The 288,358-nt window shown below is 36.9% G+C and overlaps 1 protein-coding gene across 3 annotated transcripts; it reads right to left on the bottom strand.

Annotated features, from left to right (window-relative positions):
* Nucleotides 1–45,939: 45,939 nt before the first annotated feature.
* NOVA1 (NOVA alternative splicing regulator 1) lies at nucleotides 45,940–168,356 on the bottom strand. Of its 3 annotated transcripts, none has more exons than XM_083349767.1 (5): nucleotides 168,214–168,356; nucleotides 166,299–166,442; nucleotides 85,974–86,140; nucleotides 70,594–70,665; nucleotides 45,940–48,979 (listed from the first exon to the last, which is right to left on the bottom strand). In XM_083349767.1, exons 1-5 carry the CDS (start codon nucleotides 168,347–168,349, stop codon nucleotides 47,975–47,977), a joined length of 1,524 nt encoding a protein of 507 aa, XP_083205893.1. In that variant the 5' UTR covers nucleotides 168,350–168,356; the 3' UTR covers nucleotides 45,940–47,974. The 3 variants fall into 3 exon arrangements, with proteins under 3 accessions (XP_083205893.1, XP_083205895.1, XP_083205894.1); XM_083349769.1 differs by lacking the exon at nucleotides 168,214–168,356 and adding an exon at nucleotides 167,507–167,524; XM_083349768.1 differs by lacking the exon at nucleotides 70,594–70,665.
* Nucleotides 168,357–288,358: the final 120,002 nt, after the last annotated feature.

Raw genomic sequence — 288,358 nt, 5'->3', positions numbered from 1 at the left:
ACTGGAGTTGGTCTCTGCTCCAGGGGCTTGAGCCCTAGTACTGTGTGGCAGGGTGAGCTCTTATCACTTGCCTTAGCTCCTGCCCTCCTAGCAGAAGCAGATATAAATTCTGTTGTAGCCTTTCTCATAGTAGAATCTTCCAGCCCAGCTACTAGTAATTAATATACAAATTTAAAAACAAAGGAAAGACACAAGAAGATAAATCAGCAGGAAGAATCTACATTTCCTCTCAGCTACTTGAATTAATATTGATTGGAGGGTTTAAAGCACTTAACAGCCTTTTTACTGCCATCAACTTTTCTTTGGTGATTCCAAAAGAGCATATTCTATCAATTATTATTCATTCATTCATTCATTCATTCATTCATTCATTCATTCATTCATTCATTCATTCATTCATTCATTCATTCTAGGCCAGACCCATTTTATTCAAAAAATCTTGTCTCTGCACTGAATACATGAGACCAAGAACATCTTGTAGATAAATATGAATATAACTGGCTGGTTAATAATATACCATAGAAGTTTTTTTATTATTATTTTTAATTCCATTTATATCCCGCCCTTCTCCAAAGACTCATGGCGGTTTACAAGCTTAGCAGTAGCCTTCATTCTATGTATATGCCTGCTTGTTAGGGCTTTCACACACACCCCAAGCGGCATTATTACAAAGTCAGCTTATTGCCCCCAACAATCTGGGTCCTCATTTTACCTACCTCGGAAGGATGGAAGGCTGAGTCAACCTTGAGCCTGGTGGGATGCGAACCTGCACTAATTGCAGGCAGCTGGTGTTACTTAAGGAGGCATTAGCCCACTGCTCCACCAAGGCTCAAGTTCACATAAGTTAATAGATTTCATAAAACCATAGGGCTGGAAGAGATTTAGTAATGTGTACTAAAACCACCTTGTTTCCCTAGAAGCCCAGTTTGAAAAAGTATATGCATTTACAGCTAAACTGTTATACTCCCCCCCCTCTCCTGCCACCTGATCAACACCATTCCAGGTGCATAAAGCTCTCTGGAAACAAAATCAAAGGAACATGGCTTCTTCCTTTTCAATTCATTGGAAGAACGTAGCTCCTTAACAGAAGATTTGGGAGAACTCATGTTTTGCTGTTGCTAATTTTATGAAAATCACTGCCAAAATGTCTTATAGTTTTTCAGTCACCTTTCCAAGGTACCACTATGTGTTTTCTCTAACCCTACTACATGTACTACTTTCTGTAATTATCCCAAGCAGATTTTCAAGTGTCCCATATACAGAATGGCAATGTATTTGTTTTTTTAAATATATCAGATCAGTGGCACATGTTTTATTGCAATGTTCCTTTTGTAAGGATTCCTGACATCTACTCAGAGCACCTTTTGTAAGAAATTGCCTAGTAAATTGAACATATTTTATGCCATTTTTTTCTGATTTAAATACAGACTCTGCTTACTATATAGTGTGCTTTTCTTTTTTTCTGGAACCATGATTATTACAAAACAAACAGTATATTGGGAATATAAAGGTTAAAGCATGGGTTTAGCTACAATTCTGTTGCAGTATTTTATTATATAATATAATATTTCTTTTTCTTTTTTTGGTATTTTATTATGGTGTTATGTTTGAAATGTTGCCTTTTTACATCCCTAGTCTTGAGCTGGAATAAAATATCTGTTCAAGCCATGAGGTTTTCCAACTTTATCATATGCCTTCCCCCACTTGTTTACCTATTAGAAGTACAGGCAGCAATGGAATAGAAACAGAAAAGTTGTATTATTCTATATCTCTAAATCTCTAAATCTCTATATCTCGGATTCGGACTGGTCTGGACTCCGACTGGGCAGAGTCTGACGGAGGTGACACGAGCGGTCTTGGTGATGTTATCTGGGAAGAGTTCGACCCTGTGACTCTGGAATATGTGGACAGGATCATGGGGAGGCTGAGCTCCACCATGTGTTTATTGGACCCGTGCCCCTCCTGGCTGGTTTATACGGCTCAGGAGGGGACACGAGGCTGGCTCCAGGCAGTGATAACTGCTTCTTTGAGTGAGGGTAGCTTTCCTGCCGCCTTGAAGGAGGCAGTGGTGAGGCCCATCCTCAAGAAGCCTGCCCTGGACCTGGCTATTTTGAACAACTATTGTTCAGTCTCCAACCTTCGCTTTCTTGCGAAGGTTGTTGAGAGCGTGGTGGCGCATCAGCTCCCTCTGTTCCTGGAGGAAGCTGATTATCTGGACCCGTACTAATCGGGTTTTAGGCCTGGGTACAGCACGGAGACAGCATTGGTCACACTGTTGAATGATCTCTGGCGGGCTCGGGACAGGGGTTGTTCCTCTGTCCTAGTCCTATTAGACCTCTCAGTGGCTTTTGATACCATCGACCATGGTATCTTTCTGCGGTGTCTCAGGGGGTTGGGAGTGGGAGGCACTGTTCTGCAGTAGTTCATCTCCTACCTCCTGGGATGTTCGCAGTCGGTGCTGGCAGGAGGGCAGAGGTCGGCCTCGAGACCTCTCATTTGTGGAGTTCCTCAGGGGTCGGTCCTCTCGCCTCTCCTGTTCAACATCTATATGAAGCCACTGGGTGAGATCATTCATGGTTTTGGGGTTGGGTATCATCAGTATGCTGATGATACCCAGCTTTTCATCTCCACCCCAAACCACCCCAGTGATGCCCTCGATGTGATGTCCCATTGCCTGGAGGCGTTTCGGGTCTGGATGGGGAGGAACAGGCTTAGGCTCAATCCTGACAAGACTGAGTGGCTGTACGTGCCGGCATCTCGGGAAATTCAGTTCATTCCATCTTTAACCATGGGGGGTGAGGTGTTACCCCCCCCGTAGATAGGGCTCGCAACTTGGGTGTCCTCCTGGATTCACAGCTCAGTTTGGAAGATCATATAGGAGCTGTGACCAGGGGGGCCTTTGCCCAGGTTCGCCTGGTGCACCAGTTGTGACCCTATCTGGACCGGGATGCCTTGCGTACGGTCACTCATGCGCTCGTGACCTCTCGTATAGACTACTGCAATGCTCTGTACATGGGGTTGCCCTTGAGGACAACTCGGAGGCTTCAGCTGGTGCAGAATGCGGCCGCACAAGTTGTGATGAGGGTCTCCCGATACTCCCATGTAACACCTCTACTCCGTGAGCTGCATTGGCTTCCAGATACCCTCCAGGTGAGATTCAAGGTGCTGGTGATTACCTATAAAGCCCTAAATGGCATGGGTCCAGATTACTTACGGGAGCACCTGCTGCCGGTGTCCACTTCCCTTTGTCCCGTGCGCTCCCACAGACAAGGCCTCCTCAGGGTGCCATCGGTCAGAGAGTGTCGGCTGGCAGCCCCCAGGGGGAGAGAATTCTCTGTGGGCATGCCAGCCCTTTGGAACTACCGGTTGAGCTCCGGATGGCTCCTGACCTTCACTCTTTCCGCCGTGATCTGAAAACTCACCTATTTGAACAAGCCAGCCTGGTCTAATGTGTTTGGGGTATTTTAATTTGTAATTTGTAATTATTTATTGTAATGGGCTAGTTCTATTTAATCTTATTTTAAACTTTTGTATTTTGTACTTTTATTGTATTTTTATTGCCCTGTACACCGCCCTGAGTCCTTCGGGAGAAGGGCGGTATAGAAATTAAATTAATAAATTAATTAATAATAAAGATATTGTAATGGTACAGTTTGAATTTTTCAGGTGTCCTATAATTTATCATCTAACATTCAAAAAGTGAATTTCTCAAATCAGTATGTGATCAATTATGAATAAATTAAGTTAGTGGATCTATGGTATTAGGATTATACAACAAAATGAAAGGAAGGCATTGTTCTATTAAACTTCCACTAGCAATAGAAAATTGCTTTTCATGGATTATATGTTGCATAGATGTTATAGCTTATAAGTATATTCAAATTTCTGTACCATTATAATTATTTGCACTTCTATTTTTTTATTTACAGTATGTTTTTGAGCATGCTTATTTGTTGCAATGTATAGAATTCTGAAGGTAGACTGTTGCTACTGTTCTACTGTTTGCTCCTTTCAATTGCTTTACTGATTATTTTGTCCAGATCAGATTATGATGTTCAAAATTATAATATTCATAAAAATAGAATAGTCCATGCCAGTGATGGCGAACCTTTTAGAGAATGTGTGCCCTAAAACCGCCCTGCCTGCCTCCGCTCTGCCCCTGGCCCATCCACTCTGCCCCCACCCCCGCTCCGCCCTGTCCCTGCCCCGCCTGCAGGGCCACCCACCACCTCCATGGCCCACCACAACAGATCAATCCAGATGGTCCAGAAGCTTCAGCAGCTTCATGGTGGCCACGCCCTCTGCCTGTACCCCACAGCACCATCTGCATGCAACAGGGCATGAGGGCAGAGTTTCGTCCCTGCTGCCCAGCTGCCATGTGTTTTGCTGTGCTACTCCGTGTGGGCTGCGCCTGGGGGAGACTCTCTTCCAGGGAGGTTGCTGGTGAGGAGGGGCCACAGGGAAAGCTGGGGCTGGGGCGATGGTGCACCCAGCCACAGAGAGGGCTCTGAGTGCCTCCTCTGGCATACGTGCCATAGGTTTGTCACCACTGGTCCATGACATGGCTATCATTCATTCATTCATATATTTTTTTATCCATATCTTCACCATATGTGTGATTGGTCTGTCACTGTATATAACCTATTTCTGAAATACTGATATTATTTTATAAATAGAATACTGCCAGGACCCATAATAATATCTCTTATTTATAGTCATCCTATTTAAAATTATAACCTAATTTGTATATTCTGTGGTTTAATGACAGACAATACATATGAAAAGCCACTCAGAGTTGCCTGAACATCTGATGGGTGGCAAATAAATTTGAGAAATAAATACTGTTCATGTGATAAAAAAAATTAAATAAAGGTTGAAATAACAACATAGAACAACTGATGGTACTATAAGGCAAAGGGGTTTGATGTTGCATTTTGGTCTTTTTGGAGGTTTTTATGCCTGACCTCTGAGAGTCAGGCATTCCTTCTGATAGGAAACATAGATTCTATTGTTAGTACATATTTAGCACATAGCTTCTTACTGTCATTTTAGTTTATAGCATATCCACATTGGTTCATTACTTTTAGAGCTATAAAGGTTTCCTGGAAGTAACCCAAGCAATGCCGAGAAGCATAGCTGATTTTGAAAATGACCTTCATGATCATTCTTGAGGGTGGTACCTTCCAACATCTCTTTTATTGCTCTTTATATAATTCATTTGGCACGAGAGTCTGCTTTTAACATACCAATGACAATAACTCATTTTCTTAACCATTTTCTGAGCTTTAAATATATAACTCACATGATAGCTGAAATATGCAGGTCTTGAGCTTGTTTTATGACTTCTATTGAAAATGTATATATCCAAAATAAATTGTAGTTTGGCTTACTAAGAATTTGGGGTCTAACAAACACACATATCACATTTTCTTTTTAAAATAAAAAGCTGTTAACTAATTTCTAAATATTTGAGTTTTCATGATCAAATTTGTGATGGAATAATTTTTAAAATTAGAACATGGGCCATGATCCAAACAAATGTAGTTTCTTTCTTTCTTTCAATGGGATTAAGTATAACTTGCTTTTGTGTGGATTTCCACAGATAGTCCTGATTCCCCAAGAGATGGCTCTCTACTTGAAATCCAATTCTGTGGCTATTAATCACATAGAAAACATTATTTATAGGTATATTGTGCAACTAGAACTCAATGGAAATATCAAAACAGAGGGGGAAGTTGTAATTAAAAGAATATTGTATTTGACTGCATAGCAGTTCTATAGATTCATACTATATTTGCATCTGGATGGATCTACCATTCATTAATTTTCCATTATACTGAAGTGCTCTAGACTATGCTATTTTACTATACAATTTATAGCTAACATGCTAACTTCTTTCCATTCTATTATTCATTATTCTCCAATTATTCATTTAAAATGGGTTCCCCTGAAATTCTAAAGGAATTAAAATGCTCTGTCTGCATTTTGTGCTAAATGAATTCATCATGATTATTGCTACTGGAATGAATATCAAAGAAATTAATCACCATTAAAAAGATATTGAAAAGTGTTTGTCCGATGTTCCAAATTTGGCCTCAGTCCAACTAAATCTAAGCATATTTAAATCTCATCAATTTTCAGACAGAGTGAAGCACATGCTTAATTTATCCATTAAAAATCAATAATTTTAAATGTGCTTCAAGTATTGTTGGCTTGTGGTTTCTCTATAAACTGGGATGCATTAAGAAGCAGGTGATGGATATAACAATAAATATCCTTATCAAACAGCATCTGCAAATGATATAAACAGCAATAAAAGTAAAGCTATAGTAAGATAGTAAGATGATTATATCACTAATAAAAAAAACAATAAATATTTTTGTCCTGTGTATGCTATTATGAAAAACAAAATAAGTGTAGGTAGAAGAAAGAAAGGGTTAGATCACATTGTGTGAGAGTGGGGTTACATATAGGGATTTGTAAGGGATTTGTATTCCTGAGTAAGAAAGGATTAACCCTTTTGACTGAAATCAGCTGAGATTTCAAACAGTCAGTATAATATAGTTTGTAAAGAGAGTCCATTGCAACTGGTGGAACAAAATGGACATTTAAGATGTTGGAAAGAGTGGGAAGAAGTAGAGGATAGTGGGGATAACTAATTTTTGGAGGTTTAATTGGAGAAATTTGGAAAAGAAGCAAGTTAAGAATGTTACCATGATATTAATTACTTAAAACATGAAAGAGAATTAATTGTAATTATATTCTCCTGAATAATTGACGCCTTTGTCTGTTCAATAGTTTTTAGTTTTCTCACTAAATTGATCCCACTATTTCAAATTTGAGAAAAATAGAGTTGTTTACTTTGAAAATCCAGGAAAGCTATAGCTCAATGCATTTCTTGGCAGAGCCTATCATGCTTTGTTCCTGCTTAGTCTGATGGCAAAGTTCCAGTGATGGATAATAATCAGCCTAGTATGGGGGGCAAGGGGATGTGGGGTTGAGATCAGATGCACAATTGTTAGGAAGTAATTCATTCTTTCTCTCAGAGATTCAATATAATCATTACCTTTGAGAAGCTCTCCCAGGATTCATTGCATTGTAGCTTAAGCATAGGTGTGTATACTACTGTCAGTAAAGATAAGCAAACAATAATCTTTTTTCTTCCATTATTGAACTTCCAAATTCAATTTTCAAGAAAGCTTGTGCAACTAAGCTTTTGTTTGTTTCATTTTTGCTTTGTTTTGTTGGAGGTTTGTATGCAAGGGAGAAACAATATGCTTTGGACTAGCTAGCCACACATACATTTATATGTACGTTAGATACTGAAGGAAAATTTCTTCTGTTAGATACTGAAAGAAAATTTCTGCCTTGCCCAGAAACATGGATACATTTTGTTCTTCCCTGAGAAATGAATGATGGACTCAGAAGGAACTTTCATACCATTTATTCACATGTATTTATAAAATTTGTAACCATTCTCTATGTGCCCTACATTCTCCATTTCGCCCTCCTGACACTAATGACATGGAAATATTTCCTGGGAAGCAAGTCTCACTATTATCTATTAATTTCTCTTTCCTATAAGTAATGTCTCTGGAAAATGTGCAAGAGAAAATCTCCATAACGTGGAGCCATTATAAACATCATCTGCTCCTGTTAGAAACAAACAAGCAGTCTTTGACTTGAGGCTAGTGCAACTCCACCAGTCACTGAAGGAGAAGAACAAGTTCCTGCTGTCTTGTCAGCACTGGAAGAGAAGTCTCTTCCACCAGGAACCATAAACTGTTAATCTTCCCATTTTGTGAGAATGGTCACTCTTTAGGGACGGAAAGTCAGCATGCTCCTAGTATTCAAGAATTTCACTGCTTACAAAGCAGAATTCCTGCACTTTTATCAGCAACTTCATTAAAAACACACACGTTTAAAATACTCAGTGCTGTTATAAATGTAGCCTCACAAACCCACAGTTGGATGCTGCAGTCCCCGGTGATATAATGCTAATAAATGTTAACTTAGTTGAACTAAATACAAGAGTCAGGTTTGCAAGTATACTCGGTGCATGTAAACTGACTGTATGAGACAGCTGTAAAGGGCTCAAGAGACATCTTACTGCAGTAAGAAGTGGAGGCAAATGTAAGTGAAAACTTGCATTACCATAGCAACTCGATTGAGCAATCTATTTCACTAACAAAAAATACTATAGCATCATAATGTTTACATGAGTAAGGAGATAAGGAAGCAAAAAAAATCCGCCAGGTTTTAAATTATTAGCAACAGCCTTATTCATTCAGAAGCACAATTAAATTACCAGTCTCCCATCCTCATCTATGAAGTGAATTAAAACTGTAATTCTTCTTCTTCATCACCATCACCACCACCACCATTTCTTTTTCTTTCTCTCTCTCTCTCTCTCATACAAACACCCATTTTTTTGAGTTCCTCTATCAGTGTTTGCTCCTCACATTATGTGAGCAAAATCTTTATGTTTAGCTCCTTTATTATTGCTGCTTCCCATAAGCAGCCTGGAATAATAATAATAATAATAATAATAATAATAATAATAATAATAATAATAATAATAATAATAATAATAATAATAATAATAATTTATTAAATTTGCATGCAACCAAACTCTTTATTTCATCTGGTATTGAATAATTTGATCTTGTGGTGAATAAGTTCTCAACAATTTTCTCCAATATCACAGTTTGAAAGCATCCATTTTTCTCCATTCAGCTTTTCAGTAGGTTTACTTTTCACAGACCTGTTAAAAGTGGACACAAAGTCTCTTTTACTGTATGTGCTTTTTTCCTCATGTGTCGACAATATTTTCATCAGTGAAAAATTAATAAAGGTAAAGGTAAAGGTTCCCCCGCACATGTGTGCTAGTCGTTTCCGACTCTAGGGGCCGGTGCTCATCTCCGTTTCAAAGCCGAACAGCCAGCACTTGTCCGAGGACGTCTCCGCTCACTCCGCAGGTGCTCACTCTGTTACGTGGCACTTGGGATTCGACCTGCCAAACTGCCGACCTTCTGATCGACAAGCTCAGCATCCTAACCCACTGAGCCACTGTGTCCCATATATACTATATATACTGTATATATATATATATATATATATATATATATATATATATATATATATATATATAATTATTCAAATCAGAAACTATATCTACCAATGAATCTATGAACTCTCAACTTTTTAATATCATCAACAGAAAGGATCTGATGTCCATCCTTTCAAAAATCATTGTTTTTGGGTGTCCAATGAACTTGAAATTAATTATTGTTTTAATTATAAATCCTCTGAAGGAAATTTAACATTTTAAGACTTGCAATCCTTGAAGTTTTGTTATAAGGTGTTCAAGTTCTTTTAATCTATGAACTGTAAATGTCCTTAGTATTGATTTTAATTTTCTTTATTTTTCTATAATTTTTACAGAAAGAATGTGGGTTTAATTTTAAATAACATTTCCTCAAAATGCATTAACACCTCAGATTTCTCAACTGCAGCCAAAGCATCTGGTCTATGTTGAGATGCTTGATTAGAAAAATAATACCTGTATCCACTTTAACTTTGCTATTGGGTTGGTTTTGCCTTTTGATATAATATTTAGATATGGATGGATGGATATAGAGATAGATAGATGAGAGATGCAGAAGAGACTTTGAATGTTCTTTCATCTTCAAGAAGAAATTCCTTCGGATAAAAAGTTCAGTTTCTGTTTCCTCTAGTTTACTTTTTCTCATAATATAATCTGTATTTAAATTAAATAATTACATAAGGAGAGTGTATATGACCTTGGTATATTCCTTTCCCAAATTTTAGTCATTTGGTTGCTCAATATTCCATTCTAACCAGCATAAAAATTCTTAAATTAGAAGAATGAGAGAGTCCAAAACATCTTTTTAAGGATTATTCACAATTTATCATTTTTACATAATCAAGGGCCTTTGTACAATATAATAAATAAAGCAAGAATTGACCCTTTTAAAAAAAACCTCTCTTGCTTTTCTACTTTCTATTGGATGTCATCAAAATGATTGTGAATGGCCTATCTGGAACCTGTCTCTTTTTCTTTACAGTTTTGAGGCAGAATCATGGAAGATCTCTAAAGGGGAAATATCCTGTGAAGGAATTTGTGCTACTGTATTTCAGACATTGAGGCTCAGTGGGATGGACTTATCGTCTCACTTTCACTTTATTTAATCTTAATTTAGAAAAAAGAATGCATCGTTCCTTTCCAAAGTGTTCCTGGGCTACACTCACTCTGTCAATGGGATTTCTCATATGCTTAATGGTAGGATTGTAGAAAACCTTTTTTAATGTACTATTTTGCAGTCACCTTTGCTTCTGTTTCTGTGAAAAGACAAGGACCACTAATGCAGTTCTAGGAAGGGTTATTTGAGTCCGCTTCCAAGGCTTTACCCTGGTGTCTTTCTAGAATGTCTAAATTTAAGGCATGTTCCAACCGCTTGAAAATTATCTGCATATAATCCACAGCACATAACACTGCCATCATAAGAAATAGTTGAATGCCTGCTTTACTGAAAGGTTTATAGCACAGCAAGAGGTAATCACATTAGCTGCTTTTATCATTTAGATTGTACACTGCATTAACATAATGCAATTTTATAGCTTAAAGAAATATTAAACAGAAATGAAGCCAAGCAATGCCTTGCTAATAGATTTACAATATCTCTCATCCCTGCTCAGTTGCACTGCCTTATAATCCGCCCAAAATATTTTTATTATTATTATTTTATTATTTATTGAATTTTTATACCGCCCTTCTCCCAAAGGACTCAGGGCGGTTAACAGGGCATATAAATAGAAATACAAAAGTTAAAAAAGATTAAATAATTGCCCAATTAAAACAATCAAAATGTAAAACCCATTAAAACCCTAAGGTTCCCCCATCAGGCCAGGCCAGCTTGTTCAAATAAATGGGTCTTTAACCTGCACCGGAAGGAGCGAAGATCCGGTGCCATCCGGAGCTCAACCCGCAGTTGGTTCCATAAAGCCAGGGTGCCCACAGAGAAGGCCCTCCCCCTGGGGGCCGCCAGTCGACATTCTCTGACCGGTGGCACCCTGAGGAGGCCCTCTCTGTGGGAATGCACAGGGCGGAGGGGAGTTGACGCCGGCAGCAGGTGGTCCCCGAGGTATTCCGGACCTATGCCATGTAAGGACTTAAAAACCATCACCAAGACCTTGAACCTCACCCGGAAGACAACTGGTAACCAATGCAGCTCGCGGAGCAAAGGTGTAACATGGGAGTACCGGGAAACTCCAAAGACAACTCTCGCGGCCGCATTCTGTACCAGTTGGAGCCTCCGAGTGGTCTTCAAGGGAAGCCCCATGTAAAGAGCATTGCAGTAGTCCAGACGAGAGGTCACGAGCGCATGAGTGTCTTAGGGGAAAAAAGTTTCTCACAAGCGCATTTGTATGATTAAGAGGTCAATTTCCATTTAATGAACTTGTGAAATACAAGATTTGGAATAAAAAAGGAGACTTAGTTACCTTTCCATATGTTCTTTAAACTTCTACTATGAGCCACTTCACAAATATTCCCACATTGTGACAACTGCAGTTTTAAACATTTACACACATATTATGTACATACACACAGAAGTTATTACCAACATAATTCATTGCAATATCATAGTCACTTCTCTAAACCAAGTTGTAGAATTTATAATTGGTAGGTGAATTAATTACCTAATTTTCCTTTAAAAATGGAATGTCAGAGAGCTTTACTTGTATGCACAGTGCTACACATTTTTCCATGCTCCATGTGTATAATAAGATTGTTGTTCTTTTCTATTCATGTATTGTACATGTGCAGTTGTAGCTCTGATATAAAAAAGAAAAATGTAATATTTTGTTCTGCAGAAGAGCTTACATGTTTCTTTTTGTTTTCACTTTTTTTAAATTTTCAAATATTACCAGTTTTGCCAGCAGTTATATTTATAATGCTTCTTACAATAAATGCAGTTATTGGTTGAACATCACACAACCTCATTCCTTTCTTCTCTGTTCCTTAAAATTAAGGATTCAAAAAGGCTGAACATATGGTTGTTTATGATTTTTTTGTTTTTTATACCTTGTACTTAGCTCTGGGAAGTCGGGGGGGGAGGGGGGGAGGGGTAAGGAGGGAGGGATAGGGGAGGGGTAGGGGGGTTTGTTAAAGATAAAATGTATGATAAAACTTTTCAATAAAAAAAAAGGCTGAACATAAGAAGAGTTTCTGTTTAATAATGGATATTGTCAATTCTTGCTTACAAGATGAACCCTTTTCTTCTATTCCGGAGGGTTAGGTAACGTCTGGAAGTGTCAAGTAGATGAATTGTTGCTACTTAGAAGGAGTAACCAGGGACCTCTCATTATAAGTAGTAATTATACACTGGGGTACTTGGATCCAAACCAATGTTTCATGTTTATTGTTTTAGAATCCATATTGTTTCAATCCCAATGACCAAAGGCACATTTGGTCCCCATGTTGTTCTCTTTCCAGAGCCAAGCTAAAACATTTTTTTTTCTTCCTGGCATTTTTGAGTACATATTTTGAAATTAATCAGAATAAAATTGTAATAATGCCGCTGGGGGGGGGCGAAAGCCCTAATAAGTAGGCATATACATAGAATGAAGGCTATTGCTAAGCACATTTGATTTGTGCTTAGATTGTAAGCCGCCCTGAGTCTTCGCAGAAGGGCGGGATATAAATGGGATTAAAATAAAATAAAATAATAAAAATAGGTTTTTGCCTTGTACCTACTTGATTACTTTTATCTTCCCCAATCCTCCAGGTGCTGTTTATCAATGAATCACATTTAAAGCAAGCAAGCAAGCAAGCAAGCAAACAAACAACATACAGTTTTACTGTTTTTTTGAAGAATGTTTTTACATAAATAGGTTACAATAAAATATGTACATGAATAAACACGCAAACAGATGAAATCCAGAATTAGAAACATTAAATGCTGGATCCTGAAGTTGTTCTTATAATGCTTCTTCGCAAGCTGTGAATTGCCCACCTCAAAACTAGATGTTGTAATTAATACCATGTTTCCCTTGTCTTTAACACACATGAACATCTTCAAAGCAGAATCCTTGATGTCTGTTGAAGTCACATTGTTTTTGCCTTCTCCTATGGCAGGAGACCGTACTGTTCTCCTATTGCTCATTGTAATTTAAGTTTTAGTTATTATTTTACTGAGATGATTTTTATTATGCCTGTCTTTTATCTGTTTAATTTTAATTATGGAAAGTTAAGAATTATTATTACTATTATTGATACTCTCACCAGTTCTTTACTACTACTATTATTGAGTCTTACAAAGCAATATCTTTCAAAAGCTATTCAAAAGTACATGTTTGCTAACATCAATTATAGCAAATGAGAATCCATTTCTATGCAAGTGAACTTTTTTTTATGCTGAAGAATGTTGATAGAATTCAAACAGACTTGGATTTGTTTGGTTTCCTCTGTGAAAAGAAATAGGTTACTTCTTCTTGTTAGTGAAACACTGGAATGATGTTTTCAACACTTTTAAGGTAACTGTGAAAATATTTGCATGAAGTAGGGGGATAGCAGCAAAAGGTCTGCAGGTAATTAGGATGATACCAAAATGGTAAAATGCATGTCATGATGCAAGTTCCCCCAGGTCCTGCTGTGCTGCCTCATTGTGGCAAGGATATGGTTACTAGAAGTCAAAAATAACATGATGGCACATAATCAATCAATCAATGATGCGAGCTCTGCCCATTCCTATTGGGGTTGCAGCATCCCACAGAAATACAGAAGATGCTTGGTTTGTGTTGCAAAGTACATTTTGTCACTTGTTACCTTTTGTTTCTCATATGCAGCTCCATGGATATACAAGTGCATAATAACTAGTGACTCTCTGGTTCTTTATATTGTAGCAGAACCTTAATATCTATGATTTGCTGTCCACAATTCTCGAAATATGAAATTCAGAATTCAGAGCCAAGCAATAATTTTAACATCCTTGACTTTGCTTCCTGCTAGGTAGAAATCTAAAGTGTGGGATAGGGTTTGTCAGAACTGATATATTTGGCACTTTTAATTTAACAGGGAAACAAGAATGGTTTACATTTGTCTCTAGAACATGAATTTGATTTAGCTGATCAAAATGTTTATCTCTTTTTTGAAGCAGCAAGCTTTTTTCTTCTTTAAAAGTGTTGATTATCATTTAAGTTTTCTTTATATAATGTAAAAATCACAGATGGATCCAATTAGGAAAAAAAAACCCAATCTACTGGGGTTTTTTTGTTATAATATTTGTAACTTTAAAAGAGGATTTACTGCATGTATTTTGGTGTTGGCTATAATTTATCCAAGGAGTTATAAGTAACAATCCAGCAAAACAGAATATTCACATAGAAAATTATAGCCAACATAGCAGAAATAAAACTTCATTAGAAAATGATACTATATATATGTGTGTGTGTGTGTGTGTGTGTGTGTGTATGTATATGTATATGTATTCTATAATACTAGAAATAAAATTATAAGGATACAAGTAAAATCTGTTCTTGTGTTATTGGCGTTATAAACTAATCCCTGCTGTTTCACTGGCACAGCAGCCAAGAGCATTGACCACTGCCAGAGGCAACAACACCAGTGCAACAGAGGCAAAAGGGTTTATGAGAGAACCTACTGTGACTGACAATCAGCCTGGCAGGTGGGATTTGGCTGATCAGCTACCTAGGATATGGCTTTTATTTCATTAGATAGTCTTTGTATTTTTCACTCCTGCCAATAGGAAGTTTTATAACTTAGGACAGTATTTTCCTTGGGAATCAGTTCCCAAAATATACAGACACTACAACATTGATTGTGCACTACCAATGAATTTGTTTGCCAATATGGAAATGCTATTGATGCGCTTTTTATTCTTTTAATAAAGAACATAATACTGTATAATACAATAGTGTATTTACTCTGTATTAATGTAAAGCCAACTGCATAATGTGGAGAATACAGAGAGGCTGGACTGGTATCCCAGCTGGAGCATACACACCATCCATGTTCTGGCTGGTGGAAAAGCCACGGGCCACACCCAAGTTCTCACAAAGCTGTGTGGCTCAGCAAGCTGGCCCTCTTGGGTATCATAGAGTGAAGGCTAGAATGGATCAGGCATGAATTATCTCACCAAAAGTACTGTAATGTTCTCTTTAGCCTACCATAAAGCAGGGACAATGCAACCCAGCACACTGACATTCTCTCCAAAGTATAGGAGTAATGGCATGGCACAGATACAGTCCCCAAAGAGATTTCAGCCTTGTGCTTGATCTGATGTATAGTTGAGTCACCTCACCCTCCTTAAAAGTTCACTTGGACTGCCAAGGAATATGCATGGCTTTGCTTGAGTTAGCAACAGAGAGTATTCAAGGTATTCCCAGGGTTCTGCCCTATAACTTCCCCATAAAGGCCTTCTCCTGTATTAACCCAAACTATTGAAACATAAAAGCTGATAAAAAACCAAGGAAGAATTGGAGGTTTGGAGATAGAGTAATATGGTTGTTTGGAAGTTCAACAGGAGACAAAGGTCAACAGCAGCCACCCAGCAGAATGCCTGTAGCAGTACTAACAGCTGCTTGAAAGATACACAACAGATGTTAAACATCTAGAATCAAACCCAGATCCCAGCTGAACATTGAGAAAGCTAGAAATTAAGTTGAATCCATAGCATGCAATTGATAATCCTGATTCCTGAATATTCACATGTCTTGGCAGGTGAGGTAATAGTTGAGAAAAGTAGAAGAGATTAAGAAAGACCATCAGTCATAAACAAAAAATATCTGCAGTCTCCAAGAGGACTTTATCATTCATGTAATGGACTGTAAATGGCTGGAAAAAAGTACTACTGGAAGAAGCCATGTACCTTCTTAATAAATGTCCCCAACCATAAGGTTAGACCAGAGATCTTCAAACTTGGCCCTTTTATGACTTTTGGACTTCAACTCCCAGAATTCCTCAGCCAGCATGCCTGACTGAGGAATTCTGGGAGTTGAAGTCCAAAAGTCATAAAAGGGCCAAGTTTGAAGACCCCTGGGTTAGACTCTCTATGGGTGTGTTTGCATGCATATTTTAAAAACCATTGGGAGGGGGAAGCTTTGCAATACTGCTGGTGCTACTTTGGTAATGTCAAAATATATTGTTTAAATAATGTGCTGATGTTTGAAATGCTCTGCTTTGTGTAGTTTATGTCTAAGCATTAAGGGAATGCTTCCATGGATTCTTAATTAAGAATAAGTCCCTTTCAGTGTGTCTGCAGAAGTAGAGGGGTTTAGCTTTAAATATTTTGTGAATTTGCACTTACATAGCTAGTGTTTATCTGCAGTAGCCATATAACATGCATGTATATATCATAAAAAGATATTACAGCTGAAACATCTTATACTATTACAGTATATATGAAATAGATTGATAGCCTGGAGATCTGGGTTGTTATAAAAGGTAAAGTTTCCCCCGCACATGCGTGCTAGTCGTTTCCAACTCTAGGGGCCGGTGCTCATCTCCGTTTCAAAGCCAAAGAGACAGCGCTTGTCCGAGGACATCTCTGTGGTCATGTGGCCGGCATGACTAGACGCCAAAGGCGCACAGAACGCTGTTACCTTCCCACCGTAGTGGTCCCTATTTTTCTACTTGCATTTTTACGTGCTTTCGAACTGCTAGGTTGGCAGAAGCTGGGACGAGTAACAGGCGCTCACTCTGTTACGCGGCACTCGGGATTCGACCCGCCAAACTGCTGACCTTCTGATCGACAAGCTCAGCATCCTAACCCACTGAGCCACCGCGTCCCTTATCTGAATACTCATGTTTAATGGCCAAGATAACCAGTTGCAATGTTTTATAATGATTTAATAGTAAATATATTGCATAGTAAGAGGGCAAACACAGATCTATATAATGCAGTATTCCTTTTAGATTTGCAGTGATTCTTTGTGGCATTATAGGGAACCTTCCTATACCTACTTGGAAACGTAAGAGAAAAATGAAAAGTTAAAGTGAGGTTATTATAGATGTGATTAAAAATAATTCTAGAAACAGGAAATTGCCATTTCGATGTCAATAGTCCATTGGAGTAATTATTCATTACTTGTGACAGCAGATATAGAGTGCCATTGGTGACAACACTTTTGGGATACACCAAAAGATAGACCATTGGTACTGCAGGATTGTAGGTTATGTTTATTAAGGAGTGAGGGCAGACTAGTTGTTCTATCTGCAAATTTAAATGTATTATTAGCCCTATTCATTCCAATTTGGCTTGAGGATAGATAATAAAAATGTGTTAATTAAAAAATTTTTTCTAGAAGATGAGTAATTACTTCCAAAGATTAGTAACTGGTATAGTATTGGAACATATATAACTAGATGCTGGGTCAGAATACCTACTGACTGTGCCCACAGCTTGGAGTTTGATGCTGATGGGGCTCGAGGTTGATTCAGCCTTCCATCCTTTCAAGGTCAGTAAAATGAGGACCCAGATTATTGGGGGCAATCTGCTGATATTGTAAAACAACTCAGAGTGTTATGAAGCTCTATGGAGTAGTATATAAGTCTAAGTGCTGTTGCTAATGCATCCTAACATATTACTGTGAATTTCCTATTGTGTCTGTCTGTCTGTCTATCTATCTACCTATCATCCAGCTATCCAGCTATCTCAAAGCTTGTCCTTGAATACTTCTGTTATTTTTAACTTGAAACAGATGTTTTCTGAAAGATTTTTGCTTTCTTGTGTGCAAATTATAGGATTTTATTAATTTGCATATGTGTGTGAGTGAGAGACCTGTTAAGGAGCATATTGGCAGAAGGAAGGAAGGAAGGAAGGAAGGAAGGAAGGAAGGAAGGAAGGAAGGAAGGAAGGAAGGAAGGAAGGAAGGAAGGAAGGAAGATTAATCAGTTTCAAATATCTCAAAAAGGCCTATTAAAAGTTCATAAGGTGTCTAGAATGAGGAAATGTGCTTGAGACCACAGGACTTCTCTTTGGCATTCTCTTCCCCGGATGATTCTAAAGATGTCTCCCTATAGTAGGGAGTGTTTTATGTTGAAAAACACTTTTATTTTATTTATTTTTTATTTCACCGATCCTTAAACTTAAATGGTTAAGCAAGATATATCTTGATGGAATATCTTTTTATATTTTTACTCTAATATAACTTGACTAGAGTTTTATTTTTAAAATTGGATAGGCTAGAAGTGTTATTTTTTAAAAAAAATAAGCACATTTTTTTTTGCCTAAGATGGCGGCGTTCGGGAGCTAAGCTTACAAGCTCCGCAATGGGCTTTCTGTTTGAACAGCTTAGGAAGCCTGGTATAGGGCTTGTGACGTCCTGGGTTGGAGTATAGCTACCGGGCATCGTTCTGCGGTGTGGAGGTTTTTTTTCATCTCCTCAGAGTGGTCACGACGTCGGAGGGAGCTTTGGGTGGCGGAGGGCTCACTTCTTGTTTTCGCTGCCGCGGCTCAGCTAGCAAACGCCGCCTTTCACAGCGAGGAGGCTTCTCCCTCCCTTTGGAGAGAGAAGGAGAGATGGAGGGATTTTGAGGATGTTGGTGGCTGAATGTCAACTCGCTGCCTTGGAACATCTGGTGGGCGCCATTTGTTCAGTGCGGAGTCCTCCCCCCCGCTCTTGGAGCTGCAAAGACAGCGGGGGGATATGGCGGCTGGAAAACAATTTCACCTTCTCGGAACAGCTGATTGGTGCCATTTTTACAGCGTGGTGCTTTCTCCCCCCTTTGGAGAGGTATTAGTGCTTGGGAGACCCCCTCCTCCCTTCCCATGGAATGCCAGCTGCGACCTGGAGAACAGTGATGGTCGAGGATCAACTTGGTGCTTGGAATATCTAATGGACGCCATTTTTGCCTTCCTTGTTCTTGGAATGCTGACTGTTGCTGGAAGAGTATGGTGGCTTGGAGATAGGTGTCCACAATTTTGCTCCTCAGAACTGTTGTGGACACCGTGTTTGAGACCTGGTGGCTTTCCCTTCCCCAGACGTATGTCCTTGGAATATCTTGGACACAGTTTTAATGCTCTTGTTCCAGTGACTTTCTTTAATAGTCAAGAGTGGACCCAGGACTTGACTGCAGTGAGAGGGCAGTTGAACTGACCATCAATCCACCCCACTGATGTGAGAGATCAGTTGGGGTGGATTTATCCCGGCTGTTTGTGACCAGTTTAGCCCAGATTGGCTTTCAACTGTTGTGAGAGGACAGTTATGGTCCTTGTCTGTTGCCGGCTCGGGTGAGAGTAGAGCCGGCTCGGCTTAGCTTAATGGATTGAATCACTCTTTTGACTTAGGAGTTGGGTATTACCAATATGCTGATGATACCCAGCTTTTTATTTCTACCCCAAACCACCCCAGCGATGCCCTCGACGTGATGTCCCGTTGCCTGGAGGCGGTCCGGGTCTGGATGGGGAGGAACAGGCTTCGACTCAACCCTGACAAGACTGAGTGGCTGTTCGTGCCGGCATCCCGGGAAATTCCGATTATTCCATCATTGGCCATGGGGGGGTGAGCTATTACCCCCGTAGATAGGGCCCACAACTTGGGGGTCCTTCTAGACTCACAGCTCTCTTTGGAAGAGCATATTGGAGCTGTGACTAGGGGGGCCTTTGCCCAGGTTCGCCTGGTGCGCCAGTTGCGGCCCTATCTAGACCGGGATGCCTTGCGCACAGTCACTCCTGCGCTCGTGACCTCTCGTCTAGACTACTGTACATGGGGCTGCCCTTGAGGTCCACCCGGAGACTCCAACTAGTGCAGAATGCAGCCGCGCGAGTTGTCTTGGGAGTTTCCCGATACTCCCATGTTACACCTTTGCTCCGCGAGCTGCATTGGCTACCGGTTGCTCTCCGGGTGAGGTTCAAGGTGTTAGTTATGACTTACAAAGCCCTTCATGGCATGGGTCCGGATTACCTACGGCAACACCTGCGGCCGGCGGCAACTTCCCTCAGTCCAGTGCACTCCCACAGAGAGGGCCTCCTCAGGGTGCCGCCGATCAAAGAATGCCGATTGGTGACCCCCAGGGGGAGAGCGTTCTCTGTGGGAGCACCAGACCTTTGGATCCGCTTACCGGTTGAGCTCCGGATGGCCCCCGACCTTCGCTCCTTCCGGCGCGATCTCAAAACATTCTTTTTTGAACAAGCTGGCCTGGTCTGACGGGATGGGGTTGGGTTTTTAAAACTACTTTTAACTTTAATATGTATTGATTTTATGGGCATGATGTTTAATGGCTTTTTAATTTTTGTATTCGATTTTTATTGTGTATTGCCCTGTTCACCGCCCTGAGTCCTTCGGGAGAAGGGCGGTATAGAAATCAAATTATAGAGATTGACTCGGAAACAGAGCTTGTTAAGGATTGTATGATTAAATGGGCCCAAAACATCCAGGAAGTTATTACAATGGACACGTGGGAAAAGATTTGGGTGAGAAACGTAAAATTTACTCAAGCTCAAAATCTAAGAGAGAACTTTTACAAAATGTTTTATAGATGGCATCTAGATCCTAAAAAGCTTGCAAGTATGTATCCGAATTATCAGCCTAAATGTTGGAGGTGTGGTGATGAAGATGCAACATATTTTCACATATGGTGGACATGTAAGAAGGTTAAGGCTTTTTGGATAAAAATCTGGTGGAATATGCAGAAGATTTTTAAACAGAGGATAAAGTTTTGTCCGCAACTTTTTTGGTTGGGAATAATTGCAGACGCTACAGTTGTGGACACCAAGCTGATGTTGAACTTAATTACGGCGGCAAGACTTTTGATAGGCCAATATTGGAAGAAAGAGGAACTGCCGACCATAGAAGATTGGACTTTAAAGGTTTCCGACCTGGCAGAGATGGCGAAGATTTCGACCTATTTGAAAGATCATTCGCAAGAACGTTATATTATGGAATGGAGAAAATGGATTGAGTTTATCCAGAACAAGTATAGGGTTAAGAAGTTTTATGTAGCATTCGAATAAGTCTTCTTTCGTTTTTTTCTCTTTTTTTATTCTAGTTTCTTATATATATTTAATATTGTTAAGGTGTGTCTTATCCTATATAAGCTAGAGAGTGATGGATTTTAGAATTTATAGTTGTTAGTATATGGTTGTTTATGATTGCCTTTTTATATATATATACCTTGTATTTAGCTCTGGGAAGTTGGGGGGGGAGGGGGGGTGGAGGGAGGGGAGGAGGGAGGGAGGTTGGGGGGAGGTAGGGGGGGAGCAGGGAGGGGGAAGGGGGGTTTTTTTAAAGGAAAACTGTATTTTAAAACTTTTCAATAAAAAAAAAGAAATCAAATTATTAAATTACATTAAATTAAATTAATAACACCAATGACATTATTTAATATCATTTCAATGGTTGACCATCCAGCTGCTTATAATAGCCCGTGTGGACATTTTAGCATATGGTTCATTTATATTACTCTAATGCGGACTTATATGCCCTCAGGAGGGTTCCTGCCTCCTGGATACGGCCTTTCGCCCTTTGTTCTATCTCCCTCGAGGATGGGCCCAATTGTTGGGACCCTGAGAGATGGTTGGGCATAGATAGGGGCCGTTGGTTGAAATTGATTAAGAAGCCCCTAGTATGTTTTTTAGCCAGTTGTTTTAGGGGGTTGGGGGGGAATGGTAGGGTTGGTAGGGATAAGGGGATTTTATCAACCAGTGGTCAGTCCAGGCTGGAGATGGTTTCTGGTGAGATGGGGCTAGGGTTGGGGACTTCTGGTTCTCCTGGCAGTGGGGTGGGGTTTCAAATCCCCACAACGATTGGGAACGGCAGCAGGTGGTTACACAGAGGGCCATATCAACATCTGGGATCACGCCCCCACTGTCTTCAAGCAGTGGTGTGCTCCGACCCTCTGGTTGATACCCGTTTATCTGGGGGTGAGGGAGATCAGGCCCCTGAGCTCAGGATGGTGTGCTTTAATGCCAGATCCATTGCAAATAAAGCTCCCCTCATCCGAGATTTGATCGAGGAGGAACACGAGGATCTGGCATGCATTACGGAAACTTGGTTGGGCTCAGAGGGAGGTGTTCCTCTGACTGAGCTCTGCCCCCCAGGTTTCTGTGTGCTGCATCATCCGCGGGCTCAGGGTAGGGGTGTGGGTGTGGCGATGGTTATACGGGAGACCTTATGTCTGCGGGAGACCACTGTCGTACAGATTGGCGGGAGTGAGTCTCTCCTCCTGAGGTGTGGCCCTGGGGTTCAGTTGGGCTTGTTGCTGACATATCTGGCACCCAGCTGTGTTGCAACGGCCCTGCCCGAGCTTCTTGACACCCTTTCAGGGTTGGTGGTTGAGTTTCCCAGACTTATAGTTCTGGGTGATTTCAACCTTCCTTCCCTGGGTGGGTTGTCAGAGTTACCTCAGGAGTTCATGGCCTCCATGATGGCCATGGACCTGACCCAGATAATTCAGGGTCCATCTAATGGAGGGGGTCACACTCTTGACCTGGTTTTCCTATCTGGGCAGTGGTTGGATGATCTGGGAGGGGGTTTGCCAACTATTGTCCCCCTGTCATGGTCTGATCATTATCTCCTATGGCTTGTCTTCCAGTATGCTATCCCCCGCTGCTGGGCTGTGGAACCGACCAGGTGGTTCCACCCCAGGCACCTAATGGACCCAGAATGGTTCCAGATGGCACTTGGGTCTATACCTATCTCCCTCACTCACAGCCCGGCCGATGCCTTGTTGGATGCCTGGGAAAGGGCTGCTACTGAGGCGCTCGACTGTGTTGTACCCTTGTGACCCCTGTCCTGGTGCAGATCCCGTTGGGCCCCATGGTTTTTTGTGGAGCTCTGGGAGATGAAGCGTCGGAGACAGGGTCTAGAGAGCTGTTGGAGATCCAGCCAGTCTGAATCTGACCGATTGTGACTAAGATCCTTTATAAGGTCTTATCTCATGGCGATGGGGATGGCGAAGTCTAATTACTTTGCTGCCCTCATCGCATCCACAGATAACCGCCCGGCCACCCTATTTAGGATGACTCGCTCCCTCCTTAATCAGGAGGCGAGGGAGGAGCCCTTACAGGGGTAGGCCAAGGAGTTTAGTCATCATCTGGTGGACTAAATCGCTCAGATTCAGGCCAGTTTGGACTCTGACTGGGCAGAGTCTGACGTGGAAGAAGTGAGCAGTCTTGAGAGTGTTATCTGGATGGAGTTCGATCCTGTGACCCCCGATGAGGTGGACAGGATTATGAGGAGGCTGAGCTCTACCACCTGTTTATTGGACCCATCCCCCTCCTGGCTGGTTTATTCAGCTCAGGAGGAGACACGAGGCTGGTTCCAGGCAGTAATATCTGCTTCTTTGAGGGAGGGTGTTTTCCCCACCGACTTGAAGGAGGCGGTGGTGAGACCACTTCTCAAGAAGCCTGCCCTGGATCCAGCAATTTTGAATAACTATCGTCCGGTCTCCAACCTTCGCTTTTTGGTGAAGGTTGTTGAGAGTGTAGTAGTGCATCAGCTCCCTCTGTTCCTGGAGGAAACCCATTATCTTGACCCATACCAATCGGGCTTCAGACCCGGGTACAGCACGGAGACAGCATTAGTCGCGCTGGTGAATGATCTCTGGTGGGCTCGGGACAGGGGTTGTTCCTCTGTCCTAGTCCTATTAGACCTCTCAGCGGCTTTTGATACCATTCGGGTGAACCATTTTTGTCCATTGTTAACAATGGGGGGTGAGGTGTTACCCCCCACTGATAGGGCTCATAACTTGGGCGTCCTCCTGGATTCACGGCTCAGTTTGGAAGATCATATAGGAGCCGTGAGCAGGGGGGCTTTTGCCCAGGTTCACCTGGTGCGCCAGTTGTGACCCTATTTGGACCGAGATGCCCTACGCACAGTCACTCATGCACTCGTGACCTCCCGGTTAGACTACTGCAACGCTCTCTACATGGGGCTGCCCTTGAGGACCACTCAGAGGCTTCAGCTGGTGCAGAATGCAGCCGAGCGTGTAGTAATGGGAGTTTCCAGATACTCTCATGTAACACCTCTTCTCCGCAAGCTGCATTGGCTTCCAGTTCCCCTGCGGGTGAGATTCAAGGTGCTGGTGATGACCTATAAAGCACTAAATGGCATGGGTCCAGATTATCTCAGGGAGCACCTGCTGCCAGCATCAGCCTCCCATCGTCCTGTGCGCTCCCACAGGGAGGGCCTCCTTAGGGTTCCGCCGGTGAGGGAATGCCAGCGGGTGATTCCAAGGGGGAGAGTATTCTTTGTGGGCGTACCTGCCCTATGGAATGAACTGCCGGTGGAACTTCGGACTGCCCCGGACCTTCGCTCGTTTTGCCGGGACCTGAAAACTTAGTTATTTGATCTTTCTGGCCTGGACTGAGGGGTTTTTAATTTAACTTTAAATTTTAAATTTTAAATTGTTTTAATTGTGGGCTAGTCTTAATTTAATTCTATTTTAATTGTATTTATTTGTATTGTTTTAATTTGCCCTGTAAACTGCCCTGATTCCTTCGGGAATAGGGTGGTATATAAAACCAATATAATAAATAAATAAATAAATAAATAAATAAATAAATAAATAAATAAATAAATAAATAAATAAATAAATAAATAAGTAAGTAAGTAAGTGGATGTGGAATAAAATGTATTTCTCTCCTTATTATAACAGTTATGAATAACTGCTTTAATGTTCTTACTAAACTTTAAACTGTAATGAATGAAAATATATCTGAATAAGGTAAAGGTAAAGGTTCCCCCACACATGCGTGCTAGTCATTTCCAACTCTAGGGGCCTATGCTCATCTCCGTTTCAAAGCCGAAAAGTCAGCGCTTGTCTGAGGACATCTCCGTGCAATGTTTTATAATGATTTAATAGTAAACATATTGCACAGTAAGAGGGCAAGCACAGATCTACATAATGCAGTATTCCTTTTAGATTTGCAGTGATTCTTCGTGACATTATAGGGAACCTTCCTATACCTACTTGGAAACGTAAGAGAAAAATGAAAAGTTAAAGTGTCAATGTGCCTATTAAGCCTTTTCAACAAACATTCAAATTTATACTCAGACAATTTCAGTTGCAGATATATCTACTGTAGATCTCTGTTTTAATATTTAGAATGTAGCCAATTAGAAATGCATGACAGTTATAGATGTACTGATGAAACGGTAATTTAAAGACTAGCAGTGTTCTGTTTTCAAAACAAGACTTATCTATGTCAGTTCAAATACTCCAAAGGATATTTGAGAATTCTTTAGAGGGATAGAGAGCTCTTTAAATATTCTTTAATGGTGCCAACATACTCTTCCAACTTATTTGCTTCTCATCAATACAACCTACTAAATTATTAATTCTTAGAAATCTACAAGTTAAGATGTATGTATTCATTTTAAAGTATGCATTAATATTTTATTACTCTTTTATGTAGTTTAGGATTTCCACCTACATTCCACTAAATGTTTTAAGCATTGTTTCAGATCCATACACCATGCTGTGATATGCATTTTCTTTCATGTTCCAAGAGTGAACTTTGCTGTTATTATTTTTACTGTTTTTGTTTTAGCAAAAAGTGATTTAGAGCTCACTTACACAGAGTGCTTAAAGTCCACAATGTATAATGTAATTGAAGAGATAATGAAGTATGATATTAAGAAGTGAAATCATCTCCTGAGAGAAAGTGGTATTGCAGGAATCTCTTAGTTCAGCAAGTTGTCAAAAAAGGAAGGCAGGAGTGGCCTTTGGCAGGAGTTTACCTCGGCTAATGAATAGGGAAAAGTAAGAGCTTAGACTTTATTAAGCTGACATGAAATCAATCACATTTGATCAAGAAATGTGTCAGATTCCAATTCAAGAATCAAATATTAAAGCAGACCAAATTAAAAAAAAACAGAGATGCTTTCCACTGCAGAAAGGGAGGGAGGGAGGGAAGGCCATAGACAATGTTTATTATTTGCTTTTAACAGATGTATTTCTATAAATATTACTGTTATTACTATTACTATACACGCCTTCTTTAGGATATAAAATTTAATATGTTTGACAAGAGCTTCAAATGCTTCCATTTTTGAAAATCCCTTTTAGTTCCTAATCCTTTTAATGTTTGTTTGTTTCCTTTAAAATGAACTTCAAGAGCAAGAACCCAGCAACTCTATTTCCTTGTGAATTGTTATTTACTCCATTCAGATATTTGAGAAAAGTGTGTGTGTGGGGGGGGGGAGGATGATGCATGCCATTCTAAAAATATATGAACAAAAGCTGGTAAATCAGATCTATAATCAAAAGTAGTTATTGCTTAGCTACCACAACTGGGACTGGCAATTCCATCGGTAAGCACTGTGGTCATTAAGTGGAAAAGCAAAAATTATGTGATGGTTTACAACGTCACTTTCAATTTTGCCATTAATGTCTGCATATTACAATTTTACTTTGGCTTTCGTACCTCAAGCCTGTTACAAAGCACACAAATAATGATCATGTGACTGTAGGATGCTATGATATCATATATGGTCACAAAGCTGTTTTCTGACACCAGAAGAATTTCAAATGATCACTAAATGTGGCAGTGGATAAGTGAGGACTCCTTTTATTAAAGGAAATCAATTAATAAGGGAGATGTTTCAGGCAGGATAAAGTGACAGAAAGCCAAAAGTAGGACATATATCATTTGTATGGAAAGCAAACTGTGAATTAAGAACAAATATCTGTTTCTAATTGTTTAAAGTTTATTAAACCTAGTTTAATTAAAATTACTATTGTCCATAATTATTTTGCAACTTTTTAATTGCACACATTGAAACAGATGAAAGAGAAATTGCTAGTGATTTTTTCTTTAGTCAAAGAAAGGAAATAGATAATTTTAAGTAAAAAGGTAAACGATGGAAGTATGTGATTCTACAGTTCTGCTTTTGTCTCATCACCTCTCCACATTTCAAGTATACCCCAAGAGAAGACATTAGAAAGGAATTTCTCCCACCATTTTTTTTTCAGACTGTTAAACAGGTACAATATTTTTGCCTCTGGGTATTGGCAGAATTTTTCTTAGATGCATGTAGGTCTTAAGGTAAGGAGGGTCTGACCTTAAGTCACAACATGCTCGTTGTGAGATTCACAAAGGTTTCTCAGAAAACCTGAGGGATTTGACTAATTCAAGACTTCCTTGGCTTTCTCTCTTAGAAGTCACGGGAATAATTTTAACCAGCTTTCTTTTGTTCTTCCAAATGCTTACTTCCTATTGCGAGCAAAAATACAGTAAATCAGTAAAATAAAATGGAAGCAAAAAGATCCATAAACATCTTTCCGCTTTCCCTCTTTTTCACCAGTTTGCAGTCCATAATTGGCTGAACTGCTGTGTTATAACAGGGCTCAAACCAGAGCAAAGGACTGCATTTTCTTGATCACCACCTGTATCTTGGTTTTGCTTTAGTCAGGATTTCAGATGTAATCAATATGAATTTACTTTGGCACTCGACATACAGAAAGATTTATGAAGGTCACTTACCTTGAGCTGGCCAATCTGGGCTGATGCCCTACTGGCTCAACAACAAGACCTTCTCACTATTTCTCTTCTCTTCCACTGACAGAGCTTTTGCAACAGCTAATGGCGTCTTGTTCATTGCCTTACATACTGAAAACAGCCCCTTCCAACACTGCTCTTAGATAAAACAGTCCACCCCAATTCCCTAACTAAAGCAAAGTTTGATTCTTGGAATTTATATTATCTTCATTTTCAGTCGTGATGGACGCCCCAGTGGAGAAACTGGATACATGTTTTGCAGATGAATCTACCTAATCCAGGATGCACAAAATATTTTAAATATTGTGCCTTCACTGATGAAGATAAAATGAGCAATAAGCCTTAAATTTACAAACTGCTTATTTGGAAAAAAATGATTAAACATTTGCAACTGCATTGTAATCATGCGACTTGGATCTGCTCATTGCATTAAGATATAATGTTATTTGCTTTGGACTTTGTGAAATCTGTGGCTCAGCCATTATGATTTGTATACTTGGAGTAGATGAAATAAAATATGGTGATGTAGGACATTTCTATTATATCTCTTGTTTTGGAAAGAACACAACTTTGGGACCTTGGGATTAGATAGAGCTGTTAACCACTGGAGATGGCCCACCTCAGATGTCTAGTGCACTTAAGGTGGACTTACAAATGATCTTTCGAGAATTTCTCAGAGCTTTGGGGCAGTTCTTTTTGATCCATAGATGATCTCTAGAATGCAGAGGCGATTAAGGCATTAGATGGGCTCACTCCTGATTGGCCCCATTCAATGCTTGAGTTACCTCTGTTTCCTTGTCTATTTTCTGTGAAACTCTGGAAGATGAAATGGACAAAGACATGCTGTTAACAACACTAGTAGCAAATGAGGAGGTAACACGACCAAACACATTATCACATGCTAACACGTAAGTTCAAGTTGATATCATTGCAGGAAGGATAACAAAGCTTCTTCTCTTTAAATCTGCAGAGTGCCAGCCAGTTGAACTAAACTTGGATGTTATTTTAGGGAAAGATGGGCAGGAAGAGCTGCCTAGTATAAGTTATAATAATTTAGCTAGTGATTTTTTTTGGATTAAAATCACTTATATTTGCTCCAAGTTGGAAGGCAGATGAATAGCATCCAGTGTGCTGACAGGAATAGCACTTTGCAGTGTTATTGGGATGTTTTTGACACCAAATTTCTCAAGGAAATGGACAATGTCAACTCTTCCTTATGCAACCTTGCTCTTCACTCCTCCTAGCTTGGAGCTGGGACAAGGAGTTGATTCTTGCTGTAATCAATTCCTCCTTAAAAGAATATGATATTCCACCTGTTTTGAAACAAGTGCTAGTTCATCACTGCTGTAAGAAGCCTTGCATGGATTCAACATATTGTTTAAATTCTACCCTGTGCCCTACTTCTTCTTTTGGAACAAGTTATAGGTAAGACGGTGAGTGGCCTTATGAAAGAATTCAAAAAGTACATTATCAGTATCTTTGACAGTCAGGATTGCAGCCATTCCCAGACTGAGACTTACTGAGAATAAGCAGTCACATTCTTGTGATTGCTTGCTTGAATTATTGTAATTTGTTGTACATGAGACTGCACTTGAAAATCATCCAGAAATAATACACAGCTATCCATGTATCAATAGAAGAAAAATCTCTGTAGCTTAGGGTTCAACTATGGAGTCCTTAGTACTCTCTCTGCTTGGTTAATTGATTACAGATGTTTCATTACCTGACCAGGTAACATCATCAGTTTGCAATAGTGGTGAATATCTGTAGCTTGTGTGTAGGATAAAAGTGAAGTTTCGTTCTCTAAGCTTGTGGGTTGATTTCCAAATGATTCATTGCCAAGCTAGGTAACATCTTCAGCAGGGTTTAGGGGATGTCAATGTCAGTGTTCTTCTGTTTATAAGGGCTTTGTGTGATCAGTAGTCTTGTGTTGGATCAGGTATGGGTGTGTCTAGTGAGGGTCAGGTAAGGGTGTGTCAACTGAGGATTTTGTGATGGGTCTTGTGGTGAGTCAGGTGTAGGTGTGAATAGTGAGGGTCTTGTGATGGGGAGGTTTTATCAGGTAAGAGTCATTGGGAGCTGAAGTGCTGGTTGGGGGGGTCTTGCATGGGTTGGTTGAGGGTCAGTGCTGCCTCTGGTTGGCTGTGCAGTTTATTTGGATTCTGAGGGGGTTTTAGGCTGGTTGTAGATCAATGTGTCTGTTGATGGACTTGATTGCACTCCATGACCCTCAACCAACCCACACAAGCCCAACCAGCACTTCAGCTCCAATAACCCTCACCTGATGTATATTCCAAATCACAAGACCCCCACTGATGACCCCCACCTGACCCATCACAAGAACCTCACTTGACACACCCACATTTGACCCATCACAAAACCTACTGACCACACAAAGCCCTTACAAACAGAAGAACACTGACACTAAACCCCGCTGAACATGTTACCTAGCCTGGTAATGAAACGTCCAGCAACCAAACCACAAGCTTGGAAAATGAACCTATACCCTCAACATCATCATTATTAGTGATGTGAGGTTTGCTAGCTGTTTATATCAAGTAGCTTATCCTGCCAGCATTGGTGGGTTTGTGGTTTTCTCCTCTGTAATTCTTTGCTTAGTATATTGTTTTCTGCTTGATTGTCAAGCAATCAATCTCAGAAAGCACCAAGGACTCCACAGATGTCAACGTACTTACAACTTTGTTGCATTACAATATTGCCTTGTATTCCTGCTATTAGAGTATACATTGACTATTGGTTTGTTTCTAAGTGCAATTCAATGTGTTGGTTATGTAAGCAATAGCCTATAAAGTCTTATATGGCTTGTTTATTATGGGATTGCCTTTTCCAGTAAAAGGCAGGTATTCATTGCCTAGATCTCCACTATGAGGGGATTAAGAAGATAAACAAACAAACAAATAAGCTCATTCATTCATTCATTCACATACAGTAAGTGTGGGCTTTCCTTCTGTAAAATCACCTGGCCCTGAAATGGAGATTTTAGCTGAATGATATACTGTAGAGCTCCAGATGATTAGTTTTAAATTTTCTGTTGGTTTCTCTGCTTGTTATGTAGTTATTGTATTTATCTGTAATTTATTCATTGTACACTGTTTAGAGTCTGATGGATTTAAATATAGTATGTACATTTGAAGAAGAAGCTATTCAGCCGAAGACCTTTCTGTGCTACGCTAATACGCAGAAACACAGGATCACTGGGAGTAACAGACATTTTCGAGGAATGAATTTTGCTGCTATATGTATAAAATCACCAGATTTTCCAGGATAACCAGGATATCAGTCATCACCTAGCAGCTGTCTACATGGATTGTAAATTCCTCCTTTTCTTCAGGATTGGTTGATTTCACCCATTCTATGTTTAGAAGAGACTGTGTTATCAAAGCACACAGAAAATATTAATATGCAGCTGTGTGACCCATGGAATTTTTTGATTACATTTTTCACATAAATTAATTTTATCTATATATTTTGATGTCTTAACTGCAATAAATTTTCTTACGTAATTTAGAGGCAGCAAAAAGATATGGTATGTGGTTTAATTAAAATAAGTTTTTTAGTTCTAAAGTAATCATATCCACTATATCTAGGGTTACAGTCACTTCATTGCACAATGGTTTCATAGCCATTGCAATGTATGATATGCTGAAACTTTAAAAAGTATTTAACTTTCATGAAAAGTCTTCACATTTCATGAAAAAATATGGAAAGTGCTTCAGGATCCTTAGACTGATTTTCATCATCTATTCCAATTAGCTAATCTTTCATAATTTTTATACTACTGATTCCATCATTTCCCCCTTTTTGGCCAAAATTTTGCATAATTCCCTCTTCTCCCTACTTTCCAAATATAGGAAAATCTGAGAAGCTGATTTTGTGTGTAATGTATCCTTTCTAGGATGGATCTAAGGGTGACAGAAGTCAGATAACATAGGATTTCCATATCTACATTCATATCTATATGTTCATTAATAATTATGCCATATGTTAATTTTAATTCATTATTCACTGGTACCTGTCATCCATATATGGTTTCTAGTTTTTATCTGATCATAAATATTCCTGATTTTGAAATGCATGACTAACTGGATATGAGAAATAAATTTTCTAATTTTCCCACTGATCCAAAGGACCACACTAATATGTGTACATGTTTATTTATTTATAAACTTGTTTTTTTTTCCAATGTTAACATTACGGCATTTTGAAGGCAATTTACAGAATGAATAAAAAGAAAACAAAAATAATTGCAACATGTTTATTAATTAAACCTTTCCTTTGGAGAAAGTTTCATTGAACTGCTTGTTTATAAATGACAATAGGATTCCCTATGTCATAATAGCCAAAGCAGGAACTAATCTTTGGAGATGAAATGACATCAATGGTTTGCCCGAAAAATCATTTTAGAAATCCTCAGCCAAGACACTAACAGATGATTCATATAATGGATTGGCAAACTAATATGGGAAAGGACAATTTGCTGATTAGGGATTAACTTTCCAAAACAATGTTTTTCAAACTAAATATAACAATTTTGGTCAAGTGTCAATAAAATATGCTTCAATATATTTCTTTGCATGTATATTCTGAAATGCTTATATATCACATCCCTAAAGTCATTCCATCAACATTGTTAAGATAGTGTGTAAAATAGATTAAATAAATAAATTATTCCAAGCATGGATGTGTTAACATTGTTTAGATAGTGTGTATATCACATCCCTAAAGTCATTCCATCAACATTGTTAAGATAGTGAATAAAATAGATTAAATAAATTATTCCAAGCACAGATGTGGATATAGGTGTAAACTGAATTCTTTTAAAATTATTTAACACATATTCACTGATTTAATTCAGAATTACTTAATTTTGTCTCTTTCAGTGGTAACATAATAATCTAATTAGCCATGTCAAGTTGTCCAAAACATTTCCCTAAGGATTTATCTATTTTGAAATGTCAGGAGAGTCTTGGTTGGTGTTATAAGAACAAGCCTCTCTGACCTGATTAAACTTTCAGAACATTTACTGTTGAATCAACACTTATATAAGTTTAAACCAGTCGTTGACAGTTCTTTTCTCTTCCAGTTGGTGGAGAAATAAGATGAGGCCTATTAAGAACTCTGAAAAAAGAAATCATTCAAAAATGACCTAACCATATTGACCATATGACCATATTCTGCAAGTCTATACCGTCTTCCTATATAAATACAGTCTGTTAAAACAAGATCCTGTACACACTGGTAATAAAAGCAAAAAGTGGAAAAAACATCAATGCAGGATATTTTCAGGATAAATGGACTCCTGTCGAGGTATCAATTCATTCAGTGACAGTAAAAGAAATAGAAAAAAAATTAAACTTATTCAGTTTGGCTTGTATCATGTCTGGTGATTCAAAGCAGAAATTTGCCATGCATACTGTAGCAATAACATTTTTCTTTTGATGATATTAAAGATATGTACATGAGACATTTTGGCTATTCACTCTAATCTAGATCCTGATCTAGAAAATTAATGCTAAGTTATTCAAATAGTACTTCCATGTGGGGATGGGAGAATGTGAACACGCTGCAATATTCCAATGAGTAAGAGCTATTAAAGGAGGCTGTTATAGCTCTTAGCAATAGCACTTAGACTTATATACCGCTTTATAGTGCTTTACAGTCCTAAGCAGTTTACAGAGTCAGCATATTGCCCCCAACAATCTGAGATTTCATTTTACTGACCTCGGAAGGATGCAAGGCTGAGTCAGCCTTGAGCCGGTCAGAATTGAACTCTGGCAGTGAGTTAGCCTGCAATGCTGCATTCTAACTACTGCATCACCACAGCTCGTTTATGATGGTGTGAAGAGACTCTCCAGATTTTCAATGATACACCTTTTCTCCCAATATTACTGCATATTTATATACTTCTAAAAATCACATTTGTGTAATCTTTAACTGGGCAAAAAAGTGCAAAACATTCTCAAGCAAGTTATCTCAAATGGGCCAAGTTACAGAATGTGACTTCCAAGGAAATAACATTGGGACAGTTTTGATTCTTTCAGTGCTGCATTGCTGCAGGTTCTTAAGTGCCACTGCTGTACAGCCACAGTTAGCCAAGGCCAGGAAATCCTCATTTTCAATGTCACCTGACAGCTTCTCACAAGCCCATGAACATGCCATTCCCTTTGTGCACTGAAGCATGCATGCATGCAGGCAGGCAGGATTTCCAACGCTCGCTGCCAACTTCCTACAAGAAAACACAATGGACAAGCTGACAGGAAATCAGAAGTCACTCCAGTTCCCACTGGTTTTATTTCTGCCCGTGGTCATTCTGTTTAGGTACAGAAATATATCTGAAATAATGACCCAATGGTCCATGGGTTGTCTAGTTATATTTTAAAAATGAATTATAAACTTGATAATCTGTTTGGTATACATGGTTATTCACAAATAATACTAATTTGAATTTGTGGTACTTTTTTCATAAATGTCTTGCAATTTTAATTTTGCAACAACTGAAGAATGCAGAGGAGGTGCTTCTCAGATAACGAGAGTACCTCAGCTGCTTTATCTTCAATTGATTTAAGAGAGAAGTACTGTAATTTCACCACAGAAAGTGAATAAATATTGCAAATATATATATAGTAAGTAAAACATAGGAGAAAATACCTATTACTTTTGATTAATTGGAAACCCAGCTTGTGAAAAACATCTTCAAGATCTCTCCAAACTAACCAAGAATGTAAAAGAAAAAATAATCTTTAATCTGTAGCTTGCATATATCGAAAAGCAATACTAAAAAAGGAAGTTGATTGTACTTCTGTTCTTCGTAACATTATGAATCAATGCCAATGTCAGTAACACTGAATGAAATTGATATGGATACAGTTGAAGATTTTAAGTTATTATTAACAAACAAATGGTGTAGACAAAAGAAAAAAATTCAAAGGTGAAACAATGGCAGACTGAAGATGGCTCCACTTTTAGCAGTCATCAACTGGGGCAGAAAGTTGAGTTAGTGAATGAATTGACTTCCTGAACTCTTCTCTAAGGAGAAGAATTGAGATCACCCAGAGTATTCCGTACAGATGCTCCCCACAATAAGACTGTAAAACAGTAGTCTCCAGCAGGTTTTAGAGCTCTGGAGCTGAGAGTTATCATTGTTAAACCTTTGGGCCTAGTTGCCATTTCTGACGCTCAGCTAAAAAAATATAACAAAAAATCATTTTAACATTTGTCTCTCTGCATTTTTACTTTTTCTCTTTTACATGTTGTTTAATTTATATTAGGTTTTTTTATCTTTATATGCTTTTGATCAAATAGGAAAAAAACCCTGATTTGGTAGACTTTTTTCTCCACACTGTTCAATCCAATAAAGAAAGAAAACGGTATATATTAAAAGGAAATTCTGACAGAAGACACTTCTTTTCCAGCAGAATGGGACACTGGGGCATTTTATATGAATAAGAGATTCTGTCCATTGAACTGAAGACTGAAAACCAAGTGCTATACATACTAAAGAAATTTCCAGATGTTGATTTACATTATCATTCAGCATCATTCCACCATTAGTATAGTGAAATGTTACTGACAGTCACAAGACAACTCATGCCCTATTGAGTCATCATTTCAGAGATATTTCTTACATAAAGAGAGAAACACAATAACCACAAGTGGACAAAAAATAGTTTGAGCAGAAGCAATCTTCCAACTGTTTGTCAACTTCACTATTAAGTTTTCTTCTGGAAAGCTGGCACGAAGCATAGAAAATCCTTCCTTCCTTCCTTCTTCCCTCCACCCTTCACTCACCTCCCTGCTTTCATCCTGCCATCTTCTTCCTTTATTTTGGTTGTGGGAAGCTTGCAGGGAGAAAGTAATCAGGAAATTGCAAAATCAAGGCCATCAGGCAAGTAGGTGGCTGCTGCTGAGTGGAGAGGGTGAATGAGGGGGGATTGCACAGAGTTGCCAGTCAGGGTCTATGGAGGTGCATTGGAGGTGCCACCTGGGTCAGGAAGCATCTATGCATCAGACAGCACATAGGTTGGGGGAGGTGCAATGATGGATGTGTGAATCAAGAAGGGATGCACAGGAGTAGGTAAAAATGCTGTGTAGGTTGGATAGGGTGTGGGGGAGATGGTGCAGAATAAGGGTGCATTTGGGTTTGCAGGGATGAGCATGAGCAGATGTATGTGGGTCAGGGAAGGTTTCTTGGGGGGCAATAAGGGTTAGGAAGAGTACCTGGAAGTGCTTACAAGTGTGCAAGAGATGACATACAGGTCAGGGATGGTGTGTTGGAGATAACATGGGTCAGGAGGGTTCATGAATATTCACAAGAATTGCTGCATGCATTGAGAAAAGCAAATGGGGACTGGCATGAGTTGGGGTAGCACATGAGGTTATGCAAAAGGTGCCACATGGATTGGGAAAGGTGCACACTTGGGTTGGGAAAGGCACATGTGGGGATTGCATATGCTGGAGTAAATGGGGGTTCTTTCCTTCCTGTTCCTCCATCTCTCCTTTCTCAGGAGGCAGGCAAGTGACTGCTACTGGGAGGGAGAGGAAGCGAGAATGGCTACAAAAAACCGTCACAGAACTCTGAAAATGAAGATCATGTGGCTGCAGTAACAGTCCAACCACAAAAGAATTTTGAAGCAGCCACAACTTCCCTAAATATTACAGCATTGGAGATCATGGCTTCCAAAATTTGAACGTATTCTGTAACTAAGCCCATTTGAGATATCTTGGTTCAAAATGGTTGTCCTATGATTTACTGTTTTGCCCAGTCGAAGGTTATAGAAATGAGAATTTTAGCGGAATATAAATGATGATGGCTAAGGAAGCAATACTTGCTTAAACATTCAAATTCTAACATTTGTCCTTGCTTAGAAGATGCTATGTGTTATTTATCGTACAGATATTCCAAAAAAAGTAAAATGTTGTAATTATGTTTAATTAAAATTATTATAACAAAGACCAAACACATTGTCATTGCAGATACATGTTCATATAGTAAGATGGACATTAACATTAAAAATATTGTTATTAATATGAACAGTTATGCTCATTCAAATTCAATGTAAAATAAAATATTTTAAGTTTTAATTTATAGTACAATTACAAAATGTATAAAATACTATAAAATATTATTATAAAACCAACTGTGATGGGCCCAATGATTGTTTGCACATTGCATGCCATACCAAAAAGAAAACTTGGATAGCACAGAAAATCTGTTCATTGACAAAAAATATATATTACAAAAGGCCACATTGCTTGGATCCACACATATAGTATACTGTGCAGATACACTGTGAGATCCTAGTTTCATGGGGGAAAAACATGATGCAAATGAAGGCCAATGCCAGACAAAGAACTGGCAGCTGTGATTTCACAGTTGTGTATATAATAGTATTAACAGTAATTACACCAACATCTGGGTGACTGTGCAACCAAACTTTAACAAAAGGCAACTTTACTTGGAATAGCTTATATCCTGTAGCAATACCTTTAATATTATTAAATACTGTAACAACATCTGCCTATCCCAGGTCTTTGCGAAGGACTCGATAAGTGGACAAAAATGCCAAATCTGGCTGACATATGCAACCAACCATAATAGAATAAAAAAAAACATAATTCTACAATGCTCTTAAGAAACCAGGATTCACATAGGGTGACTGAGACCAGATATTCTCTGGCAAAATATCCTTTAAAACTGATTAGGTCACTAAGATGCCGTTTCATATAAAAGGCTTTAAAATTACTGACCAAATGCATCTACTTTATATTTCCTCAAAATTTGTCTAGAGACAGGAGTTCCCTGTCTATCTTCCTTTTGTCTACAGAACAATATTATGAGAATGAGCTACTAAAATTGCATTTATTCATTACAATGGCTATTTTAGAGTTTATTTGAAAATATATTCAGATTAATTTACACTTTTTCAAATGTTGAGAAACTTATTAAAATAGGTCAAACAGAACATATCTGAAAGAGGAACAAATGGAGAAGGCAGAAGAACACCACATATCATAGTAAATTGTATATTTACTAATCCCAAAGTGAGCATTCAGAATCTGCAAGACCAACATGTAGACATCTGTTGAATATTTTAAACTGAAATGTAAACTGTTAACTGTTTGCAGATGCTCCTTATAGAATTTAAATACAATCTCATGAATAACTCAGGTCACATTTGAACCAGACGACCATTTGAAGACAGAAGACATTCTTGTAGTTCATTAGAAATTGTTATCTTCCTTACAGCACTACCTATTTAGTACAAAATTACAGAATCAACAGAATGGAAATTCCTACATTTCAGAGGCTCAGATGGTCTTTATAACTAAGATTATGCAATTCCCATCAGTTGTAATACTCTTTGTGGCCATGGAATTATGGGCTTTCATTGGTTTACATTTGATAGTATGTGAATTCATATAACCTTAGCTGTTCTCTTTCTGCATCCCATCTTTTCTATATGGATAATTAATACTTTTATTTGTTGGAATATCTTATTAGTATGAGATTGTGATGACCAATGACATTAAAACATGCCGCTCAGTGTGCTCCTTTCCTTTTCTCCATTGTTGTTTTTTTTCAAATGCTTGGTCAGATGTATTTAATCTATTTTGTGTGAAGTCATTCTGATTTTGTTTCAATTAATAAGGTTTATCCACCCATGTTTTATTTTTGTCAAGTTAATATTTGGTGTGTATATATACATACATTTTTTGGCTTGCTAACAAAGAATAACCAAGCAAGTGTATTCTGAATGCTTAACATACATTTAACACACACACACACACACACACAGACACATATATATATGTGTGTGTGTGTGTGTGTGTGTACACACACACACACACACACAAATCCTATCAATGTATTAATTCACATAGAAATTGGACAACTGGAACATTTCTTCCCATATCTTTGTACATTTGTCAGAAACATCAAAATTACCTTTATTCCATCTGTGGTAACAATTTTAAAGAAACTGTTTCTAAACAAAACTTAAAATAACAATTATAAAGCAATGAATTATACAAACTATTTTTGCTTGAAAAATATATCTTTCCATTCAACATTATCAAGTTTTATTATTTTCTGGAAAATAGTCCTGTTATTTAATAGTTACATTCAAGGAAACCATAATATACATGAAAACCATTTGGTAAAATTATTTACAGATAAGAATGAATGAAATGCAATTAACATCTGTAAAAAGAAGTATAATCAGCTTAAATTTCAATGGGAAAAAGGAAAATAAAGGCTTTGTATTTAACATGAATATGGTTATATCTATAACTAAATAATGGATGTAACCATCATTCATGATAAAGTTTGCAGGTCTTTTTATTATAGCTATTTATCATTATATTATTATTATATATTATTATTATATTATTATTATTATTATATATAAGTCCCAATAATAAATAAATAAATAAATAAATAAATAAATAAATAAATAAATAAATAAATAAATAAATAAATATTTATTTATTATAGTTTCTGGATGGGGAGTCCATTTCAGGTGCACTAATGAATATTTTGAATCTTTCAAATTACTTTCCTGTTAATTCACTTGGTAGGACTAAGCCACAGTGATCTATAATCATCAGATCATGTGGGTTTTTGAGAAGGTGACATAAATAAAATTGTATGTCCCAAGTTTAAACATATTGAATCATAAATATATTGAGGATTATTTTGTAGTTAGGATATTAAAGATGTCATGGAGAATTCTTGCAGAATTATGGGATGATTCAACTTGTCCAGGACTGTCTTCAGGTGTCCAAACTTCTAGAGGATAAAAATCAGAACCACTAAAGTTTCTTTTCAGTTTTACATAGTCTGAATTGATTCAATTGGACTGCATTACCTAATTTAATCATATTAATTAGTTTTTTTAAAAAAGAACAAAAATAGATTGCTTTGCTCTTGAGAAATCAACTGCCTTTTTTGAATCAATTTCTATGCCAAATAACTGACTAAATCTGCTTTTGTAGGCAATTTATTCCTATGAATTAAAAAAGCAGAATTTAAAATTAACAAGCCTTATTAATTCTTCTATCTTAGATTTCAAAGGAAATACGGTAGATTGGCAGAATATTGTGTGTGTGCATATGTGTATGTGTATATGTATATGTGTATATATACATACACACACACACACACACACACACAGAGAGAGAGAAAGAGATAGAATGTATATATTTATCACCAATGTATATATTTATCACCATCACCATTTATATTAAAGCCAGCAAATAATGATCATTGATATTATTTCATTTCACTGACATTTAATAACATTTCTATCATTCAGAAATATTAAAACAATACATTCAATGACTTGCACATATCAGATAAAAATATTTTTTATATCATTTTCTGTGAGAATCCAGCAAATTCACTGGCCTGAGAAGATCTGTTAGAAAGGAATAACAGAGAAGCTTGGACTACTAAAATGAGCATGGTACACTGCAATTTGTAGGGTTTTTTTATGAATAGTAATAACCTTTTATATATGTCAACATTTACTTGTATAAATTTTAAAAAACAGTTTTCAGCTAACAAGCAACAGATATATCATCCAGACATAAGTTTAGTTTTAATATTCTGATTTCTGTGATAAAATATGACTTTCATTAGTGCTGGAAAAGTGCAATAAAAATAGTGAAGGCAGCCTATTTTCTTCTTCTTTACTGATGATGACAAGATTGGTTTACATGTAGTTAATTGAACCTGGAAAACCAGGATAAAATTTGAAACTTGTTTGGTGATATATCATCATTTATTTCAAGTCTTGTTCCAGGGATAATTTTGCCTACATATCCCATATTACCAAATTGCATTAAGGGATTTTATTTTTTTATTTTTTATTTTAATTCCATTTATATCCCGCCCTTCTCCGAAGACTCAGGGCAGCTTACAAGCTTAGCAGTGTTTACTGGTCAGATGCCCTTTCTGACGCCACATGGAGTTCACAGCAGATTTTTTTTCCTTTTCACCCTAGGAAAAACATCTGCTGATACCTAGGCTTGAACTAGGCGAGTATCTTCACCACTAGGCCACCATGCTGCTCCTATTCACTATTATTATTATAAATTCTGCTAACACTCTTAAGAAAGCCAGTTAGAGATGTAAGGTGGCAGAAGTTGAGGACCACATTTTGTACTCATACCTTAGTCATGGAGCTGGCTGGGTGACTTTAGGCCAGTCACTCTCTCACAGCCTTAGGAAGCAGGCAATGGGAAGCTGTTACTTGTTCAGCAGGTTGATAGGTATTAAGAATAATCTGACTGCATTAAAAACATTTTTAAAAAAAAAAAAAACCAAAAAACCCCCAAACACCTCTTAAAACTTTCTTACTTTCAGATACTTTTGAAACAAGCCATTCAAAAACAAATATTTGAATGATTGAAGCTTTTTTGCATAGAAATGGAAATCAAGAGAAGTCAGTTTATAGAATAAAACAGTTTGGCATGCATGAAATCATATACCACTTGCCAACTCAACAGTGATTACATAACCTTTTCATTAAGGTCAATTTAGAATGTACACTTTGAGATGACTAATGACATAAGTTTTTGGTATCACACTATAGACATAATTTTCTTGAAGCTAACTTCTCCATTCCTTCTACCAGCAGCCCAAGAATCCTTTGCTAATGTGGGATAGGAAACTCTTCTACATGGTTTAGAACTGGAGATTAAGGCAACACTGTTCTTGAACAATGTTTGTCTTGCTATCTCTGTCTGAATTCAATATATCTTTTCCTTTTTTTCCTCCCTTTATTCAACAAGTGTTTATTATTCTTATTAAATTTATTTGCCGCCTATCTCACCATTGGGCTACATTAGATTTATTCCAACACTTGTATTCAATAAACAATTTTAGGAGCTGTGGGACTGCTAGGAGAAAGAAGACTGCACCCTATAGTTTATATTTTAATTTAAAAATAATTATTTTAGTTGTTACAGTTACCTTTACATTACTATCCATGAAGTTTTAGATCTCTTGATATTAAAGGGCATATAAGACATCTGGACTCCAGTTTGAAGGTCTTTGTACAAGGATTGTTTCATTTATACATGTGGTAATTTTGTATTCCATACTGAATATTTATTTCAAAATAACAGAAGATGCTCCTTATACGAAGCATAATTAATGTGAAGTAGCATTAATTCTGTTGAATAACAACAAATGGTCTTTGAACGAAAATCTCACCCAGTGATTTAAATCTGCTTACTTAGATCTGCCAAGAGTTGTACAATTTAAAGTGATAATACAAAAAATAATCAAGAAAAACTCATTTTCCAATTCTGTTGGGCATTTCCATTTTCTAATATGTTACAAATTTTCACTGCCTTAATTGCATGGAGGTATTACCATAAATATTGTTTACAGTTAATTTGAAAAAAAGAACTAAAAACTAGATAATGAACTGTAAACAAGTTCTTAAACCGGATGAGAAACTCACTTATTGACACGTAAGACACAATATAGTCTTTGTCACTCCTATAATTACACGTCTGGTTTTATAGATTCTCAGGAAAGTCTATTCTTTATAACTGCTGACTATGAAAAATCTCTTTGGGAGGTTATAAATATATCTGTTTAGTTATATACTGAGCAGATTTCATGACATCTGTGCATCTTTGTAAGATTAGGCAGTTCACTTAGAATAGCAACCATTAGATTACTTAGAATGCTTTTTTCCTGTGCAAAAAAAGGAAAAAAAGAAAAGAAAGAGAACAGTTAATACAAGCAACATCAGTATGAAAGATTTTAATATGTAGTTTCATACAAATGATCACTGTTTAAAAGTGCCACAAGCTCCTGCTACCATCATACACATCTTTTTTCAAGCAAATGGCAAATATTAACCTTAGTTGCATTTCATAACATAAACATGGTTTAAAATTGCAACACTTCAACATTGCATGTTAAAGAAGAAATACAATGATTATTAGTATCATGATATAGAAAAATAGCAATAGTATTAGTAATATTATAGTATATTATAGTAATATTTTACTACAAACAGGGTTTATATTGCACAATGCCCTCTTGACACTAAGTGTAATTTTAATTTACAGTACTTGTTTGGTTTTGTATGGTTTATTAGCTTCTGGTTAGTTATCTCTGCAGACTTTGCATCATGTTAACAAACCACATGCAATTATAACCTATTACTGGAATATCCAAATAATTTAACCTAATTATTATTTTCAGTAATGGGAAAACATGTGATAGAAAATGTGAGCATATTTTTGTTTCCCTAGATATCCAATGAAGTAGAATACTTCCTCATTCTGTATTCCAGAGCAACTCCATTCAATTGAAATGCTGAAGAATAATACATATTTTGATTCCTTTAAGCAGATATGAACATATACCATATTTCAATATTCATTTTATGAGAGGTACTGTGATTCTTGGCTCATATAAATCCTAAAAAAATTGTAGGCACTTTCCTACACGACCTTCCCCTTTAATTACAGTAGCATATTTATAAGCTACAAAATGTGCATCGAAGATTAGTTTTCCTAATTTACAGAATGGGAAAGGGAGCCATTTTTAAAAAGGGCATTACATGCACATGATGGAACACCAGCATCCAAAGAGATAAATGAATTACAATGAATCATTAGCTTCTCCCATAAAACTGAAAAGTGAAAACAAGTATTATATACTCATATTACAAATTCTATATAATTTAAATAAAAAATAAACATGTGTGTATTTATAAAACAATACAAATAGTCATTTCTCCAGAATTCTCTCAAAATAGATTGCTATTTTTCAGATTCATTTAAATTTATTAAAATGTCCAAACATTAACATTTAACATCATCTAGAGATCCCCACTATAACAGGTGGACACCTGTCTTTTCAATAGTATGATATAAAGTTATTTATTTTAAAAAAATACACATGGCTGGATACTTTTCTATTTCTAAATACTGAAAGTAACTAATATTTTTATACCAATATTTCTGGAACATGGGTGGGTTTTTTTTGCTTATCTATTTTGATCTGTATTTTTAGTATGCAGTAATCTCATATTATGACACTGTATTTTTGTAGTATGTGGCCAGACTTGGGTAATGTTATGATTTTTGGTGTTTAATACTTTAGGTACCATGAATTTTGAATAAGCTGAATGTTAGATGCTCTGCTGAGAATCTTTAAATGTTGATAATACTTACCAATTGTTTAAATGGCTCTGACATACAACTGCAGCTAACTATGCATATTAATGTTATGAAGCAAACAAGTAGATTCAAGGAGGAAACCTTTTAGATAATTAAGGCTAAACTGACTTTCCTCCTTGTGAAGAATTAAACAAAACATGCAGTATATCACAAATATGGAATTATATGCACCATATGCATTCAGTTAAGATTATTTTTGCCCATTTGAAGAACCACCAGACACTGTAAATGAACAATACTTTTTTTGTATTAACAAAGCTTTTTTTCAAGCATGTTTGTCTCAGATTCATTAGGTTCTTGATTTTGTAGATACTCTGAATTAGGCAAAACCTTAAGGGGAATGTTCATTAAAAAGTAAGCAATTGTCAAAATAAGTTCTGTAATTTGTGTGACCCATCATGAAAATGCCCAATGAAACTGTGACATAGGGATTACATTCACTGTTAAATTACTAAAATCTACCAATTGTAATGCTTCAAGACTGTTTATTTTTTCCAATAGAAAAATAAATCTCATACATTTGAACTGGTACACAAAACTGGGATAAAATTTATCAGATTTCTTGATAGCACCATTTACACATTCTTTAAAGTAAACATTAATATGCACTTTCTTAGAAAGCGATATAAATATATAGATATATAAATACAGGACTTGCTAACCTCTGTTAACCATCTGAATGTGATGGAATAATCTATCTCTACTGTGCAGGTAGGCTTGTGCATGGTGGTGTGGCAATATTTTAAAAGTTTGTTACAGATGTGATGGGAAGCTGGAAGGAGTCGAATAAGCAGAAAAAAGAGCTTAGATCTACTGTAAGCAATGAGTCGGAATGAGCCGTTAAAGGTTAGAATTTATCTTTGTTTCTGATCATTCAATGAGAAAAATGACTTCCACGGAAATAGATAAGATTTAAACTGCTTGTAGAAAGGGGTGAAGTGGTGGTGGTAGGTGGAATAGGATTGAAAGTCCTACAGGTAATAGCAATAACTGGAAGTGCAGACGAAATAGGTCTTCAGTGCAAAGAGGAAGGCAGCCATTTAAAAAGTCTAAGTGCAATGTTGTGGTGCTGAAAGAAAAGCTCCAGGTGATAAAAGAAAAACAAAACAAATCAAAATTAAAAAAAAACTGCAATGCAACTTCAAGCAGTAATTTGTGGTGCTGAAAGGACAGCTCCCAGCGTTGAGGAAAAGATCTTGGATCTAGAATGAGGTGTCCAATCTGTATGATAAACAGCACACTGTGTCTCAGAGCGCCTATTCAATCTCAGTAAGTAAATGAAATATTGATTGAAAGTGACCCTGAAACAGAATGCATTAAAAAGACATAGAAAGCTGCAGAACTGAGGTAATTCTTATTCAGTGTGTTCACCAGCCTCCCTATAGTAAAACAAATCTATAAATAGGTGCATTTTATAAGATGTTTGGCCCTTGTATCATTAGTTTTCTCCATTTTAAATCACTTTAGTGGAACAGCCTTTGCTGTACACATGATGAGCTTTGAAACCATATACTAATTGCTTTGCAATAAGTTAAATCTTTTTACAAATCAATACTATATGATCTATAAATTTCAAAATATATTTTAAACAGCATGAAGCTGGCTTACAGATAATTCATGCAAACCCTTGTTATTACTATCACACTTAAAAGGTGAATAATTTCAATTTAGCTATAGAGTTTAACCAACACATATATAATAAAATATATGCATTGGTGGTGGGCCACAAAAGCTCCAGGATTGTCAATTATACTTTTAAAGTTCAACTATGTGCATTTTGTCAACATCAAAAGTTAAAAAATACACAATGTATTTTTCTTTAAAGGATGATCTCAATTTAACATTAATTCCAGATGAAATGTATGGTTTCCACAGTGGACTAGTAGAATTTTGATATAACAGGTTGAAAGTCTTCTAAGACTAAATAAAACATTTTAAAGACCCAACATTTGAAATGCTTCTATTATACAACCTAATACATTTTAGTTTTCATCCCCTTTACCAGTTTAAACTAGGATAGGGCCCCAATAATTGCCTTGCCAGCATCCATGCTGACTCTGAGACAGCATGGACAAATTTACATAGATATTATTCACTGTTAATGTATTATAAATGGTCTGAGACTTGTGACATGCAAGGAAAAAATGAGACGGGAGACAAGTGATGCTACATGATGAACTAAGCACATTTATAATGATAAAATGAGTAAATATAATAGCGGCAATGCTAACCACTGATTTCACGAGATACACTATTTGTCAAAACTTACACAGCTACAGAGTATCGACGATAAATAGTCATTACCAAGTAACACAGTTTACTACAGCTTTTCTCTTTCATTTTAAACAAGCATATCATTCCCTTTTTAATAACTCTCTAAATAAATATTTAGAGACCGAGAACTAAATGAAATAACAATCCTATGTTAAAAACTTAAATGAAAATAAAAATGACTCTACTCTTACAGTTTGACAGAAATGAGTTATTAATAGTGAAGGAGTGGGGGGATGGGGAAGGGAAGGATCAGGGAATTATTTCAAGTTCTCAATGTCCAAAAGTAAATTGCACAGTAAATCAATATGAAATGAAGAGTCCATATAGTTCAATGAACAAAAGGGAAAGTTCATGAGGACAAAGATCACAGTTCAGAGAGAGGCTGGACGAAATTCAGACATGGAGCATCACACTCATTGTTCTTTAATTGGTTGCACAGAAAGGAGCAGCTGGGATGCCATTTAGCTTGCTAGGATGGACGTAATCAATGGGTTGAAGTTGAGATGGAAGTAATTCTCTTTTGAAATTCAGTTGCTCAGCCAGATGATCCAGAGGTAGCCAGCATTTTATTTTTGTCCATTGAATTTAAGACTGCATGCACAGCATGAGGACGTGCTTGGTTATGGATGCCCCTATGAGTGGCCTTGAGTGGGCAAACTCAGAGGTTAACAGATGGTGGGTCAATGGCCTGGGCAGTTGGCACTCAGGAGAGGTACAGAAGAGGGTGACAGTTGTAGGGTCTTGGAAACAAAGGCTTATTCTGAAATGACCTGTCAAAAAGCCTGACAATGGTAGGCCACACTACCTCTCAAGATAAACTGCCTCTTCTAAATAAGCATGCAGGAAATACTGTCTGATTGGTGACATAAAAATGTTCCACAAAACATGCAAATTACTGAGTATCAGAAACTGCATTGGCTGCTAGCGCCATGCTGCAAAGACTCCATCATGGGAGCAAAACAGCTAAATCACAGATAGCTTCACAGTAAAATCTACATTCACAATACTAATAGGTTTCTAGTGTTAACAAATTATACACAATTATAAGCTCTTAAAATGCAACTTACTTCTCAAGCAGTTGCAGATAATGAAACATTATCAGCTATCAATAATTTGTTGGCACTTCCACTTTTTTGTTTATAAAATTTCCAATACACTGTACCACAGTTATGTGTCTAAACAGTGAGGATGTTAATGGAGTAATGACTGTTCTACTGGCCAGGCAATGGGATCAGTAGTGATTTCAGTGCTTAAAAACAAATGTACAAACCTCAGGTAGAGGTGGGACTCCATGTGAGAACTTTTGTTGAACTTACAAATGGTGAAGAATGGGCCATGGCCAGCATGCAGCATTATTTCCATTGTCTAGTTCAGATGGAGAACAGGTGCTTTTTATTGAACTGTAAACTTACCAATATAATTTTCCACAGTTTTAACCTTTTAAATATTTTACAGTGCTTTTATGCAACTATATTGCTTTTTGATAATTTTAAATTTTAAAACTTACTTTCAAAATATTTTTTCCTACTTCACTGTGCCCTAAGCAGGAAGTAAGACTGACATGACAGTGCTTTGGCCTCACTCCATTTTAGGTCACTGACCCCACCATACCCAACCTAACAGTAGTTAATTTAGTGTTAGCTAGAACTAATACTGAAAACTTTACGCATTTCCCTCTCTACATTCAATCATTAAACTACAATAATGCTGGTAAAATGGCAGGCTTAAATCTTACACTAGAAACACCTCTGACAAATATACACAAGCAAAGTATAGAGAACAAAACAGGTCAAGAAAAATTTTTTTCTATGAAACATCTGGTAAAACACATTATATTTACATATACACATTGTCAACATAGTCGCATTCATTTGCATAATTATATATTAATAACAGAAAAAAAAACTTCACTTCTGCAAAGTACAGTACATCCTTCTTGAAAATAAGGTAAGGAGGGGTTTAAAACAATCTCACGTTTAGCATGATCAACCCACTTTCTGTGGATTGGCAGCCCGAACTCCTTGCTCATAGGTGATCCGTTGTGTTATTAAATACTGTGCGGCCTGGGTTGCAGCTGGTGTTCCAGTAATAGTTACCTTCCGATTCCTTGTGCCAGGAACGAATTCTCCTTTTTTGGAGATCTGTATCCTTGCACCAGTCAACTCTTGGTATTCTACTAATGTTTTCCCTCCTTTTCCAAGTATTGCACCAACTAAATTTTCTGGCACTGCTATTTCAACTACATCCTTTGAGCCATCTGTGGATTTCTCTGTTCCTAGAATGGCGCTGGCAGCTAGAGGAGAAGCAGCTCCAAAATATCCATTGGTTGCAGCAGTAGCAGCAGCCAGGCTACCTAATGCAAATGTCCCCGCCGTGCCACCAGCTGTACTGCCACTGGCTGAGGCTTCACTCGCATAGGTGGCCAACAGATTGGCTGCTGCTGCTGCTGGATTGGCACTGGCAGCTGCTGCAGCCAAAGCCCCAGTAGCCGCTGCCTGACTTAGACCTAACCCTAAAGTATTGAGATTGTATCCATAGCTGGCTAAGGTGTTAAGTGCAGAGGTGATGGCCACCAGGTCATTGCCTGTGAAGCCAGATAAAACTGCTGGAAAGGCTGCAACTCCAGCAAGGTTTGCATGTCCTAAGAGCCCTGCCGCAGCCGCAGCTGTTGGTAGTACTTCAGCAGTGTTTGCATAAGGAGATCCCGTTGGGTTGGAATTGGCCACTGGACCTGTAACATTGGCATAACTGATATTGAGACAGCTGCCACTCTGAGGATCCTCTTGTATCTTCTGGATGATGAGTTCAACAGCTTTTCGGTTTTGTTCAGGTTCTCCGCTTACAGTAACAACCCTCTCTTGTAAGTTGATCCCATCAGGTTTCTGGGAAAGCTGCACCCAAGCCCCTGACTGCTCCATTATAGCCTTGACTGTGGCACCTCCCTTCCCTATTATCAGACCTGCTGTGCTGTTGGGAACTATTATCTTTACCTGTAATTAAAAAAAATACATATGAATAATACTTCTGTTTTGCACATACAACAGTTCAATTCTTTATTGCCTGAAACAAGTAGAAAAACTCAAAAGATTATTCTCTTACAAATATAAACCTGAATTAAGAACCAAGCTCATACTTTTAAGTACTTATACGAATTCTGGCATGAAATTGAATATGTTTTGAAAAATCCAGTCTAACAGTGAAATTCTTAGGCAAATTGAAATTCTATTAGTCAAACAAACAGGCTTATTTTATAATACTTTTGTTCATGATTCATCAGATACTCAATAAGAGATCGCCTTCTAATAAATCATTGGTCGTCATTGTATACATAGCTCAACAGAATTTCTGTACGCAAATACTTCAGTGAATTAGCAAGCCTTTTGATGGAAGAAAAAGTAATTGGACATGTATCTATTCTAATAGGTTCATTATTCTAATATTGTTCATTATTTTTATGGTCATTATTTATTTATAAAATGATTATTCTGTTATTTTCTAACAAAAAGCCCCTACTTGACAGTTATCCTTTATTCTCACTAAACTGCATAAATAATCTAGGATGAAAAAGAATAGGGAAACATGGGCATTTGTGTCAAATTTCAGGGAAAATAGCTCTCTATGCAATTTTTCATTTTTTTCTTACCTAATTATTTAAACTAAAGACATTTAATTACTGATAGTGAAATAGCTTAACAGATTTTTGTGCAATTACATTTCAGTAAGAAAAGTGCGATATGCTACTTACATTTACCTAACGATATCCCATTCTAATCACAATAAAGTATGCAAGTATGTTCTTTAATTCAACATGCTCTTTGGGATTAAGCTAGACAAACATTTTCCAACAGAAGAATGTTCTGGAAGGCAATTCATATAATGGAGGAAATTCCTTTGCCATATCTAATCTATGCTTGCATTTGTTTAATTCCTAATCAACTGCATAGAATTTAGTTTTAAAATTAACTGGCACAGAATACTTACACAGCATATTGTATATTAATACACAACCATTATCTAAGGTGCAGCTTAACACATGCTGAAATTGTATGCAAATCATAAAATGGATCATAAACTTAAGTTTCCCCTGAAAACAATAACACTTGAATTAATCAAGAACAAATCATTCTACTAATTTGTAAATGTGACTTAGCTCACTACATTGATGTAAATTAAGATTATACTACAGTGACTATCTTCCACTTTCACACATTTCCTATATCTATTTAGCATGTTTTATGGATATCTCATTCTCAATAGAATAATAACTTATGAAGCTTGTATGCCACCTGACTTTCAATAACTCTTGACATCATGGAAATATTAGGACATTATTTTTCATAGTTTAGCTTGGGATACATATTAACATAGACAGTACAAATCACATTTATTAAATGATGTCTGCACATGGCTCAATTTTTAAAGTGTTACTGAAACTGGTCTCAGTATTCTCAAGCTACTAACTATACTATGCTTCTAATAGTAATATAGTTGCATTGGAGACCTAGCATTGGTATCTGTCTGGACAAAAGATAAAGAGAACTCAGATACATGCATAATCAATGTATTTAATGGCTACTTCCCCACCATTCTACACCATCTAATGTGCGAAACACAGTCTCCATATAAAACATCTTAATATGAACTTTATTTCTATACTCTTCCACCTTTTTTGACAGAATTATCACCTGATAACCACCTGTTCATGTGAGCCAAAGGTGCACGGTGGGCAAATAAAACTTTCAAAGACCTATCAAAATTGCTAATAAACTGTACATTTTAACATAACAGAATAAAGAAATTAAATGTATGAGTGACAACAAGTTATACCAATTATATTTGATATTAAGTGAAAATGTAAAATAAAAGCAAGTAAATGTGACTTTTTCCTATTAATGATAGTTTTGTTCTCTATCTGCTATTTAGAGTTTAAGTTCTATAGTTAGCTCAAAAGAAGTTGCATAATAAAGGCATATTCTTTCACCTAAAAGTATTTGCTAGATACTAAGCATTAAAAAAGAAATTCAAATTAGTAAGTATAATTTTAGCCTCTTCTGGAGCCAAATATAGATATATTTGATAGAAATTCCAAGAATTCCTTGAATTAGTGAATTACACATTTTGTGTGTAAAACTTTCCATCCTTTTTTAAAAAAAAATCTTTTCCTGTAATAACCTTCACCATTCGCTTTTTGTATATTCGTTTATTCCAATCTTTAGGAAAACTTTAAGTACACATGGGAAAGTACAGCAGAAAACCACAATGCATGTTAAAAACTTGGCCCTTTCAGAATTTGAGATTTTTTTAATGTGATTATTGAGGTCTTGTGATAATATAATTTGCTACCAATGTTTTGTAGCAAGTATTACAGTATTCTTTGAAGATTGAATATAATGACATGCAATAATTTAATTTTTCATTTTGATTTACACAGTTCAGAAACTTGATTTTACTAATTAATATAATTTAATGAGAATAGATTGCTTATTCTTCATTACATGGAAATCTATAAACTTATTTTTAATCCATATAATATTGAGAAAGATGTGTTGCAACCATTATTTTAAAAAAAGAGACTGAAGCATTTTTTAAATCCCCGAGAACAATTTTAAAGCAGATTACGTAGACACCACCCTAATTCACTACACTATGCAGGAGCAGGAGGCATCACACAATCTGACTTGAAAGATTCTGTTATAGTCAGTCTCAATAAAAATAGTTTTAGCCTTCCTGTGGAATTCATTTCCTGATCTGGTATATGTAGTGGAACTGACACAGCTAATTATGTTAACTACTTCTGGAGAACACTTATCTTAAGGATATGATTTTTAGGTTTAGGATTTTTAAGAGTATACAGAAACAAGTCTCACCTAGAGTATCTTATACTAGTATAGACTGAATGATAACAATGTCTTTATATAAATGGAGACAGTTGTAGACAGCATGAATGCTAACAATATTGTTTTCTAAATAATTTGTTTTGGCCGCAGGTGGAATTGTAGACAGCAATTATGAGTTCACATTTTTTCTTCTAGCCAGCATGTATATAAAGTTTTGAGCTTTGTTCCAGACGGAACATGGAAATCCTTGAGTCATTCTAAATTTTGTCTCATCAAGACAAGTGTTAGAAGATTCTAGTGACCCTGCACCCAGTTTGAAATTGAGCACTTATTTTTTGTGTACCCTTATCTAGGACAGGGCTTTTCAACCAGTGGTACATGTGGTACTTCAGCACCTGGCAGGTGGTAAGTGACCTAGACAAGTGTAGTGGGGGGGATGAGCTGAAGCAGCGGCAGTGCCGATGAGCTGAAGTGGCAGAAGTGTTGCACAGGCCTGGGGGAGAGTCAGCTGGAGCTGTGGTGCTGCTGGTGCTCTGCTGAGAAGACAGGCCTTGGGATGAGAGAGTCAGCTGGAGCTGCAGAACTGCCAGGGCCCCAGGATTGGCGTGCACAGCTACATGTTGATCGGAGCTTCCAGCACACCCAAAAGAGGAGCGAGAGAGGAGAGGCTATTAAAGGACGAGGTTTTGGCGGGAGAAGGATAGAGAAAAAAAGATGATAGAGAAAGAGAAGGGGACAAAGAAAGAGAGGAAGAAGAGGAGAGGCTTCTGTGAGCCAAACAGAGGGTTCAATGAAGGAGGAAAGGCTGTAGTAGGGGAGAGTCCAGCAGGCAGTGAAAGAGAGAGAGAGAGAGGAGAGGGAGAGAGGAAGAAGGGCCAACTAGCCATCTGACCACCAAGGTAGTGTGCATATTGATAAATATGGATAAATTCCTCATACATTATCAGTGGGGAAAAAAGTGATTCAGCAAAGAAACCCACACCGAAGAAATTAAACCCAGTACTTTTTTTCTTTTTGGTCAACAAGTTTTTGACACTTTGCTAAGCATGGGTGGTACTTGAATTTTGTCATGTCCTAAAAGTGGTACAATCTGTGAAAAGGTTGAAAAGCACTGATCTAGGATAGAGAGCATTTGAAGTAAGATCATATGTACTCTACCACCTCTACCATACGCAACATTAGGATGAATTTGATTAAAGGTGTGGATGCTGTGGAAGCTACAAAACTAGCAGAAGAACGAAAGAAAGGGAGGGAGGCCTTTTTTTTGCAACTCACTAAGCAGCTTTTGGAAATTTATGATAAACACTGAAAAATGACAGAGCTTTCAAATTGTAGAAAGCTTTTTCCAACTGTGAAAAACAAATGTGCCTTTTACTGCCTACACATATGAACACAGCACTATTATTCAAATCCATACAAAAAGTTAGATTTCATACATTTAAGTAGAAATAATAAAAACAATGAATCAAAACTGTATTCCCACTGCCATCTCTGTACGCTATAAAAGAGAATGAAGGGGGCATCTCGTTTAGAATAATTTGATATCTACTTGAAAAGAAATAAACCTTGTGCGTGCATTGTTCTTTGCATTTTCATGTTTTTTTCTTGCACATTTTAGACTTTTGCCCTCAAAATACATATACAAATATTTTCTGTGTAATAAGCATATTTTGACTAGTGAAAACAGACTATATTGATGCATAGTTTTAATATAATCTGTATCTTCGATTTGTTTTTATTCTGTGGTCTAAAGGCACTTTGTATTTCATACATTAATGTTTCATAACTTTCAAATTACATTTGCAAAAACAACTGATGAATTCTGAATTGCTTCATTTATGTGCTTCAATTTTTTATAATAATAAATGTGGCTGCCTGCACATTGAAATATACAATAAGGCCGTGCAATATTTTGGTTTTGATTCCAAACAAGGCACTTCAGTGATGAAAATGAAGAACTTGCCTACAATTTATTAAAGTAGCCACACAATTACTTGGAAATACATGGAAGCTGGCAAAAGAAGGTATGAAATTTAAGGAAAGATGTGCTACCCTGAGGAACTCCAGACAAGTATTATATCTGTACTCTCACGTGTGCTAACCCAGACTTTTGAAACTGAATCCAAAGTACTGAAGCCCAACATGAAATATATAAAATTTATTCACATATTTGGTAATATAAAGTGCAATCAGATATGAAATATTGCTATATAACAGTAACCAAACATTCATTTGTTTAAAAGCATTCAGAATAATTAAGTACTTAAAAATCCTAGAATTAAGATATGACATTGTTGGCACAATTTCCCGCCAAAATACAATGTTATGAGAATATATTTCTATTATTCCAAAATTAGTAGAAAAATGTGGGGCAGTTGGCTATCTCAGAAATCAGTTCTTGGAAGTTTAAACTCTATTCTAAGGGAGGTGAGATGTAGTTCCATTTATTTTATGTGATGGCAAGCTGTGTTACACTACTGACTGAAGCTGACACTTTTCCCTATAGGCTTAATACCGCTGACATTAGAGGACAGATTTCAAACAAGCAGTTTACAACAAGCGCTCTCTCTTAGGACTTCCTCCACTTACTTACTATCTCTGGGCTATAAGTTAGCAAAGGCCACACTCAAGGAATGTTTGTTTGACATAGATAGTCAAACAGTTGCTGGTAATGCTACTCATTTATCGATTGGCTATATTTTGTTACTTCATAAGAAAAACCTTTTCCCCCTAAACTGCATTATTGAGAATGATACTGTATATTTCTGATTTATTTTTTCTTCTTATGGATAACCAGGGCACAATTGCTACATTCAGCATAAGATTGGTGAAAATTATTTAGGCCAAACTGGTAGCATATTCTAAGACTAGTTAAGAGCAGAATATCTAAATATCATTATTTGCCATCTGAAGAAAACTTGGGAAGAGGGTGTTTTCCATGAGGAGGCAATGCAATTTTAGTTGCTAAAGTAATTTTTAATAGATGTGGATGCTCAGAACCGTATTTAATCCATTCTTAAACAAGAACATCTTTATACTCTGAAATCAGCAATAATCTCTTGTCATTCTCCCAATAAATGCATTGACAACCATTTCTCAGAACTACTGAATGTCTTAAAAGCAATAAAGTACACATTTCTAGAAAATGATGCCTATCATGATTTTTTTTTAAAAAAACTGATTCTCTAGTGAGCTCAATCTATTAGTTTTATTGCTGTTGTGTGGCATTGGTGGTGGCACAATCTATTTGTAAAAGTTATGCTCTATTTCAACCAAAAATAAATTAGCTGAACAGCAATTTCATCACAGAATTATATGGCCTATATTCATTCCAGCAAATGATTTAAAATGGTTCTTTTGCTAACAAAGTTTTTGATGAATAAAACATTAAAATCTGCAGTTGTTTATAGATATTTTTTTTCTTTTTAAAAAAATAACTACATTGTGAAATGTTTTTCACTAATTAAAGTTACTCTATTTGATCCAACTAGATCATATATAGCAGGGTCTCTAAAGTTGGCAACTTTTAGATTTGTGGAATTCTGGGAGTTTTAAGTCTTAAGAGTTGTCAAATTTGGAAACCCCTTATATAGGCAAGATTATCGAAAACAGAATAGAAAATAGTCTTGAATATTGTTTGAAAATTTGTAATTAAAAGATATCATGAATAGTTAGTTCTTTGTTTAAAATGAAATGAGCACGCTTATTCAATTGAACAAAAAGTTTTTATGAATTAATGGTTCATAAATTTTATAAGTTGTTATAAATGAATGCAAACTTTTTAAAGATTCTTCCCTGAGTTGACAGAATACACATAAATTAAAGGAACAGTTTATAAATTCTACCCTTTGAAGTATTTTATTTCTGAGAAAATACATTTATCACTATTAAGTTTTCTAATATCAGATTTCTTTGAAAAATTTAGTTATTTGGAGATTGATTGCTATTTTCCCTCCCTCCCTTTCTTCCTTCCTCTATGGATCCCCTAGGACAAATATGTCAAACTTGTGACGTCACGTGATGTCACGCAACGTATCAGGACTGTTTTGCCATTGCCAGCAATGGGGTGGGCGTGGTTTCCGTGACATGCATCTGGCCCATGGGCTGGCAGTTTGACACCCCTGCTCTAGGAGAAGCAGAAATTGGGCACATCATATTACATCCATTCCCTTCCATCCTTGTATTTACAATTTGCCTAATTGCTAATGATTTTGCTAACTGTCTGCATTAGCAAATTTGACCTTAGTTTCTTTTGTTAGTTTCATGATGGCTTCAGAAATATCTTCTCACAATTTTAAATATTTGATAATGAAGCCACAGTTGCCCCTCCAAAAAAAATTGGAAAAGAGCTTGTTGGGTAGATAAATGATTTATGAAGGAAAAGAGTGTCAATGGATAATGGATAATCTAGAATATTTTCCATTTGTTTGAGAATAAAGTAATTAATACTGTTTTTCCATACATATAAAAATTGAGACTATTAAATTATTTACTAGTAATAACTAAATAAAATGCATATGTGCAACTTTCCTGTCTCCTTAATTAACCAAGCAATATAAAAGCATGCACTTTGTATGTTTTGATTCAAGAATGAAAGATACATAATATTTATTGCTTGGGAAAGTATTTCTTTTTTCAGGAAACTTGAAAGTAAATTAAATGTAAATGATTTTACCACAGCACAAGAATTAAAGAAATTTAATTTGCTTTAATTTTAAAAGTATTAAATTGTGTGGGAAAAGAAACCTTTTGCATCGTCTCCCAAGTTTCTCCTCATAATACTGTGGGAAGTCAGTCCCCTCAGAGAAAGAAATATTTTTGGGATATTAAAAAGGCAGAATATTATATTTCCCCAAAGGATCATAAAGGCAGAAAAGGAGACCCAGTTTTCCTTAATAACCCCCAGGCAGAGGCCAGTCTGTAGAAATGCAGATTTGATAATCCCATTCAGAAAGTCTGAGGCCCCATTCATGAACAAATACTACTAGGCAGAAGCCTATTCAAGACAGGATCTTTTGAAATCCCTTGCAGCAAAACTGATAGCTAACAATAGCAGAGTGATAGAATTAGAACCAGCAACCCCTCACCCAAGAAATCTAACACAGGAAGTAAGCCATCAGCCACTGCCCCAGAGAAGCCAGGATACGACCTTTGGGACATAATAGGATTAACCCACTAATACCAAAAAGGACACACTCAAAACCTCAGGTCAAGGTTCATGCCACAGGAACAAGAAACAACCTCAAAAGCCCAAGAAGGTATGAAAACCCACCACTCCCAACAACATGTGGTCATCTTTCCCAGAGCCATGGTTCTGTCTGGCTTTGTTCTTCAATAAACTACAACCTTCCTTCTAAAGCAGTCTCCATTTTGTTTGAACTGGACCCCGATGAAGATTTTTCATTCCACAATACTCAATAACAAAGACAGGAAAAAATACTGGATCTCAAAGGTAGGTGCAAATTTGAGCCAATGATTTATAGAGCCAGTGCTCTTGTGATATGTTTAGAAACCATTACCCAAGTTTATTTCCTGCTAAGCACAAATACACAAAAATAACTGGCACGTTTTCTGGCCTTTCTTGCATTTCTCTAGCACACGGTGTCAAACTCGATCATATCATGTGACATATCATGACTTGTTTGCCTTTGTGGATGTGGGGTGGGCTGCACGGACAACCAGTTTGACACCCCTGCTCTAGCAGATGCCTAGTAAGGCAATGGAAGTGAACATTTTGGAGACTATAATATCAAAAACCTCTTTGAAGAGTAAGATGTCCTGTACCAATAAACTATTTTTAAAATTTACATGTATATTTAAATGTATGTTTCTATTGTGATTCTAAGCTCAAAATGAATAATATGTACTTAACCTTTGCTATTATTTATTGTTACTCTATGGTTAATCTGATAAACCAATTTCTTACTTTTCAATACACACGCACAAAATCTGAAAATACTGAGTCACCAGTACAATCTTTTCTTGATATGAAATAAATATATTACATTTTTATTTTTTATTCACCTTATTTATATAAGATTTCTTTATTACATTGTTAGAATCACTTGCTTTGTATTATTTTCATTTTTTGGGGGGAAGGGTATTATTTCCAATTCTACTTCAGAAAATAGCTGTAAGGTTGTTTAATAACAATTTCTTTAGCTAGGTAATTTAGAAAATGACCTTTCAGGTTATTATTTTTTTCTAAGTTAATCCTATTTTAAAAACCACCATTTTACAAAGAACATTTCAGAAATTTTAGTCTCTATACATTGTGTTTTTCATAAAATAAAATGAAGGCAATATAGCAGTTTAGCAGAAAATGTGATAATCTATTGACACACTCAAGAGTATCCCTTTAGGGATAAAGTGATACATACAGTATTCTACAGAATAATTGCTGGTTGCTGCTCTGTCACTGATCCAATATAACACAGAAGCCTGTAGAAATGAAAGTCAAGAGAAGTGGATGAAGAATAAGAAAACTTGTAAAAGGGTGTTCTGAGTATTCCAGTAGTGGGCAGATCTTGAAATGAGCTGATTCAGAACTTTTTAGAGCTCATCCCCTCACTTTAGATTTTCTTCAATTTAACAGACTTAACTGTAATGCATTTTTTTTCCTAAATTAAACTGGCCTGAGAATTTAATGAACTCTGTATTTTCTCTTTAAAATTTGTTCTTGCTCTTTGATATGCTATTGCTTATCTCTATTTCTTTTCCGTATCAGTAATTGAAAATATATAGTGGCTTGTAAAACTTTGCAATGAGTTTTCCTTCTCTTTTTTTCCAGTAATAAATGGCATCACTTTCATGTCAATAGCACAATATATTTACCCACAAACAGTGTCTATGTGGTTTGTTGAATTTCGGCAGAGTATAAGGACATAGTATTTTATGTAAATAAGCAATATCAAAGAGCAAATGTGTTTGCCATAAGGATGGTTGAAGTATTGAGTTTCCTCTCCAGTTGCAGTTGAAAAGGGCCTTGGATAGGTTGGGTGATATGAAAGGCTCAAACATTGCATATTCTCATATACTGTCCTTGCACCCATTTTAGACTAATGAGTAATAATTTTGTCTGACAATGACAAATAATCATTATTTAATTCTCTAAGTTAATATCCATAAAACAATTTACTTTGTTGGATTAGATTTTTATTGTATTGCTACACTATATCAGATTTTAGGATTTATGTAATTACAAAAACATTGACACAGAAGTATAAAAATACTAAATGGTAGTCATCAAATATATCTTTCTCTTTCATGTAAAATGTAGAAAAACTCAATTGTGCTAAAAGTCTTTTGTTTGTTTTCTTCATACTATAATGTAGAGGGACTTAGAAGAACAGACATGTCAAACTCATGGCCTGTGGGCCAGATCTGGCCTGTGATGTGTTTAGATCTGGCTCCTGGAACTGCCCTGGAGACAGCGAGGGGCTGGCCCCTACAACCTCAGCCCTGGTCCACCCCACCCTAACCTGGCCAGGTGCGGCCCCTGGGTGCATGCACGGGAAGCAGCAAGCATGCGGAGGCTGGCAGTGCCTAGCAGCAACTGCAGCTTGCTGGCTCCTCAGCTGCTCATTGTCTGGTAGCGACGGCCAGCTGGATATGAGCCCGGGATGTTCAATAAGCCACACTTGGCCCCACCCCACCCCACCTGAACTTGCACATCTTGGGGCCCTACAGCTAGCCCCCCCTGCCATCCCACCACCTGCCTCGCCTTGCCCCCATGGTGGCAGCAGCAACCCTGTTCAGCAGGAGTCCCGCCACCCCTACACTCTCCTCCAGCCCAGGAAACATGCAGGCTCAGAGGGGAAGCTGCCACTGCAGCCCACCAGGTGAAGCACCCACCTTGGAGTGGCACCTGTGAGCCTCACCCCCCCACACACTACCATCCTGCACCCACCATGAGCAACCTGGCCAAGGAGAGTGAACACAGCAGCAGCAGCTGCCTCGAGGAAGAAGTAAGCAGAGCCAGGCACTCCCAGCCGTTTCCTTAGGGAAACAGAGCTGGGCTGGGTGCATCTATTCGGCCATGCCCACCGAGCCACGCTTACCTAATCAGGCCAACCTGGCCACACACAGCCAGCCACACCTACCTGGCCATGCGCATCTGGCCCTTTGAGGGCAACCATAATGCTGATTTGGCCCTCAATAAAATTGAATTTGATACCCCGGTAGGAGAAGATCTACTGTGACAGCCAGGTATGTAATGGCAGATGAGAGATACTCTAACAGTAAAGAATATTTTGAAGAAGATACTGTTCTGATATCATTTGTGCTTGTATGAAGTGATTATCTGCTCCAATAGTGTGCGCATTAGCCAACTAAGCCTTATTTCATTTATTCGTTGCACATCATTAATTATGAGCAATTTAAAGATTTCCTAACATCAGGGCTGCTAATATCTTTTTCTTGGCAGATTCTCAGACACAAGAAGCATGCAATTAGATGTGTTAAATCCCATGTTATTAATACTTATAAAAGAGCAGCTGAATAATTTATTAAAATGTAACTCAGAACTTTCCAAGTTTCTTTCTATACTGATTTATTTATTTTATTAATTATTGTATTAACATAAGAGAGCTGCTAGGTTTGTATGGCTGATTGGAGCACTTGGAATTCTAAGAACCTTCTGCAAAATTAGGATGTTAGGAGGTTTCATATTCAGAATATAGTTACAATGAAGAATACAACTGTTACATAACAAAAAATGATCAAACTAGTATGACTTTCTGTAACCTTGCAACCACTTTGCTGCTCCCCACTGTCCTATTTTTTTGTGTGTGGGGGCAGATAGGCAGTCTTGGGCAGGAAAGAAGCACTATGATAAAAGCTATGATAATTTTTATTTTCTATAAAGTTTTTAGGACTGTTTGAAATCTAGAGACGTTCTTAAAAAATAAGTTGATGATTGTGGTTGGTGATCTCCTTTATACCATGATACCTTTCTGATTTTTAAAATTAAACTTTTAAAACATAAATAATTAAGTGGTGCCTGGATGACAAAAAAAAGACCTTGCTACATTATTATTATTGTGGAGAAAAGCCAGATAATATTCAGACAATGAAATTTTACTAACAAAAATAATCAGATGATTTAACTATATTTCATACCAGCAGGTTAACTGCACAAAGTATTTTACATAGATTTTATTGATCATGCATTTTTTTATAGATTCTTATGACATCCCTTTTGAAAGATTTTCTACCAACGTCATTAGGATGAAATCATCAGAGTGGGGAGACTGAATTTATATCATCAGCGTTTTTAAGCTGCACTCATAGAGCGCATCACTGCTCTGTTCGTTTCAACTGGCTGTATTCTTTCAAGTTGCCTTGCATTCATTCCTATGGAGTGTGATTTTCTCTGAGTGTCTGCTGTCGGAAAAGGATTACTGTCAGTCCTATTAGCTATAGCAGTGATGGTGAACCTTTTAGAGACCGAGTGCCCAAACTGCAACCCAAAACCCATTTATGTATCATCGGGTACTGGGTGGGCATGGCGCACTGGGTGTGTGTGGCCACAGTGGTAACAGCAGACTGAGTGGGACTAAAAGGTTCAATCAATCAATTCCAATTTTGCGAGATTTTTTCCCCCGTGAGAAGTTGAAATTGATTGATTGAACCTTTTTTTGTTTGTTTTTTGCACACAGTGGCAGAGGACTAAAGTGGAAAGGTTTCATAAAACCCAGCTGAAGGCCTAGGACTGGGGCGACAGTGCACGTGGCCCACAGAGAGGGCTCTGAATGCCATTTGTGGCACGCGTGCCATAGGTTCACCACCACGGAGCTATAGTCATTGGCCTGTATTTTCATGCCGGAGGCTCTAAGTAGTTGTTCTTCCTCTTTTTTACATTCCGCGGTGGGGGTGATGTGTAATTATGCAGTTCTGGTCTTGGTTTGACGGAGTCCTCCCATACGACTATTTTCTTACCCTCTCTGCCCTTTTGCCTGTCCTACATTCTGTCTTGCAGGGCAGCAAGCAGACCCATAATAATGTGGATCTGTAGCTGCTTGCCACACCTTTGGAAGCTGCAGCCATCCGAGCACAGTCCAGTCCCAGCCACAGTCACCCTTGCAATACAGAAGTACTCCGAGACCTCAGCTGACTTGTGCTCTACCGCCCAGTGAACCTTTGCTATCTTATTAATTCTGCTGTTAATGAGGTGTGCCCAGTCTGGCTGCTGAGCCAAATGGGATTGGGCTTCACACTATTGAAACAAACAAACAAACAAAAAGCAAAAAACTCCAAAGTTGCAGTGTTCAAGATAGTGAAGTATGGTTTAGATATTATATTTATTAAGTGTATCAACAGCTGATTTGTAAATCATATTCAAAGTGTGTTTATTAATAGGCCCTCATTAAACTACAATGATATGAAGTGGGGGTGATGAAAGCTTTGTATTAGGTCCAGCAATGATTTGCATTAAGAAGTGGAAAAAATGCAAATTTGCAGATAACACACAAGTGGAGGGGATAGCTAATATTCTAAAATTCAAAACAATCTTGATAGGTTAGGGCAGTGGATTGATAGTTATAAAATGAAAACAGAGACAAATATATGCTTCTATAATTAGTAAAAAAAATGAACTGGGCTTGATAATAGTATGTGTGAAAAGCTTAGAATTGTGATTAATTACAAGCTTAATATGAGTCAGCAATATGATGGCCTGCAAAAAAAGAACAATTCCAATTTATATTGCATCAATTGAAATATAATTTCAAAATGACAAAAAGAAATTGTTTCACTTTATTCCCCTTTCATAAGAGAAAGTCAACAAATTTGATCAGAGAACTAAAAAAAAAACCAACTGAAGACAGATTGAAAAAACTGGATATGTTATTGAAGGCACGGGTGGTGATGGTGGTGGTATTGGACAATACAACAGCATCATCAACAATATATGATGGTGTGTTACATAGAAAATCAGGATGTTTTCTTTTGTTCTATAGGACAGGACACAGAATAATGGATTTAACTATAGGTAGGCAGATTGTGAGTATTAGGAAAAAATACAGTTTAACAGTAACTGCATTTATTAAAGGAAGTGATATCTTCCATTCACCAAAACTGATTATGAAGATGGAGAATTATCTATGAAAAATGCTTTTATTTCCTGCACTGTGTAAGAGGTCTTCGGTCCCTACGAAATCTATCCCAAACTGTTTTCAAGCACACTACTTTGTTATGGATTGATCTGGCATTAAATAATAGTACCATCAGATTTGCTGACTCATTATAAGAGTTAATATTAGAGCTTTGAAGTTTATGTGCATACATTCAGAACAAATACAAGAATATACCTACCCATGCACAATCATTATTTGATAAGTTTATTGATAGAAAAAAAAATGAGGCCACTTATTCAGATGACATTTGAAATGAATTAAATAAAGTCATTAATAATGAATCTACTAGGAACTAGGTTTTTACGATAAGAGTATAGTGAGTTTTCAGATTCAAGGCATACTGATATCTAAAATTATATATATATATATATATATATATATATATATATATATATATATATATATATATATATATATACACATATTTATTTTCGTAGATTCTCGCGGGTGTCTGTATGTGTAGATCTAGAGTCTCGGGTTTCTTTCTGAAGATGAAAGGAACGCGGGAAGAAACCCGAGACTCTAGATCTACATATATATTTATATATATATATATAATATTTAGATTATAGTCATGAACTTTCTTTATAAATTACATGTGGCACTATGCAACAGTATGTTAGATTAAAAAAAGAATTAATGTATCTTAACTGAATAACTTTTTCTCTGTTTTTATTATTATTTTTAAAAAAATATTTTCATGCAAGAATTCAAGCTTCATTCATAATCTGAGAATAAATTTTGCCAGTTAACTATGATAAAGGAAGAAAAGCAACAATTTAATCAAGTTAGAAGAAAATGTTAGGCTAGTAACTGTGCCACATTATAAATATACATTACTTCTAAACAGATTATTTAGAACAGTTAAACATGTCTCCCAAAACTTAAAAGCCTCAAGAACAAAGGTCATGCAAGATGACAATTCCTGTCCTAATATAAAATGTCTGAAGTGGGCATGTTCAGATTCATTTAGAAATATTTATTTATATCCTACCTTTATTGTTTGCATAAATAACTCAAGGCAATAAACATATCTAATAGTAATATGACATCTTTCTTTTATATTTTTATGATAAAAATATTTATAAAAATATAATAGGAAAGAAAGGCCCTAAGGGGAAAAATACTGTAATCAATTCAAAATTTCTCATCTATAATTAGAAGTAGCAGCAACCTCTACCATTTCATCTTTTTGTAAAATGTGTAGACCTAGCTCTGTATAAATATATTTTCTTTGTGAAAGAGCTTTGCAATTCTTAAAACAGATTTCTTTAAATATAGCTTATTAATACCCACTACAAGAATCTTGAAAAAATTAAATAACTTGGTTGTAATTGGTGGTAAAGTGAACATATACTAGGTGTGAAATGTTTAGTTACTCCAACTAAAACATTATAAATATCCTAATGTGAAATTGATATATATCAAAGTAAAGCTTATGCACTGTCACTTCCCACTATATTAGTAGGATAGATACGTGAGGGAACAACATTCTTCATTTATATTCTTATTTAAATATCAGCAGTATTTGGCAAGAGGTCAAGTCAGAACTGTGTTATGATCTAGATTTAAGTAAAATGTGTAAATTATCTTTAGTGTTTTATCCTAAATGTTCCTTCTCTAATATAAAATTAAGTTGCAGTATGTATTCAATCACCTCTAATGTCATTATTTTCCAATTGATAGTATTTTAAATATTCTACTATATTCCTTACTGTGGAACTGAGACATATTTTAAAGGTCTAGAATACTAAATCAAGACTATCTGAGGCATAGAAATGTTCAACATTGGCATGTTTTGAAATTTTTAATATACAACCTAGAATCGTCTACTGATTTCAGAAAAGCTATGGAGATAGCAAACTGAGAACACTACATAGAAATCTTCACAATGATTTGTTATCCACTACATCTTGATTCCCACTCTCCAGTTTCCAGCCTGATACTTAATCTCTATATCAAACTGGCTTTCAGTTTTAAGATATTCACAATTCCTATCCTGATAAGTAAAAAGAATATATGTTATTTACAATTCCTATTCTGGTAAGTAGAAACTGTTGTGACAAAGACATGATTGTAAACAAGAAATGCACTATAATTTTTGAAATCTAACTATGTCCTGACAGTGAAAGAAGTATGAGATATAATATTAAAACTAAAGGGTTTTAATAAAGCTAACTTAAAAACTCCTTTTTATGTAATTTAAAATTACTGATTAGCAGCAATCCTAGAACCAAATCCTAGGTGATTATTTTCTTTGTTATTAACATTCTAGAGACAGCTGTATGGAACAGCTGATAACAAAGATACAGTATAATGTACAAAGATTTGTTCATTTAAGTTATTCCAAACATTATATTATAATTATTTATAATTATATTTATAAATTATAAATATAGTAGTTTATAAGAGGCATATATATATACCTCTTATAACTATTCCTCAAACGTTGTAATCTGGTCACAGTTTTTATGCTCACATTCTGCACACACTCTGCTAGAGAAAAAATCCCTGAAGATGGCCCCCAGCATGTGTCCGAAAGCTCAAATGTCAAAACCTCTGGTCCTGGCGAATAATCCAGACTGGATTCTGCAACATTATCCTAGAACATGTATTTTATTCTTAAATACTTTGTAAATTTTGCTGATTATTGAATAAATTGTACTGTTATTTATTAGACATATACAGTTTCTGTGGCTTAATGTCATGACTCAGAATGCGATAAGGTAGATATTTAATTGTATTTCTACCACAATGAAGTTTAATATAAATAATAATTTAAAAGTACTATAGCATTACAAAATCATTTATTTAGATTGGCAGGCAGTCTTTACTTACCAAGGGTAATTGAGATCAAGAACTCCATCGCTAAACAACACTTATAAAAGTTAATATATCATGGGACTGCACTCACTTAAAACTGCAGTTCTGTCAGGCCTAGTTGCTGTTATGTGAATCCCAAGTGGCTATAGTGTCCTTCAAGCATTTGATACCCATTTGTAACCTCCTGCTGGCTTTCACATTAACTTTTGCTTGTTGGACACCAGCAGTGGAGGTGGAAATGGTGACTGTGGAATGCTTTATTGTCATTACTGCAAACTAGATGCCAAGTGTCTGAATTGTGATTACATGACTGGGGGTCATTGTAATGGCTGCAACAATTGAGGACCAGTCCTATATACTCTATAGCACTACTGTTAAGTTCAAATAGTTGATGAATGAGGGGAAGTTAAATGAGGACTAGCTATATATCTCATCTTTCAAATTGAAAAAAAAAAGATTATCAGGGCATTAACAGCAACAAATGAAAAAAATATTCTTTTTAAATGCAATTCAAAACATAGCTAAAAGACATAAAATAGTACAATATTAATGAAAATATTTTAGTTTATTTATTTTTATTTATTTTTTATTTTATTATATTTGTATACCGCCCTTCTCCCGAAGGACTCAGGGCAGTGAACAGGGCATATAAAAAAATACAGAATACAAAAATTAAAAAGAATTAAATAGTAGCCCAGCTAAAACAATCAATAATAATATAAAAATCCCCATTAAAACCCCAACACATCTCCCATCAGGCCAGGCCGGCTTGTTCAAATAGATGGGTCTTCAGACCGCGTCGGAAGGAGCGAAGGTCAGGTGCCATCCGGAGCTCGACCGGCAACTGATTCCATAAAGCCGGAGCGCCCACAGAGAAGGCCCTCCCCCTGGGGGCCACCAGCCGACATTCTCTGACCGGAGGCACCCTGAGGAGGCCCTCTGTGGGAACGCACAGGGCGGAGGGAAGTTGACGTTAAAGTGTATCCTCAAAACAGTTCTAAAAGTGAAGAGGAGGAAACCAAACACATTTCCAAAGATGGTATTCTACAGCAGGGCTTTTCAACCAGTGGTATGGGTACCACCTGTGGTACATTGGCACCTGGCAGGTGGTACGTGACCATCCTAGAAAAGTGGTAGTGGGGGGAGGAATGAGCTGAACCGGTGGCAGCACTGCACAAGCCTGAGCGAGAGACTGTTGGAGCTGCAGGGCTGTCAGGGTTGAGCGGAAGCACCAGGATCAGTGCTTCTTCGGGGCTGTCAGGACTCAGCGGAAGCACCAGGATCAGCTCCAGGCTCCAGCTGGAGCTTGGTGCTGATCCCGGTGCTTCTGCTGAACCCAGAAGAAGCTCCGATCAGCTGGAATGTTGCAGCATCTCCAGAGTCAACATTCAGATGCTTGGCAATTGATTCATATTTATGATGGTCACAGTGTCCCAGGGTCATGTGAAGTGACCAAAACCTTCTGCAACCATCCAGCAGAGGGGGGGAAATAAAAACCAAACACCCCCCCACCCCACACCCGCTGCCAATCCTCAACAGAAATGCTCACAACAATGAAAACCTCAGACAGGAGGAAGAGCGCTGCTGGGTGGGCAGGTTTCTTGCTTGGCTGTGGCTTGGGGGGCACTTTTTCCAGTGCTATTGTAACTTCAAACAGCCAGTAAGCGAACTGTTGTAAGCCGAGGACTACCTGTACTTCATCACTTTTTTTCCTTTTTCAGGGGGGGTGATCAAGTTTTTGACACCTTGCTAGGCGACTGGTGGTACTTGGATGTTGCCATATCCTAAAAGTGGTACAATGGGTGAAAAGGTTGAAAAGCCCTGTTCTACAGTTTAGGATCTAGGAAAGACTTTCTGTAAATCTGAAGGAATATCTTCAGAAGGAATTCACCTCTAGAAAGTTTCATAAAAACAGATATAATCCTTCTTACAGCGAGATCTAAAATTATAAAAGATAAAAGTGCACTTTAATTTGTGCTCTGACAAAAAAAGACTTGAAATCAGTACATATCTTTCCAGTTAGTTACAATATTGTTCTGATATTGCATTTTTTAGCAACACAGCACTTCCTATTGTAAAAATGAGTACACTGCAGAAATCTAGTTGTGATGTAACAAGGCATGGATAATTGTTGCCAGCACAGACTAGCTGAACAATGAATCCAGGAGACACCTAAACATAATTTGTCACTATTGGCATCTAGAAACCCAGACACAGGTCAGGATTAAGAATTCCCAGGACAGAAATATGTTATTTGAGGGAAACAGAAATTTTGCCAGAAAACAAAAGCAAACAAAAAACAGCTAATACTAACAGTACTTCTATCTTGCTTGGATTTAATTTCAGTTTATTCACCCTCAAGCAGTGAATTTTAGGGATTGTTTAACAGTATCAAATGCTTCCTTGGAATTAGACATCAGGGAACCATAGAAATACATCACAAGTTAGACAAAAAGGACAAGGAATGGAGCAGTATTACCCACATTTATTTAAGTTTTCTCTTAAAAAGCAGTTTATTGCACTTATCTTACTTTTCCATTTGCATAAGTAGAAAAGCAAATACGAGATTTAATTTCACTTTCCTCATTCAAGGTTCCACCATAAAAAACACAATAGACCTTCCAATCTTCCATATTATGAAAATCTGGAATCATAGTTTTCTTATTTAGCAAAAGAAGCAAATTTAATCTACTTTAAATAAAGATAAATATTAATTACAAGACCTACAATAAAAGGTATCACACCTTCACAATTGAAATTTTTACATCAACTTTTATTTTAATTATACAGTCATGGCCGAAATTGTTGGCACCCCAGAAATTTTTCCAGAAAATCAAGTATTTCTCACAGAAAAGTATTGCAGGAACACATGTTTTGCTATACACAGGTTTATTCCCTTTGTGTGTATTGGAACACAACAAAAAAGGGAGTAAAAAAAGCAAATTGGACATAATGTCAAACAAAACTCTAAAAATGGGCTGGACAAAATTATTGGCACCCTTTCAAAATTGTGGGTAAACAAGATTGTTTCAAGCATGTGATGCTCCTTTAACCTTACCTGGGGCAAGTAACAGGTGTGGGCAATATAAAAATCACACCTGAAAGCAGATAAAAAGGAGAGAAGTTCACTTAGTCTTTGCATTGTGTGTCTGTGTGTGCCACGCTAAGCATGGACAACAGAAAGAGGAGAAGAGAACTATCTGAGGACTTGAGAACCAAAATTGTGGACAAATATCACCAATCTCAAGGTTACAAGTCCATCTCCAGAGATCTAGATTTGCCTTTGTCCACAGTGCGCAACTTTATCAAGAAGTTTGCAACCCATGGCACTGTAGCGAATCTCCCTGGTCGTGGACAGAAGAGAAAAATTGATGAAAGGTTGCAACGCAGGATAGTCTGGATGGTGGATAAGCAGCCCCAAACAAGTTCCAAAGGAATGCAAGCTGTCCTACAGGCTCAGGGAGCATTAGTGTCAGCACAAACTATCCGTCGACATTTAAATGAAATGAAACGCTATGGCAGGAGACCCAGGAGGACCCTACTGCTGACACAGAGACATAAAAAAGCAAGATTACAGTTTGCCACAATGTACTTGAGTAAGTCAAAATTCTTCTGGGAAAACGTCTTGTGGACAGATGAGACCAAGATAGAGCTTTTTGGTAAAGCACATCATTCTACTGTCTACCGAAAATGAAATGAGGCCTACAAAGAAAAGAACACAGTACTTACAGTGAAATATGGTGGAGGTTCAATGATGTTTTAGGGTTGTTTTGCTGCCTCTGGCACTGGGTGCCTTGAATGTGTGCAAGGCATCATGAAATCTGAGGATTACCAAAGGGTTTTGGGTCACACTGTAGAGCCCAGTGTCAGAAAGCTGGGTTTGCGTCCGAGATCTTGGGTCTTCCAGTAGGACAATGACCCCAAACATACGTCAAAAAGCACCCAGAAATGGATGGCAAGAAAGTGCTGGAGAGTTCTGAAGTGGCCAGCAATGAGTCCAGATCTGAATCTCATTGAACACCTGTGGAGAGATCTTAAAATTGCTGTTGGGAAAAGGTGCCCTTCCAATAAGAGAGACCTGGAGCAGTTTGCAAAGGAAGAGTGGTCCAAAATTCCGGGTGAGAGGTGTAAGAAGCTTATTGATGGTTATAGGAAGCGACTGATTTCAGTTATTTTTTTCCAAAGGGTGTGTAACTAAATATTAAGTTAAGGGTGCCAATAATTTTGTCCGGCCCAGTTTTGGAGTTTTGTTTGACATTATGTCCAATTTGCTTTTTTTCCTCCCTTTTTTGTTGTGTTCCAATACACACAAAGGGAATAAACCTGTGTATAGCAAAACATGTGTTCCTGCAATACTTTTCTGTGAGAAATACTTGATTTTCTGGAAAAATTTCTGGGGTGCCAACAATTTCGGCCATGACTGTAAATATACTATTTATTATTATCAAGTACCAAATCTCCTTGAAAAACACATAAAGTCCTAGAAGTCTCATGTTATATTTTATTTATACTCTGGATGCTTCAGAGATATTTAGCATATCTAATGCAACCCCAAAAGCTGCTGCTAGGAAGAAATAAAATGTGAGTTTATGCAATGAGATTGCAACCTCATAAGAGTCACATGCCATGTTGATAAAAATGAATTTGAGTTATTTATCAGGATAAAATGATATTATTTGAGCAACAGCATTAAATATTCATGATTATGGGTGTAAATGAATAAATAAAACCTCAACCCACCATATCTTTTTCTCCAGTTTGCAAGCCACTTGTGAAAAATATGGTGTAGATGGTAGAATGATACTATACCTGATTAGCTCTGGAGGTGGTCATGGGATCAGATGGAGAGGACTTGGTGGTAGTTGGGGATGATGGCAATGTCTGGGAACAAAGCAGTTCAGGAGCAAATCAACCTCAACAAGCCTTAGACCAAACAGTTAAAAAAATAAACAAATGTAATGTAATATAAAATTAAATAGAAAAAGCCTGAAAAACTAAATTTTATCTTCCTCATTTGAACTTAATGGAATTTAATGCCAATCAAGCAATAAGTAATGCATGTAAGTATGCATGCATACACATGTAAAATAAATTAATGGTTTAAAATTAAGATGGTAAACTCACAAAATAAAAAAGAAATACACTGCTACTATGAATATTTCTCCAATAATTGTTTCTTAAGACTAAAGAGTAGTAAATAGAAATTCCAACAAGTTCAATGAGCAGATGTACCACAAATTCTGTTACCATATGTTTAGAAAAGTAAAGCTTGCATTCTGATGTACTATATTTTTGTCAAATACTACATCTTTTGTCTTACACAATTAAAATACAAATTTAGTTATCTATATTATATAATAAATTTATATATATATATATATATATATATATATATATATATATATATATATATATATATATATATATATATATATATATATATGTGGATCTTTGGTCATTGGGGTTTTTTTCCCGCGTAGAATTGAAGGTGTAGGAGCAACGTTTCGACGGAATCCCATCCGTCATCCTCAGGCTGGTGGCTTCAGCTTCCTTCTTCTGGGAGAAGCATGTGGTAGTGGCTGTTTGTTCCTCTTTTTTAAGGATGACGGATGGGATTCCGTCGAAACGTTGCTCCTACACCTTCAATTCTACGCGGGAAAAAAACCCAAATGACCAAAGATCCACATAAAAACACCCGCGAAAACCTCAGAAAACATATACATACATATATATATATATATATATATATATATATATATATATATATATATATATATATATAAAATGTATATATATATATATATATATATATATGTATGTATATACACACACACACACCCACACTAAAATCAAATTTCAGTAACACTAGAATTAGTGCTTAAAATGAAGTTTTGTCAATATTAATCTTAAACTACACAATTTAAAATCACATTATAATGAACAAAAATTGATTTTACATAGCACTTTCTAATATTATTATTATTATTAATAATAATATGGGAAAGTCTCAATTACCAGATTAACATAAGTCTAATGAGAAAGCTATAAATCTAATTTCAAGATAATGTTTTTTTTTAATTTTGTTTTTAATGTAAGATAATTCTTGTATATTTCAAGCTTTTCAACATACCAGAAATAACAACAAAATAGATTTAACATCAAATAATATAGTAAATAGTATTTATAAATTTATTAACATGCTCAAACTGTAGGTATCACAGTTTCTCTGGCTATTGTTATGTAAAAGTATTTTTTGGTTTATGCAAAAGTTATTCTGTACCATACAGAGAAGCTCTGAGCTTGACCCATGTCACTTTAAAAAATCCAGTTACAACAAGAAGTTGTAAAAAGTTCAGTTTACAATAAAATAAAAATCTATCAATTACTGTATTGGTAAAGTCACAATTTAAAATATCAGCACTATAACATTTTTATTTGTTAAAATCAGTGCAGAGACTGGGGAACAGGAAACACTGATAATAAACCTACTACTAGGGACTGGAATAACAATTGAAAAGCTCTTTCTCTTTAAAAGAAAAGTCATATTATATACAGAAGAGCTACAGAGATATTTATATTTATATTCTTTTGAAAACTTCTAGGAAATATGTTCCAAAATATACTATGTAGTTTATTTCATTTAATACTTCAAGTATAAAACACTGATAATATTCAACATTATAATTTTACAAAGTTTAATAACTATTCCTTTCTCAATGCTAAAGAAAATAATTAAATGTTGGTGAATTATCAGCAGTGTTAATTAATTATGAAGAACAAAAATAAACAGAATATCTAATGTATATAACAAGGTAAATATTACCAAAGATTTGTAAGACCTGATAAAACTTCCACAAGAATCGTAATTCCATAAAATATTTGCAAATAGTAAAACTTTTATAGTAAATTAACAAAGATTCTTCTAATTGATATGCATCCTGCTGTCCTTTTCTAGTGTCCCTTTCTGCACAGATGCTACAAGAGATTATACCAGGAGAAACAGGTAAAAAGTGATGGTTCAAATGCATGATGGAAATTTATTTTTCCACATAGAAAATGAAAATGGCAGATAATGAGTTGAGAAGTCAAAGCTTTAGAATTTATGAGAGTAAAAGCACAGAGATGAAAAACAATAATAAGTCTGAGGAGATCTGTATATATGTTCAGGTACTGGAGGAAAGACATATTAATGCTACTGATAAAAATGTAGTGCTACGTATATTCAGAACAGCATTTGAATAAGTCTTCCTTTCTTTTTCCCTTTTTTATATATATTTTTATATATTCTATATTAATAGTGTTTGTAGTTATCCTATATGAGCTAGAGAGTGATAGATTTTAGAGTTTACGGTTGTTAGCATATGGTTGTTTATGATTCTTTTTTTTGTTTTTTATACCTTGTACTTAGCTCTGGGAAGTCGGGGGGGGGGAGGGGGGGAGGGGTAAGGAGGGAGGGATAGGGGAGGGGTAGGGGGGTAAAAATGTATGATAAAACTTTTCAATAAAAAAAAATGTAGTGCTACTTCCATGTAGTGCCATTATTTTGACTCCATCCTCCCAATTTTGGTAACTGCATGTATACCACACCACAACTGTGCTCCCTGATAACTGCAGCTGGTCAATAGAATAGTGCAAAAATCAATGGTTCAGCCAATGTTCAATTTCTTTCTTTCTGTTTCTCTCATGTCATTTGTTGGAAGGACAGCAAAATGGTGAAAAATGATAACAAAGAAGAGATGTTAAGACATCTTACAGAACAGATATGCCAGAAGGAAGGGGGAGAATAATAACATTTGGAGAAAATACTGTTATGGGGTTCACATATTGATATTAACTAATTCTTTCAATATATTCCTAATTTCATTCTTTACTGTATTGTAGAACTTTCCACTGTACACTTGCTTTTTTATTTTAAAATTATATTTCCTCACAGTAACTTTGAAAATGAGATACAGTATATTAAGAATGGTATATTAAAGGTGGAGCCAGAATTTGTTCAGTTACAATATCTATCATACCTAATTATTGGCTACCCTCGGTGAAGCTGATGGAGTTGGAGTCAAACACCATCTGGGAGGTCACAGGTTTCTTATATCCTACAGTTAGCAGTACAGTATGTCTTTAATAGGAATACCATCTACACTATAGTACTCAAATTGCACCTGTTTTTCATAAAATGATAGTCTTATTAATGCAACCTTAATTCACAGGACCATTTGTTCCATTCCATTAAGTTGATACATGTTTGAATAGATAATAAGCTATATCTTTTCCTTCCTTTTATTAGCATGTTTTCACTTAGCAATGCAACAAAACAGGAAAATCAAGGAGGTAAGGAAAGAGAAAAGCACTGAAGTAGAAGAATACTGAAGTGTATTTTGTCAGTAATTTCAGGTTTAAAATAAGATAGGATTTGACAGCCATCATTTTTTCTGAATCAGTGCTGCTTCTAATATAACCCTACATTTATGCATTTGATTGCACTATCTTCCACTAACTGTCTTGTTATCTTAGTTTATCAGTAATCAAACATTTATACCTCCTTATTTCTGTGTTCATATAGATCACGAGTGTCAAGCTCAACTGAGTCACGTGATGTATCATGATGTTTTTTGCCTTTGCAGAGCCGGTGTGGGTGTGGCTTGTACGTGATACATCTGGTCTGTGGGCCATCAGTTTAACACTCCTGATATAGATGAACACAAAGAAACGACTTTCTAAAATGGAGTTATTACAATAACTCCAAAGAAATATATTTAAGGTAAGAGAATCAAGACATCCCCTACTTCCAAAAAACACTAATAAAGCAGTTACAGATGCATCCTCATACAGAAATAGCCAAGCACAGCTTTCAAAGCAATTGCATGAGCCCTGTAATGGGACATGGCTGCTTTAAATGATGTCAAGGAAGATTCTTCAATCATAAAAATATGTTTTCTAAATAGTATCTTTTGAATATTCTACACAATTCTAATATAAAACACCTTTCCTAATATTCAATTATTGCCTCAAAATATGCTGGAATTATGATATTACAATAACTGAGTACAAAACTGATTTCATAAATGGATACAGTTTTATTAAAAAAGCAAAATCTCAAAATATAGATGTTGCTTACTGAAAAGCAGCATGCCATAAATAAATAAATGGTGGTTCATCTCATATTGCTGAAAGAGGAAACAGCAAAAATGAACACTAAACATTTGGAATCCTGTAAAATAAATATGATAATAATGCTTCACACCAAGCCGCTAATATATCTTTCATTAAATAATAAGGAAGAGTGTTTAAATATCCACAAAACTGTAATTAGAAAAATTACAAAACATGCCATCCATTTTTCACCATTAAAACATGGATTATTCTGTTACACAAACAAATAAAAACAATACCATGACTTACAATGGAATTAAAATACAAATATCATTATTCTTGGATGAAATTACCTTAACATTAGGATAACAATCTGACTAAAGAAATTTTGCTCAGTTTTACATATTTATTGATTATCATGAAATTTACCACCACAATATTTCTGAAGTAACATCATATCTTAGATGTTACAATCATATATCAAATTAAATAATTTAGATAAGGTATCCTTCCTTTATATGAGAGAAAAAAGGGTTTTAAAATACTGATAGTCACTTGCTATTTCATATAGTCTTAAATTTTATTAAATGATTAATTGGGAATACTTTTAGTTGATTAGAAATAATATATTACCTAATTAATTATTGAAACATATCAATTCTATTTAAAATAAAACCCAAGCTATTATAGTAGCGGAACAAATAAGATGTTGGCATTTAACTATAATTACCATAATTCTACAAAAACATCAATGGTATAATTAGAGTATTGCTTATGTTATTAAAAGATACTTCTGTTCAAAGGCCCTGTTATATGCAGTTTTCAGCTATAAGGTTAAACCCTGCACCATTCTTGAAGCAGTGGCTATAGAGATGACCCAATAAAGAGCAGCAGAATTAAGATCAAATGAATTAAGATCATATGTCCACTGCATAAAATATTCCACTGATAATCACATATTATAAAAATATTAAGATATAAAAGTAGCTTACCTGAAAACATTGTTCTTCAAGAGTGGTCCATTAATAAACCATGTTTATGGGTTATTGCCACTATCTAAATACAGGACTTTTCTAAAAGGTAAGAAAACTGTTAGGTGAAAAAAGGAAACTCACTTTTTTTCTGCCAATAGGCTGTGTTACTTATAAGAATATTCAACTGAAGTAACACCAGTTAAGACAGAACAAGAAGAGGAATAAGATGACTAGCTTTTTCTCCAAGAAACAGTTTTGTTTTCTTTGAATTAAGTCATAATTGTAGGTGAGACCAGGATATTGCTTAACAAAGAATTTGAAAAATGCAATATTAGGCATCAAACAGCCATTTGGTTGGGCAAGATGATGGCAATTTTGCTTTTTTGATTAAGAGTTTTGCCACACATTCTGTAGTTAATCCATGAGATAACTCTGTAAATTCTAACTAACTTGGATACTAATTCATTGGCAATAAAAAATTAAAATTTATAGAGTGCTGAATAATATACCATAACACTAGTTGCAAATAAGATGAAAAGAATATATGGAGTTTATTCACTACTTTCAAATAAAAAAAGGCTTTTCTGGATTCCTTCCCGAAACTAAGCTGCAGAGGGATTGGAACACTGTGTTTGTTTGTGTGTGTGCGTGCGTGCGTGCACATGTGGATATACACACACATATATAAAAATGTCTGTCTGCCTGTCTACTTCCACAAAAAGGAGAGGGAAGTCTGAAGAATTGGATTATTAAAAGTTACCTAACCTAAATAGATTATGGATTATTTTCAAATGATATTGCAGCTTAATTTAGGCTTTGACATTCTCCCCTGTAGATATGCTTCAGAAGGGGTCCCCCTTTGTTTTTTTTTCAGTTTTTAAAGAATAAATATGAACACATATTTAAAGGAATTTAATTCTGATACTTGGCCAATTAAAAGGTAAGTAATTGCTTAGAGAAAAAATATATTTGAACAAATTAAATACATCAGGTGAAATCTCCCTCTTTTAATGAAGTAAACAGCTAACTAGAAATAGCAACTGCTAAAGAGGAATTCAGCTCTCTCTCACTCCCTCCCCCTTTGTCTGTATGCATGTGTATGCATGTATATGTTATCATTCAGAGAACTTTGCTCAAACTTAACTCTTTTTTTTCTGAAGAAGGAAACTGCAGAAGAAAAATAAAGGCAGCTGGGTTTATTCTCCATACTCATGTTAGTTAGCCCACAATAAAAAAAAATCACAATTCATTGTATGATTTCATTGTGGGATTTGCAAATTAAATTGGAATTACTTTATATGTACAATTTGTTTTTAGAACCAAGAGAATGGCAGGCTATACACACACACACACACACACACACACACACACACATATATATATATATATATATATATATATATATGTGTGTGTGTGTGTGTGTGTGTGTGTTTTCTGAGGTTTTCGCGGGTGTTTGTATGTGGATGTTTGGTCATTCGGGTTTTTCCCCGCGTAGAATTCAAGGTGTAGGAGCAACGTTTCGATGGAATCCCATCCGTCATCCTCAGGCTGGTGGCTTCAGCTTCCTTCTTCTGGGAGAAGCATATATATATGTAAAGGTAAAGGTTCCCCCGCACATGCATGCTAGTCGTTTCCGACTCTAGGGGCCAGTGCTCATCTCCGTTTCAAAGCCGAAGAGCCAGCGAGGACGTCTCCGTGGTCATGTGGCCGGCATGACTAGACGCCAAAGGCGCACGGAACGCTGTTACCTTCCCACCGTAGTGGTCCCTATTTTTCTACTTGCATTTTTACGTGCTTTCGAACTGCTAGGTTGGCAGAAGCTGGGACGAGTAACAGGTGCTCACTCTGTTACGCGGCACTTGGGATTTGAACCGCCTAACTGCTGACCTTCTGATCGACAAGCTCAGCGTCCTAACCCACTGAGCCACTGCGTCCCTGTATGTATGTATGTATGTATATATATATATATATATATATATATATATATATATATGTATATATTTATATATATATATATATATATATATATATATATATATATATATGTATATATGTATATATATATATATATATATATATATATATATATATATATATATATATATATATATATATATATATATATATTTCAAATGTTAACTATTTAGATTACCTTGCTAGGCCCCAAACATGGGGCAAATCTTTATTTCCTGTTTTCAGCCTATCTTGAAGGCTATCGAACAGGCAGTAGTCACACCGGACAATTCATATATTTGTGTAAATTACTAACAAAGTCAGAAATGCATCTCAGTTTCCCTTTAATTCTTTGTTAGTAATTTACACACACACACACACACACACACACACACACACACACACACACACACACACATATATATATATATATATATATATATATATATATATATATATATATATATATATATATATATAATCTATCTATCTATCTAATCTTAAAACTTAATTTAACCTTGCCACTATATTATAGAGTTTGGTTAGTAAAACAAAGCTTGAGGCATTAAATATTAATCTACAACTCTTAACAGCTTCATCCAAGAAAGCTAGTTAGTGGGGGATTATAGAAGTTGTAATCCTATATACAGGGGACCATGCTGGGGAATTATTGATTTTAGGTTTTAGTAATCTTTAAAACAAAAGCTTGATAAATGAATAGTAATTCTACCCATTAAATTACTAGAATAAATAGAATTAGAGTAGAACTGCTCTTTGTCAAAACATTAAAATTTTTAAAAATTAAATGTTTTAACAAGCATGTAATGATAAATTGTGGGAATGAGGAAAACATCTGCTTGCATGCTTCCTATATTGTGCATCATAATTTATCTTGTTTTAAACCTCTTTAAAATAATCCCATGTTCTACACAATGCTAATTTCTTAATTGATTCTTGCCTATCTTAAAATAAATTCACCAAAACTTATTTGCTTGATCAGTATAAGCAAGCAAATACATACATGTGTCCATGCATACAGACAGTGCCTTTTGGATACTTGAGAATAGGTATTTTTTAAGTAATCTGTTATCAGATATCACATGGGCATGGCTCCATGCCTTCTGTTTAGATACTTGAATATTTCCTCTTCACCTTCTTTCAACACCCAAAAGCTGTTAATATGAGAACATCTATTTTATATTTATACAGATGGTCAGTTACTATAGACACAGGAATACAGATCCACTCATGCTGGCCCAGTATTGTAATTTAGACCTCTATCATCAGCCACTTTGCAGAATCTTGTCAGCTTTAATCCTCACAACTCTCTTATAGCTATTTAGTAGTGTGACATTTTAAAGATATCCTCCCTCAGAAAAACAAAAATAAGAGGATGCCTATTGTTTATATGGAAATTCCTTATTGATGCTAGTGTTCCTTACAAATAATTTTAATCTATTCATTTGATATTTTTATTTTTGATAAGTTCCTTCCCAACTGGGTCTGAACAAGCAAATTTCTCCTCTTGCTAGGTAATTTCTTCCTTTTGAAATGCATAGATCCATTCCATCTAAAAATAATCTAGTTAATCAAGTGTTGGTTAAGAAACTAAGATATTAATCAACAGCAGTATTACTTAACAGAACCTTGAATCTAGATAATGGATATCCCATGGGGACTGGTTGAGACTTCTGGACTGAAACAGAACAATTGATCAGAAGACAGTAAAATATAGCCCAAATGGTAGTGAGTCATGAGTATTTATGCCTATATAAAAAAGGGACAGCAGACTAAGTATGACAGAATAGTATTAAATAGTAAACAAAACAAGCAAGAATAAAGAACAAGCAAGGAAAGGAAGAAATATCTAGTTGACTAAAATAAAACGAAGAACATGAATTTAACTAAACTCATGAAAGGCAGCTGTTCTCAGGATGGGGCAAAGCATTTATCAGGCAAAAGTACAAAAGTAGAATCAATCATTCAGAAGATGGTAGAGGACAGGAAGGCCTGGAGGAACATTGTCCATAGGGTTGTGATGGGTCAGACACGACTTCGCAACTAACAACAACAAATATAAATATATATATATATATATATATATATATATATATATATATATATATATATATATATATATATATATATATATATATATGCAAATTATTCAAATTGCTAAAAAAGAATTTGGGAGGCTTTATTAGCAATTTGAATAATTTGCACAAATAATGAGCTGTCATAGTTGACTATGTCCTGTGGATAAGCCCTGAGCCGGGCCAAAACAGGAATGAAAGAGTTAATTAGCAAGGTCCATTCAAAAAGCCTTGACAAATACTTAAACATATATATATATATATATATATATATATATATATATGTGGATCTTTGGTTATTCGGGTTTTTTCCCGCGTAGAACTAAACGTCGCCCCTACACCTTTAGTTCTACGCGGGGAAAAACCCGAATAACCAAAGATACACACACACACACACACACACACACATATATATATATATATATATATTGATTGGTTAAGGAAGAAAACGAAACATTTCTTCTTCAATAATTTCAAATTTCAAAACAAATAAGATGTTGAAAAGTGACTGTTGAAGCAATTTTTGCCATTTACTAACTTGTTCGATGCTTCCCAATTTAGCACTGAGTCAGTTGTCTTCTTTTTAAAAATCATGTTAAAGAAAAAAAACACAAAAAATATAAAAAACTAAATTAAAAAAACAACAAAATTACATCATATTGAATATTAAAAAAAATTGGAGAAGGGTGTGCCAATTTTTAAATAAATCATTAAATCTTGACCACACATATACAGATAGATAGATTGCAAAGCCAGGTGATCATAGAAAAAAAATAAACATCACTGACTTTAGAGAAAATTAGAATACCAGGAATAATAGCCACAGAATTAAGTCAAGGACAAACAAGTGGCAAGGGAGCAGTGGAGTTAATAGGCAATTGAGGTAGACCAATCAACAACTCTATCAAGGAGGCTACTTATGCCCTGAATCTGCCCATCCTAAGAAAAGGCATAAAAATTCTGTCAGACGTTTGCTGTAACAAATGTTTTTTTTCCAGTTAGCTTGCAAGTTATGTGACCAAATTGATAAAAAGGTATTGGATAATAAAGAGACGTCTTTGTAGTGTTTATTAATAGTGCTTTATACAAATTATCCTAAGTAAAAAAAAACAACTATCAATTCTATGTGGAACTGAACATAATAGTATGCATATACATTCAAACACAAAAATCATGTTTCATGATAAATGCTTATTGCTTTTTATAAATATTTTGTACATTAACTGAAAATCTGTAAGCTCTCAATGAAGCATGGCTGTAGACTGCTGCATCCGAAATAAAGCTAGGAACAATTTAACAAATTACTTCATACAGAAGAAGAAAAAATCTTTTTAAAAAGTAGCATTTAGCATTAGGAAAATGCTTGCATTGCTAGAATTTTTAGTAATGGGATTGAGAAGTGACCATAAAATTAATTCACTTTTAAGAAAATCTAATTTGGCAGTGGCATATTCATTCAATCCGTACTATTTCTTTGGGACTATTAGGTATCTTTTAGCAAAGCTATGTTTTTATTCTCTACGATTTAGTTTTTGAAACATACTGAAAGAAAAAATATATATCTATATACTTATAAAAAGGTTTCCCTCTATAACAATACAATGATCACATAAAATTGTTTTTGAATTATGAGGTCTGTATTTAATAGACATTTTTGTGAGACTTCCCAAATTAGTCTTTTGAACATTTAACAAAAATGTTTTAAGTTGTTTTAAAATATTTTAATTACTAGAAAATTCGCAATATTTATTATGACCAAGGTATCTTTTTATCTGAGATAAACTGTAACCATTCTATAGGTGTATTATTAAGTGTTCTTTTGGAAGGAAGGTAAACAGAAATAATTTACCAGGTATCTGAATCAAATAGTTTTGAATCATTATTTAAAATTATAAAGTATGATGAAGCTCTAATTTATCTTTCACTATACAGTTGCATGGAATATGAAGCAAAATGTTGATTTTTTAAGTAATACCAATTTTTCTTATTTAAGAGCATTTGTAATCCACAAATATAAAATACTATTATATAAACCTGTTTTTATCAAGTAATTATGATTTAACAAAGACATATTTTTCTCTCTATTCTTAATAAAAAGAAAACTGGAAATATATACTAGCTGAAATGTTTGTGATTAGGACTTTAGAGATAATTAATATAAACGTCTGGCACCTTGAGCTCACCTCTCGGATTACGGCAATAATAATATTTCTTTAGAAGCCAACAAATAACACATGGAATCTTCCTGTACTGATATTTCCAAGTAAACAGTATTAAGAGGGCTACTGTCTGTGATGTTGGACACAGCATATAGCTTTTATGTTTGTGAGCCATTTAACATCTATCCATTTAACATCTAAAGTTTGAATTTATCAAACATTAAAAAAAAAATCTAAACTGACTCATTATTGTGACCTGTAGTAACTAGTACTATATCTTAACTATCAGCTACATTAAAATTTATATATTTATGATAACTGTATGCTTTACCATAACTACAATAATCATTCTAAGTACAATTGGTAGCTTCATAAGATGACATCATTCTATTATGAAAAAACACTCTTCTATTCAGCTTTCTCCAAACCATGTACATATACTTTCTCCCAAGTATTCAAGTCTTTCTAATCTAAAATCCACTTAAATTGCAATAGGTATAATTTTATAGAACATGTAGGATAAGCCTATTTTTAAAATCATATCACTATGCAGTTCTGTTTACTGACAAGTAAAAGTTAAATATATAAAAGTGGCTGAAATTGCCAAGAGGCAGCAAGAGGAAAAATATAGTTTGACATAGCTTGCTCTTACAATAATCCCCAACAAAATATTTACAACAGTATAGAACTAGGGATAAACTGATCTTTTTTTTCTTATGCATCTTCATTATCTCCAACAGTAGAAAATGATATGATATATTGTGAGTAATATATTCTATGACATGAATTCAGTCAAATATAATAATTTTGGGAAACCGAGTTCATCAATTTTAAATGTAATGGTTTATTAATGGAGATAAGAAAATACTAGACTATACATATATATATATATATATATATAAAGTATATATATATATTAACATACTGCTGAATAAGATTCAAATTATTTCATTTAAAAAAATGAGAATGGTATAGTTCTCATGAAAATTGGTTGACAACATACACAAGATTTTAAACTAGAATGATCCTTTATCATTACTTATGCTTAAACAAAACATTAAAACAGTTTTACAGATAGCTATCTTATAAAGTGATTTTTAAAAAAGCTACACCTGGAAAATGTTGAAAGAATAAAAAAAACATTTTTCTACCTTTATATCTACTATGTAATTGTTACAAATAGCAAAAAACAAAAGGTAGCATATATATTTAAAATGATTACATCTATTCAAGGTTTGAAAAATACCAAAAGCAAAAATAGTGCTTCAAAATGTTTAACTTTAATGAAGAAAGACAAAAAAGTCCAGTTAGTTGTCTCCGGAAAAAAGTACCTTTGGATTTAACTTTAATCTTAGATTTAAACCTTTTTTTTGTAATGTACAGTTGAGAAGATAAAATCAAGTTTGAGTGAGCTTAATTAATCTGTAAATTTAATATTTTAAATAACTCCATTTGTTACCTAGACTGCTGCAAGTGTTCTTTTGAGCTCTAATATATATTGCTGGTGATGTCATAATGTCAATGTAAGCAATATAAACCACAGATTAATCACTCTGTTCTACATTAAGAGTGTCTTGCCTCTTTAATTGGAGACTTGGTTGTGTTCTGATGGGGTGGAGGTGTGCTCTGATTGGGTGGGGGGTTAGCTGTGTTCTGATTGGGTGGGAGTGTGTTTTGAATGGGGGCTGTGTTCTGATTGGGTGGGGATGTGTTTTGAGTGGATGGGCTGGTCTCAGCTGCCAGCCTTAGACCTGAACTGGTGAGTTGTGCTGCTTTTGTTCGGCTCCGTGTTTGTGGTGGTGCCATGTTTTTATAGTAGGTGTCAGTTTGCTTATTGTGTGGTTTGGAGGGGTTTATAAAGTGGCTAATGTTGCAGCTGTAGTTAGGTTTCTGTTTTGTGGTTGTGTGTCGTTATCGTTGTGGGTTCGGATTTGCTTTTTGAATGGTTGTGTGGTGGTGATGTCATGTGATGTTATCATGAGTTTGGGTCTGGTATCATTCTTGGTGGTTGGGACTCGTCTGTCAATCAAGGCAGGTTTCCAAATGGTTGGGAGGCGAGAGGTATCATCTCATTTGTTCATGCTGTGGGGGCGTTTTTCTATCTCAATGGCTTCTCTGATTATTCTGTTGTTAAAATGTTCAATTTTGGTGATAGTTCTGGTTTTTTTAAAATCAATTTCATGTCCTGTGGCTTTAAAGTGTTGGAACAGGGATGAAGTTTGTTCTCCCTTTCTGAGTGAGTTTCTGTGCTCTTCAATGCGTGCACTTATTCTTCTGTTGGTCTGTCCAATCTATGTGGTGAGGCAGGTGGTGCATGGGATTTTGTATACTCCTTGGTTTTCTAACCCAATTATGTCTTGGGGGTTTCTTAGGATGGTGGATATTTTTCTGTCTGTGTAGAATGCTGTTTTGATGTTGTGTTTTTGGAGGATCTTGCTGATTCTGTCTGTGGTCCCTTTTAAGTACGGGAGGAGGGCTTTGCCATTTTCTTGTTCTCTGTCTTGGGTTTTTGTGGGTGTCTCTCTTCGGATTAAGTTGGTAATCATGTTTCTTTGGAATATATATATATATATATATATATATATATATATATATATATATATATATATATATATATATATATATATGGTAAAGGTTCCCCCGCACATGCGTGCTAGTCGTTTCTGACTCTAGGGGCCAGTGCTCATCTTCGTTTCAAAGCCAAAGAGACAGCGCTTGGTCCGAGGATGTCTCCATGGTCATGTGGCCGGCATGACTAGATGCCAAAGGCGCACGGAGCACAGTTACCTTCCCACCATAGTGGTCCCTATTTTTCTACTTCCATTTTTACGTGCTTTTGAACTGCTAGGTTGGCAGAAGCTGGGACGAGTAACAGGCACTCACTCTATTACGCGGCACTTGGGATTCGACCCGCCAAACTGCCGACCTTCTGATCGACAAGCTCAGCGTCCTAACCCACTGAGCCACACCGCATCCATCCATATGCACATACCAACCTACATTTATGTCTATGTGCATATGTTTGCATTTCTGTGAGTGGCTTTCTAGACATATATACATATATACACATATATATGGGATATATATAAGGCCTGGCTGAAGTATAGATTCCACTTGTCCTGAAGTATAGATTGCACTTGTCCTGAGATGCATGGCAAAGCTTTAAGAGCTGGGATAGCTAATCAACAGGGTTAAGAAATCCTTTTATTTTTTCAGAAAAGTCCAGTGAGATGATCTCTTACAGTTTTGCCTCAACAACTAACAATCAACTCTTCTATGTTCAAGAAAGGGTATTGTCATTCCTTGCCACCTCCTTTCATGTAGCACAAAACTCAGCCTATCTTATTTATATTTTACTCCATGCAGCCATTATCACAGTAATTTTCTTCACATTCCTGAAACAAAAAGTTATATGCACTTAGAAAAATAAATTGAAAGCCTTTGCAATGATTTCTGTGATAACCACCTAACAGACAGGTTTTCCTGTCATCTCACTCCATTTGGGCAGAAAATAACAAAAAAATAGAGCTTCTACCTTTTTTCTAGGCTAAATTGTGGGAATTCAACTCTGTCTTTCTAAATATGATGAGATTAACTGCAGCACAAATTCTAAAATTACTGATATGTGCGATTTCTCTCTCTCTCTCTCAGCATAAATATAAATCCACTGACTATTCTTACATAGTAGTAGTTCTGTAAGATTTCCAGCTGATGCCAAAGTCAGGAGATGAATGTCAGAATGGAAAGTATGAAATAATAGTTTCAAAATCAGAAATGCTGAAAGGTTTCTGATACTTATGCAAAATATATTTACTATGGTTGCTTTACTTCTAAATTCCTTAAGCTTTTTTGTAATATGTTTAATCTAACACAGCTTATTCTCTTCTCAAAAACACACATACAAAAAAACAACTCACTTGTTTGATGCGGTCTGGATTGACAGTTGTCTGAGGCTGCAGAATACTAACTGGTTCTGTCTTGGCCACATTTTGAGGCATTTCTCGTATCTTTTCAGCAATGAAGCCGTGCACAGCATTTAATGCTTCCACTGTTCCCTGGATCAAACACACCCGCTCTGTCGTACCTTCAGAAACAAATAAAATACATTTTGTTGTCTTGCTTTTAAAACATTAGGTATGTGCAGGAACTAATGAGACCATAGTTTAACTACTTTAAACAGAATAACCAATTCATCAAAAGATCGTACTGTGATACACAATGACTAGGATATGAGAGCTTAATGCACAAGGATGGAGACTGAGCATTTTTTTCTTTTTGAATGTTTTTTGGGAGATGAGTGTATTAATGTGGATATAGTTAGATAAATATTGCCCAACTCTGTGTTGTGCGCCAGTTATGCCTTTTCCTAGACAGGGAGACCTTCTACTTAGTCACTCATGTTCTGGTGATCTCCCAATTGGACTATTGCAATGTGAGCCATACTGGGTGCCAAAAGAGAGGCAAATGTAACATCTTTGCTCTGTGAAATGCACTGGGTGCCATTTTGCTTCCAGGTCCAATTCAGGTGTTATAGGGCCTATAAGGGCCAGGCTACCTACAGCAAAGGTCCCCAACCTTTTGGGCACCAGGGACCATTTACGTGGAGAGAGGTTTTGCCATGGACAGGAGGGGACGTGTTTTTCTATGCTGTGGATGGGGCTTTCCTTGTTTCTGCAGACCGGTTGCTGATATGCTGTGGCCTAGTACTGGTCCATGGACCGGGGGTTGGGGACCCCTGATCTACAGAACTAGTTTTGCCTCACCTCATCAGCCCATCCCACTCGTTCAGGCAGGGCAGATATGTTGCAGATCGCATCAGTCAAAGATTTTTCAGTGCCGGGATCAAAGAGGATGGCCTTCTCTGTTGCTTCCCCTGCAATGTGGCACACCCTGCCCTCAGAGGTAAGGAAAGCCCCCAATTTCTTGGCCTTTCCCAAAGGGGTCAAAATCTGGCTGTGCAGCCTTGCATGAGGGACACAGAGGCCCATACAAATATGGCCCCATAGGAATACCTCCCTGCTTGTATTAACAACTGCTAACCACCCATTTTAGAGTTGTTGAAATTTTATGTTATTTTTGTAATTTTAAAACTTTTAAGCTTAAATTAATTATGATTTTAATGTTAATTTTATTGATTATATTGTGCACTGCTGAGAGCTCCTCTCTGAGGGAGATGGGCGGTTAAGAAAATAAATAAATAAATGTAAACAAAATGAACGTACCTAGAACTGCTTAAGGTTACAGTGACTAGTTTACTTTGTTCAGTAATAGTGGCTTCTCTTCATGTGCAGCACATGCAGATTGCCCTGCCTTGAGCACCTCTGTGTTCTTCTAAACAGTGTGATATGCTTCCATGAAATGAATCAATCTGCACAACCTTGAAATGTTTTTTTTGCAATATGCTTACTTATTATAAGCCTTGACTCTAAGGAATATAAAGGACTGTTTTAGATTTAAAAAAATGTCAGTTAGGCTGAGACAGAAACTTGTCCAAGACCTTAGTAAGCATCTGAACTACAATTTCCAATACTAAAACATAGTGTTCTAAACTTTTAAGTTCCAATTTTGAATTTAGAGTGTTATAAATTTATTATTTATTACCTATTCTATGCCATTTTATACATACGGTCTATTATAAAGTAATCCACATGATTCTATAAACCAAGGGTCCCCGAGCCCCGGTCCATGGACTGGCACCGTGCAAAGAAGCCCCATCTGTGGAATGCAAGCAGCATTTGAAACCTCACCCCCTCCGGTCTTCAGAAAAACCTTTCCCAACAGAACCAGCCCCTGGTGCCTGCTGCTATAAACCCATTATTTCCTGGTGCAACATTACTTTCTCATTTTTTTGTGTGTTACTTCCTTTGAGCTTTTTAAGAATATAAAGGAAATTTTCCATATAGGCTGGGATATTACTCAAGACCCTATGAATGTTTATTATTCACGTATTTCTAGAAAATATTGCATTTCATCCTAAAATTATGCTGTTTATTTTTAAGAGTTTATTTATGTCATTCTTGATGCCTCTTTATTTTTATCCCACTTTTATAAGTAACTCAGAATGGTAAACATACTTAATCCCTTTCCTCCTTTTACTTTTCCCCGAACAACCCTGTGAGGTAGGTTTATTTGAAAGAGAACAGCTATCCCTTAATCACCCAGTTGGTTTTCATATCTAAGGCAGGACTAGAACTCACATCTCCTTGTCTCTAGGCCAGCACCATAACTATTACAATAAGTCTCCTTTGAATTTGCTTTCAAATTTTAAGATTGCACTGAATTGTTCCTATTGAAAAATTAATGTTTAACTATATGTGCCAAAAGGTGTTACTGTAGGAAATAGATACATTTCACTACGTCCATCAGAAATTTCACAAATTCTATTATTCTAGTCTTAGAATCTTCATGTTTCAATACCAAGTAGTACTGAAAACCTGGAATAAACCTGGATTAAGATAGACAAAACTAATATAGCATACTAGAAGGCTACACACATTTACCTGGATGCAAGAACGATCAACCTCAATGATACTTACTATAAAAGCATGTATAAGCTTTTGATTGAGAATTTCAGATTTCCAGTTTTTCTGTGCATGAGAGAATGATTTTATAATGATTTAATTTTATTTTAATAAAAGGAAAGTCTTTCACTTTTATTAAAGTGAAGTTCAACTTGACTCCTCTTGGTCAATTCTATGCTTTCTAGGAAACTATAAGGTTGATGTGAGCTGTGTGTGTGTGTGTGTGTGTGTGTGTGTGTGTGTGTGTGTGTTTGTAATTGTTATCTATGCTATTTCAAAAAACTGCAGCATTATTTTAGAAGATATTTTGCAGAAAGCAAGACTATTGATATATAAATTAACTTGATCTATGGATGCAATTTCCTTGTGGTTTATTTCTCTCTCTCTCTCTCTCTCTCTCTCTCTCTCTCTCTCTCTCTCTCTCTCTCTCTCTTGTCTTTATTGTCTGCAAGCTCTCTTTTGGTGTACAACTCCTGTGGTTCCTGCGTTAAGTGCTCTATTTCTGAACAAGTGCACTAGGGAGTTTTTACATGAAGTATTAATTATCTACTATATGATAAGAAGCATTGTGGATTGATCAATGTAGCTAATGCAAGTGTTCTCTCTTGATCAGCAGACAAACATTCATATAAAACAGGTATCAGTTTACATAGAAGAGATTGGAAACTAAATAGACAGCACTTAAACCGATGAACACTATCAATAATATCAAACTAACCGAAATGAAAGAGCCCAAATAGAAATTTCATTAAACTCGCATTCGAATCAAACATTTGTGCACTGCTCTTTAGACGTTTCAGATTAGAATTCCAAATTCTAGGTTTTCTTTAATAACAAAAATACAACATAAAATTAAAATATACTCACATTATAATGCAATATGGTGAATTGTGAAACCTAAAAACATTTCTCCCCTGTCCACCATGTGCATAATGCAGTATAATGTGGACTCTCCATACCTCGGGCCCACAGTTTACATCCATTAGGTACCAATATTCCCGGTATACCAACGGTGCCTGCCAGACTTCTTGATCGTCCTATTTTTTTAAATAATTCTTTTAATTGAAAAATGAAGCATTAATTGAGAATGAAGGATAAATTGAAATAAGGGAGCTAATTTGGATGAAAAGCAAAGAATCAGCTGCAAGCATAATTCCTATTTCCAACAATGACCTTGGTTTTTATAAACCCCAGAGGTATTCTATTACTGAAGCCTAGTGCTTTGTTTAGGAAGTTGCCCATGTTTTGAGAAAAGATTCAGGTGGTAGAAAGAATACTGGGAAAGCAAAGAAAGAGGCAGATTGCAACAGCATTGGTTTATATTCTAATGAGTAATTTGTGACCATCCTAACTTATTAAAAAAATCACAAACTTCATGACCATCATGGCAGTTGCTTGGTCCATCAATAATATTCTCTAACGTACACAATCCAAAGTGATTGGTGATCCTTTCCAAACATGGGGGTTTTATTTGATGGTTTACTCTAAAGAAGGACAAGTATAGGTAATTCTTGATTTATAACATTTGTTTAGTAACTGTTCAAAGTTACAATGGCAGTGAAAAAAGTAACTTATGGTCAGTCCTTGCACTCATGACCACTGTAGCCTCCCCATGGTCACATGATCAAAATCCAGGTATTTGGCAACTGGCATGTATTTACCACAGTTATAGCCTCCTGGGGCTATCTGATCACCATTTGCGACCTTCCCAGCTGGCTTCCAACAAGCAAAGTCGGTGGGGGAAGCTGGATTGACTTAACAATTGCAGTGGTTCACTGGGCAAAAAAGTCATGAATTTGGATGTCACTCACTTAACAACTGCTTTCCTTAGCAATGGAAAGTCTGATCCCATTTGTGGTCATACGTTGAGGACTACCAGTATTATAGCTTACTAAATATATTTCATATGTGCAACCCTCTTCCTGAATGGTCATTACTGTACAACTTTTTCCCCCTAGATTTGAAGACTGCTATCACTTTATAAATCAGTCATTATAAATGTCGTGGAACTGTAAGCTCTATATGTTCAGAGCATTGAAGTTATTCTCATGTTCTTCTGCTATCCATGAATATGTGTAAGCATTAACTGTCACTATACATTTTGACATATTTCCAATATATGACAAAGAACATATGTAGCTGTATTCAAAACAGCTCTAAATTAGAAGTAATCCAGTCAATTTACAGCTTAATTACAGAGCTCCATTCAGACATCGTATTATTTTACCACATAAAGAGCATAGGAGTGGGGAGACTGGAAACTGAGAGACTGGAAATTTTATAATGTGAAATATCCCGCCCCAGTTGATAGAAGGGTGCAAAGGCTCCTTCATGCAGAGCTCCTCTGAATTTCAAAGCTATACATATATGAGGGGCAGGGAGGGAAGAGAGTTGCTATTTTCTGGCAACCTCTTGCTTTCTATTTTAATTGCAAAGGAATAGCCAGCTTGCTGCCTTGAAAAAAGGAAGATATTTTTTTTCCCTTACAGCTACTGTGCCTATATTGAAATATAAAGTTTCATGGTCATGAGAGACTCCAAGCATGACTTCTATAAAGTAAGAGGAATGAAATATGAAAGATATCAAATCTTAAAGCCAGACAAAAAGGAGATAGTAAAGTAGTGTACTTAAAATCTTCAAAAGATAAAGTCATCTCTATTGTTCAGATATACTTGTCATTTTGACTTTGTTCAGTACTTTTTCTTTTGTTATATGCAAATAATAAAATAAATAGAAAAGTAAGTCCAAAACAATTAATGTAAAGGCTTTATGAGGCCATTCCCATGACTTAAAATGTGGAAACTGAAAGATGCAATTTATTCAGAAAGAAAAGAAGCAAATGAGTTGTATTTTATATAAAAAAGTAGCTACACCTGCTTAGAAATTCATATGAATGAACTTGGCAATACTATAGAGCAGGGGTGTCAAACTGCTGGCCCGTAGGCCAGAAGCATCGACTGGAAGCCGCACCCACCCCCATTGCCGGCAATGGCAAAACTGTCCCGATACGTTGCACAATGTCACGTGACATTACGAGTTTGACATGTCTGCTATAGCGAATTTTAGGATTACAATGGAATGAAATAATATTGTGGGTAACTTCACTTAACATATCTTAAGAAAATTCCTAATTGAAGTTATTGGTAGTCTTTTTTTTATTTAGTGGGTTAAAGAGAGGACAAAACAATGAGTTATTCTTAACTTGATATCAAGGAATCATATACATATGGATTAGGATGGATCTTATAAATCAATTGGTCTAACATCCCACTCAGTGAAAAAATTGACTGAATGATCCTTGATGGTTAATTCAGCTTACAATTGAAAGCCTATAGCAAGAATGAGGCCATCTTTGTTTTGGGGATATTGTTGCCTAAATTAAAACACTTCTTGGTATTAGCAAATTTCTTCTAAAGTTGAGTCTGAATTATCTTTCTTTTTTAAATTTCAAACTATTGGTTTCCAGCACATGCTTTCAAGCTCTTTTTTTTCCTGCCCCTTCATTCCAACATAGAATAGATTCAGTTACTGCTACTGACAGCTTGTTTATAGCTTCCCCTCTATCTCATATTTTGCAAATTAAAATGTCCTAGTTCTTTTCATAAACCATGGTGGTGCAGCGGTTAGAATGCAGTATTGCATAATTTTGCTGACTACCGACTGCCAGCAGTTTGGCAGTTTGATTTTTACCAGCTCAAGATTGACTTAGCCTTCCATCCTTTGCAGATCGATAAAATGAGGACCCAGATAGTTGGGGAAATATGCTAACTCTGTAAACTGTTTAGAGAGAGCTGTAAAGCACTGTGAAGCAGTATATAAAGTCTAAGTGCTATTGCTATGTAACCATTATTTATAGTGTTTGATTTTCTAAAGTCCTATTATCATTTTAATATATATCTGAACCCATGCAGACCACGTCATTTATGAAATTCAGCCTCTTGAAGTAAACCCAACACTCATAACTATGATTTATCTAGGGATAATATAATGGAAGTATTGCCTCTTGTGGTTTGCATGTGGTTTGTATGTAATGCTTCTGTAAATATTATACCAGCATTATACTGTTTGATTATGTTCAGATAGATCTTTATCAAATATACTAATGTCAAGCAATGTCTCCCCAATTCTCTACTACTGCATTTGATTATTTCTACTTAGCTCTTTCCTACTTTACTCTTATCACCTCTGAATCTACCTGTTGGATTTGGACGATCACATAAACCCACTGAGGTAATTTGGTATCCAATTTTATCTTCAAAGGACTCAGCCATTCCCACTAATTTGACATCATTTGCAAATTTAACAAACAGTCCTATAATTCCTAAAACAAATTAAATAGCTAAGCAACAAGTACAGACACTTGGGGATCCCATTTGCTGCCTAACTTTAACTTGAAGTTGTAGCAGAACCCTTTACAAGCAGTTGTTAAGTCTGTTGAAAATACATCACAATAGTGTACCTCCAGGTCAAATTTATATCTCTTTTCTACCATTGCATTGTAATAGACTTTATTAAATGATTTACTGCAGTGGTCCCCAACCCTTGGTCCGTGGACCAGCATCAATCTGCGGCATGTCAGCAACTGGACCATGCAAACAAGCAAAACCCCATCTGCAGGATGCAGGCAACATGCAAAACCAAGACCCTCTGGTCCATGGAAAAACCTTTCCTCATGGAACCGGTCACTGGTGCCCAAAAGGTTGGGGGCCACTGTTTTACTGAGTTCAAAGTACACTACATCCACAGCATTTCCTTAATCCAAGAAACTACTGTGTCATAAAAGATACATTTCTGATTTGACATTAATTATTGACAAACTATGCTATCTACTGGTAATACTAATTTTAATTTATACGTTGCTTAGCAAAAGTTCTGCTGCCAGTTTACAGAATAGCACAGTTAACTAGCAAATCAATGATTTTCCAGCTCCGATTCTTTTTTTTTAAATATTACAAACTGTTTCCTCTTTTTCATTAATCTTCCAGCATTCCAGCATGAAATAGATCCTCTTTCTATATTGCATTACTACTTCACCTTTCCATATAATCATACCTTGAAACATGCCTACTTAAATGTATTAACAAATTATTTCCAATGGACATACTAGAAGAGAAATGGAAACAAAAAATGAACACAACTCATGATTTAGTGGAGTCCTTATGCTCTCTGAGGTTGGTTATTTTCTTGAAGACATTTCTTTACCAGACTAGATAATATCTTCACTGCTAAGACAGTGGCATTTGCTCTGTTTATATATAGTACCTTGCCCTGCCAGTATTGGTGAGGGTTTTTCCACTGGTAATACTTGATTAGGCATTTGTTTACACCTTGATTATTTGTGTGGGGTTAATTTTGGTCTTAATTGCTGCTTATTTGGGTGTTGATTATTGGTGAGGTGGTGGTAAGATCATTTTGTTTTCTTTTTAGCTTTTTTTTTCTTTTAAATGATGCGTAAATGTTATCTCTATGTGTTGATGGCTGATAATTGTATGTAAACAGAAAGGAAAGCCCACTCCCCTCTAGCAATGGAGATGTTACCTAGTCTGACAATGAAATATCTTGTAACAAAATGATTTAGTGCATAGCATTATACTGTAATTTTTAGCATTATGGTCACAGCAACCATTAGGGAGAAAATGGAATATATGAAAAATGGAGAGATGTGTAACTGAATACATATAAAAGTGAAATTCAGAAGCTAAAACACACTGGATTTGATTCTGCAATATATAGTATATGTCACAGGTCTGCAACCCGCAGCTCCGGAGGCACATGTGGCTCTTTCAGCCGTCTCCTGCAGCTCCCAGTCATCTGCTACGTGTAGTCCAAAAAAAAAAAAAAAGTGGGACTAAAAAAGTTCAACCAATCAATTCAAATATGCAGGGTAGGTGCATATATCGCCTTGGCTCCACTCTTCAGTCAAATCCTGTTCTGGCATGTACACGCATGCGCACACATTTTTTGCAGCTCCCAGTTTTTCCTTTTGTGAGGGAACCGGTTCTGAGTGGCTCTTTCACTGTTTCAGGTTGCTGACCCCTGGTATATGTGAAATGTTTGTAATTTGAATTAAAATACATTAAATATAACAATGAATAGCCAAATGGCAGTGGGTTCATCTCCAAAATAGTCACTCTTCATCCCCTTCCCCAGTTTTTAGTGATAACATATAAACACAAACCAAATACCCCCAAGGTAGTATTCTTAGCTGCATTTAAAATAGTATTCCTAGCTGCATTTACAAATCCTCGAATTTAGTTTTACTGGAGATGCTTTTGGGACATTTCTGAAACCCAACCTCCTTTCTTATTTCTTAAATCCTTTTTACATGTAGAGTATATGTGTAAAAATTATTTGGACTTTTAAGAAGAGAAGGATTTTTTTGGGGAAAAAAGGTAAAATAACTCTGAAGGTTTTTTTGTTTTACTGTTTTACATATCTTGTATTCTCAAATGTCATATTATCTCTAATTTAACATTTTTATGCACAGCTAATACCATAGACTAACTTATAGATGAAGTTGCTCATAGGATAAAATTTTAAGCAACATGTGTAACCAGTGGTGGGATTCAAATATGTGAACAACCGGTTCTCTGTGTGGATGCTGCTTCCAGAAGTTCATTCTGAGCCTGGGCAACAAAAAATTAGCTACTGGTTCTGCCGAAGTGGTGCGAACCAGCTGAATCTCACCACTGTGTGTAAATAAAATCTATAAATCAAAATTGGCAATTTGTTGTCAGTTTAAAAGCTTTTGGCCTTTTATTAATGTCCCAATGTAACTGCTAAGGCATTTACAGTTTTGAGCTGTTAAAAACATGAACATATAAGTAGGAATGACTAACTTTCTCAAATGTTTTAAAATGCCTTTAAATGCTGTTCATATTTTAAAATAAAATCAAATGCATAAATGCTTTAGTCTTCAGGAAATTCCATTTTGGGCAATCAAATCATTTACACGTTTATCAGAATATCAACCCATAAAAGTTTAGGTGTTGTTTGACTGCAATTCTTAGATGTGGCTATGCTTACTTTGACTTAAAAATTGGAATCCAATAAGGTTATTATGGTTAAAACCATTCCCGTTTTAGATCTTAAAAAGCTTTCAATATCTTTTCGAGAACTAAGGGATAGGGGCAGAGCTTTTTCTAAAGAAAAAAAAATAAAAGTTCCCAATTTCTCTCCTTTTATCAGCTTATAGCTTATAGCTGATAAATAGTACTACCATTTTATCAAAATCGTTCATAACCAAAAAATAAACATACAGATGTTTTTATGGACACTAGATGATACTTTAAAAGGACTTTTTAAAATGATAGTAAGCCCTGTACCTAACATAAAGGTAAGAATCTTCCTGGAGAACTCAAAATCTTTAACTGACAGAGAATGGAAAATCTTCGTTGCTATGTTAGTGTCTTTCTGAATGTAGGAGAGGAAAAAGAATTTGTTAGAGAAGTTAGAGAAGGTCTAGAAAATAAATACATAAATACATTTTTAAAATATAAGGATGGAATTGTTAGGAAAAGTCATCAAAGGTCTGTCTTCATTATGCCAGTCTGTTACTACATAAAATGCCTCCTAAAACAAAGGGAAAAAATAATAATTCATAAATAACTTAGGAGTACAGATAATTTGGGAAGAAACAACATTTTATTAAGTTGAGAAATAAGCACATAATACTTAATATAAGAATTGTTCCATCACCTAAGCTAGAACCACAGTTATAATTATTTATACTGATACCCCAAAGATGCTTTTTCACAAGGCAACTGGATTTTGTTTTTCTTTACAGACGTTTCGCTTCTCATCCAAGAAGCTTCTTCAGCTCTGGGGAATTCCCATCAGAGCTGAAGAAGCTTCTTGGATGAGAAGTGAGACATCTTCAAAGAAAAACAAGAAAGTCCAGTTGCTTCCTCAAAAAGCACCTTTGGGATAACTATTTTTTTTATTTTAATTCCATTTATATCCCGCCCTTCTCCGAAGACTCAGGGCGGCTTACAAGCTTAGCAGTAGCCTTCATTCTATGTATATGCCTGCTTATTAGGGCTTTCACACACACCCCAAGCGGCATTATTACAAAGTCAGCTTAATTGCCCCCAACAATCTGGGTCCTCATTTTACCTACCTCGGAAGGATGGAAGGCTGAGTCAACCTTGAGCCTGGTGGGATGCGAACCTGCACTAATTGCAGGCAGCTGGTGTTACTTAAGGAGGCATTAGCCCACTGCTCCACCAAGGCTCTTGACCGGATGACTGAGAATCTCCATACATATTTATACTGATATGATAAAAAATAAACAATATGTTTTGTTAAGTTGTTAAGTTGTTAAAGCAGTATGTACAATTATAGCAACACAAATGCTTATTTGCTGGTGTATCAAGGCTAAGAATCAGGCCACAGAATACGTATGTCAAGAATCTAAAGAGTAAAAAGAAGTTTTAAGTGTTAAGAATGAAATAATGAAACACTTGTAAAATTCTTTTTAATGCAAAATAAATTAAAATTGGTTAAGTATAGTTTGCTGAATATTTTTCTTACTTAGCAGAAATTCTTCGTGTGAAAAAAGTAAAATAAAATCCACACATACTTCAATCAGCATAAGGTTTTATGCAAACTGTTAAATAAATTGAGCCTAAACTCTCAGCATATATTCCTGAGAGAAATTCCTTTTAAATGAAGCCTTTCTGCAAATTTAATAATCAACATCAGTAGTGGTTTTTTTTTTTCATTGTTGTAACTCTGGATATCTTCCTGTAAGTTTCTTAGAAAAAGATATGAAGAAGAATACAAATTATAAAAAAAGAAGTGTCAAATATAACACAGGATTCATTGTTTGTTTTTTGTTTCATCCATTTAGGATTCTAAAAACTGAACCTAAAAAAAAAATCTGCATTAGACACTATGGCAAGCAAGCAAAATAATTGTTACACTATTTAACTAAATGGACCTGTAAAAATAAAAATAAAATATAACATTAATTTTCCCTGTAAAAAAGTTAACGATTAACAGACAAAATATAATATGCTTATTAAGTAATCTAAATTTACCAATAGTGCCTCTTATACATAAAATTGTATGAAAAAGTCTATCTATAATTAAATAGATGGTTGCCATATTATTTAATAGTAAAAAATGTGTTTAAATGTTGAAGGGTGAGGCTTATAATTTAGATTACTATTCAAATTCACAAAAGCATCTTCAAATTATAATAGCAAAATAGTGCAATATTCCCTGATTATCAGTCTGAAATCAATCCATGAAATATTCAAAATATGCAGCGCCCCCTACATATACTTATTTCAAGGAATGCAAACAAATAAGCCATGCAGAGATTTAAAGTCATTAAGTGAGCCAGCTGTAACACTGTATATATACCAATACACTTAAACATACATCTCTGTTCTCCTGTACATGTATACTCAAAGTAATTTAAGAAAACAAACATACTGTTCTACACAGAAGCTTAGGAGATGAAATAATAACAATTTGTCAGAACCAGTGGATGATGAAACTATTGCATGCTAAATTTGAAGTAATTTTCAAAAATATAGTTATTGTTATTTAAAAATAAGAAAACTGTTATAAATTTCCATCCATTCCCTGTAATTTTGCGTTTCCACATCCATCTATTTTTTTATTATGTTCACTTTGTTTCCTTCTCTTTTGAGGTCTGCCTGCAAGATATCTAATAGCTGGAATGAAAACTGTATTTTAATAATCAAAATTATTTAGTAAGAAAACACATTAAGGTTTCACATATTCCAAATCCTATCTTGAAGTTGTAGTTTATCACAACCTGCATACAAATCAACTGGGTATAAGAAAGGAGAAAAGCAATTAAGTTAGATCAGGTTTCCTGATCATGGATATAAATAGTTAAATTCTATGTTCTGTATTGGTTAGATTTCATCTCAAGTAGTGTACCCTTTTCCAGGTATAACTAATCAAAGAGTGATTGAGGAAATTGAATGTATTTTACCTTGAGGAAAAAAAAACAGCTTATGGGGTAGGGAAGATATGGTAGTGCTTTTCAAGGATCTGAAGAGCTGTCACATAGAACATAGAATGACAGGGCTGGAAGGGACCTTGGAGGTCTTCTACTCCAATCCCCCACCCAAGGCAGAAGCCTTACACCATTAAAGTTAAATAGTTGTCAAGTCTATTTTTGAAAACTCCAATGATAAAGAACCACAACTTCTGGAGGCAAGCTATTCCACTGATTGTTCTTACTGTCAGAAAATTTCTCCTTACTTCTCTTCAACCTTCCACCCATTACTTCTTGTCCTGCCCTCTGGTGCTTTGGTAGAATAACCCAATGCCCTCTTCTCTATGGTAGCCCCTCACTGGAAGACACTTATCACGTCCCCCAATCCTCTCATTAATATGCTAAACATTCCTAGCTCCATTCATCATATGATTTAGTCTCCAGACCCTTTATCATCCTTGTTGCTTTTCTCTGCACACTTTCTAGGGTCTCACCATATATTTTTGTATTGTGGTCACCAGAACTGTATGCACACAGAAGGTGGTCAGGAGCTATTTTCTTATGCCAAGTAAAGAAACAAAAAAAAAGTTCTAGGAAAATATTAAAATAAATATATTATAATAGTAAAACCAATTTGACATTAGAACTGCTTAATACTGCAAGTAAAGAGTTCCTCCTCCTGGATGTATTCAGGAGATGCTGTTTGAGATGTTTTACATTACATTATTGTATTAGTAGGGGAGAGCAATTTTGAAGAAGAGGTCAAGACGCTAGACTAGAAACTATGACACCATGAGTTCTAATCCTAACTTAGACACAAAACCAGCTGTGTGGCCTTGAGCCAGTCACTTTCTCAATCATAGGAAGAAGGCAATGGAAAAGCACTTCTAAAAAAAGTAGTTGGGAAAAGCTAGTCAGTGAATTAAATGCATCTTTCTAACCCTATCAATCTATTTCATGATTGTTAAAATATCATAAACATTTTAAGCAGATATCCAAATTAACAGTATGAAAGCATGCAAATGCAAGTAGGTAAATTGGTAATCATGCTAGCCACATGACCACAAAAGTGTCTCTGCATAAGAATGGCTCCCTCAGCTAGGAAACAAGATGAGCATTGCCTCCTAGAGTCGGACACGATTGGACAGGGAAACCTTTACCTTTTTTACCTGTTTTATTTTTAAAAAAATAATTTATTCAAGGTTTATGCTGTTTTGCCAAGAACAATTATAGACCTTAATCAACTATGTAAAATATAAAAAGCAGTTTAACCTGTAAATATGCATTTTATTTACATTTCATATGTGTCATAAAACTCAGGATTCAGTAGAAATGCCAAGAATTCAGATGTCCTTACTTCAAGTTCAAATTTCAACTCAATTCCACTTTCTCAAGTGTAATATTATTCTATCAAATGTCTATGGAGAGTCTCAGTTATCCAGTCACCCAAAGATGCTTTTCCATGAGGCAACTGGACTTTCTAGTTTTTGTTTTTTTTAAAAAAAAAGACGTTTCACTTCTCATTCTTTTAGCAAGTCGTTAAAGCTACCTGGAGGCTTATCTGTATCTTCAGAGTCACCTGAGTAGTGCAAATGGATGTGGAGCCTTCTTGGAACTGTTGAAAGGACTGTGTTGTAGACTGTAGATAGATGATGTTGGATCCCTCCCCCTCTGTTGAGAGAGGGCTGTTCAGTTTTGACATAGATGGCCTCTTTGACTCCTCTTTCAAACCAGCCATCCCCTCAGTCCAAAATGTGGCCTTTGCCTTTTAAATGTCTTTTAAATGTCAGCAGTCAGGTGACAAAGATAAGCCTCCAGGTACCTTTAAGACTCACTAAAAGAATACAAATGAACAGCTGTCTGCAGGAGTATAAATCTTTAAATTCTCCACCATCCAGTCAGAGCTGAAGAAGCTTCTTCGATGAAAAGTGAAACGTCTTAAACAAAAAAAAGCAAGAAAGAAAATTCAATTGCCTCATGGAAAAGCATCTTTGAGTTACTCTATTAAGCTTCACTAAATGTATTCTTCTGACTTGATCATATATTTTAAATTCTGGTTAAACTGAAAGATCCAGTCACCATACATGCACATATTCAAACTTAAACATAATTCACTTTCAGGAGTTGTGATTTGAAATTATATATCTCGTATCTTCTGCTGTATAATATTTCTTTTTAATCAAATTACAATATCTTGTTTTTGGATTAACTGCATAGTAATCCCATCCAATTAAATTTCATATAGTTAAAGAAGCTGGTATAGTGGCATTATATATTCAGGTAGCTAAATGAAATGCAGAATATAAATAAGTATTTGCAGTGACTGAACCATTAGCTGACTTCCCCTTCTCTGTCATTTCTGTCAGCCGTGAACAGTAACATCTGCTATTGTGGATTGAGGTGAAGAAAAAAAATGATTGTTTCCCTTTTTCTTCCTGATTTATTTATAATATTCATTTATTTATAAATAAACCTGATTTTCTATTCTCTGAAGAACTGTTTACAATATTGTGCTTGCATTCCTGGGACCTAATTGGTATAGTAAGAAAACAGTAGTGTCATTACACTCAAAAGCTCCATGAGGAGAATGCATTTTAAATCTGGGAGTAGCTTGTTTTTGACATTTTCAGCAATTAAGTGTCCCTTACTATGGTTTCACCAGACTGGAGGAGTCTTCTTTAGAAATCATTTTTCTCCATTTAATTCTTATAATGCCAATAAAAGATAATATTTGTAGCTCAGGGGTTAAACTGTGGGGTTGAACTGTTGATGCCCTTTGAATTTGGATGTTATTTAAAGTTGTAGTTATTAAGCTTGAACTTGCTGTTTAAACAACAGGTTAACCAAAGAATCATTAAGAATATTCCCACCAATACCAACAGGGAAAGCCACTTCTAGATAGAAACAAGAGACCAAACCCCACTCCCTTCTAGCACTGATATTACCTAGTTGGGTAATGAAACATCTGCAAGAAAACAATCAACCTTTTATGCCATCTATCTCCTGGAGTTTGCCAAATTCATTTGCATTGCGACAATGAAACTATCTAATCATGTCACCCTCTACTGTCCACTTCTCTTTTTTTGCCTTCAATCTTTCCCAACAACAGGGTCTTTTCCAATGAGTCCTATCTTCTCATTAGGTAGGTGTTGTTGTTTTTCAGGGAAATAAGAATTTTTGCATAAGGGATTTAAAATGTAAATTGAGCTTTGCCAATTGTACCTTGAGTGAGAACTCTAGATTTATTTGCTCTGTGATTCACATATTTTTCTCGACTATTCATATTTTCAAATGCCTTGTCCAATATCAAAGTTCAGAAGTGTCAATACCCTTTCTATCCTGCTTGTTCAAAGCAGAAGTTTCATTTCCATATATTATTATAAGGAAAAAGATCTGCATGAGTCTGATTTTTGTGGTAGGGAGATGGTATCTGATTATTTGTTTTTATTTATATCCCACCTTTATTATTTTTACTGGTGAACATATTTATTTATTTATTTATTTATTTATTTATTTATTTATTTATTTATTTAATTTATATACCGCCCTTCTCTCAAGAGACTCAGGGCGGTTAACAGGGCAATACATAAAAGACAGATACAAAAGTTAAAATTATTAAAACATGATTAAACAATGCCCATAGTACAAATTTAAAATTAAAGTCATAATAACAAACCCACCCCGTCCCATCAGGCCAGGCCCGCTTCCTTAAAGAGATGGGTTTTAAGGTCGCGCCATATCCAATTTCCTCTTTCCATTTTCCCCACAACAACCACCTTGCAAGGTGAGGTGGGCTGAGAGAGCATTACTTGCGCAGGGCACCCAGCTGGCTTTCATGACTAAGATGGAACTTGAACTCACGGTCTCCCACTTTCTACCATGACCGAACTGGCTCGAACTTGGAAACTCTTTTCCAAAGGTTTCATTGCCAACCTACCAAATGGTGGTTTTAGGCATATTTCCTGAATGTTAGTTTATTTACTATTAATAATCGACTGTTTTAAAAGCTGAATTAATCCAACACTTGTCTATTTTCATGCTGAATTCTAAGGCTGGTTGTTGTCATTAGTTTGGTTTTCTTTATTTTTAATCATAATTCTACTTTGTGTTCCTTGACTTCATTTACTATACCTTGAAGATCATTTGCATTGGAAACTAGACTTTTGTTAATAGAATTTATTTCCCGTTTTGGAGGCATGTCACTCCACTGGAATGCCAAGGATTTTTATGGAATCTTTTACTTAATAATCTTTCCAAAATGGAAATTATTACCAAATCTTAATAAAAATAAAATTACTTATTAATGTTCAGAGCAAATACCTGCAGGTATGACTTTTATAAAGGAATTAGCTAAAATTTCTTAAATGAAAAGTTATTTATACGAGGTAAGAATAAAAAAAATGTTTCTGCACTATGATGAATCTAAATGAATACTGATTTCATAATTTAAAAAGTACTCAAAGGTATTTTTTTCTGAGATTCTAGTTAGAGTGAAATATTTTAGAAAAATGTAATTAAAATTGGAAAGTTAAAATAAAGTAAAAACTCAAAAATAAGTATTTTGTTATACAAACTGTTAGAATGATATTGTAAAAATGAAATGAGCAGGAATTTCAACTCAAAATCAAAAATAAATAATTATTATCTTGTAAATCAAAGTCCACATTTTATCATTAAGCCTTACTTTCACCCTATAGGAGCTCCACTGCAGGTGGAACTGAAACAAGATATTAAAAATTCAAGGTGTACATTTATCAAATATTTTCTTACTTATAGTGGTTAATCTTTAGCCATCTTTCTTCTGTAGGCAGGTTGCTCAAACTAGAGTTATGAGTTTGTAATATGAATAGTCCTTGATGAAACTGCCTGAACTTATCAAATTGTCTTTTAAAAGTAGTGGGTATCACCATCTCATGTAGAAATAAATCCATAGGTTAATTATGTATTCATTAGGGTCAGAAATAAAATTAACTGTGGGATACCATTTCTCTCTCTCCCATTTTCCTCTTTCTCTTATCTCTACTACAAGCAGCCAGCTGCAAGAAAGGACAGATAACTCTTAGCAGAGGTCTCAGCTATTATCTTGAATAGGATTTCTATGATGGCATTATATAATTAGCCTAAAGGGTTCATTAATGAAACCTTCTTTCCTCCCATACTTGTTACTTTTATCTGAAAATTGGCTTGTACTAAACCAAAACATTTTTAAACTCCCAATTCATAAATAATTCATGTTATTCAAAATCAATTCACATCCTGGATGAGGAGCCACAGTTTATGCTGCTCTCTTTTTGTACACAATCAGATCCATATCTCTCTTTTTAGCCTTTTGTAACCTCCAATTCCCATTCTTTTCCAGATGAGTTAACTTACAGCTGCTGCTCTATTCAGAGGGAGTAAAATTCTCTGTTGCACTTACTAATCTTTGTGTATGGCCATGAACCAGACTCCAAAGGAAATAAACTGGCCAGTTTCAGCACCAACTCTACAGAACTGAGGAAAAAAATATACCATAGCAAAAACAAAGTTATAAGATGGGTAAGTGGGAGAAAAATAAATTCAGTTCTTCACCAACTTGGATTAAAATGTGAGCTATAAAAGAAGACAATTACTTTTCACTAAATGCATTTAAGAACAGGTTATAGCTGTATAAATTGGCAACTGGATTAGCAATGTTTGGCCTGGCGAATAACATTCTTCATTGTTCAGAGGGAATTAAAATTATTAAATGGCTTCCAAAAGTAATGAAACTGAATAACCAACATATCAGAACTAAGAATTTATAGATCCATCTGATTTTATACAAAATATCACATTCTAATTATACATCTGCAGCAAGTGATGCAATGTTATTCTCTATAATTTATGAGAGGAGGTATTTGGGGAACTGAATATTACTTCATTAAAGATAAAAAAAATGTCACCACTTGAAGTGACACACATAAATAAAAGAGAGACAGCAGATGCTCCCATTGAAGCTAAAACACAGAAACAGTTTATTAAGTTTGGTATTGAATTAAATTTTTCAGAAAGAAGATACTATTTTTATGAAAAAAGTAACATGTACATTAGCTATAAAAGTAGATAGTTGTGTGGGTCTTCTCTTTTCCAAATATTATCTCATCTCTAGTCTTATGCCCACTTACAAGATTCCTTCTGTTTAACAGAATGTATCTAAGTTAGCCTGTTCGGATTTAAGTTCAGAATCTAATTTGATGGCAGTTCCTTTCCAGGATCTGATGCAGAGGACTTTCCTAGAAATTGTTATCTGATCTTTTAAATTAGAAATGTAAGGACCAGACACTTCTGCATACAAAGTAAGTTCCCCAACTGAATTATGCTTCCTTGTAAAAATAGAAAATAGGGACATAATTTAATCTGCACAAAATAAAATTAAAGTTACAGAAGGTATACATTTCTACTTTGTAACTTTCTGCTTATAGATAAATGTTGAATCAAAATTGCAATGTAAGTCGGGGTGGCAAATAGGTAAGTATTACTTTTAAAAAAGACAAAATGTTATGGGTCATTAAAATTTTATGTTGCAATTAGCCAAGAATATGAGCAAACCTATTTACATTTTTTTTTCTAAAAAATGCATTATATTTGTTACAAATCTTTTTTTAAAAATTTTATATTTCAATGCATGAAAATATAGCATCTGATAATTGAAGATGGCATTCATATTAAATTTTCTACCTAGAAATCCATTATAACATTACCCAATTCTTGAAGAGGTATAAGTTCTCTGTCTTTCAACAAATCTCCACTTGCTCTTTTATCAAACTCAAGAGAATAGTTTATCATCTTCCTTCAGTGGCAAATCTGATTTGGGAAACTAAGGAGAAAATATCACTGTTAAAGAACACAGATATTGAACTGAACTTGAGCCATCACAATGGTTTTGCAGAAAAAATACTACACCAGGATGACCTTTGGAATTAGATAGGTACTTTAGATCAATAATATGTATCCAAAAATGAAAGCATCTGACAATGGAAGTCTAACAGAGGAGTAGCTGGATTTTTATTATTATTATTATTATTATTATTATTATTATTATTATTATTATTTCCACAGAGATCCAAAGTCTGGAATAAATGATTTAATTGGCATGTTTTTTGGATTTGTTTATCAAAGTACTAGAGTCAGTGTGGTCTAGTGGTTAAGGCATCAGGCTAGATACTAGAGACCATGAGTTCCAATCCTGTCTCAGGCACAGTTGGATGACCTTAGGCCAGTCACTTTCCCTCAGCCTTAGGAAGGAAGTAGTGGTAAACCATTTATGAAAAAAAAATGCCAAACAACTGCAGGGACCTATTAAGGCAGTTGCTGAGAATTAGACATGACTGAAAAGAAAAGAAAAAATAAAATGTATAGTAATGACTATTGTATTACTATAGTAATATGTATATGTGTGGGCATATGAGAATTGCAAATGTTCTTCTTTGCTGTGATCTCATGTTATGCAAACTTTATTTCCAATTGTTTTTCTGTTACTGAATTATATCAATAAGTTATACTTTATCTAAACAGCTGCATGAAAAGTAGTTTAATATTATTAAAAGTAAAAGATTGCCGGCGGATAACACCCAGGGAGAGGGCCTTCTCTGTGGGTGCGCCTGCCCTCTGGAACCAGCTGCCCGTGGAGCTTAGGACTGCCCCTGACCTTCGTTCATTCCGCCGGGACCTGAAGACCTGGCTCTTTGAGCTCTCCTGCCCGGGCTGAGAACTTTTAACTGGGGTTTTTATTTTTAGGGATAATTTAATCTTTTTAATTGTTTTTTTAACTTTTGTATTTTGTATTGGTTTGATTTTAAAATACCCTGTAAACCGCCCTGAGTCCCTCGGGAAAGGGGGGTATATAAATCTAATAAAAATAAAATAAATAAATAAATTATGAAAAGTAAAAGTATCAAAAGTTGACACATAATCCTTAATTACCTATAATTTTGACAACTGGCATTTCTGGTTAGGTATTACAAGTGGACTTTATCCAGCTGTGTGAGAAAGGTAATGACAGAACTGTTGAAGTGGCAACAATCCTGCCCTACATCTGGGTTTCATAAAAGATGTACACGTACATATGGAGTTACACATTCAAATGTACTGTTGTTATCTTTGGGTAATGTTACTAACTATCATGAGGCAGGTACAAGGAGAAAGTCATATTGCTAAATAGCTTTAGCTTGATAGTCATAAATTGGATTACAAGGCAAAGTATTAACTGTGACAGCCCTTGCTTTTACAAGATATTTCAGTGGTATACAGTGTGAAAAAAACAACTTTAAAAAAATACTAATTCCAAAATATATAGTTGGTACTCATGGTATTCCTAAGTAGCTATAAAGTATAATTAGAAGTCATTATATATGTTTGATCATGTATACAAAATTATACACATAAACAACATAACTACAAATGATCCAGCACTATCTTCTGCAGAACTGTCAACTATCTCACATAGCAAAAATCACAATCAAGGTTAAAGGCAATTCTTTGAAGCCATAGATGGGGCTTCCTTACTTTTACAAATTCTTTTGTAATTCTTAATATACCAAGAGGTAGACACTTTTAAATAACTGAAGTGTAGTCAACTTAACTACAACTTTAACTTATTTTAAATTTTAATAAAATAAACTTATTTATTTCCATGGTCCCACCCATTAGTTTTTTCAAAAAAGGTCCCCACTGTACCACTCAAGGCCAAGAGCAGTAAAATAAATTTTACTGCTTTTATTCAGGAAAAAGAAGTTTTATGCTCTTACTGAACACTGTTTCAGATGATTTTCAGAGAGATGTTTTTTCCCCCACTTTCTATCACTAGGGACAATGTATATGTAAATCCCAGCAAAGAACAAAATTCATTTTTCTCATACTTCATGCCTAATTTGTTCCTTATATCACTAGCTCCTTCAGTTTCTACATTATGGCAGGGCTAGTTCTTTTTATTTAAATGTTCATAGAATTGTTCATATAGTTACCAATACATTTGTGAATATATCATGACACTGATTATCATCATCTTAACAACTTCAAATTACCTTAATATAGTCATTGACAAATAGGCATGTTTAACTCCAGAAACAAACAGAAACCCCAGCCCAACTATAAAGTACTCTGCTTATCACTCTTCAGTAGGAAGGTGATAGGGATTCTTGACTAAACAAATAATTGTTACATGTCTTTCAAAAAATTATCTTAAATTTTATTTTTTATTTTAATTTGATGTGGTCAATCTTGCTTGTGCAAAATTTGCCAAAAATATTGCAGAAAACTATTTTTGAAACAAAATATTGTTTTAACAATTATAGTTTACATAGCCAGATTTGTTTGTGTAAGAATGTGTGTATCTGATTGTGGATTGATTATCTGATTTGTCTAGTCTGATTTGAGCACTTGCTCTTTTGTTCAGTTTAGCTATTAGCTAGTTTAACTATTCTTCTTCATCTAAAAGTTCATAGCAAAATTGTTCATATAGATTAAAAATATATTATTTAATCTTGAAAGAGGTAAGTACTTTGCTGTAACCTGTACAGAGTCATTTGGCCTATTAATTAAATAATACTTAAGAATATGGATATATGTTTGAAAAGTAGAAATGTACTGTAAAATAGAGAAGTTATTTGTTAGTTGTCAATTTTTTTAAGTAAAAAATAAACATTCAAGCAGAAGTCATTTTCTTCCAATTTCCATTTCCATTCTCTTCCTTTTGAAATATTTTTTTCCCTCCGATGTTTAGCTGGATGACATTTTAAACAATTTAAGCATTTTCAATTTCTGAAGAATTTGTTATTTGTTCAATTTGTCATTTGAAAGAAAGGTTTACTTTTTTATATTTAAGATGGCCACATTTAATGCCAATGCATACAAAAACACAAGTCCTTCATCTTCCAATTTTCTATACATATGACTATATAGGACTTTGGATTTGGAAGCAAAAAAAGTGCTCAAGTATGTATTTGAGGGCTCATGTACTAACTAGTTGCAACTGCACCACACAACTGAGTCTTTTCCTGGAATTGGATGGGCATCTGCTCCAATTGATATGCAATGAATACAAGTGATTTAAGAAGTTGCAAACAGTACTATGCCACATGCATACCAAAACAAATTCAAAGTCCTACATAGCACTTCTATAAATATGATTTCTTATGATCAAGATTTTTCCCCTGTTTTCTTTTTCTTTACTATGTCTCTTCAAGTGATTAGAACAGTAGTTAAACTGTTTATATTTAGTGGAAATCTCTGCTGACCAAAGGGTAATATAATTTCTGCACTTTTTTTGGGGGGGGGCATTTCCCATGCTATTCCAAGATCTAATAGCATCATTGTAGAATAAGTTTTCAAGAAAAATGGGGGGGAGAAATTAAAAAGATCACAATTCCCTACTCTCATTCTTCAAATCAAATACCGTAAACATCCTACAATTGTTAACCTTAAATAAAAACAATTAGCAAGCTTGGACAGTTTTCTCACTACCTGCTTTATCATGAGCAAGAGTGACCTGGTGGAAATGGGCTGAGGTGGAATGAGAGTTGGCAGATCACAATCACAAAATCACCTTTGCTGCTTTCTCTATTCACAGTAGAAACTTCTCTAAAACTTTCACTTAACATTCTTTCATTGCCACAACAAATAATAAAGCTACAGCCCATGAGTGTGAACTGATCATAGAAAAAAACTTTGTCATTACCACAACTTTTCCATTAACAAATATTTAATGCTGAGGCAAAGTAATAGCACTAATCTTTTATTATTACTGTACTTTAATGTATTATATATTATATAATTATAATATATATTATTTATAATATTATTGTAATTATCATAATTTTATGATTATCTAGTTTAGGAAGCAATATTGATGTGTTTGCCTTATCTCAACACAGATTATTGTGAGAAGCCAAGTTTTGCATTTATGAAAATTAATAGCCTTAATAATGCCTGTACAAAAATTCTACATACAACACCATGGGAGTATGATCATGCAGTTTACAGTATATGAACATAAGAAAAGCAAATAACACTTAGAGAGCAAAAACACAAAAATGCTGTTGCATCTTTGTTCCACAATGTTTAAATGAATGCCTATAAGAAACTTAAAAGATAGGACATGGTATTTCTCTCTGGATATTGGTGTCCAATGCTGGAAGTACAGAAGTATTATTTGCAACTTGCTTTACCACCAGTAACTAATCCCTTTTTTAAAACAAACAAAAGCAATACCATTTTATTGTGCAAATTTTTGAGAATAGTAAAATGCTGCAGTAAATAATCAGTTTCAAAAGACTGTACATCCAGGACTTTGGTAACTGGCTGAATAATAATTAGATGAAACCAATTAAAGGTGTTCCAGTTAATATGACAATAACACAAATATGAAACAAATGATTTAAAAAGAAATGGGAAGCAGAGCTCACTAAAGAGGTGTATTCTCATGTCACTTTAAACTATATTTTAGCACGTGGAACACATTTTGTTCTAACCATGCTAAAGTATAGCTTAATGTTATGTCAAGTACTGCTAATGAGTCATCTGAAGTGGTGATTATGCTAGCAGATGTACACTTTATTTTTAACCAATAAAGAATATTTCTCTTATCCAAAAGTGTCTACATATAAATGGACAGTTCTGAAAGTTTATAGTTTACTTAGTTTATTAAGATTTATTTTATTAATATCAATATGATATTTTGGTTTAGGCATAATTTAAATCTTACAACAATGTGGAAAAATTTTGTTCCACTGAAACATTCTATTATACTACTGTAAAAAATATTTCAATATATTTTATTATTCGAATAATGAAATGCATTATTTAGATTTCAGTAAGGCATTTGACAAAGTAGAGCAAACCTACTTCTTGGTAAGCTAGAAAGAGGCAGAATAGACAACATCACCACCAGATGGATTTGTAGGTGGCTGACAAACCGTACTTAATGAGTAGTCCTCACTGGTATTACATTCACATGGAGAGAAGTAAGCAGTGGGGTACCACAAGGCTCTGTCTTAGGCCCATTACTCTTCAATATTTTCATAAATGACTTATACGAGGGAATGGTACTATTCAAATCTGCAGATGACACTAAACTGTCAGGAATAGCCAATAACCCAGAAGACAAACTCAGGATTCAAAATGATCTTTACAAACTTGAACAATGGGCCCTATCCAACAAAATGAACTTTAATGTGGAGAAAAGCAAAGTTTTACATTTAGGCAGGAAAAATCAAAGTTATTAAAGGATGGCTGAATCATAGAGAACTCATGTTTGAGGGCTACTGGTTTTGCGCAGTAGCATAGCAGCTAAGGGATCATGGAGCTCCATACCCTACAGCCAATTTCTACCTGCTAGGGGACCTTAAATGGGCCTGGAGTTGCCCTGTAGAGGCAACAAAGAAGGAAGTCCCACTGACTGAGGAGAGATGGCAGTTGATCTGATCAGTTTGGGAAAAACCCTCCAGAAACCAGCAGGAGAAAGGCTAGCTTAACTTCAGAGTCTAGCCCAAGCTACAAGCAGCCAAAGCCCAAAAGCACTACTTTAAGCTGACTCTAAACAATGTGTTTGGAACTGGATAAAAGCAGTGATTTTCTTTCCTCTACTTGAAAATTGATTTCCTGGAAAAAAGAAGCAAAAAGCCTCCAAAAATGAGAAGGGGGGATCTTTGCCCCACCCTCCTACAGATGGAAGCGGTGAATTAAACTTTTCAGGGGGAACAGGAATATACTGAAATGAAATGAATATAAGACTTAATTTGGATAAATTTGAAATCTGTGGAATCTGTTAAGATTTTCCTTTTAAATCATGAAAATAGAAGTAAACAATTGTCTATTAATGACTGGTGCTGACATCTAGTGGTGGATGAAACCATACAAAAGCAGTTCCTTTATTACAGGGACTGGCAAAGCCCAGGAAAAGATAACTTGGTTTTGGTGACCTTCAATGTCTTAATAACAGAGAACAGGTGTGCCAAAAAAAGAAAGAAAACATTTTGGGCTATCTACAAACTGAGAATTATAAACTCTTAAAAAAAAGAATTGAACTTTCTGGATTACAAATACCAAAGCTGTCTGCAGAGAAAGGAAAACCCTATTTTTTCGCTCTCATGGAAAACCAGAGATCTGCAGAAAGAATATACCAAGAAAAAACAGTAAAAAAAATTACTTATTTTACTGCAGAAATTGCATTACAATTATTCCTAAAAATCAGCTTGTACTAAATATAAGAATACTGCTCTCCTTGTATACACATCAAAATATTTTAAAGTCTATGGGTTTTTTTGCCTCACATAGCCTTTAGATTTTGCTTATTAGCAAATAGATTACTCTTATAAATCTCAGTTTGCAACTTGCCACAGGTTAAGTTCTATATCTTAGAATAGGTCCTATGAGATTCAGTGTGAGTGAAACACAGTTAAATGGATAGATTTATATATATATTTATAATTTTCCTTAAGCAGCAAAATAATATTGCCACTGCTCTCTTTAAATTGTTCATTAAAAAAGTAAAGGTATCTATAAATATTTACCTTTGAACAGTTTATCTGATTAATGTGAAATTTATATTTGCTGCAGGTCAAGGCATCCTCACAAGCACTGTAAATAAAGAACCCACTAATGATCTATTATTTCTCCTACCCTATGTTGATTTTCTGCAGAACAGTAAAAACTAAATGTGGTATAGAATTTGGTAAATACACTACTGAAGCTCCGAAAGACACTAAGACTGCAGATAGTTTCAATTTAGCCCACATAATTTCAGAGGGGTTCTGCTTTACTGTAAGGACTCCAAGTCTCCTTATTTCATTCATCCCTATCTTTGGATGTCACTATTAAAATAATGGCACACATATGAAATGTTTCTGTTAATAATAAATCCAAATATTTTACTATTGTCATTGTCCCTCAATATTAAAAAAATGACAAATTCTGTAAATCCATAACAAAACAGAAATCTTTTTTCGATATGGGATTAAAATGCCATAAAATTAATATTCCATGTAGTAGACACACACACACACACACACACACACACACACACACACACACACAAAGTTTAATTCAATAATTCACAGCAATGCTTTACCCAATTTTCTATATTCTGACATTATTGGCTATATTAACTTTGTGTATGGTAGACAACTTTTATATATTGTACACTATATCTGAACATATAATATACTCAATATAATATTAAACTGTCTAAAAATATTTCCAGGGTTTTGCATGTATACTCCAAATTGGAATGCAATATTATAGAAAATGCCTATCCACAAACACATATATACAAAGTTAAATAGATATATTAAATTTTAAAACCAAAAAGGATTTGTGTTTTTACCCAGTTGCATATATTGCAATTTTTAATAACTATATTGTGTGTGTGGAAACTACACATGCTGAAATCTTTGTGAAATATTCTTCACAAGGAGCCAAGACTTCGCCCTTATCCTAAAGCAGCGGCTCGCAACTTTTCTATACCTCATACCCCTAGAATGCTTTAGATATATTCTTGCACCCCTTACAAAAGTTTGAAATAACAAATTATGCATATACACCATAATTTTGAAACTTATAAACCCACGTTTTCACATCCCCTGGAATATCATCTCCAGTTGGGAACTCCTGTCTTAAAGCATTAAAAACTCCATGCAGTTTTGAAAAGAAGTTGCAAAATTGTTGCACATACTTGCTAAATATGGTTCCCTCCAAACTTTTTTTACAAAGTGCTTTTATTCTATTTTACAAAGCCATATTTGCAATATTAGTCACAAAACAGTCTCAAGCTTTCCCTTGAAATTATCAACATTACTTTGTTCAAAACAGAAATTAAATATTGTGCAACTAAATTTATACTGTAGTACTTTCAACGTGACATTCTATGACATGAAATAGTTGACATTGAAATATGATCATTAAATATAGGTAGTCCTCACATAGTGAACTTTTGAAGTTATAATGCTGACCCCTAAAAGCTACTTATGGCCCAGTTCTTCCTGACAGCTGCACACATCCCTGTTTTGACTCCCAAGCACATCCCCCACAGAAATATGACTGTATTTCTGGTGCTTGGAAACCAGAAAACAATTGCATAGTTCTGCAATCACGTGACCATGATTTACAATGTTTTTTTTAGCAGTTTATGGCTTTTGGACTGGTTTCTGGCAAAAAACTGACAAACATTCATAGAAATACATGGATTCACTTAACAGCCAAGGCATTTGCTTAATGAGAGCTGCAAAAAGGTCATTTACTAGCTTTGTAAAATAGCTGGTTTTTTAAACATTTTCTTCCATCATAGCACAACACCAAGGAGTGATTAACACAAAAATATATAACTTGGATGCCACTTAATGAACACTTTTTATTTTCACTGTAAGAACAAACTGAGGCATCAAAATGCAATTGTCTACTTCCAATTTTAACTCAATTTAACTAGAACAACTCAAATCTGAAAACAATCAGAAAAACTTTTCTGTTTAGATTATTTTTAATTTTTATTTTAATTCCATTTATATCCCGCCCTTCTCCGAAGACTCAGGGCGGCTTACAAGCTTAACTCAGGGCGGCTTACAAGCTTATGATATGACCCTGGGTAGTTATTGCTATTTTCTAGAAAATATTGATTAATCGCAGAATGATTCAACTGTACATTCTTGATTTGTTTGGCTTATGTATCAGCTGTCTAATGACTCAGTGCCTTTTAAGGTATACATTTTATTCAGGAGAGGTTATATGACAATGAAACTGGCTGCAATTACCTACAAAGATAAAGCTGGCACAGATACTACAAAATACTACATGCAGTTATCACTGTGCAGTTCTATTACATCAGTATTACCAAAACAGCTAATGCTGCAAACAGTTAGAAAGGCACTTATTTTTTGGTTGTCTGGAAGTTTGTTATGTTTTTAAAAATGGGGAAAAAATGTAAAGGAGTATTTTCTGAATTGAGAATAGTTTTAGTTTTTCTTTTTCTTCTTAGAATAGAAAGTCTGTTTCTTATTGGAATGTCATCAAAATCAGATGAGAAGATAATAGGAAATGGAGGGGATAAGAAAGTCCCTGCTCTGTAGATTGTTCAATCCTCCCTTAATAAATTTCTACAAGCATTTCTGTAAGTAGAATTAAAGTACTAGAATTCATATTTCCAGAAAGATAAAGCAATATTTCCATATGCAATAGAAATTTATATACTTATTGTCTCCATTATTTATATTTAATTTTTAATTCAAACTACTTAATTCAGAAATAAAAAGGCAAAATGAAATCTCTACACAAATAATTATAAAATAAACCATCACCATAATGAACAAAAAGTACTTAGCCTCATTTATTTGATTCCATTTCTTACTAAAATTATTTCTTTCCTTTTTTTGAGCAGCAGGATTTTCATGCAATGTCAACGTTTACCATTAACATTTCAGCAGACTGCCTTTAAGACAAAAGCCACGTGGAAGACTGACTACTGAAAATAATAAAAAAATAACTCCATTTTTTCCCCCAAGTAGGTCACATTGCATTTTATTTTTTGGACAAGGGTAGATAGGTTCAGACTTTAACACTGTTGAGATTCTGAGAAACCAATTGTCAGCAAATGACAATTTATGCATGTATATTTTATGCATTTTATCCATACATAAACTAGGCCTCGGATTTTACACATGCATAAAATGATATTACATACTTGCAAAATGGTAAATGGATATAGTCTGTTCCATCTAAAGTCAGTTTAAGTTGCTCTTCATTAAGTTTCTTTGATCTTACCAAGCTTTTTTTTGTCAGTCAAGTATTCTGATTCCCTTGATTTGTATCATATTCCCATCTTCCATATATTGTTATGAGATATTGTCTGAAAATAATAGGGCAGATGGTTGTAGGGAAAGAGATGACCAAAACAAAAATCTCTCTCGATTCCACTGATTAAAAAGAAGAAGAAATAACTCTGCTAAATTAAAGGACATAATCTGCTGCAGATTAAGTATTCTATCTGCAGAAAACTCTTCCAAAATTTAATAGTGAAATATTTAAATATTTTAAAAATTAAATATTTAAAAATTCCATTAATTTTAGTGAGAATGACTCAAGTGCACATTTAAGCACCTCACTAAAGTCAACTATGTTGAACACTATGAGTAACACATACATAAAAATGCATCATTTAAAAAATAATAACTTCTAGTTTTAAGAGCTTGAGTTTTCATTCATCCATGAAGACCTGTTTGACAGGTATGAGCATCTATAACTAACAGGAAAACTGAGTAATACACTTACTAATGCCATTACATTTAAACCTAATAAAAATTGTGTGTTAAGAGTTAACAATTGCTTTACAGCAAAACAAATCTTATAACTGTTGGCTTTTCTAACTCATGCAAATAGATGTTTTCCTAACGTTTGTAATTTGGCTTTAGCACAACTATCCACTGTTAAACTTCAACTATATTCCAATGAAATATAACTTAAAAATTGGGCAATTTTTCTAGTCAATGATATTATTGTATTTCCTGTTAATACAAATCGTGTAATACAATCAATGTGTTCAGGAACAAACAATGAAACCCTGTTTTAAACATATTTATGTCACATACTTTCATGTTTTACTTAGCCATTAAAAAAGAAAAAAACAGGTATTTTAGTATGAACAAAGTGAGAAGATGAATTTAAACTGCATTCAGCAAGAAGAACTGTGCGGGGAAAGAATTTGTAAGAAGTTGCATTCAAGTACTAAATGTAAGGACTCCTCGATTCAGGTTAAACTCCTAGTAACTACATAGAATTACCTATGGGTTTTTCTAGGCAACAATATGGAAATGATATCCCATGAGATTTGTTTATTTTAAGATTAATGGAGATAGCTAAGTACCACCCTATCCTCTATTCAAGTAGTACTTAGGTCAATAGGATTATTCTCATTCTTTTCAAGTTACTCAAATATATGGTCAGAAAAACTCTCACTATACTAGTAAGTTATTTCTTAGTGACGTAGATGTTGAAACACAAGCATAGCAGCTTGGCTTAACCATTGCGAAATTGTGAATAATAAAATATGGTTTTTTATTTAAAATCTAAATTTAAATTTATATTTCTAAAATTAAAAAAAGCCAAATCAGTAAATGGATGTAATAATTGTGTGTTTGTGTATATAATTAAACTATTTTTTTTTACATTCAAGGCATACAAATATGTTGGTAGACAGGTACAGTATACTAAATGAGTTGCTATATCCAAGCATTTAATTAGAAAAAACATTCTGAGAGGAAAAAAATCAACTGGATATGTTCTATTTAAATCAGCTAGGTGTACTATACTTAAAGATAACATCCACTAAGCCAGACATGTCAAATTTGCTACGTCACGTGACATCGCAAGACGTATCAGGACTATTTTGCTATTGCTGGCAATGGGGTGGGCGAGGCTTTTAGATGTTGCATCCAGCCTGGGGGCCGGCAGTTTGATAGCCCTGCAGTAAGCCATACACCTTGTGGAAATGTTAGTGGTGAGTTTGCAATACTATTCAGGGATCCTTAATGCCATGTAGCTTGTGAAAATGTTAGCACTTAGTTTTCCTTCACATATTCAGCATAATTCTTTTCTTTTTTGTTGAAAGATGTCACTAAAAATTGGAAACAATCTTCTCATGAGTGTTCATCAATGACTTTCATCATCCATCAGATCCATTATTCTAATGCCTCCAGAGATTTTCAACATACCATATGCTTATAGTTCCACCTGCAAAATGTAGTTGATTGTCAAATGTGAAATATTTTCCTACTCTTTCTATTTCTGCCACCTTAACAAAATTAAAACGGTTGCCATTAAGTTGAAAGCTGTAAATTTATCATTCTAAATAGGAACTCAAAATGATCCATAGGATATCCGATGTGTGTATAACACTATTATCTGAACCCAAAAGTATCGTATATAGATCTCAATGAGATCTCAGTAAGAACTGAAAATAAACTTATTTCAATTAGCATTAAATTAAATTGAAGCAAATTCCATGAAAGATAAAACTATTTGTCCATGAGTTCATTTATAAAATAGCCAGAGTAGAAGATGATTTTATTATTATATTTTTACTATTTTTACATTGAAAATTAATATTCATAACTTATTTAATAAGAATTACACAATTAAACCTTTATTTGTATATTAGGGCCTTAAATATTTCAAACAAAAAAAGTTAATTATATACAATAATGTAGTAGTTCTGAACAAATTCCAAAATGTAAGTATAAAGAAAAAGAAAGTGATAAAAATGTTTCTATCCTAATTGCAAGAGTAATCTTCATGAGGCTTAAATAAGCTCATAAAACTTGCCCACAAAGAGCTTACAATCTATTTACATAGATAGATATGACAAAATAAAGCATACTAACACTTTAAACCTACATAGATTTAATAAGCATACCTATGCATATGTTTAATATTTTATAGACCATCCCTCACTTAAAAGGATGACACTGAATTAAGCAGCTATATAGAACTTTTTTCTTCATAAATTAGTAGGTTTAGGATTACAAAATTAGGCTACAATTCTAGTCACCTTCCTAAAAGGAAGTACTACTGAATTCCATGCAACTTAATTTTGAATAAGATTGCTCTGCTAAAAATATTTCAATCTTTCTATTATCCTTCTGAATATATATTTTTCCAATTTATCTGTTTAATTAAGCCATTAATTAAAAGGTGACTATAGGTAACCTAATCTTGAGTATAGATGTAACATCAATCACAATTAATTACCAACATTTCTCAAACAAAAATTGTCTAGAGTATTTGATTTTTTTCTTAACAAAGGCAGAAATGACCCAAAGCGCAAGTAGATAAGATCTAATTAATTAAAGTAATAGAACAGAAGGCAGAAATAGAATATCCAGCAACTTTTAGAATCCAATATTACCTTCAAAAACTACTTAAAGCAGAAATAGTATTTATTCCCAATTGTTTACTTTTGATGTCTATAGGGTTTGGACATAACAATAAATAACAATCTTGTTATTAAAAAAAATCATTCAACTCTGTGAGAAATGATCAGCAGTCAATATTTTTGGCAGTCTACTTGAAAAACACACTAGCCAACAGTTATTCTATGAAACAGTCTGTAATTACCAAGAAAAAGAAAATAGTACATCATTTTGAAGGCAGCAATGTGTATTCTGTTTTTTAAGACTATAAAATATAGGTTCAGATCTATATCAGTTTCCAAATTAAATATTTTTTTTGAAATAGGTTAATAAAATTGGAACTATCGTTACAACAATTATGTCTGTGGATTCAAAATGCACATATTACGTACGCTGTTATTTTTGTTTCATTTTCTCCTAAAATATAAACCTCTTTTAATGTATTTGGTGTTTATAAATAACAATAATCATACAATTGCTATTATCAAGATCATATAGCTACGTCCAGGTTAATTGTGATGTAAATCTACTACAAAAACATGTCATTTGTTCTTGAATTTGCAGATTATTTTGACTAATAATTAAAAATATTTTTTTTTAAATGTAGGGTTGACAGTTCTTTCAACGTCCCAGAAAACGTAGTAGTTGGCAGGATCGCGTCAGCTCCAATGTGCTCCTGAAAAATATAAAATACCAGTGTCCACTGGATCAGTGGGTCCTTGCCACTTTGGAACTATTCATGAAAAGATTTTGATTATGTTTAAGCTTAGAATGAAGAGACTCATTAAAGGCTGAGAATTTCCCCAGTTGTAGCATCTGATATGTTGCAAATGTTTAATGGTATGAATTGTTAAGTAACTATTCAAAATGGTTATATTATTCTTAATATTCACATTCATATATATGAAAGAAAGTTATTCTAAAGAAAAGTTTACACACAGACAAATACAAAATAAATTAACATATACATACAAACAGAAATTTTTCATTATGGAAGTTCACTTATTTAAGTCTAATGAAAATGGCAATGGCATGTTTGACTGAGTTCATAGATGCTCTTAGAAAATAAAAAGTTGTGAGAACTAATTTAAAATCAACGGTGAAATAGTTCTGGTTCTAGGTGTTGCATTCAGAATTAATGTAATATATAATGTTTCTGTAAATCCCTGTAACAAAAATTAACATTATTAAAATAAGTAATTAATGAAGAACACTTACAAAAATGAAATAGGTACTCTGATATTTATAACTATATATAAATTAAATATATTACACGGATAAAGTTATATTTGGTCTAATTTAGTTGAAACCAGGATATTATTTTAGTTATGAAATTCATAGGCTGACCAATAAGTAAATAAATCTGGGTCACTTGCAAATTTATACAGGTAATTCTTTATTTAATTAGTGACCGTTTGAAGTTACAATGGCACACTTCACACTTACTACCATTGCAACATTCTCATGGGTCGTATGATCAAAATTTGATTGTTTGGGAACCAGTATGTATTTACGACAGTTGCAGCATCTTGAGCTCATCATTTTTGACATTCCCAGCTGGCTTCCGACAAGTAAATGGGAAAAGTGGATTAACTTAACAACCGTGCAATTCACTTAACTGCAGTGATTCACTTAACAACTGTGGCAAAAAGTCATAAAATGAGGCATGATTAACTTAACAACCACCTTGCTTATCGATGGGAGTTCTGGTTCCCACCGTTATCATAAGTTGAAGACTACCTATGAATTACTTTCATAATTGGACCATACACAGTTTACTACAGTTCTGAATTCTTCTGAGATGCATACAGATTATTTGAAAACATGAGAGAGAAGAAAGGAATCTTGGCATACCAGTATATATAGCATATTAAGATTCTTTTAGTGTGATGCATTGATGAGGTCCTATGTATAATTATTCCAATAATGCTTATTACCATAAATAGATTTGCTTTAATATTCTTTTTTTTATGAAGTAGCCTACTGGTCTATCTATGTTCCAAGAAAAAAAGGCCATATAAAATCTTAATATAGATATAGGTAAAATTTCACCAATATCCTGCACTGTTTCATAAATATGTGCATGCATATAATGCATATAATGGTGATAAAAACATGAATACGGAATATCATTCATGTAGTTGTCCTCATATAATCTAAGACTTTTTTTAAAAAAAAGGAACAATGAAAAGCAATAGTTTTAATTCATAGAGAAATATTATTTGATCTAAAATTATGAATCCACACATAAAACTGAGAATAGTTTTAAAATATTTAAACATTATTTGATTATGCTACTGGTCCAGAACTAAATGTACCATCTCATGTATAGAAAGTCTTCTGTGAATATAATGACATATTTTGATCAAGCTCATGTCACATACTCAGTTAAACTTAATTGTATAGATATCTTAACTATAAAATATAAAAGAATTGTAATAAGGAGCACATATAGTTATAGTGATCAAGATTGCTGTGATGACACCCATTCCACATATATGATATGCTTCAATTAGACCACAAAAGATACAACTATCTTATATTTGAGGAATATAAAGAAATCTAAAGATACTGGATGAATATTAAGACTGTGACATAATTAGTCATATATAATAAAGTTACTATAGACATATAGCAAAAATATGCCTGGATCCAGGGTTCTTTTCTCCCAAATGAAGATGCATTGGCCATCCAAAGATGGATCTTCAATCCAAGTTTAAAGCTAGAAGGAAAGAAATAGCCAATTTTCACTTATGTCCTTTCAGTCTGCAGTTTAATTATTTTCCAATTCTTTACAGCGAATTTGAAGTGTTCAGGAGGAAAAGAGATCAATGATAAATGAGAAACTGTCCTTTTAAAATTATCCTGTTGAGTTAACAAGGAGCTAAGACAAAATTGTAGAAAACAAACGTTTGTAACTAGGAGAAAGTTGGAAGAGTATACTGTAGTAAATGCTATGAACAATAACTATTTTATCATGAATTTATTTTAACTGTTTCATTATCACATTAACTCAAAATAATTAAATAATTTATAAATATTATTTTTAGTATTAATTAAAAAGTGTCTTCAGCTCAAACTTGAATCCTGGTGATTTCATGAACATATTTATGCAATATTCTTAGCAACAATACAGAACTGGCTTGCCATTTTGCCTTCTTCTCAATCAAGCCAATTGCCCTGATATTCTTTGGTAGTCTCTCCAATACCAAATAGACCAAATCTTATTTAACTTCTAAACTCATTCCAGGTTAGTCTGGAATGTGATCTGGCAAAGCGCAACTACTGTAATAATGTATATTAAAATGTTACAAAGAATGTAACAAAAAAAGTTGAACTGAAAAATATTTGACATTTTTACCATTGAAATGAATAATAATGTAGTCACTAGATTGTTTTCTTCAGTTTTATAGATCACAAATAAAAATTTGTAGGATGCTCATATTAGGGTAAATCTTTAATATTAAGGTTTATATAAACTGTATGAAGGACCCTGAGTTAGTCACTTCTTTTTCTAATTTGTGGTATTTAAGGCTAAAGGAATTCTGACATAAAGAGATCATCCTGTTTGTTTGTTTTCTGCCATCTAGCAGATATTCTCTATGTCAGTTTCTGCAATTACTTGATTCTTGCAACACTCCAAAATAACCTCTCCATAGCATTTAGGATTTTTTCTGAACATTGTTGGATAGGGCAAGGAATAAGATGGATCAGAAGAAAGAAAAATATTATTTACAGTATAAAATTTGAAATCTGCAAAATCAACTTGATTTTGAAAAGGTAATTCCTTATCATAGAGATAGGAATGTTCCTGGCATGGACTGAAAAATGTTGGGAATAAGCAACAAGCATTTGTTCCCAGCAGGCTCACCCAAGATCAGAAGATCATCCCAGCTGCCTAGATAAGGCAAACAGACAACTATATTGGGCAGAAGTGATGTAGGAAGTTTATAGAGGCAAATGATCATTTCAGAAGAAATCCTGTCAGTTTTCACAATATGATCTTGAACATATATCTACTATTTTCAAGGTGAACATCAAGAATCACTTCAGAGTCTTGAATCTCATTGATACAACCAGAGTATTATGGAATGAACTTAAAGAAATAATTAAGAATGTATGTGAAGAGACTGAAAAAAATGAAATAAAGCATACTGGATGTCAGAACAAACCATGGAAAATGCCAAAAAGAGACAAGACGTCAAGGGGGGAAAAAGACAACAATCTCATAAAAGAACTTAAAGATAGCACTACTGCAATATCTGTAAACACATTTAAGATAGAAATACACTTGGAAAAACAAGAAAAGAATTTCAAAAGATCTCTGAACCCGGAAAGTGTTTTCATCCTCAAACTGACTTTGAGAGATAGTAACTGATTCAAAGAAAGTCAAAGAAAAATGGAAGAAGTATACTGAAACAATTGTGCAAGCCCTGATATTCTGTACACCACTCTATGGATGTGAACAATTGACCGTGAAGAAACAAAATAGGAAGAATACTCATATATTTGAACTTTAATGTTGGAGAAGATTCCAATACTGTGGACAGTCAAGAAAACAAACCAATGGATTATTGAACAAATTAACCTGGAGTTCTTACCTGAGACATAAATGATCAGGCTCATATTATGCTACTTTAAACCCATTTTAAACCCAACTCCCTGGAAATGGCTGCAATTCTGGGAAAGATGACAGAAAAGAGAAGAAGAGAATAGCAGCAGTAAGGATGGATTCAACTACAGTGATAATGTTGCAATGTTGGAAGACCTGAAAAACCTGGTTAGGGACAGATCATCATGGAGAAAATTTATCTATATGGTCACTAGGAATCGAAATAATTTTATGGTATATAATCAATCAATTACAATTTTAGGAATCTAAGGGAGTAGACTATGCTGGGTTTATTATTGTAATTTTGTAATAAGCAATTTTTCAATATATTTACTGTAATTCATGCATCTGGAGTATGAATTTACACATAACTGTCATAAGGGGAACATCTTTAATATAATTTTCTCTCTGATAAACCTATGTTGTGTTAACATAATCTCATAGCATCCTTTATTGTACTTCTGCAGTATGCTGATTAATTTATCTGATTATTCTCTAGCATGTTAAATTGAAGTGCTTGATATTTTTCTGTCAATCAATCATGCTTCGTATCTTTTTTGCTCATAAGATAATATAATACTGTAAATTGTTATTTATCTTGTTTGGTTTCATCAGTACATCATTACAAGCTATTTTAAGGTTCATTTTAGGAACACAATATATTTTAATTACATAAACTATCAAAAGTACTATAATTTTATCTTAAGTAGAGGTATGTGCAAGTTTTATTCACCAAGCAACATACAATATTTAGGCACTAACCAGCTAATGTGAATTACTTTCAAATCACACTAGTTTCAATATGAAAGTTATATATTTTTCTGACAATTTACTTTATCAACTATGACTTCTCTAGAATACATAATTTGTGTTTCCCAGTTACAAAATGATTAATTACCAGTGTAAGCTATTTTTAGATTTTGAAATATATTAAAAAGAACATAAATATGATTAGACAACAGTTTGCAACCTTCATAATTTCCTTCCTGTGTTCATCACCACTCATTAGTGTTGCTTTGTTAGTCTTTAGTCTTTACTTGTCGTGCTTTGTATAAAAGCTAAAACATGAATCACTCCCTGAATTTATGAATTAGCTATCAGCGAAATTAAGTAATGTTACTGGATTTTCAAACAGAAATCATAAATTAATGTAGTTTCTAAAAACACACAAAATGTGCTAGAAATAAAATGTTAGTCTGCATCTAGAGGTTTAATAAAAACTATAAACATAATCCCAAACTTTTCATCATTCAAGTTGCATGCTTAGATACATATTAAACAATTTTACCACATAATAGAAATCTCTCCCAAATTCATAGTGAATTACTTTTCAAATTATTTTGTTTTGTAGGTATTTTTATATATTTACTTAAATGGAAACCTTTCATGCATGAATGCATGGAATGCATTCTTCTTCCAAACTGTTTAGTGGTATCCATGTTAAACCAGCATGCTAGGAAAATAAACAAGGATTAGAAAGAATTGTCTGCCTCTAATGCACAACTGTCACACCTCAGAGGTTGATGATAAAAGATTTATGGGATTTAAGGAATGAGAACTCTTGGATAATTATTTTCTGGTTCGTATTTTGATAGAAGTCTCAGGAAAAATAACTTGCTTAATACATTTTGCTATACAAACACAAAATCTAAAGAGAATTTCCATAATGGTAAACCCATCTTCCGTTCTATATCCTGAATTTATGATGCAGACATGGATTATTTCCACCATCGATTGCGGTTAAGAACCTCAATGAAGTCTTATCTTGCCGTGATGGAGGCAGCGAAGTCTAACTACTTCGCTGCCCTCATCGCTTCCGCAGATAATCGCCTGGCCGCCCTGTTTAGGGTCACTCGCTCAATCCTTAATCAGGAAGTGAGGGAGGAGCCCTTGCAGGGGCGGGCCGAGGAGTTTAGTCAGCATCTGACGGATAAAATCGCTCAGATCTGGGCCGGTCTGGACTCCGACTGGGCAGAGTCGGACGGGGGGGGACATGAGCGGTCTTGGAAATATTATCTGGGATGAATTCGATCCTGTAACTCCAGAGGAGGTGGACAGGATCATGGGGAGGCTGAGTTCCACCACATGTTTGTTGGACCCGTGCCCCTCCTGGCTGGTGTATGCAGCTCGGGAGGGGACACGAGGCTGGATCCATGCAGTAATAACTGCTTCCTTGAGGGAGGGTAGCTTCCCTGCCACCCTGAAGGAGGCCTCAAGAAGACTGTCCTGGATCCAGCTGCTTTGAACAACTATCGTCCTGTCTCCAACCTTCGCTTTGTAGCGAAGGTTGTTGAGAGCGTGGTGGCATGTCAGCTCCCTCTGTTTCTGGAGGAAACTGACTATCTGGACCCGTACCAATTGGGCTTCAGGCCCGGGTACAGCATGGAGACGGCATTGGTCGTGCTGGTGAATGATCTCTGGCGGATTCGGGACAGGGGTTGTTCCTCTGTCCTAGTCCTATTAGACCTCTAAGCGGCTTTCGATACCATCGACCATGGTATCTTGCTGCAGCGTCTCAGGGGGTTGGGAGTGGGGGGCACTGTTCTACAGTGGTTCTCCTACCTCCTGGGCCACTCGCAGTCGGTGTTGGCAGGAGGGCAGAGGTTGGCCCCGAGGCCTCTCGTTTGTGGAGTTCCTCAGGGGTCGGTCCTCTCTCCCTTCTTGTTCAACATCCATATGAAGCCACTGGGTGAGATCATTCATGGTTTTGGGGTGGGGTATCATCAGTACGCTGATGATACCCAGCTTTTTCTCTCCACCCTGAACCAACCCAGTGATGCCCTCAACATGATGTCCCGTTGCCTGGAGGCGGTCCGGGTCTGGATGGGGAGAAACAGGCTTCGACTTAATCCCGCCAAGACTGAGTGGCTGTGCATACTAGCATCTCGGATTAACCAGTCTATTCCATCGTTAATTATGGGGGTGAGGTGTTACCCCCCGTAGATAGGGACTGCAACTTGGGCATCCTCCTGGACTCACGGCTCAGTTTGGAAGATTAAATAGGAGCCATGGCAAGGGGGCTTTTGTGCAGGTTCGCCTGGTGCACCAGTTGCGGCCCTATCTGGACCGAGACGCCCTATGTACAGTCACCCATGCACTTGTGACCTCCCGGATAGACTACTGCAATGTTCTCTACATGGGGCTGCCCTTGAGGATCACTCGGAGGCTTCAGCTGGTGCAGAATGCAGCCGCGCGAGTTGTGATGGGGGTTTCCCGATACTCCCATGTAACGCCTTCTCCGCAAGCTGCATTGGCTTCCAGTTGCCCTCCGGATGAGATTCAAGGTGCTGGTGATGACCTATAGAGCCCTAAATGGCATGGGTCCAGACTATCTTCGGGAGCACCTGCTGCCAGCATCAACTTCCCATCGGCCTGTGCGCTCCCACAGGGAGGGCCTCCTCAGGGTGCCGCCGGTCAGGGAGTGCCGGCTGGCAGCCCCCAGGGGTAGAGCGTTCTCTGTAGGCGCACCTGCCCTTTGGAATCAGCTGCCTGTGGAACTCCGGATGGCCCCCAACCTTCACTCGTTTCGCTAGGACCTAAAAACCTGGCTATTCGAGCTTGCCGGCCTGGACTGAGGGTTTTGGGTTAAGGTTATATTTTTTAATTATTTTGGGGCTATTTAATTTTATTTTATTTTAACCTGTATATATTGTACTGTTTTAATTTGCCCTGTAAACTGCCCTGAGTCCCTCGGGAAAAGGGCGGTATATAAATCTAAATAAATAAATAAATAAATAAATAAATAGTATCAAAATAAAATAAAATCTGCAGCTCTAACTACCCTCTCAAAAAAAGGGGGGGAAGAGTATTGTTTTAGAAATGAAACTGTTCCAAAGGTGCTTTTTCAAAAGGCAACTGATTTTCTTTGTTTTTTCCTTGAAGACAGTTCACTTCTCATTCAAGAAGCTTCTTCAGTTCTGAAACTGAAAATGAAACTGTATTTTTCAATGAACCAGTTCAATATAATCATTTTCTTCTACAAGGCTTATAAACTGATTTATCTTTACAAACAATTGGAAGTCAAGCATTCATACTACATATTCATGGGAAGAAATAAATCTACCTCTGAAAGAAGTATTTCTACCTATGTATTATGTATTATGAATCATACTAAATTACATTTGTACAAACATATTTTGATACACAGTCCATATACAACTAATTGCAAATTGTATCTTAATACAGTTTAGTAAAATGTCAAATTATTATAAAAGTTATAAAAATGTTACACAATTGCATTCAACAAAACATTTACTCGTTACTGATGCACTGGTTACTCACTGGAAACTTTAACCTTGGCAGAAATGACTCTCTTACTATTTGGACCATTAAGCATTTCCTACTAATAACTACTTTTCCCTTACTTATTTTTTTATACATATGACAACCCACGCAAAAAAATATTTATGCTAAGTAGAGAAAAGTTCAGGGATAGAATAATACTCTTTATGAGTGAAAAAGCGCCACAGTTATGGAAGAGGTCTATAGCCTTTGAATGAAGTCCACTATCCTGTCCAAGACTATAAATTAAATATTAATTTAACTATATTTAGTCTTAGATAAACTATCAACAAAATATATCACCCAAAAGAAACTACAGAGTAGAAAGTCAAATTAAAGAATGAACAAAGATTTTTTTAAAAAATTAAGAAACTTCACATCTATCTTTCAAAACTAATTAATCTTATACAAGGTGTGAAGGAATTTTGCACATGTACATGATTAACAATTTATTTCCAGTGTAAAAGATGCTGACAAAACTAGCCACATTGCCAGGTATTTCTCCAGATGCATTAAGCAAAAAGAGAGTTGGTCCATGAGGAGAGTGTAACTGGGGTCAGGGTGAGGGGGTAAAGCTGTAGACCAAACTGTATAAAACAGGCAGCATAGTAAGACTCTGAGGGTTCCACTTAATGCCGTAGCTCTGTGACTACTATATTTGAAGAGTTTCTCAGTTTATTGTAATTGTCCAATTCATAACACATATTAGATTACTGGATACAGAAAGCCAATGAAGAATTGGCTCATTGGGAGAAGAGGGGAGATAAGATTACCAGAATATTTAATCATGTTAAAGTTATACTAAGAAATACTACTTTCAAGAATGAAAACTACTAAACACAATAAAGGTAGTCCTCAATTTACAACCAATTGTTTGATCCCAAATCTGTTCCTGCAGCCCACTAGAGCAGGGGATCCCAACCCCCATACTGGACTGTGGCATGCAAGCAACTGGTCAGCACAAACAAGCAAAGCCCTATTCACAAGATGCAGGCAGCACACAAAACCATGCACCCTCCGGTCCACAGAAAAAACTCTCTCCACAGAACCAGTCCCTGGTGCCCAAAAAGTTGGCGACCTCTGCACTAGAGCATTTCTCTTCCATGCATGATCTTCTCTTTATCCTAAGCATTTTCTCTTCCTGTAAAAGCTGTCCAAAGTATCTTTTCCCCTGTGAGGAGAGAAGGAAGGGAATTTCTATCCCACCCTCTAAGAATAGCGAAGACTGACTACTCAGTGGAATTAAAGTGCTAAAAGATCAACTTTAATCTAATTGGATTTATATGTTCCTGAAACTTGGTGACAAAAAAATTTCTTATTTTTATTGGAGACTTTTGCTTTTACCTACAAAAAAATTGGAAAGAATAAAAATTTTGGACTTAAAAAACTTTAAATGGCAGGACTGGCTTTAAATGCCTTGTGGCAAAGTTTGGTATTACAACTTGTTATTTCCTAAGAGACTTGGCTCGAAGCCCAGACTTTAGATAAGACTCTTTTGACTGTGGCACCACCTGTGAGAAACTCAGGTGTAAAGAAAACATCTGGGTGGCATACTTGAACTATGAATGTAAACCTTTACTGGCTTTCAGTTATATGTGGGGAATTGCCTTCCTATCTCTTTATTTAAGGAACATTGGTTACCATACAAGATGATGAGATACCTTGGACTATAAAATCTTGCTTGACAAATGACTTCTACTAAAGACTATCTATAAACACCTAGTTATGAAATTATTTTTAGAGTCTGATTTTAAAGTCCTCAACTTAACACATTATTAAAAGAATATGGATGAAGACCAGGAAAAGATCCTTTCCATGTTGAAAGCAATACATGAAACCATTCTTTCAGCTTGTGATAAAATAAGACCTAACATAAAAAAACAAGATGCCAGCTTAGATACACAAACCCAAACTTTGACTACAACCAAAGAACATCAATGCAGAAAATAACAGAAGAAGTGGAAGAATCAAATATTAAGATAGAGGACTCAATTAACCAATAAATACAGTTAATGGAAAATCCAAAAAAATGGAGTTACAACACTGAAAATGAAAAAGACTTTCTATATAAATCAGAAGAAATTTGAGAAAGAAGAACAGATTGAATGGAAGATAAACAAATCAGAGTAATCATGGGCAATTGGGATAATAGGGAGACAACTTAATGAATACAAATTGGCTAGTCCTTTCAAAAAATGGTAACTAAATGGTCTCCTTTATTTCAAATAACATATATAATAATAGAGGGAGATCTATTTGACGATCTAAAAGCATTGATATGGAAGGCTAGTTGGCAAAGGAAGAAAGCCAGAATAAGGCTGAAGAAAATTGGGGTTTGGATTTATTACAGGGGATTTCAAATTATTAATTAGAGGGTTAAAGGGAGAAGTTGAGATAAGGGGAATTTTGGTCATTAGATTTAAAATATTTGGAAATTAATTGAAAATAAGGATTTTATCTGTTTAATATTTAAAAATTAGACCTAAAATATTATGAATGTTTGATTTATTGATTAACCCAGGCAATATATATATATATATATATATATATATATATATATATATATATATATATATATATATATATATATATATATAAGATTTTGATTTATTAAAGGGGATATTGTATTATTAAGTAGATGATTTAATATGGTAGGAAATAGATAACTTTTAGGAAATAGAACAAGACTATATTCAAATAGATAAAATGTGTATTTTGAGTATTAGATTCTGTTATGAACTGAGAACTATAAATATCAAATGTTAAATTGTAATATTGATGGGAAACTAAAAATTAGGAAAAATTAACAATATGATATGGATTGTTTATGAAGATTGAATGTAAAAAGTAATTAAGATATGTATAAGCTAAAATGTATTGATAAATGTAATAATGATGTTTTTACTGAGTTGATATACTAGGAACTGTATTATCTTAAATACGAGACAGTAGATGTTAAGGGGAAAAAAGAGGAAATATTTCATGTTGTTATTTGAGATTTCTAATAAAGATTTTTATATGTTATTGAACTACTGATTAACCCAGCCACCATGTTGCTTTTTAAATACTTAAATGTAAAATTGGAAAATTAATAAAATATTATTTTAAAAAAATCTTGCCAGATTAAATCTTTACTTTTCTTACTCTAACTGATATACCCTGGAAGGGAGTAGCTATCCTACCTCTTGCTCTCTGTATCCTATTCACCTCCAGCTTGTTTTGTTCCTTGTATCAGTCCCCTACTTAAGGGGTTCCCAACCCCTGGTCCGTGGACCAGCAGCCATCTGTGGCATGACAGAAACTGGGCCATGCAAACAAGTGAAGCCCCATCTACAGGATGCTGGCAGTATACAAAACCACACCTCCCCCTCCAGTCCACGGAAAAACATTTCCACTGAACCAATTCCTGGTGCCCAAAAGTTTGCGGGCCACTGCTCTACTTGGAATGTACTTCCTCTTTCCAGGAAAACTGCTGCTCCATTGTAGTCCATAACTTCACCTCCCCTTCCATAGACATCATACATCACAAATCTTTGGAAGGATTTGCCAAAAACAACAAAAGGAATGTATTGGATGAGTGGAAGAACCTTACAGTTTACAATGGGTCAAAAATTCTAGAGTTATATTGTGACTAAAGTGGAATGCAAATTAATAAATTATTTTTAGAGAAAACCCTAAGAAATCATTTGAAAATTGAATGTGTTTTGTTAGGCATAGAATATTGGGAATGGAAGAATTTGAACATCAGGCAAATGTCTTAATGTAGCTAATAGACGGATAAAAGGGCAAAAAAGTAAAAAGCATGAAGAAACAGAAAACTGTCTCATTGCACAGGAACAGTTATTTTATGGATCACGATGAGAAGCTAATTTTAAATATCCCCAGGCAAAGAAAAGTAAATTGCTCAGAAAAATCAATGAAGATATTTGAGATTTTGAATATACTGAATTAGAATGCTAATGAATACCCCAGTCAGAATAAACGGTCCAGCAAGGGTAAATATAAATATGGAAGAGCTTTGAAGTTTATGTAGCCCAATTTCATGCTAATGAATAAAGACTTCTAGTTTTGCAGGGTAGCACTTGAATACCTGTAACATTAAAACTACCTTAGAGTGTCATACAATAGGATTAGGTTCATACTGCAACTTGGACTGAAGTTAAGTGCAACAATCTATTTACATTCCTAGAATATGAAAGAAAAAATTGAAGAAAAATATTTTGCCAATTCCTTATTTTTCCTCCTCTCCAAAAATGTGAAGGAAAATGTAATATGAGGAATCAACAGGGAACACTTCCTAACATTTTTAACTTTTGTTGTTGTTAGCTGCGAAGTCGTGTCCGACCCATCGCGACCCTATGGACAATGTTCCTCCAGGCCTTCCTGTCCTCTACCATCTTCTGGAGTCCATTTAAGCTCACGCCTACTGCTTCAGTGACTCCATCCAGCCACCTCACTCTCTGTCGTCCCCTTCTTCTCTTGCCCTCAATCTTTCCCAGCATTAGGCTCTTCTCCAGTGAGTCCTTGCTTCTCATTAGGTAGCCAAAGTATTTGAGTTTTAGCTTTAGGAACTTAATGTGGTTAAAATGTTAAAATTGGTATAAACCTGGAAACAGCAAATCAAGCAACAAAATAATGGAATGGGATGAAATGGCTTGTCTCGGTACAAACAAATATTTTTTACATGTTTATAAAATGATAAAAATACAGTCTACTTATGACCATTGTAACAATATTCAAAGTTATGAAAACCATGGAAATAGTGACTTATGACTTCCACTGGAAGAAGGGCTCCCTGCTTCTGGATTTTGTGCTTGAGATGGAAAAAAATGATATGATTTTGGGTTTTACCGATTAGATTGATTTGCCGATATAGAAATGTAAATAGTTGAGATTTGATTTTAATGCCTGATTTTACAGCAATAGAGTAGGAAGTCAATGCCTTTTGTTTTTCCCACTCCCTCTCTTCACACCCTTGTTTTCCTTTTCTCTACTGTTGTCCCCTACTATTGGCTTTTGTATTTTCACATTTCATGTTATAAATGAATAATTAATAATAATAATAATAATAATAATAATAATAATAATAATAATAATAATAATAATAGTGACATGACATGCACTCACACTTACAACCATTACACTATCCTCATGGTCATGTAATTATGATATGAACTCTTGGCAACTAGCTCACATTTACAGCTAGTTGTAATATCCTGTCGTCACATGATTGCACTTTGCGACCTTTTACAAAAATACCCATTAGGGAAGAGGGATTTGTTTACTGATTGTGTGATTGGCTTAGTGACCATCCATTCATTTAACAATCATCCTAAAAAATGTTATAAGATTGGGTCTATTATGACCATAATAACGTATGACAGAAATTGCAATCCTAACTGTGGTTGTAAATTGAGAACTACCTGTAAGGATTCGAGAACATAGCAAGAGCTTGTCCTCCAGAATAAAAAGGATAAGATACATGGCAAAATGACTTTTTTCTCATTTTTTTCACTTTCTCCTCTCCTAATAAAGTATTTGTCTGAAACAACATAGAATAAAATGCAAGTCATATAATTTAATTTGTATTTATTCACGTTGATGCTGCTTCTGTTTTTAGTGTTAATTTGTTGCCTGTTTGCCTAATTCTAAACAAGCAAAAATGAAGAAATGCTACATTACTTAAAAGATAAAATGAGGGTTCTCAGTTTCTTGCCAAGTGTAATGGGCTGTAGAAAAAACTTTGAGGAGAAGGAACTGCAACCAAAACAATAATCAGATAAAAGACATTTGAGTCTGAGGCAGAAATGCAATTTGAAAAAGCTTGTTCTGCTAATGATAAAGGGAGGGAAGTAGAAGGATTTGCAAGTTTCCTTTACTATAACTTTATAATGAAAACAGTATCAGCATTCTTAACCTTGATTTCCTAGCGCAGTCTACCTCAAAAGGCTTATACTAAGGAATTTCAGGATCCTTGTTAGGACAAGAACTAGGATCAGGTTTAAATTCAGTCAAATTATGTACAATTATATGAATAAACTACACTTTTCAATTTTATATATTAAACAGATTTTACAAAAAAGAATCAGGTATTTAAAACATCCTAACATCTATAAGGGTTGCTAAAATCAATATAGCAATATCTAAGTCAATATTTGCTTTCTGGGTCATGATGCAGAACCACTGAAACAAAAAATATTACCACATCTATGATTCACCTTTGCAAAAGAATTAAAACCCAGCTCCAGAATAGTTGAGTATTCTACTACTGATACAGCATAAAGCAGAAGAAACTTGCAAGTAAATAAATACTCTGATACTTTTTTCCGTTCTGCCAGGTATTTATTCCAGGGATAGGAGAACTGATAGACTTCATTCAAAGCTGAAGCACAAAGGAGTTTCATGAGTAGAAACTATGAGAAACAAAAACAATTATGTTAAACTATAAATAAATCTTCAACTATTTTTAAGCATCTTCAGTTTTAAGCTAAGAAAGACAAAGCAGACAAATGCAAAAATGGATACAGATAAAATAAGATCAAAATTGATTTTCTGAAAACTTAAGACATTATGAAAATAAAAAAATGGTACAAAAATAGACATTTCATTTTGCTCAATTTTTATCATTATTAAGAATCCATATATTCTTAACATATTCAGTATAGTAAAGTAATTCAGCTGATATTCTTTTTATGTGAGTGAATACAAAATATTAAACCTCCTTAAAATTGTTTATTTCCTGTTATGATTGACCATTATGAATAGACATTGAGCACTGATATTCCTGCTTCCTTTCCCTCTTTCTGTACTGTATTGCAAACTTTCTCTTCACTCAGATTTCATAAAAACTATGGGGTTTTTTGAGTATTTAGTAAATAGAGCAACAATTCATACAAAGTAAATTTTATTTACAAGCTATCTGAAAATGTTAGTCAGACTTTGGGTTCTAAGTACTATACAGTTTGGCAAAAAACTGCTTCATTGGTGATCATACAGATATATCATTACCCAACTTGTGTGTGTGTGTGTGTGTGTGTGTGTGTGTGTGTGTGTGTGTGTGTAAGTGTCTGTATGTATGTCTGTCAGACCTAAAACAAGGTGCATCCACGACATCAGTGAGTATTGTGGACCCAACTGGCAAAATGAAAAAAAAAAAGCTCAGGACAGTTTTGGTTGGAAACATGCAAAATGAATAGACAATGGCTAAAATGATGTTGATGATATCAATTCAGAATATCTAGGGAAGAGTTTGACTTATCACTTATATGGCCATTTATTCACTTATCTCAAACCAAGACTGATATTATTAAAAGTAAAATAATTGTTCAAGACTCCTATTGAGTGTCTGATATATTACTTCCTTCATGCAAGTTTCTCCTTATCAACTGAACTTTTCATCCAATCCACTTCAACTCTCAAATTTTATTCTCAGGATTTGGAATCTTGTTCAGTTCAGGAAGATAGAAAAAATAAATGAAGATGCATGTGGAATATATAAAGCAAAATATATGATGTAATCAAATTATTTTAAAATACTTCCCATTTATATCTACTGTACATTTAACGTTTTATACTGTAATAATCACATAAAAATGTTGTCTTTTTTACATCAAGTTATTTCTGATGAATGATAGCTACACTACAAATAAATAAATAAATGCAGCCATTTTATATTTCTCTCTTTGATTTTTTTTTTTTTAGATTAGAAAAAGAAAGGGAAAAAGTATGGAAAAAAACATGAATGTTATTTAAAATTCTGTAAATAAGACTACAAAATATCCCCATTTGGAAGCTTCCACAAAAACAGAAACTACAAGCACCCACAAATTGTTTGTGAAGTATATGTTTTTCTTTAGAATATGTAATAATGTTCAGAAACCTCCCCATATCAATTCAATCTGCTGAGAATCCCTAGTATTTGACAGATAATTTTGGAATTTCTAGTACTGAATGATACTTGCAACACAGAAGTAAGTGTTCAAATTAAAATGTATCCAGTATATTGTTCTATCCACCATTATATGATACTCAGAAGTGCAAAACAATCATGGGGAAGCATTACTCTGTTCTGTTCTCACAGGTACTCATATTAAGATATTTATGACTGTTTGAAATCTCATGGTCCCGCATATGAGTAAATGTCAAACATTACATTATTTACATATGTAATGCTTAGCATTTTATAAGTGAAACTCTGAACAACTTCGGGCAATTTCCATCTGCACATGTAACTACAGGAAGATAAAAATTATATATTTCTAAGCAATACTGAGAAATTCTGCCTTATAGAAATGTTTTTGCTTAAATGCAGGCAGTTCTGTATATAACAATATAATTATAAAATATAGCAATAAATTTTTTGTTATACAGAAATTAAAATTAACTATAAAGCATAGCTGTGATAATAATATGGTTAATTTTTTAAAAAATGTTACAGCTTTAATTATACTAATTAATGAATCCAATTTCTGGTTTGTTGCTTTTTTAAAATAACATTCCAGTCATCATATCAATGTACATATGATACAATTTCAATGTCATTAGCATATTCAGAATACACAAGTTTATCTTTCAGTCCTCACTTGATAGCACATTCCCCCCTTATCTTTTAACCACGTTTGTTTTCTATTTGCTTTATAAAAGAATTATATGATTGTTTACATAATATTCTTGATGTATTTGCTGGAAAACCACACTAGCAATTGCAAAAGGGTCTGTGGTTGTGGTTTTGGCATCAAGCTAGTCCACGTGAAATGGAATTGGGGTTAAAATTCCGTAGACAAACATTTTCTAAATTACTGTATTACCAGTGTTATATCTAGATGCCAGAAACCAGATGAAAGTCAGACATCTGTGTGAATTAGTATCAACAAAGAAAACTGCTTTTATGAAGAAGAAGAAAAAATAAATAAACAATTCTAAGTATTAAAATGATGCCAGTTTGGTGTAGTGGTTAAAGGCACTACACTGGAAGCTATGAGACTATGAGTTTGCATCCTGCCTTAGGCACAAAACCAGTTTGGTAACTTTGTGCCAAACACTGCCTCTCAAATCTAGAAAGAAGACAATGGTAATTTCTGAAAATGTTGCCAAGAGCTGCTTGGACTTGTTTCATGTCAGTATCAGAAGGAGTCAAGCCTGATTTGAAAACACAGAGCAAAATATTACTAATTTTATTTTAATAAAAAGGTTATTTTTATAGGACTGAGCAACTTCATAACCTCCTGAAGTTTGGCATAACAGCTCTCACAAATTGTCTACTGGACAAAGATAGTTAAACATTTGTTTATCCCTGCTATCTGATATGATTGCTTTTATATGGAGTCTATTATTATGAATTTAACCATTAATTTTATAGATGTTATTATTCTGTTCTTAAAAATCTGAAATGCTTTGTTTTATAATACCCCAATACCATAAATTGTTTTATTTTAATGGCATCATTCACATAATGCTCTGTTAATATACTATAAGTAATGTTTAAATCACGAGCATCAACATCAATATTTAAAACCTTATTAATAAATTATTAGAAAAAGTATTATATATAACTGAAATAGGAATAACATTTACAATAGTCTGTCATAGCAATATATTAGTGCACATATACCGTAATTATTAACTTGATATTTAAATTTGGGGCATTTTATCTACTCATATATTTGTAAAGCATTCACATTATTTTAAAATTGGTATACCCTTTAGCCCCTTTAAGGAAGACTGTCAATTATGAAGACAAAATATGTTTGCACAGTTCAGTTATATTAGTTAAACATACTTTTTAAAATCACATTAAACAGTACTTCCCCAGAGACGTATTGTGGCTAGTGGTTTGGTTACTTATTGAAAATGAATGGGAAACAAAAACGAATATTATTCCACAAACACTGTAATTTCAGAAAACCACAGTCACCACAACTGCTTTCTGTTCACTATTGAAATAATTTTTCAGTTATAACAGAATGATTTATGACACAAATTTCCAACATCAAAATCAAAAGAACCAAAATAAAGAAGTTTAATTAGAAACCAAATAGTCCATAACACAAAGAAACTATATGAAAACTCAGAAATTTGAGCATTATTTAATTACAATAAAGACTATCCCTTATTTTCCATGTTGTTTCAGAATACCAAACTTGCCATACTCTAAGGCAGGCATGTGAAACTCGTGACATCACGTGACGTCGCACGATGTATTGTGACTTTTCCCCCATTGCCAGCAACAGGGTGGGCGCAGTTTTGCCATGACACATCCGGCCCATGGGCCGGCAGTTTGACATGCCTGCTCTAAGGGCATATGTGCCGATAGGACTAAGATTGGACCCAAGCCCTGAGTCTTTTATTGTTTTTTTTTAATACTATATTATTGTTCTGGTCATATAACCACATTATACTAAAGATAATTTTAACAAATTATTAATATTTAATATTAATAACTATTTAAATATATTAAAATGTTAATTACAATGTTTTCTCTTGCATGCCAATTTCTTATGCAAAACATTTTGATGTGAATGAAATATTCAAACATTAGTTAAAACAAAGCAACTGATTTTATAGTTAACATTTTTAGTAGGGGGAAAAACTTTGAAATGCATTTGATGACGTGAACTATTTTAATAACTTTTAATAAACAATTGTTCAAGTACAACTTCATAGTTCCACCTAATATTTTACATTCAAGTACACTGGACTTATATCCAGTCATTTGGCAACCATTCAAAATTATGACCCCAAAAAAGAGAACTAATGACTTGGATCTGAAATTTGCACAATCAGACCCTCTTCCTGATCATGTGTCTAAACTTCAGGCATTCAGTAACACAGCCATGTTTATGGTCATTTGCAGTCACATGACAGCATTTTATGATGGTTTTGCTGAAAACAGGCACAAGCAAACCACTAATCACTTTAAAACTGCCATGTTCACTTAACAATCACCATAAAAAAATTAGAAAAATCAGGTTGGTTACATTTTACGACCATTATGACGTATAATTGTAATTTGCAAGCTCCATTATAGTCGTATGTTTAGGACTACCTGCACTCCTTAGAAAACAAATGTGTATAATATGAAAATGCAATTTTACTTAATAATTTTGTTTTTTGTTTTCATAATTTTTAAATAATATATAACACAACCTACTAACACACTCTGATGAAATAATGTCTACATAGACTATTGATATTTTTAATCAAAATTGAAAAACATAAAAGTTATACCCCTAATTTAAGAAACCATAAACCTGCATATTATTTCATGCCTACACTGACCCACCTGTTAAACCTGGTATTCCATTATACCAAAACAAGGAAGTGGTGTCAATCCCATAGCTGCAATATCAAATTATGATTGTGGCTGGACTATTGTTTGTTTCATGGATTGAATTTTTACTACAGTCATAAAGCAAATGTGTGGTCATTAAGTGAATTGTATGGTTCTTAAATGAATCACATGGTCATTAAGTGAATCTATTCTTCCTAATGGGCATTTTTTGCCAGAAACCTGCAAAAATACCAGAAGTTGACAAAGATGTCACAAATTGTGGTCATGTGACTGCGGGACACTGCAGCCAGTTGTAAATGCGAGCCAATTGATAAGAGCCCAAAATGTGAACACATGACTGCACAGGAATGATAGCAGAATAACTTTTTAAGTAGTAACTTTTTAAAAGTCTATTATAACTTTGAACAGTTATTAAATGACCAGTCATAATTTGAGGACTACCTGTACAGAGATGTTCCATGACTCTTTTTACACTGGATATGACACAGGGCAAGTGATTTGGTGAAGAGCCACTAAACTTGTTTATACTTGTTTATAGTTGTGATAAAGATGGAAGCAATTTATTTCTTTTCTTTATTCTAATACATACGCATGCACACACACACACACACGCACACACACACTGTCACCTGTGGAAATGGTTACCAGCATCAAATTCCTGAGTGTGCAGTTAACAAGTAGGCTGGCTTAGTTGCTCAACAGCGAGATACTGGTGAAGCGGGCACAGCAGCGCCTGCATTTTGTGCGTCGCATGAGAAAAGTACATCTTCCTTCCCCTATCCTTCCCACTTTCTACAGGGGGACAATCGAGAGCATCCTGTCATACAGCATCACAGTCTGGTTTGGAAGCATCACTGCTTCAGACAGGAAAATTGGACAGAGAGTGGTGAGGATGACTGAAAAGATCATTGGCAGTTCCCTCCCTCCCATCCAGGACATAGCACAGAAGCATTAGTTCAGCAGGGTCCGTAATATTGTCTGGGACAGTAGCCATCCTCTTCACAACCTGTTACCTTCTGGGAGGAGGCTCCGTGGTATCCGAAGCAGAACATCCAGATTCAGCCACAGTTTCGTTCCATACAGTATAAACCTTGTGAACTCTCAAGCTTCCTCCTTCCGTTATATATTCAAGATGGACAGTGTTTAATATTCATATATTATGTAGGGGTGTAGGTCTATACATATGTTGTATATAGTATGTATATGTTGTATATAGTATGTTTAGGTGTGTGTCACGTGTGTGTTCACTTTGAGAGCGTGCAACTACATTTCATTTTTTATACGTGTTGTTGTGCCCACAGTAAAAAAATGACAATAAAGGTTATCTTATCTGGTACCTTTGTACTCAACTGCTTTGAAATCTGAATGTGGTACTCAACACATTTTAACGTGAAAGTTTTGTCCCAGTACTTGTCATTTGTTTGGTACTCGACATGCAAGCTAGAACCTGTCGTTCTCAGCTGCCTCATAACTCGCTATCCTTTCCAGCCAAAACAAGTTATGTGGTTTGTTTGGTACTCACTGTTTTTAACTTTAATTTGCTATTATAATTAAATGTTTTAGTAAGAATTATATTTTTTTAAAAAAATGGAATGTAGCATATACATCATATTAAATCACAATGTATTACTTTTGGTTCATTATGAATTAAAGATGTGAGACAACCACCCCACGGAATAATCATTTATAGAATATGGGTGATAAATTTGCATATCACATTAAAAAGAAAGTCATTACTTACTATATCACTTTAGGTGATATTAAGCTTGAAACCTGTCTTCCATTGTAGTGGTTGATTTGTAACAGATTTGACAAAAACAGACTGTGATATAGTAAACAAATAATAGTCAGTTAAATCCGATATAACAAGCAATAAACAGTTACATAAGCAAGGAACAAGGCATATTCAGAATAAGAGTTTATGAAAGTTGAATGGAAATCCTAGATGTTACTGATGGGAATTTTGCATCATGTTTTACAAGTGCCAGACAGAAATTAACAGTCTTCTTAGCTATTAGATAAGGCTATGTTCTTTGGCAAAGCTTGCCGGTTTACAAGAAGCTCAACTTACATTAACTCTGAACAATGTTTTCATATGAAAAATATAAAGAGTTTTAATTTTATATTATGATACATAAGTTAATTCTTAGTATTCATATTTTAGTAGTTTAAAGGACATTAACAACTGTTGTCTAATGAATTTATTTATACATTTCTTGAAAGCATTCCATATTTGTAGTTTCTTGTTCTATTTTTATCTGCTTACAGACCTGATTGCTTAGTCCTTTGAGACACTTTGTGCAAACTGGGCCAATTATTTCATCAGTTCTGAACAGCACTGTTTAAATAAGGTCATGTTTAATCTCAGCATAATAGTGTCAGGTCTCAGGAAAAAATACTGAATATATCTGAAAATAATATATTAAATTTCACAGCAGAATTAATAACATATGATAAGTCTCCTATTTCACATATACACTAAGAACTAAAGATCATTCTTGCAATAGATTAAAGAGTTGAGAATCTTAGATAACTACCGTATTTTTCGGACCATAAGACGCACCTGACCATAAGACGCACCCAGTTTTTAGAGCAGGCAAACAAGAAAAAAAAAATTCTGAACCAAATAGTACCGGTATACTAAAACAGGGCTTTTCAACCTTTTCATCCATTGTACCACTTTTAGGACAAGGCAATGTCCGAGTACCACCAGTCGCCCAGCAAGGTGTCAAAAACATGACCCCCCCAAAAAGGAAAAAAAAATGATAAAGTACAGGTAGTCCTTGACTTACAATGATTCACTTAGTGACTGTTCAAAGTTACAACGGCACTGAAAAAATTGACTTATGACCATTTTTCACACTTATGACCGTTGCAGCATCCCTAGGGTCATGTGATTTACATTCGGATGCTTGGCAATCGATTCATATTTATGATGGTCACATTGTTCCAGGGTCACGTGATCGCCTTTTGCAACCTTCTGAGAAGCAGAGTTAGTGGGGAAACCAGATTCACTTAACAATCATGTTACTAATTTAATTTCTCTCTCTCCTTCTCTTTCTCTCCCTCTCTCCCCCTTTCTTTCTCTCCTCTCTCTCCCTTTCTATCCCTATTTTTCTCTTTCCCTCTATCTCTCCATTTCTCTCTCTCTCTATTTCCCTCCCTTTCTTTCTCCTTCTCTCTCTCCCTCTTTCTCTCCCAATTTTCTTTCCCTCTATTTCTCCCTTTCTCTCTCCCTCTATTTCCCTCCCTCTTTCTCCTTCTCTCTCTCTTTCTCTCTCTTTTTCTCTCTCTCCCTCCCTCTCCCATTGTCCTTCCTTCCTTCCTTCCTTCCTTCCTTCCTTCCTTCCTTCCATCCTTTCCTTCCTTCCTTCCTTCCCTCCCTCTTTGTCCTTCCCTCTCTGCATTAGAGCAGTACCCGCGGAGGCGGCCCTGCGGCCCAGCTTTCTCTTGCAGAAAGCAAGCTGAAACGGAGAGGGGGACTGCCAGAAATGCGAATCAGCCGATCTCACGCTCCTGCAAACTCCCTCGCTCGGTTTCAGCTTCCCTTGCTACAAGAGAAAGCAGGCTGAAACGAGGGAGATTGCAGCAGCGTGAGATCGGCGTTTCTCAGCATGTGCCGATTCGTGCTCCACTTGCAGAGGTTGGGGCTGGCCATAGGGATCACCTTCGGACCATAAGACGCACCCTTGTTTTCCTCCCCACTTTTGGGGAAAAAAGTGCGTCTTATGGTCCGAAAAACACGGTAATACTACAACAAATGAAAAACTGTCAATGATATATATTTCCTGATTAATTCTTTCAAGATTTTTTTTTAAAAATCTTGAAGTAAAAAAGTAAAAAAAAAGAAAATGCCTGCTTTAAATATCAATATCATTCCATAAATCCAATTATCATTTGGCTGTCATAGAAGAGATTTTAAGTGTTTATTGAAAGGTAATTAAAGAATAGGAAACTGAGCCATTTAAATTACATACATATTTGTATGTCTCTTTTCATTACAAAAAAGGTGATTATTTGCAAATGTAAAAATGAACAGATAGTATATTTTCCAACCATGTTATACCATGGTAGGAAAGGTATATTTCTCCCTATTCCCTGAATTACAACTCCACAAATTCCTGACCTTTGACCATGCTAAAGATGTAGATGGAGAACAGGGGTCCCCAACCTTTCTGGTTCTACAGACTGGCAGGTGGTGGTTGAGGGAGATAAGATGGTTCCATGCCAGTGGTGACCATGTGTGTGCATGGAACTCCATTTGTGCAAATGGTAGGTGTGCTTGTACACAAAGTTTCATTTGTGCAAATGGGGTGTGTGCACACCTGCTGCTTGCAAAAATGGGTCTTTGTACATGCACACATGCACCTATCACTTGCATGAATGGAGCTTTGCCCACTTGCCCGCTGCTTGTGTGGCCCAGTTACCAATGAGTGTAGCCCAGTACTGGACCACAGCCCATGGGTTGGAACCCCTAATGTAGAGAATTGTATCCCGATCTCTGTAGAATCTGAAGATCTGAATTGTAGTAATATGTCAAATATATCAAAAACTTAAAAGTATCCTTGTGTAAAAATTGTATTTTTTAAAGAAGTAGCTCTTCATTAAATTTCATAAACAACCCCAGCTAAGGCAATGTGCTTTGTGACAAAAACTTTGTCCCTTATTCTCTTGCTTCACTGTCACAACACAAGCATAAAAATGTGAATTTTCCTTATCACATTATGAAGCACATTTTGGTGATGACTCCCCTGGATGCTTCTCCAGATACCTCTCTAGATGTCACCTCGGGGAAGGATTAACTAGTTCCTGGCATGTCAAGAGCTGAATTTATTGATAGCTCTGAGCAGCCGTCTATGGGGGTAGGTGGTTGGCTGAAGCACAGCTGCAGCAGAAGAGTCCTGAGGCTCCAGATGGGGAAAGCATGCAACTGCAGCCAGTCAGTGAGGAGGAAGAGGAACTGCCTTCTGCACCTGATCCAAGAACATGTACAGCAGAGAAAAGGCAGGAGCAGAGAAGGTCAGCCAGATTACTCACAAGGAGAAAGTGTCGACCTTTTTGATGGCCTGCACTGGAAGCTGGCTATTTAGCACAGCAGACAGATGGATGCGATGCTGGGAACAATGTGTTTGTTTCCTTGCTGTGTTTTCTGGTCATTTTGTTCATGCCTTTGGATCAACACCATTCCCTAACTTGGATCATGCCTCGGAAACTCTGGCCTTTTCTTGCCTCATGAACTCTCGTCTTTGGATTTAAATTTGCCAGGTGGATTTATTTCGATTGAGAAACTTTCAAGTGCTCTGTGGACTCTCTGGCCATCACTCTGTGGATTAGCATTGATCTGCTTGTGGCTGGACTTAATTGGTACAGTGCTGGGGTTTTGGTGAAGGTAATTGCTGTAGAATATTAATAAACTCAGTAAACCACAGTTGCATGTGTATGTGAGTGAGCAGGACAGCACACTTCTGGCATCACTGATCCTAGCTATACATGATGTTGTTTAAGTTTATTTGGAAAACAAATTTGCAACATCAACCATACTTTTCATCATACTCCTTGGAGTTAAAAATATTGCTAGCTTTCAGCTTATTATGGTTGGTCGCATAATGAGCCTGATATTTAGACTGGATTTGGCATTTTTATCTGCCTATCAAATCCATCCCAAATATCAAGGTTAGTCAAATGTTGCTGTTTGCTGGTGTTAAAGGTAACATAAGAGGATGTAAGCTTTTCCAAATAAATGTGCCTTTTGCAATTTAGTGATGGTAATTTTGTCAGTGGCAATGGTGTTCAGTGGCATTCCAGATATTTTGGGATTGCATCCAAGGCACCAGTTACTACATTTTTTTACTTATTTATTTTGATTATATTATTACCAATTTTCCTTTCTTTTGTTACAGTCATTCTACTTCTATTTGCAGATTTTTGTATGTTGTAATTTTCCCCATTTCTTTTTCTACTGTTTTGCTTTGTCTGGATATGCAACATCCACTATCCAGATTTTTTTGTGTTTCTTATCAACAATTACTAAGTCTGGAATGTTATGTAGCAGTTGCTTGTCTGCTTGAATTCTAAAGTCCCAGAGCATTTAGCTTCTTCATTTTCTATCACTTTGCCTGTTTTCTGATTTATTTATTTATTTATTGGATTTGTATACCGCCCTTCTCCCTAAGGACTCAGGGCGGTGAACAGTGAACATAAATAACAGAATGCACAAATAGTTATCTTAAAACAATAATTAAAACAGAACCCATCAAACCAGACCGGATTGCTTAAACAGATGTGTTTTTAGGTCGCGTCGGAAGGAGCGAAGGTCGGGAGCCATCCGGAGCTCAACCGGTAAACGGTTCCATAGGTCAGGCGCGCTCACAGAGAACGCCCTCCCTCTGGGAGCTACCAGACGGCATTCTCCGAACGGCGACACCCTTAGGAGGCCCTCTCTGTGGGAGCGTACTGGACGGAGGGACGTTGACGCTGGCAGCAGGTGATTCCTAAGGTACTCCGGACCCATGCCATGTAGGGCTTTGAAAACCATTACCAGCACCTTGAATCTTACCCGGAGGACAACTGGGAGCCAATGCAGTTCACAGAGTAGAGGTGTAACATGGGAGTATCGGGAGACTCCCAACACGACTCTTGCGGCTGCATTCTGTACCAGTTGGAGCCTCCGAGTGGTCCTCAAGGGCAGCCCCATGTAAAGAGCATTGCAGTAGTCTAAACGAGAGGTCACGAGTGCATGAATGACCGTACGTAGGGCATCTCGGTCTAGATAGGGCCGTAATTGGCGAACCAGGCGAACCTGGGCAAAGGCTCCCCTAGTCACAACTGTTATGTGGTCTTCCAAGGAAAGCTGTGAATCTAAGAGGACTCCCAAGTTGCGAGCCCTATCTGTGGGGGGTAATAACTTATTGCTATTAGTTATTGCTTGAAGGTAAATGATTCTCTTGCAAATATTTCAATGAACCACTGTTGCTACTTCGTCATGCTACTGTTTGTAAGTCTGTGCAATTTTCTTGCAGCAGCTAACTAGGTGGTCCACTATTTCTTTAGCTTCTTTGCAGAAACACCACTTGCTGTCTGTTGTGTTCTCAATTCTGACTTTATATACATTTTCTTAAACTCTGTTTCTTTCTTCAATTTTCCTGCACTTAGCTATTGCCAAGCCTTGCTGTTATTTACTTGTGCCTGCTAGGTTTTTCATGTAATAACCATGGGATATTTTGCCTTGCCTTGCCTTGCCTTGCCATGTCTATTTTCTATTCTTCATCTGGTCTTTCTTATAAAGCCAGTTTGGTCTCTGGTATTCAGTAAACCTTCATGGTATACTAGCTTTGGTGTATATTCTTCTCTGACCTTGAGGTATTATTCCAATGTCTTTTTTTCTTTTTCAACTGTCAGGTGTACCTGCAATATTCCACACCCATCCATTTTCCTTAGTAAGCAGAGTCTGTCAATATCACTGCAGGGATGAAGGATATGATTCATTGTCATTATTCTTCTGTCTTCCTATCCAAGGCTTTCACTTCTGCTTGAATCCAGCCCAGTTCGGTATTTATGATCGGAACTGCCCAGGTGTTAATTGTTTCGATGATATTTCCTCCAGTGAATTTGGACTTTAAGATCTTCTTCCCACACATGATGGGAACAAGTTGATGCTATTTCCAATGGGGCGGGGGTGTTATCTCATTAACCTACTTTAGGAGGTGGTGCTCATCTCCATTTCTTAAGCCAAAGGGCCAGAAAAAGATATTCCCACAGTTATGTGGCCAGTATGACATCAGTTATTTCCATATGGTATCTTGATTCCTTCAGTTTTCACTCTTTTCAATGTGTCCAATTCAAACTCCATTACTCCACTGTATAGATGAACAATGCTCAGTAGTGATTTTTAATGTGTTTTCCATTCAGCTTCAGATTGTCTAGATTGTAAAGGAGGTGGGATAGCTTTTCAATGTTTGGTACTCATGGCCTGACATGTCCAGTATTGTCGATTGGGGAATCAGTGCAATGACAATCAGTTCTTGTGACAGAATCATTCTCCTTCAAAGATTCCTTTTTTAACTTCTCCCAGTCTATCACCATTGGCCAGCAACTGTTTTCCTTTGGGCCACTGATCTTTACACAAAGTTTCTAATCTTTTTATGACTCCTGGTATTTCTAAGCACTTGATTATCCAATCACGTCAGGGAGTCTAATGCCTTCTTATAATCCATTCAAGCTACATTCAAGTTGATTTTCCTTCTCTTGAAACTTTCCCAAATCATCTTTTATTCCTCTGCTGTTTGAGATGTTTCATTTCTGCTCAAGTGGAAAAAAATGTTCTCAATTAGATGCTGATGGACTACATCAACTACCACACCAGTTAGCAATCTGAAAGTTGCCAATAAGCAGGCAATTGGCTTATAGTTGGTTAGTGCTGCCCCTTTTGTCAGATCTTTCATTATCAAGTAGGTTTTTACCAGATGTCAACCAATCTTCAATTTTACCATCTTGCAGTATGATGTTAAAACTAATTACAATGAGCCAGTGCAAATCTGTCAGATGTTTCACCAGAACCCATGCAGTTCTTCACCTGGCACTGATCAATATCTTGATCCCTGCCTTTTTTCCACCATTTCTGCTGCTATTACAAAGGTGTTTTTTTAAAAAAAAAATCAGTTTCTTTTTAATTCTTATCCAAGTTATTCTTTCTTTATTCAAGTGCATTCTTCTTGGGTTTCTTTAGTTTAGTTTCTCACTTAGCTGCACTCAAAACTGCACTCGTTCTTCTTTGTCAGGCATTGACTGGTTCACTGTAGTCCCTCTATTGATGGATTGGTAGAAACATCTGATTCGTGGAAATTGAAGATTCTGTCTACAGTATGCAACTCAAGCTTCTTCTTGGATTTATTTGCTGTTTTATTAATTCCAATACTTCCTTAATCTTCCTTGTTTGCAGGTGATATTTCTTAACCATGCATTGTTTGCTGTTCTTGTTCTTCAACTTATTTTATTTCATCTGTTCTAGCTTGCTTGCATCTGATCTCAGCTTGCTGATCTTATTTTTCAGGCTGATTTTCCATGTTGATGATGCACTGTTTGGCTTTTTCTTCTTCTTTGTTGATTTAGCATTCCAGATATACAGTTATAACTGCAGCTATGCTGTGCACTACTTGGTTTATTTCTTCCAGTGAACTGGCGCTTATATTTAATACTATAGCGTTGGAATCTTTTAATACTTGTGCTAGCTCTTTCTTTGGAACAAGTTTTAATGCAGGCAACCTTATTCTGTTATTTTAGATTCTTATTATTCTTCATTTCAGTCCTTTTTTTAGTTTTATAGCTTAGTTTTTTCTGAGGATTAAACAGAGGGGAAAGTGCTTGGTTTGGGAATGAAAAGGATCCAATAGCTATGTTGCCTTCCTCTACTGACTCTCACATGTTTGCCTCTACAGTCCAAGCTAATTCTGGCAAATCTTAGATGCCTTTGCTGTGGGTAGACCTTTGCAATTGCTTCTGTGAATATTTTATTTCACATTATAAATAAACATTGATCAGCTAGTCTTTGTTCTATCATTTCTGATTCTGGATTTTGTTTTTGTTTTTTTTAGAACTAATGCATTGTTTCATATATTCTCTATTCATTGGACTTGATTTATAATAGATTGTTATTCCTTTGTTTTCAATTTTTGTATATTTGCAATGGGTAAATACCTTTTCTTCTAGTTATTCTGCAGCTGTGGTTGGCCCTGGTTGCTAAGCTAGTAGCCCTGAATCCTGTAACCCATTTGTCAGCAGACATCCAAGAAGTAGCTCATGTGGTCCTTGTTGACCTGGGCGACAATCGATCTGGTATAGATTTCTGTAAATTACATCTCACCATATTGTTTACAGGAGACTCACTCTTCATCTGACTCATCTGGTTATACCTGTCCAGTATGGTTGATCCTCTGGCATAACTCTCATCTTCCTCAGAGCACAAAGGAAACACAAGCCTCATGTAAAATCAGTGCCTCACCAAGGGATTATTACTATAATGGTTTGTTGCACTGTCAGCCCAATGGAATTCTCCCACATGGCCCATCAAGAAAGGCCTACTTTCCTTCCCTTCCCCCATCTCCTTCAGATCTTCAGAAGGTAAGCGAGGGATTGAGGAGTGGACATGGCTCTGGGTATCCCAAGGGTGGGAAGCAAGCACAGGGTATCTCAGGGGGAGGAGGGAAGCCATGGGAGGCCCAAGGCAGGCATCCCTGAGACATCCCATGTGCACTGAACAGCCTCTGCATTTGTTTAAAGTATGCATTGGGGAGATCCAAGATGGGGGCTCTTTCACTTAATGAGTTTCATTTAACTGGGTTACCACCTTAAAGGGCAAGCTCCATTACTATAATAAATTGAGGATTACCTGTATTATTATTTTAATGTATTTAGTGTAAGCTACCTGGAATCTTGTTGTGGGATATGTTGTAAAAATAAATATCGTATCTTGTATAATGAATATTGAGATACCACACATTAACATTTGAATAACATGATTCAGTGGTCTTCCATTTATAATTAACCTTTATAAATATAATCAATTCTTTATAAGATTTACTATGCAAGATTAAATATAAGGAATTGAGAAGTACGGGTAGTCCTCAATTTACAATGGTTTGTTTAGTGATAGTTCAAAGTTACAACGGCACTGAAAAAAGTGGCTTCTGACCATTTTTCACACTTCTGACCATTGCAGCATCCCTATGGTCACATGATTTACATTTCATAATACACAAAAGATGAAGCCAAGCTGACTTTACGATGACAATTTAAATTTCATATTCACATGCTCATTTCTTAGTCACAATAATCACCTCAGAAAGGTAGATGCTAATTCCATAAAGATAACTTTATAGTATTAACAGTGATCACCTGCAATTATTTTCACATTTAGTCTTAACTGTTTTCATAGTTACAAATACCACTAAAATGGTAAAAAGAAAGGAACAATGTTATGCTTCCCTCAGTGATATTTGCTGAGAAACTTTCCACAAAAAATATTTTGAGAAGATTATAGAGTCAGCAATCAAAATGAGCGTTTTTCTCCTAATATGAATTTTAAAATGGTTTCTTTTTTGCTGGAATATTTCTAAATACTAATATAAAAGTATTATATATTCAAAAAGTATTTCAAGTTTTCAAGATTTAGATTTTTTTTAAAGAATATCTCATTTGAGAACTTCCAAACAAACTTTTAATGTGCTAAACATAAAATGCAAATTATAATAATCTACTTCATTAGATTTTTCATTAGGCATTTTTCATTAGGATTTTTCATTAGATTTTTTTCTAATCAAATATTTTAGCTGACTGAACCATTATTGGGAAAATGTTTAAATACTCATAAAATACACATTTATTAAATATAAGTTACGCACTAAAGTAAACATCTATTTTAGGCCAACAGATAATTTTCTAAAAAAAACACCAAAAAATGGCAAAAAATTAAAAGTATTGCTGTCTATAAACTTACAAATGCTCGCACTGCAAACATATTAAGCAGTGAGATTTTATAGTACACAATGAAAAAGGATACAGAACAATATATCCGTTCTGTATACACTGTTTTGTTATCCAACTGTCCTTTATATACAAATGCAAAATTAAAATCTTACAAATTTAAACATAATTTATGTCCCCTACTGCATTTTGATTTCATCCAGGCATTCTTGGCTATCAAAAATAAGACATCTATTCTTATCTAGAGGGTTTTTTCAATTTCTAAGAAATTTCATATTGCACACAACGTAACTCTACTATGTATGCATGTACCGGTATGTATATATGTACTATATATATGTATGTACAGATACATTTAGGGAACATAGTAATTTTGAACTATGATCGGATACACTTATCATTGAGATGTTTTGTTTTCCAAGATGGTTGTGTCAGTTCTTAATGTTCTCAAACAATTGTTGAGCAACTTATGAAAAAAAAATCCAATGAGTCCACTGTACAACAACTGACCAAGTAAAATGAAAGAAAATCAGCATCCATTGTCCTCATAACTGTTTTTATATCTTGTATTTATTCCTTACATAGTTTCTATAGTATAAAAAGTCTGGAGTAATCTCCACAGTACTGGCAAGAGCATGGTAAAGAGATCAATATCTTTCATATATGCAACTGTTAAAACTTTATTTTCTTTTTTTAAGGCTACTCCTGGACTTTCTCAAATTGAAAAAGAATCATCTCTGGATACCTGAGAGGAAAGAGAAATTACATATATTCTACGTCTGAGCTTAGAGGAATATTCTGGATGGGGAGGAAAAGATTTTGGCTTAATCCTGACAAGACTTAATAACTATAGTTGTTTTAGTCCCCTAGTCAGGGATATTTACACTTTTGGTCTTGGTTAGGAATATACTTTTCTATTCAAGGCTACTATGCAATTTGGAGGGTTAAAATTCCTGTTCAAAAAGCAGGTGACAGCTATAGCCAGGAGGACCTTTGCACAAATTCACTTTATATACCATTTACACCATTCCTTTGACCAGGAAATGGTTACTCATACTCTAATTATCTCATAATTGGACCGTTGTATATGAGGCTGCCCTTGAAAACCATCCAGAAGTTATAGCTGGTTCAAAATGCAGTGGTATGGCAATAATGGGAGTTCTTCATTATTCCCAAATGTCAGGACTGCTTCACAAGCTGCATTGGCAACTAGTTGCCCTCCGGATACAATTCAAGTTACTAATCATTATCTATACAGTTGTTCATGGCATAGAACCTGGTTATTTGGGGAATCACCCATTTTCAACTGTTTCTGTCATTCCAATACATGTAGTAAGACCTGCTGAATGAAACATTGTCATCTTATATCAAAACAGTGTGTTGTCTCTGTTACAGCCCCTAATTTATGAAAGAGCATCCCCCAGAGATGCATATGGTCCCAAGCCTCATCTCTTAAGACTTGGTTATGTTTCCATGACAGAGATATTTTTTTTGAAACTCCTTTCATAAAATCATACAGCTGGAAGGGATCTTAGAGGTCTTCTAATCCAAACCCCAGTCCAAGGAAGGAATCCTTTTACCATCCAACAGTCATCCAATCTTTTAAAATGTCCAGAGATGGAATACCCAGAACTCTAGGAGGCAAGCTGTTCTACTGATTAATCATTCTTAGTGTCAGAAAATATCTCCTTATTTCCAGGTTGATTCTCCCTCTGATAAGCTTCCACCCACTGCTTCTTGCCCTGCTCTCAGGTCTATGGAGAATAAATTCATACTCTTTTCCCTGTGACAGCCCTTCAAGCACTGAAAGACTCCTATCATGTCTTCCCTGAGCTTTCTCTTTATTAGGTTAAACACAACTAGTTCCCTTAGCCATTCATCATATGATCTAGCCTCCAGATTCCTTATCATCTTTATTGCAGTTTATGTGGTTTTATATGGGCAGACATTATATATATATATATATCTTTGGTCATTCGGGTTTTTTCCCACGTAGAATTGAATGTGTAAGAGCGATATTTCCATGGCCATGTGGCCAGCATGGTTATAATATGCTGAGGCTCAAAGAACAGTGTTTTCTTCCCACCAAAGTGGTACCTATATATCTAGTTGTATCTGCATGCTTTTGAACTGCTAGGTGGGCAGGAGCTGGGGCAAGTAATAGGAGCTCACCCTGTTGCACTGTGCTCAGGTCTTAAACCTGGGCCGTCAGCTTTCCAGCTGACAAACTCAATGTCTTTTATCTTTTAGCCATCGCGCCCCCATATTTTTAAAATACTATTTACTTAAATACTATACATATTGTTAAGCTGCCCAGAGTCTATTCAGTCAGGTGGCTTCAAACCACAATCAATCAATCAATCAGATACACAGCTTCCAAAATGTACCGTACAATTCACATCTACTCTCTATTGTTGTTACACTTAAATGTCCTACATATGTATACTTTAATATATATTTCTCATTTTAAAAAAATAAAAACTGATTCAATAATAATATATAGATTTCTCTGTCCTACCTAACACAAAAGCAACCCCATTGTTTAAATTACCAAATGTCATATCTCTGAATGAAATATATAATACAGATGCAGATACATAATATGGCATTGACATATACCTGCAATGACATATGTATTTAACTTTAACACGTTACTTTATATATGCAAACTACTTTAATATCCCAATAACCAATACACATTTAATTTTGGTATTTCTTATAATTAATCTCTTGTCTATACTGCACTGCAGCAAATTAAAAGCATTTAAGAAGACCTAAGCCGAAGTCTTAAAAAATCTGCCCAGTCGAGGAGGTATTATTATCCCTTTGTAAAAAATTTTCAAGCAAATTATATTCAGCATATGCTGGTTTGGAAACTGCAAGTATCCATCATGATTAATAGGCACTGAAATTTATCTCCCATTAATTTTCTTAATCCATTTTAAAGTCACTAATTGTAGCCACTGCTACATTTTGCCATAGTGTGTGTGTGTGTGTATACACACACACACACACACACACACACACACTTACCTGGAGGGGTTACCCACCTCCAAATATACTAGAAATCAGTTTAACTCTGCCAATCTCAAGATACCAAAACGATATATATTTCTTTTTCATGCATTATTATATTCCCAACAGCCATGAGTACTAGAACTTTTTCTTGTAGGAAAGTGATTCAGATGCCTTAGCATTTTAGTTTTATTTTTTGCAACTTTTCTAACTCTACAGAATCCTCCAGAAATGAACGTTAGAACAGTATATGGTATTCCTAACGCAACCGCATCAAAGATTTTCACAACAGGAACAACCGAACAGGAGCAATTTAATTTTTCTTTCCTTTTTAAATGGTACCTAGCACAGAATTTTCCCCTGTCATCTAATTAATCTGTGCTGCTTGGGCACAGGATTACACATTTAAATTGAAAGCATAATATAGTTTTTATTCAAGATATTAGAATATATATTATTATTATTATTATTTCCATTTATATACCATTAGCTTTCTCCTAATGTAATATATAATTTTAAATCCATTGCATATTGATTAGATAATTCCACATGAAAACAATTCCACAACTTTAGTATTACCTGCCTAAAGAAGTCATTCCCTCTCTTCATGAATTTTAATCATAATGAATATAAATAAATCATATTATTGGACATAATTCAAATCTTACTGATTATTGAAAATGATCATGGCATTTTACCATATACTTATTTTTAAAAAAAAACTCAACAGATTAATTCATGGATAAGCAGGACTTAATCGTACATATCAGTTTCATTTTTCTCCTAGAATCTTCCATCCTCCAATTAGACTAAAAGTATTAATTTTCACCAAATGGAATTTATAATTCCATGCAATAATCTATCCCACTTATCTCAGCTTTTCTTCATTTTAGCAGTGTTAGAATTGTTTGTGATGGAAGCAGAAGCAGGAAAGAGATACGTTATTATTGCCATTGTTGATCAAATGGGAGTCAGAAAATCTTGGTGATCTATGGAACTCAATAAGAGATTTAACATTATATTGCAGTTGTTAACTACCTTCTTCCCACCGTGAACTAATAAGTATAAGGAGAGAGCAGAGCTTAAAGATAATGGAAATGTTCACTTCATCAAACAGGAATAACTAAAATGTAATATTTCCCATAGATAAAACCTTTAAAATAGTCTTGCTGAAAAATCACAGGAGATAAGGACGAAATAAACCCTTTGTATATTAATCATGTTCCACAAACCTTTTCAGAGCCAGCTTGGGCCAGTCACTCTTTCTTAACTCTAGGAAGAACACAATGGCAAACTACTTCCAAAATATATTGCCATAAAAACCGCTTAGATTTATTCTTATTCTTATTTTAAATTTTTATACCACCCTTTTCCCGAAGGACTCAGGGCGGTGTACAGGGCAATAAATATTGAAATATAAATACAAAAGTTAAAAAAGATTAAATAATTATGCCCAATATAATACAACAATTAAAACTATGTTAAAAATGTCCAGGTAGTCACCAGGATTCAAGATTAACTAACTCAAAGGCACACGTAAACAAAAATCCTTAAAAGGCAGAGCAGGATGATGAAAATGATCATGATGATGACATGGATTACTGCAATTATAATTGCTAGGAGTTGAGAATGGCCTGATTCCATATAATCTATCTAAGGACTCTAAACTATATAGAAAATGACAGCAAATCACATTTCGGAATCACCCTTCTCCCGTTGTTTCTGCCATCCAGTAAGACCTTTAGGATTAGGATTAGGATTTATTAAATTTATATGCTGCCCTTCTCCCTAAGGACTCAGGGTGGCTCACAACAATAAAAATTAAGAGACATAAAATACAAAAATTAAAAAAAGAATTAAACAATGAATATAAGAAATACAGGACAATTTACACAATAAAAACCAAATTAAAAACCATAGTCAGTCCAGGCCCACTTGTTGGAACAACCATGTCTTCAGGTCACGGCGGAGGCAGTTCATTCCAGAGGGTCGGCGCGCCCACAGAGAAGGCTCTCCCCCTGGGGGTTGCCAGCCAGCATTGCCTGGCCGACGGAACCCTGAGGAGGCTGACTCTGTGGGAGCGAACTTTGATGCACTGAGCAGGTCCCACCCTTAAAACAGTGTCCTATGAAGTGACACTTTTCTGTCATGGCACCTGCTCTCTGAAATAGTTTTCCCCTTAAGTTGCCCAATGCCCTGATCCTCTTGCCATTTAAATGAACCTTGAAGATTTGTCTCTTTCATCAGGAACATGGTTTAGTATTGTCTTGGCAGGAAATTTTATTGATGAATTAATGTTTTAACCACAAGATTTCATCTTCTTTCAGATTTTATCATATTGTATGTTGTTTAACCTGTCTTGTGACCCAGAGTTGTAATGAGCTAGGTAACATAAATTCTATTTAAAAAATAAGTACCTGACATAAATACTTTAAAAAATCTAGATAAGATCATCAACCTATTTGTTTGCAAAGATTTAGAAAGGAACTAGGTAATTATTAGAAGCCAGAATAGTTCATTAAACATTGATCAGACAAGACAAATCTTACTACTTTATTTCTGACAAAGTAATTAGATTACCAATGACAGGTGATGGATTTGGTGTATCTAGACTTCAATAAGGCACCTGATAAATGGTCCCTCTATCAGATTGATTCACACATGGTTGAACAATAAGATTCAATACAGAATCCTTAATAAATCTACTATATATGTACACAGAGAAAAGTACATGGTAGTCTACCTCAGAGTTCAGTCCTGGCCCCAGCACTCTTTAATATTAATGACTTAGAAAAGAGGATAAAAAAGATGCTTATTAAATTTACAGACAACACAAAGCTTGCAAGAGAATTACTAACAATATCCCTTCCAGCTCTATTCTATTCTAATATTTCAGAAGACAGATTCAAAATGATCTTTGGGCATCAGGACATTTTCAATTTAGACACTGGACATTTTCTCAAAACAATGAAGTGAATGACAAGAAATGTAGGGCTCTACACTTATATACAAAAAATCATATAGGCTGTACCTAGCTGAGCAATAGTATTTGTGAAAAGAATCTGGGTACCTTGATAGATCATAGATTAAGTATGAACAAAGTGACATACTGTAGCTGCCAAAGGTCTTTGTGGATTATTGGGCTGTATCAACAGAGGTACAATGTTGAGGTCATAGTAAGTAACAGTTCTGCTCTATGCAGATTACATCTAAAATATGTCAGTAGAACTAGTTTTAAACATATAAACTTCTAAAGAAAAGACAACTAAGGACACTTCTGATAATCATTTTGAAACAAACAACAATTTCTTGAGCACGAGAACTATTCAGCGATAGAACAGTGTGACTTTTGATGTCTTAGGGGCCTCATCGCTCAAGGTTTTCAACAAAGGTTGAACAGCCATTTGCCTGATGTGGACTGAAGATAGCTGCCCTACTGGGTTAGATGATTTCCAATATTTTTCAACCACCTATGATTCAACAAGACACTACTGCAAATCACAAACACAGTAATAAAACATCACAGCAGTACTGCATCAATTGCTTGATCAAATCTGAATGCCTCTTATTTCACTAGAACCTATGACTTATTTCATTACAACCTACAACTCAGTTTTCAACTATTCATTCAAGAAAGTGATAAAACAATCTTTCAAGATCTTCTAAACAGTCTTCAGACGTCTTCAGAAGGTCACAGAACTAAGAGCCATCCTTGTTCACATGCTGTTTCAAAGGAAAGAAGTACTTATAGAGAATGGCTGCCTTCATTCCTCTTGTACTTCACCTTATTCAATTAAGGCTCAGAACAGGCATTTTGTGCTTGTACAGACTGGGCAGTTAAAGTATCTGGGGCAGGCCACTTCAGAGGTTCCCAGATCTACATGGGATTTATTTTATTATTTATTTGATTTGCTTGCCACCCATCTTGCTGCTTAATTATATATAGTCATTATCATAATTTTGTGAAGCTTCAGTAGAAATAATTTTCTTAACATTTCAACCCATACATACAAATAGTTTAAAATTTTCGATTAGAGAAAGTGAAAGATATTAAAGCTGATGACACACTGTTTCAAACTAAGTTCTGAGCATAGTGCTTTGGAGGCTGAGTGAACACAGAACAAAGAACCACAGAAATAAGGAAAAGCATTTCCCAACAGAGAGAGGGAAGAAAGCGAAAACATGAACACCATCTTCCCACTAAATTCTGCTAAAAATATAAAAAGAGAAATCATCAAGTGCAAGAATAGCAGCAACAGTAGCTGGCTAGAATCATGACACTTGTAAGCATAATAAATATGTTACGTTAAAAATTATGTTCCTCCAGCTATAAAAGCATTTCTTAAAAGCAATGCATCAAAGTGATATTATAACTAAGCATAAACCTTAATACAAGCATAGAACATTATGAGATAGGACTATGGAATTCTAACTAGATCCTACATAAAAGTCCTTTCCAGTAAATTAACTTTTTTATTATAATGATTTTTGAACAATTGCTAATTTACTCAGTAATGTTCTTATATGCAGCTAATACCTTTCTGCAGTGTTCATCTGTAAGTTCCATTCAGCAAAGCTTTAAGTCAGATCAAGAGGTATCATCTTGCAGCATGCTACTAATGGAGGTTAATTGCTTATTTTTTATTTGTCTCTCAAGTCAGTCTTGATCCCCGATGATTTCATTGAGCATGTCTCTGTACTTTTCTTGGCAAGATTTTCAGAAGTAGTTTACCACTGCCTTCTTCTTAGGAGTAGGAGACAGTGACTGAGCCAGGCCACCCAGCTGGCTTTGCACCTTTAAAACTGAAGTAGAATTCATGGTTTTCCAGGCTCTAGCCTGGTGCCTTAAACCACTACAGTAAACTTCCTTTTTTCCCGATTAGATTTTTTAAAAGTTATTCCTGATTTAGGCTTTGAAAAATACTGAGTTACACCAGAAAGCATTATTACACTAAAAATTAAATTAAATCTCATGGAAATGAAAGCTGAAATTGCCAAAACCTATAAAAAAACTAACTGGAAGTTGCACATAACTAATCCTACTGTCTTGATCAATAAAGATCCCCTCAAACTGACTGAGACTTTGTGTTCTTCAGTAATCTAAACTTGTAGTTTCCTAGCCTTGTTCTAAGAAGCAGTTTTGCATTGCCTTCTTGTAATACAGGAATCTTCAAACTTGGCCCTTTTATGATTTGTGGACTTCAACTCCCAGAATTCCTCAGCCAGTGTGTCTGGCTGAGGAATTCTGGGATTGAAGTCCACAAGTCATGAAAGGGCCAAGTTTGAAGACCCCTGTTCTAATATGTCTTCAAGTAACCAATCCAGTCTACTGTACTGGTATTCCCTGGTAGCCTCCCATCAGAGTACTAATTTGTCCCAACCCTTCAAATCTCAGATTAGGTCAGCTATGTGCTACAATCACAGTGTCCTAGATCAGTTGTAAATTTACAAGAATAAAATGTTAAATTTAGTGTTAATTTTTTGTCTGTCCATATTTAGCAGATTGTTATGACTACATATAATTGTTTATCTTGACAACTCTCTTATTCTCAGATCAACCTAGCACTATTTATAAGAGAACACAACTGTCTTAAATGAAACCATCACAACAAAACCAACAATGTTTATGAACAATAAAATATAAGTTAAAATAAACTTGATTAAAAAAAAACATTAAAGCAAAATAATAAAAAAAATCCGAAGCACAGCCTGCTTCAACAGAGGACAGGATTCCATTCTTGGGGCACTATGTTGAGGAGAGCCCACTCCTGGCCATTACACAATAAACTAAACACACCAGCTTATTTGATCAGAAATATAGGTAGAAACATGGAGACTTACTCAGAAACAAACTCTTGAATTGTTTAGTGTTTAAAATTTAATGTTACCCCTCAGTTCACAGAAGGCTTTTTGACCCGGCAGAGGTTTCTATAAGTAGAAGAGACTCAGTTTTTGTCTACCTTTCCTTTCTGAGTTCAACCCTTGCTCTTCTCCAAATGCATTCCAGTGGCTTAGGAGACCCTTTGAAGAGTAAACACTAACTCTTTTCTTCTTATGTTCACAGACATACACAATGAAGCAAAGCATGCTAATGTAATAATGAGTAAAACATAATAAAACCATAGAAAAGGATTTCCTTAAATAAATATTCTTTATAAAGTACACAAGATAAATGATAATTAAATATCTCAATATTTTATAATAGTAAAGATTTTTATCTTTTATTTAAAAGAATTATTTAATTTAAAAGATTAAAATACTTAATCATGTCCTTTTTTCATTTATATATGGTCATACTTGCCCCCCAGCTGTTATTTGTCCATCTGAACATTTTCGCTAGCAGACCTGTAGATTAGGAGGTAAGGGATGGAAGAAAAAGAATCAAAATGACAGCATGGGGGAGGGCTAATGCAGGATTTTCACCCTGAATTCTGTTGGGAAAAAACTGTTTTAAATAAAAAAACCAGAAGTATTTTCTATACTACAGATTTCTTGGATATTATATAAATAATAAAGCTCTGAAAACAAGTACTATGTGTAATATTATATTTCATAGGAACTATTACCACTTGATTCAACTAATTAGCGTAAGTGAAAATTTTATTAGTTTTATTGCCATTAAAAAAAGATGATACTACTGTATCTGAATATCTGAGATTCTACAATAATGAATCCATTATCTGTGAGCTATATAAATTCTTTAAATAAATAAATAATGAATAAATGAATAAAGCTATGATCTAAGTTAAAGTGACAAGATAATATCTCCTTGGTGGTTATACACCACTAGCCATTGAAAACAAATAAAAAATGTGCATACGCCCATATCTTAAACTATTATCTATTAATTATGATAGAATGATATATCCATGTTGACCAAATAAGCAATATATAACACAGCACAAAATGGATATCAGGGACCATATGAAATTGAACAACAGAAAAATGAAGACATAATTACTGAATGCTTTAAACCAAACATGTCAAACTCACGACATCATGTGACATCATGAGACGTATTGGGATTGTTTTGCCATTTCTGGCAATGGGGTGGGCACGGCTTCTGCGGGCTGGCAGTTTGACACCCCTGCTTTAAACTATAAAATGACATTTTATATATGTGTGTGCTTTCAAGTCAGTCTTAATTCTAAAGAGCTACATGGAAAGTGGTTTGCCATTGCTTCCTTCTCACAGCTGACAGTGAGTGATTGGCACCAAATCACCCAGTAGTCTTCATGACTAAATCAGGATTGGAACTCACAACCTACCATTTTCTAGCTAGTACCTTTAACCACTGTACCAAAGTAGCTCTTATGTAAGATTTTAGCAAAACTAAATAAATCTAGCATTCTTAAGAATATTGGATTTAGTACTAGAATACTAAAATGAATTATATTGGAAGCAATATTGTTCAGTAAGTGTGATTTATACAGTAAGACGCGTTTTGAACTTGGCAAAATACAAAGAATCTCAAGGAAAATTGCACTTGACAGTCTAGCATATTTGGCCCAAACAAAATATAAAGCTGATTCATAACTATGCTATAATGCAAAGCTTTTAAAATCTCTGAAGTTTGGCATTATTTAAATACTTAGTAGTTCTGAAAAAAGTATGACAAAGTCAGAATCATACAGTTTTAAAGTTCAACTTCCTGAATTGTTAAAATTAACCCACACGCTTATGCTATTAAAAATTGTATTAAAACTTAAAATCAACAAATACATTTTACACTGGATGTATTTTTTTTCAAAATAGCATTCAGTATGTAGAACAGTTTTGGTCAGATTCAAAAACAAAATAATTTTAGGACAAATAAATATGTATGTACTGTAGTACTTAATGTTCCAAATTAAATCCCATGCAATAAGTAAAGATAACAATATATCACTAATTGTGATGTCAATATTATATAAACCAAAATGCTATATAAAGAATACATTTCTATGTAAACAAATGTATTCTACAATGTATTCAATACTGATTCTAATCTGGCATTTGCCACACATGCTTCTTCTAAATAGTTCTTACTGATTTCAACACAACTTCTCTCAACAAAAGAATGCTCAAAATACTTATCCAAATGTACAAACACATCTTGCAAATTACAACTATATATGTCCAAAAAGAATTTTTGCAAACATTTGCCCTTATCACAGTCAAAACTGAAAATAAATGATCAGCCATTTTAAAACTGTTTTTAAAACAAGTGCATGACAACAGCACTTCAGATCTGTAGCATGTATTGCCTTTTATGCTATGACACTGCAGCCTCTAAGGGTCAGATTAATTAAGATCAACAGCAGCTGCAGTGCAACGTGAGAAGTACACTGCCATAATTCCCACCAGTCTAGCCCAATTACCTGCAGCATTCCAACACAGGACAACTGACAACCTTCAAGTCTACCAAGTCATTCATTCCCGCCAGACTGATGATACATAAAAGCAAACTGAACTCTTTCTCAGAATGGTTACAACTCCAACTACACCTGCCGCAAAGTACAAACATTATCAAGTTTCTACAGATGTTGTTTAAACTGGAACTATGGCTAAAGGTGATTATACAAAGTCCTCATTTAAATCTCAAGTTCACAATAATTTGTGCTTTCCAACTATGGAAACAATTCAATAATAAATTATTTTCTTTCCAACTATATTGGCAAGAAAAAAAACTACTGAATAGAGTGATTTTTTAAAAAAATATTTTTAAATAATTGTTTAAAACTTATGTTATTTGGGAAATCAGGGAAAAAGTTAAAAGAAAAATGTTTTCCACTCATTTGGTAAAACACAGCATTACAATGAAAATTTTGAATGACAACATTGTATGGTTCCTTTTTTTAATGAACATTAAAAAAAGTATATGTTTTAAGTATTGATTGAAATAAGTAATTATGAAAACATGTAGTACAGAGTTTTTATATTCATTTCTTCACTAGCATAGAACATGAAAAAGAAAAATTAAAGAATTATTCTAAATTAGATATCTCCCTAACAAAAACAAAAACCGCTGCATGCTTTTTTCAACAAGAGAATATATATATCAATCATATAATTATGTATTGCTACATCTTACAACTATGTTGAAATAGAAATTTAATAAATATTAACATTTGAAAACCTTGCTGAAGTATGTGTCTTCTTTCAGTTTTGTCATTCTCAAATTTCAATAACTTAATACTGATATGTAACATCTGCAAAACAGAGAGACAACTTTGAGAAATTTCTCAACTATACTCATTGATAATCTAATCCCAAAACACATTCCATTAGAAATCACTTCCAAATGTTTAGTTGCATATAAATATATTGAGTTGAGCTTCCTTGACGTAACTTGGCAGAATACATTATACTCAGAATATAGCAGCATTTTCATTTAAGAATGTTCCTTCAGGAATTTATAGAGATTGATAGCTTAATTGACTTGAAAAGAGAGCAAGAATTAACAGTTCACAAGGTGATACTTTAATCTTTCTAACACTGTTTACATATAAAGCTACAATCCTCTGCACATTTTACTGGAAGACAGTTTTAAGTTATACTCATAAACAGAAACAGTCATCAGACTCTTCTGCGGTCAGGATCCACTCTAAATATAAATAACAGACTTTTTTTTTAAAAAAAGAATGTTATGTTTTTACAAATGCACAATTCAACTTAGAACTGAAAGAATCTAGCTCTTCTCCAACAACGGTAAATGCAATCATCAAGTCCAAAACCCTAACCCTGTTAAGTGTTAAGTCTTAACAACTATAAAATATATGGTAAATGGTAAAATTCCACTGGGTAGAAAAAGTCCAATAAAGAAATATTCTATACACACAAAAAGTAAACCAAAGTGCTCCCATAACATATACAAAACATCAGTATAAAACAAACAGAACTATTATTAGAAACAATCCTTTCATTTTTCATAAAACAGAAAAGAAAAAAGAAAAAAAGTATAGCTGAGAATTATACCTTTGAATAACTTGTAGTCAATGACTAGATATATAGATGCAAAAGGAAAGTAACTGAATTTTTCAGATCACAAGGCCCATAGTGATCCAATTTGAATATTCATCAAAACTATTTCTTTATGAATCAGTTTTCAAGTAGGTTAGCAACATCAATACAACTGTAATAATGTTCTTTTATTTAAGCAACATCCTAAAATGAAGAGAGGAAACGTAAAGCAAATGCTAAAACTTAAAAGACATATAATCTCATTGTTCCATTATGCAAAATGATATCTTCATTGGAACACATCTTCAAGCATCAGACTGCCAAGTTATACAATGTCTTCATGCATTAGTTTTAAGTTTCAACTTCAATCTTAATTATGCATTTAATAAACACTTTAAAAATAAAATCATGAAAAATGATTCAATACCATTTTAGATTTAACCTGTTTTCTAAATTCATTAGCACCTTTCATTTTTGTGTTGTACAACATTTTTTTAAAAAAAGTCTTCCATCTGATTAGCTTGAGAATATGAACCCCAGACAAATACTGACACATAGTTGGCCATGTATCTGAGAATACATTTGCATGTATTTAAGATGAACCACAGAACAGGATATATCCACACTTCGATTTATTGTTTAACATGATTTACTAAATTTTCGTAAAACCCTCTCATACCACGCTGGATTCAGATGAGATACTAAAATCAAGTAATTTAAAATATTCCTTACAAAGTATAATATATCGACCCTCCGTCCCCCATAACTAATATTTTAACTAGAACAGGGTCACATATATAGTTGTCATATTCACAAGTACATATGTAACAGTTTCTAGAAGAAATACTTATTGCACTTTATGAAGATGAATTTTAAGAAATAAAGCTATTAATTTATCACACAGACTGCAAGAAAATGTCAAACCCATTTACAGTTTATCAAGAAAAAATGACCAATATTCAATCATGTCTCTTTTTTTGGAAACAATTTGCACAATAGGAAACAGTCATTAACAATTTATTTAGTTATATGTCTGAATAATGGTAATTATTCTGAATATCTGGCATTTAAATTCTGAATGAAAATTTTATGATGAGAAAATACAGTAAGTTTCAAGCACTTACGTTAAAATTTCAACATAAATTTTTAAACTGCTTTAAAAAAACAGTTTTCAGGCGTAATTAAAAGCATTATCTAAAGATGTATTTTTATTTACTATGATCACATCACTATTTATCATACAGTACATAATACAAACATATATTATAGGTTACATAATTTTATTGCACAATATGCTCCCAATATGCACATAAAAATGCTTAAATATTTAAGCAACAACTATGAAACTAAGTATCATCGATTTCTAGCACTAATCATATTAAAAGTAGTTCACAGAATGAAATTATTCAGTTATAGAGAACTCTTAACACATTAACTTAAATTTTATACTTAGAAATGTGAATATCCATTTTAATATAAGAGTAGTATAATACTAGTATAATTCAACTTAAAATTGGTTTGAAAAAGGCCACATATTAACAGCTTAAAAAATGCTTAAAGTTGATAAGATTTTTCAGGCTTATGGTTAAAAGGGAAACAATTTCTAGCTCAACTAATGACTTGAGTGCCTCACATATGTCCATCTCTTCAGGTAAGAATCTAATTCATGTACATCAAATTTATGAAAGCTATCCTATAGTGTAGCTTCAGGTATTCAGTAACATCTACACCTGTTACAGATTACACAAGCTAACTCCATTCTATCATTTCCTTCAAAGGGAATGTGTTTACGTCACACAGGAACACAATGTGGAAAACCTCTCACCATCCCTTTTGTATTTTATTAAACATAGGCAAAGGTTCTATTTTCAGCTGAAGCTTCAGCAAAGTGCCTGCATGAGCATCCAGGATTCAATTCAATTAAACATTTAATGATTATTTAAATTAAGAGGGAAATTCTTGTAAAGTAGTAGACTGAAGTCTAATCTTGCCTCGCATATATATATATACTTAAAGTTGAATATAATTTCAAATTTGCATAGCCAGTCATAGTATCTGTTCCGTCACTCCATCATCTCTAATTAAATATCTTCTTCATGGACCATATAAACATGTGATTTATATTAAAAACTATTGTGTCCAAATTCAATTTAGAAGCTCAGTTATAATCTCAGAACAGTTGTTATTTTAAGTATTATGATCTGTACCTTATGTGAACCATATATTGTATTTCATGCTTATCAAAAATTATATAAGCTGTATCATCAAATTTTAAAACACTTCACTAGTGGAATTTTACCTACACGTATCTGTGTATAAAATCACGAATACTTAAGCTCAACATCTGTATCTAAACATATGTAAACTTCAAAATGCAAGACTGCAAAAAATCAAACATTCCTGATGCTTCTTTCAATTACCTTCACAATTGCCTTTTAAACTCATTTTAAAACCCAGACATATCTCTGAAAACAATCAGCAAATGCAAAGCAGCTTTCCTTTCACAAGAAAAAAGGCCATCTCAATGCAAAGTTACCACTGTTAGAATTAGAAAATCAATGCACTATCGGGACTATAGCTATTACTGCTATAGACATTAAACACTTGTTTTAATTTATATGAGGTAATCAGTATCTGTGCAAGAATTCAGAAATTTTTTAAAAATATTATGTATATAATATCACTGTACATTATTCAGCATGTGAATATGCAGTGTGTTAATGCTTATGCCCACAGTATAACTACATCAATCTCCTTTTCTCATTAGTGTCGATTATTACACAATAGGTTTCTATTAACTATCACAACTAAAATAACCAAATACCAAGGAAATATCTAAAGAGCACCACTTCCTCTCTTTTATTTTGACTAATATAAATGAACAAAGAAATGAAATAGAACCAAGGTATACAGCAAATTTAAGGTTAAAGGCCTATTCTACAAGGACCACACAGGTTTGGTTTCGTTTTAACTTATGACTTTGATTATAATATTTGACATTTTCTTGAGCAAAATACCAAAGATGAAATCTAATTTTTAAAATATTTATTGGAATAACACAGTTGCTACTAGATAATAAGCTGATATTTTTAAAAAACAAAATAGTCAAATTCAGTATTTGTTCAGAATTACATTTGATAATTCACTTTACTACTAATGGTAGTGGTATGATTCTTTTTAATTAGTCAAGAAAAGAACTGTGGTTTACACCTACCTGGGTAAAAGTCTTTGGATTTAGAAAGCTTGATGGTAGCCCCAGTCTCTTTCTGCAGCTGAACAATTGTCTGTCCTCCCTTACCAATTATAGATCCAGCCGCATAACTAGGTATGAGGACTTTTAGAAAATATTGGCCGTCCTCTGGAAAAAAAGAGACAAAAGGTTAATTTATTTTCCAAAACATTTTCTCTCAGAGCTATAAAATATGCCTTTCTCTTACAAATATTAATACACCATTCTTTTATACACACTGTATTTAGCCAATATTAAATTAATATGTTCTTAAATTTGAGATGTTACGGGATGCAATGACCTAATTCAAGTTATAATTCCAGGCATAAAACAGTTCCTGTATGGTTCTATTTAACTTCATGTTAACAATAACATAAGCCAAAGTGTATTTCACTCTCTCTCTCTCTCTCTCTCTCTCTCTCACACACACACACACACACACACACACACAGGAAAAGAAAATGATCAGGAAAGATCAAAGTCCTTAAAATGGTATAATCAAATTAAAGAAAGTAGAAAATTGTTAGAACCAAAGGCTATGTATTGTTGCCCTATACTCTTCGAAGAATACACTGCTTTTTGTTAAATAACCCAGAATCTGAGGCTTTACTCAAAGTTATCCTGAAGAAAACTCAAAATAATGTGGTTATGATAATTTGCCTAAGTAATCCTGATGTATTTCTTCACCATTTCTTGGTAGCAATGATCTCTTAAGCTCATTAAAGGACATTAAGAATTTTTCCCAGTTAAAAGGAAGCTAAAACCCTGCATGCATTTAAAAAGTGACTAATGTAAATACTTGCAAAGTAAGAGTTTAAAAAGTCCCAAAATAGGTAGGAATAAGTACCATGAATAAAACAACTTCCCCTTTATAACTGAACAATCGTACTGCTTCCTTCACAGAACTTACACCATCAATTCTATGGACTAGGAAAAAATAAACTGTTCTGAGAGGATTGCATGTAAAAACCAACACACATTTTAAGACCCTTCTTTATTAAACAGCCCAACTTTATTTTTATTTTTTTTTTGTTTTGCAGCCACCTAAGAGCAACCTCACTTTCTCTGAGTCAACGTCCCAGCTGATACAGGTGCATCCTTCCCCCCCCCCAAAAAAAAAACACATTATACAAACGTTAAATACATCAGCTATCTACTTCTGCTGTTTCTTAACGCTGGATGAATAAATTCACCTCTGCCTCGGTGCATTGTTATGAAGACTCCAGTGCAAATGAATAGAGGAGATGCTGGTCCCGTTATAACTCATCTCATCCAGGAAGAGCAGGATGTTAACTAACAAGTCACCGCACCAAGACAGACAACTCCCGCCCTCCCTCCTCAAACCTCTCTCTGACACACACACGCGCGCTTACACACACCCCATCACAGTGACCCAGCCCCAGGAAGCACAAATCTGTGCAACATTTTCCACCGAAAAGGAAAGTGGTGCCAGGAAATAAAAGACCAAGTTTTGCTGCCGCCGCCGCCGCCGCTGCTGTTTAATCTACCTGGCGACTCACAAAAGGGGGAAGAGGGAACAGTGGGTGAAAGTGCCTTTTTTCCAGCCGCCATTTATCCGTTTAGTTCTTCCAACTGTTACCACGCGTGCAAGAGGGTCGGTGGAAGAAGACTTCTGAGCTCCTTCGCCCAGAGTGTCAAGGCTGAAAAGCGCGGGCCCCCCCTCCGCCCCGCCACTACGAATATGTGAAATTAAAATAAAACGGGGCTGCTAGATGCTTGAAAGGCGACGCCATTTTGATGAATGATAACATTTGAGAAATAAGGAATGTTTGGGGAAGGAAAAGAGGGAGAGGCGAGTCGAGGAGGCAGGTAGGAAAGGGGAAGGTGGGTGGGGAATTGGGTAGCGGCAGGAGGAGGAGGAGGAGGGGAAAATACCCACCGCCCGTGTTGGTCCTTTTGGTGCTGCCGGCTTCAGGGGGAGCTTCAAGTGGTCTTTTCCGAGAGTCCGGCGGGTCCAGGTCTATGGGTACCCCAGGATGGGTCCCGTTCTGCTGGATGGGAGCTGCCGCCATCATGTTTGCTGCCGCCGCCGCCGCTAGAAGGATAACTGGCTTCTCCCTTCGGGGTGGGGGGAGCAGGGAGGGGGAGGAGGAGGAGGAGGAGGAGGGGGCTCGTCCCGCTTCTTTCGCTTTTCTTCCGTCCTCTGAAATTTCAAGCTAATCTGCGAAATCGGTCCGTCCCCCCTCCCACCAAAAAAAAAGATGCTTTCTTGGAGTGGGGGGTAGGCGCTTGTTTGTCTGGCACCGGTGAAACGGGGTGGAGGGGGGGGAGAGAGAAAAGGGAGAGGAGGAGGGAAAAAAAAAGCAGGCTGGACGGCTGGCTGAAGGAGCAGCTGCAGTGCAGTGCCAGCAAAAGCTGAGGTTAAAAAAAAAATAAAGGGGGAGAAGTGGGGTGGGAGGGGAAGCCGAGACAAAATAGGGGGAGAAAGAGAGGTAAGGGAGGAGGGGGAGAAAGTGAGGCGGAGGAAGGAGAGGGGAAGCGAGAGGAAGAAAGGAGGGGAGAGCGAGGAGGAGGGGGAGAGCGAGGAGGTGGGGGGGAGAGAGAAACTGGATTCAGGGAATGTGCCTCTGTGGCCCCTCCAGGATCCCCTCCCCGCCTTTTTTTGTCCCGGCGCTAGTCGGGCGCTTGCAGCTGGCGAGGAGAAGCGGCGGCCGAAGCCGAGAAGGGCTGTTACTGCTTTCGCGTTCTCACGCTCTCCCAGCTGAAGAGTCTCAGGAGCGCTGTCGGGCTAGACTCTGTCAGGAGTTGCTTGCTGAGTCTCTCTCTCTCTCTCTCTCTCTCTCTCTCTCTCTCTCTCTCTCTCTCTCTCTCTCTCTCTCTCTCTCTCTCTCTCTCTCTCCCCTTTTCCCGGCCGCGTTCTCTCTTTCTCTCTCTTTTCTCTTTCTTTCTCTATCTCTGTTCCAGCACACACTCACGCGAAAAAGAAAAGAAAAAAAAAACTCGGGCTCTCGCGACTCGGGTTGTAAGGGAAAGGGGCTCGCCCTAGCTTTCTCTTGCGGACACTTTCCGAGCCCAAACACTCCAACGGGGAAGGGAGGGCAGTGAGGTATGTATTTATTTATGTATTTACGTGTGTGGGGGTGGGTGGGGGTGGGTGGGTGGGCGTATGTACAGTATACATGTGCAGGCCTTCCAGAGAACAGGAGAGCTGACCCAATCTAGGCAAAGAAGGGTTGGAAAATTAAGCCAAAAAGACAGTGAAAGGGCGCCTGGTGGGCACAGTCGAATCCTGCCCCTGGTTCTGCTAAGATGGGATCATCCAAGAATAAATAAAAATAGCCGATTTCGATTTATAAGGAGCCCTTAACTATAGCCATTCTCCAGTTCTGGTTGCCCCACCTTAAGGAACAGAAGGCAGAACTGTGTTGGGCCAAAATAGTTGACCATGTACTACTATCTGTGATGGAGTAGCATAGTAGGAAAGAGGCACCAAATTTCAACCTTGTTCCATTTGCTTCTTGCCATATAAATAGATGCTAGGCTAGATGAGCCTTGTCGTTTCCTCAGTATTGTGCAAAAAGCAGGAAAACAAACAGAAGAACAGAGTAACTCTTTGAAGCTGTCAACATTTCCTCTTATTTTTTTTTATACACTTCCTCTGGTGCCTGACTTTCCAGCAAGCATCTCACTAAGAGAGATGTGTCAACAGGTAGAAGATTTGGACATGCCCATATGACTGAAGACTGCTTCTCCTTTGGTATTCCATTCTGAAAGGAATAAAGGGCAGTGGAATAGGAATGGCTTCTTTTGATGTCCCCTGCATACCAAAATAGCATGTTTAAGTGATGATTACAAAGAACAATTACTACACTTCAGATTATTTATATGCATTTTCACTCTGGTATCTATTTGCTTCCTTGTTTTCTAGTTGGGCAATACTCAATATGAGCTGGTTAAATCATACTTAGTGCTACAATATTTTACCAAAGCTCAAAAAGCCAAATAACTACTAAACAGAAAAAAAGCTGCTTTGCCGTCACTGCTGCTATCTAGTGGTTATATGGTTTTTTGAAGCCCAAATATATGATCACTGATTCATCCAGTATTGGATGCTTATTGAAAACCTTCCAGATGGCTGTTCATGTTAAGAGATACCTTGTGGATATCAGGATAAAAAAGCCAGTGTATTACTTTATGTTACTCTTTCCATGAGATCCCTAACATGTTTCCTTTCTCATATTTTTTTTCTCTCTTTACTCTTTCTCTAGGACTTTACAGTAATTTAAAAAAATACACCTGCTCAACTCACTCCCTGCTGGCAGAGTCCTGATGAGTAGTGCATTTTGTACAAACTGCTACCCCTAACTTTCTTATATATCTTTACTCATCTGTTTAGCATTTAGAGAAATTGATCAAGTTTTGGCCAGTCCCCCTTTGCTGTTCACAGAAAGATGACATGGCAGAAATGATTGCTTGTATTCTTTGGGGGAGAGGTTTCACAGGGCCAAATAAAGCAAAGATGAGATTCTGAAAGATAGTATTGTCTTGTGTACATGTTTTCTCTGAGCAGTTTATAATTCATTTTTTTCCATTTTAGCACCTAAAAGGTTTTCAAGCTTTTGCTCTTTTGTAGTATATAAAAAGAACACAAATAAATTAAAAAAGATAAGATAATCTTTATTGTCATTTTTTACACATCAAAAATGAAATTTAGTTGCCCGCTGTCAAAGTGAAACACATAACACAAATTACTTTACTTCTTTTTCTGGATAATTTGTCACTCCCTATTCTTTAAAAAATTGTCTTCAAGAAAGAAAGGATGGGTAAGCAACTGCAGACAGATTGTTCTTTGCTATCTCAATTCTTGATTTCACAAGAGAGTGAGCTATAGCTGCCTTGTGGTACCATACTGTGTGAGAAAGGAACATGGTTCATATGAGGGAACAGATCAGGCAGCATTGGCTGTAAATAAACGTAGATTGTAATACTATAGAAATACAATATGTAACATTGGTTGTTACTACTTTTTTGTATATCAATATTATTAATCCTGAAAAAGGAATAATTAAAAGTAACTTCAATAAAAAGGAAAAGTGGCTAAATAATTCTAGAAACAATCTGTACTTTCCAGCAGTGACATGTAAAAGTATTAACTACATACAATGGTAATCAATATATCAGGTTTCCTACTTACTTGAAGCATTTTATTGCCCACACTTGAAAAAGTAAATTCTAGAATGGTACATAAAAGTCAAGCATAATTTGTCTGATGTGTATAACCTATACCCACTGTAGGTCCCAGGGCATTAAAAGAAAATTGCAGAGAGATGTCTATCTGCTGGATAAAAAGTTCTGTTGGGGCCCAAGATGAGTCTCAGAATGCAAAGATGGCCATGCTATTTCTTTTTTTTTCATCCTGTTACAGCAATTGTCTTTGTCCATGTCACCTCAGAAGTATACGTTCTCATTATTTGAAACTTAATTCTCATTTACATATTGGCTACCAGTTAAACAATTAAAATTCTGTTCACTCATAACTAGATTTAAAGCATAGAATTATATTTTAATGTGCACTCTTTGGATATGGACAGAGACATGTTAGTTCATTCAACAATATTCTCATATTTTCAGATGGTTGCTCGAAACCACAGCATAGGAAAATGCCATCTATATAGCAAGACTTGCTAGTTTTAGTAGTGAAAACTAACAGCTTGAGAACTAAATTCCCACCGTCAACTCTGGTGTTTTTGTTTTGTTTTTGCAATTGATGCTGTTCTTTTCCACATAAATTCAAGTACCTCAAATCCATGTTCTAGATTACATGTATCCAAAACTATCACTAAATGTTTGCATCTTTAACTGAAGATTATTTGAAAAGTACAAACCTCATAATTTTATGTATCACAAAGAAATGATCAAGAGCTCATCCTTCTCAACAGTTCTAAAAAAACAGTATCATATCAGTCCAAATATTCAGAACTAAATGCACAGTCTGTATTATGATGGTTTAAATGTTGTAAACTTGAAACCAAAAATAAAGTGTAACTGAATATTAATTATCTACTGTCATATTTTACCATTATGAAGACGTCTTTCAGATTTTCCTCAAGCAGCATAGTGTCAAATAGGTTTATAATGGTCATTGGAATATGTACCAGTTTTCTCATTCTTCTCATAAGAAATGTGGGCTATGCTTTTAAATCGATTTTTATTGTGACAATACTGCATTCAACTCCCTTCCTTTATTTGTGTAGCACTTACAGTATTTGTTTGCATGGTATTATATATGTTTAGTACTTAAACATGCTTTTGCATAATGACAAATCCCATAAATTACGGTATGTATACTGTATTGGATTTGATTTAATATCAGCTTTTTCCCCAATGTTGTGCTGAGATGTCATCTTAAAAAGCACCTTGGAATAGTTTCATCTTTGGACAAGAGGTTTTTACTCTTGAAATAAACAATGTTTATTTGTCTTATAATTTTATATATCACCTTTGCTTTACAAACATAGAGATAGGATCATGAGGGATAGAAAAATAACCAAAAAACCCCCCTAATTTATAAAAAAAAAACTATCATCTGTAAATATATAGCCCCAGAGATAGCCAAATAGCCACATTTCTTCCAAATAATAACTTGACATAATCCATACATTATCCTATGCTGACAAGATGACATACTCTGTTTTGTTTATTCTCTCAGAATTGATTCACATACATAAAATGCTAAAGCATAAACCAGAATATTTAAGTCTCATTGGTGGAGTTTACACAATAAATAAGCCTAAATCATTCATTCTGTGAAATAAGCCACAGAATAGTGCCAGCCTTCATCATGGAAGTCATTGCACAGTGGTCCCACAACTGAGCCTGGTCCTCCAACAGCCCTGTGATATAAGATTAGTTGCCTAAAAATTGAAGCTAGAAATATGGTACAGTGTACAGTAAGACTGTTAAACTAGATCACTTAGATAGCTAGTGTCATTTTGAATCCTATCCATTGAATATTTTCAACCCAGGTCTATGATTAAATAGAAGGTTTTTTTGCAAAACTACAGCACGAGCCTTTTAACAGCTGTTAACTAGTAAGGTCTTCTCATGGATGTTAATATTGTTTGGTTTGCTTTTTTCATATATAATTTACCTGAAGTCACTAGCTATCTAAGTGATCTAGTTTAACAGTCTATAAATACTTTAATTAATGAGCATAGATTTCGCTGTAAACCTGTCCCAATGAACATGGTGATGTTTACAAATAATTAAGTGAACTATGGACTATATTTAGGCAAATTTTTAAATCAGCTAAATTAAATTAAATCCTCTTTAGATAAGATAGATAACCTTTATTGTCATTTTTTTTACTGTGGGCATAACAACACACATCAAAAATGAAACTTGTCCGCTCTCAAAGTGAAACACATACATGACACACACCTAAACATACTATATACAACGTATGTATAGACCCACACCCCTACATTATATAACAAATATTAAATATTGTCCATCTTGAATATATAATGGAAGGAGGAAGCCTGAGAGTTCACAAGGTTAATGCTGTATGGAATGAAACTATGGCTGAATCTGGATGTTCTGCTATGGATACCACGAAGCCTCCTCCCAGAAGGTAACAAGGAAAACAGGTCGTGAACAGGATGTGTAGTGTCCCAAATAATCTTACAGACCCTGCTCAAGCAACGCTTCTGTGCTATGTCCTGGATGGAAGGGAGGGAACTGCCAATGATCTTTTCGGCCATCCTCACCACTCTCTGCACCGCCTTCCTGTCTGAAGCAGTGATGCTTCCAAACCAGACTGTGATGCTGTATGATGCTCCCGATCGTCCCCCTGTAGAAAGTGGTCAGGACAGGGGAAGGAAGATGTGCTTTTCTCATGCGACGCAGAAAATGCAGGTGCTGCTATGCCCGCTTCACCAGTTATCTCGCTGTTGAGTGACTAAGCCAGCCTACTTGTTAATCACGCAGGCACTAGCCCCGCCCCTTTTGTAGCACGTGCATGCATCATCTGTGAACTTCACAATATGTTTGGTGGCAAACCTAGCACAACAGTCATGGGTCAACAGGATGAACAGCAGCAGACTTAGGAAGCAGCCCTGAGTAGAACCTGTGCTCAAGAAAATGGTATTAGAGGTATTTGTTCCAACTCGCACATATTGGGGCCTGTTGGTAAGAAAATCAAGAATCCAGTTGCACAAAGGAGAGTTTAAGCCTAAAAGGTCTAGTTTGTTTACTAGATGCTGGGGAATGATTGTGTTAAACACCGAACTGAAGTCGACAAACAACAAATGCACGTGAATATTTCTTTCCAGTGCTTCAAGCTCAGATGGAGAACGGAAGAAATAGCATCCTCTGTAGAGCAATTTGGTCGGTAGGCAAACTGAAGCGGGTCAAATGCTGGCAGGAAGCTGGATACAATAATATCCTTTATCAGCTTCTCAAAGCATTTCATAATGGTGGATGTCAGTGCAACTGGGCGGTAATCATTGAGGCCTGCAATAGTGGACTTTTTTTGGCACTGGCAAGATGATGGCCATCTTAAAGCATGATGGGACCACTGCCTGCTGCAATGAGAGATTGAAAATATCAGTGAGAACACAAGCCAGCTCATCTGCGCATTCCCTAAGGACACGTCCAGGGATGTTATCTGGGCCTGCTGCTTTCCAAATGTTAACTTTCTGCATTGTTTTCTGGACAGAGGTGACATCAAAGCTTAGCACTTGCTCATCAGGATGAGGCACAGCTTTCCTTGTAGGAGTGCTATTTGATGCCTCAAATGTACCAAAAAAATGTATTCAGTTTGTTTAGGAAATCTGTTATGTCCTTTCTTTCCCAAATTTAAAGTAATTTTCTTATTTTAATATTAATAGGCAAATTATTCCATACATAAATGATTACTATTCATTACATCTGTTACATAATTTCTTGGGGTTTGTACTTCAGTTTTCACCTCAGATTATATTATCTTTTCATTCAGATGTATCTTAGCCATCATAGTTTGCACAAACTGGTTAATAGCTATATGTGAATGTAAACTACACCTTGGAAATAACCACATATAATATTCTAGATGCATATAATAGCCTCATACTGAAAATGGAAAGAATGTAGTTGAGTGGAAATGGTAGGATCTATAGTCTAATGGAGTGATGGCGAACCTTTTAGAGACTGAGTGCCCAAACCACAACCCAAAACCCATTTATTTATCGCAAAGTGCCAGGGCCGCATCAGCATTGTGGTGCCCTTGGGGGGGCAAGGAGGCACCTCTCTGGCATGCAAAAACTGGGGGCACAAAAATGGGCCACCATGCTGCAAGGCGCAAAAACGGCCACTGCAAAGCCACGCCACAGGGTGCAGATACAAGGCGCTGTACCACATAAGAATGGGGCAGGGGTAGTGAGAATCACACAGGCACTAGCCCCGCCCCATTTGTAGCATGTGCATGCTCACGGCCCTATGCGTGGATGCACAGCATGTAAAATGCTTTCCCCTCCCTTTTCTTCCAGTCCACCAATTGACAATGGTTGGTGACCTCTGTTCTACCACCTCTGCTTGAGCTTGCTAGTCGACTGTTTTGCCTCCTTTGTGTTGGGCGGGGCTCCTACTCCAGGTGGTAGTGGCAGCCTGATGGACCTGCTGCTGGTGGCAGTGGTGCGCATGCCAACAGAAAGGGCTCTGAGTGCCATCTTTGGCAGGCATGCCATAGGTTTGCCACCACTGGTCTAATGTTTGCAATGCATCATGTGTTCTCTGTTATTGTACAAATACCTAGAGGGAAAAAAAAACAAAAGTAGAAATTATATGACTGAATCCTGCTGTCCTGCAAGAGACACCTGAAGATATGGGTCTTTCTTCAGGAAAGCTAGGCCCAGGGCTTTTTTTCTCATAGAATGCTCAGAACAGCATTCCGGCACCTTTTTTTTTTTTGCAAAAAAAAAAAAAAGCTCCCCCTATTGCAGAGATAGGCAATCTTGGCTCTTTTTTATGACTTGTGGACTTCAACTCCCAGAAATCCTGAGCCAGCCATGCTGAGGGGAAAGAGAGAGGTTTCCAAGCTGAGCCATGCTGGCTCAGGAATTCTGGGAGTTGAAGTCCTTGAGCCATAAAAGAGCCAAGGTTGTCTATCCTGCACTAGAGGAGGACATTAAAATTATTTACAAGGTTATTTCTTTAGGAACTAAACTTTTAGAATCTAAAACAGCTAATTCAAAAAAGCCAACAGGAAAGAACCTCACATTTTTCATCTGCTTCTGTCTTTTGGAAGGTAAAATTATATAACGAAATAATCTATTTCCTATGTTAACATCTCTGCAATGAAATCAATAAAGGTAACAGGAAAGAAATGAGAAACATTTTTCTCAATGTAATATGTCTAATTTAGCTGATGCTAGAAAAAAATAGTATCTTTTGTAAATACTCTTGAAAACTGTTTTAAATCTATAATCATCTATTACAACTAAACCACTTTAAATTAAACAATTCTTAAGAATGAAATATTCTTAATTTGGACTTTACTTTTACTGTTTGGATTGTTGTGTGTTTTGAAAAATAAATTATTTAGAATCTGGTTATGTTGCACTTCAGTCTTTAAATAATTAACCTAGTATATACATAACTATACAGTATGAAATTTTCCATGTTGAGCTTAACATCAATAACAACATTTATTAAAAAGGCTAAAATGATTTCTGGTGGTATTATCTGTAGATTAAAATTTTGTTTAGTCACAATCTTTCACCGTGCAATGTTGCACAGGCAAGTTGTCTGCAGTGAAGGCAGGAACTTTGCACCCTCCCTTCTGTTCAACTACACCATCTCAACTAGGTAAGATATTATTTGCAAATAGGATGGCAATAAACAATTTAGGCTGCGTTTACATCAGGGCTTTTCAACCTTTTCACAAATTGTACCACTTTTAGGACATGAGAATATTCAAGCACTAAGGTGTCAAAAACTTGATAACTAAAAAAAAGGGGGGAGTATTTTGGGTTTCATTGGTTAGATTCGTTTATTGTTATAGAAATGGCTAGTTTATAATATGATAGAAAAGCAAAAAGTTGAGGTTCAATGTTAATGCTTCCTTCTACTCCTGTAGCAGTGCCTTTTCTTTTTCCCTTCTCCCCCTCACTTTTCCCTTTTTCTCTCACCCTTCACTCACAAAAGCCCCCCCACTCACTCACACTTTGCTCACAAAAGCCTGCAGTCACTCTCACTCACTCCTCTGTCTCTTTCAAAGGCACTCTCACTCACTCCTCCATCTCTTTCAAAGGCACCTCATTCAGTCTCTCCCCAACTCACTCTGTCTCATTCAAAGGCCTCTTGCTCGCTCGCTCACTTACTGCCCCATCGCTTCCAAATGCTTCCAAACGCCATTTGCTTGCTCACTCACTGCATTTGGAAGCAACAGGGCAGTAAGTGAACGAGTGCCGGTGCCAGAGGCCATCAGCTGTTTGCTGCCGGAGACCACTGCCATGAAGAACACAGCTGTGGGCCGGGGTTCAGAGCAGCTCCAGGTGGGCGCTCAGCACGGGCCTCATCGTGGCAACTGTGGGGAGGGGAATCCCCGTGGCATATGGCTCTGAGCTGCAGGGGTGGGGGTGCAAAGGATGAGTGGTGACGCCATAGCAAGACACTGGCATCACTCCCAGTGACAGCACCTCTGAGTTCCGACACCTTTTTTTGGAGGGGAAAAAAAGCACTGGCTAGGACAGAGTAGGCATATGCTCCCAGAAATGGCTTTATTTACCTTGAAGTTTTTTTTCCCTTGCCATTCTCATAATTTATTAGAGATTTTTATGTATTGTTGTTTTTTAATCCTTTAATCCAAATAACTGACAAGGGACAGTCCTGGAAATTAACATTATGAATGTATTAAAAATAAATAAATGATTGCAAGGCCTCTTTTGCAAATTCAGCTCTTGCAGGCCCCAGACCTTTTAATTTTAAATAATCATTGTCAATTCTAGTTTATTCAGCAAATTATGATTAATAAGTTATAATTTAAATCAATGTATGAATCCAGCATAATTATGACAGTATAGAACATGAGTATAATGATTCCATTTTAATTTCACTGGATAACTGTGTCTAATATTTTTTAAATGAATGCTTTTTCTCTTTTCATTCACTGCAATGGGAAGTATAAAATTTCTATCTTTATTTACTTTTGCCTATTTTGTTAATAGAAAATTTCATCAACTACTGTAGAACTACACTACACTCACTACACTTCTTTGCACTTTCTATCAAACTGCAATATTTTTAGAAGAATTTTTTGCATAGATCCCTATAATGCCTTTATAATGTCTTATCCTTTATTCTCTGACTTATTAAACAATTCCTAACACTGAATTTGATTTTTTACTACTGCAGCAAAATGAATTGATATTTTTATTGTACTTTTAAGTGGTATTTTAATATTGTTTTTCCAGATTATAACTAATTTAGAACCCAAGAATCAAAATATGTTTACTTCTTTAGCTATGGGCAATATAAATAAAAAAGAACTTAATAAATATACAAATGAATTATTTATTGATAAAAACAATAAGTAGTATATATTTTATGGATAAAATTCTAATTAGCAGATTGTCAGTAGTACATGTAAATTCAGCACACGAAAGTACATTTACTAATGTTGGCTGATAACATTTACAAATTCTGTTGATTTCAATACTTCTAATAATTAGTTACAGAAAATAAAACCTCATTTTTAAGTGATGGGATACTTAGATATTTTTCCTTCCACAGGAATATTCTCATATATTCTGAAACAATAAATTCTACAGAAAATGAAGACCCCCCACCCTATAAAAGGAAATTACTACATTCTTAATAACTCAAAAGCTCTTCTGTCAAAGAAGTTTAAGTATCTGTCAAGCAATTCTCTAGTGCCTGCTTAAATATAAACAGCCTGTACTATTTTTATTCCTACTAGTAGAGATAGATATTTCAAGATAGCATGTTGTTTCTCCTTTTAAACTCTGCTTATTTCTCCCAGTGATTCAAATTTAGTAAAGTGTTCTTGAATTATTTTTTTGAAATCCAAGTAGGTAAACTAGAACAACTACACACACACACTCACACACACACACAGAGAGAGAGAGAGAGAGAGAGAGAGAGATGCTTCTCAAAATAATTTTTAGCAAATTGGTCAGTTATTTGCATAATTTTATTCTAATAATACAGTTTATTTGTTTACAAATTGAGATTTCATTTTATTTGAGATTTTACTATATTATTTCATTTTCACATTTAGGCTATTTTTCTTCTTGGTTGAAATACTGTTTGAATTAGTATTAATTTGTATTCATTTGAAACCTAAGACTAGAACCAAAAAATGAAAAGGTTTTCAATTCAAGTATTCTCAGGACTTTTCCTAATAATCCCCAATACAATGCTGCATGATAATATAATATTATTTTAACAAGGACATTTTTTAAAAAACAACGATGTCTGTCTTGGAGGCCACCATCCCTCCCCACAAATCTCCATAATAGCAAGACATGTATATTATTTGTGGGAATATACTTTTTGGAGAAAAAAAGATGTCAGTGAACTACAGTTATAACACAATTTTTATCAACTGCCCACAACTGTTTTTTTTTTAAGGGACAGCAAATAGAAGGGAAACAAGACATTATTAGCCAGCTCTAAAATTCTGTTACATCTCTTTTTTACCTGTCAATATCTCCCACATTTCCCACAGAAACACACACACACACACACACACACACACAAACACACAAACACATATACACAAAATATTAGTTTTGTTTATATGCTTGTTATATGTCTGATTAATTCTAAACATAGTAAAAACAAGAATGATTTTATGTAGAATTTATGGTTGTTTACTGATTTATGTAGTTAACTGTCAACTTAATTAAACTTTTCATCTGCATAATGTTAGGCAAATATTTTGACAGTTTTGTTTTCTTCCTCTTTTAACTTATTTAGCTGTTTGAGTTCCCTAACTTACTTTATAGATGCTTCTCACATATATGTGTGGGTCCGTTATAGTGTGCACAAACTGTAGCCTCAACAATGGCAATGAGTGTGAGCCTCTTAAAAAAATTGACAGAAAGAGTACCTATTACATAACCAGAGACTTCCATATCTTTCACTTCATAGTTTTATATTGAGTATCTGTTGGTGGTGGTGGGGTATATTTATTTATTCATTCCTTCATTCCTGGAGGGCTGTAATGACCCTATAGAGGGAGAGAAAATCTGTAAAATATCAACCAATACAATGTGTGACTCTTTCGTTCCCTTTGAGAATTTTCAGAATGAGGGGGAAAAAAGTATGAATCTTTGACCACTTTTTAAGTCTCACTGTCCATTGTAACAAAATAATGTATTTCTGTGGCCTTAAAGCTGTTTATCTTTTTCATTCTTGCCAGTGATTCAGTAGATTGTTCCAAAAATTGAAATCCAGTATATCTGCTTAAAATGTTTCCCATTCTTTTTCCAACAAAATATATTTGTTCTTTTATGAAATGACATCAACATATTCTGCAAAATTGAATGGGGGTATGCAGATGATGATTGTAACCAGTAAATAATTTCAGGATGATAGTTCAATGCCATAGAAATGACACTGGATAAAAAAATTTCATCATCATATATCAACATAACTGTGATATTTGGAATTATTGTATATGTATTTGGAAAATTATAAATTGGCCTAGTTTGAAAATCAGCCTAGGATAAAACTTAGAATGGAATGAAATGACAAATTTCAATTGAAATTATTCCACTTTCTACAACCAATGTCAGTATATTTAGCAATGAAAGAGGCAACAAAGGCCTGTTTGTATTGCAAAAAACCTAAATCCTAATCTGCAGCATAAATCAATTAAAGGCTATTTATTGTATTTGAATGACAGCATCAGAAATATCATTTTATGTTAAGGAATACAACAGTGTATTGAGAAAAAAACCTCAAAACATGGAGTAATATGACTATGTACCTTTATTCATAACACAGCAAGACTAATAAACATTTAGATTTCAGTATTTTATTTAGTTGAGGCCAATTCTCAAAAATTTAATTGGATTGATGCCTTGTTAATTTTGTGTGCTTGAAAAAAAACATGGGAAGAAGTGCTTTGGATCTTACATTAGCACAATACCTCTCTGGTATTCATTAATGCAGGGCTTTTCAACTGGTGGTACGTGTACCACTGGTGGTACGCGAGCATCTGGCTGGTGATACGCAGCATCACCTTCCTCCCCCAAGAAAATTATCTGAGAGGTTGCCGCAAAGAGGAAGTGGTCAACTTATTTTCCAAATCACCAGAGGGCAGAACAAGAAACAATGGATGGACACTAATCAAGGAGATAAGCAGCCTGGAACTAAGGAAACTTCCTAACAAGTGAGGACAATTAACTAATGGAACAGCTTGCCTTCAGAAATCATGGGTGCTTCATCACTGGAGGTTTTTAATAAGAGACTGGACAGTCACTTGTCTGAAATGGTATAGGATCTCCTGCTTGAGCAGTGGGTTGGACTAGAAGACCTCCAAGGTCCCTTCCAGCTCTATTCTGATTGATTGACTATGATGGAAAACATGCTTTTCTCAGATATTACATTTGGGTAATGAATGGGGGGAAAAACAAATCTGTTTATGCAAAAGAACTATAGGGGAGATGATACTATTATCTTTACTTCCCATCTTTGATGAAATTAGGATGATATCCAACTTTATGCTATAGGTCATAGTTTTGTGCAAAGAAATAAATGAGGAATAAATAAAATGTTAAATAAAATATACAAAAATACTAAGTCAAATATTAAAATTGATTAAAACATATAAACCAAAGACCATGTCTAGTGAAACAACATTATCCTGAAAGAGCATATGCTAAGGTGAAAATGAATGCTTTCAAAATGTTGATTACTTTCACATATTGATTTACTTAGAATTAAAGGCATTAATAGTCAGATATAATTACAAGGTAAAAGGTAAACTGCAAATAAAATCAAAAGCGGTATGTTAAACAAAGCAACTTCCACAGTAGCACATCAAATATTGAACATAGTTCTTATGAAAACCTATCAGTTTGTTTTATCTTGATATCTGGAAATGTTCAATGCATATTATTAATGCGCTATATTAAAAGCTACCCATCATTAGAGTGAAATCAAAAAAATGCAAAGTAGAAAGGATCATGGAATTAAAACTCAGCAGGAGTGTATAATATGATGCAAAATTTTATAAAATATAATTAATATAATAAATATTTTATTGAACATAATCCATAATCTCCACTCTCACATCATTGACATCCTCCTAAACTGGCAGTTATGCCAGTTTGGATTGACTCTTTGTCTCACCCAGGCTCAATACTTCAGCAAAAGACTTTGGAAAATACTCCTGAACAACTGTTGAAGTAGATACAATATTGTATGCATGTAACCCAATTATGCCCTCCAACTGTATTTAAGGATTTGTTTGAGGGGCAACAGAAGATCCTAGGCAGAATGTTGAGTAAGCAATGTTGAAAGTAAAAGTTGTCCCAATGTCAGTTTTAAAATAGTATTCATCAACCATTCACATTAGCTTCAATACATTAAAAGGCAACATATTGGGTGCTTTATCTCAGACAGCAACAGATCTTAGCAGTCAGAAAGGGGAATGATGAGAGGAGTGTAGGAACTAAAACTCTCTGAGCCCCTTAACACACATCCCCATTTTATGGTATTGAGATCAACCAGTTCAATGCAAAATGTTAAAAATATAAGGAAGGTCTTATTTCTTATCACTCTATCCAGGAGAGCAAATGAGGCATGCATTATTGGTGCACAATAATGCGATTGTAGATTCTGTGAGGGGGAAAGATAACTTTTTTAAAAAAAACCTGTGCCAATAGTTCTTTCAAGGAACTTGAAAGTTAGCAAAGAATTCTACACATAGAATCTAAAGTGTATTTCTCAATGTTATCGCTTTCAAAGAAGGGACATTGGTTTGCATCAAATGCTATTAAATAGCCATCTAGAAGAGGGTTTCCTGCCTGAACAGCGGGGGGGAGGGGTTGGACTAGAAGACCTCAAAGGTCCCTTCCAATTCTGTTATTCTGTTAATTTGAAATATAGCATCACATGTTCATATAAACATTGGAATTACAGTTTCTTTATGAATCATCTGTTTGAAGTGAAGCCCTATAAAATGAAAGTCAGGAAGATATTTATGCTCTGTATTAGCATCACACTGCTTATAGATTCATCATTGCTCATGACAAAGATATTCTAAGTGGACCTCCTGCCTCTCTGCCATGCTGACATTGTTTTGTATGGGCTGCTGTTAGATCCCTGTAATCCTGAGCCTTGGGATCTTGTTCAACATGTTTGCCCCACTTGGTAAGACATGTTTGTAAGCATTTAAAATGGAAATGAACTCTAATCATTCTCTGTGCTTGTAACAAGGAATTAAAATCCCTTTACATAATTTAATATTTAATGTAATTGATGTTTTCAAGCAAAGTTTGTGTTATATAGAAAATTGTAATAATCCTAGATAAGTTGCATCTTGACCATACACAATGTAAATGGCAGTTTAATTTAAATCAGTAGGTCTATTCACAGGTCAATAAATTTGCAAGTAAGATGCTGCAATATTATTTGTTACTAAGCTGCTGAGCCAGTACATGCCCCATTTCTAAGCTGTAGAAGAATATAAAGAGGATACAAATTTATTGATAGTTTTGCCACATTAATATAAAGCCACAACCACAATGTTTGATGGAGAACAGTAAAATATAATTGAGTTGTGGCATAAACACAGATGCTAACCTCAAAGTAGAAAAATGAACATGAAATATTATGCTTCCAAATCATATATTCAGTTAAAATTAAGGGAACACTAGGTTGGCAGAGGCTTTGTCTCTATTCATAGCTATTCAGAATAAATACCGTAGTTTCTGGCGTATAAGACTACTTTTTAACCCATGAAAATCTTCTCAAAAGTCAGGGGTCGTCTTATACACCGGGTGCTGACAATTTAGGGACAGGGCTGGCTGGAAAACCTGGAGTGGATCTCCCATTTAGTCTGCGCAGGGAAAGCGAGACCAATTGGAGAAGAAGCTGCAGTCTGTGATTTTTTACAGGCTGGGGTCTGGGCGTCTTTCTTTCTAAAGTTGAAGAGCAGCTGTAGTATATCCCAACTTGAAAGGCAGGTGGGGAAGGCAGCAGCCAGAGCAGCGGCTTAGCTCTAAGGACACATTTGACTCAGGAACTGGGCGGGCTGGCTGGAAAACCTGGAGCGGATCTCCCATTTGTTTTTGTTTTTTTAAATCCCATTTATATCCTGCCCTTCTCCGAAGACTCAGGGTGGCTTACAATTTAAAGCACAAATCAATGTGCTTAGCAATAGCCTTCATTCTGTGTATATGCCTGTTTATTAGGGCTTTCACACACACCCCCAAGCAGCATTATTACAAAGTCAGCTTATTGCCCCCAACAATCTGGGTCCTCATTTTACCTACCTTGGAAGGATGGAAAGCTGAGTCAACCTTGAGCCTGGTGGGATGCAAACCTGCACTAATTTCAGGCAGCTGGTTTTACGTAAGGCTCTGCGCAGGGAAAGCTTTAGAGTGAATTAGGAAAAGTGAAAAAGTGAATTAGGAAAATAGGGAACGGTTGCTGGAATTGGGTATGTGTAGCTTAACGAAGAGAAGGGTGAGGGGGTGACATGATAGCATGATATCTCAGGGGCTGCCACAAAGCAGAGGGAACCAAGCTATTCTCCAAAGCACCTGAAAGCAGGACAAGAAGCAATGGATGGAAACTAGTCAAGGAGAGAAGCAACCTAGAACTAAGGAGAAACTCCCTGACAGTTAGAACAACTAACCAGTGGAACAACCTGCCTCCAGAGGTGGTGAATGCTCCAACACTGGAAGTTTTTAAGAAGAGACTGGACAGCCATTTGTCTGAAATGGTATAGGGTTTCCTGCCTGAGCAGGGGGTTGGACTAGATGACCTCCAAGGTCCCCTCCAACTTCTTCTTCTTCTTCTTCTTCTTCTTCTTCTTCTTCTTCTTCTTCTTCTTCTTCTTCTTCTTCTTCTTCTTCTTCTTCTTCTTCTTCTTCTTCTTCTTCTTGTTATTATTATAGTTTAATCCACTTGCACTGTTTTATGTTTACATGTTTGATGACAAACAGCCTTATGTTTATAAGTGACAGTTTTCCTACTAAGCACCTGCATGTCATAAGCATTTGAATTAAAATTACCATATTAAAATCAAATCTGATGTTTTTTTAATTTTTATTTGGTGTGCGTTGGAAGAGGGGTAGTCTTATACGGCGAGTATAGCCCAAACCCTATAATTTAACAGGAAATGTAGGGGGTCATCTTATACGCCCAGTCGTCTTATACGCTGGAAAATACGGTAGAGATCTTATTTTCCAACCAAATGTTGAAGAATCTGTTTAACACTAACCTGGTGCCACAACTGTGCAGAGGCTGCAAAGGAAAGTTGAGTCCCTCTTCCTTTTTCTCTCTTTAACATAAGAATATTCTCTCTGTGTATTTGTTTTTCCATTTAGTGGCACCTCTGCATAAGGCACTCCCCCTTAATACAAATGGTGTGCATCCTATGACTTATAAATTTTCTTCTTTTTTTTGCTGTGAAAGGAAACCTCCAAAATTCTGAGTATCTACAATGTAGATTCTACATTGCAGCAATAATTTGTATGCTTTTCTTTCTTCTTTTCCTATAGCTGAACGCTATATAAAGTGAACCACTTCTTTATTCTTCCCTTAATTTCCATATTATTCTCAGGAACTCCCTGCATCTATCTGTCTTTAAATTCAATGTATCACTCCTAACTCTTACCGGTATGTCTTTTTCCTAGTTTTGTAATTTATTATCTGAACAAATACAGTACTTTTTGTACTCTTTGTCTTTTCTCACTCAATTGAACAATAAACTTCTCATACATTATTGCTTTTTTTTGAAAACAATAGTTTGCTTCGTATGTTAGCTTTAAATATTATTTTGTGCTGTATTTCCTCTGAACTGTCAACTCTTTATTATTTGATTGTCTTAATTAGCCTCAAATACTAATTAACCAATGTTTGATTATTAATTATAGCTTCATTTTTGAACCTGTCTAATAACCTCTATCATAAAGGTCACTACAGAATTGATGTTGGGACAGGACCCAGTTTGCCATAATCCCTTTCCCTGAAATTAAGGTGAGGGTATCATCACAAAAAAAATTCTAGGAAAAGAATGGAAATTTTCATTTCTGCTTATCTCTTGCCAGTGTCACAAGTAAGACACAATCTTTAATGGAAGAAGCAGGGCTTTGATTTCCTTTGTAGAATATTTTTAGGTTGGTATTTTTCTACACGTTAGCTAGACTACTAATTCCCCAAAGAAGGCATATCAAGGTGATACCCCACTGAATTGAAATTTTCAACTCCAAGTTTAATTAATTAATCAGGTAAATGTTCAAGCTATCACAACATGTACTTTATTTAACTACATCCATAAAAGAATTGTTTCATTTTTTTTGTGGATTTTGACCTGCAAGCAACCATGAGCTTTAAGGATGGTAAGCCAAGTATAGATTCAATATCTGCATCTTCAAGTTTATTGAAAAAGACAAATGAAAGGCTGAAGCCTAAGTGTGAGAGACATGCAGTTGTAAGTTTCCAGAACCAAAGAAACCTAGGCATTATTTCACTAAGAGTTCCTTTGCTACAAAGATCCAGGTTTTACTACAGTTCTCTTAGGACCAACGTCTTCATTAATCAAAGATAAAATTCCCAGGTATTTTATATATTAAAGCCTACATTTAGTCTCTCAAGAGAATCATTGATAGCTGTGACAAAGATGCTCAGCATGATAGATACAGATATACCATTTCATTTTTCATTTTTTATAATAAAATGTAGCTTGCTCACACTATATTCAGTGGCATTTTGGAGAAAAATCACCAGCATTAAGAATCTAGAAACATGTAAGACAGAGCCAATTTTTATTAGTCCTAAGTGTCAAATGAGTTTTGTTTTTTGTTTGTTTGTTTGTTATAGCACCTTATTGGACTTTATGGTACAAAACACAAAGCAGGACCATCACAGAAAAAATATTACTTATAAGTGTAACTGTTGTACAATTCTTGCACTTTTCTTTGGTTAAAGCACATATTACCTGGGACATTCTTCAAGAAGAAAGAAAAAGAAAGAAAGAAAGAAAGAAAGAAAGAAAGAAAGAAAGAAAGAAAGAAAGAAAGAAAGAAAGAAAGAAAGAAAGAAAGAGAAAGAAAGAAAAGATGAACACATAATTCAAAGGGGGCTTAATTCCCACCTGCCAAAAAGACCCAGAACTTTAAGCCCTTATGAAACACCAGCAGGGTGGGGGCCATCAAAATCTTAGGACAACCTCATTCCAGAGGGCAGATCAATTTTAGCAAGTTTCTCAGTATCAACATCAGATTCTTTTTTACATTTTTTTAAGATGGAATAGCATCTGTTATTTTTCATGCATCTAGCTCTACCTCTATGCCTGATTTATCATTTCTCAAAGATCACAGAAAGGCTTTAGGATGACATCTGCAAGCTCTTTAAAGTCTCATAAGTAATTATTGGAATGCTGGAGATAACAAGACTGAGTGGCTGTGTGTACCGGCATCTCGAGATATTCAGGATATCCCATCTCTTTCTATGGGGGGTGAGTTATTACCCCCCGTAGATAGGGCTCGCAACTTGGGAGTCCTCCTAGATTCACAGCTTTCTTTAGAAGACCATATAGTAGCTGTGACTAGGGGGGCCTTCGCCCAGGTCTGCCTGGTGCGCCAGTTGCGGCTCTATTTAGACCGGGATGCCTTACGTACGGTCACTCACGTGCTCGTGACCTCTCGTTTGGACTATTGCAATGCTCTCTACATGGGGCTGCCCTTGAAGACCACTCGGAGGCTCCAACTGGTACAGAATGCAGCCGCGAGAGTTGTGTTGAGAGTTTCCCGATACTCCCATGTTACACCTCTGCTCCATGAGCTACATTGGCTTCCAGTTGTCTTCCGGGTGAGATTCAAGGTGTTGGTAATGACCTACAAAGCCCTACATGGCATGGGTCTGGAATACCTTAGGGAGCACCTGCGGCCGGCGTCAACTTCCCTCTGCCCAGTACGCTCCCACAGAGAGGGCCTCCTCAGGGTGCCACCGGTCAAAGAATTTGACTGGTGGCCCCCAGGGGGAGGGCGTTCTCTGTGGGCATGCCAGATTTATGGAACCATCTTCCGGTTGAGCTCCGGATGGCGCCCGACCTCCACTCCTTCCGGCGCGATCTAAAGACTTACCTCTTCGAACAAGCTGGCCTGGCCTGATGGGATGGGGTTGGGTTTTATTAATGTGTTTTAACCTATTTTTTTAATGTGTTTTAACTTATTGTAAGAGTTGTGGGCATTTTGTTTAATCTCTTTTAATTTTTGTATTTTGTCTTTCAACATGTACTGCCCTATTCACCACCCTGAGTCCTTCGGGAGAAGGGCGGTATACAAATAAAATAAATACATAAATAAATAAATAAATAAAACTTATTTGCACTAACTACATATTTCCTAACCACACCATATCTTGTGTACCATTTTGTGAATTGGTTAGTTCCATTTTTTATACAGTTTCTCTTTAGTGAGAAGCCCAAAACAAATTTAGTCTTCAAATTTTCTGAACAAAGATCCCATCCCTTCCTTTTTATTTCTTTCTCTACCAACTGAGCCAGACAAAAGTTGTTTGTGTTAATTTTAACTTCCCTTGCATGCTTAGGTTCCTTTATGCTTTGGCCTTGATTAAGTGAAGAGGCTTTGGATAAGGAAAAAAATGTAAAAAATGAGGATGAGAGGAAGATCTTGTATAATGTGTATATAGAGAAAAAAATAGCTTCAAACAACATAGCCAAAGGGAGCAAGTAAATAGTTAAGATTAAATATGAAAGAGAAAATGCAGACTGAGTTGGATGGAAAATATTCCTTAGTAGAATGTTTATTAAGATGACTAAATGAATAGGGGAAAAAATAAGACATGCATATGCTGATAGAATGGGGATAAATGTTTTATGTGGTCTCTTACACAGAATGAAAGCTTGTCAGAAAGAAGGAAAAGTGGCTGTGAACATACGTCTGTCTACATTGTGTAGTATGTGAGTTTGGGGTGTGAAAAAAGCATTGAAAATAATTTGAATAGGGTTCGTAAGAAGTGCATATGGCAGAAGAAGAGAAAAGCAGAAAAATGGATATATACTACATACAGTATGGGTGGGCTGCATACAAAATGAAGGAACATAGCAAAAAATACACCAAGGTGGTTTAGTCAAATACAGAGAATTGATATGGATAAAACTGCAAAAACAACATATGAAAGAGCAATGAAATGGCTGAGAGGAAAAGGATATATTCTCTGTGTAATGCAAAGTATCTTAGTAATGAGAAAGGATAGTAAGTAAGACTTGCAAACAAAGGTTGATAGCTCCTGATCAGGCTTCCAAGTAGCCACTATGTATTCTCCTCAGGATATTTTGTCCAATTCCCCTTCCATTTGTTTTCCCCACTAATTTTCCAATAATTGGCCAGCATTCCTTAACACGCTAATTCCTGTCTGTGTTATTTGGGGTATTGCTCATCTCTAGCATTTTCATTTCCCAAAAAAATACTTACCTATTTTTATGTGATTTTTTTTAAAAAAAGAAACCATATAGACATCCTTTAAATAAATACATATTTCTTGTTTTTTAACTCCTCTGGAATTCTATGTACTATATCTACGTTTGAGCTGAGAATTAAGTTCCATGTTAGCAGACAGTATCTGACTACAGTGGGCCAACATTGCTGTTGGTGTTTGGATTTTCTGTTTTGTATAAGTTGTTTAGTTGATTCTAGTCAGAGTTAGAATTCCTGAATTATTCTACTCAAAGATCTCTTCTTCTACAACTTGGTAGATTTGCTTTGGCTTCACATTTCCTGATTTTCATGTTCTTTTTCTTCCCTTTCTAATTCTTCTCCCTTCCCCAGCATTGTTCCTGCTGCATATCTCAGAGGATTTACTGTGTTCCTTTATTTGATATTTTCAACTCACATTTTAATTGTCCTTTTCACCTTTAAAGTTCCTTTATCTGAAGGTGAATTAACTTTCCAATTGATGGGCAAGCTGCCACATTTTTTTTGCCCAGATAGTTTTTGTCAATTATGAGTTATCCTGAGACCTTTTATTTCAGCTCTTATTTGCTTCACAGCTTCCCTAGAGTTTCCCATTCTTTCACAGAAAAAAGAACAAAGTCTTACCAAAAGGGCTTAGATGAGAGTGGAAAATGAAGTAAATTTACCCATTGGAAACAGCAATGACCTCTAGCTTATTCACATATTTTAAGAGCATAAGCAGAATGGTGCCCTTCAGTCACTGGTTGAGAATTATGGGAATAGTATTACAGCACATTTGTGAGATGTGCATATGGGGAAATACCCATCAGTCATTCTAATATATGTCAGTTCCTTATGGGTTATTCACAATTCCTTCCTGTTATATTTCTATGTGCAAATGAAAATCTATCTATCTATCTATCTATCTATCTATCTATCTATCTATCTATCTATCTATCTATCTATCTATCTATCTATCATCTATCTATCTATCTATCTATCTATCTATCTATATCTATCTATCTATCTTTCTATCTTTCTATCTATCTATCTATCTATCTATCTATCTATCTATCTATCTATCTATCTATCTATCTATCTATCTACCTATCCATCTCTAGCTAGCTAGCTAGCTATCACAAAATATAGCTTTTTTGTACTTATAAAATAACATCTTAGAACCATAGGGCTGGAAGGAACTTTAGAAGTCCTCTTGTCAGCCCCCTGCTCAAGGCAGGAGTATTTATACTATCCTGGACAAATGGTTGTCCAATATTTTCTTGAAAACATCCCATGAAGAAGCACCCACAACTCTGGAGGGCAAGCTGTTCCACTGATTAATTGTTCTTACTGTCAGGAAATTTGTCCTTATTTTCAGATTCAGTTGAATCTCCCTCTGATAAACTTCTACCCACTGTTTATTGTCCTGCTCTCCGACCTATGGAGAATAAATTGACTCCCTCTTCCCTGTGACAGACCTTCAAGCATTGGAAGACTAGTATCATGTCCTCTCTGAGTTTTCATTCAGCTAAAAATGCCTAGTTCTCTTAGCCGTTCATAGTATGATTTATCCTCCCTATCATCTTTCTTACTCTTCTCTGAACTGTCTATGGGGACTTACCATATTTTTTTGAATCATAGTGACCAGAACTGGATGCAGTATTTCAAGTGTGGTATCACCAGTGCAGTATATAGAGCAGAACTATCACTTCCTGTGATCTTGGTGCTATGTCTTTGTTGATGCAGCCTAGAACTTTTTTGGCAGCTGCAGCACACAGCTGACTCATACTTAAGTGGTGATCCCTATTTTCCCCTCAAACACATCTTTTTTGGTACATTCGCATAGATTTTGTATAAAAACTATATCTTGAGATTTACAGTGCAAAACCCAAAAGATAATTGCATTTTGATCAATGCACTGGTGCAAATTTACTTTAAAATATTGACTGAATTTAACAAGACATCGTATTACAGCTGGCACGGTGAATGTGGCTGAATCTGGTGCATGTCATAATATTTAACTCTTCCTTAAATAAAGCTTTCTTATATTGATAGGTGGTTACCCCTGTTGCTTCTTTGTTCACCTATGCCAATGGTTTGAAGATTCATTAAACCAAGAAATGTTTATCTCTAGCAACGTCCATTTGTATAACAAATAAACAGTTAAAATATTCTGAAACTTCATATCAGATCAGATATCTTAACGATATAAAAGCATATGGGGTCAGAAAATAATAATGATAATAATGTTGGACTACGGCTGAGAAAACTGAGGTTCTGGTCCAAATTCAGCCATAGAAACTTAGTGAGTGAATTTGGTTGGATTGTTATTTCCTAGTTTAGCTTATCTCACATGATTATTATTGTGATGAAATTGGAGGAAGAGGTATTATCAGTTGTAGAAGAAAATGTAGGATATACATCTGAGAAATAAATAGATTCCAGAATTTTTATCTATAAAATACAATGCAAATTAATCACTGTGGGCCTTCAAAGATTCCACCTGCTGATGCATTAGACCTGTACCAAGTAGGCTCATACTTATAATTTTCCAGCATAATTTGCAATACAAATTTATCTGAAGAATATAGATTTTTCAGTACTATTTGCTGAAAAAAGGCAGTACCATGCCTTTTGGCAGGAAATTAGACAAAAACAACAACCCTCAGACATCTATGGACTTTTTTGTATGATTTTGATTATATTCTCAGTTCTTAAGGAAGAATTAATGTTATGACATGCATCAGATTCACCATGTTCACTTTCAGTTTTCAAGTGTTGAAGAGAACATTAGTGGTTCCCAGTTCCAAATTCGAGAAATATTAAATGCTTTTAAGACAAAGTATACTGCCTATCCTTGAAAGTGCACATGTCATTATTGATGCACAAAGAGAGAAGAACAATGTTACAGTAATGTTAGATTCAAACCTTTGCTCATCTATTCAGAAACATAATATGAAAAGATACGATATCCTCTGATATATTTTAGAATGAAGGGCTAATGACTCATAAAAATAAATGTTATTACTTGGGTATAGTAGCTGTATTTGCTATAAAGGTTTCTTTTAAGCATAAAAGAGTAATACCCTATTTATTTGCCTGTTCACCACTGAAACATTTCATTAAACTAGCTGAAGTTCTTTGAACTAATTTTAAATGAGTATTTTTATCCTAGTAAAGTTCATTAAATCTCTTAATGCATCAATAGCAAGTATGGTAAGTCAGTCCCAAAATTAATGCAAAAAGCTTTAAATTGTTCATCCTCTTAAAAATGGTTTAAAATGTGCTTATGCACAATAATGGTATCTGCAATGTATTCTCATTCAAATAAGTGATTTATAAAATTCCAGTACAGAGAGCTTTCATTTATTAGAGCTAGTTTGGAAATAGAGAAGCATTTGCATTTCACTGATGTTTGCCATTTTCTTTTCTTTGGCTTTTCCGATTTAAAATAAGAAATATTCTTCATGTAAATTGTACATATTTCAACAAGTTTCAGGAGACCATATCTCAGAAATGACATTGTTTAAATTCTGAAAGAATTAGAATTAAGAAACTTACAAATCCTTTCTCTCTGGAAAAATATGCTTATAGAAAGTTTCCAGTGAGGCCAGAATTTTGGACATTATTTTAATACAATCTGATGAATATTATACAAATGCCTTGCTAGATGAAGCCAAAGATCTATCTGTTCTGTAGTGGCCAGCCTAGGATAGAACTTTTGCTTACTAAAGGTAGGTTTCCTAAAGGCTTTAACACATAATCCATAGTATGTTCATTAATGTTTCTATGACATTGAAAGGCACCTTGAGTTGTAAGAATCAATCATATGGTTTTCCTCTGACATATAAAGCAAGTTGTGAGTGATGATCATCTGAACTGCTTCTTTAGTCTGATTGTCATTGATTTCTTCTTCTTAAGTTTAAGAGAATGGTTAAAGCCCTGAATAAACTAAAAGGGCATGCAAAAATAATTTATTGAATTATGGAGTCCTTGAGGCTCTCTGAGCTTGGCTGTTTACTTGAAGCTGTTTCTTACCAGTGTTTATATACAGAAACCTGTTATAATGTTGTGGGGGGGGGTGTATAATTTTTCCCTGTCTTTCTTGAGGGTGAACATTCAGCTGTGCAGTTTATTGGATGTTTGTATCCAACACTGGTGGGCAGGACATGCTGTTGTAGGCAATTATGCAGACAGAATGGCTGTTACACGGCAGAGATTTGTCTATGTGCAAATTTCTCCCATTTCTTGCTTTCTGAGGCATTGATTTGATTTGATTTTATTAGACTTATATACCGCCCTTCTCCCGTAGGACTCAGGGCAGTTCACAAGGTTTTTTAAAAACAATACAACAAATTACAAAATTTAAAAACAATTAAAATGATTACACTAACCTTGAACTAAAAACCCCAATTACAATTAAAATACAATTAAAACCCCGGTTAATACTCTCAGTCCAGGCCAGAAAGCTCTAAGAGCCAGGTCTTCAGGTCCCGGCGGAATGAGCGAAGGACAGGGGCAGTCCTAAGCTCTACAGGCAGCTGGTTCCAAAGGGCCGGCGCACCCACAGAGAAGGCCCTCCCCCTGGGTATTGTCCGCCGGCAATCTTTTACCGGCGGTACCCTGAGAATACCCTCCCTGTGGGAGCGCACAGGACGAAGGGAGCTTGATGCCGGCAGCAGGTGTTCCCTCAGATATCCCGGACCCAAGCCAATATGAGCCCATATTGAATTATTACTGCATGTCTGATTCAATGTATCCAAAATTTAAACACAACAAGCTGATACTTCCTATTAATGCAAACAGAATAATAAGAAGTGAATTGATATTCATCCACTACCATTAATTTTTGGCAACCTAAAATTATTTAGCTTATCAGCTTATAGGTAACATTCTCTTCAATAAATAGCCATTAAAAATTAAATGATGAAAACTACATATTTCTCATGGTTTCATTTTACAAAGAAAGAGATAAACCTTTCCTGATGTTGAACTTATGTCTTTCATGGACATTACTCTAGTTTTCTTGGGAGTGATTGATGATTGCCTTCTTCTAGGATGTTCTTTTACCTCCTCAAGACATCCTGGTCGTCTTTCATCACATTACTACCAACCAACCCTTACCCTGTTTAGCTTTTTCAATATCAAGATTGCACTTGTCATTTTCTTCTAAAAACATCTAATAAGCTTTTCCTGTACCTTTCTCATGATATAATTGTTTTTATAAATATATTTTTGCTCTAGTGATATAATTGCTTTTATAAAATATTTTTGCCATTTCTTCCTTTCATGTCTTTGCAGGGACTAAAATTCTAAACATTACCTTCTCAACATCATCTTTTTTGTCAGTTCATATAAACATTCAGGCTGTTTCCTCACCAAGCCATTGGAAAATCTCAGACAAAGAACTCTGTTTGGGCTTTGCTACACAGAAATAAGGTGATGGATCCACATAAATAAATACAACTAACAATACAGGAACAGAATCTGTTTCTCACCCCTATTTCAAACCTTCATGCTTCAATGGTTTTGTAGTTTAGGATGCCACAAATCTGATGCAGCTCTGAATGATAAATCAAGTTTCCAAAGGCAACAACATGTAATAAATGTCATTGCTAAGTTGACTCCTCTTCTAGAATTATGTATATTAACTAAACCTTTACAAGAAATTTCTCAAGAAATTTTGAATTAACTTCCTTTTTTCTTTCATCTGCAAATATTTATGCATTGCATAAATAATGAATAGATAATAAATGCCTCAGTACTCCAATATTTTAGTGATCATCTCTGTAAGCTTGGCACAAGCCAGTGGAGTCACAAAGAAAGCCTGCTTCCAGTGCTTTAAGAAAATATCACCCAAAATAAAATAAACCTTCAAGATAGTGAGTCTTAAAATATTTAATGTTTCAAGGGAATGGTCTTCAGATTCTAAAATATTACTCACTAAAAATGTCATTTCACCAAAGTACTTTTCTGAAGTAAGAAAATTTATTTTTGCCTTTGTATACACAAGACACAGTCCCTCAGAACAACATTTTATTTTTATTTTTTTATTTATTTCATTGTTTTTGTCTTGCTTATCCTCTCTGTTCATTAACTTTATTCTGAGATTACCTTGGCCAAATCCTGAGCTGGAGAGGAAAAAAAAATCTTTCCATCTTTGTGTTCATCTCTAAGGAACATAATGTTGAGTATTGTCTCTGGCTACTTGTCCAATATGTTGAACAGATACAAGAAATTAATTCCTCATATGATTCCAACAGTGCGGGGGGGGGGGGAGATGCAGTAGATATAGCAGGTATGAGCTCCTTCAGAAAAGGAGTGTGCAGATATACTGCAATTACAATAACATATTTTAGGGTATTATCTCTTCATTGTTTCACACTGATAAGATTTTTAAAGCCTGCTTTATAAGGTTCCTTTCTGTTGTGATAGCAACATTTCCATAGTCCTACAATGAAATTAAAATCAAAGGTATATTTGGAAACAAAAAGCAAATAATTCAATTTATGAAGCAGAACCTTCCTTAGGTCTATATGGTAATACTAGAAAGGGGCACATTCCTTCTTTCAAAGAGCTCATCCATCAATTCCTATCAGGATTATATTATAGACTGCAGATTAAAATAAAACTATGATCTCCAAGCAAGCTTAGTTAAAAGCAATCACTATCAAAAAGCCACAAAACTTCTTTTGACTTCATTTATTTGGATGAAAGCTTAATATGAAATATTCCATGTTATTTTGAATGTCTTTGCCATGCTTGCTTCAGTCTCTAGACTGGGGTATCAAACTGCCAGCCCACAGGCTGGATGCGTCACCAGAAAACCATGCCCACCCCATTGCTGTTAATGGGGAAAAAGCTCCAATATGTCGTGCAACATCATGTGATGTCGCGAGTTTGACATGTCTGCTCTAGACTGTGTAATCCATTCTGCAACAGGTCTTTCAAAACATTTAGCATGGTCCTCTCTAAATTCCCCTACCTTCTCTTGGGATGAAATGAGGGCCTTTTTGCAACAACAGTACCTTTATATGTAAAATATTAATCTCAAGTCATCTTCTCATTCATAATGATGAGACTACTCCCACATTATTGATTATATCGTCAACATGTTAAATCAGGAGCAGCAACCTTTCAATGATTGGAGGCCATGCTTTACAATTTCAATTTTTTATTTATTTATTGACAGAAATTTACAATTGCCAATGTATTTATTTGCTGGCAATAAATGTATCATTGGAATAGATAAGAATTACATTTCTGAAGGGTTAGTTTAGGGACTAGAATGAATAATTTTCCATGAAGTGCTGTGTTTAATAGAAACAAAATATTACAAAGCATTTTTTTTTCTTTACAAAGCATTTTTTTCCTTCTTTTTTCCTGGCAAGAACTGTGGGTTGAGAATCATACATGGCCTGGGGTACATGATTGCCCGAGACCATTCCAGATTCTGACTTTTATTCCATCGTGTTTTGTTCATATGTCAAATGTTTTCTAAATGTATGCTATGTTTCAAATTAACTTTTAAAAATCAATATCTGCAACGTTACCATACTGAAAATAGAATGCTACCTCATGAAATATGAGAACTAATGCTAGTAGAAACTACATTTTTCCACATGCAGTTCAGCAAAACTGTTTTCACTTCCTCCAGATATACTCCATTTCATTTCCTTCAACCAGTGACTTTCCTGCAGGCAATAGGTGGCCCATTTTTTTTTCTCTTCACAATTTTACTTTCAGTTTCTCCTTCAGTGCTATGTAGTATTTACAAAGTTATGCCTCAAGAGACTTAATTGTGAAATGATATTCTTTGCTTAATAAACAAACTGCAGCAAAGAATCTGAAAATGGCTGTTTTCCTGGCCTTTAGACATCAGAGCTCTGATGGTGTTCTCTCAATAGTTCTTATTGTAATCCACTCACAGGATACTCTGTTATTAACATAAAAGTGCAGTATCTCGTGATGATAATATCCCATCAAAAACAAATTGCTTAGGAAGGCAATATTCTATTCAAACATTATGTTTATTGGTTATGTCAGAACTTTCAGTAATGAACTATGTTCTCAATGACTCCATCCCACACTCAAGCCTTATTCTGGTGTCAAAATTTCTAGCTTGTTATGTGAAGAAAATATGAAAAAGTTGGACCAGGGTAAGTTTCTATATTGCCATTTGTTTTCCCTAGTTCTCAAGTATTAAAGCTCTCTAGATGGAATCTAATGAGTGATTGTATCATGTCTTCAGGATAATTCTTGAGTAGTTGAGTGTTTCAAAGACACAAGACCAGATTGCAAGTTGATTTAATAAGAGCCTGTAAAAAAAAAGAAGAGGATAGCTAGCCAATCAGCAGTTCAAACTCACATTTATCATCAGCTGACCAAATAATTCACATAAAGACTTTTTTAAACCTTCCATTGGCATAAGTAATAGTAATGGTAGGGACCTACCTTACAGTGTTTTGTAAGGGTGAACTCTAAAGATAAGTCTTCAGAGAAGTAGCATTTTACAAATATTACTTGAGATGAAGGCTGTGTTACAAGAGAGGATGCCTACTTTTACATCTCTCTTTCTTTCAGCATATACTGGCAGGGAAACACTAACTGGGAGCGGAATTCAGCCCTGGTCTGCTACTCTCCCAACTACCTCATTGTATTGTGCCTTTAGACCTGTTCCAACATTACTACATCTTAAAATGTGTCAGAATAGTACATATTACCACATATTTATTTTCTCAAAGTAGAGAAACAAACCTCATTTCAAGTAACTTGAAGCTACTCTTCTGCCAATTTTATTTTTCCTAAGTCTGCCAATATTACCTTTATATCTGTCTTATTTGTCTTTTGCTCCAGCCACACATCTTAAGCATCCATCTTTGCCAGTCACTGAGAACTGATCATTTGTAATGAGTCCATGGGAATAAAGATTTCAGATACTGTTGGTGAATGCCACAAGCATCTACTGAAAGCTGGAAGCACTTGTTTGATTTTCTACTCTGCACTTTGATGAATAAAGAAGAAATATGTAAAATATTGAAATACTAACAAGGCAATACTATTTGAAATACTTTCTCCACTGTGAAAAAATTTGTTATAGTATGTGATTGAAAGTTAGTATAAAAATCATCAAAATGTATGTGTTTATATGTGACAAAAATCGTAACTGAGGTTTTTAACAGAAAGGGTTTTTTTTACGTTATAGACATATTCAGGGATATCATTGATCATCTCATCAAGGAATTTTGAAACTACTGTGTGCTTCCTAAACTAAAACAGCTCATGGTTTATGAAAACAGGAGGCATACATTAAAACTGTTAAAAGAATTTCCAGCAATGTAGATAGAAATTAAGATCTTGACAGCTTTTCTTTATAAAATAATCAGTTCACTTTTGCAGCTATTTTTAACAAAATATTGATGAAAATGACTCACCAAATTAAAAAGGAATGAATGGCATTAAAGCATGATTGAATTCTACTCTAAAGTAAAAACAACAACAAAAGTTAAACATAAAGATGGAGAGCAGCCCCACTGCAAATTCACCTTTTCACAATTGTAAGGATTGTTCTTTGCTTATAACTTCTCCAACAACAACAACAAAATCTCATGTGTTTGTGCATGGTTAGCTGACCCAGAAACATCAACAACATGCACTGTTGTGCAGTCAGATTATTTATTTTGGAAACAGAACAAGCAATGGTTGGCATCACTCTAGTCTAGGAACATAGGGAAGGCTCTTTAAAGATCCCATCCCAGTCCATAAAGGATGGTCAAGTAATGGTAATGTTTAATTATTTATTTACTTATTTATTCAGTCAGTTTGTTAAAGCCATGCATCTCATCTGGGTGACAAGCAATAACAGATAAAATAAAAACAATCATATTTTGGATGCAATAAATAAATACAAAAATTAAAATATACAGCATGTGTTACCCTGTGGTAAGATGGGCAGCCAATAAATTTTATAAACAAACAAACAAATAAACGCCCAGACAACAGTGCTAAAACAATCAGGGGACATGTCCTTTCCCACATTTGAGGCTTAGACTCAAGCCTTTGGTCCTTCTCCTAACCCAACATTTTAAAAGAAATTATGTTATTCTGAAAGGAAAATGTTTGGAGCTAAAATAACTGAACTATTAATTATAAAGAAGATATAAATTTCTTAAAGCTAGTTTTTAAAATCATATTTCTTACATAAGGACATATCTGTGTTGCCCATTAAGCACACAAAATAACTTTAACTCAAAAGAAGTGAATGTTTTATGTTGTTCATATAGACAATTGATGTAGATCTGGGGTCTCCAAAATGCTAGCTTAGCTAAAAATATACCAGCACATGCCTATCTTATCATCCTTCAGTCTCTGGGTCCTACTTGATTTTAAACGTTAAAAAAATACTTAAAAAGCACATGAAACTCAGATGCCACAATGCAAAGCAGAAGTGCAAGCATCGCCTTATTTCCATAAAGGCTGTAATGATGAATGACTGCAATTCTGTGATTTATTTGGAAGTGTGTCCATATGCTCAGGAAAAAAAAGAGAGAAAAAGAAAATAGGGAGCATCCTGCAAAAAGAGGTATTAGATTAAGTGGCAGGTAACATTTTACAAAATTGGCTCTTTGCAACTACTACCTAACTCTGGCTGATCTCAAAAAGATAAACATAATAAATACTTTGAAACAAAGCTACCAGGGAATGTGGCAGATACAGACTTCATAAGATGGGATTAATGGAAAACCACTTCCATTTTTGTACCCTTGCTTCTCCATAGCAGTTATAAGTAGGATATGGGTCATATATGCACAGATATACTTACCTTTGCATGTCTGAATTAAAGGTGAAAGGAAAATTAGTACTGTATTGGATTTGTGAAACATCTATCTATCTATCTATCTATCTATCTATCTATCTATCTATCTATCTATCTATCTATCTATCTATCTATCTATCTATCTATCTCTCTCTCTCTCTATCTATCTATCTATCTATCTATCTATCTATCTATCTATCTATCTATCTATCTATCCATCCATCCATCTACTATCCAGGGCTTTTTGTCTCATAGAATGCTCAGAATGGCATTCTGGCACCTTTTTTTGCACACACACAAAAAGCTTTTGCACAAGCTGTGCTATTCCCTCCCTCTCCCTCTTTCAAAAGCCAATAGGAAATGCTGCTGAGCATGCCAAAAGACCCGGCCGGCAAATGTTGCACAGGAAGTTGTCTGCAGCGAAGGCGAGTTGGCAGGAATTTTGCACCCCTTCCTGCTGCCCAACTACACCATCTTAACTAGGTAAGTGAAGACAAGGAGTGGAGGTGGGTTCTGCGGAGTCCATGTGGACTCCTTCCTTGTGCTCACCCATGTCAGCCATACTGGTGGCCTACCCGGTGCTGGACCTGCGCCGCCACTGCCACCTTGCCCTGCACACCTACATGGCCACCCTGGAGTGCCTGGCCCTCAATGCGATGCACACTTCCACTGTGTTCTGTTCCCTCACCTTTGTATAAATGTGTGACTGCTGATTCCCGAGTGCTGGGGGGAAAAAGAGAAATCTCTAACCTCACATGGCTAAATGTCAATTTCGACCTTAGCATCCAGCCCGCAACAATGTCAAACCACTGCACTGTCACGGCGTGGCCTTGGCACCTTCTCGGGGTCCGTGATGGCGGCTGCTGCCATGAATTCCAATGAGGAGGCTGTTGCTATAGCAACCCTGAGCATGCCGGTTATTTCCTGGAATCATTTGCCTTTTCTGTGCCCTCTCCTGTGAGGGGCCTTGACTTGGAAAGGCAGCCTCCTTCTCGCGTCAGGAAAAGTGAGAAATAGATGCCTCCGCTTTTCCCCCAAAAGCAGGCATACCACTCGAAGCAGAAAAGGAGAGGAGAGGGAAATATTTGAATACCTTTTTCTTAATTGGCTTATATTCTTTGGTTGCGCTGTGCCCTGTTTCTAGAGTTGTACCCTCTAGAAATGGCTTTTTTAAATCTTATACAGGGGGGAGGTACAAAAACTATCCATATGGTGTTTCAACAACAACTTGCACCTGAACATCGGCAAGACGAAAGAGATGGTGCTAGACTTCCGGAGGAAAAAGGAGGAATCTGCCCCACTTTACATCAGGGGGGGGCTGTGTGGACAGAGTTTCATCCTTTAAATTTCTGGGAGTCTACCTCTGTGAAGATCTTACCTGGAAAGTTAATACAACCCAAGTGGCCAGAAAGGCCCAACAGAGACTCCACTTCCTCAGGGTCTTGCAGAAGAACAGGGTAGAACAACGGCTAATGACCCTCTTTTACCGGTCTACTATAGACAGCGTCCTCTCATACTGTATTGTGGTTTGGTATGCTGGTCAGAAAGCCGCAGATAAGAAAGTATTAAAGAGGGTGGTGAGCATAGCACAAGACATTGTGGGCTGTCCCCTGATACCACTGGATGACATCGCCAGGGCTCGCTGCCTTGGAAGAGTGAGGAAAATTCTCAGGGATGACTCACACCCTGGTCAGTATCTCTTTACTCTCCTACCATTGGGTAGGAGATATAGGAATATAGCCAGCCATACCAACAGGCTGAAAAACAGCTTTTATCCATGGGCTGTTAGGCTCTTGAATGGGAAATAATTTTATAAACTTTATGTATGATTGACTTGCGAAGCCGGTGTGTTGTGCAATTAGCTCACATGTTGTAATAAAATGGAGGGTTTGTTGTCACTGTGAGTTGGGGGTGGGGGCACGAAGGGAGGCTCAGCCAATCTCAATGTATACATGGTTGTACTTTGACAATAAAGGTTCATTCATTCATTCATTCATTCTTATTATTATTTCACATGTGGTTGGGTCCTCCATCCCATTTAATAAAATCCTTTCTATTAAAAGTTTGAGCATCCTGGGAATCTTACTGCATTCCTCCAAATGCCAAAAGCAGTGTTGTGCCATCTTGTTGCAAGCTCCTTCCATTTAGTACATGTGGACTACTCCCTGTGGGTATTATTGAATAATAATAATAACAAAAAACCTTACAAAACAAATTTCAAGCTAAAGGAGTATGTTTCTTACCCATACACTCAACATATAAACTGTACAGAATATTATTGTTGGGTCTCTGTCAGGGTTTAGACCTGCAAGCTTTCTTCCAGAAGCTTCTGAAGTCACCTTGTCAATTGGTAGATAAGGACTTTTAATTAATTTTAATATTTCTTAGCTTATCTAATGCAGGAATCAGAAATGTCCTGTTAATCCACATCAAGCATTCACATACTGCGTTTTCTTTTCATTCAGCAGGTTCAAGAATCAATGAAACTTTCCATTATTTGGCATAAATTATTTCATAACTACCATTTATGATTAAAATATGACAGTATATTCCTTGTGTAAGCCAACTAGAGTATCAACTCCAATATTATTTTTACCTTAGTTATTTTTATAGATGTATGATTCCCCCCCCATGGATTAGTTACAGCTGAATGAGAATCCTACTCCCAAATTCTTAGGCAGAAGAGTGAAAGGTACAGCCTTAGCACTATTTTTATAAAACTTTATTGTTTCAGCAGATGATAAAATACAAAAACACAGAATGAAAAAATTAAAAAAGAGAGTCAGAGAAAAAACAAAATTTGTTACCAAACTTGCACTGAACTCTCTGTAATTGTGACAGCGACTGAGCAGGGAGCCTTGAGAGTCTGCCTGGATTCAAATCTCATTCTTGAACAACAGATGGAGTGCATGGCCACAACAGCTTTTGCTCAGCTTTGGCTGATACACTAGTCATAGCCCTGTGTAGACCTGGAAACCTTGATGGTACTAATTTACACTCCTTATTACGTGTTATTGGACAATGCAGTCTTCATTGTGCTGGGAAGTTACAAGTGGTAGAGAATGTAGTAGCCAGGCTGCAGGTAGGAGAAACCTACTACTTCAAAATAATATCTATTACACAGTTGCTGCACTACTTACCAGTAGGCTTCTAATAAAGGGTTGTCCATTGGTTCTAAAGCCTTATCCTGCATGGCACCAAGTTAATTTAGGGACCACTTTATCCAATATCCTGTGAGGAAGTTGCACTTCCAAAAGGTGAAGGACATGAGATCTAACAAAGATACTCTGGCCCTCCAAGGTCCCTTCCAACTTTATATTATTATTATTATTATTATTATTATTATTATTATTATTATTATTATTATTATTATTATTATTATTAATCATTGTACAGTCAGCCAGATGTTTAGACTGGATTCGGCATTTTTGTCTACCTATCGAGTCTTTACCAAGGACCTGGGATAGGCAGATGCCGATGTTTGATGGTATTACAGATATTGTCACAGGATGGAAACAGTTCATCATCATCATCATCATATGACCTGCCCCTGCAGTTTTCTTGGCAATATTTTTGGAAATGAGAGAATGTGACTAGCCCAAAGAAACCAACTAGATTCCATGCAAGCTTCCTGATACCTATTTCAGTGCCTTTACCACTAGATGAAAGGCAATAATTGGACAACCATTTCGTGTGTGTGTGTGTGTGTGTGTGTGTGTGTGTGTGTGTGTGTGTGTGTATGTATGTATGTATGTATGTATGTATGTGTATATATATATATATATATATATTTTAATTTAATTTAATAACATTTATATACCGCCCTTCTCCCTGAGGACTCAGGGCGGTTCACAGGGCAGAATAAAATAACCAATACAAACATTAAAAACAGATTAAACAATTGCCCTAGTTAAAAACAATATAATACAACGCTAAAAACCCCCAGAACAATTAAAAAACAAAAAATAAAACAACCCCAACACTCCCCCTCAGGCTAGGCCGGCTTGTACAAACAAAAATGTCTTGAGATCGCGGCGAAAGGAGCGAAGATCGGGCGCCATCCGGAGCTCTACCGGTAGCTGATTCCACAGCTCCGGAGCGCCCACAGAGAAGGATCTCCCCCTGGGGGCCACCAATCGACATTCTCTGATCGGTGGCACCCTGAGGAGGCCCTCTCTGTGGGAACGCACAGGGCGCAGGGAGCTTGATGCCGGCAGCAGATGTTCCCTAAGGTACTCCGGCCCCATGCCATGGAGTGCTTTGAATACCGTTACCAGTACCTTGAATCTCACCCGGAAGACAACTGGCAACCAATGCAGCTCACGGAGCAGAGGTGTAACGTGGGAGTATCGGGAGACTCCCAACACCACTCTCGCGGCTGCATTCTGTACCAGTTGGAGCTTCCGAGTGGTCCTCAAGGGCAGCCCCATGTAGAGAGCGTTGCAGTAGTCCAGACGAGAGGACACGAGCGCATGAGTGACCGTGCACAGATCATCCCGGCTAAGATAGGGCCGCAACTGACGCACCAGGCGAACCTGTGCAAAGGCCCCCCTAGTCACGGCTCCTATATGATCTTCCAAGGTGAGCCGTGAATCTAGGAGGACCCCCAAGTTGCGAGCCCTATCTACGGGGGGTAATAATTCACCCCCCATAGTTAGAGATGGAATATCCGAATAAACCCGGGATGAAGATATGCAAAGCCACTCAGTCTTGTCGGGGTTGAGCTGGAGTCTGTTCCTCCCCATCCAGACCCGAACCGCCTCCAGGCAACGGGACATCACGTCGAGGGCATCACTGGGGTGGTTTGGGGTCGAAAAGAAAAGTTGGGTATCATCAGCGTACTGATGATACCCAACTCCAAAGCCACGAATGATCTCACCCAGCGGCTTCATATAGATGTTGAACAGGAGAGGCGAGAGGACCGACCCCTGAGGAACTCCACAAATGAGAGACCTCGCGGTCGACCTCTGTCCCCCTGCCAACACCGACTGCGAACGTCCCAAGAGATAGGAGGAGAACCACCGTAAAACCGTGCCTCCCACTCCCAATCCCCTGAGACGCCGCAGCAAGATACCATGGTCGATGGTATCGAAAGCCGCCGAGAGGTCTAATAGGACTAGGACAGAGGAATGCCCCCTGTCCCGAGCCCTCCAGAGATCATTCACCAGCGCGACCAATGCCGTCTCCGTGCTGTGCCCGGGCCTGAAACCCGATTGGTACGGGTCTAGATAATCCGCTTCATCCAGGACCAGAGGGAGCTGATGCGCCACCACACTCTCAACAACCTTCGCAAGAAAGCGAAGGTTGGAGACAGGACGAAAGTTATTCAATACAGCAGGGTCCAGGGCAGGCTTCTTGAGGAGAGGCCTCACCACCGCCTCCTTCAAGACGGCGGGGAAGATACCCTCACTCAAAGAAGCCGATATAACTGCCTGGAACCAGCTGCGTGTCCTCTCCCGGGCTGCATAAACCAGCCAGGAAGGGCACGGGTCCAATAAACATGTGGTGGTGCTCAGCCTCCCCATGATCCTGTCCACTTCCTCCGGAGTCACAGAATCAAACTCCTCCCAGATGATATCGACAAGACCACCCGTGTCCTGATCGTCAGACTCTGCCCAGTCAGAGTCCAAACCGGTCCGAATCCGAGCGATTTTGTCCGACAGATGTTGGTTAAACTCCTCGGCACGGCCCTGCAAGGGATCCTCCCTCACCTCCTGATTTAGGAGGGAGCGAGTCACCCTAAACAGGGCGGCCGGGCGATTATCTGCGGACGCGATAAGGGTGGCGAAGTGGTTAGACCTCGCCTCCCTTATCGCAGCGAGATAAGACCTAATGTAGGCTCTTAGTCGCAATCGGTCGGATTCGGATCGGCTGGACCTCCAACCGCTCTCTAGGCCCCGTCTCCGACGCTTCATCTCCCGAAGCTCCGCAGAGAACCATGGAGCTCGACGGGATCTGCACCGGGTCAGGGGCCGCAGGGGTACAACTCGATCAAGAGCCTCAGTGGCCGTCCTTTCCCAGGCTTCCACTAAGGCATCTGCCGAGCTGTGAGCAAGGGAGGCAGGTGGGGACCCCAGAGCTGTCTGGAACCTCTGGGGATCCATTAAGCGTCTGGGGCGGTACCATTTAATTGGTTCCAAACACCCACGGCGGGGGGTGGCAAAACGGAAGACCAGCCGCAGGAGATGATGATCGGTCCATGACAGGGGCATAATAATTGGAGAGCCCCCACCAAGATCATCTAACCACTGTCCAGATAAAAAAACTAGGTCAAGGGTGTGGCCTCCCTCATGAGTCGGTCCCGAAATTACCTGCGTCAGGTCCATGGCCATCATGGAAGCCATGAACTCCCGGGCCAACTCAGATGATCCTCCCAGCGATGGTAGGTTGAAATCCCCCAAAACTATAAGTTTCGGGAACTCAACCACCAGCGCAGAGAGGACATCGAGCAGCTCAGGCAGGGCTGCTGCTGCATGACTAGGCGAAAGGTACACCAGCAGCAAGCCCAACTGCGCACCAGGGCCGCATCTCAAAAAGAGAGACTCACACCCGACTATCTGAGGAACAGTGGCCTCCCGCGGACACAAGGTCTCCCTCATAACAACAGCCACACCCCCACCCCTACCCTGAGCCCGAGGCCGGTGCAGCACCCGGAAACCTGGTGGGCAAAGATCAACCAGAGGAATCCCGCCCTCTGGGCCCAACCAAGTCTCCGTGATGCAAGCCAGGTCCGCCTGCTCACCCTCGACCAGATCACGAACGAGAGGAGCCTTATTAGCGACGGACCTGGCGTTCAAATACACCAGCCGGAGCTCAGGGGGCTGCACACCCTCACTCCCGGGACCTTGGGGTAGAGCCAGAGGGTCGGAGTGCCTCACCGCTTGTAAGTAGCGGAGAGGCCTTCCCTGAAATCGATACGGCCCTCTGCTCCTCCATCTGCTGCCATTCCCTGATGTCGTGGGAATAGGTAGCCCCACGACCAGCCCTGGAGCCCCGGAGGTGACCGACCCCCGCTCCTCCCCCCAGCGATCTCCATCGGCCCTAGCCAAAACAGCGGTAGTTGGATAGCCCCCCTTATCCAAACAACCAAAAGAACCCTCCCGCTTCCCTAACCCCCTAAAAAATTTTGAAAGAAAAATGATCAGGGGCCTCTTATTAGGTCTACGACGAAGGCCCCTACCCGTGCCCAGCCAACTCTCAGGGTCCCAATAAATGGGCCCTTCCTCGAGGTTATAATCGGCTGGCAAGGCGGGTCGCACCCAGGAGGGGGGAGCACCCCTGAGGGCGCATAAGTCCGTGGACGAATATTTAAAGGAAGGCATAAATAGCAGTCCGAATCGTAGGCAGTCCATAGATGATAGTCCATGAGGAGGATCTATTCGGAGAGGGAGTCCCAGGCCTCCGTCCAGCCGCTGCCACTCAGCTGGATAAGCCCCCCGGGCAGGCCCACCACCGTCCTCTCACTACGGTTACAGAGCCAATTCTCGGGGGGGGGATGGAAGTCTGGAGCAACCCCACTGGGCATGGCCTGCCCCATAGAGCTCTCACCTCTAGGGGCAGGAGATGTAAATTCGGCCATCCTCTCACAATGGCTAATACCCAGAGTTCTCTATCCTTTGGGGTATAAAGGGCAGTACGCAGTCGATTGTAAGAGCAGAAGTAACAAGCCATCATAGTCAATTCTGCTAACGGCCAAGTCCCCCATTGTCCCGTTATTTCCAGAGTATCGGGAGGCTCCCAAGAGTGTCCGTGCCGCCGCACTTTGCACCAGTTGAAGCTTCCGAGTGGATCTCAAGGGCAGCCCCATGTAGAGAGCGTTACAATAGTCTAGGCGAGATGTCACAAGGGCATGGGTGACTGTACGTAAGGAATCCAGGTCTAGATAAGGCCGTAGTTGGCGAACTAGTCGAACCCGGGAGAAGGCCCCCTTGGTCACAGCTCCAATGTGGTCTTCCAGGGAGAGCTGCGAGTCTAGGAGGACACCCAGGTTGCGGGCCCTATCAGCAGGGGGAAGTAACTTGTCCCCAATGTTAAGCAGTGGGACGTTCTGAATCTCCTGGCTTGCCGGTACGTACAGCCATTCAGTCTTGTCCGGGTTCAGTTGAAGCCTGTTTCTCCCCATCCATTCCCGGACCGCTTTCAGGCAGCGGGACATCACGTCTAGGGCATCACTGATATTGTTAGGAGTTGAGATAAAAAGCTGGGTGTCATCAGCATACTGATGGTACCCTACTCCAAAACTGCGAATGATCTCACCCAGCGGTTTCATGTAGATGTTGAACAGGAGAGGCGAGAGGACCGACCCCTGAGGGACTCCGCAAGCGAGAGGCCTCGGGGTCGACCTCTGTCCCCCTGTCAGCACCGACTGCGAGCGACCCTGGAGAAAGGAGGAGAACCAACGCAGAACCGTGCCTCCCACTCCCAGTCCCCTGAGGCGTCGCAGCAAGATACCATGGTCGATGGTATCGAAAGCCGCCGAGAGGTCTAATAAGACTAGGACAGAGGAATGGCCCCTGTCCCGGGCTCTCCAGAGATCATTCATCAGAGCGACCAATGCCGTCTCCGTGCTGTAGCCCGGCCTGAAACCCGATTGGTACGGGTCTAGATAAACCGCTTCATCCAGGATCTGAGGAAGTTGGTGCGCCACCACGCTCTCAACAACCTTCGCAAGGAAGCGAAGATTGGAGACTGGACAAAAGTTATTCAAAGAGGATGGGTCCAAGGTGGGCTTCTTGAGGAGAGGTCTCACCACCGCCTCCTTCAAGGCGGTGGGGAAGTGACCCTCACTCAGAGAAGCAGAGATGACCGCTAGGAACCAGCCTCGTGTCGCCTCTCGAGCTGCATAGGCCAGCCAGGAAGGGCACGGGTCCAGTAAGCATGTGGAGGAGCTCAACCTTCTCATAATCCTGTCCACTTCCTTAGGAGTTACAGGATCAAATTCTTCCCAGATGACGTCGACAAGACTGTCCATGTCTTGTTCTTCCATCTCAGCCCAGTTGGAGTCCAGACCAGTTCGAATCCGAGCGATTTTATCCAGCAGATATTGACCAAATTCCTCGGCTCGACCCTGCAAGGGTTCCCCCCTCACCTCTTGGTTTAATAGGGAGCGAGTCACCCTGAACAAGGCAGCCGGGCGATTATCTGCGGACGCGATGAGGGTGGAAAAGTAGTTGGATTTTGCCACCCTTATCGCAGCGAGATAAGACCTGGTGAGGATTCTTAGTCGCAATCGGTCGGATTCGGATCGACTGGACCTCCAACGGCTCTCTAGGCCCCGTCTCCGACGCTTCATCTCCCGGAGCTCCTCGGTGAACCATGGGGCTCGCTGGGATCTGCTCCGGGTCAGAGGCCGCAAGGGTACAACTCGGTCCAGAGCCTCCGTGGCTGCCTTTTCCCAGGCTTCCACTAAGGCTTCCGCCGAGCTGTGAGCAGGGGGTGCATGCGAGTCCCTAAGCGCTGCCTGGAACTTACCAGGGTCCATTAGGCGCCTAGGGCGGTACCATCTGACTGGCACCGTGCACCCACGGTGGGGGGTGGCAAGGGGGAAGTCTAGCCGCAGGAGGTGGTGATCGGTCCATGACAGGGGTGTAATAGTTGTGGCACCCCCACCGACATCATCACGCCACCGTCCAGACAAGAACATCAAGTCTGGGTTGTGGCCTCTCTCATGAGTCGGCCCAGAAATTATTTGCAACAGGTCCATGGCCGTCATGGAAGCCATGAACTCCCGAGCCAGTTCGGACGATCCTCCCAGGGACGGTAGATTAAAGTCGCCCAAGACCATTTAGCATCATACACAACTTCAAGCAAATGCAAATACTCAAGAAGAGCCACATTTGATCTAAAACCCAATGCCTGGGGTAAAGCCATGACTTTCCAAAAGTCAAGCAAGGCCAAGACTGTGAGAATCTCAGGGAGAAAAGGCAGGTGTCCTGGGTTCTACCCACTGACACTGTGTAGTAACAATACCTGGAGTGTGACCAGCTTGTCATTGTCGTCATCATCATCAACAACAACAACAGAATAGAGGCATGGGAAGGCAAAGCACTACATGGCCAGTACATTAAAAATATAGCTGGGAAAGCAGATAATAACAAGTCCTGGCAATGGCTAAGAGCAGGAAAATTGAAGAAAGAGACCAAGGGACTAATTCTGGCTGCACAAGACCAAGCCTTAAGGACAAATACAAAGTCAAAGTTGAGAAGACAGCAACAGACAGTAAGTGCTGCCTATGTAAAGAAGCTGAAGAAACAGTGGACTACCTGGTAAGCTGCTGCAAGAAGATCTCACAGACTGACTACAAGCAGGGGCATGACCAAGAAGCAACAATGGTGCATTGGAAGATCTGCAAGAAATATCATTGGCCTGTAAGCAAGAACTGGTGGGATCATAAAATAGAGAAAGTCATAGAAAATGGTAAAGTTAAACTGCTCTGGGACTTCAGAATTCATACAGACAAGCACCTGCCACATAACACCCCGGACTTAACAATTGGCGATAAGAAAAACAAAAAAGTGTGGATAGGGGATGTGGCAGTGCCTGGAGACAGCAGAATAGATGAAAAAGAACTGGAGAAGATAACAAAATACAAAGACCTACAAATAGAAATAGAAAGAATGTGGCAAAGGTAACCAAGGGTAGTACCAATACTAATTGGCACCTTGGGTGCAATCCCAAAGCAACTGGAGCACCACTTGAATACCATTAGCATTGACAAATTTGCCATTAATTGCAAAAGGCAGCCTTACTAGGAACTGCTTCCATCCTTCGACAATATCCTTGGTGGAGCCTTGGTGGAGCAGTGGGCTAATGCCTCCTTAAGTAACACCAGCTGCCTGCAATTAGTGCAGGTTCGCATCCCACCAGGCTCAAGGTTGACTCAGCCTTCCATCCTTCCGAGGTAGGTAAAATGAGGACCCAGATTGTTGGGGGCAATTAAGCTGACTTTGTAATAATGCCGCTTGGGAGGGGTGTGAAAGCCCTAATAAGCAGGCATATACATAGAATGAAGGCTACTGCTAAGCTTGTAAGCTGCCCTGAGTCTTCGGAGAAGGGCGGGATATAAATGGAATTAAAAAAAAAATCTGTAATACCATCAAACATCCACATCTGCCTATCCCAGGACCTTGGTAAGGACTCAATAGGTAGACAAAAATGCCAAATCCAGTCTGAACATCTGGCTGACGGTGTGATGATCAGCAAAAACAACAACAGTAATAAAAGTTGGAAGGGACCTTGGAGGTCATCTAGTCCAATCCCCTGCTCAGGCAGGAAACCCTATACCACTTCAGACAAATGGCTCTCCAGTCTCTTCTTAAAAAAGGTGCTTTAGAGAATAGCTTGGCTCCCTCTTCTTTCTGGCAAACCCACCTCCCCCCAGATCTTATTGCAAGTGTAGAAGTCATGGGAGACAGGCAAGCTTCAGGCCCCATGCCATTTAATATTTGAGAATATCAAAGAAATCACAGGTTATACATAAAGATCTTCAACAGTAATTAACAGACATACTTGTCATACATGTATATCCCAGGCCATCCACACAGGACTGAAGGGAGGAAGAGGCATTTCCATGTGGGAGCTGCCTTTTATCAGATATTCCATAAATATCTGGAATATATTTATGGACTATAAAGCTCTGCTGGATTTGCAGAAAGTGTAACAATCAGATAGAGAAAACACAGCTTTATTCATTTGACATTAATTACATAAACTTCTCATTTTCTGTAAGTTTAGTCAAATGTTGGGTTTGAGCTATATTTTATTTTAATGGCTCTATTTTGTAGCACTCAGCTGGTTTTAGATTGCCAATAAATTGTTGTTTGTGTTACTTCTGGAAGCTTCTCCTGATTTTTTTTTTAATCAACACAATAATTCTCCCTGTGCTGTGACACCATAACACAAGGTAAGGCAAACTAAGGGAATGAATTGTGTTCCACAGTGCTTTCCTTATCAAGCATTTAAAGCAATATGTCTTTTCCTCAGTGTCTTTACTAGTTCATTATCCTTCTCCCCTGATTATTTCCTCTCAAGGACATACTGATTGCTTTGGGGATTTTTTTAAAGTGGCATATTTACCTTTTGGTCTCTCCAGTATGGCTCCATTCCTCCCCTGTCTTTTCTTTTTTTACTTTTTACTTCATTTACCGTAATTCATGTCAGACCTCTCTGTCATTAATTTGACTAAGAAAAACCTTCTAGGTTGATTGTTAGTTAGAAAGGAGACAAAATATTGTTTGTTCATTTGTTGTGTCCTGTATTTAAATGCAACTATGTGGAAAGCAAGATCCAAGGAAACAAATGCCAGACTGTTTTTACAGATGGGCAAACCTGTCAGTTTCATTTTCTTTTCAATCAGTCTTTCAAAAAAACGAAAAGAGAGAAAATACCTCATTCTATACTATTTGTAAAGAAATGTGCAAATGCTGGGACATTACTTTGAAAATCAACTAAACAAAATCCTCACTTATTTTCACTGGTCAAATTCATTAAGTACAACTGTACCATTTGAAAAAAAGAAATGTTACTGTTATATCTGTCTGCCATTTAACTGTGAAACCTATTTTAATATAAACTGATAAATTTATTTATGATTTGGATTTATATACCGCCCCCTCCCAAGGGACTCGGGGCGGTGTACAGGGCAATTAAACACTATAAACAACACATAATATACAAAAATTAAAATGAAATCAAACCAATAGCCCTAAACAATAAAACACATTCTAAAATTTTAAATTTTTAAAATTTAAGATCTAAAATCCCAGTCCCTCAGTCTAGGCTGGCAAGTTCAAATAGCCAAGTCTTCAGGTCGCGGCGGAAGGAGCGAAGATCTGGAGCCATCCGGAGCTCAACAGGGAGCTGATTCCAGAGGGCAGGCGCGCCCACAGAGAATGCTCTCCCCCTGGGAGCCGCCAGTCAACATTCCCTGAACGACAGCACCCTGAGGAGGCCCTCTCTGTGGGAGCACACAGGACAATGGGAAGTTAACGATGGCAAAAGGTACTCCCGTAAATAACCCGGACCCATGCCATTTAGGGCTTTATAGGTCATCACCAGCACCTTGAATCTCACCCAGAAGACAACTGGAAGCCAATGCAGCTCGTGGAGCAGAGGTGTTACACGGGAGTATCGGGAAACCCCCATCACAACTCGCGCGGCCGCATTCTGCACCAGCTGGAGCCTCCGAGTGGTATTCAAGGGCAGCCCCATGTAGAGAACGTTGCAGTAGTCTATCCGAGAGGTCACAAGCTCATGAGTGACTGTGCGTAGGGCATCTCGGTCCAAGTAGGGCCGCAACTGCCGCACCAGGCAAACCTGGGCAAAAGCCCCCCTGGTCACAGCTCCTATATGATCTTCAAAATTGAGCTGTGAATCAAGGAGGACACCCAACTTGCGAGCCCTATCTACAGGGGGTAACACCTCACCCCCTATAGATAAAGATGGAATAGAATGGACAACCCGAGATGCCGGTATGCACAGCCACTCCGTCTTGTCGGGATTTAGACGAAGCCTGTTCCTCCCCATTCAGACCCTCACTGCCTCCAGGCAACGGGACATCATGGAGAGGGCATCACTGGGTTGATCTGGGGTAGAAATAAAAAGCTGGGTATCATCAGCGTACTGATGATACCCCACCCCAAACCACGAATGATCTCACCCAACGGCTTCATATAGATGTTGAACAGGAGGGGCGAGAGGACCAACCCCTGAGGGACTCCACAAATGAGAGGCCTCGAGGCCGACCTCTGTCCCCCTGCCAACACCGACTGCGAACGACCCAGGAGGTAGGAGGAGAACCACTGTAAAACAGTGTCACCCACTCCCAACCCCCTGAGGCGCCGGAGTAAGATACTATGGTCAATGGTATCAAAAGCCGCTGAGAGGTCTAATAGGACTAGGACAGAGGAGCAACCCCTGTCCCGAGCCCACCAGAGATCATTCACCAGTGCGACCAATGCAGTCTTTGTGCTGTACCTGGGCCTAAAGCCCAATTGGTAGGGGTCCAGATAATCCGCTTCCTCCAGGAACAGAGGAAGCTGATGAGCCACCACACTCTCAACAACCTTCGCTAAAAAGCGAAGGTTGGAGACAGGACGATAGTTGTTCAAAATGGCCAGGTCCAGGGCAGGCTTCTTGAGGATGGGCCTCACCACCGCCTCCTTCAAGGCGGTGGGGAAGCTACCCTCTCTTAAAGAAGCAGTTATTACTGCCTAGAGCCAGCCTCGTGTCCCCTCCCGAGCTGCATAAACCAGCCAGGAGGGGCATGAGTCCAATAAACAAGTGGTGGAACTCAGCTTCCCCATGATCCTGTCCATTTCTTCCAGAGTCCATTCTTCCCAAGTAATGTTCCCACGAACACTCGATTCCCCATCTTCAGACTCTGCCCAGTCAGAGTCCAAGCCAGCCCGAATCTGAGCGATTTTATCTGCCAGATATTGACTAAATTCCTTGGCATGACCCTGCAAGGGCTCCTCCCTCACCTCCTGATTCAGGAGGGAACGAGTCACCCCAAACAGGGTGGCCGGGCGATTATCTGTGGACGCAATGAGGGCAGCAAAGTAATTAGACTTCGCTGCCTCCATCGCTGTGAGATAAGACCTCGTGAAGGTTCTTAATCGCAATTGATCAGACTCAGACCGGCTGGACCTCCAACAGCTCTCTAGGCTCCATCTCCAACACTTCATCTCCCGGAGCTCCACGGAGAACCATGGTGCCTGCCAGGATCTGCGCCAGGTCAGGGGCCGCATGGGAACAACGTGGTTGAGTGCCTCCATGGCTGCCCTTTCCCAGGTTTCCACTAAGGCATCGACCGAGCTGTGAGCGAAGATGGCAGGCACAGATCCAAGCGCCTCCTGGAACCGTTCAGGGTCCATTAGGTGCCTGGGACGGAACCATCTGGTCGGTCCTGTAACCCCACGATGGGGGGGTGAAGTGGAAGGCCAGCTGCAGGAGGTGATGATCGGTCCATGACAGGGGTGTAATAGCTGGAGCTCCCACTCCCAGATCATCAAGCCACCATCCAGATAAAAAAATAAGGTTGAGTGTGTGACCCCCCTCATGAGTTGGGCCCTGAATTACCTGGGTCAGGTCCATGGCTGTCATGGAGGTCATAAACTCCCAAGCCAACCCCAACGAACCTCCCAGGGATGGCAGGTTATAGTCCCCCAGAACCATAAGTCTGGGGAACTCAACCGCCAACCCAGAGAGGGTGTCAAGGAGCTTGGGCAGGGCTGCTGCTACACAGGTAGGCAAAAGATACGCCAGCAACAAGCCCAACTGAGCCCCAGGGCCAAATCTCAGGAGGAACGACTCACACCCGAATAGCTGAGTAACGGTAACCTCCCGCGGACACAAGGACTCCCTTACAACCACCGCAACACCCCCACCCCTTCCCTGAGTCCGAGGCTGGTGAAGCACACGGAAACCTGGTGGGCAAAGTTCAGTCAGAGGGACCCCTCCCTCTGGGCCCAACCAGGTCTCAGTAATGCAAGCCAGATCGGCATGCTCCTCCTCAACCAACTCTCGGATAAGGGGAGCCTTATTAACTACCGATCTGGCATTAATGTAATGGAATTCAAACCAGAATTCCAAGAACTAATCTGAGGGATTTCCTGTTCTTAGGCTGTGAACACAAATAGAATTTTGTTAATTTATGATTAGTGCTCTCACAAAATGGCTTCCAGGAGTCAAATAACTATAAAGTACCAGTTATCGAAAATGCCACCTATTATTCTCTGTCATTCCCCCTCACCCATAAGCACTCTTACCCCTGATCACCTTTGTATTTTCTTTTCAGGGAAGTTGGGCACATGTTCAAATAAAGCTTTCATGCAATTCTTGTCATTTCTATTTACAAAATTGTAATATGTCTAGAAATAAAAAATGGACTAAGGCTGGCACTTAGCTTTATGCCATGCTACGTTCTTACCTCACAGAGAGAAAGAGAGAGGTCAGATTAGAAACAAAAATCCACTTATGAAACAGAGTAAATGATATAATGGAAACAATGCTAATTCATCAAAGTAAAAAAGATTTGTTTTTGGTGGGAACTAGATTAGTGTTTCGCAATCTTAGCAACTTTAAGATGTGTGGAGTTTAACTCCCAGAATTCCAGACTAGTTAGAGAATTCTGAGAGTTGAAGTCCAAGCATGCTGAAGTTGCTGAGGTTGAGAAACACTGGAATTGATTTATAAACTACATTTAGCCAGACTTCATTTTCTTAACATTTCTCCAGTTCACTATTTCTTACTCCCTTTCTGCACTTTGCATAACAGTATTTAAAGTCTACTCTTACCAGTACCAGCCTGATTAGATTAGACAAAGAGAAACTATTATTGATGCCTCATTTTCCAGAGGTTGGGGGGGGGCTGAAGTGAGATGGTGCTGCTTTTCCATGGTGGCCTCTTGGTGGAGCTTAGGCTGTACTCCTCCCTGTTAATTTTTAAGAGGTCTTTAAGGTCAGAATTGTTTCAGAGAGCCTTCCCCTGATTTTATCATGCCATCTGTAATGTATGGGTTTTTTTACTTGTACTGATTCACGTGTCTGTTTGAATGTTGCTTAAAGGTTGCTCAATGGTGTGTCTGTGTAACGGTCAATGACTAAGCCAGACTTGCTGTCTCCGAGAAGATCATTGGTTGATTTGGGGCGGGAATGGGTTCCTTTAAATCTATTGGCTGCCACCTAGTGGCCAACCGTATAAGTAGCTGTGCAGCAGCCACTGTTTCAGTTCTGTTCCTCTTTGCCTCAATAAAGCATGTTCCTGATTGCAAACTTCCATCTTGCTTATTGCCTGCAAAGAACCGGCTACACAACACCATCTTTACTTTCTGTTTTATTGTTCATAGCATTATATACGATTGTGTTAATATCGCTTACCTCAAAAAGGAATGGTAGGTTTGGTGGGAATGCTATGTCTATGTATCTATAGTCTCTGAAAGGACATAAATAACAGTTGATGTCAAAGAAATGTAAACCTTGCAAGGTAGTGCAGAAAGAAGCACAGCCAGAAGAACTAGCTCTATTTTATTATAAGCTCTATTTTATTATAAGATCAGAAACTTGCAGGTTGATCTCTCTCTCTCTCCTTGCCTTTACAATCCAAAAAACTAGTCCCCTGGTCCCTTGTCAAATGTTTGCCATGCCCTTACTCCTTCTTCAGGTTTAACACCTTTTATTGGCTCTTCCACATTTCTCCAAAGTCATTCCCACATTACAGGAAGGTATTTGTAGGCATATGCATATTCTTGGGCACCTTTGGGAACCAAAAGATAAGCAAGTCCTCTGTCTGTTCACCTCTCCCCCATATTTATTAATACTTGCATTCCATTATTGCTATGTGATCTAGGTAAGAAAAGTCCTGAACAAAACATTAAACAAAATCCTATAAATATATTTATATTCTTGTAATGGAAGGGGAGGGACAAACTCGCTATGCTTTACACGAATAACCATATACCTCAAATGAGTTTATAAAAGTATAATAGTTTGCAAACTTATGCATTTTATTGCTTATGCTTAGAAAGTAGTGTGGGATATATTCCTGATGAAGTATGCATAAATTGCATCATAAATGGCTAATTGTGTTTATAATGTAAATTCATTCCTGTACTTTTTTTCTGTGATTACTATTGTTAGAAAGGTCTGCAGCATCTTAGTCATAATTTACCAATTTTAGCTCCCATAAATTGATTGTGATTACACTTGTACCATTACAGTACTGCATAATAATTCAACATTTGGAACAAAGAAGAAAATGAACATCAGCAACACACTATTTTATCAAGCAGAATTTTTAGGATTCAGAAATGGTCTTTAACAAGCTAGAATAACTGATGCCCAAAAGCACAGGGCAACATCCATGCATGCCAGAAGCACATCAGATAAAAGTTATTTTTTATGTAGCTTCAAACTATTGGTTGAATGTCTTGAAGGGACATATAAATTGATTTGCTGCCTCACTCCTGGCCAGTTTACATTTTTAAGTTTTTGAAAACAGAATTAATGGACACTTGGAGAACAGTAGGGAAAAAAGAATTGTCCATGTGTTCTTCCTATGTTAGACTCATGTGTTCTGGGGTCATCTTCTGTCCTGTGAAAAGTGATGGAAATTTGGAACCACTTACAGTCTTATCTAATACAAATAACTGAATAGCAGTAAGTGAAGTGAGATAATTCTAGAGGATTGTGTTGAACCAATAGTGAATTGATCTGCCAATAATTAATGGTCTCAAATGAAACCAGCAATTAAACAGGAGTTGGCTAAAACCGGTCTGCAGCATGTCAGCAAAGCTCCATCCTTGGGATGCAGGCAGTATTCAAAAACACACCCCTTCTGGTCTGCAGAAAAATCTTTCTCCATGGCACCAGCCCCTGGTGCCTGAAAGGTTGGGGACCTCTGGGCTAATTGATCAGCACACTTTAAGTAAATAGAGATGAATCTCTTCTCTAATGTAATCAAAACAATGGTATTCTTACAAAACATGATCCTATTAATAAAGCCCCCTTCATGGATTACTCCCTTGCATATGACTGATAGGGCTGAAGTTATAATAAGGTAAATTTAATGGTATTATGTCAGTGACTTTACTTTCCAGAAGGAGGATTTCCAAGATTTGCAACTATATAAAGCTGTATTTTCACTAATGAAAAACATACTTTTCTTTGCCTACTTTAATTGCCCAATTCTAACAGAAGTTTGATCAATAAAATTATTGCTCCCATCTCAGTTTTGATTTACATAGACAAGTAGCAATTCAAAATGGGTTTTTTTTTAGCCTGCATCATCATCTGCAAGTTTGTTTAGTGAATGGAAATAATAAACAAAACAGCAATAAAAATGTAAGGTATTCAGGATGGCAATAATAAACAGATGTTCTTTCAACAGCGTTTACCTGCTCTGAATTCTTGATTTGTACTATTTTTGTCTTCAACATTTCAACCTTTACTTTTTAGTGTGAAAAGATCTTAGAATTTTGTTAAAATTCAAGAAGAAGGAGAAGGAGAAGGAGAAGGAGAAGGAGAAGGAGAAGGAGAGGGAGAAGGAGCGGGAGAAGAAGAATTGATTTTGTTGTTACACACATTCACCACAGTTAAAAGTATCAGTCTCCTGAGAGTTTTCTCAGTCAAAACAATGGGATGTAGTTGAACATCACTGTTTTTCAGATTCTAGTATTATGTTACGTTTATAAAATCAAGATCAGTATTCTGGCTGAAGTGGTTCTTTTCCAGAGGGAGGAAAAAGCAGAAATTCTGAAGCAAAGTTAGCTGACAGAATTATCTTTATATATTTTTCTTCTTAATGCTTTAATCTCAATGTTTAGGCAGCAAATGCCATATGCTAAATTAGCTGGGGGGGTATATAATTAATACTGGAGAAAAATAAAACTTTGGAGGAAGGACTTCTGTTATTGGAAATTCTAACACAATCCCCAACATAATTCAGTAGCTGAAAAAGTAACATTAATGGGCCTTATGAGGTGGATAATAAATAACAATTAAATAAAAACAACTACATCTAATATTTGACGATGTTTATATTACGGCAATGATAGACACACACTCAAGTCCTGCTATATTGTTTCACTATGGTGGATGGGTGTTACTGGGAGGATAAGTGAAAAACTCCAGGATTCAATGCCTAGTGAATGGCATTGAATGATCTAAGGCATGAAATACATTCTACAGCCTTGTTGAAGCAAGCAGAGACCTACTTCAGACAGTAGTGATATAGAAAGTTGTTGGAGGTAGTTGATCACTTAAGTGATTATAGCATAGGTGTCACTTAAACTACTCAGAAAAAAAGCAATGGTAAGCCCTCCTGTATTTTATACCAAGAAAACCAGAATGATAGACAAGATGAAGTGATATGCTGTAGTGCCACATAATGGGCTCCTCAGTCAGATGACATTCAACATACTACAGAGGAAGAGCTGAGGATCTTTCAGAATACTAATTATGTTGATGACACGGCTAGATTAAATGCAAATAGTTACTGATGTTACAAGAAAAGAAAATCTGACAAAAGAGAGAAGCATAATAGGAATGTGGAATGTAAGAAGTATGAATATGATCATTCTCAACAGAGTGAATCAATTGCATGTTGATATATAGTAGGATATGAAAAGTAAAATGGAGTGGAGTTGACTGAATAATATCAACTAGGCTTGGTAAATAGTTATTCAACATGGCAGTTATTGAAGTTTATTCCCCAACCAATGATGTAAAAGAAGAGGAAATTGATGAGCTTTATGGTCAAGTACTATCTGAAGTTGATAGAACATGCAAACAAGATGTGCTTCTTGTGGTTGGAGACAGAATGCCACAACTTGAAATAGTAAGGAGATAAATATAGTTAGACTATGTGGCTTAGGAAGTATAAATGAAGCAGGAGTATGACTTATCACTTTCTTCCATTCCAATGATTTATTCACTACTAGCCCATTCTTCAAAGCAACAACTAAAAACATGGAAATCAGCAGATGGAGTACAATCAAATTGAGTCTATTATTAGTACAAAGAGATGGAGAAGTTCAGTTTATAACAGCAAAAACATGGTCAAAGCTGACTATATATCTGATCATGAACTGTTCATAAGCTAATCTAAAAGTCAATCTAAAATGAAGGAACAAATCCAGTCAGTTTCTGTGACATGATCTTGACCATGAATTCACCTTTTTCAAGGATTGGAATGTCAGGAATCATTTTGAAGCTCTGAGCTTCATTCACAGAAAGCCAAAAGAACTGTGGAATCAAGTTGAAGTTGTTATAAATTTATAACATAGATCAAGAAGCAGAAGAAAACAAAGGGGTGGAACAAAAAGAAGAAGAGAAGCTAAAACCAAGAAAGAGAAAGATCTCAGGAAAGAATTTTAAAAAAGCTGTTAAAATAGATAAGGAGTAATGTTAAATAACCTCTGTAAATCATTGAAGGAAACATAACCACAAAAGTAAGAATGTCTTTGAAAAGATCTCCAAACTCAGAAAGAACTTTCAACTTCAAGCTGATATGCTAAAGGATGCCAATGGAAAAATAGTAATCAATTCAAAGGAAATAAAACAAAGATGGACCAAGCAAACTGAAAATCTGTATAGTAGAGATGTCCATATCCATGATACCACAGAAGAAACTACCTACTTACAAGAACCTCTAATCTTACATTTTGAACTTAGATCATAACTCTGATCCTTACAAAGTTGGAATCCTATGAGAATTGATGGAGTATCTACAGACACATGGCAAGCAGCAAAAGAATCAATAAAGGTTCTAACAAAACTATGCCAGCATATCTGGGAAATAACACACAGTAGCCGACAGACTGTAAGAAGTCAATCTACATGCCAATACCAAAGAAAGGAGACTTAACAGACATGCAAACTGTAATAAAATATCCTTGATTTCACATACAGCAAAATAGTGCTTTGGCTAATCCAATCCAGATTAGAGTCCTTTATCGAAAAGGAGATGGCAGATGTTCAAGGCAACTTTAGAAAAGAGCAAGGAACAAGAGACATTATTGCTGATGGACACTGAATAATTGAGTTAAACAATACAAAAAGGAAAGCAATATGTGCTAAATTGACTGTAGAAAAGGTCAATTGTGTTGACCTTGTCAAACTATGGAGTGACTTCAGGAAAACATGAAGCCCAGACATCTTCATTGTCCTAATGTTAAGCCTATGCACAAGATAGGAAGCCACAATCTAGAGGAAACATAGAGGGTTGGAAGAAGATAAGCAAGGTTTTTAAAACTGGATAAAGAAGCATCAACAATTGTATTGTGCTCATGACAGTACTCTGACAACAGAAAAATGCAAATCTGCAAGCTATAGTAATAAAAATCAGGGAGTACAGTGATAATTTGGGACTAAGATTAAATATAAACAAGAGCAAGCAGATACAGCAATGATGATAATGAAGACATTAAAGTAGCAGAGTAGCTTTTGCCTTTTAGGACTGACTATCAACAGTAAAGGAACCAGCAGTAAATAAATACATAACAGACTAGAATATGGTATAATTGTAATGAAGGTCATGGAAAAGATAATGAGATATTATGATGTGTATAGGCCTACAAAGATCAGAAATCATGCAGAGAATGGCTATTCCCTGTGATAGTCTATGGATGTGAATGCTGGGCTTTGAAGAAGCAGGGTAGAAAGAATGTTGGCTCTTTTGAACTTTGGTATGGAGAAGACTCTGGAGTATTCCATTGGCAGACAAAAAAAACAAACAAATGGAAAGGTGAATTGATGAAATAGGAAAACTGAGCATGAGGTAAATAAATTATTCATCTAACATATTCATGTTTGCCCTCTAGAAATACCTCAGTGGAAATAGAAATACCTCATACACCTCATATGGAAAAAATATCTGAATGGGTAGAAGTTATAGATTTGATATTTAGAGATGAGAAAGTATTCAAGCTACAGTTGTATTATTTCAGCATACCATTACCCTCAGGGAATAGTAAACTATTTTCACTTTCCTACCAAGGAAATTACCCTGAAAATAAGCCTGAGCTTGATTTTGGGGGGTGGGCATAATATAAGCCCTACCTGGAAAATAGGCCTGAGGGTTGGTGGGTGGGCATGGCCAGCTGCATCCCACTGGCCTCTTGGAGCAGTGCAAGTAAGTCCAGCGTGGATGTGGGGGGTGGAAGGAGGCAATCCAGATGTGATGCACTTTTCAGAGAAGTGAAGTTTTGTCTGCTTGAAAATGGGACAGTTGGAAATGGAGGGATTCGCTCCATTTCCAACTGCCCATTTTCAAGCAGACGAAGATTCTAGTCTCTATCAACAGCAACAGCAGAATTCCCCCCCCCCCAGGATGAAGCGCTTCATCGCTTCAAGGCAGCTCCTAGGCAGCACCCATCTCCTTTAAGCTAGCAGCAAAGGTGGAGCTTGGGAGAAAGTGGTGGGCCATAGTTCAGGCATGGCCCAGCAGCAGCAGCAGCAGCAAAGCAACAGCAGATTCCCCCCAGGATGGGGTGCTCCACTGCCACCGCTGCTTCCCCCTCAGAGCTACAAGGCAGCTCTGAGGCAGCACCCATCTCCTTTAAGCCAGCTGCAAAGGTGGAGCTTGGTAGGCAGTGCCAGGGCATAGCCAGCGCACAGCCCAGCAGCAGCAGCAGCAGCAAAACAACAGCAGGGCATCTGAGCAGTGGTGTGGCAGGAGCCAGGGGCAGGGGCAACCCCACTCTTCAGGTCCTGGCAGGTGCTGCAGCTCTCATGCCAGCTGTGCGAGGCAGGCATAGAACTGCCCCTGGCTGCTTTTGACCTTTACCCTACATGGCTTCGGCAGGTATCTGGCAGATGGAGGGAGGCAATTCCACACTGAAAAATAATACACCCCCCCAAAATAAGACCCAGTGCCTCTTTTGGAGGCCAAAAACATATAAGACCAGATCTTATTTGGGGGAAACATGATGTGTAGATATAATTATTCACCACAAATTAAGCTCAGTCTAAAGAAATCAACATTTTTTAATTTACATTAATTCTTTGTTAAACTCTTGTAACACAAAGCTAGGCATTTTTCTTTTGTTTTTAAAATTAGTTTATAATGAATAAATTCATATGGGAGAAATAACTGCTGTTTTTTTTAATGGACTAATTGGTTCTCAAAAGTGTTTGCTGAATTTTTTGGCATTGAACATAATGCTGTGGCAAATTCTATTGTCAAATTTTCCAAAAGTTTTCTTCATCCAGAAAATAAATTTCTACATTCTACCCCAGTACTAGATTGCCATATCGTATCAACTTTATCATTTCTTGACCTGAAATAGTCTCATGAGAGGAATTCTGTGCAAGTTTCCTTTAGGATTTAATTTAAATGCTGGAGGAAAGAAAGCTGTGGATTGTGAAATGAAGTGTGCGATATATCCATATTGCTCTATCTTGTAGCTAAAATAATCATAACAACATTGTTGTTCATCCATAAGAATGTCATGGAGGGAAAAATCCACAATTTCTTTTAAAATTGAATCAGTTTGATTTTTTTTAAAAAAAGAAAAAGAAAAACAGTACTTATATTTTTAAAACACATGTATGAAAAGCTTCCAACAATGCAACTACGGTCAATTCTTGATATGATCTCTCTCTAATATTTCAACATTTTTCTCCAAAATCAGAGTAGACTCCTTGAAAAAATAAACCTTATCTCTACTGGCTAATTGTGTCAAGCAAGGGTTTGTTTTTCCAGAGAAGCCTTAGCAATTTTTAAAATTTGGAAGATAGGAAGCAGATCTGCTTTTTCTACCAGTATTTTATTACCAGATATAACTGCTTATTGTTGGCTCTCCCACCCATTCTTGAATTATTTTTCTAAGTACAGTAGTGGCCAAAATTGTGGAAACCTTTTGGGAAAAATGTACTGTCATGGTTCCGATGAATAAGACAAATCAAACAGATTGCAGGCATATTATTTATCTAAAAAGTCTTAGTAATGAGATGAAACATCGGCACTCATGGAGGGATGCCAGAATCTGAAATCTCCTCCCCCAAAATCCATCATAACGCACACACAATCATCGCCCTTATCTACACGTCATAATTCACATTATCCAATTAGTTTTACATATGAGGGTTCACTTCCCATTCTGTACTTGGCTTTTAGCAATCTTATCACAATTTCCAGGTGATTCCTCCCTCCCAAATGAAGCTATTAAAACAACAGGCTGTTTTGTTATTGTCAGTGCAAAAACATGTCCATGTTTGCAGCATTGACATCCGGCCCCCTTACAAAAGAACATATCCTGTAATGTAAACATTATGGAGGGTCCAGTGCTTTCTTAGGGGGAGGTCTTAAAGTGGAGGCTCAAAAAGGTTTCAATAAGCTACAATGGAACACCGGGTGAATTTTTCCTAAATGTCTAGGAAGTTTCAATTTTACTGTGACCGGGTTGATGATTTTCACAATGGGGAAAGGCCCCAAGAATTTTGGTCCCAATTTCTTGCTGGGTAATTTGAGATGTAAATATTTAGTTGACAGATAAACCTTCTCCCCCACTTGGAATGTTCTTTGGGAAGCCCTCTTTTTATCAGCCTGTTTTTTATAAGTCTCAGAAGTCTTTTTTAACACTGTTTTCATGTTTCTCCAAACCTCTTCCCACCCCCTCACCCATTGATCAAGTGTCTGGGAAGCAGAGGGCAACTGATGATAGTCAGGCATTGGGCTGAACTCTTTTCCTGTGGCTACTCTGAAAGGCATGTAGCCAGTGCTGCTGTGAACAGAATTATTGTAGGTCACCTCAGTGAAGGGGAGGAGGTCAGTCCAGTTTGTCTGTTGGTAGGAAACATAGCATCTGAGGTATTGCTCTACCATTTTGTTAGCAGATTCTGCAGCCCCATTGGTAGCTGGATGAAAAGCAGATGATAAGCCTTGAGATGATCCAATTAATTTAAGGAAATTCCTCCAAAATTTCGCTGTGAACTGTACTCCTCTATCTGAAATTATTTGCTTAGGGGCTCCATGAAGTTGGTAGATATGTTTCAGGAACAATTTAGTCAATCGTTGTGCAGAAGGGAGTCCTTTACAGGCGATAAAGTGAGCCTGCTTCGAACACAGATCTAGCACAGTCCAGATGACAGTATTTCCTCTACTGTTGAGTAGGTCTACAATAAAGTTCATAGCTATTTCTTCTCATGGTTGGGAAGGGTCTGCTACTGACTGCAGTAGCCTAGGGGTTTTCCCTGGAATTCTTTTCATGGTGGCACATATGGTACAAATCTTGACATAGTTTTTCACATCTTGTTTTAGCCAAAATTGCCGGCAGATGAGGTGTAGAGTTTTTAAATATCCGAAGTGTCCAGCCTGTTTTACATCATGGCTGTGTCTGAGAGCATTGAGACGAAGGGTTTCAGGTAGATACAATTTCCCCCACATGTATGCCAAACCTTCCCTGCATATTAGGGAGGTTTGATTATCTTTGAACCATTGATCGGTAAGGAGCTCTCGTTTTATCTTCTTCACTCCCAGGTCATCAGGATTAGGGGTTCTGCGAGGTGTGAGTTGTGCTGCAGGTTGTGAACTGGGGATAATTGCCTCATAGACCTCTTCACGTTCACTTTTGTACTGTGGCAATCAGGATAGCGCATCAGCTAGGACGTTTTTCCTTCCTGGTATGTACTTTAAAGTAAAGTTAAAAAGGTTAAAGTACTGTGCTCATCACACTTGCTTTGGGGACAATTTGCAGGGAGTTTTTAGTGCCTCTAAATTTTTGTGATCTGTCCATACTTCAAAAGGCACCTTGCTCCCTTCTAAATAGTGTCACCAGGTTAATAGCCCCCACCTAATTGTGAAGGGCTCCTTCTCCCGGACTGTCCATCTCCTTTCGCCTTCCGTGAATTTCTTAGAGGTATAGGCACAAGGTTGTAGGACTCCACTTTTATTCTTTTGTAGTAACACAGCTCCGACTGCCATGTCACTGGTATCTGCTTGAATTACAAAGGGCTCCCTGGGGCAGGGGTGCCTTAGGACCAGTTCAGCCACAAATAGTCTTTTTAAATTCTCAAAAGCTTTCTGACAACTCATAGTCCATGCTAGTGGTTGACCAGGTCACTGTTTTCCTCCTTCCTTGCCTGTTTTGAGTAGTTCTGTAAGGGGTTGAGCAATCTTGGCAAAAGAGGGAATGAATTGATGGTAGAAATTGGCAAACCCTAGGAAGCTTTGGAGCTGTTTGCAAGTCTTTGGGAGCTGCCATTCAATTATAGTTTTAACTTTGGCTGGGTCCATTTCGATGCCCTCATTGGAAATTATATAGCCAAGATAATCTAATTGGGTTTGGTGAGATTCACATTTCGACTATTTGACATAAAGTTTGGCATTCAATAGTTTTTTTAACACTTCTCTGACCAGTCTTATGTGATCAGTCATATGTGTACTGTATATCAGGATGTCATCAAGGTATACTAGGACCACTTTGTATAGGTGTTCATGTAGGACCTCATTAATCAACTGCATAAATATGGCTGGGGGCCCCTGCAGTCCAAATGGCATGACTTTGAATTGGTAGCTCCCCAAGGGGCAGTTGAAGGCTGTTTTCCACTCATCCCCCTTCTTTATTCTTACCCGGTAATATGCTTCTCTCAGGTCTAACTTGGTGAAGACGCTCTCTAAACACTCATGCTCATTGGCTACAATCAGATGAAGGAAAGCTACCTGATATCAACCTAAACAAGTTGTGCTTCCTTTTTCTGGTTATTTGGCTATAACTTTTCATAGAATACAGATAATTGAACAAACTTTCTTGCATTACATTCTTGATTAAATTATCTTTCCATCGATATATAATTTTATGGTACTACTCTAAAAAAGTGGTGTTATTAACCAACAAACCTCAAATGTACACTTTTCCCAAAAGGTTTCCACAATTTTGGCCACTACTGTTAGCTGAACTGTGCTACCAGTGTGATGAGCTAATTCTCTCTGGTTTTTGAGGCTATCCATACCCAGCAATTCTAACATTTGTCCTGCTGACACAATGACTTTAAAGTTTAATAAGCATCCCTTAGTGCATTATTACACCAACCAAACTCATGGGATTGTAGGAAGGACGCCCACAGAGCTGATCAAACAGGAAAATTTTACTCTCTATATTCACAAGGGAAATGTATCTCCCCCTCTCTGAATGACTGTAGATTGATTTGTTAGAAGACAGACTATAATATCAAGTTTAAAATCTCATAAAATCTTAATGTGCTATTATCATCATATTAAATCGTATTATCAAACTTAGCAGTTTTCTTGACCTAAAATAGACATTTTACAATATAGACATTAATTTATTTCCTTTTTTTTCACAGGGTGGCTCTTAAACTTACATTTAAAAGCTACAGAGAAGTTAATAACCTCCAAGAAACTATTACGTAGCAGGGCAGCATGGTAGTTATATTGTTTGTCATCTCTATTTTTATTCTCAAGGAGATGCTACATCCAGTAGATCAGTATCAGGACACTAATTTAAACCTTCCTACAACCCTCTGATGAATGAGTGAATCAGTATACAACACATGCATAAATTTACATACTCATAGCTGTCACCAGTGGCTTGTCATTAGCAATAAAATACTGTTTCTCAAAATATTTCAGAAGAGCATAGAATCATGAAGACATGTTTCTGGTCCCACTTCAACAATTTAGCTCAGGCTATTTCAAAGGTGCCTCCTGCCAAAATTATAATCTTGCATCAAAAATTTGAAAGCATTGTATCCACTTATGAATCAAGGGGGCTCTATCAAGACTGCAACGAGTTCCTTAAAAATTATATTATTCTTTGAGATAATCAAAAGCTATTGACAGGAACAGAAGTCAGGTCTGAATAAATGAAGCTGACCAGATATCAGGGGATGGAGTGTGTGTGTGTGTGTGTGTGTGTGTGTGTGTGTGTTAGAGGAGGGGGAATAGCAATTTTGTTCAGATTGATTTTTAAAAGATTATTTGAGAACTAACGAAAGATAGGAAAGGATGCCCTTCTGAAAAGTTAAATGTGTCAAACATCCAGTCAGTGGATTTAGAAGCTTCTAGATAAAAGCCTCTCTGGAAAGGCCTTAAACCTTGACTCTACTTGTTAACATGGGCCCCCAAAGGGGCTGTGCTCTGCTGGAGGTATTTGGCTGAGTTAAAGACAAAGTCCACTCCTGCATTGTCCGTGCTTTTGATTTTAACCTTTTATTTAATGTGTTGTTAATCTGAATTTTTAATGCCTATATGCTTTTATGCTAAAGTCACTTGGGACAGTGACCTAAAGTCACTTGGGACAGTGAGATGGGCAGCATATGCATTTAACAAGCAAACATACAAACAAATAAAATGTAAAAGCAATTTGGGGACATAGTATATATGGAGGTGGCAGAAAACAGAAGTGGCCTACCCTGTTTTTCTGTTACTTCCTTACATTTTAAAACTGCCTTGCATCTAGTCAATTGTCCTCAGACGTTTGCCTCTTTCCTACTGTTGATAGGGCTTAGCCTATCCTATCTGCCTAATTCAGAAAGGATCGGCCATTTTTAACTCACTCAGTTTCTGTTGAAACCATCACATCTATGCATTTATTGAGTGGTGCCATTTTGGTGTTACTGTATTGATAAAATAGTAGAATAAATATTTATTGGACAATCAGTTCTGTATCTGCCCTGCAATCTCCTGTGGTTACCCAGGTCTGCTCTGGATCCTTGGGAAATCCTCTGGACCAGTTTTGGAGAGTGTCCAGAAAAGTTTAATGACCACATAAGGAAGAGGAACCCCTGTGGCAGAAACATAAATCTGCTAACAAAATAATGGACAGTGTCCAGTCTATTTACCCATTGACCCATAATTTGTTAGGATCAGTCACATGACTAATCCAGGAAAAAAAAGATAAGCAGTATAAAAATGAAAAAGAAAGTGCCAAACTGGAACAGATAACAGAAATAATGGCAACCCCTGACAACAAGAATTGGGAAATATACCATTGTGTGTGTATAGTGAGATACATTTCTTTGTGGCAGCTGCATGTGAAATATGACAAAGATCCAGAATTAAACTTCTTTGCTGCCATGTACTAGAATGCATCATGACAATTTTGAGTAAATGGCTGCAATGAGGGGTGACAATGTTGTTCTGATATAATGCAAGATACAGAATTCAAAGTGTTGATCTGCTCTTGCTTTAGCTCACAGAAGCTCTGAAGGGATGGCTCTCCACAATGGCCTTTTGAGTTTTTGCTTCTTTCCCAGGTCTACAGTTTCAAAAACAGCTAAAGTATTGATTTTAAAAAAATGCTGAAAAAAACAAAGGTAGAATATTTGTTTTTCTTTTAATTTACTTAATTTACTTATTACTGGAAAAAACAGATTCAGTTAAACAATTTTTATAGGCAAGGTGTATTACAATCAGGTCTGTGCTTCTTAGGGTCAAGCACTGCAGTTTATATCTCTATTTTTGATACACTTGAGTAATGCTTACATAGTAATGATTTCTTTTCCTGATTTCTTTTTTTTTTAGGTGACATAAACGCTGAATGTGTTTTTTGCTAGCTCAATGTGAGTGTTTCAAATGCAGAAAAAAATCATAATTACCATTACCAGTACCTTGATGCTGTTTTTTTTTAGCATGAAAAATTTCCAACAACTACGTCTTCTGATTTGGTTCCTCAATCTTTGGAGAAATCCATTCTGAGGCTTCTTCCCATGCTTCTGTTTCCCAAAGTATTAAATTGGCTATTCTCATGCAACTATTCCCCAATGTTATCAAGTAGCATGAAAAGGAAATTTCAGTCATTTATAATTATGTGATTCAATGTAATGCCCCCCTCCCCCCAAAAAAGTATTGGAAATGGTTCAGAGAAAACATCATTAAAGCTATGATCCTAATAAAGGTATTTAAAGGGAAAAAAATAATTTGATAGAATAAAAAATATATACCAACTGATCCAATGATTAAGCCTGATTAAAATTATCATCTTGATTAATTAATCTCGGTCTCTACCCTTATGTTTTAGGGTAGGAAAGCTTTGCATACCACTCCATAACCTGCTTATTTCATTTCTAGTTAGCTGTAGACAAAGATTGGAAGAAAAAGATGCCAATAGTAGAAGTTGAATTACTGCCATCAAAATAGATTTTCTGTACAATCTAGAGTTGGGCTAAATATCCCCAAGATCCTTCCAATTATGACTTTCTACAGTAACCAGTGGTGGGATTCAGCCAGTTTGCACCAGTTCGGAAGAACTGGTAGCTAATTTTTTGTTGCCCAGGCCCAGAATGGACTTCCGGAAGTGGCATCCACACAGAGAACCTGTTGTTCACATATTTGAATCCCACCACTGAGAGTAACCATACATTTGATGTAATCACAAGATTTTATGTTCTTTTCTTTCTGCTCTGTTTTTCCTGATAAACAAAAGAGCTACAAAAGAGTTACTATGTTTTGTTTTTCATCTGCAACACAATGCATAAGAAATTAGGTCCATCAGAATTTTCAGACAAAATTTTCGACTCGCTGAACTAAAACAGCATCTACAACATGCCTAAAAACTGAAATATGTACTTTTTATCCCCAATACTTTATAACAGAATCCACTACTTATCCTTTTCTGTTGCTGCATTGCCCTGAAAACAGCATGCCCTTAAAAATTCAGATGGCTGTGACCTATTGGCTCTTATAATGCTCCCATGGGCTTTTGGGTCAAGAATTTGAGCCAGTCTTCTTGATGATTTGTTTAGTTACTGAAGTTTTATACTGATCCATAGTACTATGATTTTTCATTATCACATGTTATCAGTGCTTTTTTTGTAAAAGAAAAAGGTGCCGGAACTCACACATGTCATACAACCCGCCTTGCCTACCGTACACGGTTCCATCCAAAAAAGGTGCCGGAACTCCGTTCTGAGTGTTCTATGAGAAAAAAAGCCCTGCATGTTATATCACTACTTTTTGGATACTGATTTTTATAAATTGTGTTATTGCAGGTTTTTCTTTGTTTTAACCTTCTGTATGTGCCTGGAGTCACTGTGGTGATATGGGTGGCTATATAAATTGTCCAATTAAATAAATACTCAGAAACACACATTTACATTAGGAAAATTATGTTTACGTTGTAAAAATTAATACAAACATGCTTTTTTGCCAAAAAGGCCTTTTTCTATATAAAAAATCCTTGCAAAAGATACACACACTAAGAAATGTCTGTGCAAAGTGTTCCAAATTGCACCCTACTGAGTGAAACCCAACAGTTTAATTCTGTAAATAGAAGCAGTTTCTGAAATTGGAATGAGGGAAATTGGTTTTTTTTTTCTCACTTTAAGCAATTTCAAAATCTATGGTACAAGATCACCAAAGGCTATGAAACAGATTTTGAGATCTATTCATTTCTTCAATAGGAAGAGATTCAGGGAAAAATTCATTACATGAATAGCTTACATTTGTCTAACATTGAATTCCACACACTTATTTTATTTATGCATTTATTGAATAAGTTCATAAGTCCCCTCAGTTGCTGAAGCAATCATACAGCAGATGACAATGCACACTCTTATAGACTATCTTGCCCAATCTCTCCCTGAAGGCATTAAGGAGATTTCCAATATCACTTCTAAGTGAAAATAGGAATAGAAGGAGGGGATAATGATAATCAGTTTGGTGAGGTGGTTAAGTCACCAGTCTAGAAACCAAGAAACTATAAGTTATAGACTTCTACCTCCCCAACCAGGCATGAAAGCAAACTGGGTGACTTTGGGACAGTCACTCTCTCTCTGCTCACCTCACCTCATAGGTTTGTTGTTGTGGTGAAAATCGAAAGAGGAAGAAATATTAGCTGTGTGTGGGATAGAAATCAAATAAATAATCATAACATGAAATGTTTGTTTTTTCACATCCTGTGCATTTTAAATCTTCATGGCAGATGCATGTTATATTATTTCATGTTGTGAAATTATATACATCTAGATAATGCTACTGTTGGAGCTATTGCCATCATATCTCCCCCCCCCCCCAATGCAGGACAAAATACACGGGGCCAGCAAGCTTTCAAATATTGAAATATTATATAACACAGAGCTTCCTTTTACTGATTATTACGTTGTTGCTTTATATTCCCTATTGAATTAAATTCCTGATTTTTATTTGAATTGTAATTATGCTGTTGCTTTATACTCCCTATTTTTCTGTTGTAACCCATCTTAAATTTTCAAACAAAGAAAATAATTCCAAAGATTTTGGTTATTAATTTAACAATAGAGCCCTACTAACTAATAATTTGAAGCCAATTTTTACAACCCTTTTCTACATAACCAATATGATGTCAAGTTTCCAACGTATGGGCTTTTCAAGTGATTCTGAGGCATTGTTTACCTTAAAAGTCCTTTATTAGCCTAATACACTGGCAAATGCTTACTTGAAGGAATCTGGAATCTCCGCCCCTTGCACAATAAATTAAAACACAATTCTCCACCTTTCTAATTTTGTCATTAATCATATTCTCCAATTAATTTAAAGAATCAGTTTCCCTTCTGTTAGAAAACCCGCCAAGGTCTTATCTTCTTTAGTTAGAGATGGCCTTGAAGGTACAATTCTCCTCTTCCCCCCTCCTACCTTTAAACTGAATCTCTTAAAGCAATACCCAAGTTTAATGTATGAAATGGCTACTTCTTCATCTCTTGTCAAGCAATAACATTTGATGTTAGCAGCGTTGACATATGGTTTATTTATTTTATTTTATTTTATTTCTATACCGCCCTTCTCCCGAAGGACTCAGGGCGGTGTACAGGGCAATACAATAAAAATACAATATACAAAAGTTAAAAAAATATTAAATACTGCAGCCCAATTCAATAAGTTAATACAATAATATTAAAATACCCCAAACCCATCAGACCAGGCCGGCTTGTTCAAATATATATGTTTTTAGGTCACGTCAGAAGGAGCGAAGGTCGGGAGCCATCCGGAGCTCAACCAGTAAACGGTTCCAAAGGTCTGGTGTGCCCACAGAGAACGCCCTCTCCCTGGGGGCCACCAGTCGACACGTTTTGACCGACAGCACCCTAAGGAGGCCCTCTCTGTGGGAGCGCACTGGACAAAGGGAAGTTGATGCCGGCAGCAGGTGGTCCTGTAAGTAACCCGGACCCATGCCATTTAGGGCTTTATAGGTCATAACCAGCACCTTGAATCTTACCCGGAGGACAACCAGAAGCCAATGCAGCTTGCGGAGTAGAGGTGTTACATGGGAGTATCAGGAAACCCCCACCACCACTCATGTGGCTGCATTCTGCACCAGCTGGAGCCTCCGAGTAGTCCTCAAGGGCAGCCCCATGCAGTAGTCCAAACGGGAGGTCATGAGTGCATGAGTGACTGTGCGCAAGGCATCCCGGTCCAGATAGGGCCACAACTGGCGCATCAGGCAAACCTGGGCGAAGGCCCCCTTAGTCACAGCTCCTATATGATCTTCCAAAGAGAGCTGTGAGTCTAGGAGGACACCCAAGTTGCGAGCCCTATCTACGGGGGGTAGTATCTCACCCCCCATAGTTAACGATGGAATAATCTGAATTTCCAGAGACGCCGGCACACACAGCCACTCAGTCTTGTCAGGGTTGAGCCGAAGCCTGTTCCTCCCCATCCAGACCCGAACCGCCTCCAGGCAATGGGACATCACATCAAGGGCATCACTGGGGTGGTTTGGGGTAGAAATAAAAAGCTGGGTATCATCAGCATATTGATGATACCCAACCCCAAAACCACGAACGATCTCACCCAGCGGCTTCATATAGATGCTGAACAGGAGAGGCGAGAGGACCAACCCCTGAGGAACTCCGCAAATGAGAGGCCTCGAGCCCGACCTCTGCCCTCCTGCCAACACCGACTGTGAACATCCCAAGAGGTAGGAGGAAAACCACTGTAAGACGGTGCCTCCCACTCCCAACCCCCGAAGACACCGCAGTAAGATACCATGGTCGATGGTATCAAAAGCCGCTGAGAGGTCTAATAGGACTAGGACAGAGGAGCAACCCCTGTCCCGAGCCCACCAGAAATCATTCACCAGTGCGACCAATGCCATCTCCATGCTGTACCCGGGCCTGAAGCCCGATTGGTACGGGTCTAGATAATCAGCTTCCTCCAGGAACAATGAAGCTGCTGCGCCACCACACTCTCAACAACCTTCACAAGAAAACAGCTGGGTCCAGGGCAGGCTTCTTGAGGAGGGGTCTCACCACCACCTCCTTCAAGGCGGCAGGAAAACTACCCTCACTCAAAGAAGCAGTTATCACTACCTGGAGCCAGCCTCGTGTCCCCTCCCGAGCCGAATAAACCAGCCAGGAGGGGCACGGGTCCAATAAACACGTGGTGGAGCTCAGCCTCCCCATAATCCTGTCCACCTCTTCCAGAGTCACAGGATCGAACTCCTCCCAGATGACATCGACAAGACCGCCCATGTTCTCACCGTCAGACTCTGCCCAGTCGGAGTCCAAACCGGTCCGGATCCGAGCACTTTTGTCTGACAGATGCTGGCTAAACTCCTCGGCATGACCCTGCAAGGGCTCCTCGCTCACCTCCTGATTCAGGAGGGAGCGAGTCACCCTAAACAGGGCAGCAGGGCGATTATCTGCGGACGCGATGAGGGTAGCAAAGTAGTTTGACCTTGCCGTCCTCATCGCCGCAAGATAAGACCTCGTAAAGGACCTTAGTCACAATCAGTCGGATTCAGACCGGCTGGACCTCCAACAGCTCTCTAGGCCCCGTCTCCGACGCTTCATCTCCCGGAGCTCCACGGAAAACCACGGAGTCCACTGGGATCTGCACCGGGTCAGGGGCTGCATGGGTACAACTTGGTCAAGTGCCTCCATGGCAGCCTTTTCCCAGGCTTCCACTAAGGCCTCGGCCAAGCTGTGAACTAAGGCAGCAGGTGGGGACCCAAGCGCTGCCTGGAACTGCTCAGGGTCCATAAAGCGCCTGGGGCGGAACCATCTAGTTGGTTCAACAACCCCACGACAGGGATTGGCAAAACGGAAGACCAGCTGCAGGAGATGATGATCGGTCCATGACAGGGGCATAACAATTGGGGAACCCCCACCCAGATCATCTAACCACCGGCCAGATAGAAAAATCAAATCGAGCGTGTGACCCCCCCCATGAGTCGGGCCCTGAATTACTTGCGTCAGGTCCATGGCCGTCATGGAAGCCATGAACTCCCAAGCTAACTCAGATGATCCCCCCAGGGATGGCAGATTGAAGTCACCCAAAATTATAAATCTGGGGAACTCAATTACCAACCCCATAGCTTGTTTAATCTATGTGTCTGTCTTTCATGTATCTATCATCTATCAATATCTACCATCATCATACTTCATATAAAGAAAAACTTTTAAGACTGTAAAAAAACAAACAAAAATAGGTTATAGTAACTACTTAGAACTTTATCTCAAAAAATAAAATAAAATGCACCACTTATTTTTTAAAATATGAAATTAATTGAATGAAGAAGATAAAACTTACTTTAACACCAGTTTTCCTCTTTAACTTTCCTTTTCCTCTTCTTAGTCTACCTGACCTTATATTTCTTTTCTGATTGTGCACCAAAAATATCTGTCATGGGATATGCTCAAAAGAAATGGAAGATTTTAAGGCAAACTTTTGCATTATTTCTGCTAAGCTCCTTAACTAAATCCTCCTTTCTCTTATAATTTGCCTTATCTATTCTATAGATTTTTCCTGAGTAACTTCTGTTGTTAGCTTTAAAAATAAATTGTGAATCACACAGACTGTACATTGTTGAAGTAGTAATAATTCCTTTGAGTATTCACTAAATCTTAAATTGCTATAGAAATTCATTTGGCAAATTATGTTACAATATATTAAAAAAAACCTCTTTATCTATTAATAAGTAGGAGATACACATTAAAAGAAACTGCTAGATTGCCTACTTGATAGATTCCTTTAATTGAGTTTTCTTCAAAAGATTCCTTTTTGTTCACTTGAAAAGATAATTCAAAACATGCCAAAACATAGTACCTATATAGTTCTGGTGGCGATGGTAGTTTCAGCAAGCTAAAAAACCTGTTTAACTGCTGCTTATACTACCATTTTACTGCATCATGTGAGATTATTTATCCAAGAAATGTGATAAACTTGAACTAACTGCCACTGGGTTTTCAGAATCCTAGGACTCAACAATTATTTATTTCTATATTTATTTATTTGATTGGTTGATATAGCCACTCATCTTACAATAATGACTTTGGGTAGCCTAAAATGTTTAAAAACAATACAACAACACAACATAAAACAACAGCCTATGATTAGTCTAAAGCAGGGGTCTTCAAACTTGGCCCTTTTATGACTTGTAGACTTCAACTCCCAGAATTCCTCAGCCAGGCTGCCTGAGGAATTCTGGGAGTTGAAGTCCACAAGTCATAAAAGGGCCAAGTCTGAAGACCCCTGGTCTAAAGAAATATTAACAAAAACACAAGCTCTGACTAATGTTCCACCTCTACCCCCACAAATGCCTCCACATGTTAAGAACCTTCTGAAAGGCTAGTAAGGTCAAGGAGGGATGTTTAGGGCAGGAATGGTTTCCCAAAGAACAGGTGCAACCATAGAAAAAGCATAATTGTGGGTCCTTCAAGATGACATTTGTTGGCCAATGCAATTGCAGTGTAGCTCTCTTGCTGAATTTAATGGGATGGGTTGAAATAACTGGGAAGAGGGAGTCCAGCAAAAAACTAGGCCTTATGACATGAAGAGTGTCAGGACCCACCTCAATCCACATCTTAGGAAATAAGAACTCTTGGATGCAAGTTTAGTCCAAAAGGAAAATGTTTACTAGGATGGAATGGATTGTGGCAATACAAGACAGAATCTAACAAAGTTACATTTCAATCCTATATAAAGCATTCCCATTTCAGCCCCTCCCCTCATCCATTTGGTCAGGCTCTCATCATTTGCTTAGGTGTCAGGCCCTTCCATGGGAAAGGGAACTCTTGTTGGTTTTATGGTTATTGCTTTCCTTTTCAGTTGTAAATGAAGATGCAATCCGGATCTGTCTCTCCCCCTCCCTCCCCCAGTTCAAATGTTCCCTGTTGTTTGAAGATCGCCTTAAGTCTATCCTCCCCCCACTTCGGAGAGATGGCAGAATCCCCAGAATAAGCACATTGTTCTACCTATACATTTATGAAATGTGATATAAATGGATTCTGACAAAGAGCTTTACAAGTGATAAACAGAACTTTGATTTGCACCCAACAAAACTGGATCAAGGCTCCATAAAGTCCACATGTGGTTTTGAGTTGGATGATGTGAGATTAATGGATCCTGGGGCCTTAATCCAAGGTTTGCCAGACTGCTGGTTATCACCTGTAAAGGTCTTCTTGTCTCAGGTTAATACTGTATATGATTATAATAGTAAAATTCAATATAAACTAAGGTAAAAAGAATACAGAAAAGAGTAAAGGGTGCAAGAAAAAAGTGAAAAAAGGGAGAGAAAAGTAGGAGTATAATAAAGAGAAAAGAAATATATAAAAAGTGACTTCCAACTTCATCACAGCAAGCATAAACAGATTTAGTGACACTTCAACTCTTTTAAGATTACATTTATTTTTGGCATATATTCCATCTCTTATCTATAAAAAAATCCATAAAACATCATCTTTTGAGTTTTTGAGTTTTTGAGCAGGAAATCTGTGAAGGATTGACAAAGGTAACAACATGTATTTTAACTGTCATCAAATAAGTAAACTTTATATTCTCTCTCTTTATTTCTAAGAGTTGTAATTTAATTCAAATATTGTCATAGGAGTTTATTTCTCTTCATTATTGTTTGTATCTGATTGCAGAGTTCTTCAGGGCTTTAATAAACCTCTTTTGTAAATCCAGTAAGAAAAATTATCCAGGTCACTTTCTTGGTTTCTCATTTGTATTTCCCTTTTAAATTTTAAAGACTCAATTTCTTTTCAAATCTTGTGAAACATCCTTTTATATATCTTCTCAATATTGTAAGCTAAAATGTCTTCTACATCTGTTTCTTCAATAACACTTTTGGGGTATAGTCTATCCATAGAAATAGGTATCCTTACTGACATTGTTCATATTGTGGCTACTGTTTTCTGAATCCATTTTTGTAAAGTCTCCTTCAGTATTTTTATTGTTAGAACATTTTGCAATATTTTGCATGCTTGTAAATTTTTCCTCTGCTCCCCTAAAAACTTCAGTCCCTTCTATTGTCCAGTTCTTGATTTCATTTAATTGGTTATATTTGTTTTATTTTTTAAAAACCAACCCAGAATAAAAATCACTTTCATGAAAAGCTGTTTGTATGATTAATTCCAAAATCTTACTGTAAAAGTTTCAATATTCCATTTTTTCTAGAACCTTAATCATTTATAACTTTTGAAGATCAAAATCTTATTTAGTTTGTTTATTTCTGATTATGTAAAATCTTAACCTTTCATTTTTTTTTCTTTCAGTGAGGATTGAAGGCAGACTCCCCAGTGGTTTCAGACTTGTCAATCTGAAGGTGTATAACAGCTTAGAAATAATTAATAAGCAATTTCCAAAATTGATTAGAAAGTGAGGTTTATGTCTTTTAAGAGTATCTGCCAGAGTTGTGAGCAAGATGGCTAATCCCAGTACTTAAACCTGCAGAAAATTGTTCATCAGGCCTCTTCTAGAAGTCCCAGATACAAAATAAATTTTATTTTAGGGATTTTAGGATGTGAATGTAAACATAACCTACCTATATGAGAATTTTATTTCAGTAAAATGACAGTGTCATGGTTCCAATTAATGAGACAGTTTAAAAAACACTGCATGATTGTTTATTCCAAAAAAGTCTATAATAATGAGAACGGAGCATTGGCATTCATGGATGGATGTCACTTAGAATCATTTTTCCTTCAAAACTATAAAATATATTACTTTTTTTCACAGACAGACCTTAATTTTGAAGTCCTGTGAAGGGGCTTAAAGACACCTATCATAACAGACTCAAGAACAATTCCTGGTTGATTCATGAGATCTAGCTACCTGAGATTCCATGCTCAGAATCTGACCAGATTGGCAGAAGAATTAAGACCAATTAGGTCACCAAACTGGCTTTGGTGGAGCAGATCTGAGATGTACTCATGTCAGACCACTAATAACTAAATTTACTCCACAATATTGTTGTTTAATGATCAGGCTAATCCAAATCAGGTTTTTTTTAGTTATTAATGTGATAAGAATCATGTCCAGAAAACTAAAGTACTGTACTGACAGAGGGGAGGAAATTGAAGCGTTCCCCCATAAGTATATTACTAAAGTATGAACCTATCATAAAAAAAAAACTACAGAGATTTTGAATAATAGGTACCATCACTCTGCCTAAAAACCTTATAATCATGCTGTCTTGAATATTAAGTTGGAAGTTGTTGTCCAAGACATCTAGAAAGAAACAGCTTGAGGAAAGTTGCATTAAGTTATGGGACACAGTAGATAAATGGATCACAGTTACATACTAATCACAGACACCTAGAATCTCCTGCTAACAAAAACACCCTAATCCCATTATTTTTTAGACGAGTTGAATAACTAAGAAGAAAACCAAGAAGTTCATGATAGTTTTGTTTAATTATAAACAGAAGAATTGGAATTGGAAATCTCTCATAGAAAGAATTGTTAATACAGTTAGTTGTCATCCTTTCTCTAGACATGTGTTTAATTGATCATTGTGTGTGAGCTTGTTTGATGGATACTGATACATACAGTACAATGTATGTGCAGTTTTGACAGCGAAGACTATAGGAAGAGAAGGATAAATCCAAAGTACTATTATTTTAGTTATCTAACCCAAGTACAACAACTCCTAAATAAAGACTGTAGGCCCCAAACACACTTATATATAGCTGTGCAAATTCTTACAGATTGCCATTTTTCAAGTTGTATCTAATTATTCTAGCTGCCACACTTTTAAATACTCCTCCTAACTCCTTTGCCCTATGGCCTTTTCCTTTGCTCTTGAATATGATGTAATGAGAATCTTAGCCCAAATATAATTTGATTAATAGCAATGTATGTTTGTCTACATTGCTTTAGCCTAGTTACAATAAGTATTGCTTAGCAACACAGTGCTTTCCATTTCTTTGTGCCTAATTGGTATGTTGTGGACTCAGTTTCTATCATTTCATTATTTCTGAATAATAATGTATAGCATATATGTCTAAGACCATTCAGAGGTCATGCATACAGAATATTTACTATTCTGGGCACTGTAGTCTTCACAATTGTTCAACATTGATGCAGGTATGTGCAAAATATTTGGTTATTTGTTGATTATTTATTTGCTATTGCATGGTTACATTGGAAAAGACTTGGTTGCACAGTACAGTAAAACATAGAACAATATCAGACGAAGTCTTACATGTCTCCAGTTCAACAGAGAAGCAACTGCAGATACAGTATCAGTTACCTATATATGAGACATATAAAACGGGACTCAGCATTAGTGAACTCCCTTGACCCATTCTAAATGAAAGACAGACATGAGACAGCATGCTAACATACCTGGGAACATGTTTTATTGTAGCATACTCTCAATTCAGTTGGCTAATGGAGGAAAAAGTATGCCATTAAAATAAATCTGAATCTCTTAAACCTTATGTAATGGGGCGTATGTAATTATATTTCATGTGTTGCAATCAGTTTGTTCCCGGGTACAATATCAAAATGGATTATACATTTTCATAAAAATATACAGAATACAAATAGATTTTGTCAGTGGTGGGATTCAAATATGTGAACAACTGGTTCTCTGTGTGGATGCTACTTCCGTAAGTCCATTCTGGGCCTGGGCAACAAAAAATTAGCTACCAGTTCTACTGAACTGGTACAAACTGGCTGAAACCCACCACTGGATTTTGTCCATTGTAGCCAAATTCTACTAAGTCAAGGGTTTCTACAGAAGGATACCTTGCATTCTGTATCCTCTGCAAATACCTCACATAACGTCAGGCTGCAGGTCCCATAGAACACAAAGGAACTTCATTTCTATTCACTCTTATTGTACGCTAGTCATCTTTTCTATGCATATAAATTGCACAGCTATAAAATGGAATAGACTGGTCCACTTTAAAGGTGGGTATGAGCATAGCAGTCATCACATTTTACATTTAAAAAAAGGATGCAGGTAGACAAACAGAACACAGGGAGAAGACTGGGCAGTGGGATACACATGGAGTCAAAACAGCCAAGTTAGCAGTGATGATACTGCAATTGAAGCCCTGCCCTTTTTCTATGTGCAATGACATCATATTCACATACAAAGGGATTTGGTGCTGTGACTATCACCTTGGATTTTCTTGTTTGGATACTACCCTCCTCACCCCCAGGTCCTGTTGAGACCAAGCTGGAACTTTTCTTCTTTCTCCTATGCATTCCCCCCCGCCTTTTATCTGTGCTGCTGTATAATTTTGTTTTATTTTATTTTGTATGAAAATGACAGTCTCCATTGTCAGGGATGCAGTCCTGATTTTCTGACAAGTTGTACTATATAATTCCTCTGCCAGTTGAAACAGCAACTAATTTTCGAGTGACTTGAAACTATTGCCTTTTATTCAGGGAGGGTGTTTCATATTATCACTGCATAGCATTTGCATTACATGCTACTGCAGACTGATGGCTGCAGGTCATCAAATGATTCTTATTTTCTATGTGCAATGATCTTCTCCAGAATACCATGTTGATTATATCATGACTAACATGGACTGTTCTATGCAATGCAGAGGAATGTACTAATTCTGCTGGGTTACTTTGGTGTACATACTTGAGATACTGGATAGATCATTCATCACTGGAAAAAAATCTGACCAATTTTGAACTACTGGAAGTGATGATTGCTCAAATCTTTCAGGCTGCCTTTCATTCCAGCTCATTGGCATTGGTCTTCACACTGCCCTACAATAAAGGATTTGATTTCCAGATTTAAATACTTAAGATACAATCTTGCAGAAGGCTGCTTAAAGCCACTGAAGTCAGTAGGCTTTATGTAGCCTTATTGAGGAGAAATGTACCTTTATTCACCAACAGAGTGGTTCATAAAAATCTTTTTGTCATAAAATTATGTTTTATAGCCAATGGACAATATCTTCCCCCTTTAAGCCTTGCAGGCTATTTATGGTTTGCAATGAATGTCACTTAGTTAAAATAAATAATATTCCAATTTAATTTAGTACAGCAAACTATGTTAAAATCTTTTCTCAATTTCAATCCCTCAAATGAATGTTTAGGCATTTTCCAGAGGAGTGACATGCACATTACTGTGAATGTTTTCTTTTTGTTTTCATTCATTTTGAATGAGAAAAAAAAATCTCAGTGTAATCAGTTAATGCCTTGAGGCTATAATCCTATATGTTATGGTCTGGGAGAGATTCTATTGAAAATGATGGACTAATTTATGAAGAGATACACATAGAATCGATGCACCAATAGAAATAATAGTACTAACTGAAGGATGCTCATCTGTATGTGTGTATGCATGCCACCCCCACACATATGCGTATGCAGATTTAAGTAAATTAAATGATCATTTTCTTCCAAATTGCCCATGTTGCAAGAAATTTTGCTAGCTAAGATTTAATGTTTTTTTCCTTGTGTGGAAGGAAAATGGGTGTCTCACATTGGTGATAGGTATGCAATGATGAACAAAGCCCAGAGGGTCATGCAGGACTAATTTATCTGGCTTACGAATCAGATTTTTATGTAATGCACACTGCAAATTAATTATAAACTAATCTAATAGCTGCAAGTGTCTTAATATTTTTATTATACTTTTAATTCCAGTAGGTCAATGTATAAAATCAGAATAATTACATTGGAAAACACCTACTGGGAAACACTGTGTTCATTAAATATGGTGCAAATTAAATTTTATTAAGATTACATTTTCTACTTATTTTCCAAGGGTATAATCCTCAAGCAGGTTATATTAGTGCAGTATTGTAAGTCCTATTGATTTTAGCTGATGGGTTTGATGAACATAGTAAAAGGCTTAGAGACTACAGAATCTCTTTCTTGTACAAATCTTTTTGATATATTTCCCATTGTTTGGAAAATATACTTCATGGAACATACTGCAAATTCACCTAGTTATTTCAAGTATAGCTAATCAGTAACCTCAATATAAATAGTTGTTATAGAAATAGAAATAGCACTTAGACTTATATACCATTTCATAGTGCTTTATAGCACTCTCTAAGTGGTTTAAAGAGCCAGCATATTGCCCCCAAATACCTGGGTCTTCATTTTACCAACGTGAGAAAGATGGAAGGTTGAGTCGACCTTGAGCTGGTCAGGACTGAACTCCTGGCAGTGAGCAGAGTCAGCCTACAATATTGCAATACTGCAATGAATGCAATACTGCATTCTAACCACTGTGCCACCATGGTTCCCTTATTTTAATCTGATACAACAGAACAGCATGTAGTTGCCACCAGCTATTACTGCAACTGATTGTGCCTGGATCTACTTTTGAGGATGACCCAAAAATTTCTATAGCTGCTCCAAACTAACCAACATGGAAACCAGGACTTGTCATCCATTAGGTATCAGCATGTTACTGGCACCAATTCAAAGTACTGATACTGATCTATAATCTTTCTGGGCTCAAGGACTGGAGGGAAGGAGAACAGCTTCAAAATTGGTGCAACTGTGCATGCACACATGGGGCCACACACATTGGTGTGGCACTAGCAGCCCCATTTGTGTATGTGGCATGTGCTGGCACCATGCACATGCGTGAATGGCCACGCACCCCCACGGCAGTAGTAGCCTGTTTGCGCATGTGCAAATGGGCCACACAAACCACCTGGGCTAGCAATGCATGAGCAAATGGGCTGCGGACACCTGCCCCACGTTAGCATCCCCATTTGCACCCACAAATGGGGCCGTGGGTGCTAGTGAGATTGGGGAGGGAATGCATACCCATGCATGCATGCACCAGCCAGCTGTTTCCACGGCCACTGGCCAAGAGCCTGCAGCCCAATCCCGGGCTGTGGACCATAGGTTGGGGATTCCTGATCTACAGAACCTCAACAACTTGAAAGCAAAGAATTTCAAAGAGTATCTCCTCATGTTTCAGACAGTATCATGGAAAGCCTCCATCAAATTGAGCAAATGGCTCAAGAATCTTCTCAACTGGAGGGGTCCATTGGGGAATACTATCTTCAGAGACTCACATCTGGTTTCTTTGTTACCAAAGTTGTGATGAAGAGAGCACAGCAGAGGTTATACTTCTTGGGAATTCTCAGGAAGCATAATCTCTCAAAGGACCTGTTGTTGGCATTCTACCACTGTACCATAGAAAGCGTGTTAACCTATGGTCTGTGTGCGTGGTTTGGGAGTTGTACAGTCAGGGAAAAAACAATGCTGTCCAGGGTCGTAAAGACTGCGGAGAGAATAATTGGGTGTACTCTTCCTACTTTAGATGAAATCTATGTCTACGAGTGTTATAAGAAAGCTGTGGAGATTGTGCAGGATTAAACGCACCCTGGAAATGATATCTTTCAGCTTCTGCCTTCTAGAAGGAGGTATAGGGTTATAAAGACCAGGACCAGCCTCTTGAGAAATAGTTTTTATCCAAAAGCGGTTTTGGCTTTGAATGCAGCAGAATGCAGTTTCTGAGAGAACTTCTGTATTTAGTTTTTAGAGTGTTAGAGTGTTTCTAGGGGTTAAATATGTATATGTGGGGTGGGTGGTATGTTGATATGTATTTTGTTGTTTTTGTTGGGTTTTGTGGGTTTGATGTGGATTTTTCAATTTCGTTGTTCTGTATGGGACAATGACAATAAAGATTATCGTATCGTATCGTATTGTACCACTCATTTTTATAACTAGCTTCAGTTTTAACCGACCACATAATTATGGGAGAATTCTCCCAAATACTTTTATTTTTTTATTTGTTTCATTTTTTCTTTTGTTATGTTGGACTCTGGTATCTTTATTGTCTTATTATTTTTATTGCAGCACAGTTCATATGTTTTGAACTTCTTGCAATTAGCTAGTGAACTCTGGTTAGTGGGTAGGTTAAAAGTATAATAAATAAAATATATGATAAAGTCAGTGTGGCTGTTATATGACATGTCCTGTCATCAGAAGGATGATTTTTCTATTTTGAGGTCTATAGTTTGTGGCACACTTGGCCAACCTTCTCTGGCTCTTTAGGTTTGTACCTGGTTAGTATTTGGTTTGAGAACTATTACAAATACTAGGGCTCTAGGCTAAGCTATTAAGTTAAGAGAAGGCAACTTCCAGCCATTCCCATAGTGTTATCAAATGCAGTCAGCAGGAATTGAACTCATCCTGAGAGTGTCTTTACCTATACTTTTTAGCCTAGGCCATCTAGACAGAGAATACATATCTTTATTTGAGTGGCTCCCAACTTTCTCTTAAAAACATAAGAAAGACTGAAAACAATTGTAAAAAAGATGCTCAAAACATAGCCTCAAATATGATGTCGATGAGACCACATTTATCTCTCTTGATATCCATCATGTTTTCTGTACCTCCATCCAGCATTAGTTTTATCTTTATGTGTTCTATGCTTTGAGTAGCATTTGCAGCAAATAGGAAAGGCAAAGGGGTATAGAAATAGATATTTTATTACTGGCCTTATCCACTATGATAGCATTTTATGAGTGAGAGGAATCCAACCTCCCAAAGCAACTTTTTTGAGAGAGAGCAGCTGCATTTGCTGTCAAATTTTCAAACATGACCACTAAAAGCAGTCGGTTCTCTGGCTTAAGGTAACATGCAAATGGATACATATAGTTGCTAATACTCATCTCTTGTGTAGTCCTTTAAAAGCCACCTTAGAAAGTTCAACCTAGTTGTCACAGATTGGAAAATTATATAGAGAGGAGGAGTTAGATGAAGTATATGGTTGTGTCAATTATACCTACAGATCTACAGACATTGTGATAAATATCATGGAAATGTCCTGAATTGTGTCTCAGTCTCTCAGAGAAACCTCTATTTAAACCTCTCTCTCTCTCTCTCTCTCTCTCTCTCTCAATCTCTCTCTCTCTCTGTGTGTGTGTGTGTGTGCGTGTGTGTGTGTGTGTGTGTGTGTGTATGTGTATGTATAAAACAACAAGAAATCCAAACACTGGGACAAAGTAGAAAACTAAAACAGTTTTATTAAAAATCAAGCTTTCGTTGGCTAACTACCAACGTCCTCAGGATGAAATCATCGGAGTAGGGAGACTGCATTTATATTATCAGTGTTTCTGTACTCCACTCATAGAGCGCGTCACTGCTGTTTGTTTCAACCGGCCGTATTCTTTCGAGTCGCTTCGCATTCATTCCTATGGAGTGTGATTTTCTCTGAGTGCCTGCTGTCAGAAGAGAATTGCTGTCAGTCCTATTAGCTATAGTCATTGCTCTTGTCATTGCCCATGTTTCCATGCCGGAGACTCTAAATAGTTGTTCTTTCACTTTTTTACATTCCACAGTGGGGGGTAATTGTGTAATTATGTAGTTCTGGTCTTGGTTTGATGGAGCGCTCTGTGAGCGCTCGCGTTGTCTCCATTCGTGTTGTGCATGCCGCTCCTCTTCCCAACCCATGAGGGCTTGATAGACAGTGGGGAGGTCAATATGTTGATCGAGGAGTGGTCAGAAAACCAAGCTTCCTTGAATAATTGTCCGCTCTTGGTGTTATCAAAAGCCTTGGCCCCTGCCAAATTGAAGGTGTGATTGTGTGTGGCCCTGTGTGCCCACACCTGTGAGTACTGTTCTTGTCTTTTAATTGTGAGCTTATTTTTGTGTACCCTGGTCCTCAGTCATTTTGCAGTCTCCCCAATATAATTGCAATGGCAGTTTTCACATGCCATCCTATATATGACTGAGGACTTCTCTTCATTGGGGAGTGGATCTTTAGGGTTCATGATGCGATCCCGCAAGGTCTGATCAGGTTTGTGGGCAACACCGACCTTGTAAGAGGACCAATATGTGCGTTGTGGCTTCAGATACACCATGAATGTAAGGCAGTGTTATCCGTGCCATCGAGGTGTTTTCATGCTGGTGACGGGCAGGTTCACCTGGTCTACTGTATTGCCTGATGAAATTTGGTGGATATCCATTGCTCTTGCAGACATGATAAAGGCGATGCCTTTCTTCCTTTTTTTCCTTGGTCATGTTTCAGTGCATGTCCACTTGCCTAAAAAGCGTTCTAATACAGCTGACCTTGTGAGTTGTGGGGTGATTGCTCTTGTAATGGAGTCCACGTATCTCACCCAAACTTTGGGGTTATACGTGGACATTACCTGGGTCTCCAATTGCTGCAGGACCGCCTCTGCAATGACACCAGAGATGGGGGACCCCATAGGGGTGCCCTTCACCTGTTCGTAAATGGTGCCTTGAAACATAAAAAAAGTTTTCAGGCATAGGGTCATCAGCTGTAGGAAGTCTTTGTTACTAAGTGAATCATGATGCCGCCCTGCCCTATGCTGTTGTAAGTGGTCCTTAATTACCGCAAGTGCTAGGTCCTCTTCTGACAGCAGGCACTCAGAGAAAATCACACTCCATAGGAATGAATGCGAGGCAACTTGAAAGAATATGGCCGTTTGAAACAAACAGAGCGGTGACGTGCTCTATGAGTGGAATGCAGAAACACTGATAATATAAATGTAGTCTCCCTACTCCGATGATTTCTTTTTTTTTTTTATTGAAAAGTTTTAAAAAATACAATTTTCCTTTAAGAAACCCCCCTTCCCCCTCCCTCCTCCCCTCCCTACCTCCCCCCTATCTCCCCCCCTCCCCCTCTCCCTCCTCCCTCCCCTGCCTCCCCCCCTCTACTTCCCCTCCTCCCCCCCTCCCCCCCCTCCGACTTCCCAGAGCAAAATACAAGGTATATATCTAAAAAGCAATCATAAACAATCATATACTAACAATTATAAACTCTAAAATCCATCACTCTCTAGCTTATATAGAGTAAACCAATCCTTAACAATACTAAATATATATAAAGAACTAAAATAAAAGAAAACTAGCATCATTCCCATCTATGTTCTTCCACATTTCCCTATTACCTAAACATATTCTCATTTACACATCACAAACACCTATCCCTATTAACCTCTCTAGCCAAAATAGACTATAATAGATAGTTCTTACACAAATTAACCCGCATTAACCCACAAAACTTTCTTCCTCTTCCTCTGTAATAAATTGTCCATTAATTCCAAATTAAAGATTCTGTTACCATACATATCATCCCAAAACTTTTAAAAACGCAACTACCACTTGTCTATAAGTATATTGTGGAAGTTCCATAGATTTCTGCTGGTCTTATTTTTTTGTCTTTTTTGAGCGTTTTAAGGCAGCACGCGTCACCCTCTGTTCTCTAATATCATCCAAAAGAGTTGCAGCTTGAACTCCTCCTGTACCCTTCTCGCCTATCTGTCCATCTTCATCCTCTTGATGTTCTCCTTCTCCAGATCCCTCTGCAGCTTCCAGAAGTGTTGATGGGGTTACATTTAAAACATTGTTGTAAAAGTCATGCGCTTGCTTCACATTACCCAAACAGTACCTTTTGCCATCATACATGAAGCTCAACCCAGCTGGGATCTCCCATCTGAACCTTATATCTCTTTGCTTGAGCTCGTGCACAAGAAAAATAAAATCCTTCCTTCTCTTTAAAATCTTTGGAGGAATTTCTTTTAGAACCAAAACTTCTTGACCAGCAATCACAACTTTGGTATCATAGGCAGCTTGTATAACTTCATCTCTAATTTCCCTTTTTACAAAATAAACCACCACATCTCTAGGCAACTTTCTCTGTTTAGCAATCCACGAATTCACACGAAACACTTTGTCCATGCCTTGTTTTATTTCAGATGCTGGATGATTCAATACCCCCTCAAAAGCCTCAGAAACCAGCTGCTTTAAATCTTCCTTAATATTCTCTTTTAGGCCTCTAATTCTCACAGCAAACTGCATCTGGTAAAATTGGGCCAGACTCTGTTCACTATCCATTTTGTCTTTTAAATCTTCAATTTCCAAAACTTTTGCTTCTAATATAGCATTCTTTTGAGTCAAGTCTTGCACTTGGTCATCCAGCACCTCCACACATTTAGCAACTTTATGCACTGAGGACAAAATGTCTGCCTTCATCTCTCTAAGTTTCTGTTCCATCCTTTCTTCCATTCTCTGCTCCAATTTCTCCAATTTCTCCTCCATCTGTGCAAATTTAGCACCCATTGACTCCAGAATTAACTGGGTATGTTTTTCAAGATCCTTCAATGTCAATACATCGGGAGAATGCAACGCCTGCAGTAATGATTGTTGTTGCACCGGAGAATTTCCAGCACTCCGAAAAGTTCTAGGGGGAGGTTTAGCCGCCATCTTTTACTTACAATTGTGACGCACTTTCACTTTAAGTTTTAAGCAAAGTCCATCAAGCTTGAGAGTAAAATAAAATAATCTTCTTCATCTCTTCATCTTTCCCTCTTGTACTGCTCTGCCTGCTCTTTTCCTTTCATAGTCTCTCCTTCAAGCAGGGATGGTCGCAGACGCCTGGCTCTGCTCCATAAAGTCCGGAGCAGAGACGCTAGTCAGCTGGGAGCAGCCCAGGCTACGGGGGAGTTCAATCCTTCAGCCGCCCAAGCTCCAAGCTCAGGCGGCCCCGGAGAACTCAACCCCCACCTGGGGGCTCACCCCCTCCTCTTCTCCCGAGGAGGGGGCTTCAAATTCGCCCGAACAGCTGATCGGCGCTGTTTCGGGCGAAAAATCACACAGCTGAGCTGCGGGCAGCCCGGGAAGGCTGTCTCCGGCGCCGCGGAGCCACCAGAAGCCCCTACTCCGATGATTTCATCCTGATGACGTTGGTAGTTAGCCAACAAAAGCTTAATTTTTAATAAAACTGTTTTAGTTTTCTACCTTAACCCAGTGTTCAGATTTCTTGTTCTAAATTTCTTGTAAATATGCCTGGGATTCATATTTTTAGTTTGATTAAGGAATATATATAGGTATATCAAACTAAAAATACAAATCCCAGGCATATTTACAACAAGAAATTTAGAACAAGAAATGTGTGTGTGTATGTATGTATGTATGTATGTATGTATGTATGTATGTATGTATATATATATATATATATATATATATATATATATATATATATATATATATATATATATATACATATATATATGTGTGTGTGTGTGTGTGTGTGTGTGTGTGTGTGTGTCTGTGTGTCTGTGTCTGTGTCTGTGTCTGTGTGTGTGTGTGTCTGTGTCTGTGTCTGTGTGTGTCTGTGTGTGTGTGTCTGTGTGTGTGTGTGTGTGTGTGTGTACACATACATACATGTCTTAAGTGGTGTTTTTTTATGCACCCTGTCAACCTAAATATGGGGAGAAGGAATCTTTTGCCTGTATCAGCCCAAAGTAGGGCCATCCACAGGCAGCAGTCGCTAACTGTGACAGGGTGCATCAAAAAACAAACAAACAAAAAACACTCAAGATATATCTCCTCCCCTGGTTTCTTCCCTCCCTGATATAGCTGAGAAAGTGAGAAAGAGCCTGTGGCCTAGAGGTTAACACAGCTGCTTAACATGCAAGCAGCCCAGGTTTGAATCTCAGAAGGGTGTGGCTGGCTGATGAGAACAAAGTAGCTTGAAATAGCTGTACCAGTCTCCCTTTAATTCTTTGTTGGCAATCCAAATTTTCTGAAATATGGAATTTTACAGATCAAAGGAGAGAAATATCACTGAATTATATTGATCTATGCATCTATGAAATTATTTATGGGGGTTATTAATAAAATAAAACATTTTCACGATTAAAGTTGAACTCCTCTGAAAGATTAATATTTATGGATAAGCTTGACAAGGGAAGTTACATTTCAGCATTACTTAATTACAGAAAACAGAACTTGGTATTTCCTTTTTTCCCCCTCCCCTATTCAATCATGTCCAGAGATTGCCTGGAAAATCCCTGCTGTTTTCTTGGCAAGGTTTTTCAGAAATGGTCCTCCCAGGGCTCAGAGAAACTGATTGGCTTTGTGTCCAAGGCACGACTACAACTCATGGTCTCACAGTTTTTGCCTGATGCTTAACCATTAAACCAAACTGATTCTCCAACTTAATTAGAGAAAAACAGAACTTAGTATTTTCTACTGCAACATTAACCAGAATTTGATTGAGAGAGCAATTCATAACCTGAAGATTCCATTTTGGGGGGGGAGGGAATTCAGAGTCTTATCCAAATATGCTGCTGAATTTCAGAAGAGCGCTTGATGAAAATCAACATTTTCCTGTCTTCTGAGGTGAGAAGTTCATGAAAGCTGTGAAGTCAGTAAAATGGATTTAATACACCTAGAAACAGAGAAACCAAGGGAAAAAAATCTTGGGAAGAAAATTCCTGACTTTTGTGGTTAGATGTTACTTTGTCTCCTTGGTATTACCATCTCATCCTCTAAGTTTGTCTCACCAAACTATAGACTACTGCCAACTAGATATGTTCCAGTCTCTGCAGGCACTAAAGAAGCCACCTGCTGGAGCTGACTTTCTTATACAGTAGTTCACAATAATTTTTAGGCACAGAATTTTAGTCAGCCATTTTTAGCCATTGTCTCAGGAATAAGACTCTGGGAGAGTGGAATGATAAATATTTAAGAGGTTCTGCTTGAAGGATCAAAAGAGAAAACTGCTGGTGATTCTGAAGCTTTTGTGCAGGTCAAGCAGCAGTATTTATTCAACTCTTCCTCCAAGTTCTTGCCAATAGTAGAGACTGAAACAAAACAAAATCTATCCAAACTGAACCATATATGAACCATGTTCTCCATATATACATCTGGTGCACGGACTATGACATAAGACTTGCTTCCCTGGATCTTACCAAGAGAAACCTGAATTATGTGAGTATTAAGACATCATTTGCCCACTTGACATGTTTAACGACAATGTATTATTATCTCCCTCTTCCTTTTTATTAATTCATGTTCTTTTTGTTCTTTTTTATAATTATAGTCAAGCCACAAACAAAGCATTTAGTCCTTGCAGAGTTCCACTGTTAGGCTTTTACATCAAGGGTTTTGATAGCATATGTTAAACAAGTAGTCTATAGAAAATTATTGTTTCTACTTTTATTTCTCCTCTGTTTCTCTTTAATTTATCCATTTATATTACCATTGTTTTTGAATATATTTCAGTTTAAAGTTAATTGCCTTGTTTACTTACCAATAGAAAAGCAAAGTGTAAATTAAATATATAAATTCCGAAGGGATTATCTATGGTATGTTTTGATGCAGTATTTTTTAACCCTGCCTTTATTATTTTGGATTTGGCCAAAATGTCAGTTCACAAAAGTCATAAAGATAAAACTCTAAGAATGATGCTGTAGTCACATCTATCTTCTAATATGCACAATGATCTCTATCACATCAACTAACTTTTGTTCTTTTCATATCAAGTTACACATACGTCCTTAGAGGAAATATATACTTTTTACTTTTTAAAATTTTACTATGTTAAACTCTCTTGTTGGGAATTGAGAGGTATATAAATTGAATAAATCAATCAATGAAAATGCTCAAAGTAGCATAACAGTCTATTGGGATAGAGGAGAAGTGGACAAAAGACCTGGAAATTATGTTGAACAAATCAATCCCAAATTTATTGTCTTATTCCTTAACAATGTTTTAATATATAAGAATGCCTAGGAAGGTCCTGGAAATATATGTCATGCCTAAGGCTATCATTTTGGTTTGCTGCAAACCAATTTCCTACTTTTGAAAATTAAAATGAGCTAAAAAATCAAGACAAGCTTTGGGCCTCTGGAAAGTTTCTGCAGGCATATTCTTGTCCAAAGCCCTGCCAAAGTTTTCCTATCTAACCATTCATAGGCTGGGATGAATAAGAGCTGTTAAACAGGAAGGAGAGAAGGAAAATTAGGTATCAGTAAAACAGGGAAACAATAATTTAACATAAGAGAGAACAAAGCTCAGATATGTCAACACATACTGTACTTTGCATGTTTAAGTACAGCGGTATTATGGTATTTATTTATATTGGGAAACCTTCCATCATAGAAGATGTTTAAATCTAGAGGCTTTATGATTAGATCTAGATGAAAATAATCTGAAATTGTCATTAATCCAATCAGGCCACTTTTCTCAAAAGGAACGTGAAACAGAACAGTAGCATAGGCATCTATTTCAAGACATAATGACACAAATTATGGGGTGACTGTTGCAAATTGCATAATCTGCATCATTTGAGTGATGATGCCATGATAATTGTGATGTCATAGAGACTCTTGCCCAACCTTTCAATTTCCTAGATAGCAGCATTTGAAATGTTCCATCACAGCACAAGAATGTAGGTAAAATATGAATGTAGTTGAGGTACATTGGGAAGTTACATTAATTGCCTTGTTAGCAGGAGCCACATGGAAGTAGCTGTCATGCTCCAGGTTGTGCATATGAAGAGGTGCACAGTTTTGTATGTTTCATTTCTCATGTAGCAGAGACAAGAAATACAGGATATAACATGGAGTATGGACTTTAAATTTAAATGTGAAATTCTTCAACAAAGAGATGCAATGTTGTTTGATTACCTAGTATGTATGCCTGCTGATTAGCCTGCTGTATTATGTTTGAGATGTGGATGCTATATGAAATTCTGTTTTGTTTATTGTTATGATTATGCTTGTGTAAAGTGTGAAAGTTTTCTATAGGCTTGGCTTGCTTAGACTCATTCCCCTCCCCTGCTTTACTTGGCTAGCAATCACATACCACCTGCCATGTGGCAAAGTACCACAAGTGGTACATGTACCACTGGTTGAAAAGCTCTGTCTTAGATGATAACTTAAGTTCTGATCAAATATTACCCAGCTTGATTTTTTTTAAATCAGCAAGAGTACACCATTCAAAATTTTAGTGGCTAAATTCCTTCTCAGAGCAAGGAAAATGTCATCTCATAATCTTCTACCATGATGTCAACATTTCCCCATCAAACTCTGGATACTGTGTTCTCTAAAAAAAAAAGTCCTTAAAATGCTGGAAAAAAAATTAAAAAAAGAAATGACTTTGGATCTTATTTTTAAATTGTATTTTATGTTATAATTCTATTTTGTTTTACATTTGTCTGTATAAGTGAGAGAATATATAAAGTACATACAATAAATGAATAAATATTAATCAGTAAACCTTTTGTTTTTTGTTTTTTTCTTGTAAGCTATTTACAGCACTAGTGTATTAGAGCAAATTATTTAAGTAAATTAAATTAATACATCTCAAAATGAATAGATGTTTGGGAATGATTTCCCAAGGGCAAAAAGCTTAAATTTCAGCTTTTTGGTTATCCCTTAGAAAAATAAAACCTTTCTACGCAGGCCATAAGTCAAAGTTGATTATTTGCTTTCCTTAACTGGCTGGTGTTTCTGACATCCAGCATTTTGTTTTTATCTGTTGTATTGTCACTGTTGACAGTAAAATCATCACTGAGAAAGTTGTTTTTTCCTTTCATCTTCTCCAGCACTGTTTGTCCCTCCAGTGATTTTTCCCCTGCTGATATATTATATAACACTCTATAGGCAATGGTGATTATCACCTATGCATGCACGTAATTCAAACCTTCTCTCTCTCTCTCTTAAAAATGGGATACCATTTGTACCAGCTTCTAATCATATGTACCACTCTTTCCCCTTTCAGAACCAAATTGGCAATTCTCATCTTGAATAGCTTTAAAATTGCTCATAGCAATCAATGACAACTGAGGCATCACTAAACAATTTCTTTTCTCTCCCAGCTCCAATTTAGATCAGTCATTAAGCTTGAGTAAGCTTGAGCTGTCAGAACATTTTCCCTCTTCACATGCTCCAAGCACAAAAAGTCAACTTCAAAATCAAATTTGTTTTCTTTCGTACTATACTTTGCAATGGTTTAGTTTGAACAATAAACTTAACTGAAATAGTCCTGTCAATCTTTGGTAACACAGGGACCAGGTCTGGCTTTTTATCTAGGCAAGGCTGCCAAACCTCAAACAAACTGCACTTTCATTGTTTTACATCAACTTTCTCAAACATATACACCACTCTATCTTGTTAGCAATATATAGACTGATAACATTTCAGCACTATGAACTTCCTGCTGCTGAACTCAGGGATAAAGTGAAATTAGTTAAAAAAACAAAGAAACAAAAGAAAGCTACTGAAATATTAATTGGATTTTTTTTCCAGATTGCAAGCAGGTTATGGAGCTTAGCACAGAACTCACTACTGTGAGATAACATTTGACCCTCAATTGTACTGAAACAGAGCAATTCAGATTCTTATTGTTCCCTTCTCATTAAAATCTGTAAGATTAAAAGGACTGACACTCAAATACTTTGGTTTAGCTTATTCCATCCTTGACTCCAGAAGTATGGTGGATGGCTAAGTCTACAATTAGTAAAGCTACAATCTGTTTCAGGAATATCTCCAATCAGTGTAAGCATGGGTTGTTGAGATAGGAATGGGTGATGTTTGCCAGCTACCCTCTGTAAGTCACCAGTTCTGTGTAAATATAAAGCATGGGAACATCTTCTAATCGTTGAAGCACAAGAAAACAAGCACAAATATAATCATTATTATAAGGCAGAATATCAACAGATAGTTCAAATCTGCAGAGATGAAGCCAGGAAAGCAAAGGCTGAGAATGAACAAAGACTTGCAACAAAAGTCAAAGTTAATTTTAAAAAAAGTTTCTTTCAACATATAAATAACAAGAAAAAAGTCAAGGAATCAGTCAGTTCATTAAAGAAAGAAGATGGCAAGGAATTAACAGGCAGTAGAGAGAAAGCAGAGCTGCCTAACTCATTCTTTACATCTGACTTAACCCATAAAGAAACTATAGCCCAGCCTACCAAAAACATAACTATAAAAGACAGATTAGAAATAAAAATTAAAATAAGTAAGAAAATGGTAAAAGAACACCTATCTGATCTTGATGAATACAAATCACCAGGACCTGATGGATTACATCCCAGAGTTCTGAAAGAACTGGCAGATGTTATCTGAGAACCATTGTATCATATCTTTAAAAAATCCTGGAACACTTGGAAACTACCAGAGGATTGGAAAAGAGTTGATGTGATTCCCATCTTCAAAAAAGGGGGAAAAACAGACCCAGGAAACTACAGACCAAAGGTACAAATACAGATTAGGTGAATCTGTTCACAATCAGAAACTATGAGAGGGACCTTGGAGTCCTAGTGGACAATCACTTAAACATACAGCAGCCAAAAAAGCCTTGGTTGTATAAACAGAGGCATAGAAACAAAGTCACATGAAGTATTAATACCACTTTCAGAATTCTTCATAAGACCACACCTGGAATAATATATCCAGTTTGGGTCACCTCATTACAAAAAAGATGTTGAGACTTTGGAAAAAGTGCAAAAAAGAGCAACTAAGATGATTAACGGCCTGGAGACTAAAACATATGAAGAATGGATGCAGGAATTGGGTATGGCCAATCAAGAAAGAATAGGAGTTACATGATAGCAGCATTCCAATATTTGAGGGGCTGCCACAAAGAAGAGGGGGTCAACTTATTTTCCAAAGCACCAGAAGGCAAGACAAGAAACAATGGATGGAAACTAATCAAAAAAAATAAGCAACTTAGAACTAAGGAGAAACTTTCAAACAGTGAGGACAATTAACCAGTGGAACAGCTTGCCATCAGAAGTTGTGGGTGCTTCATCATGGGAGAGTTTTAAGATTAGACTGGACAGCCGACTATTTGAAAGGGTATAGGATCTCCTGCTTGAGCTAGAAGACCTCCAAGGACCCCTCCAGCTCTATTCTGATTGATTAATCTCTTTTAGCAGAATTCCAGTCTTTCATAATTATACATGAAATTCTATCATTAAAGCTCCAAAGCTAAATATTTGTTGATTCTATGTGAAACATCCAACAAGTTAGAATGAAAACATAGCATCCAGGCTAAATTTTACTTACAGTAGATCTTTTGAAATGAATTAAATTTAATAATTTAAAACCTATTATTTTCAACAAGAATCTGTAAACTGCAGGGCTGTGCAGCATTTTGTATTCAAAGATGTTTTGGAGCATATGGATAATAAAGCACTTGTCTGCAACTTTTGTCATCTGTTCCTGTTTCTAGGAATGCCAGAAAGGATCAGCACATGCGTATGTGTGGAAATGATAAAAGCAATATTGTGCCTTCCCACCAAAAAAATGCTGCCCTTTAATTTGTGCATCAGGACATCTCACACATGCATGCATCACAGAAGTGGAGCTTTCATCCCTAGAGCATGATGCTGCTTTCATCATTTTGACAAATGATGTTTTTCTGTTGCAGATGCCTCTGATCACAGCTGCAGTATAATCCGAGGAGAATACATAGTTGGTTTAAGGAATTCTTGCCAGGTGTTATGTTGGCACCTCTGCATGCTCTCAAGCACTTGCCTTTGAATCTGAAGTATTCCACAGTCCTACTTAATAGGATTAAGACCAGATTTTATCCCAAAGCAATAGAATAATGGAAAGATTCATAATCATGAACCCTAGATAAGTTAACCATCTCTGGCCAAACTATTAACTGCATGATTCACTTGAGATAGCTTCTACACATATCCCATTTCAACTGATGAATATCAATATGATCAAGCTAAAACATCTGGCATTATGTACAACTACCATCTTTACTAAGTACTATTAATTTTACTTAAGTACTAAGTTTTGAAAATATAAAATTATATAAAGAAGAAATCACGAATACTTGAATTTTAAATCAGAATGAATGTAGAATTAATGTTAAATTATGAATAGCCCCTGCATTAGAAACTGCCATGCCACTTCTAGCTTGCCAACATTCTGTGGGGGGATGGGGGAGAAGGTTGGATTGCACAGGTGGTTGCTATCAGTGAGAGATCCGAGGTCATCGAAGAAATGTTTTGGCAAATAGAGGATTTCTTCTCATAACACTTCTATGAAGACTAATTGGAGAATGTGACCTGAACTGTAAGAGAGGGGAGGAAAACTTTTACTCTTTTAATTAACTTTTTCCCACCGTATTGTTAGAGCTGGTATTCCTTCTATCATGCTGGTATGCTTTGCTTAATAAAGGATTACATTAGAGATCGCAATGTCTCTGATGTGTTGACTTCGTTGGGCTTTTCAACCAGAACCATGTCACTATACTAGCTCTCTTTTTAACCAGATTCCAACAAAAGGGTTCCTCACCCACTATACCCTTTCTGGCTACTTCCAGAGGGGTGGTGAAGACGCAGGGGAAGATGCCTGACCCAGAGCAGCCATCTAAAGCTGGGTCAGAGTCAGTCCGTAAGACCCTGACCTGACCTGAAAGCAGTTTTAAGACTCCTGCAGCCTTGATGTGCCCCAAGATATGGGAGGAATGGAGAGGCCCACCACTAACCCTGGAGTGGATGAGTGGAGCAGCAGCTTTCAACCAGCCTAAGTTGAAGAGATGGCAAGGAGAGCAGAAAGCAGCCAAAGCCAAATTCCTGCTGTACTATCCCCAACTTGAATGGGGGTGAAAACTGGAGTGGTGGGAGCAAAAACCCTCAGAATGGACCTAATGAGTACTATTTGCCAATGTGTGGCATCAATCAGTGGAGCTACTGAAGTAGAAGTTCAGCAGCTTGGAGGTCCGAAGAGGGGAGTCAGTTTGGAGACCAGACCCAGGACCCTAAGTGGCCTTTATTCAGCTTCCAGCACCAGTGCTGATCCTGTCACCCCAGGTCTCAGTGAGGTTGGTCACAGGCACAGCCAGAGGAATGAGTGGCCCACAGCCCAGGATGTATCCACAACCCAATCCCAGTCCAGGGTCAAGTGTCCATAGTCGACCACCTGCGCCTACCCTCAACCTCACAGTCTGCCACCGATGCCTGACCCTTAGCCTGGGCCTATGGACTGCCAACTGCCATCAGCCCACAGGTATGGAGCTCACTCTGGATGTACCCCCATGGTGGGTATGGATGCCAGGACTGTGGCCACACTGAGGCCACCCTTTCCATTGAGAGCCACATTTGATGGTAACCCCCCAAAGCTGGTGTTCTTCCTCAACCAAGTCTGGATGCACTTAGATCAGCATGGGGGTGAGTACACAGATGATAAGGCCTGGGTGGATGTCATCATGGCCAACCTTGAAGGGGAAGTGGCATCACGGGTGACAAGTCTCCATGATGAGGGAGCCCCCCAAGTTAGCAGATCTGGATCTGTTTCTATGTGAGCTCAGAGGTGGATTTGGTGACCCCACACAGACCTGATGAGTGGAGAACAAAGTTTGCAAAGTCAAGCAGGGGGCCAGGCCCATGAGGGAATACACCAGAGATTTCAGGAAGATGGTGGGGAGGCTCAGACACTGGCCACAGCAACTTCTGACTCAGAATTTCTGAGAAGGGCTGAATCGTGACTTATTTCATTACTGCCTAGCCAAGGGATCCTGGACTGGCTCAGTAACTGGTACCAACTGGTATACACTGTGAAGCTGGACGTAGCGGAGTACAAGGGCAGCAGATGTTTCCACCAGGGAGGAAACAACAGCGGCAGCATCTCTGTTCCTGTGGCCCCTCCAGTTGCCATCCCCATCATATGCTTCTGCTGTGGCCAGGAGGGCTATGGTGCAATAATGTGTCCAGCACTGACACCCAGGGCAGCTGCTGCTGCCCCTCCACCTCCCAAGCCAAAGAAGCCATTGAAAAAAGGGAAGGAGAAATTGCGAGCTGCAACTCAGATTGCCAAAGTCTCTCCCCCCAGAAAGTGAAGGAGAGGGAACTCTGACTGAAAAAGCTGTAGATAGTCATCTATGACAGCAATAGCAAGGAGAAGATGACCCAATGGTGAGTGCACCTGTCAACCTTCTCAAAGTTAAAGTAGGCATTGGAGCACCCCTCTCAGAGGTGAAAGGGGTAGTAAAAGCCCTAATAGACTTGGATTGTTCCCATTGCTTAATCAAGTAGCACAGGGGTCCTTGACCTTGGAAACTTTAAGAGTTGTGGACTTCAAGTTCCAGAACTTGAATTCTGGAAGTTGAAGTCCACAAGTCTTAAAGTTGCTAAGGTTGGAGACCCCTGAGCTAGCCCACAGTGCAGAGGATAGGACTACATGTGAGGAAGCTTAGGGTGCCTGTGAAGTCCAAGCAGGTTGATGGTATCCTGGTGGGGGGCACCTCCCACTTAATGGAGCCATTACAAGTAAAACTTGGGGACCACCAAGACACTGTTAGATTTCTGGCCACCAGAAAAATGGCCAAGAAAATGATCTTAGGACTGGTTTGGCTAGAAAAATGGGGGCACCAGATATATTGGGAGAGACCCTCAAAGTGGGTAGTTATGAAGAGGTGAAGTCCCAAGACCCTGAAAGGGGAAAAGACAAAGCCTGAATCGAGAAGTGAGGAAACCCCTTGAGGGTAGTAAAGCAGCATCAGAGAAGGAGGAAGAGCAACAGCTTGCCTTCAGATGTTGTGGGTGCTTCATCACTTGAGGTTTTTAAGAAGAGACTGGACAGCCACATGTCTGAAATGATACAGGGTCTCCTGCTTGAACGGCAGGGAGGGGGGGCTGGACTAGAAGACCTCCAAAGTCCCTGCCAGCTCTATTCTGATTTTGATTTCTCCAGAGTGACGAGCATTCCAGTGGTGGGATTCAGCTGGTTCACACTGGTTCAGTAGAACTAGTAGCTAAATTTTGTTGAGTTCGGAGAATTGGCTGAATCCACGCTGCTTCTGGAAGTCTGTTCTAGGCCTGGGAGGCCTGAAGGAGGCCTCCCAGGCCTAGAATGGCCCATAGGAAATGTGTGGATGTCACTTCCGGAAGTCCATTCCAGGCCTCAGAGGCCCAGATCTCAGAGGCCCAGACTCCAAACTCTACCGCTCTTAACTCCTCCCTCCAGTCTAGCTGTAGATTTCACCTCTTGTACAATATAAGTAATAAAGAAATTGCAGTTGGATCTAAAGTGGTTGACAATAGATGAACTATATAGAATAAAATGTTGCAATGTGAAATGCTTCTAGCGTTTCAGACAACATCCCATTTCATTTCATAAACATTTTCCTTCTCTTTCTTTAAAAGTCACAATTCCCTGTCTACTGAGCATGTTCAGTTGTTATTAGGGTTTTAGGTTCTCCTTTCTTCAAAGTTTGTTGTATGTATGTATCTATGTATGTTGGCATTTTCTTGACCCTGCTATAAATTTCTTCTTTCTTCATATGTGTAGATGATGTTTGGTTATGTATTCAGCCACAATGTCTTATTTTTGGAGATAGGAATCCTAGCAAATTAAAAACATGCAATTTGAAGCATAATCTACATTTCTTCTTTGTCATATTTTTTAAAAAAGTGCTTTTGATCATGACTTCTGTAATAAAGAATGAACTGAGGTGTTTGTATTATCCATTCTGAAATATTACTGTCATGACTTTTTTTCTTCCTAAGACTTTTCAGATGCAGAGGTTACCTCTTTGATATCTAATTCATTTTGCCAGTTTATTATTCTTAAGATTTTCCTTTGCAATTCCATAGGGAGATACTGTGTATTAAAAATTAATAACACCCATATCTCCAACACAGTATAACAGCAATTCTCTCCACTCCCAGGAATTGACTATTTTGTGAACTGTGTTATTTAAAAGACTTTGTTCACTGTCTTGAATTTCCATGTTCTGATCAAAAAGAAACCTACACAGAAAGAACTCATCATATTGAGTGCTATAAGAATATATTTGTTCTTATTGGTAAAATCATTTCTGCTTCTTATTCCCGATATTCTTCAGGTCATCCAGCTTAACATTCAAAAACGTGGGTAAATTAGGGATCAGTGTCACTATTTTTAGTGGAAAAGAGCAAAGGTGTGGGGGGAAATATTTGAGAAAGAAGAGAGTGATTATTCAGAAGACTGAAAGATAAATGGTTGAAAATTTTGGAAAACGCACTTCAAAACAACACATTTTAAGATTGCTGTCATTACTTTTTCATATTTCATAACAGCTACAATATACTGTAAATCAGATGAGGAATGCTGTAACACTAGGATTAGATGGCTTTTAAACAGATGGTAGAAGCTCATCAGATACTATTTTATATACTAAGATTGTAATATAAGGAATTGAAGGATGACTTTAATACAGAATCATAGAGTTGGGAGGAACCTCAGAAATAATCTAGCCATAACCCCTGTCTGATGCAGGATCCATTGAGTATCTCTGGCAGATGACCATGTCCAGCCTCTGTTTGAAGATCTCTAGCAAATGAGAACTCACCAGGTCATGTAGCAGCAAGTTCCTTCTAATACTGTAATGTGAAATTTAAACCTCTTATATATAGTTGGATTCTCTGGAGACAGTAGTGAATAGGTCCAATCTTATACTGTATCAACACACTTGAAGAGTGATATCTTACTTTTTCTGTGGCTAAGCATGTTCATAACTTTTAAGTCATTCCTTACAGGGCTCAATTTCAGACTCTTCACCACTGTAGTAGCCCTTTGCTGAGCTTGTTGCAATTTCTCACTTTTCTTTTTGAATTGTAGCATCCAGAATCAGACATAATACTTTAAGTGGAATTTGACCAGAGGAAAATATAATAGGACAATTATTTTCCATGTCTGACTTTACACACCTGTTAATCCATCCCAAAATAACATTAACCTTTTTAGCAACTGTATCACATGGCTGGATCATGTTCATCTTGTGGTTGACAAGGACACCTTTCACATGTACTCCAGGGAAGGTTGGTTTCTCTCATCCTACATTTGTGCCTTACATTTTTGTTGCTTAGATGCAGAACATTATATGTTCCACTATTCAATTCTATCGTATTCATTTCAGCCCACTACTTAAATCTGTCTAGATGTTTGAGTCTTTTCTTTTATCTAAAACATGAGCCATCCTTCTTAGCTTGGTGACAATTGTGAACTTTTAAAGAGTCCTCTCAAATTCCTCATCCAAGTCATTGATAAAATATTAAACAGCATAAGACAGGGGTGTCAAACTCAATTTCATTGAGGGCCGCATCAGCATTGCAGTTGCCCTCAGGGGGCTGGGGGGGTATGGCCAGGGTGGGCGTGGCCTACTGGGTAGGCGTGGCTAGAGTGCATATGGCCTACTGGGTGGGCGTGGCCAGCTCTACATCATTCACATCAAGGGTGCATATGGGGGCCTGGGCAGGAGTGGGACAGATCTGAGAGTCTCTGGCAGGAGGAGGGTCTCTGGGCCAGGGCCAAGGAAGTGGGGGCTGTTCCCTCACTGTTTCCAGGATGGCTTTGCGGGCCACATGAAACCACTTTGCGGGCCGGATCCGGCCCCCGGGCCTTGTGTTTGACATGTCTGGCATAAGATATCACCCTGTGGTATTCTGCTCAATATTTCCTTCCAGGCTGAAGGACTCATTGGCTGTAATTATTTAGCCAGTTATGAATACAGCAGTTTCTGAGTGGGGAACAGAGAAACAGGGTGATACAAACACCATCACAATGCCTTGATGCAAGCCACACTATGTGCATAGTGATAATGCTTGTGGTGTGATCCTGCTTTCATTCATGAAAAAGTAGCAACAAAAGTAGCACATACACAGCAAATTCTTCTGGGTAAATACATGCAACAGTTATACCATCTAGGCTATATTTTACCATTTTGTTAAGTAAAATACCAAGACACTGTGAACGCCTTTGCAGAGGTCCAAGTACGCTATGTTTCCAGTATTTTCCCATTCTACTGTGCTAAATACTCTATTGAAAGACGTAAGTCTTATCTGACATGATTAGTGATAAACTGAGGCTGGCTTCTGTTCATTGCAGCATGCCCATACTAGTGCACACAGATAAGCTGTTGAATAATCTGTTTGAAGATCTTATCCAGCACAGATATCAGTAGTTTGCTAGGTCCTCCTTTCCCTCCTCTTTGAAGATGGGAATGGCATCCATTATCCTTTAGTCTTCTGGATCTTACTAGTTTCTCCAGGAGTGCTCAAAGATTATTAAGAGTGGTTTAGCAATCAACTCTGTGAGCTTCTTTGGTACCCTGGGATGTAATCCATTTGGTCTTCATGACTTGAATTCATTTACATTAGTTACATTACATTCTCTTAGTCTTCTTAAGCTGCAGTAACCTTGCTCCTCCAGTGGCATGATAATTACTAGCTATCGTAGGTCTCCATTTCCTTTTTGAGAAAAAAAAACAAACAAATAAAAAAAAGGAATTAAGAAAGACAGTCTTCTCACCAGCACCCATTATTAATTTACCACTTGTTCTACTTAATGGACCTACAAGGAGTTTGGCTTTCCTTTTGCTTCTAACATGCTCCAAAAGGCACCAGGCAAGAAACCAGGAGATTTGGTGTGCTAATCTCACTTTAGGCACAAACCCAGCTGGATGACTTTGGGTCAATCATTCTCTCTCTCAGCCCAAGGGAGAAGGCAACTTCCAAAATCTTGCCAAGAAAACTACAGGGACTTGTGCAGGCAGTCACCAGGAGCATCTTCAGCTTCAGTTGTTCTGAACTTCAGCCTTTGTAACAATTTATATAGTTACTACTACTGGGGGTTGTTCCTTGCGAATGTTCCCTCTTTTCATTTTCTGTTCATGATCCCTTTTGTTTTAGCATTTAAGGAACTTTGTGAATAGTCAGATATATTTCTTCTATATTTTCTTTTTGTGGTGGCTTTCTTTTCTTTTCTTTCTGTTCTATATTTTGTCACTGAAAAGGCTTTGAAACAGGAAATAGAGACAGTGAAAGAAGAACTTAGCAAGATCCAACTTGAGAAGAACACTCAGGCAAAGTCATTATGACCTAGCAGTCCGATGTAATGACATGACTTTCTTCTGCATTGTGCCTCTCCCTAAACTTAAGAGGGTTGGTCCAAACACCTTAATCCAAGACCTGGTGAAAAAGCAGCCATTTTAAAGATTGCTTAAAGATGGGTAAAGGGGTGTGTGTTGAAGTATAAAACTCTAGGGAGAAGCTTTTCCAAAGATGTTGCTACTGCAACAACAACAAAAAAGATCTGCTTCATATGTCTTGCTGGATGACATTGGTTACTTGACAGGAATCAAAGCAAGCCAGCTTTGTCAAAACAACAGATACGATAGGAGATAGGTTGTGTCTCCAATAGCTATGTCCTCTGCTGTGGAAGATTTAGAGATAACAACCTGCTCATTGAATTTAACATAAAGGATCCCTGGAAACTGGTACAGCTAATGTAGCAGAGCTCTTACTTGGACATAGCAAGTCTTGCTATCACTGCTCAGTCCATTATATTTAGGACTATGTGTGGCTTCCTAGTAGTATCTACACACCTGTCTGTCTGCCTGCCTTTACCTATATAATCCATCACCCACCCTCTCTTATTCTCTCCCTCGCATCTTTCTCTCTATATATGCCACCCAATTCCTAATTATTCTTTGTGTTCAGCCTCAACTAGAGTGCATTGCAAATTTTGAATGTTCATGAGGTCCTCTTGGCCCAGAAATGGGACTAACTGACACACAGGTTGAATGTATGCAAAGGCTTTCTTAAGTAGGAGCTGCAAGTTTAGGAAGCACCCCCCTCTCCAATTGTCCACCAATCTGGAACATGACAGTGCAATCCCATTCAGGACTAAAGAAAGGGTCCAAAACTAGGAGAACCAAAGATCCATAGGTGATCAATCTTGTTTGGGCTGAGACTGAGTTTTTCTTTCTCATCCAGACACTAAAAGCCTCCAGGGATTGCTTGGAGGAGCATAGCTTGATTGACCAGGAGTAAAGATATACAACTGAGTTTCCTCAGCATAGCAAAAAACAAAACAAAACTGTGAACCAGCCAGTTATATTCTCAATAGCCTCATACAGATGTTACATAGAAGAGTTGAGAACATAGGGCTCTGAGGCACCTCAAAATCATGTGTTGGGGGCTTAATTTTCCCACCTTCTCATCAATGCTAGATGGAACAGCCACAGAGAAAAGAGGTCTGTAACACAGTAACACCATTCTCCCACTCTTACTCCCTGCAGCCAGACCAGAAAGATACCATAGTCAACGCCATCAAAAGGAGTTCCAGAAGAGTTGCATTACCCCCATCCCAGTTGATTGATAAGCACAACCAACACCATTACATTGCTATGTTTATTGCTGAAACCTCTCAGAAGACCTTCAAGATGGGCCAGGATAAGAAATATACTCCTCAATAAATACTGGGACTCTACTGTATTGATATAAGGATAGGCTACAGCACTAGAATCTTGAATCCCTTCCCTTCCTTTTATATCAAACAGAGTTAAGGCAGAGTCAGTTTAAGTTTCTTCTCACATTTTCTTCATTTCCTAGGTTTAATTCATGTTTTGCCACATTTCTTCTCCAAGGTCTTCTCTGCAGTTCTTTACAAAACCTAAATGAAAATGGCTCTGATAATCCATTTCTTCCAGAGTCCACTGTAACTGCAGCTTGACCATTTTTAAAAAACAACTTTCACCCAAAAGATACAATTGGAGACTGGAGGAACATTTTCTAGGATGGTATGACCAATAATTATTTGTGATTTAATATCTAATTTTCTAAAGTGTCCCATCATTCCTGGGATAATTTTCTCCTTCAGGACTTCAAATGATTAGATTGGATCTGCTTTCTCTCAGGGTTAATCAAAATCCATTTTTCCTGAAGTCCATTACATAATTTTTCTTCTCAGTTCTTATCTTGGCTATCACAAATACAAGGATAAAATGCTGTCTTTCCCTCAAGGTGCGAGTTACCTTCCATTCTTTAACTAAGAAGAAATGTTTGTATATAGAAGAGTTCCAGAATAGAAGACACTGTTGTTCTTACTTCTACCTTTAGACAAATTAATTTTTCATCAAGAAGAACTTTTTTGGACCTCTGAATCTTGGCAGTTAGTTTCTAGATAGATAAGGATAATTGAAATATCTCATTATAATTATTGCCTACCTTTTTCAAAGACTGATGCAGAAAAACATCATCTGTCCTAGCTATGTGCAGAACCTCGCAACAAATTCGCAAAGGAACAAAATACTATTCATCTAGGACTTCTGGTCCTGCACAGTAGCGACTGGTTGCGGGCTTGTGGACCACCGCACCCCCGTGGCTAATTTTCATCCTGCCTGGAGACCCTAATGGGCCCAAGCCGCCCTGGAGAGGCAGTGAAGAAAGAAGGGTGCCCCAGTGACTCTGGAATGATAGCAGTTGTTCCGTTCATCTTGGGCAAAGCCTTCTAACCTGACAGGAGAAAGGCTTTATTTCACCAATCAGCCCAAGCTACTTGCAACCAAAAGAACTAACCAGCACAACAGTATACAGCATGCTTGAAACTGGGTGAAGAATCTGATTTTCCCTTTTCTATTCTACACTTAATTTGCTGGAAAAGATCCCCAAGAAGCAAAATACTTCTAAAAGTGAAGGAGGGGGAACTTGCGCCCCACCCTTATACTAACAGAAGTGGTGAATTAAAATTTCCATGAAGGATAAACCTATATGGTGGTGAAATAAATATATAAACTTGAAAGTTAAAATTTAATTTTGGATAAGTTTAAAATTGTTGAATGGTTAAGATTCTCATTTTAAAGACCATTGTTCATATTGAAAACTAAATAGATGCTGACACCTAGTGGTGGACAAAAATTATGACAGTTATGATCTCCATAGAGAACTTGCCAAAACCTGGGAAAATCTAATCTGTGTTTGTGACCTTCAAAGCTTTAATAACAAAGAATAGTCGTGACAAAAAAAGAAAAAAAGACAACAATCTAGGCTGCAGACAACAAGAGAATTATAAACTTTAGAAAAAAATCTTTTATGGACTCTTTGGATTACAAATATCTATTAAACTGGGACTCTATTTGCAGAAAAGAAGGAAAACTTCAACTTTTGGTCATCATGGATCAGAGATATGTAGATAGAACACACCAAGAAAACATAAATACCTCTCAGGAGGAGGTATATAGTATGTTGCAATTAATTCAAACAACAATAAGTTGAAATCACAAAGAAGTCCAAAATCAATTTGAAAATATAATTCAATCTATTTCTAAGTTAACTGTACAACAAAAAAACTTCCAGGAAACAACAACAGAGAAGGAGCAGACAAAACAAATAAGTGGACATAAAACTGAAAATAGAGACTCAAAAAAGATGGAACTTAACAAAGCAAGAAAACACAATTTAATCCTAGTGGGGAAAAATCCACAAGAAATGGAAAAAAAAACAACAACTCATCTCTTAAGACTGTAAAATAAATCTGAGGACAAAAACAGATTGCATAAAATGGAATGTAGAGATGTTGAAAACATCAGAGAGAAAGGAAATGATAAGAGAAGCAGAGAAGAAGAAAAATAAAAAGATTTTCAAGAAACATGGAAAGGCAAAACCTCATATAAAGACACTTTATTTGATTTACTTCTTATACCTACAGCAACAGTCATGAATATATGGGAAAAATTGATTCAGCAAAACACATTGATCAAGAAAGATACTGGTCAAAGGAAAAAGATTAAAGTGAAAATTAAGAAAATAGGTGATGGGATCTACCAGAGAGAATATTTAAAAAAGAAACATTTGTTTGAATATGGTTAAAAAGATAGTAAATATTTTAATACATATGTCATTCTAAGAGGGATGAATTCCTTAAATAATACTGTATGCTTTTTTCCCCTTTTTATTTTATTTCTTGATATAAGTAATATAATACTGTTGAAACGGCTTAGATGAAGGAAATGTTTTAGATAATTAAATGTGCTTGAATTTAGGGAAATTATAATGTATAAAAAAGAAAAAATGTTTTGAATAGGAGTTAAAAGATTAGATGACTAGACACATTAAATGAAATATTTAAAGATTAAATATATTTTTAATTATGGTTAAAAGGAATAAGAAATTTTGGGAATGAATATATATTAGCTAGGAGGAATATATATTTTAAGTAGTATTTTACTTTTTATGTTTCTTTACTCTTGCTCTCCTTTCCTTTTGTTTACTGTTTTTACCTATTTTTTAAAGAAATGTAACAGTTTTGAGATGGTTTATATGGGAAAAATGAATTTAAATCTTTAAATGTAATTAACAGTTGAGAAAATCTTAACCACTGTGAATACTTTGAACTTTGTGGGAGAAGCAAATTTAAATAAGGACTGTAACAGGATATATGATGAGACAACCAGAATGATTAGATAGAAAAGAAATATTATATTGATGTGATCATTTTTAGGAATATTGGGAAAAAATCATATATGTAAGTGTTATTTATCAAAATAATAAGAACTGTATTAATTCAAGATTTGCAAAGAAGACATTTTGGGAAAAGGGGAATCAACTAAATGTACTATGTGGATTATGGATTATAGAAACCAATTGTTAATTATTTTTCTTTACAAATGTAAATCCAGACAACACACTGTTTCCCAACTATTAAGTGATTTATGTTTTAAAAAATCAATGAAATATATGGAAAAAATTTTTTAAAAAACACCAAAATATTTATCTATACTGGTAGAAGCTATGAATCATATAATATCTCCATCAGTTCTTTTCTTTATGGCTTATATTTTGCAACACTATAATGGAGCAAAAATATATTGCTAGAAAGTTATAAGTAGGACTAGAGAGCAATAATAATGGGAAATGGCCCATTCTGGTTATCTTTTACATAAAATTGTGTGAAGCTATAATTGTTTATCATATAGGCATTAATCATTATTTAGATATTTGCCAATTCATTAAATTAATAAACATTAATATTGTAATCATTCCCTCTGCTAAAGCCTCAGAGTGCATAGCCCACGTTGGAAGATTTGCTATCCTCCTAGGAAATGTTACTTCCTAGAAGCAAATCTGTGAAATCCAGAATTCCCATAGTCCAGAGGTAGGCAACCTTGGCTCTTTTATGACTCGTGGACTTCAACTCCCAGAATTTCTTGAGCCGGCTCAGGAATTCTGGGAGTTGAAGTCCACGAGTCATAAAAGAACCAAGGTTGCCTACCCCTGCCATAGTCCTTTCTATTTAGTCCTCCATTGTAGCTTCTGCTTAAATAGTTGTTCAGAAAGGGACAGTAAACAACTCATAGCTTTTGAAGACAGGTTGTAAACTAGTGCCCTCAGATAGCTTTTAGTATAGATTCAATAGAAACTGTTCGTGTTGATGTGATGCTGGTTCTGGTAGTCATTTGAGTCCTGTCATTGTCACTGAAGTATTGAACCTTATTATTAGAAAGATAGCACAGTTTTCTGCTACTCTGCTGGCTAGCAAGGAAAAAAGGGGGACAACACAGGGACAGGAAGTTAGATTTTTTTTATGCTCCATATGCTACTCATCTTACTAACGCTTCCATATATATGTATATGTAAGTGTGTATGTGTGTGCGTGTGTGTGTGTGTGTGTGTGTGTGTGTGTGAGAGAGAGAGAGAGCATTCAGAAAGTATTCAGTCCCCCTTCACTTTTGTCCATTTTTTTTTGCTTCAGCCTGATTCTACAGTTGTTGAAATTCATTTTATTTCTCATTAATCTACACCCAGTATCTCATAATGACAAAGTGAAAACAGAAGTTTAGAAATGCCTGTAAATTTCTGCTGCACTGAAGGTTCCTAAGAGCACAGTGACCTCCATAATTCTCAAATGGAAGACGTTTGGCACAACCAGGACCCTTCCAAGAGCTGGTTGCCTGGTAAAACTGAGCAATCTGGGAGAAAGGCCTTAATAAAAGAGGTGAACAAGAAGCGGATGGTCACTCTGGCTGAGCTCCAGAGATCCTATGGGGAAATGGGGAGAAATGGTTGTTCCAGGAGAACAACCATCACTACAGCCCTCCATCAATCTGGGTTTTATAGCAGAGTGGCTAGATGGAAACCTCTCCTCAATGCAAAACACAGGAAAGCCCACTTGGAGTTCGCAACAAAAGCACCTGAAGATTCTCTGATCTGATGAAACCAGGATAGAACTATTTGGTCTCAATTATAAATGTTATGCTTGGAGGAGGCCAGGCACTGCTCATCACTTGCCCAATACCATCCCAAGAGTGAAGCATGGTGGTGGCAACATCATACTGTGAGGGTATTTTTCAGCAACAGGGTATGAGAGACTGGTCAGGGTTGAGGGAAAGCTGAATGGAGCAAAATACAGTGATATTCTCCATGAAAACCTGTTCCACAGCACTCAGGACCTCAGCCTGGGCTGAAGGTTCACTTTCCAATATGACAATGATCCTAAGCACACAACCAAGACAACACAGGAGTGGCTTAGGGACAATGTTGTGAATATCCTAGAGTGGCCCAGCCAGAGCCCTGACTTGAACCCTATTGAACATCTCTGGAGGGACCTGAAAATGGCTGTCCACTGACAGTTGCCATCCAACCTGACTGAGCTTGAGAGGATTTGCAAGGACGAATTGCAGAAAATCCCCCAATCAAGGTGTGCAAAACTTGACACATCAAACCCCCAAAGACTTGAAGCTGTAATTGCTGCCAAAGGTGCTTCAACAAAGTACTGAGTGAAAGGTCTGAATGTTTATGCCAATGTGATATTTCAGTTTTTTCATTTTAACAAATTTACAGACATTTCTAAACTTCTCTCTCTCTCTGTGTGTGTGTGTGTGTGTGTGTGTGTGTGTGAAAGCATATTTTAAAAATAGTTTTTAGAAAGATAGTATTGGTAGCCTTTTGTGCCAAAAACTAAGAAGAATCTTATAGTCCCTTAAAGATCCCAAACCTATTATTTCATGAGCATTGATGGATCATAATAACAGTAATAAAGCTGGAAGGGACCTTTGAGGTCTTCTAGTCCAACCACCTGCTCAGGCAGGAAACCCTATACCATTTCAGACAAATGGTTGTCCAATCTCTTCTTAAAAAACCTCCAGTGTTGGAGCATTCACCACCTCTGTAGGCAGGTTGTTCCACTCATTAATTGCTCTAACTGTCAGGAAATTTCTCCTTAGTTGTAGGTTGTTTCTCTCCTTGATTACTTTCCATCCATTGCTTCTTGTCCTGCCTTCAGGTGCTTTGGAGAATAGCTTGACTCCCTCTTCTTTGTGGCAACCCCACAGTCCCTTTCCTCTGATGCATGAAATACATCAAGACTTTTTGTTCTAGTTATTGTTGTTGAAATATTATTCTTGTGAAAAAAGGGGTCACCTTCATTAAAATATTAAGCCTTGACATTATTTTGACATAATATTTTGCTAGCAAATAACTCAATATTTAAAATAAGGCTCCAATTCTCCCTTCAGCTTTCACATGAAAATCTCATTATGCACGTGTATTAGGCACACTATATGTCTTATCTGGGCAATGAATTACATGAGATTTAAGAACAGGGGATCAGAATTAACTCTTGCCACCTTAAGCTGGATTGTACTGTGCACTATTATGGATTGTAATTCTATAATATAAATTTTAATTTTTTTATTAAATTGAGGTGACATAAGGATATTAACATTTAATTAATGTTTATTTAAATGTATTCACACATACTTATCCTCATGCTCCTTAGCTGCTCTAAAAGTACATGTGATTTAGACTCATGCCTAAAAAAAAGGATTACTCATAGTTATTTTCAGATACTAAAAAGAAATGCTCCACATTACAGTTAATCTTAGTGACTAATGCTCTCCAACAATGTACAGCCAGAGATTAAGAGCACAGTGGGAAAGTTAAACTTGCGGGAAAACTTTAAAACAATTCTGCAGGCTACAAAAGCTTAATGAAAATAAAACAACCAATTTACCAGTGACAAAAATTAGAAGCAAACTTAAATTGAGGCATTTAGTTCCTATGAAACATGTCCGTGGGTTAAATTAATTGACACACGGTGAATTCCCCCTCCTCTTAATTTATATGCATGCAAGAAGTCTTGGGAATTCTTCCAAGAATTAGCTTTCTGTTGGTAACATGCACAGGAGTCATATATATGAGTCTACACAATTAAATGGCATGTTTGTAACCTGTTCAGTTTTATTCGAATTGTCTGCTTTTTTAAAAAATCCACAGCCTCAGATAACCATGGAAACTCTGCCAAATGCCTTGCATATTTTTGCATTTACAAACTCTGGAAATAAATCAGATGTGCATCAGACTGCATATTCAAATGCATCATCAGATGCAAATGTTCTCCTTTTTTTCCAATGGGATAACAACTGAATGCTTATTTGGATGGACATCCTTAACTGACTTTCCTAGGCTGTGCTAGATATCCATGTGTCATTTCTGTCCTCCTAATAGATATTATGTGACAGAGTGTGGGTTGAGTAAAATGTCTATATTAACAGAATCTCGGTATCTGCACTGGGAGTGAAATCTGCTAAATTAACATACATACAATGTCATGGAAAATTCCTTAACTGGCAGTGTGCCATCAAAACTGAATCAGTTCAGCCTGTAAATCTCTCCATACTGCTTCTGGAATGCTCTAGCACTTCAAATATAAACTAATAGGACTGTAGCATTTCAGATTCAATTCTAAAAATGTGACTTGGGGTATGCAAGGACACAAACATACCACATTCATCCTCCCATGTATTATACAACATTTTTCCAGAATCAAATCCAAAGCACTGTACAAGCCTATCAACCTATTAGAGGCAACTTAATCAAATACTAGTTCCCATGTAAAGTTTCCAGATATGACTAACACAAAGAGAGATATACTGTATGCAATTGCATAATAATACATTAGCTGGTCATTATGTAATTGCATATGGTTTTTTTAAAAATCTGGTTATTTTACTCAAAACAATGTGAGTCAATCAAGCCCTTTATTTTTGTTTTCTTGATATATGCCATAACATAATTTCTTGCAACTTCTCTACAGTAGTTTCATAACTTGAGACTATCCAAGCCAAACAGAACACATCAAACTTTATGTGACAGAACAGAAAATAATCATATACCTATGCTACCTGTGTGGAACAACCAGCATAGGCTTTATCAACTACCTGTCAAACCATGAATAGTGGCTGCATCTAGCTTAGTGCATCATAAATTGTGCAAGCATGCTCAAGGGCAGTATGAACAATTTCACTGCCCAGTATTCTCATTATTTCCATCACTCCTTTGCTTATTTCTCCTTCACTTCTCTGATTCCTTCAGGAAAGCAACCCTCTTTTTCAGTCCTCAGCTTTGCAGTCTCAATATTCATTTCCAGGAACTAACAGAAATTCCTTCCTGTTTTCCTTCTCCCCAGTGAAGAACTAACAACAAAGAACCACCAGAAGAAAATTCAAGGCTCCTTGTAGAAATAAAACAGAAATATCTTTGTTCAATACTCAAGTTTCTTTTGTGAATAGCAATGTATAGCAAAGTCTTTATAATGGCCACTGTAGCCTGTGAAGGAAAGAGCGAAAGAAGAAATATCTGACTGAGTAGCAACCAAAATTAAAGAGCATTATTTAATCAAGGATTATTATTTGCTACACCATTTACAAGATAGAAATGGAGTCAAAGGTAGACGAGGTGTGCCCCCATAGGTTATATCTGATTAGGAAGAACTCGTAAGCTAAACTGGGCTGGTTCACACAGTTTGAGGATCTGTAAATAATAATTCCCCAAATTTCCTTGAAAGAGATCTGCTTTGGTGTAATTATCTAGACAGCAGGCAGGAAACTAGGAGACTGTGAGTTCCAGTCTAACCTTAGGCACAAAATCAGCTGGATGACCTTGGACTCTCTCAGATTTAGGAAGCAGCCAATGGCAAACCACTTCCAAAATCTTGCCAAGAAAACTGCAGGGACTAGTGCAGAACTAGGCACAAACAAATAAAGTGCCCTGAAGCAAATCTGGTGTTAATGACGAAAGCTTATAAATGCTTACTAATTTTTATAGAGGGATCATGCTACAGTGCATAGTAGTATGGAGTAATAGCTGGGCTACAGTTCTGTGAATAATGATCTGTAAATGATGAATCTAGCTTCTTCATCAAAGAGTTATGCCATCCAACTGCTTGTTATACCTCCTTAAATCAATGTTAAAATTGCTGAGTCTTCATTAATCCTTTTAAAATTAATCAAATGTCTTATTGGGAGGTTCTTCAGTGATATATATGCCATATTTATATAAATTATATGTACTAAATACAATTCAGGGTTATGATTAGGGTTTGGGTAAGCAAAGAAAAATATTTCCTTTTTAAAGATAAAACAAAAACCAAATGTTAAAGTCACAATTCTTGCTATGTATTTATCCCTTTGAAATGAGTTGTCTTTCTATATTTTGTAACATTCTTCCATAACTTAAAAAAGCATTTATTAAAGTTGTCTTAAGAAAATTGCTATTTTGTTAAATAAAGTTTTTTAATGAAAAAACTACTACTACTTCTACTACTTCTACTACTACTACTACTACTACTAATAATAATAATAATAATAATAATGGACCTTGAGGATCTTCAAGTCCAACCCCCTGCTCAGGCAGGAAACCCTATGCCACTACACACAAATGTCTGTCCAATCTTTTCTTAAAAACTTCCAGTGTTGGAACATTCGCAACTTCTGGAGGTAGGTTGTTCCATTCATTAATTGCTCTGTTAGGAAATTTCTCCTTGGTTGTAGGTTGCTTCTCCCCTTCATTAGTTTGCATCCATGGCTTCTTGTCCTGCCTTCAGGTGCTTTGGAGAATAGCTTGACTCCCTCTTCTTTGTGGCAACCCCTGAGATATTGGAAAACTGCTATCATGTCCTTCTCTTCATTAAACTAGACATACCCAATTCCAGCAACAGTTCTTTATATATTTTAGCCTCCTGTCCCCTAATCATCTTTGTTGCTTTTCTCTGTACTCTTTCTAGAGTCTCAACATCTTTTTTATATCATGGTGATCAAAACTGGATGTAGTATTCCAAGTGTGGCCTTACCAAGGTGTCATAAAGTGGTATTAGCACTTCACATGATCTTGATTCTATCCTTCTGTTAATGCAGCCTAGCACTGTGTTGCCTTTTTTGGCAGCTGCAGCATAATGCTGGCTCATATTTAAGTGATTGTCCACTAGGACTCCAAGATCCCTCTCACAGTTACTACTATTGAGCAAGGTACCACCTATACTGTACCTGTACATTTGGTTTTTCTTGCCTAAATGTAGACCCTTACTTTTTTTCATCATTGAATTTCATTTTTTTAGATAACACCCAATATTCAAGTCTGTCTGTTTGTTAGTTTTATGTGCAGTTTTATGGTGCAATTCAACAAAGCTTTGATCAAATTATTCTACTGAAACAGATTTGCAAATTGAAATGGTGACCTGATTAAATAATGAATTAGGTAGCTCTGGATCATTCTGGAGTTTTCCAAAGCCGTTGTGTGATCTGATGGTTTTTGCCTGTTATTTGGGGGATTGTCAGAGAGAATATATAATATTGCACCATATGGAGAATGCTAAGCAGAGGGCTGATTGAAAGATGGAATCTCTGACATTGACAGGAGCAACCAATGAGATTAATCATCTCACTCAACTTTCTGCCTTTCATATGTCTTTCTGGGATTGCAAAGCTAACATTTTTGGAGGCTTCATTTTCATTCTTCATTTCTCAGCATCAACTTCTTTGACATGGATAACCATAAGCCCTAACTTTGCACTCTCTTGTCTAATGGAATGTTACATTTCCACTCTGTGGAAACATTAATATGAGATCAACTCACTTCCAGGATTCTAAATACAGAATCATGGATGACCTTACTTTTTAATTCTGCTAAACTCAGGCAGGATGAAGACTGTTGACAATAGATGAAATGAATGACAAGCTAATACTTGCAGGCATTAACCAACCTTTTAGTACTCTAAAACCAGTGGGGTGACAAGTCTTCAAATTAGAACCAGCCCCTTTTTTCATTGCTTGTTTATCCCTGCTGCAGTGTATCTTATTGTGACTTCTCCTTTTGCTGCCTCTCCTAACAACTCAAAATACAACAAAGTATTGTCTATGATGAGGGAATTCTGAAGAAGGATCAAAATGATCAACCAGCTAGTTTCTTGGTCTCTCTCCCACAACACAGTGATCAGATGCAGATGTGCATAAGCTTGTGTCACCCTGGAAGACCAAATGTAGAGATAAAAGCTTATTTTTAATACAATTTTTGAAACTCTGTGTTTTGTATTTAGTTGCTAGCTAGTCAGTTTGGAGGCTGCTCTGATGTCTCTCCAACTGCTTCATCTCCACACACCTTACTTTATCTTTGCAATCTTTGTCCTTTAAAAGGGAAAGGAATATTTCAAAGGTGTACTGCAGTAGCAAGCAAAGAGTCAGTTTGGTGTGATTTTTATGGTATCAGGCTAACAATGAGGAGTTCATGAATTCTAGTTCTATCTTAGGCATGAAGCCAACTGGATGGCCTTTGGCCAGTCACACACTCTCAGCCATAGGAAGTAATGGCAAATCACTCCTGAAATATTGCCAAGAAAACTGCAAGGATTAATCCAGTTAGCCCCAAGAGTCAACATTGATTTAAAGGTGTGTGTGAGGGCGCAGGCACACTCATACATGCACACCCACTCACCCCCACACACATACACTCTGATATGTAATGACAAGACTGACATATTTAAAGAAACTGTCATTCTTGTTGTTTCGGACCCCAAAACAAAGCAGCCTTAGGTATTTTTAAGTTTCCGCATTACAGACCACACATTATTTTTCCCCCCATATCAAATCTGGAATTTTGAAGTAGTTTAAGCCTAACTGAATTAAGTCCTCTACAAAGTTGAATTGAATTGCACAGATGTGTCACTAATCTGAAATTTTACATATTTCTTACTTTTAGAAAGGACCTCTATGCATGCATATTTCATAAAACTCTCTAAAGAGCTGAAGATGATAGTCATGTATTGATTTTCCAAACACAGTTAATGGAGAGATATGAAACTATGGATTTTCCAAAATGAGATTCAGATTTAGATTCAATTTGACTCAAATAGAAACCAAAGCCATCTGGGCCTGATCACACTATACTTCATATTCCTAGAGAACCATCTACATCATATAGGAGTGCAATGATGTGAAGAATACAGAAAATGCAATTTGTTTCAAGCGTGGAACAAAGTAGTCTAACTTTGGAACATTATCTTCTGATGGAATATTCCAAAATGGCTATGCTTCTGTGAGAGGAAAAAAAATTCTGTGAGCTATAGAGAAAAAAATGAATGTTATTTATTTGGAAAACATATAAGGAAAAATGGGGATATGAGCAATCCCTACTTGCCTTTTTTTCACCCTGTGTGAACCAGAGTTGGTGTGGAGGTACTTTATGGTAAGTGTAACATTCATAGTGTGATTTTTTTAAATAGGGAATTTCAAAACATTTAAAAAGTTTCTGTAAGAAACAAGAGAAGAATCTTGTTTTCATTTTCTCAGCTCTTCTGCTAAGCCTTTGCAAATTAGGCAAAATATAGATCAAATAGTTTCAATCTCATTCAGATGCTCAAACTGCTGAATTCTACTGATTTGATTCAAAATCTGCAATGATAATAGGGATAGCACATCATGCAGTTCAGATGCTTGATCTGTTATTCTATTTTGATCAGGAAGATGTTCTGGAGCAAAGGTGATTGGGGGGCAGAGGGCCTGTCAGGTTTCCCCTTGTCATCAAGGTATTATTATATGGTTAAAGATAGATTAGGAGCTACATACACCTCATAGCCACATAAATTTTCTGCTGGAAATGGTTATTGGATCCAAGTGCATTGCAAGAGGACTAGGACATTCGAGCTAGTTTGACAGTGATTCTGTTATTGTCCTGGCTAGTATCTGAATTGTAGTTATACATAATAACAAAGAAGCAGGTTTTCTTTCTTTTCCATATATTGCATTCTGAAGTTCTTTCAAGTTGGGGGGGGGGGTTTGTACCCTGCTTACTTCTCCAACAGCTTTATTATCATCTAGTTGGGATCCTTCCAATGAATCTCCTGTAAATAAAATTTCTTCTGTTTGGGATGTCTGGAGCTTAAAATTGTCAACTACAGAATGATCACCTCCAGGCTTGACTAGAGCCATGTGCTCTCCACATGAATGCTTTCATGGTAGTCCAGAAACTTCAGTTAGTACCAAATTCAGCAGGCTGGTAAGTCTGAGAGAGAACACAAAGGGACCATATTACACTTATGCTTAAAGCACTGAACTGGCTACTAATTTGTTTCACAAATGGTTGATCATTAGCTTTAGAGCTCTGTGTGGCTTAGGCACAGAGGGAACAACCCTTCCTTCTATATGAACTCCATACCTATTGAGATTATCTGAGTAGGTCCACCTGTGGTTTTCCTAAATCCCTCCATTTATAGTTCACTCATCTTTTCCTTTTTCAAACTCCCAGTTGAGACTCATACACAGATCACCTCTCTTATATTCTTTCTAATGTAACCAGGGCTAGAAAGGGGTGACTGTGACTTAGCAGTACATAGTGTTAATCTGGAGAGGGAGATTTATTAGTGGAGATACACATTTCCAATATAGATTCAGGGATTTGAGATAATATGTAGTAATGGAATGCTCTGGAACATGCAGAACCCACGAGAGTCTCTGTTAACCCACAGAAATGTTAATTAAAATGACTTAAGCTTTACATGAGCAGACACACACACTTTTGATTGTTACACTGAGGCTGAATGATGCACAGGGAGTGGGGAAGACAGGAATGCTCCATATATTTATTTATTCTAGCAATTTTTATTGCTGTTTATCTCTCAGCAGCTATTCTGAGCAGTACACAGAAGATTAAAACCAACAAAACACATTATAGCAAATAGAACCTTAAAGTAACAACAGTGTATGCTTGTGCCTAAAATCAAAGGAACAAATTCATTAACAGGATTGGTTTAACCTCCAAGTGCCTGGAAGAACATCCGGTCTAAAAGGTTAGAAGATTTGGGGCCACCCAGATTTCTGCTGCTCCAGAGGGCAAGCAGTGGGACAAAAAAAACCATGACTCCCAGATCCCAAAAATGACATTTCCTGTTACAAGGACCTGGACATGCCAAACAATATAGATACTTGGATTGTTGTATGCACAAATTGGGGGGTGGGGTGGGGGTTTTCTATTGTACCATATGTCCTTTGTCAATCACATTCTGTCAGTGTGTCATCATGTGTTACCTCAGCTGTTCTTTCATTGACCTATTAGGTTGCTGAATGAAATGTAACTTGCTGCATGGCAGTTTGGTTGCTGTCTTGACAGATTATTTCCCTGTGACCCACTGCATAGCAATTCTTATTTCTGGAACTTTGATTCAGACTTGGTACTGGAAAAGTTCTCAGCTTCTCTGTAAATCTGCATTTTTTCCACTTTAAATTCCATTTATCTATTTTCCCTTATATTTTATTTCTTGTGCACTAATGCAGTTGCTATTAGTTAGTCTGATAACAATTCAGGATTTGTGGGGCCTTCCTTGTAAAAGACCCTGAGAACATATTTTTGCATGGACGTTTAACTACTGATTAGTTTAATTATTAATGCTATTCCTTTACTTGCTTGTTTTAATTACTATTTAAAAGTTTTTAATGTTCAGATTTTAAATACAAACTGCTGAGAGACTTTGGTGGCCATCAGTATATTAGATTAAATAAATAAAGTGAATAATAAAATCAGTTTGGAAAAAGGCAGCTTTGTGCATGTGCAGAAGCATCCAAATTGTCTTAATTAATTCAGAAGCATCTAATTGAATTCACAATTATATTTGAAAGGTCTATTCAGTTTGGAGATTCAATCATATCATTTCCAAACTGAATATCCAAAAAATATTTTGCACAGCAGAATATTTCAAAGCAGCTCAGAAACAATAACAGCAGCAGCAGCAGCAACAATGAAAATACTAGGTATTGTGGGTTTTTTTTCCTAACACTGAGCTCAGCACACCTTTGTATTCATCAATGATCAACAAACAGAAGTAACGATGTTTTCCCATTTAGCATGCTGACAGAAAACTCAGTATCAACCAGAATATGCACAGGAAAGCTTAACAAACAGAAGCAATTTAGTATTGACCATTTACAAGATAAAAATTTCATCAGCATTATTAACAATATTTGTACAACAGAGAATTTTGCACCTGACCATTAATTCTTTGCCTACCAAAGAGAACACATGATATATAAAGCAGAAAAATGATCTATAGCTTCCCCATAGCAATGCATTTCTAAAAAGCAGTCAAATTGTCTCTAGAATGATGCTAGGATGTGAATCAGCCATCCATGATATTCTCTGATGCATCTGCAGTGTTTCTCTTAATTCAAGTAGATCAATTTCTAGAACTCAGCAAAAGTATTTAAATACTTATTCCTTTCCCCTCATCCTCTATCTCTTCTTCCCTGATTAGACTCAAGACATGCTGGCCCTTTCAAGAAAATCTTTTACTAAACAGAATCTTTGTGATATGGTGCTTCTTAGGAACTTTGCTGAATTGGGTTTATAGATGGGTATTTACTCCAGCATCATGCCCAGGCTAGGAATCCAGAAAACATCCCAGCTTTTGCTTGTAAACCTCTACTAATGGAATGCCCACACTACTGGAGACTGGCTGTTAGCTTAGCAACTCTCACGGAAAATAAATTCCTCTTTATTTCATGTTAGAATCTCCTTCTGTAAAACTTCCACCCATTGGTTCTTGTTAGATTTCTCTAAAGATATATAAAGCATATATGGGCAATCAAAGTCTTCTCTTTTTTCTTTTCTACTTCCTTACCAAGCTTTTCCCAAGTGTAATTGGATATGATATAAATAGCTAAGAGTATGTAGGAATAACTATTACCTGTTTACATTTACACCTCTGAGTGATGGTGTTATGTGCGCATGTGTAGGAGGCAGTCGTGCCACAGTGGCAGACTATAGAATCATGAGAAAGTAAGTGAAGAGCAACATCAGAGACCATTCAAGTGTCAGAATAAAATGTAACCTGAGAGACTTTTCCTCCTTGGAATATAAAATATTTGTGTGACTGTTCCATGACATCACAGTGAGCCATCCAGTCTCTGAGCATGACATTAGAACACAAACATAGGATGGAAGACTGATCACTAGATCCAGAACCTTTGCCTGGAATGCAAGGTGGAAGGGGTCAGTGCCATTCATCTTTTTAAGCATTTTTGCTTGCGTTTTTTTCTTTTCTTAGTGCCAATTGGAGGGGGAGGATACACCACAAATGGTATTTCTTACCATTTGGTGGTGGGGGGGGATGGAGGTCACAGGGATTTGAATGAGCCTAAATATTTTCATTGTTTTGCTTTACTGTTTTATTTTTGAGCATTAACAGAGGAATATCAATTACATGTTCAAGAAGTTAGATAATGGTGGATTTTCCTCTCTACTTATGAAGAAAAATTACTACTTCCTCTGACTTCCTGGACATCCGGAAAAAGGCCATATGATTGATATTTGTATTTTTACATTTAGTTAAAATTGCAACTGATTCTAGTCTTACCTTGTTTCTGATAATTATTTATAGCAATTTGGCTATTCATTTATAACAGTTCTTGTCTCTCTGTTTATCCTCTCTTTGAATTTTGTCTTCTGGTTTTCCTCATCTGTTTTTATTGCCACTATCTCTTTCACATAGATTTTTATTTTTTCCAGTTCATTTTGCTCTACTTCCTGTAGGAAGAAAACAATTTATTCCTTCACTAGCAGTCTTTTGCAAACATTTAATTTAGATATTTAGGTACAGGTAGTCCATGTCCTATGACCATTCATTTAATAAAGATTTGAAGTTACAATGGTACTGAAGAAGTATCTTTCAATTGTTGTTAACACTTTGAACTATCAAAGTGTCCCCATGCTTATATGATAAAAGTTCAGGAACTTGACAATTAGCATTCATTTATGAAGGCTGCAGCATCCCAGGGTCACATGATTACCATTTGTGACTGTTTCAAGGTCTATGGAGATTCTCAGTCATGCAGATCATAGTTGTCCCAAAGATGTTTTTTCATGAGGCAACTGGACTTTGTTTTTCTTTGAAGAAGCTTCTTCAGCTCTGATTGGATGGTGGCAAATGGAAGGATTTATACTCCTTGCAGTCATCAAGGTCACCCGAGCAGTGTAAATGGGTGTGGAGCCTTCTTGGAACTGTTAAAAGGACTGGGTTGTAGACTGCAGATAGATGATGTCATATGTCTCCCCTTTGTTGAGAGTGTTTATGAAGTGGTTTATGAAGTTGATGTCATGATTCTGTTTAATGAGACAGATCAAAGAACACTGCATGATTGTTTATTCTAAAAAAAGTCTATAATAATGAGAATGGAGCATCGGCATTCATGGATGGATGCCAGAATCTGAATTCTCCTCCCCTTAACATAGCATATCATATAGAAATTCCCTCCCTTAATTACATGTCATAAATCACATTCACCAATTAGTTTAACACATGAAGTTTCACTTCCCTTCTGAAGAGGCTATCCCTTATCTTCTCAATGTCCAGCCCCAGGCTTGACAATCAGCTGGGTGGGTGAAGATGTCTTCTGACCTGGCCTGCCAACTGCTCATTTTGCCATTGCTTGGCCTGCCAGCCACATGCCACTCTGTTGCTCAGCTGGGAGGTCGGGAGGTCAGAACTGACACCGCCAACCAGCTAGGAGCCCCACTGATCAGCTGGGATGCCAGAAATTTGGTTCCACCCCTGGCAGGCTGTGAGAGACCCTGGTGGCTGATTCCGACATCACCAGAGGAGCAGAGGCGTCGGCTATATCCTCTCGGAGGTGCCAGTCAGCTGAAAGCACCGGCGCCTGTGCTATGCAGCTGCCAAACAGCTGGTGGACCTGATTAATGTACCTGACACCTCCAAGCAACTGGGAGGGCCTCTGCAGGCAGGCTGGGCATACTGGAGCTGAACCTCCCCCCCAACAGGCTGTACTCCCTGACGTTAAAAGGAGACTCACCAGATAGTGAAGCTGATGGGACAGAGAGCTGCGTGGACAACCAAAGGACAACCAAAGGCTGTGGTCATGGAGGGGGGAGGAATTTATACCTAACTACCAGGATGCTGGTTTGCCGGGAAGGGAAGGGTGGAGCAGCAGGGGCAGGGCACTGAGCACTGGGAGCAAACCACTCCCAGTGCTAACTTTGTTTGCGTTTCAGCATCTGTTAAATTTATGTTCCTGTTTCTCAGTTTCCTGTGCTGTTCTTTCCTATGTTGGTGTTGGAAGAGACCAGGACCGTTACAGACGTGACACTCAAAACATCCGGGTTGAATTCCTCTCACACTTTAGTGATTCAAAGATCAGTTAAAGCAAAAGGCTGCATCTTATATTGTCAGTGCAAAAACATGCCAATGTTTGCAGCATTGGCAGTTATTGCATTTATGAAATGGTTGTACGCATGGCACAACAGAGGAGAACAAACCCATCAGGAGAAGATTCAGCAGTCCATCTGCATTTAAAAGACAAAGGCCATTCTTTTGAAGACAGCAAAGTCCACATTTTGGACAGAAAGGACCTCTGGTTTGAAAGAAGCCATCTGTGTCAAAATTGAACAGCCCTCTCTCAACAGGGAGAGATACAACATCATCAGAAAAACAAGAAAGCCCAGTTGCCTCATGAAAAAGCATCTTTAGAATGATCTTTTCAAGGGGCTTCTGAAAAGTGAAGTCAATGGGGGGAAGTTATATTTTTTTAATGTCCATGTGATTTGCTTAATGACCATGGCAAAAAAGGTTGTAAAAGAAAGTGCAACTCACTTAATGATCACATCACTTAGTGACAGAAAGTCCATTCCCAACTGTCATTGTAACTTGAGAATATCAGTAGTGTTTGAGGGTGGTTTCTTTGTTCAAAATACCTGGGTTGTATGAAATATCAATGTGCTAGTATGATACAGAATCATCTAAAATGAAAACTATGTAAAGAAAGACCAAAAGTGGATCTTATTCTAGAAGTTATTTTACATAAGATGCAATCACCATTAAGTGGATATTCATGCTGTTTCAGTTATTACAATCTAATTTGGGTAATCACCTTTTAAAAATGTTTCATAAGATTAAAAAGTTGTCAAAGAAACTAGTTAGGGAAAAATATTTTAAATTTCAGCATGGTCTGGATGAATTCATGGTAATACTTTGTCTCTTAACAGACCTGTTACTTGTAGAGAAAATGAGATATGTATCCTCATCATTTTAATATAAGAAAAAAAGCTAATGTGTGTGTTTGTGTATTTCATTTGGGAAAAAAAATGCCAGAAGGGAATTAAATGACCATTTCCTAACTGTATCTCTCCTTCAAATATGCAGTCTCTATTTGTACTGTACATGAGGTGCAATAAGCTTGTTACTAATCCTTTTAGAACATGGATATATAATATATTTTTAGATTCAGTGGCACTTGAGGATCTTGTGGAATGAGTTAGGACAGGGGTCCCCAACCCTTGGTCTGTGGACCGGCACTGATCCATGGCATGCCAGAAACCGGTCCATGCCAACAAGTGAAGCCCCATCTGCAGGATGCAGGCAGCACACAAAAACATGCCCACTCTGGTCCATGAAAAACCTCTCTCTGCGGAATTGGTCCCTGGTGCCCAAAAGAGTGGGGACTTCTCAGTTATGGGACATATAGGTAGTGCAAATGAATATGTTTATCTAACTATAGGAGGAGTAAGGATTGATAAATTTCCCCCTTCTCCCCAGACAGTAGCTCCCTCCAATATCCATTTATTGGATTGTCAGCCCTTCAAGGCAGACTAAAGTAGGTAAACAAAGTAATATATGCTAATAATACTTTTATTATAAGGTTATAGTAACAGAATATTGCAAGTCTAAAGGTGTTTTTCCCTATTCCTCCTTATCTTTATCTTCATGAGAAGTTGGAAGGGTCTTGTCTAAGATGCTTACTCAGATTACAGTTCTGGTCAGACCTGCATCTCTTTTATCTAACCATTATCTTGGTTGTGGTTTTAGATCCTGTCCCTCAAGATTATTTCTTTCTGCCTATTACTGATCTCCTGGAAATGATCTGAAAATGGACTATTTTTTTTTATTCCAAAAACTTGTATATCCAGGGTCTTTTCTTCTGTGCCCTTCTTGTATTGCAGCCTCTGCTCTTAAATTTGCTTTCAGGTACTCTCCCCTATTGCATATTATCCAATATTAAAAGAACTACATTTAATTTGAATTTACAAATATTGAAACTTCGTGCTGAGGGATGAATAGAAGAAGCTTTGCATGGTAACATGTATCCCTTAGACTGCAGGGTATATACCTGTGTTTTAGAGATTTTGCTAAGCAGGAGAGACAACAGTGCATAATTCAAATGTTTTGCATAAAAGGTAAGCATTGAAAGATAGAAACAAACTCACATATCAGTCAAAAATTCAGCACAGAAATTTAGCAATCAAAGAGGAATAGAAGAATAAATACTGTAGGAATTACCCCATAACATGATTGCGAGAATCGGGTGTCCACAAGGGAGGTGAAAGAAAGAAAGAAAGAAAGAAAGAAAGAAAGAAAGAAAGAAAGAAAGAAAGAAAGAAAGAAAGAAAGAAAGAAAGAAAGAAAGAAAGAACAAAACCATTAAAACGATACGTGTTAAAAAGAGCAGGGCTTTGACTGTATACTCACACTAGCCCTCTTTAGGGAGCAAAAAAAAACTTAGTACAACAAATAAAACTAACATATTATACATTTAAATTAAAAATATAAATATAAGTAAAGCATAAACATAAAAAGAATTATTGATAATTGGAAAGAGCCAGAAAAGATATTAGAGCACTGTCAAGGGCAAAACTCAGCATCCAAGGCTGCCTTGGATACAGAATGCAATAGAGTTATTCATTTAGAAATTAAGTTCCATAGCTTAAAGAGCTGTTTAGTGGTAACTAGGGAGAATAGGCAATATCCACTTGGAATGATCTATGCTGCCTTGTTTTCATTCCCTTTGTAGATTATAGCTTGTATCGTCACAGATGCCAATGCTTTTAACTTTTCAGTTCTTCCTCAGGGGAATAATTTTTTATTAAACAGAAACTTGCTGTCTGGTTCTGAAATACTAAAACAACTTTTATTTTCAAATCATATCTTTTTTGAAAAATAAATAAATATTAATTGACACTGTTCTAAAATTGCATTCCCTCCTGTTGTTATTGTGTATAATAACCAATATCAATAACATTTTGTTACTAAAGGATTTTTTTATGAAATATTAATGCCTTGTGTTAAATGTGCCCTAACCTGAGCTTTTGTTTTTATATAGCTGGGATATCCTACAGCTTTGGACTGCAAACAATTGAG

The sequence above is a fragment of the Vipera ursinii genome, assembly GCF_947247035.1.
Source record: "Vipera ursinii genome assembly, chromosome: 1".
NCBI classification, from domain to species: domain Eukaryota; kingdom Metazoa; phylum Chordata; class Lepidosauria; order Squamata; family Viperidae; genus Vipera; species Vipera ursinii.
The sequence above is the reverse complement of the archived record's forward strand: the minus strand, read 5'-3'. Positions and strand labels throughout refer to the sequence as shown.

What these genes read in the sequence shown, in the direction of transcription:
- NOVA1 (XM_083349767.1), bottom strand. Translation starts at nt 168,349, where the DNA reads ATGATGGCGGCAGCTCCCATCCAGCAGAACGGGACCCATCCTGGGGTA. An exon ending in ATCCAAAGACTTTTACCCAG is followed by an intron (nt 86,141 to 166,298) that starts GTAGGTGTAAAC and finishes TTGTTTCTGAAG; the next exon opens with GTACGACAGAGCGGGTGTGT. An exon ending in ATCCAGACCGCATCAAACAA is followed by an intron (nt 70,666 to 85,973) that starts GTGAGTTGTTTT and finishes CTTTGTTCCCAG; the next exon opens with ACATTGCCATCATCCCCAAC.